Source organism: Epinephelus lanceolatus, chromosome 16 (genome assembly GCF_041903045.1).
Source record: "Epinephelus lanceolatus isolate andai-2023 chromosome 16, ASM4190304v1, whole genome shotgun sequence".
NCBI classification, from domain to species: Eukaryota; Metazoa; Chordata; class Actinopteri; order Perciformes; family Serranidae; genus Epinephelus; species Epinephelus lanceolatus.
In genome coordinates, this window is record NC_135749.1 from 17,214,142 (window position 1) to 17,500,216 (window position 286,075).

The window sequence follows — 286,075 nt, forward strand, 5'->3', positions numbered from 1 at the left end:
TGCTGTGGTAGCCATGCTGGTTCAGTGTGCCTTCAATTTTGAATAAATCCCCAACAGTGTCACCAGCAAAACACCCCCACACCATCACACCTCCTCCTCCATGCTTCACAGTGGGAACCAGGCATGTGGAATCCATCCGTTCACCTTTTCTGCGTCTCACAAAGACACGGCGGTTGGAACCAAAGATCTCAAATTTGGACTCATCAGACCAAAGCACAGATTTCCACTGGTCTAATGTCCATTCCTTGTGTTTATTGGCCCAAACAAATCTCTTCTGCTTGTTGCCTCTCCTTAGCAGTGGTTTCCTAGCAGCTATTTGACCATGAAGGCCTGATTCGCGCAGTCTCCTCTTAACAGTTGTTCTAGAGATGGGTCTGCTGCTAGAACTCTGTGTGGCATTCATCTGGTCTCTGATCTGAGCTGCTGTTAACTTGCCATTTCTGAGGCTGGTGACTCGGATGAACTTATCCTCAGAAGCAGAGGTGACTCTTGGTCTTCCTTTCCTGGGTCGGTCCTCATGTGTGCCAGTTTCGTTGTAGCGCTTGATGGTTTTTGCGACTCCACTTGGGGACACATTTAAAGTTTTTGCAATTTTCCGGACTGACTGACCTTCATTTCTTAAAGTAATGATGGCCACTCGTTTTTCTTTAGTTAGCTGATTGGTTCTTGCCATAATATGAATTTTAACAGTTGTCCAATAGGGCTGTCGGCTGTGTATTAACCTGACTTCTGCACAACACAACTGATGGTCCCAACCCCATTGATAAAGCAAGAAATTCCACTAATTAACCCTGATAAGGCACACCTGTGAAGTGGAAACCATTTCAGGTGACTACCTCTTGAAGCTCATGGAGAGAATGCCAAGAGTGTGCAAAGCAGTAATCAGAGCAAAGGGTGGCTATTTTGAAGAAACTAGAATATAAAACGTGTTTTCAGTTATTTCACCTTTTTTTGTTAAGTACATAACTCCACGTGTTCATTCATAGTTTTGATGCCTTCAGTGAGAATCTACAATGTAAATAGTCATGAAAATAAAGAAAACGCATTGAATGAGAAGGTGTGTCCAAACTTTTGGCCTGTACTGTATATGTATATACATATATATATATATATATATATATATATATATATACAGAATTATTGGTATCTAGTGTTTAAAAGTGTGTGTGTGTGTGTGTGTTTTCTCTCTTCTCTCTCTCCTCCCTGTAAAGGAACAGTCCGACAGTCTATCTGACCGCCTTTGCCCACCCTGAAGATTTTGAGCCGTGACGTATTGACTAACGGGGACCCGCGAGTTTTCACACCGGTGCTCCATCTGCTTGCGAGGGCGACTATTTGTGGGAGATAAACTGCGCCTCGCTCCTGAGCCGCTCTGACCGTCTTCTTTATATTATCACCAGCACTTGTCAACAAGCTCACCTTCCTGCTGCTCAGTGCACCTCTGTGACCGCCGGGACTGTGACCTGCAGCACTGTGAATACACAAGGCGTTTGGAAGTTTATTATTTTTTGGGGGAGAACATAAAAAAACTGAGATTTCGCCAAAAGATGCTGGATCGGAGTGTTTTATCATTGCTCTTTGGATGTCTGGCTTGTCTTGTGCTAACCTCTGTTGTAAATGCAGATGGTAAGTTAACCCTTTATTCTAACAGAATACAATTATAAAAGATAACTTATATATACACGAGAGAAACTAAAGACTTCATTAATGTATTCCTAAACATTATTATACGCGTCTATTGAATTATTAAATTAGTTTTCATCAGGAAAGTTAGGTTTTGGTGACGCACTAACCACAAAGAGTGGAAGCGCGTGCTATCAGTGTGCACCTGCCTCGCCGCCAGAAAGCATTTCCCCCCTCAGCTCAGGGACTGTTTCCCCTCTAAAATCAACATTTTATCACAATTAAAAGGCTCATATGTCTAAAAAAATCTGTGCTAATGGATGAAACACTGAGAATATTTAACATGTAAAACATGTGATTCTGAGCGCCCGCTAATGATGTGACAATGAGGTGATAATGAATGGGACAGCAGCGCTCCTGTAAATTGATCACACCTGCTGAGCTCCACTCTAGACTCTGTGTGTTCCCTAATACTGAAATTTGTTTTTCTATCAGCCTTTTAGCAGCTGTCGTCAGACTGTGAAATTCAATGGCAACTGCTATTTTATGTGGTAATGAGCAGTTACCTTAATTAGCATAGACATGGTGTGATTAAGAAGGCTTTACACCAGTATTATGACACATCAGGATGTAGATTTTGGTATCAGTATCAAAAACGATGGACTAAGTTTCAACTTTAGGGGTGAGACATATGAATCGAAGGGCTTGGGGGTCCTCCATCACAAATTTTCAAGCGTCAAACACTTAATTTCCTGCATTCAGGTGGATTTTTATGCACCAATTTGTGACTTTTCTGTATCAATTTATGGTATAAATGTCTTTAATTTTGTTTTCAATATTGAGTGGGACATATCCCCTGTTTCCCCCTTGAAAAATCCTTTTTTGCGCATTGCCACTCCAAAGTTTCCATATTCTTAAAAAAGTCTTACATCACTACAGGTATTTCAGCAACCTTTCCAATGAAGTCCAAAAACCCACATTAAAAATGGTTAGTGTTGTAAAACTGAGGACATTTAAGCACAAATATAATGTATAATAATAAATATAATCTATTGTTAATGAATAGCTCCAGTAAGTTTTTATCATCTCTCAGTCAGGTTCAAGTAACCTGGGTTGTCCTTTGTGAATAAATGTCTTCTGTCTTCATGTTAGACAGAAAATAATAGTAATTATAATGATTATCATAATTTAAAAAACAAACAAAAAAAACTTCTTTCTATAGTGCTTTTCTAAATCAGAGTTTCAAAGTACTTAACAACACAACACCACTCAATAAAAGAAAAACCAAAAAATAAAAGAACATCATAAACAGAAATCAATGAGTTAAGTGAGTCGTCACAGACGTTACCAGGGCCCAGCAGCTCACAGTTTAAATGTACACAGCAGCAGTCATGGATACGTGTGACTTTATGACTTTATGATTTTGTGTGATATTACAGGTTTTAAAAAGTTTCAGAGGTTTTCTTCTGACTCCCTGCTCTCCTCCTTCTCAGGTCGAGTGTTCGTGCTGGATCTGAGGAGCTCTGGCCTGCAGGGCTTCAGAGATGCTGAGGGGGCTTGTGCCTCACGACATGCCCGCTTGGCATCAGCAGAGGAGCTCCGTCATGCCGTGGTGGAGTGCTTCTTCTCCCCATGCACCCGTGGGTGGCTCTACGGAGGCATAGTCGGGTAAGAAAAGAAGTGTTTGTGCATGAGGGCAGTCATTGTTTTGAAGGACATGAAGGGAGACTTGAGATTTCTAGAGATGTCAAAGGTCATTTTGGTGTGTGCGCTCCTGTGTGTGACAGCGGTCACAGGGGTGGGCGAAAGAGACAGGAAGTGAAGGCAGCAGCGGCAGTTACAGAGAGAGTGGACGGATGGGAGAAGAGAGTGACACATTTCAGGGGGGAAAGAGAAAAAGAGAGAGGAAGAGAGGGAGAAAGACTCCTCTGTTCCTTCCTGGAGGAGGAGGGAATTCTGAGCCGGGGTGTCATGTCGACAACTGCCTCCATTTACACCTCTCATCTCCACGGTAACATGACACACAGCTTTCAGCACCCAGAGACAGGAACAGACGCACAGACAGACAGACAGGCCTGATTTGGGTCTGGAGGAAGAAGATACAGTGTTACTTTAGAGTGAGGCGACTGACAGCTTGTTGGCTGTTCTTTGGTGGTAATGACAGAGAATACATGAGAGGTACACAGTCTGTGTGGTGTCAATATAAGGTGATTTCTTGGTTGTAAGATACATGTTGTTTGACATTACATGTTTGGTGGTGTGGTGCTTGTGTTAAGTTAACATACTGCCACAAAATCTTCAAAGATGAGCAGCTTTTTTATTTTTATTTTGTAGCAACAGTAATCCTCCATGAAAATGTTCCCCCAATTCTACCCCCTTCACACCTCAAACCCTTTCAAACAGACACATATTTACTTCCAACTCAAAATGAAATATTTACTGGATGATTATGATTCACCCTGAGGATGGACATCTCGTTGACATAATTCAATCTGGATCAAACCTACAGACGGACAGACTGCCTATCCTATATCCTGCCAAATCCTGTCAGGTGTGCTCCAACGCCTCATACTATGGTTTGTATGATATCTAACAAATTAGTGACCAACATATTTGCACCCTTACTGGTTAGATTAGGTTCAGGAAAAAAATCATGGTAGAATATAGTTGTGTTATAAACGTTACATAACATTATGTACTTAATGTAAAGTTACACAGGTTAGGTTTAGGAAATTAAACTTATGTAGGTTACATTTAGGAAAGCAATAATAGTTTAGCGTCTTTGGGTTATGTACTTAACGTAAAGTTACGTAGGTTAGGTTTAGGAAAGTAAAGTTACATGGGTTAGGTTAAGGAAAGAGGAGTTAGGAATTAGGAAAGCAATGTTTTGTGGGTAACATCAGCAAAGTAAAGCTATGTAGGTTAGGGTTAGGAAAGTGGAGTTATCTAGGTTAGGTTTAGGAAAGTAAAGTTACGTAAGTTAGGTTTAGGAAAGTAATGTTTCGTGGGTAACGTTCAGGAAAATAAAGCTACATAGGTTAGGTTTCGGAAAGTGGGGTTACATAGGTTAGGTTTAGGAAAGTAAAATTACATAGGTTAGGTTTAGGAAAGTAAAGTTACGTAGGGTAGGTTTAGGAAAGTAGAGTTATGTAGGTTAGGGTTAGGAAAGCGGAGTTACATAAATAAGGTTTAAGAAAGTAAAGTTTCGTAGATTAGGTTAGCAAAGTGAAGTTAGTGGGTTAGGTTTAGGAAAGTAAAGTTAAGCGAATCAGGTTTAGGAAAGTGGAGTTAAGTAGGATAGGTTTAGGAAAGTGAACTTATGTAGGTTAGGGTTAGGAAAGTAAAGTCACGTAGGATAGGTTTAGGAAAATAAAGTTACATGGGTTAGGTTAAGGAAAGAGGAGTTACTTAGGTTAGGGTGAGGAAAGTGGAGTTATGTAGGTTAGATTAGGCTGACCAAACGTCCTCTTTTGCCCGGACATGTCCACTTTTCACGTCCCGTCAGGGGCATCCATTTTTTTTTTATAAACTGATGATAATGTCCGGTTTTCTGTGTGTTTGTGTGTGTGTGTTAGAGTGTGGCACGGGCCACATATTTCTGTCCGAACCATAGGTCTGAACCCGAACCGAGCCCGACATTATTTAATGACCAAAGCACTGAGTTTGTGTCACACAGTTGTTACGGTTACAGGCTATTTAACAGGCTGGGCGTGCTCAGCGGAGAGGGAGACCTCCGTGTTGGAGATGGGAGCGGGAGGCGGGAGATCCGACGCTTCTAGCGAGAGGAGAGGGAGAAATAAAACAAAATAAGATAAAATAGGAAAAACCTGTCTCCCTCTTTTATTTTATTTTCAGCGTTTAATCAAGGCGGAGGCGGGCGGCTGGATGTCCAAGACTTCCAGCGAGGGGAGAGGTAGAAACAAACAGCCAATGTGTGTCTGTGTGTGTTATATTCAGGTGTTGTCACGTAAATAACAGTGCCCAAGCAACAAACAGGACAGACAATAGGATTTTATTTATTTTTACACTACATTTTCACTGAAAGCTGACCGAATCCGACCCAAGCCCGAATACAATTTATAGCTACATTTTTGACCAAACCCGGCCCGACCTGTCAGGTACTGTCGGGCTCGGATCGCCACACTCTAGTGTGTGTATGTGTCCCCTGTTGGGGCCTATCTGAATTTCTGTCTTTGAGAGATATTATTTTGTAATATAACTGAATTTTCTATCCATACATATAAATTTTAAATGTATTAAAATTATAAGGCATCTTTGAGTAAACTGCGAGTATCATTTAGCCTAAGTAGGCTATGTCGTGGCCGGGCTGAGTGTCCTCTTTTTTGGAAATCAAAATATGGTCACCCTAGGTTAGATTTAGGAAAGTAAAGTTACGTAGGTTAGGGTTAGGAAAGTAGAGTTATGTAGGTTAGGTTTAGGAAAGTAAAGTCACATGGGTTAGGTTAAGGAAAGTGGAGTTACGTAGGTTAGGGTGAGGAAAGTAAAGTCACGTAGGTTAGGTTAAGGAAAGTAAAGTTAGGTAGGTTAGGTTTAGGAAAGTAAAGTCACGTAGGTTAGAGTGAGGAAAGTGGCAGGCATTGCTCCAGATAGATGTTGACTGAATTCCAACCCCTTTGCAAAGTTACTAAATAGACTAAATGGCCCTTACAATAGTGTTGTCAAAAATAATCATTTATCTATACATATTGATTCTGAATTTTTGAAACTGGTTCAATGCTCATTTTCCACAGTATCAATACACTGATGCGCTTTCTTGCTCTGTCTTATTGTTAATGTTAACCACAGTCATTCTGCAGTTCTCTGCTACCGGTGGAGAAAAAAAAGCAATTGTTGTCATGTTAGAGCCTTATAATATTTATCTTTTAATTTAAATTTAACTTCTATGCCTTCAATGTCAATTTGGTATTGAAAATGGCATTGAATGTTAGTATTTTAAAGTTAGAAATTCCTGTATCGTGACAATACTACCTTACATTACTTTCACAAGTGCTGATAGTAAGCTGATAATTTTTTGGTATATGATGGTTTATAATAATAATGACTTGGAAAACTAGAAATTATCAGTGTTTTTTTGGGCAGTTAAGTGAAAACAGAACAAGGAAAGATAGGTACAGGGTCCAGAATTATCAGTGTTACAAAACTGAACCTGCTTCAAATGGCGGCTGCCCTAAAAGTGACGAACGTCTGGTCAAAGGAAAAGCTGACACGTTTTTTTGCTCTCTACATGTTGGCCATTGGACATCAGCTTTCACACCCGCTTACCATGTTTCGCAGTGTATCACCCATCTATGGCTCTGTGTGTCTAAGATGAGTTCATCCCTATAACCCGTGCCCTCTTCGTCCTCTCCCTGTGTCTTAATCCTGTGCCTCACCCGACACTCACAAGTGAGCAGAATACATCAGAGAATTTCAGGGCTTTTTTGGGAGGCTGTCATGCACTTTTTCCCAGAAGATATTGCTCTCGTGTTAGTGCCAGTTAACCTGTAGTCCTTGACATAATTTTTAGGTCTGTTGCGTAATAACGAGTGCTTCTTAGATTGACTCTCCTACCTTAACGTCTTCCTCTCACCTGTCAGTCATAGATCTGTTGCCCCAGTAACCAAACACAATAACACACACACTTCTTCAGGGTTTTCCCTGTAATAGTTATGTCATGCAAGGTGAGGGTTTTGAGAAATGGGTCTTCAGTCAGGTGAAGTTCTTCCTGTCCCTAACAGAGGTCAATATATATATCTCATACACACACACACACACACACACACACACACACACACACACACATGCCTGCAGTTAATGTGAAAACAGTCTTTGTGTGTTTTGTCTCTCTCTGAGTGTTTTCTTGGCAATTTCTCTCTCGCTGCCCGTCTCTCCCGCTCAGATTTTTGTCCTTATAAGCTGAAGTTAGCATGGTACAAGCATGCAGTATGACTCACACCACTTCTCACAGTCTCACCGCGCTGCCAGTCAAATTCTTTCCAATTACTGCTGCTTTGATTAACTCACTTACACAAGTACACACACACAAACCCACACGTCTTTTCCATTTAATGATGCTCGATATTACCGTGCAATATTCAATAAAAAGTGTAATGTGTCTGTTAATGACGTTTCTGAAGTCTGCTTTTGAAAGTTCTTTCCACATGAGGTTGACTGGTGTCGGGAGCTGCTATGGGAACGTGATTTGATTGGCCTGGGAAGTTTGAGTCAGTCTTATCTGGTGCTCTTGGATGACAAATGGGCTAATGATGCCGTAAACCTTAACATGGAAACACAAATAACAAAAATAGACTATTTACTCAGCACTTTTTTTGCCTCTGCAGCTTGGAGGCATTGTGCACTGACCGCATTATTCACCTGGTCCCTGGGGAATTTGTATTATGTTAAGTCCCTACTGTTATGTTTGCTCTATATGAAGCTGGGTGTAACTTAGAGCTTCGGCATGGGAACATCTATTCGTAATGTGCCACAGCGTGATAATATTGTGCCACAGGCCACAACTGCTGATACTGCAGCATGTCTGAGCCATGATGTGTGTTCCTGGACTCTGATGTCAGGCTGTGATAATATTTGAATAAGCAGCAAATGAGGCGGTGACCAAGAGAGCAGCACGTAGCCTACTGTATATATCTGTCCGTGTTTGTCGTCATAATAACTGCATACAGATATAAAGCAGAGCTGCAGTTTTGTGTGTAATATATTCAGCAGAAATCTCACTTTACTTACTTACTTACTTTTATCAGTAGTGTAATCAGTGGTTGAACAAGTACTCAGATTCTCAACTTACTTACTTACTATTTACTTACTTTTCTTAAACCCTGCATAAGTAAAAGTACGTAAGTATCAGCAAAATGTACTTAAATTAACACAACTAAAAGTACTTATTCTGAAGAAAAATGTCCCTGTGACTGATTTATTATTATATATGTCGGTATAGGATCATTAATATTGATGCATGAGTGTGTAAGTAGCAGTTTACTGTTATAGCTGCTTGAGCAGGAGCTACTTTTAACTACTCTATACACTGCTACGTATTTTAGTCCAGTGGTTTACCAACCTATGGATTAGGCCCCTCCAAAAGGTCACAAGATAAATTTTGAGGGGTTGTGAGAGGATTGATGAGAGAGGAGAGAAGAAAAAACAAAGCTATGCTGCGCAGTTTGTCTTCATTTTTTTAAAACTTTTCTCTCTTGTGTTTGCTCGTTCGTCAAACTTCTTTTGTCATTGATTTGTCAAATATTTAAATGAACCCTTATGAAGACCTAGAGTGGTTGAAACACGTTTAGCCAGTCCAGTAAAGGCTACAGTAAAAGCTTTTCAATATTTCCTTCCTCGTTGATATATTTCTTGATTTATGATATCATATGGCAACACAATCTCACTTCCCCGTCAAATACCAATGCTTGGTCAGTGTCCCTCGGTGTCAGATACCGACGCACAAAGGAATCCTGTAGCAGGGGCATGAGGTGCAGTGGGTGGCAGCAATTTTTGACCCTCCTACAACTGCCGAAGTGTATAAAGTGGGAAAGTCCACGTAGAGCAGTAGGGAGGAGGGTGGATGAGTCAAACAAACTGCCCAGAGACTGCTGTTCAATTTCCTGTCAAGTTGTTTTAATGTTGTATGCTAGTATGTGAAGTATGCTACACCAGTGATGTATGTCACATGTTACAATGCGTATGTGTCGTATGTCAAGTGACGTTACATTACGTAAGTAACAAGCGTACTTATTTTAAGTCAAACCATGATGTTTTTATTAATCCCCATACTTTTGTTGCCTAAACCTAAGGAAGTAAACCTAAAATCGGAGTTTATGTTCTTTTATTTAAGAGACTGTGTACATTTAATGAGTGGAAACTGTACATTTCCTGTGAAAATGGAAGTTTATTTTGAAAAGTCAAAATGCATACATTGACATACCATCCTTAAGCGTCCAAGACCGAAAGGGTACGAGAGCATCATAGTTTGACGTGTGGGGTCACTTACCAGGTGTTGGTATTTGTCAAGTTGGGAGTGAGAATGTGTTGGTTGGCCTTGATTGCCTTCTTTCCACTTTCTGAGAGCACCTGACACACTTTTTTGATCTACTTTTGATTATACAAAACAACCAGTCATTTCTTTTCCTACCTAAATGAGATAATTAGTGTTTAACAATGCATTTTAACATACTGTGTGTGTTTTTATGTTACATCATAACCCACAAGTTAGCAGTAAGCCGTAAATGAAGCTGACAGATAAATGTAGGGTAAAAAGTATCACATTCTCCCCTGAAATGTGGTAGAGTAGATGTATAAAGCAGCATTATATGAAATTAGTATCTCAAACTTAAGTACAATACTATGGGAAATGTGTGTAGTTACTTCCCCCATATTGTAATGCCTCAGGTGCAAGGTGTGTACATGAGGGAATATGATTATGTGTAGTGTGGGAGTGAGCGTGTGTATAAAGTAAACACACAAGGTTTAATTAAGATCACCCTCAATCCTGGTGTCCCTTAGGGGTGCTTAAATGCTTCGCTTTGCTCCCCTATCAGACTGTAATTAATAAGTGCGTTCGTGAATGTCAATATTAATCTATCTATCTATCTATCTATCTATCTATAGGACCACGGTGTGTAATGTCGTGGGCAGTGCACTGAAAGCAGTGGATGTAAGAACAGAAAATGCCACAGAAGACGCTACACACCTGGACGCCTTCTGTATCAAAGACAAAGGTGAGTAAACATGCAAAAATACACACAGATATACAGACTTGTAATTTGTAAATCTGTATACATATATATATATAAAGTTGTGAGTGGTGATCAGGATATGAATGAGATTTGTGTTCACAGAGTGTGTGTATGTGTGTCTCCGGAGATATTTACTGAGGTGTGAAAGAGGCTGTGTTCCCACGTTCCTTCCATCCTCAGTCCTTTCAACACTCTCCATCCTGCAAGAGTGTGTGTGTGTTTGCCATTGCTACTCATATCTGTCACTACATACCAATCTCTGTGCCTCCTTGTGAATATCCGAGTGTGTGATGTGTATGTGATGATATAACTTGATCCGTGAATGTACGTAAGCCCAGACATAGCTGAAGCTGAATTTCACACACCTATTCCACTGGCATGGATTTGAGAGTTGGGGGGGGGGGGCTGTCAGTGGTTGGTTTTGGATCAGACTATTTATTGAATGCCACCCAGAAGAGGTCTCTAGTCCTTCCTCATAGACAGTAGAGCTACTGTGGCTCACAGAAATGATGACAAAATTAGTAATAATATTAAGGATAATTAAACCAGGTAGTTGTTTCTGCTGCTGTTCCTGTTCCATTTGTTTGAATGTCCTCACAAGACTGCTCTTCTTATTCCAAATGCTTCATATTCCGACACTGAAATCAATATTCTGTATGTTGGATTGCTTCATATCTTGCTTCATTTGGCAAGGTAGAAGGCCCAGAAAATGGCTCAGAACTCTACAACTCTCAAATTCAGATGGGGGACAAGCCTAAAATTATATTTTTGAGCAGCACAATCAAAACCTGTGGTGGCTTGGATTACAAATGACATTACAACTGGACAGAAAAATCAAAATGTGAACATGCATTTAAATTACTGCCATTTTAAAATACACCTCTGAGATCAGACAAGGCAAATATATGGACAATAAACACTGCTTGTATCTGGAAAAAATAAAGAAAAAAACATAAATTCCTTATCTTCACATCAACCTTTAATCAAATCCATTCTCGATTTTGCACCAATATAACTAAATCCAGGCTTCAAAAATTAGGCAAGATAAGGTTTTATCTATACACATCACCTAATAGCTTCAAAAACATGAAGTAATTTGTCCAGATTAAAGATGTTTGGCCTTCCAAACACTGATTTCTTTTGGTATCTACAAATTAGACAATTGTTTAAGAAATATGAGGAAACTAAGAAAATCAAATCACCATCAACAATAGAACAGTACTATGGGCCTGTCCCAGTACCCACACTTCCCCTAGAAATACCCACTTGCACTTGGTTGTGCACGTTCACGATTAGGTTAGTTGGTGTCCCAAAACAGAATTGAGGTAGTGGAAGTGGTTTCCAACACTTAAAATCCACCCTAGATTCCAAGGGAGCCCCGACCCACACTTTCAGTGAAGTGGAAGATGAAATATCCCAGAAGACCTTGTGAAGTCAGCAACTTCAACAAGTTTTGGAAAACAATTTGTTACTGTATGATCGGAATGTAGGCCATACAAACAACAGATGGTTGGACTAGCGTAAACTCATCAGCAACTCGGTTGAACACAGCGTCAAAATATTTAAACAAATCAACTCGCCCGAACAAAATCGATCAGAACTAGAAGACGTCGTAGGCACCTCCTGTTTTCAGCATTTCTTCTCCGTTGATTCATCAGACAGAGAAGAATAAACATAGCACACGCCACAACACAAACACTGGAGCCGGCATTTTCTAACCTGAATGACTACTGGTATCTTGCGTCGCTACTACACGTGACGTATGCCTGCACGTCGGCCACACCGATTTGCATGAAGTGGTGTCTCATTTCTTGGGAAAGATCTCTACCCTAATATTTCTCACTTTCCTCATCAAGGGTTATCTCGCAAACGAGGGCAATCAATACCAAGTGGAGGATTTAAGGGGTAGAAATGGGACAGGCCCTTAGTTGGCACCCAGTTTGGTAACTGGTAGGAAGGTGATTTCCTTTCTTCTTCCAGTCAGCGACCCTCTGGTTCCCAAGCCAAGTCCCTATGGAATGAGCTACTGCCGCCCCCAAAAACCATGGTACCAATATTTAAGGCATGGGTAGTCTTGCCTAGCCAGAGCTATCTCCACAGTGCTGTAAGTGTCAGTGCTAGAGAAAGGTCTGGAATCAACAATAATCATTCCGGCTCATCATCTGGCTTGTTGCTCTTTCTTTAAACCAATTACAGTCATCTTGGGCAGTGCTGAGCCCAGGATTCAGTGATGGTGCTCTTGCAAACAACTCTTGGTAGAACATTTGCATGTAGGGTGTCATTTAAACAAACTCAAAACGACACGGAAACAGTGTCGCTGTGACACCTTTTCATCATTTAATTAACATATAACAGCAGCTGAATGTATTATTTAAACTTTATTTTTTATTTTGGGGAGTAAATAAAATAACTGAAAACTTAAAGATGTAGCAAGTTGCATTTTTGAGTCAATCAGCATGTTGTTATTTGTCAATTAAGCTGTGTTGCCTCTGTATAATTACCATAAAAAATTATCCTGCAGTCAAGACAATACATTGCCTTTATCTCATCCCAGTGGCATTGTCAGGGGTCTTGTTTGTCAAAATTACATCCACATTTTCCACAAAGCCAATTGCTCCGTGTCCCTTGAGTCATTCTAATCTCTTTCTGTTTACAAATGGGATAGTGATGCTGTAAAGCTGGATAAAAATAATGAGTGGTGTTTCATTAATCACACTGTGTAACACTGAAAAGGGATTGCATCATCTCTATCTAATAGTTTGTTTAAAGGTGCTGTATGTAACTCTGGAGTAAGATAGTTGAGTCCTTTCCCACGTTATAAAATACAGATGCTTTGGGTTGATAGTCGGACCGAACCACCAACCCAATGCGTGGATATTTGATGACCTGGGATGATGCTGATGTTATCTGGACTACAAGTATCTCTGTGTTTGTTGTTGACAGGTGTACCATGTGGTGACCCACCATCCTTTCCTAACACCCGTCTGCAGGAGCACAGTGGGTATGAGATGGGAGATGAGCTGCTGTACACATGTGCGCCAGGTTACGTAATGCCCAGTCGACACAGTGCCTTCAGCCTGCTGTGCGACAGCTGTGGGGAGTGGTATGGACTGGTGGAGCTGTGTGTCAAAGGTAAGAAGGTGTTTAAACTGTTTATCTTGGAGACAAAACTGGAAGGAAGTGGAGAGAAAGTCCTCTTTTTGTTTGTGCTCTTCAAGCTTTGAGCTTTAACCGAGACAGACACAAGACCTCTCTAAAGGTCAACCTCTTCACTTCTTACTTGTTAGCTCCCAGTGTTGTCAGGTGATCAGTGCTTGATTTTTGGCTTTTTGGAAAACAGAGTCTCAGTTGTGAGTTGAAAGTGGATGCTATGACACCTCAGTGTGACATGCCATAGTGTGGCCCAGTTCATAGCAGAGGGAGAAGGGGCAAAAGGTGTCTATGAAAGCAGAATGGCAGGCCTGTCTGCATGGTTAGCTAACAGAGTCATTGTGCAGAACATGGGTAGCTGTGTGGTTACAACACACGCCATATAATTGCAACGTCTTGGGTTTGATTCCAGCCTTGGGACCTTTGGGATCCCCTATTTCTACGGGTCCATGTCATTGGTTTGACAGCCCATTGGTTCGACATCCCATTAGTCCGACTGTCGGCTCACGGCGGGCGTATGGTGTGCTGTGACCGGCTTGAGGCGGAGCAGGCTCACTGCTTATGTGTTTGTCACTTTCTTTTTCATTTTAACCCACACCATGATCTTTTCCTGACCCTAACCAAGTGTTTTTTGTGCCTAAACCTAACCAGACCTTAACCACAGGGCATCATGATGATTTCGGAACGGACTTCGGAACAATGAGTTTAATATGGGCGGAACAATGGGATGTCGAACCAATGGGCTGTCGAACCAATGGGCTGTCGAACCAATGGGCAGTTCCCATTTCTACACTGCCCTCTTTCAAAGTGACTTGGAAATATTAATTCAAATGAATTACATCCAAAGGTCAAGTGACTGGAATACTGTGATGTCCAAAATACAGTAACTCCACGTTATATTATTAGATTAATGCTACTCTTACTGTGAGGTGACCAGATTTTGTAAATTAAAACCAGGGACAGTCCAGCGGAAGTCCAGCGGAAGTCCAGCTCCAGTCGAAGACAGGCCAACAAAAACGGGGACTGTCCCCAGAAAACATGGATGTCTAGTTACCCTATCTTGGAGCCGGCAGCTAGCTTAGCATAAAGACTGGAAATGGGGAAACAGCTTACTTGTCCCTGTCCAAAGGTAATGAAAACTGCCTACCGCACCTCTTAAGCTCACTAATTTACACATTATAACTACAATGGTTTGATTTTCTGCCAGGATAAGTGACCTTCTGATGTCTCTGCTGGCATCTTCAGGGTGACAACTTGACTTCAGAAAGTCATTGCTCCTGGCCAGCCAATTATGAGCTTTAGAGATGCTAATAGGCAGATTTTTTTTTTTTTTACCTTAGGACCCCGTTTCCAGTCTTTATGCTAAGCTAAGCTAAGATAAGCTAACTGCCTGCTAGCTTCATATTCACGCCAGTCTATTTCTTTAAGGGGTCATAATCCAAAGAGTTTGTGAATCACTGCTCTAAATTACTTCCACATTGTCAGAATCTCAAGTTGTCTTTAGCCCTGTTCACCCAGGACCAGTATCACCAAGGGATGTCATGTGATTTAGAAATTAACCCCCCCTCCCATCTGTGTCTCCTGTGGAACATTCACACAGGATAAGCCAAGACTGTATTTTACTCTGATTTACTGACAGTATCCCCTGGATATGATGTCAGGGCTCAGCATAACAGAGTCAGGGACAAAGGGGAGCCCACAAAGCCTGCTTGAGCCGTGTATACATCCATGTTGAGGACGCACTTGGTCGCCTCAAGGGTTGCAGGCGATGTATTATGAAAAGAAATGATTATTTTTTGAGTTGAGTTGCGTCAACATGAATGTTAAGGTTTGATGAAGCTTTGTCACCTGATTGAGTAAATGTGTCCTTTTTGTGTTTCTGCAGATGAGACTGACACTCACGTAGACTACGAGGACAAGTTCCCAGACTCTTACGGACAGGCAGAACACCACAAAGAGAGACCGCAGGAGGCTCATGGTGAGGTGCACGAGGAGGTGCATGGAGCTGTATACCCGGAGGGGGAAAGGGGTCAGGAGCAGAAGGAGACTAGCTTCAGTGTTCCAGCAGAGGAGGAGCATCAAGACCAACATGGAGTGGAAGGAGAGGTGATCAGTATAAAATCTGAAGGAGCTGCAGAAGGAGGAGAAAAAGACCGTGCTATTGAGGACTTCATAGGACATCTGAGATGGGAGCAGGAGAGGTGGGAGGAGGTCAGGACTGATGCAGCCGCAGCCACAGAAGCACCCGTCTCTATTCTATCCCAGAAACACCTCTTCTGGTTCCCCTCTGAGGCCTTCCAAGACGAGGGGCGTCCTGTCTCAAACAATCCACTTACACAGACTACACAGAGAGCCTCAGGTGCCCAATCAGAGGAGAGTAAAGAGCACGACAGCCAAGAAACGCACCACCACCAGCGTCCAGTTGATGTTGACCACCATGTGCAAGACAGCTATGATGATCGTGACACAGATGACCGAGACGATCATGATGACAGCAAGCATGATGACCTGGATGCCCATGACGACAGCCACCACGATGATCAAGATGAGAGCCGCCAGGATGAAGATGATCGTGATGATCATGTGAAGCATTACATTCCAGCTCAGCATGATGACCTGGACAGACGGGACCACCATGAGAGTCATGATGATCACGATGACCATTATGACATGGGGGAACATGAGGAGGATCGCGATCGTGTTCGTTATACCAGCCAGGAGTATGACGACACTTATGATGAACATGAAAGCTATGAAGAACATGACGATGTGACCAACGATCGTGATGACAATGGTCAAGAACGTCCTGATGGCTCTGAGGAACATCCCGACAATGATGACCATGATGATCCTGAGGAACATTACAGCCAAGAGGAGGATGATAACGATCGTTACACTGATCAAGATGATCATGAACACGATGACCATGACAGCTACGATGATCATGATAGCCATGAAGATGACGGTCAACAGCGTGTAATCTTTTCTATAGTAACAGATAGAGGTCATAACATCACTCAGAAGGAAGCAGAGGGAGAGGCCACCACAGATGACACCTGGCTGGATGGCTACCCTGTTGTTCCTGAGGAGACAGAAAATGGTGACTCCACAACAGAAGGGACGACAGAGAAACCCAATGAGGTGGAAATTCGTAGACCCATCCCTCACACCAGCTCACCAGATGCACCCAAATCTCCCACCACGGACCCTGCCTTAGATCAAGGGGTGGTGCACCCTGTGTTCATCCCCACCGCTGCTCCCTCACAGCCATCAGACTCCCCCTCATACTCCGACACCCTGGATTACGACACACAACAGGTGGCTCCCACCCACTCCTGGCACCTCACTCAGCACCCCTTCCCCGACCATGGCCCAGTTCCACCGAACCACATCGACAAAGATGGAATGATGGAAGAGCACACTATACGCAACCTGCCTGGTGAGGCCGGCGAGAGGGACGAGATAGAGGGAGAGATGGGAGAGGCAATCTGCACAGGTGAGAACTGCCCTCCTCCGAGCTCCTCGAGCAGAGGTCCCACGGTGGCAGCCATAATAGCGGCGGTGTGTGTGGTCGCTGCGGCAGTCATCGTCGGGGTATGGTGCTACCGAAGACAACAGCAAAAGAGCTCAGTGTATGAGATGAATGGGAAGGGTCAAAGCCAGACCAGACAGGGCCAACAGATAGAGATGCAGCAGAAAGTGTAAGAGTGACAGGTGAGGACAGAGGGACACTGACAGAGGGCAGAGACATTTTGGAGGGACGGGAAGATTCTTATGAATTTGAGAGGAAAGCACAGCCCCTTATCTCGCTAGAAACTACTGCATGATTGAAGATTTTGGATAGGTATGAACAGATGTGCCACAGCCCTTATTTGAAGAGCAAAACCTCACCCATGTGATTATGTTTAACAATAAGACCTGACACATCAAGCTGACAGTTGGCCATTGGTCAATGTTGAGCCATAGGGGAGCGTCTGTCGCCCTAGTTTTGGCGTTGTAGTAGTCGGACCTGGTCAGCTTCTTTTCAGTAGATTCAGCATGTTGAATTGGCATTGGATACGGCAAAGCCCGTCAGTGAATGAAATCACTCTGATACGCAGTTCAGTTCAGTGCACAAGAGGAGAAACAGAAGTGAGGAAAGTAAACAAACGGCTAAAGTCAAAAGGGCGTGAGATCGTAACAAACTTGTTATTAGGTAAGATATTTGTTAAGCCATTGAGCTCTTTAGCAGAAATGGTTTCACACAGAGAACGTACGTGCTAGTTTGCTGATGGCTATAGTTTTTGCAGTGTATTTTAGACGAGACACAGGCGACTTAAGACGAAACAACAGTCGATCTTCACTGCCACTAGTTCTTTGGTGTCAGTTTGGTGTGTCTGGGCCTTAACACAGTGACACCTGTGTGAAACAGGATGGTAGATTGATTTTTAGGAATTTTACCCATCTGTGTTATACCTACCCAATATTTTTAAAGCTCTGACATCTAGCTGGACATGTGGAGGGGCTGTGTCTGGACTCATATCAAGGATTATAACCATGTAGGAAAACTGCAAGAAGACATGCCTGCCCGCCTGAATATATGAACTTCAACGTCCAAAGCTCTTGGACATTGTGGTAAAGATTCTCTGTGTTACCTTTTTTGTTCACTTCACTGAGTGCTCATTTATTGCTGATTTAGCTGCATTGTTCTCCAACCTTTTCTGTTTGTCTGGGTATTGTGATGATAAAAATTGTATTCCACTTGTTACCCTATGGCAAGAGTGCTGAAGTATAAAACACTTCAGATCATCGCAGCAGATTTGGGCAGGTAGTCCCAAATGTGTGCCCGTGCTTCTGTCAAACCAGCAAGAATGAAAAGTAGTATGATGATGATAGTTAGACCAGATGAGAGGGTTGAATGAGCAGTATGGCGGGAAAGGTGTGAGAGGGAAGGATGGCGGCTAATACATTTTAAGATCTTCCCGCCTTTGTTGGTTTTGACAGTCGGCTGGTGAGAGATAAAGAGCGGGTGTCCATCCAGACTGCAAACTCAGCCCATGTGTGTGTGTGTGTGTGTGTGTGTGTGTGTGTGTGTGTGTGTCTGTGTGTGTGTGTGTGTGTGTGTGTGTGTTTGTGTGTCTCAGGTCCGTGCAATCTGCCCGTCAGCGGGACATCGTGTTTGCTGATGGCATTCAGACCAACCAGAGATCAAACATTGTGGTGTTACTATGGCAACAGAGAGAAACTAAAATCACAACCCCCAATGTCTTAGTTTAGCTAAAGCTTTTAGTTTAACCAATTCTAACGGTTCACCAAAAAATTAAGTTTAATTTCTATAAATGTAGTTGGGGAGGCCTATGACTTTGGGTAAAAGTTTGGATTAGACAAGAAATGTATATTATGATAAACTGTTACATTTAGCTCTGTAAGGATGAATGTAATGCTAAATGTTTTTCAATGGATTATGCTTCCTTACTTGTGTTCTGCTGTGATTTTGTCCTGATAGAATACTGTATGAGAGGTTTAAGAGGGTCATCTGGACTGGACTGGACTAGACTGGGGGAATATTTGTTAAAGGTTCAGTGTGTAGGATTTAGAGGGATATGTAGGCAGAAATGGAATAAAATATAATAAATATGCTTTCTTTAGTGTATAATCACCTAAAAATAAGAATACTTCTGTTACCTTAAAATGAGCCATTTATATCTATAAAGGGAGCGGGTCCTCGTCCACAAAATCTGCAATGTTACAGCGCCATGTTTCTACAGTAGCCCAGAACGGACAACCAAACACTGGCTCTAGATAGGGCCAGTAACATACTTAGCAGGCGCTCTGTAATGAGCTTAAGAGTGTCCAATAACCACAGATTTTCTGCGGAAAATTTCGCTCCTGGTAAAAACGTCTGGATCTTAAGTTATCAGAGAAAATTAGCATAAGCAGGTGCTGACCTAGCAGCCCATCTGTGACGAGCCAACTAGCGTCAGAGACACACTAATTTGTAACATGAAACTGCTTTACTCAGTTTATTAAATCACTTTTTAACACAGTGTTTGTTTTGGAGAGAAAGAGACCTCTGCAGATAATTTGGCTCCTGTTAAAAACCTTGTGAACAATGAAACCTAAAGGAATCCTAACCAAGAGTTTATGCTTGGCACATGGGAGAAGTTTCACCTGGTTGCAACCTGCAAACCTCACCACTAGATGCCACTAAATCCTACACACCGCTCCTTTAATTTAAAATCAATTTAATACTATTTACCCTCACCTATGGTGATGAGCTCTGGGTAATGACCGATAGGATGAGATTGTGGCTACAAGCAGCTGGGCTCAGCCTTAGAGATAGGGTAAGGAGCTTGGACATCCGGAGGGAGCTCGGAGTACAGCTGCTCCTCCTTCGCATTGAAAGGGGTCAGTTGAGGTGGTTTAGGCATCTGATCTGGATGCCTCCTGGGCGCCTCCCACTGGTAGGAGGCCCTGGGGCAGACCCTGAACACGCTGGAGGGGTTACATATCTCATCTGGCCTGGGAACGCCTTGGGGTCTCCCAGGAGGAGCTGTAAAGTGTTGCTGGGGAGAGGGATGTCTGGGGTGCTTTGCTCGACCTGCAGCCCCCACGACCTGGCCCCGGATAAGCAGATGAAAATGAATCGATGGATTAATGCTCTGTGGGAATTCAGACAATTTGTAATATCAATTACAGTAGCTTGGTTAGAAATTCATAATGTCTGTAACTTTATAAATTGTGTTAAATGTCCTGTCCTAGTTAAAGACGGAAGATTTTACAGTTTACTGTCACTCTGCATGATTCACTGGTAATCGTTCTCACTGTTCCCGTACTGTGCCAAATACTTGAGAATAAAGATTACATATTAAAATAGACAAGCGAATAAAAATGTGCAAATGTAAATAAATTCAAATAGCCATGAGAGGGTTTAATATTAGACGTAAGAGTTTGTAATTCTGGTGATGTGTACAGACTACACAAATTAATAATATGGCAATAACTAGAAAGTGCTTCACTTGTAATAAATGTCAAAGTGAGTAATGGCTTGTAGTCGAGGCATTTTATGGTGTCATCAATCTTAAATAAGCATTTAGTATTTCCTCATTATGTCTCCGACTTCACATCCAGTGTTCTCAGCTGATTTCTAAAAAGTATTTAATTTTTTAATGGTGTTGTTTAGTAACATATTTAGTTATGAAACAAGGATTTGTTGGATTTGAACAGGTTATGTGACTAACAGCTATTACTGATTTGCTGAAAATATTTCACCAATCTTTTTCATTTCCGTATTGTGATGTCTGAAACTGAATTGACACTAATGTGGTGAGGGCACAGGGGTAAAGTACCCATCTGTATGATTCTGTAAATATGAATCTGTAACTGTAATAACTCACGATACATAGTGCAGCATTACTGGTGTGTGGGATATTTGACCTATGTTTCTTCAGCAAGACAATCAAGCACGGTTGACATTAGACATTACCTCATGTCTTGCACAGGGTCAGCTCATCTCCACTTCACTTAAAGGGACAATCTGCCCAAAAATCAAAAATACATATTTTTCCTCTTACCTGAAGTGCTATTTATTGATCTACATTGTTTGTAAGTTGCGAAGTGTTGGAGATATCAGCTGTAGAGATCTCTGCCATCTCTGGAATATAATGGAATCAGGTGGCACTCGGCTTGTGGATCTCAAAGTGCCAAAATAATACATGTGAAAGACTCAACAGCAACACAAGATGACTCTTTCCAGAAATCATGACCTGATTACTCAAGGTAATGCACAAACATATCCTCATACAACAGTTCATATGATATTTAAGAGATTAACGCCCTACGGATGGCATAGTGACGTTACGTACTTTATGTAACATAACATACGTAAAATAAGGTTATGTAGGTTAGGTTTAGGAAAAGAAACGTGATGATGAAGTACCTTAAAATAACTCCCTAACACCAGTGTCCTGGAGGGAAGTCCTGTGTTGGTTGTCCCATCCACCACCCAAACCTGCCTCCTTACACTGAGTTTTACTCTTTATTTTATTACTTTTCTCCCATGAGTGCACTGGTCACGTGATTGCAGCCTTCCCACATTACATGAGTTATGCACAAATTACTGGCTCATGATTATGTGGGTTACATACATAATGTGATGCATTACGTTTTGTAGGTATATGTACAAACATTGCATGAGAACAGCCTGAATCCACAGACCTTGCTGTGAGCAGTTTCGTGTAGGAACTATTTTCTTTCTGCTGAACTACAACCGCCAACCATATCATCATGCAGAAGCAAGGGTGGATCTAAGGCTAGCTCACCTAGCACCACTGAGCTAGCTAACGTTACATCTTAGCCGAGGAGGACGCCATTAATGTTTGCATCATGCTGCGTCACAAGCCTCTTGTCCATGAGTAGATGAACGCTTCCTAATGTGCGGTGATACGGTTGGTAGATGCAGCTCTGTAGAAAGAAAATCGTTCCCTCATGAAACTGCTCACAATAAGGTCTGTGGATTATCTTGAGTAACCGGGTCATGATTTCTGGAAAGAGACATTGCTGTTGAGTTTTTCAAATGAATTATTTGAGTGCTTTGAGCACAACAAGCTGAGTGCCATCTAGTTCCATTATATTAGACAGAAGGCAGACATCTCTACTTCCTTTATCTCCAGCACTCGGCAGATAACACCAAAACAATCTAGACTGATAAATAGCACTACAGGTAAGAGGACAAATGTGTATTTTTGATTTGGGGGTGAACTGTCCCTTTAAAATCTATTTTACTGCCCTTTACATCACCTACTATTAAATAAAGCTGTTAAAACAACAGTACTGTACTCAAAATAGCATAAATAGCAGATTATTGATCAATGACCTGTCTGGTCACACACCAGGTTTGCTGCACGATCTATGAATTGATGATCCATAATTATCATGATACCAATATTAAATGTGGGTTTAGGATCCCCCGATTTATGTGCAAAATCATGGCATGAAAGCAAGAAAGCAAGGGTTGTTTTCTTTACATTGCTGGCTCTCATTCACATTCTCATTATTTCTCCCTATGTGTTTCTCCCTCATCTCAAACAGCCTGATGTGTGTGATGTCAGGATGAATTTTGTACTGTACATGTGTTCTCAAAGTCACAATAAACTTCTAAACATGTGGTTTTAAGTCTTGATATCTGTTTTTATTTTGTGCGAGGGCACAGTAAAGATCTCAGACTGCACGGTCCATTGTCCATTGTTTAGCATTCATTGTGTACGTGTGTGAAAGTGACTGACTTATAATATTGAGGTGTGACTTTGCCCTGTGACCTTGATTCCTCACAATCAGCCTTTTCTCTTAACTTTTAACCACTACCGGCCATTATCCCCAATTTCTTTGTGATGTGCTCCAAAACTGTTTAAAAAGAACAAAGAATAATGTTTAAAGAGAGAAGGGCAGATGAAAGTTAAAGCGTTGGCAGGGGGGAGGGAGAGGTAATAAAAGAGACAGGTAAATACAGGCAGGAGAGGAATGAGGACACAGAGAGAGATACAGTAATACAGCGAGAATGTTCCCCTGTGGGTTTTTAACATCGCCGTGTGACAAACTACACAGAGACTCAATGTTCAAACATGATTAAACAACTCAGTGTTTTCTCTGGATGCCTCTCGGCTCAGCACTTCAGTCTGAAGGACTCTCGCAAACATCCTGCTGTATTGAGGCTCGAGCCAAAAATCAGTGGACTGAAATATTCAAATAATCAATAAGTTAATCATTTAAAGGAATACCTCAATTTCCAAATGACCATTTGTAAATTAGTTACTCCCCCCATGTTATGCTGAATTTGTGAGAAAAACTTTTTCTTGCCTCCACGGTGAATGAAGAATCCAAAAACTGAGAAAATTCTTTTTGAATTGAAGTTATAGGCGACCATGTTTAATAACAGCAAACTCTCACACGGCTCTTGCAGTATAATCCAAGTGTCATTTATCCCGTTGTATGCTCAATACTTCCCAAACAGGCAGCCATTTCTGACGGGAAACTGAACACAAAGTGAAAGCTATCTTTGCTCTCCTCAAAGCCAGACTCCATTGACAAAACCAGTAATTTTACTTCCCTGAAAACAGGACCTGCTGGTGTACCCCTGCCTCAGTTAGTTTGTTTCTGTAATTGCGTGACTTTGTAGTTTCTGTGAATTCGTTCCGATTCACCAAAGTCACACATTAAGTCAAACAAACTAACTGGTCAAGGCAGTGGTAGACCAGCACTTCCCATTTTCAGAGAGGTAAAATCAAAGTTTTTGTCTGTGGAGTCTGGCTTTGAAGAGAGCATAGATAAATTTCACTTTTAGTTCACCTCCCCATCGGAAAGGGCTGTTTGTTCAGTGGTGCTGAGCATATGACTGCACAAATGAGACTTGGATTATACTGCATGAGTTGTGTGAGACTTTGTAAATGGATGTTTTGACACAGTTTTGCTGTATTCATCATGAATTTGCTCCATTTTTGGATTCTTCGTTCAGCGAGGAGGCAGGCAAGAAAAAAAGCTTTCCTCATGGATTCATTGTAACACAGGGTGAGCAACTGATAAACAAATGATTATTTTGGGGGGTGAATGATTCCTCTTCGTCTTCTGTTACAGTAAATTTATCATTTCTGGGTTCTCGATGGTTGGTTGGACAGAAAAAGAAGACATGAACTTGGACTTTAGGGAACTGTGATGAGCATATTTCACCACAGACCAAACAAATAATATATTAGTTAAAAACATACTAGCAGATGCAGCCCTAGACAAAATGGGCATTATTCACAAATGACCACATCAGCAAAACAATCAACTGTAGTATAACAAGGACACTGTAATGATTATTTGCCGATGTTAGGCAAGTTTTATTCTCCTTTCATTGTAAAAAATGACAGTATCTGACAGTATACATGATTCACAGTGGAGGAACGGATCCATTAAACAGTGAGTAAAAATATTTCTATCTCTATTATCATCATTGTTTCTTAATCATTTAGACCACCGTGCTGTATGTCCATATCACTGAGCAGGATGTTCAATGCATGAAATAGGAAATTAAAACATATTCAGGATGTGGATCTGCAGGTAACAACACAGTGGCCAATCCTTTGCAAATCCCAATAAATACAAACTGGGGGTTGTTGTTTTGTTTCAGTCTTTCGGTGGAGACTCCAATTTGGGCATATCATCGTCGTCGTCCAGGAACTCATCTATAAACTCCATCACATCTCCCTGCAGACACACATGAGGAAGAAAAAACAACAACTCAGGAGGGTCTGTTTGAAGTGCATTAGCATAAATCCTCCCACTTGCAGTACTATCTGTGATTTCTCATACCTGGCATTACTAAAGAGATTACCGTCAAGAGCTGAATGGTGTTTACCACATACAGCATGTAATCCTGGCTTATGTTGGGTTGCCCTGATGGCCACGGTCCTTGTGCTGCATCATAACAACTTAAAGAAATGCCAGTGTCATGCTGCCACCCCAAGGCTGTGTGCCATATTGCAGCCTGATAAACACAGGGCCCACATTGTACTGCAGGGCGTCATGTGACCTGACTGAAGAATCCAGGGTTTTTCCATAAGTTACACAAGAACAAATCCTAATCCAAACTCTGACTGCTTCCATGGGAGTCATGCAGGTCTGTTTTTAAGAATAGACTGTAATGTTCCTATCACTTGACTGTAGATAACCTCCTGCCTCGAAGCATCCTGTGATGCAGCAACCCACAGAAGTGTGTAAACAAAGGCACGCACCTCATCGTCGCTCACAAGGCGCTGTCTGGCGAACTCCAACATCTGTAGCTGCATGGTGGTCTGATTGTAGTACCGCAGTGCCTCCTACAGCAGGTGAAATGTGTGTTACAGGGAACCAAGAAGTGCTAAATCAATTTCACATGTAGTTAGTCCAGGGAACCTCAAAGGAAATATGCCTACATGCTTTTCATGCAGAGCTACATGTGAAGATTGATAGCACTCTCATGTCTGTCCTTTAAATATGAAGCAGTTTAACACAAGAGCCTGGAAACAGATAAACAGCTTCCCTTGTTCTGTCACAAAGTCTGCGCCTGGCCAGGAAACAGGCACACACACACAGCAACACCACAATTTGTTGTTTTCACGCTTCAGTTTTTGTACAGATTAAAAAACAAGATTTAACATGTTAATCAGTGAGCTTTCAAGGCTAATTTTTCTTTTTAATTCCCCTCAGACACAGCCAGATTAGCTGCTCTCCTCTGTTTCAAGTCTTTTTGTAACGCTAAGCTAACAGGCTGCGGATAGTGGCTTTATATTCACTGTACAGACATGACAGTGGTGTCGATCTGCTCATCTAACTGACAAAAAGACTCTTTAGGTTACCTGTTAAACCCATTTGAACACTTAAAGCAATATTTGCTTGGCACGTCAGATACTACACTTTCTTGCCACCTCTAACTGTAGATGTAGTCTAACACTTGGCCTACATGTCTGGCAGTTAAATATAAGGCTACAGCCAGCAGCCAGTTCAGTAAGCTTAGCATAAGGACTGGAAACAATGGGAAACAGCTAGCATGGCTCTGTCCAAATGTGGGTCATTCCTGTTATGCAGCAACATTTCAGCCTCAAAACTTCATGTTTTTTTGTATTATATAACAAAAGCAACACATTTAACTGTCAAGAAAACATATTGATCTCAAGCACTAACATAATAATTGTAAGCGCCATTTATCAGTGAGAAGTTTCTTTTCTCTTTCTTTTATTGTTAATTGACTTGTTATCACACAGAGAGAAATATGTTTTATTGTAATGTTCAAGTGGTTGATAAATGTGCAAGGTTACTTAATTCCTGTATATTTGATCTCTGTGAATCTTTATATTGGTCCTGTGCGGCTACCGTACAAATGTAATGAACAGGAAATGAAGCCTTATTGTGAAATGTTCAGCTTGAGAAAATAAATGAGATCGGTGTAGCAACATAGTTGCTCTACCGTTAGGATGTTGCCGTTGCTGCCAAGCTGACTCAACGTGTAGAAGCCATCTCCTGCTGTCACTAAGATGTGGTTATTTATAGAAGTGATTTAAGATGAAGACGGCTATGCAGACTAAAAATAGCCACTACAATAATCTTTATGGGTGGACTGGTTTATATGGGTCTATAGGTGTAACAGGGTGGAAAATTTGAAGCGAAATTAGCCTTAGCTATGTGAGGGATCCAGATTTAGCTAGCTAACCCTCTACATATAAACAGAACTTTTAAAACTTTTAGTTGGAGTTAGTCGGTCAAAAGGATTGACTAACTTTCTTTAAAATTTAGCCCAACAAGATTAAACTTTAAGAGTGTGACAAACAGATTAACTTCATGAAAAATTAACAACAAGAAAAAAAGAAATGAGTGAAAGTTTACTGAAGTTTACATACCTCATTTCCTGAAAATGGTCTCAATGTAATTGTTGTATTTTTTTTAGTTTTGCTGCATTTTGGCCAAATTGTTTTTCTTTTTTCTTTTTTTGCCTGTTCGTTTTATCTCACTTACTGCTATTGCTATTATTGCCATTTTTTTTTTACTGTCATTGTTTACTTTCATCTGATCTTGTTAAGCACTTTGGGCTAAATAAATCTATTATATATTTACTTATTTGGAGGTTGAGAAACTACAAAATAACAAGTTGGAAAATGACCTCAGGGACACAGTTAATTTTGAAAATGGTAAAAAAAAATCATAGAGAGTCTAACATGCCCCACAAAATAATAAAAGAATATTTGGAGGTTTTTTAAAATTTATTTATCTGAAAGGTCAGTAGAGTAAAAGAACATATATCCTTATTCAGATATGCATTATCTGTGTTTATATGATAAAGACTAATCTATAATTTAAGCCATTTGTTATTAATATTTGAGACATTTTATAGAAAATATGAGGACGTAATTCATGGGGACAGAAATGTTGCTGCATAACAGAGAGGCCCATGTAACAAAATCTGCCTGCCAGCCACCTGAAAGCTCTCTTAACATGTTGTATCTCATTTGTTTAATCTATAAACTAAAGACAGGGACTGCGTGAGTAAGATTTGTATTTGTTAAAATGTCTCACTGATCTGGGGAGGAAGTCCTCTTCTGTCAGATCCCACTGCTTTCTGTGAAACTTGTAGTAGGCCACGTTATTGTTCATGACTTCATCATTGGGGTCAAAGAGCACGTAGCTGGCTGCACATGGTACTGCGTTCTTCAGGTCCTTCACTAAAAACAACAACAAAAACACAGCATTTAAATTTAAACCTGGGATCCTCCTTTATTAAAGTCATAGCACAGCGGACCTTGGGGAAACAACATGCTACTCACATTTGTAATAGGCAAACTGCAGGTAGTGGTACATGGTGGCCACAAACTTCTCGACGACGAAACCTCCTACGACAGGCGTCAGGTCACTTTCACAGCTCACTTTCCTGTTGAGGACCTCTATGTAGTGATCTGTAGAGAGAGGATTAAAGTAATATGGAAAAAAGAAGACAGATGCAAAACAGGTATTTAACAAAACAGAAACGCAGTGATAGACGACCAGGTCAACAAGAACAGAGTCAGAGCTGAAGTACTGCAGAGGAGACAGGTGTGAACTGACCAGCTATCGAGGGGTAGAAGTCTTTAAAGTCTTTGACGTCTCTGGGGCCCTCGGATGCTGCCAAACACTCGTCGTAGACCTTGAAGAAGTCCCGCAGAGCCAGCTCCATGTCTGACACCGAGGTACGGAAGTTTTCTCCATTATACGCCCGCACTGCACGCACAAACAGCGTCTGCGGCGACACACAAACAAAGGAAATTATGTTCATTCTGGGCATGATTTCATTACTGGAGTGTTCCACATGGATGTCTTATTAAAGTCAGTGATATTTTTAATGATATAATTATATTTAATTGTCTGTATGGAGCGATGACAGGGACGAGTGTCTACACTGCAGACTCCTGAAGAGATACATGTTCATTTTGGTTCAGTCAAACTCTAAAATCACTGAGGTGTTTATTTCATAGTTAACGACTGTAACAAGTTCAGGTTTTTTTGTCATTCCTACTGGGGCCATGACAGCCCTGTCAGGGACAACTGAAGGCCCCATTTTGGGAAGCATTGGTCTGAATGAATCGCCCCATGATGTGGCGAGCCTGGCCGGTTCACCACAGGCTGCTACCACATCAGCTCACCCACAGAGCCAATAATAGAACGATTTTTATATGTGTGTGTGTGTGTTCACAAAGACTGCGGGTTTGGGTGTGACTCTTCACATGTATGCAGCCTGTGTGTGCACGTATATGTGTGTACCTCATAGGATTTAGTCTCCAGGTCTTTGAGGTGTTCATCAGCTCCGGGCAGACTCTTGTAGTAGGCCATGTTCCTCTGCATCATCTCATCGTCTGGGTGTTTCAGCAGGAAGGTGTGGGCAGCAGACACTGCCTTGGCCACATTGTTGGACTGGGGGAAATAACACAAACACACATTGTTTGTTGTGCTCCTCAGTGGAGGAAATAATATAAATGAGATGCTAACACTAAACTGGAGCGGCGGTGGCTCAGGAGGTAAAGCAGCTGTCTAATGGGAAGGTTCTTCTGCGGTTCTTTGGTTTTTGGATTGAAGAGTGAACTTTTTAAGCCCCTGTATTGTTCTTTGGTGATTCTCTACTGGTACACTAAACTAAACTAAGCTGAGAAACCAATCGAGAACCCTTTAAGTCCGTGTGATGTTCTACAGAGGTTTCCTTACTGGTTCTTGAGGTTAGTTTAGTTTACTGGGGAAAGAATAAAAACACTACATTAAAACAGCCTACAAGATTTTTTCTGTAGGGAAAGTATAACTGCACTTAAAAACAGATATATTTCAAACTAAATGGGCACCTTTTATTTCATACCTTTTTAAATTATCTACTGGACTCTTTGACCTCCCATTTAGACATTTTAAGACATTCAAATATGGACCATCAAATGGTGGACGATCAAAAATGGACATTGAAATCTTGAAAAGATTCGCTACTCAAACAGTAACTCAAATGAAAAATTCCAAAAGGTTTGGGGCCCCTTTCTGAAGCACTTTCAGAGTTGCCAGTTAGTCTAATGATTTTGTGTTTGTTTCTTGGTCTTGGTGCTTTCTGTCAGTGCACACTCTGATAAAGTACGCCGTCATTCTGAACCTGCCTTTACATAGACATCCCTCCTCCTCTCTTTTAATATTGAGCCTGACTTTCAGCGCATCTATCATTTTAAAAAAATGTATTCAATTTTTTGCACTACTCAGGAGATGGAGGACCGTCCTACTGACGATATCCCGGCTGTTATTAGGGGTTTGGGTATGGGGTACGAGGATTGTGATTTGATGTCAAGTTTTGTTCCCCATCACACATATGCTTTAAGTTTAATACCTGCTGTGAACATGCTTTGTGCAATCCTGTTAATACTGAATAAAAAATATTCTTTATTAAAAAAAAGGACACTGAAAAGATCCCAAGCTCCATGGACTCTTTTATGCATGGGCTGTGTCTGTGAACATAATGACTGCACTGTGAGACTCCATTTAACTTGTTGAAAATAAAAAGAAGTTAAAAAATAAACAGTGTATTTCCACACATTAAAGCACTGGAACCTTTGTGCCTACATGTACACAAAACTACTTCAGGTTTGAAAATGTAGCATACTATGTTTCCCAGTGAGCATTTTAAAACTAACCACCCTTATTTAAAATAAAAGTGTCATTTAGAAGCACATTGACTCGTCCATGGTGTTATATGACATCATTCAAGCACCCTCAAGTTCAGAAATTTACAAACAAAATAGGGCTATATGGTTTCTGATGGTTCTATAGCACTATTTGGCAAAGCTGCTGTATCCTTTAAAAGATGGGTGCCATATCGCACCAAAACAGGGTCTCCTATCATGTTTAGAGTGTCCACATGTTGACGTGTCCTTGAGCAAGACACTGAACACCAAATCCGATTGCTGTGGCTGCTGGTGTGTGAGTGTGTTTGAATGTTTATCTGAGGGGCAGGTGGTGCCTTGTATGGACGGCACCAGTGTGTGAATGTGTGCTAATGGGTGACGCAAAGCCCTCTAGGTGTTTTCTAGGACTAAAAAAGCACTATAGTCCATTTATCATTTACCAATATGATACACTACAACTAAAAACCAATAAATTAATTCTGAATAGCTGTGAATCATAGACTGTATTTTAGATAATAAGAAATGAATGTTGTTTCTGTACAATAGGTCAATCGGCTTGTTAAAAGTATTCAGGTTTCTTTTATTTTGTCACCCCTCTGTATGAATGTTGCATGTGAATAAAATGTAATAACCTAAATTTTAAACTAGTTCCCCTGTGGAGGAAATGACCAGTAAAATGTCCTTATGTGTCTTTATTATTTTGCTTCTTCAAAGGGAGAACAAGAAGACTGAAGCACTGACAGGTAAAAGTTCAGCACCTCTTGCAGCACAGACCCGTAGATGACGTCAGAACACGTTTCAGGGAAAAAAGCAGTGACGTTAAATAGAAACTGTGGATGCATTGAGAACCATCACCTTATACTAGCATTGGATCGTCATAAGGTCAAACAGAAATTTAAACGCATACAAGTCCAGGGTTTGGAGACCTTTGACCCCCCTGGTGACCCCACATATTTCACATATTTGCTTACTTTGAAGTAGGCGAACTGTAGGTATCTGTATGGCTCTCTCCTCTCAAACTCATCTATGGTGTCCCGGCTGGGCATGGTCTGCCTGAAAGCGGGCAGCCCCTGTTTGCATCGCTTCAGGCACTGCGCCCTCTTCATGACGTTCCCAAACGCCCGCAGCTCTGGAAACTCCGCAAACTTCTGCTCGTCGTCCAGCCGGACGGAGCTGCAGTTGAGGTTGCAGAAGGCCTCGCTGTCCCGGAGCAACCGGTACAGCCGCAGAGATACCTCCATGTACTCCACCGTCTCCTTCCACTTCTCTCCGGTGTACTGGTCCAGCGCGTATTTGTACGCGGACTCCAGGGGCATCAGCTCATTTCTGGGGAAACTCCTGAAGCTGTATTTTTCATACTGAGAGTTCACCACAGAGGTGGAAAGTACGATTAAAAGCGCCGAGAAGAGCTGGGAAGAAGTGGAGGGTGCCATTTTTGAGTTTGGGAGATGGGCTGGGATGATCCCGGAGTGGGTGCGTGGGACCGCCTCAAGTTCCACCACGTATCCGGACAAAAGCCTCCCCACCCCCGGGCGCAGGGCTGGAACAGCCGCTGCAGCGGGTGGGGGCTGCTGGAGCTGCTCCTCCCACTGAATCACACAAGTAAATCACTGCTGTTGTTTGTCCTTTTACAGAGCAAGTAAAAACCTGACAGGCAGCAGAGCTCATAAACCATAAAATAACACCTGTGGGAGACTCTCCTGTATTTTAGGTAAAGAGCAAATGTATTTGCCCGTTATTTTATATTTCAGGACTAACAAATTATATTCCATGAAATACTGCTCTTTAAAGTTTAAACTTGTTTCCTGTCGGTCACCAATTAAATCCCTGGTGAAAGTGTCCCACCCCCTCCCACTGCCACGTAGAGACATTCCTGTGTGGTCTCCACAGGCCTGCACCCCAACAACACAGCTATCTATGTGGACACATCATCATGCAAAAGCAAACTTATGCGCATTGTCACACTTTGACAGCAGTCCAGAGGTGTATCCAGATGTGTGCATTATTCTGATTTACACGGGTGCAGAGGGGGGGATGTGTTTGCAGCTGTGAGACCCCTACGTTACCACGTTGACACATCTCAGTGACTGCACTGCGCAAGAGCAATACGTGGTGCCCAAAACTATCCCATTCAATCCCATAGTGCGTCAAGTCAGCCAAAAAGACGCAGGATGAGACAGGAAGTGTAGATTGTAATTTCAAAATAATAGTACAGTTGGCTGTCTGAGCTGGGTTTGTATCTGCTCGTGTCTCACACAGACATCTGGTTATTTATTTTGCAGCAGTTTACATCTGTGCGTAATTGACAAAACATACTATTAAGGTCATCAGTCGACGTTTTGTCTTTAGAGTTCAACCGGAAGTTGTGCTTGTAAAAGCAGCTTGACATGTGATAATTCCTGCGCTGGGACCGGGGGCAGGACTTCTTATCCAAGTCTGAGTAGAGGAAATCAAAGTACCGGAGAACAGGGAGGCAGCACACACTCACACAGGCCGTACCTCAGTTATCTCCATCGTCTGAAGGTTTGTCAGCAGAGAAAATGAACCAGTGTTTGCAGGGGATGCTGTTTCTGTCGGTTCTGGTGGCGTTCGCCGCCTGCAACGCTCCTCCGGTACCGTTAGACGACATCCTCATTGAGAAAACTTTCGTGCCAGAGGAGTGTGTGCGCGCAGTCAAAGTGGGGGATTATGTCAGGTATCACTACAACGGCGTGTTTCCGGACGGCAAGAAGTTCGACTCGAGGTGAGTATGATGCAGACAATGCTTTTATGATCACTTTTTTGAGTCTCAGTGTGCAGAGCAGACCGGGTTCACGGTGCGAACAGCGTGCGTGATGCGTAAAAGTGCGCGTTGAGTGGGTCGTCCCATTGAGCCACGCAGGCAGGCAGGCAGGCAGGATGATTGAGCTCTGGATCCATGTAAGCTACATGAAAGGGCTCCAAACCCTTCTCATGTCCACACTGATCACACAAAAGGCCTCAATTTGACCAGATGGAGAATTTTCCTTTAGATTTACATTAGCCTGTTTGATAGCACTGGATCCATTGAAACCTGTGCATCAAAGACCCTCCACGACCTCTGAAGGTCCCTGGAGTCCACTTTGGGAACCACTGATCTGGTAGCAAGTAGTAACAATGTAGTACCCAGAGCCCCTAGAGCCCCAAGGGCCCCCAAAAGCCCCAGATTCACTTTTTGGTCATTTAATTAATTGCACATTTGTTAAAGAATTTGATCTGTTAAAGTAGGCGGGCCCTGCAGTATGAGCTAATGCTGTGGCCTGGTCTTGCAGAGACATTGTACATATTCTTGGAGACAGATCTTACACATTTTAATCTGGTTGTATGTACCTGTGTGATGCGTTGTAATCATGGGCGGATTTTGAGACAATGGGCCCCTGGGCACAGACATACAGAGGGCCCCACCACCTCTCCTACACAGGAGCAAGACATACAGACCTTGTTGCTGTTAAGCCTCTTTTTATTGTTGTTTTGCATTTCTTTCAAGTTGTTATGCATGTCTTTGTGATTTTGTGTCTTTATGTAGTTGCTTTGCCTCTCTTTGTAGGCTTTTTGTGTCTCTTTGCTGTCACTTTGTTTCTCTGTGTGGTCGTTTTGCCTTTTTTTCATAGTCACAGTCAGTCTCTTTGTGTCTCTTTGCTGTCACTTTGTGTCTCTTTGTAGTTGTTTTGCCCTTTTTTGTAGCCGTCGTCAGTCTCCTTGTGTCTCTTTGCAGGTGTTTTTTTGTCTCTTTGTAGTGTTTTTGTTTCTTTGTGGTCATTTTGTGTCTTTTTGTAGTTGTTTTGCCCTTTTTTTGTAGCTGTCATCAGTCTCTTTGTGTCTCATTGCAGTTGTCTTTTGTCTCTTTGTAGTCTTTTTGTCTCTTTGTAGTCATTTTGTGTCTCTGTGTGGTTGTTTTGCCTTTTTTCATAGTCACCGTCAGTCTCTTTGGGTCTCTTTGTGGTTGTTTTGTGTCTCCTTGTAGTTGTTTTATGTCTCCTTGTGGTCATTTTGAGTCTCTGTGTGGTCGTTTTGCCTTTTTTTGTAGTCATCGTCAGTCTCTTTGTGTCTCTTTCCTGTCATTTTATGTCTCTGTGTGATTGCTTTTCCTTTTTTTATTGTAGCCTTGTGAGTCTCTTTGTGGCTGTTTTGTGTCTCTTTGTAGTCGTTTTATGGTTCTTTGTGGTCATTTTGAGTCACTTCCTGATCTGTAAATGTCTCTTCAAGTGACACTTTGCAGGTGAGGGCCAGAGGGGGTCCCTGACACTCTGGGCCCCTGGGCCTGTGCCTGGTAGGCCCTCTCAGTAATCCATCCATAATCTTAAGCCATCACAGGCTTTAAAGATGATGAAATTTAGATCTCATGTCCTGAATAACTCAAGTTCAGGCACAAAATGACAGTGTAAAAACACAAGTATAACCTGCATGAGACATCACAATAAGATTCTGGTGCATTTACTCTGAATGAATCTGAACCCTGACCGGCCAGTGTGACGTATTGTGAAAGTTTGCCTAAGTGAGTTTTTCTGATTGAGTTGTTAAAGCAAGGTGAGTGATTTAATTGTTCCTCACAGGTTGTTTTTTCCACAATAAGCAGTCATGTGTTCACTGGAACAAAACCTTTAGCTAGGGCTTGTAGTGTTTGTTTTAGGGTATGAGTACATTTGTAGTTGGAGTAAACACTGAATGAATGTAATGCAGTCATTCCTGTCCTCACAGGTATTTAAAAGTAACGTTCTTCTGTGTTTCAGTTACGACCGTGGCAGCACCTACAACGTGTTTGTGGGCAAGAAGCAGCTGATCGAAGGGATGGACAAAGCTCTGGTGGGGATGTGTGTCAACGAGAGACGCCTGGTCAAGATCCCACCTCACCTCGCATACGGAAAAAAGGGATACGGTGTGTTTTAAACCTCCTGTCACTTGAGCACGTCCCTGTCCTGGCTGATTGTTCCAGGTCAGTCAGGACAGTATATAACATGTTCTCCACCAAGTTAGAGGACGGGCCGGTGTTTATTCCACTGGGGAGTCATTATAAATACACAGATGAGTGAGCACACGGTTGGCACCGCTCACTATAATAATGAGGGAATTTGGTCGGAGATTGGCAGGAGCATAAGGGACAGATATTAGGCTTTGCAGAAAGTGCTGCATTGTGTTGTACTAGAGTCGACCAAAGCAGAGAGGAAGTGGGCTGCCCCCGAGCGTCCATGTTGAATGATGTCAGAGGGACATCACAAACCAGGAAGCTGCTTTGGATCAAGACTTTTCAGCTGTCGGTGACTGCGCCACAGATGGTTGAGCATCAGCAGCAGGCTGTCAAACTTTCTAGAACTTGATCTGTGTAAAAACATAAATAAATCTGGGCCACTGTGGGCATCGTAGAGGCTGTGTCTTGCAGAAAATGTGTATATATATATATATATGTATATATATATATACGTAAGGATGATCGCAGTGATGAGAGGAAGAATGTGGAGGCTCTGTTTACATGTAGAGACTGGCGTGTCAGTGTATGTATTAGTGTGTGCATGAAATAGTTAGATAATGGGAGACAGAGGGGGGCATGTGTGGACAGGTAGAAGCTGCGGCTGCATCCTCCACAACGAGGCTGTATCAGAAGGAACATCAGAGAGAGAGAAAACAGAGAGGTGAGGTTTAGGAATAGTCAGAGAGAGATTTAAACCAGAAAGAGGCCTGCCAGCTCATTACTAGTAAAGATGTAACGGCTGCCACCCACACGCTCCTTGCACCCCTCCTGCACCTAACTCCCACATACCTTCCCCTTCACCCTCTTGTCCATGTTTCCTGTGCACTTGTTGAGTTAATAAAGGCTCAAAAGGCAATGAGTCATGATAATGTTTAAAGCACAGCTGGTTGAGATGTTGCACTCACCAAAATAAATGTTGGCGAGTGGACGGACTGATCAGTTACTGCTGTTCAGGCTGTAGCTGAGGGCACCAGGGTCATGTCCTGTTTTTGGGACTGGGGGGGGGGTTAATGAAATGAAGAGTACTTTACTTTGCATGATTACACAGTTATTTTTAAGGCTGCATCTTTGTTTTCAGGAAAATACTTATTAATTAGTGACCAATCTTTGCATCTCTGCTTTTAACATGATATATTGTAGACTGCCCCAAAAATGACTGAAGAAAAAAAAAAGTCTTGTCATATCCAATTCTATGATAAATCATATATAAATCATATATTTAGTCAGTCTGATGAGCATTTCTCACAGAAACTATATCACCCCTCAAAAGGTAATTTGCACATCACTCACCCCATGTTACTTTGAATTCATGATGAACACTTGGTTTTTCTCATATGCCCCTACGGTGAACGAAGAATCCAAAAATGGAGAAAATTCCTGATGAATAGGAGTCATAGGAGTCCGCGTCTAACAACAGCAAACTATCTTAATTCTATCTTTATGAACTCTCACACAAATTGTGCAGTGTAATCCAAGTTCCATTTATCCAACTGTATAACTCAGTACCTCTGAAACACGTGCATTTTCCCTAAAACTACTACTTAAAACACTTCTGCATAAACAGTCTCACGCATGGATGAGTAGTGCGTGTTTTAATTAGAAGCACTGAGCATTCCACTGAAAAAATGAGACTTGGATTATACTGCACGAGTTGTGTGAGAGTTTGTAAACATGTGTTTTGATGTAATTTTGCTGTTGTTAAAACGCGGCTCTATGACTTCTATTCATCAAGAATTTCCTCTGTTTCGGATTCTTCATTCACTGTTTCATCACAGTTTTCTTCACACATTCAATGTAACACAAGGTGAGTAACTGATATAGGAGGGATTGTTTTGTGGGTGAAGTATTTAACCTATGTATATTATTTTCAGTGCCACTCTAAATAGTTGTACTTGTTCTGTACAGACTTAAAGGGATAGTGCACCCAAAAGTGAAAATATAGCCATTATGCCGATGGAGGCTCAGGTGAAGTTTTAGAGTCCTCACAACACTTGGGGAGATCCAAGGGGAGAGGGGGTAGCAGCACAACTGCACCTAATGGAGGCTTACGGCGCCCCAGATTCAAACGTCCAAAAACACATAATTGAAACCACAAAATATCGCCATACTGCTTGTCCGTAGTGATCCAAGTGTCCAGCGAGGGGAGACCAGTGAAAACGTGAACACACATGAACGCGGTGTCCATGTCTCACTGTCTCGCACAAGCTCGCACACGTGAGCGCGGTGCACAGAGAGGCAGTCAGAGCTACAGGCTACAATGAGGCTAAAAACAACTTCTTATGTCGGGGCTTCAGGACACTTGGATCACGGACGAGCAGTATGGAGATATTTTGTGGTTTCAGTTATGTGTTTTGGGACGTTTGAATCTGGGGCGCCGTAAGCCTCCATTAGGTGGAGTTGTGTTGCTACTCTCCCCTTGGATCTCCGCAAGTGTTGTGAGGACTCTAAAACTTCTCCTGAGCCTCCATCGGCATATGGGTGAGGGTAAATTTTCATTTTTGGGTGCACTATCCCTTTAAGACCAGATAGTTTGTTATATTGATATGGAAATAAGTTACTCCTTTTGCTGTCCTTTGTGAGTTTAGAATAAGTCAATTAAACAACATTGTCTCTTCATTTTACATGTTTGCTGAAGACAGGGTGAATCACTTAAGTAGTCTTAGGGCTGCTGTGAAACTGCACCTACTTAGGGCAGCAAAAAAGTTAATCATGGGTGCAACGGTACAATGGACAGCCAAGTGAGGACCAATACAACTGGGCTGGACAGCCACAAAAAAGGTTCACAGGCTGAGATGAATGCAAAAGAATTGTCAATTTATTAAGAACTTCCGTGCACAAAAAAGTTGCTCAAAGGGCAAAAAATAATAAAAAGTGAATAAAATCAGCAGCAAATCTTTTAGTCTTTGACTATCATCAGTGCTGACGATAATCAAGGACTGAAACGTTTGCTGCTGTTGTATTGGTGTGCGGATCTCTCCTCCGTCCTTTCTTGATTAACTGAAAGAGAATTGATCATTTGGTGAGGTATTCCTTTAATAGTAATCTCAGGTAAAAGTCACACAAACTTTGCTGACTTTCAAAACCTTAGAAGTCTCCAAAAGTGAGTGCATAAGTGTTAATAAGTAATATGTAATAAGTATTAGTATTTTTATTTTAATTCAAAATAAAACACCCATATTTCAAAATGCCGTAGATCTCTGAACAGACGCAGGACCAGCACACAACATCTTGAGAAAATAAATCACTGATGTAAATTTGCCTTTTTGATGCAGCAGTTTAATGCGCATCTTCCTAGCTATGTCACATCCAAAGCACTGACTCTCTTTTATCTAAATGTTTTTGGTTTTGGCTTCACCTACTTGCAAGGCTCACAGAGAAGAGTAGGCAGTAATGATCTTGAGATTTGGTAACATGACTTCAGGTCATGTTATCAAGACCCAGTGTGAGAGTGATTAAACACGTGAGTGAGATCAGCGAGTCCTGTTTGCTGTTTGAAGTTGAATGACCTTTTTTCCTCTCCTCCTCAGGTGACATCATCCCCCCTGACTCCATCCTCCACTTTGATGTCCTGCTCCTTGACGTGTGGAACCCAGAGGATGGCGTCCAGATCAAAACCTACCACACCCCCCCCACCTGCTCCAGAAAAGTGGAGGTGTCTGACTACGTTCGCTACCACTATAACGGCACACTGCTGGACGGGACACTGTTTGATTCCAGGTTTGTTCTGTATATTAACCCCTCAATCACATTAAATACACTTACACATATATACTGTATATGTAACATCTCTCCTCCACCCTTTGCTGTAGCCACACCCGCATGCGTACCTATGACACATACGTTGGGATCGGGTGGCTGATCGCTGGTATGGATCAGGGCCTTCTGGGGATGTGTGTTGGAGAGAGACGCATCATCACTATGCCACCATCACTTGGATATGGAGAGAATGGAGACGGTGATTACTTACAATTCCTTTACATTCATTTGTTTCCTTAAAGGCACAGTTCATTGCCATTTAGTTCCATTATATTGGAGAGAAGGCAGACATCTCTACAGCCGATATCTCCAACACTCAGCAACTCACACCAAAAAAAAGAGGAAATGTATGTATTTTTTGATTTTTGTGTTCACTATCGTTAAAGTCTGATCACATTCCTGTAAGTGACCCTTAATGATAAGAGAATTGTTGTTACAATGGAAATTATCAGGTGCTGTAGTTGCACACTTGGAACATGAGGTGGCAGTACATCACACACATTTGCAGTGAAACTACACATCTCATCTTGTTGTAACCTCTCAGTGTCAGTCCTTCTTTTCCCAAAACACCAGCCCTGATCAATGTCTTTGCAAACACTGCAACTTTTGAAGTCCTTTTAGTTTGGACTTTGACAAATTTGATTAATTGTGTCATCATTTTTTAGCCAAATACAGTTTAACTTATCTAAATTGAGTGACAGCTAGTTCAGTTCCTCAATTCCAATTTCCTTATTGCTCACCAGACAGGAAACGCAGCAGAGAAATCAGGAAGTGGCTAACTGTTTCCCTGTGTTTTCAGTCATTGTGCTACGTTAAGCTAACTACCTGCGAGTTGTTTGACATGTTTACAGATCTAAGAGAGGCACTGGCCTTCTCACATACTCATTTATCTGTCTGACATCAAGGGAGTAAACCTATCTCGCCAAATATTAAATTATTCCTTTACTTTTTGCCATGTTTACTTACAAGCACATATAGGACCAAGTCATTTCTTTGCAAGTCACAAGTAAGTCTTTGCACTCAAATCCCAAGTCAAGTCAAGACTGACAAGTTTTGAGTCCTAAACAAGTCACAGTGCACACTTTACTAAATGTAATGGCATTTTAACAACAGAGTAATAATAGTAGATTAAATTTCCAAAAATCAGGAATGCTTTTAAAATTTGTAATTATTGGTTAAAACAAGTTCATTAAAAAGTGAAACTGAAGTTAATTGGAAAAAAGTAATGCTGACATTTCACTTTCAGGGCATGTAGCATTGTTAAAGCTGTAGTTGATGACTTTTATTTAAAAATAATATTTTGTTAAATTTTCTGAAACTGTCACTGAAATCACACAGATCACTAAAATTACAAAACCATACTCTTCTGCCTAGTCTGTTGCCTTGGAGTGCTTTTCATGGCCTTACCACGCGTGAACAAAAACAACCAATCAGAGCGGAGGATTCTCTAAGGCAGCTGTGAATCATGTCAATCACTGCTGGTGAACTGCGGCCAAATTGTCAAACTAGGCAGCTCTGATCAAATATGAATCAAGATTCTGTTACTGCATTGCTTATTTCTTGCTTCAGATTTGTTCAGACATATTTTAGTGTACTGTTTGGCTGTAAAACAAGAAAGTTTGTGACCCAGCCACCCTGTTGGAGACGGTTAAATGAGTACCATGTACTGCCCACCGGCCTGACCAACGTTCTCATTTTACAGCTAAACAGTACACTGAAATATGTGAAATATAATCGCATCCAGTCTGACCAACATTTCTAACTTTTAAATTAGGCCTCCATTTAATGCCAGACATTTGTAACAATAAATATTGTCATGTTCATGTTACATTATCATTGTTTCTACTAAAAGTTTATTCTTGACCTTGTAAAAATAGTTTAACAAAATCATTTTAAATCCACTTTCCACCAACTTGGTTGTGGAATTGATCCTGGTCATGATTAGAAGTAGTATGAGGAATAATACTTCAGTACTTCCTCATCCCTGTACCTGCCTCCTTCCTTGTCTTCAACCTTTCTTCTTCCTCTCTCCAGGTAGCGACATCCCAGGACAGGCATCTCTTGTGTTTGATGTCGTACTTCTGGACCTCCACAACCCCAGAGATGGGATCACAGTGACCAATCAGGTGGTACCCGAGCCCTGCACGAGGAAGACCGTCGCTGGAGACTTTGTACGCTACCACTACAACGGCAGCCTCCTTGATGGAACATTTTTTGATTCCAGGTGTGTGTCAGAGTTAAATAAAGCTCATAGTAAATCTTATTAGAAACAGACATAAATGTTATTCCTCAAGTGGCCTCAGGGTGGCAGCATCACCCTGTGTACTGAAGACATATTGAGAGAGGAATCGAAACTTAAACGCCATTTCCTGTACGCTTTAAAAAGTGTTGCATCCAGTAAAAAGTTGTTTAACTTCTCTTTTTTAGTGCTGCCACAACAGAGGATTGGTTCATGTGGTAAATTTCTGGTCAGCTGACAAGTGTCTTTATATCCGAGAAGATTGAAAACAAAGTCTAAAATTAAACTAGAAAAATTAATGTCTTCAATTAAATATTCTAGGCTGTAATATAAAGATCTTTTCCAGTACATGTAGAAAACAAAAAAGTGTTGCAAATATGTTTTATTTATTTCTGGTTATAGCTTTAGAAAATCTCTGTGAAGCTGACAGAGTTCTCTTTTTGAGGAACGTTGCTTGAAACATCTGCTTTGACAATGAACAGCTCAGTAAGTTCTCATCATGTGCAGCCGTGCAGGTTAGACCATGTAGCTTTTGTTAAGAAATTCTATACAGACATCATGGACTTACGAAAAGCCACCATATTAGCATCCTGCTGCACATCTCTACATGCAAATACTTATGCCAGACATTTGAGGTTTTCTAAAATGTCACGGCACTGAATGTTTGCATCAGCGAAAACCACAAATGCATCCTCCAACTGCTTCCTGCAACTCATGCACAGCGGTTTTATTGGTAAGATGTTCTCGAAATCATTTCCCTTGATTAGACTTATTTTGTGTCCTATAGTCCACTCTTTTAGGCAGTTGTGTGTCATTTGGTTTTTCACTGCCTAAAGCCCTTTATGTGTGATCAAATAACAACTCACTTTATATTTAGTTCCCAGAATGACTGTGTTTTTGTTTTTCCATGGGTCGGTGTAAAAATACTTAAAATAATATTTTCTGTTCCACAGCTACTCTCGTAATCGCACCTATGACACCTATGTGGGACAAGGCTACGTGATTGCCGGCATGGATGAAGGTCTGATTGGAGTCTGTGTCGGAGAGAGGCGCACCGTCATCATCCCCCCACATCTCGGCTATGGAGAGGAGGGCACAGGTGTGTTTCAACATTTTTTTAATTTTGAACACTAATGAAATAATACAATACATAGACCTACAATTAAGACAAAATGAAAACTACAAAATAAGAACAAACACATAAACAAAACAATAAAAGTGAGCAAGAGCAGTAGTCACAACCAGGCGAGTTCACAAAATGTGGTTTACATGCACTTACTCTGTTATCTGTCTGTTACCCTCATACTTAGTACCCTTAATGAGTTCCTCTTTTAGGTATATTGCTATTGGGGACCAGTCCCTCACAAACTTCCCAAGAGTACTTCCTAAAGATGTAGTTGGTAACTTCTATGAAAAAAATCATATTTGCTGAAACTGTCACTGGTGGCATGTATACTGTTACCTAAAATGGTGCCTTGACACATTTAACTTGACCTTGGGCCAACTAAAATTAGCCTAACTTGTCCATTCATAAGTAAGCCTTGCACTCCAAAAGGGGGGGCGCTATAGCAACCGATTGAAATTGCAAACTTTGAATGGGCATATGTCATGCCCCTTATGTCGTAGAGACATGAAACTTTGCACAGAGATGCTTCTCCTCATGAGGAACAAATTTGCCTCAAGAACCCATAACTTCCGGTTATATAGATTTTCCGCCATTTTGAATTTTTTGAAAAACACTTAAAATCGAGCTCTTCCTAGGAAGTTTGACTGATCTGCATGAAACTCGGTGAACATAATCTAGGGACCAATATCTAAAGTTCCCTCTTGGCAAAAGTTGGAAAACTTACTAAAACTGAGCTTCTATAAGGCAATGAATATTGTGGAGGGCGTGGCTCATCACATAAAGGTGGATAACATCTCAAGGGTTTCACCGATCACCACGCAACTTTGTAGGCATATGACCACACATAATCTGAGGGGACCCCTCCATTATTGACCCCATCAAACAAAATGGGGGCACTAGAGAGCTAATTTCTTATCTAGGCCTAACTGCCATATCGATTTTTACTAAACTTGGTAGATATGTAGAACAGGACGCCTCAAGGTGACTGGAGGAATTTAACTCTAATTGGCAACAAGGTGGCGCTATAACAACAGAAAAATGCTTAAAAATGGCTAAAATGCGACCGATCGCTGTGGCTCCCCCTGTGGCTGGATGTTGGGTTTTTTTTTTCTGATTCTTGGTATGACTAAGTCATGGTATGGTATGCTGTACATAATCACGGAAACTGTCAGTGTGTCATTCTGTCAGTCAGTCAGTAATTCTACCAGTGCGCCCCACTTTTAAGTCAATACAACATAAACACTTTAACTATCTGCCTTTCAACGAGCTACCTCAACTACTAATGTACAGTTTTAGCCCACTAACTATCCCACTATTGGCAATGGTACTACTGTACTTTCAATAAAGCAATCGTACTATCAAGTTCACAAAAACTCTGTCTGAATACATTGCTCTTCTTAATGGGTTCAGTTGACTATTTAATCTGCAATTTCCTATGACCTGTATCCCAAATACACACCATGTGAAACTGTGCACTCAATGGGTATGGACTAGTATTCCTTTAATATTGGTTCTTTTTTTTTTTTTCTTGTTACCATATCTCTCTCTCTCAGGCTCTAAGATCCCTGGCTCAGCTGTGTTGGTGTTTGACGTTCACATCATCGACTTCCACAACCCATCAGACAGCACTGTGGTGACCGTAATTTACATGCCAGATGAGTGTGATAAGCAAACCAAGAAGGGAGACTTTGTCAAGTATCACTACAATGCCTCTCTGATGGACGGCTCATCCATCGACTCCACGTAAGTGAGTTTCTGTGAGACGCCTCCTGATTTAACAAGTCTTAGAAAACTGAGAAACCATGAGAGACAAGTGTTGACAGTCCTGTGTGTGAAGGACGTGTATAAACAGCATGGTTGGAAATGTAACAGAGGGACGACTGTCGGGGAAAACTAAACATACAATTATTTATTTCTCTATTTCATTCCAACTCAATTTGTTTCAGGTATAATTATGGAAAGACATACAACATCGTCCTGGGAGCCAACCAGATAGTCCCAGGGATGGAGGATGGACTGATGGACATGTGTGTAGGAGAGAGAAGACACCTTGTCATTCCTCCTCACCTGGGCTATGGGGAGAGAGGAGTCAGTAAGTCACACACAAGCACACTTGTAGTAATAATGGAGCATATATGTTGTGGTCTTTCCGATGAGGGGTAGTAAGATTCAGCTTTTTGTGCATGTGACCAATGACTGTATATAAAGATGGACAACACGTCTCCACTTCCTCCCGCTGCACAAAAATGAGGCCATAGTATCCAGGATACAGGATACCATTTTCCGCTGTCGATGGCATTAGGAGACAGAGTGATTGCTTTATTTGATGTGCACTTTGAGTTTTTAGTTTGGTCCATGATATGGCAGAGTTTATGACCTATACTGCAGCCAGCCATCAGGGGGTGATTGAGATGTTTTGGCTTCACTTTTGGGGAGCTGTCATGTCCTCCATCTTTATTATACAGTCCATGAATGTGACCTGTGTGCAAGGCAAGGAGCTGTTTTACCATTTCCAGTCAGTCACTTACCAGTATGAAGGAAAGTTCCTCCACATAGTCTTTCTTTGGCTCCACTGAGTCTGAGCTGTACCACTACAACAGCTAATGTTGTGTGTGTGTGTGTGTGTGTGTGTGTGTGTAGCTGGGGAAGTTCCAGGGAGTGCTGTGCTGGTGTTTGACATCGAGCTTGTAGAGATGGAGGAAGGACTCCCTGAAGGCTACATGTTCATCTGGAATGAGGATGTATCACCCGACCTCTTCACTGAGATGGACACAGATAAGGACAAGCAGGTGGAGCCCTCTGAGGTGTGTGATAATAACCTGCTGTTACTGTTATATCTGAAACATCTGAGACATTTCCCTTTTTGCTACTGTGCGTGTATCCTTAATTCACTCTCTCCTTGGTTTCCACAGTTTACTGACTACATCATGAAGCAGGTGAGCGAGGGTAAAGGCCGCCTGGCTCCCGGCTTCGATCCTTATCGCATCATCGAAAACATGTTCTCCAACCAGGACCGTAATGGAGACGGAAAGATCACAGAGGCAGAGTTCAAACTAAAAGCAGATGAAGCCGCCACTCACGATGAGCTATGACGGGGCTGAGTGTAAAACTCAGATCAGGGTGAAGGCTGAAGGGCCAGACAGCGGGGTTGTTATACATATGTGGGTGGTAGAGTAGAAAATGATGGGGTTGTGTGTGTAAAGTGAGTGGGTGTGAAGCAAGAGAGATTTTGTTTTATTTTTATTTTGAAGATTTAGATGATGGTCAAAGGGCGTCTTGTCCTTTAGAGGGATAGTTCAGATTTTTTGAAGTGGGGTTGTATGAGGCACCTATCCATAGTTAGTGTGTTACATAGAGTAGCTGTCAGTGGGCACGCTCCCAGTTTGGAGAAGCAGACAGGGATACTTCCACAGAAGCTAAGCAATGCATTGCTGTGGACAGGTGCAGCAAGAAAACATATTTTAGTCGCCTAAATGAGGACTATGTGAACCCCCCCCCCCTGTTTTATTTCTCTCTTCAAAGCCACCAGACTCCATTGACAAAAACAGTAATTTTATCTCATTTAACATAGGATGGGAGTTGCTGGTCTGTCGCTGCCTTGATCGGTTAGTTTGTTTGTGTTATAGACCTTGGTGAATCTGTACGAACCCATCAAAACACCAAAATCATGCAATAACACCAACAAACTATTTTAATTTCAATTTCAAAGAAGCTTCATGGGCATGGAAAGTATACATTTATATATATTATATATACGATGTAAAATTACTGTTTTTGTCAATGGAGTCTGGCTGTGAAGAGAGCAGTGTGACGGCTTCAGTTTATCACTTGTTTGAAGGCAAGATAAAGTAATAAAAAATATGTTTTACTGCTGCCCCCATCTACTGCAATACTTCGCTTATCTTTTGGGGTGGTGCTGTCTGCTTCTCCAAACTGGGGGCACTGACTATGGGTAAGTCCCTCATACAACCCCATTTCAAAAAAAACTGAACTATGCCTTTAGGAGCCAAATGAGTCTGAGAAGAAGAAAGAGGGTGATTTAGGAGTGAGATTATTTTGAGATCTAAATACTGGGAAGAAAACAGGGTCTACGATGACAGCGAATGACCTTTTTTACCTCCTCTCCCATCAAGTTGTTGCCTTGTTTTATGTGACTTTTTTTATTTGAAGGGTACAAAAGCACTCGTGTGTGTAAGAACAAATTAATGCCTCACTCCACCATCTCTTTATTCATCACTCCCTCGTGACATTTATTGTTGTTAACATTTTGTGGTTGTTTTCTTTTCACTGGGTATCAGCTCATCTCTGAAATATCTGACAGTCTTCCAGGAGCAATGAGTCGGCCATCATTCACTGTCATATGCTGTGATAGAGGGAAGTTGTTTCTGAGAGTTACAACTTGTGTATTGATTTAAAAAAAAGTGATTATTTTAAGTGAGACCTTCAACTAAGAATGACATTTTATTTACACAGTTTACAGCTGACACCTTTCACTGTTTTACCTTTAAATGTCAGGGTGCCTTCTGTGTCTTCTGCTGTTCAAACCACCCAAGATAACGCTGAAACTGCTTTTATAGGGCTGATTGTGTATGCGCAGAGTGGTGACGTCTATGTGTGTGGCAGAAATCCCCTTAATAATGGCCTGTGATTTGAGACCCTGGGGTTGCAATCACTTTCGGTCATCTAGTTGTTTCATCACTTGTTTGTTTACCTGTGTGAGAGAGAGAGAGTGAGTGAGAGAATTGTGTATGAATGTTATTTTTGTTTTACTTTTTTATTCAGGAGAATACTGAGGCTTAATGATGACAATGTCAACAAAAAGTTTAATGATTAAATCCCCTGACCTAAATATATGCCTGCATTTCGTTTGTCCTGCCTTGGATTTGAACGAGTCATCCTGTTTGCTTTGGCCACGCTTGACCACTCCAATTATTTTAGCATCACACTCCTGTAACATCGTCAGACTCAGGATGGACAGGGTTTTTAAAAAAATATCGAAATTGATGCAGCAGAACCAGAGATGTCATTTTTTTTATTCCACACATTTGTCTTTCTTGTTGAAGCCTCGCGCCTACACTACTCACAATGCAGCTCGATCGATGACAACTTCAGAGTCAGAGATTTTGGTGTTATACTGAATAGTTGGTAATTGCAGCCCTAATATAGATGGTTTCTTTGTGTGCTTTTCTCTTCATTGTGGAATGAGGGAACGAGATTTTTGGCAATGCCAATTTGGATTTTTAAAGGAATAACGTTACTTCACTCACAAAATGTCTATTTAAAGTAAAGTTTAGTTGATTCAAAACACACATTAAACATGGCTTAATAGAGACAATTTCAAACACAAGTACACAAATTGGCTTCACTATAATTTGCAACATTCACAGACAAACACTTGTCTTTATCTGGACACATTTTCCCCACAAATTCAACATGCTAACGTTATTAGCATGTATTATATTTACATTGTATAAGTTAGCCTAGCGGTTAGCGGACTTGTCCTACCCTCATAGAGGCCAGGGACAACAGCAACATTTAACAAAGTTAATGTACAAAATTTGGCTTCATTACAACTCACAAGGTTCAAACGACAAAGCAACTGTCATACTGAACACGTTTTCCAAACAAATATAACATGCTAACCTTATTAGCACAAGCCTATGGCATTTTACATTGTATAAATTAGCCTAGCAACAAGCAGAGACTTCCTCTGTTCATATGAAGTCAGGATAAATCACTAACAAGACTTAAATTGTTTTTAGTGGGGGCTTTATTCACAATGTATTGTCCCTTATCTGTGAAATTAAAGTAAATAAAAGCTCTGTTTCCACTGAGGGAAATGGTTTCAGCTTACAAAAATAAACAGGAGTTGCAGTGACACATAACCCCTTTTTAAACAGGAATTGTGCAAATTTGCAGGAAAGCCCAATCAGTCTTTTTTCAGCATTGGCAGTGTTGTTTCTTGATGTGTTGATGAAAAGAAGTGACCACCTCTGACACGTCTTCACTTGTATATTAAAAAGACTTTATTACAAAAAGAACAGTGTCAAAAACCCGCCGAATCTGAGAGTCTCTGGTGCTGAATGTGAGATCTCTCTCTCTTCGGCCCAAACTACTCTCCTTATATATGATTTCTTATCTCCAAAACCCAACCTACTCCTAGACAGAGAGGCATCCCTGTCCAGGTGGTCAGTCAGACATCACCTAAGGCTACATACATTAAAACATCTAGCCTATAAAGCTTAATCTAGCTTTTAACCTCTGACCTGGCTTTTAACCTTTGACCTAAGAAAAAACATATGTTCACATTCAAGGCCCACCAATATGACTACTCTACGAGATGGAAAATTGGGCGCCTCGGATCAACTCGCCATTCTGCCTCTGTGTGTCTAAATGCTCGCAGCTGGCCAGCAAAACGGCCCAACATTAGCGGAAAATCTGGCAGTGTAAAAGGGGCTATTGTTACATTTCTGGGGAGGTGCACATCAGGCCACGGTGTAGGGTATGGCGTTGAGTCGATGCAGAAGTATAAGGCCCCATTTATATAACAACGATTTCAACTGAAAACGGTAAACTTTAGTTGCGTTTTGGCCAATCGTTTACACGACAGCGGTGTTTTGGGTGCCTGAAAACGCAACATTTTGAAACGGGTTCCAGAGTGCAACTTTTTGGAAATGGCAGTGTCTCTGTTGTCATGTAAACTTGCAATATGCAGTTCCTCTGAAAACGGAGACTTTCACACATACGCATTACGGTTCCAGTCACTAGGCATTCCAACCGTCACAACAACAATGCCGAGCTCTGTTTGTGCTGCTCACCCTGTTGATTTGAAGTGAAGTGTAGATCTGTTACTGTAGCAACTCCACCTCGTCGTCCATCCAGACAAAGTTATCTGTGCATGCTTTCGCCATTGTGTCTTCTTTGTTTTGGTTTGTAATCACCGCGTTGTAGAGGAAGGCGCTTCAGCACAGGCGTGTGGCGTCATGCCGTGGTGTTGCTTTGCAAATTTACACTGCCACCCATTGGCCTGGTGTGCATACTACAGCGTTTCCAGTAGATTTTGTGGCTCCGTGTGAACGGGGATCATTTCAAAAACGTCGTCATATAAACGCGGAAGGTTATTAAAACGCAAAGGACAGATTTTTCCGTTTTTAGAGAAACCGTTGTCATCTAAAGAGGGCCTAAATCCTAGGTTGTTCAAAGAAAAAATAAATAAAAAAAGTCCGGGCAAAGACCCCCAATGTCCTCAAATCCTAGAAACGCCCCTGACACACTCAACATTTTATTTTACCATGCTGGGGATCAATAAGGTCTTATCTTAATTCATAATAATGCATCATAATGTAGTGGAGTAGCATGCCTCCTACAGCAGGGTGACTGACCCCTCAGCCGGAAGAATGAGGTAAGAGGTGAGAGGAGGGAGGAGTCACTTTAATGCACTCGTGCCTTACCATTTTTGCAGCAGTTTGGAAACTAACAGCTGCAGGACGTTGTGTCATCAGAGCACCCACATGGACGCTGCGAAACTCATGTTTGTCCCGTTACTTTTACCTCGGGCCTGAGCTCGATGTCGACGCCAACAGACCAGAGTGTTTCCCCTCTCTTCAGCCATACTGGATGAGCTGAAGTTCTGCAGATGACAACTGAATTTTCGTTTCCTGTGTGGAGAGAGATCACGTTCGTTTGACTCTCCGAGGTTGAGACTTGTAAACATGGAGTTAATCGACTTGGGATGCCAGGTACGTGTTTATGACTTAAGTTCACTTAACTTAAGTTTTGTTTTCCTGCTGCAGAAACTAGAAGGAAGTAACGTTGATTTATTGGCAATAGTCAGACTAGGCAGATCCGATATGTTCCTGTGTGTGTTTGTTTATGTAGCCTGTCTATGTATGCTTTCATTGTCAGCCTTCTGTGATTAATGGCTTTAACTCTGATACCTACACAGTTTCACATAGCTGTGAGATCAGAGAATCAACGTGGAAAAGAGACAAAGAAACCAACCGAGAAATACTCAGCCAGACATGTTGATAACTTCTTGGTTATGCAGTCACAATGTAGGGTTTGCTGCAGTTTTGATGGTTGTAAAAATAATCATAAGTGTAGATTTTTGGGGGATGCTGGGGACACACACCTCAATATTTAGAGCATGTGCATTATAAAGATTAAAGTAGGAGAGGACTTAGATTTTGATGAAAGTAAAGATATTTTGACCATGACTTGATGCAGATAAGATTCCTAAGAATGCAGGGAAATAACTCCCACCCCCGTTTCAGTCAGGTAACATGTGACATATAGGGTTTTACATCTTGTGCTATTTGAATATTAGCAGCAACATGTTATTGAGTTGTTGCTACAAATGCGCTTTACATGAAACAATCATTTAGATTGTTCTGATACAGGGGCGTTAGTAGGATTTGATAACATAGGAGGCTTGGCCCGGACCTCTGTAGGGGGGTGCAGGGGATACTCCTCCAGGAATTTTTAGGTATTTTTGGGGCTTTATTGCCTTTATCTGTAAGGACAGCTATAGTGTGAATGTGGGAGAGAGGGGGAATGACGTGCAGCAAAGGAACGACGGTTAGTATTTACCCCACAGCCGCTGCGGCAAGGTCCCAGCCTTTGTACATGGGACCCCTGCTATACCAGATGAAGTAGTGGGTACTCTAGGATTTTTATTTTATGAACAAGCTCTATTTTGATGCTTTTGTATAGGGCTGCCCCCTAATAGTTGACCAAACGTTAGTCGACCAGAAGGACATTAGTCATCAAGATTTCACTGGTCACTTAGTTGCGGAAAACCCCCCCAAAACAAACGTGAAACTCTGTTAGGAGCTGCGCCTTGTCAAAATAAATCAAAACCTATATGACTGGACCATGTGGAAATTTAATTTGAAAGGAAGGAAGATTTAATCATTAATCAGTGAAGTTGATTAAGGTTGAAGTTCATATAATAATGTTTTTATGTATCCATGTATGACACTTTTACACAAGTTTTGTATTCATATATTGAAAACACACACACATACCATACCATGTACTGCCTGGAAGTGTAATAATAGACACACACACACTCTCTAAGGTTTTGTATTGCATGAAGGCACAAGGGACCTTATAGAAATAGTCCCCAAGTTCCATATGTTTTTAAAAAATAGTGTGAACCCGAGTTCGAACCTAATGGTGGGAGAGTTTGGGGATTTCCAGGCCGGGGGAAAAAAGATTACACCATTAAGACATGCCTGGGCATGTTTGGGCATGTCTGAACAAAGGCAAAAAGGCCTGCCACCAGTAGGTTTGGGCCCTGGTAGGAAGGGCTAAAAGGAAAAGGGTGGAGATTCTCTCGAATCTTCACCAGCATAAAAGGGAGAGCTCAGAAAGTGAGTCTTCAGTCTTACTCCGGAGCCTGACTCATGAGTTGTATGTGTTGAAGCTTGTGAACACATTAAACTCGATTGTGCCGGATTCAATTGGTCTCCAGTGTTTCTCTGAGTACCAGCCAATCGAACCTAAGATACTAAATTCGCCAGAAGTGCTAGGCTTACTGATGAACGGACAAGTTAGGCTAATTTTAGTTGGCCCAAGGCCAAGCTAAATGTGTCAAGGCACCATTTTAGGTAATAGTATACATGCCACCATCCTATAAGCTGTGTCTCACTCTGTTCACACTTATTTCATAGCTTCTGCATGTAGGCATGTTGATCGGAGCTCGTAATTAAACGTGCATTAAGAAAGAAATCCATGATTGGCCTCATCCTTGAATTCTCCAGATCATCACAGAAACACCTGCTCTCACAAACCAATCACAGCCAACAGATATCTTTCCCTTCTTCTGTAAATATTCATTCTGATAAATACAGAAAAGTTGATGTTAGTGCAGGGCTACCCAGAGCTTTTGCTTAGCAACCTCAGACCCAACCTGCTGCCTCGCTTTTGAAAGCTGGCACAGCAAAGGCACAAGAGAAGCACCCAGCGCCGGACCTTGTGATTTCCAGACGTTTAAAGACGCAGCATGTGTATGGCCCCTAATCTACAGGGCTGGTACCTGTGGTTATTCCACAGGCTAGTTAATAACATGTCGGGCAGGAAATCCAAACTCATTTTGAGAAGGTGAAGGACGAACCCAAGGTGATAGGTAAACTCTTAGCACAATCATTACTGCTTTGCCGACAGCATCATTAACAGGCGGCTCGCTCAGTGTGTGACGTGCACTTGTAGATAAAATATATAGGCCTATATTAATGAAGGTTCATTAGTACGGTTTTGTATTTCTCTGTAATGTAGCACAGTGTTAACAATGTTACTGATACTATTCTTTCTCAGATCTTGAACTCAAACCATTGTGTTGCCCCGCCCAAAGTGTATACTAATACACTATTATATTATGTTACTTATTTTAATAATTAAATTAATATCGTAGACATGCGGGTGACTAGTCGACTAATGGCCTTAAATGACGACTGTTGGTTGACTAGAAAAATTCTCAGTCGGGGGCAGCCCTACTTTTTTAATCCACACACCTGATGTTGTGTAAAACTTATCTACATACTGTTATTTATACCAAGGCACTCACCCACATATTTGGTCATGTATTGAATATATGTCACGTCAGATCTGGTAACATTATAAGGTATACTGTGATTGAATATTTTTTAAAAATGAGTAGGATTAGGCCCGAACATATTGGAAGGACAAGTTAGACCATGACTGTGCATGTCCAGATGGCCCAAAGCATTACACCATTATGAAGTCATATCCAGACATGCCCGGGCATTACACCATTATGTTCTGACTTATTGTCTAGAAGTGGAATAATAGTTAAATGTATGTATTTATGTCACCAGTGGTGGAATGTAACTAAGTATATTATTTAAGTACAAGTACAAACAGAATGACAAATTATTAGATTCAGGGCTTTTCACCACCAGGTGCCAGACTGTAAAACACATGCATCCAAGAGACACAGTGCTGAAAAAACTCAAATATAACCCATCAAAACACCAAAGCAGAGTGAGTCTGGGGTTGGCTTTTACTTTTATTTTCGCTGGCAAACAGTAACCGGCAATCCTGCATAGTATATCTTATAAAATACTGTATAATGTAGTAATAAAATGTTATTGCGTGTAGCTTATTTTCCTCACATTGTGCAGCACTATGCAGTGTATCCATCAACCACGTATAAGATAGGGATGGATTATGAAAGCCGTACATTATTTATGTTCATGTACAGTACAGGCCAAAAGTTTGGACACACCTTCTCATTCAATGCGTTTTCTTTATTTTCATGACTATTTACATTGTAGATTCTCACTGAAGGCATCAAAACTATGAATGAACACATGTGGAGTTATGTACTTAACAAAAAAAGGTGAAATAACTGAAAACATGTTTTATATTCTAGTTTCTTCAAAATAGCCACCCTTTGCTCTGATTACTGCTTTGCACACTCTTGGCATTCTCTCCATGAGCTTCAAGAGGTAGTCACCTGAAATGGTTTCCACTTCACAGGTGTGCCTTATCAGGGTTAATTAGTGGAATTTCTTGCTTTATCAGTGGGGTTGGGACCATCAGTTGTGCTGTGCAGAAGTCAGGTTAATACACAGCCGACAGCCCTATTGGACAACTGTTAAAATTCATATTATGGCAAGAACCAATCAGCTAACTAAAGAAAAATGAGTGGCCATCATTACTTTAAGAAATAAAGGTCAGTCAGTCCGGAAAATTGCAAAAACTTTAAATGTGTCCCCAAGTGGAGTCGCAAAAACCATCAAGCGCTACAACGAAACTGGCACACATGAGGACCGACCCAGGAAAGGAAGACCAAGAGTCACCTCTGCTTCTGAGGATAAGTTCATCCGAGTCACCAGCCTCAGAAATCGCAAGTTAACAGCAGCTCAGATCAGAGACCAGATGAATGCCACACAGAGTTCTAGCAGCAGACCCATCTCTAGAACAACTGTTAAGAGGAGACTGCGCGAATCAGGCCTTCATGGTCAAATAGCTGCTAGGAAACCACTGCTAAGGAGAGGCAACAAGCAGAAGAGATTTGTTTGGGCCAAGAAACACAAGGAATGGACATTAGACCAGTGGAAATCTGTGCTTTGGTCTGATGAGTCCAAATTTGAGATCTTTGGTTCCAACCGCCGTGTCTTTGTGAGACGCAGAAAAGGTGAACGGATGGATTCCACATGCCTGGTTCCCACTGTGAAGCATGGAGGAGGAGGTGTGATGGTTTGGGGGTGTTTTGCTGGTGACACTGTTGGGGATTTATTCAAAATTGAAGGCACACTGAACCAGCATGGCTACCACAGCATCCTGCAGCGACATGCCATCCCATCCGGTTGGCGTTTAGTTGGACCATCATTTATTTTTCAACAGGACAATGAGCCCAAACACACCTCCAGGCTGTGTAAGGGCTATTTGACCAAGAAGGAGAGTGATGGAGTGCTGCGGCAGATGACCTGGCCTCCACAGTCACCGGACCTGAACCCAATCGAGATGGTTTGGGGTGAGCTGGACCGCAGAGTGAAGGCAAAGGGGCCAACAAGTGCTAAACACCTCTGGGAACTCCTTCAAGACTGTTGGAAAACCATTTCAGGTGACTACCTCTTGAAGCTCATGGAGAGAATGCCAAGAGTGTGCAAAGCAGTAATCAGAGCAAAGGGTGGCTATTTTGAAGAAACTAGAATATAAAACATGTTTTCAGTTATTTCACCTTTTTTTGTTAAGTACATAACTCCACATGTGTTCATTCATAGTTCTGATGCCTTCAGTGAGAATCTACAATGTAAATAGTCATGAAAATAAAGAAAACGCATTGAATGAGAAGGTGTGTCCAAACTTTTGGCCTGTACTGTATGTGCTGTCTCAGGTACGGCTGCCATGGGAGACGTGAGAGCAGCACTCAAGTCTCAAACAGTTGCAAGAGTTTAAACAAAATGCAGCCTTCAGTGTACAATATGAATTCAATGTGATTGCATATATTCAATTATATGAATACAGTCATAATGTGGTTTCTCATATGTGATTATACCGTCAATATACAATCCAGCAGCAGTTGATGATAGGATTTTACTACATGAGCACAAAGTTGCTAGCTGAGGACGATATCAATATTTTTGCAGGTACTGGGTGATTGAAAGGGAGACTCTTTTATTTGGACCCAGTGAAGTGGAAATTAATAGAATTCATTGTTTGCTCTGAGTGGAAAATGTAGATACTAGATGCTCTTCTTCTAGTTTTCTCCAGCTGAGCAGGAACATAACTATTGTCCCTTTGTGCATGGCTACTAACAACAAAGTGTCTTAGCGAGGTGTCAAGAGTAACAACCTTTAGCATTCAGAAAAACTTCAAAGCTCAAGCTTCATGTAGTCTTTTGTTTTGAGCACGGTGAGACGGCCACAGCCTTGTATGTGAAGTACTTCACACATGCGTGAAATACTTTGCATTCACTTTGTTTCCTTATTTATATGGTCTTGCTTTCTTTCTTTTAATTTGTCACCTTTCTGTATGTAAATCTGAATGTTGTTGGAATCAGCAGCTTGTTTGAAACAAACACAGGATCAGCATCTGTGCTCAAGATCAAAGTCCAAGACACAAGTAGCCTCCCCTCTGATGAGTTTCAGCTCCTTTTATCAGTCTGGCAACGTACTGTGTGAAAAGGGAGCGTTATCTTCTTCCAACAGAATAACGTTGGAGGTATCATCCAGTCAAGGCACCATGACCCAGCTTTGAAACCTGAGCAAATTAAACATACCATCTGCACAGCAGGACACAGCCAGAGGGTAGCGAGGAAGTGTGTTACATACACAGCAAAGCCTTTAAACTTTTAGCCAGTGAGGGTGAATACTCCAGCAGGGGGGGCTGAGCATTGGCATTAGCTGACCTGAGCATGAGGCTGCAGGTGTTTAGAGGGAAATGCACTTGTAAATGTAGAAATAATATCTGAGTGATCAATGACAGCACAATGTGTATCAAGTAAAAATATTCTCTAGGGCACCAGAGGCCCTTGAGAACATGTTTATCTCAGTATTAAAGCTGTGGTAGGCAGTTGTTTGGAGAAGGGGAAAAAAACAACATCAATAAGAGGTTGTGCGCTCACAGTAACCACTGAAAAGATGGTTACTCTTTGGTTACTCTTTCATGTGCCTTCATGGAAGCCTAAGGTTGGGAGAGCAGCAGCAAAGGCCCCTCGGGTACAGAACAGAGCAAGCATCAGTGACAATCAGAAATGACAATGATAAGTTGGATACAGCGGAAAATAAAAAGGAGGACCTAGGGTGGGGTCAATTTGCAAAGAGGCTTGCAGAGGAAACAGCGATGGTAGGCAGGCTAAAGCAGTTTAAATAGGGCGTCTGAAGTGGCTCAGATCGGGGCCTGGAGGCTCCTGACCCTGTCCACAACGTTGCTTCTCAGTTGTCTTCCGATGTTGGTCTGATACCTTGGAGTCAGCTAAATAATACTCAAAGAAACACTGGAGACAGGCAGAGTCCGATGCAATCGAGTTTAATGTGTCCACAAGCTTCAACACATACAACTCATCGAGTCAAGCCCCGGAGTTAGACTGAAGTTTCACTGTTCTGTACTCTTCCTTTTATGCTGGTGGAGAATCTCCACCCTCTTTCTTTTAGCCCTTCCTACCCAGGCCCAAACCTATTGGTAGCAGGTCTTCTTGCCTTTGTCTAGACATGTCCGAACATGCCCAGGCATGTCTTAATGGTGTAATCTTTTCCCCCTGGCCTGGAAATTCTCAACCTTTCCTACCGTTAGATCCGGGTCTGGGTTCACGTTATTTTTAAAAAACACATTGAACTTGGGGACTATCATTTCTTTAATGTCCCCTGTGCCTTCATGAAATACAATCTTTTAATGTGCTTTTAATGTGCATCAGGTAATACAAGTGGTTAAGTGCGTGTGTGTCATGCAATACAATCTCTAAATGTGCCTCAGATAATACAAGTATTTGAGTGTGTGTGTGTTTGTCATTATGCTGAACATGATACAATACCAGCTCCTGACTCCGTATTGTGAATACTTTGACATGAATAACAGTGCCTTAACACATATAAATGCATTTTCACTCATAAAACATGATAACATACTGATTATGTAGCTTTTGTTTCTTAATCAACTTATGCAGTGCAACACTTTTACTTGCTTAGGGATTAACTCTTTACACTACACGCCCTGGCTGAGATTTGCCATTTGGTTGCGTAGAAAGGAATCATATGATTTATCAGCAATCAGTTGAATGGGCTGTTTGAGATCCGCTGATGTAGCTGGAATGTGAGCTGGGGTTGACACCGTGGTCTGTCTGATCTAACACTATGCTCAATTGCAGGAAACGTATAGATATCATTGTTGTAGCTCCCATACCATTTAAGACCCCTATCTCCACTTTGTAAAACAAGCTAGCTTACTAGCGTCCCAGACAATTCTTACCAGAAACGTTCATCTTCCTGGCGATCTCCCGCCAGCCAGATGCCAACTTATTTAGGTTTTTGTAGTGAAATAAGGAAAAACCCTGGAGGTAATTCTTGATTTAAACCTTGTGAATCAGCTGTTTGTTGTCCATGTAGGCACTGGGAACAGGTTCACAGTATTGCCAGTCTTCCTTTTTTTAGGTTGCTTTGTTTAGTGTAGGCAGTTGTTGCCAATGCTGGAATAGTAACTTTTTTCCTCAGGATTCTCCGCTTTTGAATGAGGCTCAATTCAGTCACTGAAGGGATGTTCACACGCATCTGACTTTGTAAAACTGCCAATAGGAACGCTTGCTCTATGAAATGACCTGTGATTGGAAAGTTCTGTCACAGCTTACATTTTCCTAAGTCTGAAAACTGAGCCAAGAGGAGGTGCAGAAGTTTAATTTTCTCTTAGACAGCTTGAATGACAATATGCTGATGTTTATTGTGGGATTTTTTTCCCCAGTAACGCCAAAACAAAGCTGCCAATCCCAGCTCTGTAACAAGAGCCATTATTGGACAGCCATGAACTTTGGTATTGTAAACTTAGGTGCGAAAAAAAACAAAGATTTGTAAAAGTAGTTTTACAGATCTATAAATTATTTGATGTTGATCTTGTTCATAATTTAAGGGCAGAATAATGGAATGTAATTATCTTTCATTGTATTTTCCTTAAAAGGGGTACTCCAGCAATTTAGTGTTGCACTTCCATAAAGTTGGGAGACTCACAGGAGACCGATTAAACCAATAGTATGAATCAGAGCAGCATCGCGCCTATTGTAGGCCAAGCTCCAAAAACGTTGGATCCTACAATTCCCATAATGCTACTCCATGGCCTACAGAGTTGGGTATTAATTAAATTGAAAGCGCTCCATAGAAGACTGTTCTCACAACATTGGTGGAGTGCCCCTTTTTAATGACTTTTTAATGATTTTTTTTGCAGCATTATGTGAAGCTAATTTTTTTATAAGTTGCAATGTGTTTGGTTTATATTTTACCCTGGCACCATCCTGTCCCATCAAGAGCATCCACACTTCCTGTACTACTGCGTAGTAGAGCAGCAAGTCCCCTACCAACAGGAAGGTTCTATAACACCAGTCACCAATATCAGCCCACCCACCATGACGGACATCTGAACTGAAAGATAACAGAGGAGAACCGCCAACATCATGAAAACAACCCACCCAGCTCACAGACTATTTGTTTGAATCCCATCAAAGAGCATCCATGTTCAGATGACCAGACACAAGAACAGTTACTACCCCAAGCTGTCAGCTCCACCCTGGCCTCCATGATGTCTCCCTACAGCAGTGTCTTTAACACTATTGTTGATTGCTGGTTCACTTTATGGACAGTTCACTGCTTTTTTTAATACCATGTCAACCATCTCTGTTTTTGATATTGTTTTTTGTACATAAATTGTTTCTGTACTAGACACTGTTAAGTTTCCTTTGCACAGGTATGTCTCAAAGCTCGTCTCCAGGGACCAACCATGACGTGAGACTACTAAAGACCACCTCAGACACAAGTAGCCTCTCTCTACTGTTTGCCAGGAACGCAAAGCCAGACTAGGATTCTAATTTTACAGTTAAACAGTACACTAAAATATGAGTAATTTGAGTCGTGAAAACGGCAATGCACAATCAGTCACGGTTTGCAGTTCACAAGCCATGATTGACATGATGGACAGCTGTGTTAGAGACTCCTCGGCTCTGATTGGTTGCTTTTGTTCACATGTGGAAAGGCCAAAGCAGTAGAATAGGCAGAGGAGTCTGTTCTTTTTTCCTGCAGATTATCCGTGTCATTTACTGCTGTGTGAATGACAAGTTACCAACTACAGCTTTAATGTTGATGACAACAAATGGAACCTTATGTTGTTTCATGTGCAGATGTGGAAATGTAAATATGATGGCTTCACATGTAGGACAGTGTGCTTGACAGAGATGATGTGATTGGTTCAGTCATGGCTTCAGAAAAGGAAGAAATGCATTGATTGGTTTGAAAACTAAAGACAGAAAGCGAAATAAGCAGTTCATGAAAGCCATGATGGAATTATATGAGTAAGTGAAGAATGCCTTATAAGCTTCCCATCTGCATGGCACTCTGGATAAAAACTTGTTTTACGCCAGTTGGATTGACCAGTTTCTAGGTGACTTCTCTTCTTGGCTGTCACTGCTCTCTATCGCAAAGTAACTGAAAATGCAACGTTACTTGAGGTGACTGAAATCGGTGCCTGGAATTGGGCCTGACGGCTCCCGACCTCGTCCTCCTTCTTTCTTCTAAAATGTCTTTTGCTGTCAATTCAGTATCTTAGGTTCGGCTGGCAGATACTTAGAAAAACACTGGAGATAGGCAGAATCTGGTGCAATCGAGTTTATTGTGTTCACAGGCAACAACACAGACAAACTCACGAGTCAGCCTCCGGAGGACGACTGAAAAACTGCTCTCAGCGCTCTGGCTTATATGCTGGTGGAGGTCGAGGAGATCTCCACCCATTTCAGTAGTCCTTCCCATTTCGACTCGTTTTTACTGGTAGCAGACTTTTGCCTTTATTCCTGCTCAAGCTGGAATCTGCCACCAGTATTTCCGGGGTCGCTCTCGCTCTATTTTTTAAAAACCCATGTGATCTGTGGGGACTCACATGCTACAGTTCCTCGTGCTCTTATTTTTAGAAAAACATGTGATCCCTGGTGACTCACATGCTACAGTTCCAAATGGCAATCTTGGGGCTGAAAGTAAAGCCAAGCGGAAGTGCCAAAAACCGCAGTACCTCAATTGGCAACTTGAGGCTGGCTCCAAAAGTGAGTAAATCCCCATTCATGTTAAACTGCCCTACTTAACAGCAGAAATAAACATGTTTACAGCCAGTCCATAGAAGCAGCCGTCTGTCAGTAGCAGGTCCTGCAGAGCTGAGAAGAACATAGCGGCCGCCCAAACTGCCTGGCTGATTGGCGACAGATATTTACTGAATAAAAAAATTTATGCCAGTGCCACAGGAAAAAATTATTAGTGTTTTTATTTATTGATTGATTCATTGATTTTTCTCCCTGGCCCTCCGTAGCAAGCTAGCAGACAGACTGGGTGCTGATCACATACACAGCAGGCGGTGTCTGGTTACCTTGACCTAAACCCTTCAGCGAAGCAGAAATTGAAAACGTTGAGCTGCTGTTAAAGTTCTGTTGAGTGACACTCAAAAAATGTTGAGTGCCCTACCATAATCAGGCTTTAGTCTTATTGTAGAAAGAATGGCACAACTATATGAAGGGGGAGGTGACTTCTGTCTCTGCTCAAGGACGATCTCTGGTCTGTGTTAGGTTGTTCATTGACTCCTGTTTAAGCTTTTGAACTCAGTGGATGTGACTCCCAGTGTTCAGACGGGGGATGTTGCCACACAGCTATTTTCTCCAGCCCATACAAGGTTGAAAATGCTATCCTGCGTTTTTTAGGAGATGCAGGGTCGATCAGATTGCCAAATCAAAATAAGAATCCAGGATAATCAACTTGCCCTCCATGTCAGTTTCTCTCTCTCAATGCTATGATGTACCTACTGTTCCATTGGACCTTGGGTATCCTACACAAAATCTTAAATAAAAGTATAATGTAAGGCTATTGGTTATACTGGTAGGGGTGTAAGGACTTGAAAAGCATTTGTGGAAAAGTCTTGGCTACTGTAAAGAGAATGTCTCTCATTACCAGCTACAATATGTCATGACAGCTGCTATTGTTTTCACTTAATGAGTCTGTGTTTGTGTGTGTTATCATTTTGAGATAAGATTCAGGTGACATCATCTGTAGTGGGAACTACCACAAAAGCCACTTCGAGTATTTTTTGCCAGGTGTTTGTGTGTCTGTCTGTAGACAGATTTTGTCAACGCAACGGTGTCACAGCCCTGCAAGATGCAGTCATGAAACCTAATGGGTGTGTAGTTGAGATCAAAATGAGTTAGAAGAAAGGTGTGATCTGAGCAAGGGTGATGGAAGTTGGGGGATAGGAAGTAGGGAAGGGGTCATTGCCCCACCTCCCAGTTTACATCCTTGGCCCAGATTCGTTCTAAGTCGCAGAACTCTGCAGCTGGAGCAATTCAATCACAAGATGGTCTCTGGTATGATTTCATGTTGCTGATGCACATTATTGTTTGTGTTCTTCTTGTAGGTCTGCCTCACTAAGTATAGCAGAGTGTTCAATTTGAAGAATCATATGTACTCGACAGATCATCGACAGGTGGGCACTTAACCTCGTTATTCTAAGAGTGTTTTTGGAGTTGGCAGAAACCCCATTCAGCGACCAAAATTAACACAAGGATTTTGATGATGAAGAAATTTTCTTGTTGGCAACCATAAATCCCTCAACTGGTGATGGCATACACCGTTCAGCCAAAACATTAAAACCAGTGACAGGTGAAGTGAATAACATTGAACACCTTGTTCTAATGCAGTGTTCTACTGGGAAACCTTTGGTCTTGGCATTCATGTGAATGACACCTGACACGCTCCACCCATCCAAACGCTGTTGTAAACCAAGTACCCCCCCTCATGGCAGCAGCACTCCCCCATTGGCCATTGCACCATGCCACACTACAAAAACTATTTAGAAATGGCCTGTGGAGAGTGTCAAAAAGCTCAAGTTGTCAACCTGGCTTCCAAATTTCCCAGATCCCAATCTCCTCAAGGATTCGTGGGACGAGCCAGTACCCCAGATGTTTCCCTAATCCAAGTTGTTATTAACTTCACCTGTAAGAGGTTTTAAAGTTGTGGCTGATCAGTGTATGCACAGGCACAAGAGACTCACCATGTTATATTAACAATAGTGCGATGAACACTTAAATAGCCTCGACCTTTTTAAATAAATGTATAGCTTTAGACATGGGCAGGTAGACAAAGGGTTCAAAGTCTCAAAGCTATGAGATAGGGATCAATATTTGTAGGCCTCTCATATGAAACACAACAGACAAATACTGAAGTTAGCACAACAAACAGACAGGCGAGTCAGTTACTGTGATGAACTCAACATAATGCGCCGGAGCTGTAAGACCCACCTGTGGGCCCCCAGTGTGCCAGCCAACTACAACACAATTGGAGATAGACTTGTGTATTTTATCTGCAGTTTGCTCCGTAACATGTGCATCACTGGTGCCCCCCTCCCATCTCACTCACCAGTGACCTTTTTTGGCCATCCTCTTGTTAAGTGGCTCCAACCTGTCTTGACAGAACATTTTATTTCTAAAAGTAATATTATTAATGTTATGCGTTACTGCCAAACACTGGCATTAATTTATTACCTTTGCATGTTTCCTCTGCTTTGAACCAACAGAAAATGGCAGACATCTTCACTAAAGGTAATGCTCCCCCAAAGGTACATTTATTTCATGATTCCTGCTGAAGAGTTTATGTCCAGTTTATTAATCAGTGTTTTCCTTTCTTACTTGTTTACTTTAGAAACATTCAAGACACGCGGTAAGCCTGCTTCTCCTCCCCTCTGTTTGTTTAGTCCTTATTAACAAAGCTCCTGTTTACATCCAGTGTGATTTTAGTCCCAATACTGATGTTGTTTACTGTTGTTTGCGCAAAGGCGGTGTTGAGGTGTTGGAGAGGAGGTGCCTGGTGAGCAAGGCACCAAACCCCCCAACCGCTCGGGGTGTATATATATATATATATATATATATATATATATATATATATATATACAGTACAGGCCAAAAGTTTGGACACACCTTCTCATTCAATGCGTTTTCTTTATTTTCATGACTATTTACATTGTAGATTCTCACTGAAGGCATCAAAACTATGAATGAACACATGTGGAGTTATGTACTTAACAAAAAAAGGTGAAATAACTGAAAACATGTTTTATATTCTAGTTTCTTCAAAATAGCCACCCTTTGCTCTGATTACTGCTTTGCACACTCTTGGCATTCTCTCCATGAGCTTCAAGAGGTAGTCACCTGAAATGGTTTTCCAACAGTCTTGAAGGAGTTCCCAGAGGTGTTTAGCACTTGTTGGCCCCTTTGCCTTCACTCTGCGGTCCAGCTCACCCCAAACCATCTCGATTGGGTTCAGGTCCGGTGACTGTGGAGGCCAGGTCATCTGCCGCAGCACTCCATCACTCTCCTTCTTGGTCAAATAGCCCTTACACAGCCTGGAGGTGTGTTTGGGCTCATTGTCCTGTTGAAAAATAAATGATGGTCCAACTAAACGCCAACCGGATGGGATGGCATGTCGCTGCAGGATGCTGTGGTAGCCATGCTGGTTCAGTGTGCCTTCAATTTTGAATAAATCCCCAACAGTGTCACCAGCAAAACACCCCCACACCATCACACCTCCTCCTCCATGCTTCACAGTGGGAACCAGGCATGTGGAATCCATCCGTTCACCTTTTCTGCGTCTCACAAAGACACGGCGGTTGGAACCAAAGATCTCAAATTTGGACTCATCAGACCAAAGCACAGATTTCCACTGGTCTAATGTCCATTCCTTGTGTTTCTTGGCCCAAACAAATCTCTTCTGCTTGTTGCCTCTCCTTAGCAGTGGTTTCCTAGCAGCTATTTGACCATGAAGGCCTGATTCGCGCAGTCTCCTCTTAACAGTTGTTCTAGAGATGGGTCTGCTGCTAGAACTCTGTGTGGCATTCATCTGGTCTCTGATCTGAGCTGCTGTTAACTTGCGATTTCTGAGGCTGGTGACTCGGATGAACTTATTCTCAGAAGCAGAGGTGACTCTTGGTCTTCCTTTCCTGGGTCGGTCCTCATGTGTGCCAGTTTCGTTGTAGCGCTTGATGGTTTTTGCGACTCCACTTGGGGACACATTTAAAGTTTTTGCAATTTTCCGGACTGACTGACCTTCATTTCTTAAAGTAATGATGGCCACTCGTTTTTCTTTAGTTAGCTGATTGGTTCTTGCCATAATATGAATTTTAACAGTTGTCCAATAGGGCTGTCGGCTGTGTATTAACCTGACTTCTGCACAGCACAACTGATGGTCCCAACCCCACTGATAAAGCAAGAAATTCCACTAATTAACCCTGATAAGGCACACCTGTGAAGTGGAAACCATTTCAGGTGACTACCTCTTGAAGCTCATGGAGAGAATGCCAAGAGTGTGCAAAGCAGTAATCAGAGCAAAGGGTGGCTATTTTGAAGAAACTAGAATATAAAACATGTTTTCAGTTATTTCACCTTTTTTTGTTAAGTACATAACTCCACATGTGTTCATTCATAGTTTTGATGCCTTCAGTGAGAATCTACAATGTAAATAGTCATGAAAATAAAGAAAACACATTGAATGAGAAGGTGTGTCCAAACTTTTGGCCTGTACTGTATATAAGATTAAAAATTAAATTAAAAATTAAAATGCCATGTACAAAGAGGCTACTAGAGAAGATAAATAAGAACCTCAAGTGGGCCAGCATGAAGATCAAGCCTAGTAACGTAGAGGGAAGTTAAGTGATAGGAAGTTTGTCATAGATGATGAGGAAATCCCAACAATTAGGGAAAAGTCAGTAAAGAGCTTAGGTAGGTTGTACAATGTAGAGTTAAATGATGAGGAACAGGTGGTGAAATTTAGAAAAGATGTGGCGGAAGGATTGGATAGAATAGATAAATCAGAACTTCCAGGAAATTTGAAGTTGTGGTGTCTGTCATTTGGGCTATATCCTAGGTTAATGTGGCCATTGTCAGTTTATGAAATTCCAATATCCGTTGTGGAGAGAATTGAAAGGTCGGTTAGCTCCTATATTAGGACGTGGTTGGGCGCTCCTAGGTGCCTAAGTAGTGTTGCATTGTATGGAAAAGGGATACTTCAGCTGCCAGTATCTAGTTTAACAGAGGAATTTAAATGTACCAATGTCAGGACTGAGGTCTTGTTATCTGGGAGTAAGGACATGGTAGTTAGGAGTGTGGTTCCAAATCCAACCAAGGGGAGGAAGTGGAACCCAAGATCGGCAGTTCAGGAGGCAGAGGCAGCTCTTAGGTATGCAGAGATTGTAGGTAATGTTCAGTTTGGCAGGGGAGGCCTGGGGCTTGGCTCAGGCAAACCGGTATGGAATAAAGCAGGTCTCAAAGACAAAAGAAAGCTGGTTATGGAACAGATACGTAGACAGGAGGGGCCAGCAGGGGGAACTACTAAGCAGGGTACATAATTCCTTGAGATCAGGTGGAGAGATCCACCAGTCAGTCCTCTCAGGAGAAAATCCAGGAAGAGGAAGGTTATTTAAGTGTGGGAGTGGCCTATTTGAATCCCTTTTGTTTGAGACCATGCTGCAAGGTGAGTGTGTTTGCTGATCATGTGAGTTTACTAATCTCCTTTAACTTTAGCTTATATTGGAGTTATGCTATGTAGCGTGTGAAATAGAGTATGGTGAATGTGCTAGTAAAAGTAGTATCGGCACTGCCGCTACCTGGAGCTCGCATGTACGGAGCCTGGGTTTGTTGAAGGTGGCACCGCTGTTTGGGCTGAGAAAGACATGTGTAAGTAAGGCAAAGGAGATTGTTGGGTTGGTGTGGGGAGCAGTGAGACCTGGCATTAGGGGAGTGTCTTTGGGACACCACAGATCACTGTATAGCCTCCTGGAGGTGTTGTGGGACCAACTAGATGAAACACCGGTGAAAGGAGGTTCCCACCCGATGACCCCAGAGACATGTTAGTTATCACTGCTCACTGGTCTGTATAGTTAAGCCTTGCCATAATAGGTTATCATAGGGCTTAGGACATTATTCACTGAGTGCTGATCCTTTCTCTAGAGCACAAACGTCTTGTGTTTATTTGAATATCAGCCAAAAAGCAAACGAACAAGCAACACCCATTGCTAGTGGGTGTACATACTGGTATGGAATACAGCAGGCATTGGAGCTTCAGCGAGAAAGGAAGTTATGACATTTCCTATACAGCTTGTGCAGTCTTTGTAATTATGTATTTTCACAGTCTTATACTTAAAACTGTGACTTTATTGACTTGCAAAATTATCTTTTAAATTGACAGACAATATGTGCATTCATGACATAATTCAAACGGGATCCAAAAAATATTTGTCCCTTTCCAGTGTTTCCACTTGTACCAGTTTTTTCTTTCTTTCATCTTCAAGTGTAGCCATTTGGAAAAGGGTTGAACCTTTTAGATGCAGTCAGACAACTCGGTGTATAAGTTTGTTTGTTGTTGCATACAGAGACCTTTAGCCTATTAAGCATGAAATGGTTCAAACAGATAATGCACAACACAGATTTGAATTTCACTGTCGTATTACCTATTTATTTAAAGTTTAAGGTTGAAGTATAATTATATTTTCTTCTGTTGTTGTCTTTCCTCTACAGGCTTCTTTCCACAAATTAGCTTGATCAATCCACAAGCCAGGCGTCACATCAAACAACCCATCGTAGGTTAGTAGTCTTTGAAATGGTTTGTAGTTCCTTCTCTTTGATGCATATCAGCAGAAGACAAACCACTCCTGGCCTTTACTATAGCAGAGTCACAATGATTGATGAGAAAAAGTGCATATGATTGGCATGGCAGTATGTCGGTGAAGATTCTCAGTCATCCAGGTCATGGTAATCATAAGTGCTATATCGTAGGCAACTGGACTTTCATTCAAGAAGCTTCTTCAGTTCTAAATAACTGCTGCTGAGTTGCAGGCTTTAAACTCTGTGTGGGTGTGAACCCTTACAGAGTCGTTGGGGTCACATGTGAGTCATTAACCCACCTAGCCATCATGTGTGTTGTTAGGGTCAGATGGGTTCAGGTGTGAATGGGTGTGAAGTCGTCTGGGGAGGGATCTCAAGACTGCGTTATAGGTGGGTGATAAGTGGTGTCGTAGGCCACCTCCTCTGTTTAACGATGGTTGTTCCAGTTTGACATAGATGGCTTCTTTCACACCTCTATCAACACCATCTTTCTTCTCTGGCCAAGATGTGCACATTGCTGTCCATGAAAGAATGTCCCTTCTCCTTTAGATATAAGTGGACAACTGAGTCTTGTGCTGTGCCATGCATTTGTGGAGTGATGTATAATGTACAAATCTCTGCATTCCTGACTACACTGAATGCACAGATTTAGTCATTAATTGAAGAAGCTTCTTGGATGAGAGGCGAAGCATCTTCAAGAAATGCAAGCAAGTCCAGTTGCCTATGATATAACACTTGTGATTACATGACAGTAATGTTTCTGTTCAATCAATTTTTGTCTGAACCTTGAGTTCTATATTCATGCAGCAGCATAATACACAGTATACACTTGTGAGACACTGTATAGTACTGCTGAAGATGTAAATGATTCCATATGTTTTAAGTAACTATTCAATGTGCTTTTTTCCAGGCTTGTCTCTGATGACTTTGTGTTTCAGTGTAGACACAGAGACATATTTTTACCTTTGCCATGTCTGTGAGGAAAAGCGCCCGGCAGACAGGATTGTAACCCACCTCTCTTCTATTGACCATTTCAGGAACTACTTTGTAAGTGCTGAACATCATGAAAATGAACTGCTGTTTAAAATTTGGAAGCACAATTTCATTTGTATTTTGTATTTCAGAGCTACGTAAACCCCAATGTACTGAGATTCTCCTGGATCCCCTTCATGGATAAGAACATCACTCTGACGCCTGAGGTCTTAAAGGAAGTAAGAGTAAGGGGGCTCGGAAAACTACAGGTTTGTACCTCGTGGCCTGGAATCCTAAATTTGAATGAATAATGCAACAATAAATGTGCAGTGTGTAGGATTTAGGAGGATATATTGGCAAAAATGAAATGTAAGAAGTATGTTTTCTTACTGTATATTGACCTGAAAAAAAGAATCATGTTTTCGTTACCTTAGAACAAGCTGTTTATATCTACATAGGGAGTGGGTCCTCATCCACAGAGTCCACCATGCACCATGTCAGCTCTATGTAGCTTCATAGTTTCTTTACGCTCCTTGTTTTGGTTTCCCAGCCCACAGCTTTACCACTTTTGTTCAGTCCCACCATTGTCATAGTGTCGTTATGTCTACAGCAAGCAGTGTTTCAGTAAAAAAAACTCTTACCTGCTTAGCACAAAACAGCACACAGACAAGTTAGCACTTAGCTGGTGAACATAATGGAGCATTTAGCATCTAAGGACCCTGACACACCAAGGGGACAATCGGCTGTTGGTCAGTGTCAGACTGTTGTTGAACGTCTGTGGCTCCAGTTTTGTAGTCGGCCCTTGTCAGCTTTTTTTTGGCAAATTCAGCATGTTGAATTGTGTCAGAAATGGTGTAGCCCCTTAGTGAGTGAAATCACTGTGATTGACAGTTCAGCTCAGTGCACGATAGGAGAAACAGAACTGAGCAAAGTAAACAAACAGTTAAAGTCAAGAGGGCATGAGATCAAAACGAACATTTTTTTGTCATTGTCATTGCCACCCGCTGGTATAAAGAAGTATTTCCTTTCATGCAGGTGCAGATTGTATGTGTTAGTTGGCTGTTGGCTGTAGTCTTCGTGGTGTGTTCAAGAGCAACTTTTTGGCCAGATATAGGTGACGTGAGGTGACACAACAGTTTGCCTTCGTTGCCACTAGTTTTTTGCCGTTGGTTTGGTGTTTCAGGGCCTTAAAGAGATAGATATTTCCTTCAGTAGTTTATGGAGACCAAAACAGAGTTAAAAGGAATATTGGATTTACTTTCATCAGATGCATGAGGCTTGTGCTGATTGGTGATCAGATTGTGACGAGAAGGATGACACGTAACAGTGTGTGTCAAAATTGGTTTGGTTTGTTTAACACACATTTAAAAGAAAAAAAAAGGTTATCATTGTACATCACCCGCTAGTGATGCTGTGTCGTGTTTTTGTGTTGTGTAGAGTGGAGTTACAGATGACGGTGCGCATCATATCCAGGTCATAACATCGGTAAATTCAAGTAAATTACAGACTTTGCTTAGTCTTTGCGAATGCACCACACAAAATACAGACTGAAGTGTCTAAAGTCGGCGCCTGGAAGTGGGCCTGTAGGCTCCCGACCTTGAACCTCTTGTTTCTCGTCAGTTGTCCTCAGATGTTGATTTGGTATCTTAGGCCCAGCTGGTAAATACTTAAAGAAACACTGGAAACAGGCAAAGTCCGATGCAATCAAGTTTAATGTGTCAACAGGCTCCAACACATACAACTTAGTGAGTCAGACTCCGGAGTGTGACTGAAAAACGCTCTCAGCGTCCTGGCTTATATGCTGGTGGAGATTCAAATGAGTCTTCACCTCTTTTGCTAATCCTTCCCACTCAAGTCCAATTCTATTGGTGGAAAACTTTTCTTTGTGTCCAATTCTGATTGGGCCCGTTTTTAATGGTGTAATGCAGCCTGGAATTTCCCAAATCTTCTACCCTTAGGTCTGGTTTTGCTTTCACTCTATTTTTAAAAAAACGTGAATTTTGGGGACTTTTTATGCAGTCCTTAGTGCTCTCATTCTTATACAAGGTGAACATTTAAAACACAATATGTGAATGTGTGTGTGTATTACAACATTTGAATATGTGTTTTATCATTAAACAAGACATAGTTTGTCATAGGTGTGTTCTCTCAGTAGGTGCATGTAACACGATTACATAGTCTGGTGCTATGAATACTTTGACATATACAACAATGTTTTATCATATTCAGATGCAGATCAAGGAGTTTTATAATGCCTTATACATGAAACATGATTATATGATCTTTTGTGTTTCTTAATCAACTTATGTATCTTAACCTTGTCACTTGATTTGTTGGACACGAACTTTTACACTACAAGACATGGTTGATCATTTCTAAATTACATGATGTCCCCTTGTAATGCTAGTCCTATGTAAAGAAGGCTTTTGGTGGTTAATGCCCTTGAGCAGCTTGTCAAACTTGTGCACTGTTCCATACTGTGTGCGCAACGTCATTGTTGTTTACAAACTTTGAAAGGCTCTATGGTCATGCTTGTCCAGGACGCACTGCAACTGTTCTAGTTCACCACCACATTGTTGTTGGTTCCACAGTGCTTTTATGTACAGACTGTGTTGCAACATTTGTCATTATTGTTGGGATGAAAGCCTTTTTAAATGATAAAGGATGTTACTCATTTTCCCTCCATTTTCTCTTTGCAGGTGTTGGATTTACCTGAAAATCTGTTGAAAAAGCTTGAATCAGAAACCTACTCTGGGGGTATATGAATCTAAGATTTCTCAATGTGATATTTGTTTGAGAGTTGTATTGAAATGTATGCTATTAAAAAATGATCTAATTCCACTCTCCAGTGATGCGCATTCTCAGTGAAAATGACAAGCTTCTCAAGCTACTTGAAGGTATGTGCACATTTTTCTCAAATCCAAAACCTGATGGAAAAATCCTTTTGGCTTTCTGGTTAGAGCAGATTAGATTGGTGGATGAGATGAACAGCTGCTGCAAGGGGAGTGAAAGCAAACTTTAGACACAGCACAATGAATGGTTAAGTTTCACTTTCCTTGCACCTGGCATTCTGCTGGTGTGTGCCCAGAGTACACCCTGCACTCCGCAATAAAAAACCAAATGGTATATATATTCCAGCAGCACTACGTATGAACGGTCCAGCTCCAAAAATATTAAATCAATACATGGCAGCAGATGTTTTAATTGTGGCAGGCAGCCATAAATAAATGAATGTGTGGACAACCCTGCAGGGTGACACTAGCTTCCACGTTGGCCTACAAGTAAATGTCGTCCCTGCAGCACTCTATACGAGAGGTTTACAGGTTCAGTCTTAAACCTCCCAAACTGCTCACAGACTTATCGGGGATGCCCCGTTAACTTCAAATGGTGGTTAGGATTTAAAATGTAGAGGATTATGATTATGATTACGTCAGCTGTCAGTGTTGCCAATCATCGGAAAACAGGCTCGCCATTGAGACTAACATTAGCTAGCACACTAATGTTGACAGATACTAAAACTGACTCACCAACAGTTCTCGCTGAAGAATAGACGCGCCGTGTTGATCACATCCAACATACCATTTTCTCATCCAGACTCATTTAGACTTCTGCTTTTGTTTTTTTCTCATTTCAAAGCATTATTACAGAAAGTAGCCGCAACACGTCAGTCTCTATTTTGTTTACATCTGCTTTATCATGACATCATATGAGGTGATGTATTGCTGCCTCTGGCACGATAATGTCAATAATATCCTGCAGTGTGTGGCATGCCATCATTTTCAAATCTTGCAGTGTGTGCATGTTTGAGATTAGAAAGAAAAACAACTGTGAAGTTTCTCATGTGGGTGATGCAACCTGATTATGATTTGAAAACTCCCGTAATCTGAACTTGGATTTAAAGTACTTGAAATGATCTAAAGCTGTAGAACAGCTACTGATGGACTGTGTGGTGAGATTTTATCTGAATGTTACATTTACTCTTCCTTATCCTTTAGTCCATGCTTTAACACTGCATTTTGTTTTTCTCCAGCTGGCAAGCCAAAGAGGACGATGATACAAACATACCAAAGAGACAGCAACAGGAAGCATCCACTTCTTGGTCAGTAAATGTTTCACAAAATGTAATGAAATATCCTTTAATGGAAGATGATTTCCTTCAGTATGAAGAACAGGAAGGCCATGAAAAACAAGAGGACATAAAGGGGAACATATGTTTTGTCTCCCAACATAAAATCTTGGATTCAATGAATGAATGTACAGATAAATTAAATGCACTCATTCATTCATTTGGAGAAACATTTTTTATGGGATAGCTTGGATTAGATGATGGGAGTCTTGTTGCGACTCAGTGATAATCATGTAATATCAATTAAAAGAGACATTCTTGGGTCACAGGCCTGAGGAGGTGGGAATCATTCAGGTGAAAAGGAGATTCTGTTAAAGGTGTATTAATTCTTGTGTGGACAGATCAGTGTCCAAAGGATTGTATGGGATTGATTGTAAAAGTGCAGACATTATCCTGATATGGGCTTGTGATATGAAACCGTCCAAAGCTCTGTATTAGATAAAATATCAGTTTAGACTGTAGTGCAAAAAGCAATGCCTTAGGGGCCGTACACATGCTGGTTTTTGGTGATTCAATGTAGACACACAGCAGGCATGCTCAAACACCAATGCGCACGCATTCCTGGGTGCCTATTTTTCAAGAAGTGACGGCTGCACCCTGAGATAAACCGAGTTTAACTTTTGGAATGCAGCAGTGCGCACCGCATGTCATGTGACAAGGACATACCAATCACAGCCATTGGATGTCTTCCCTTTTTCCATAAATATCAGTCTGTGATAAATACAGAGAGGAAGTTGACCATTTTAGTGCAGGGCTGCCAGAGCTTTACATCTGTTACTGGACGTGCCTGGAAGATCAGCTCTGCGCTCTGGATGTCAGGTGAATAGGCTATGATATGGTACTTGTTAAGGTTGCTTGGCGACCTCGGACGCAACCTGCCGCTGCACTCTTGAGCGATGGAACAAAAAAGGCACAAGAGCAGCACTTAGCGCCTGACCCGTGTTTTCCAGGCGGTTAAAGATGCTGCATGTGTACGGCCTCTTATATGGTAATCTATGATTGATGAAAAGCAAATGTTGGAATTCTGGCTCCCTACACACCGTAGGAACTGAGAAGTTGTCCATACATGCACAAAGAAAACAAGTCATCCCATTTGGGGTTAGCATACAGACACCACTTATAACCATCTTTAACAAAATTGCATGCATACTTAAGGCCTTTGCACACAAAGTCTGTATTTTTTGTCTGAAATTTTTACATGTTTAAGATAAATACAGTATCAAAAGAATTTCTTCGTAATGACTTTTAAAGCAACAGAGATCAGAGCTGAAGTATCAAAGTTTAACAAAGTTTTATTTTCTTGTACAAGAAGGAGCGTTTCACAGCGCAACACACAAGGTGAGATTACAGAGAAAAAGGCTCCCTGGAGGAGCATTTGCTATCAGCTATTATACAGCACAAGTGGGCATGGAAAGCTCGGATGTTTCAGTTCTCTATCAAGTACACGCTTGTAGATAATGTCACAATCATCTTCAGTCCCTCTGTTGGAACAATACCCTGCCTGTCTGGCCCTCCAAATGGCCTGTCCTTGATTTGTCTCTGAACCGAGCCTCCCTGTCCTCCCTTACAGATACAGAGCTGATGAATCTGCTGACGTTGTGGTGTTTGAGTAAAAAACAGAAACAGTATCCTACTGACTGGTACACAGCGTACATACACAGCGTGATCATAATTTTTATAACATATAGCCTCAAGTTGTGTCAATCACATTTACACATTGATTCCGAAACTTAAGTCTGTCAAAGTGTGGAACAGGTTCGATCTTCTGTATTTTTCCATGTCCCTCACAATCCTTTAGAGAGTTGTTTGACAAAGAACCTGTGAGGAAAATGTGGTGTAACATGCAGGACACAAACATCCGCGACAAGAGAGAGGAATGGTGTATACGGTATCATTTTATTACTCAGATAGCCTACTTCAACATGTCAGGTAGTAGTATTCAGGTGGATGATGACGAGAAGGAGGATGTCATAAAGGATATAGACCACACACAGACAGACAGGTAGGACATCTCAGTCCCTTCAGGTTGCCGTGATGTCAAATTCAAGATGCTGGCAGAGACCTATTTTTTCTTGTATTGCTAATTTTTGCAACAAAAGGACAATGAAACATATGGGAGTCAGTGTGCAACGTTTCTGTGCGTAGCGATGTTTATCGGCTGAAGGTTTGATAGAATGCTTACAAAAAATACAGACTTGGTATGCAAAGGCCTTTGTGCTTGGCCTTCGTCAGTTTCCTTTTTTAACTTCTTCCCCTTTTCTGTCTTCTCTGATCATGGTCTTGTAGGCATGCAGCACCTCGTTGAATGCATTTGTGCCGGGTCGACTGAGAAGAGATACTATCTCTGCACGCTCTGCCACCTAACTTTGGGCACCCACATGATCATCAAACACGTCCTGAGCTTTGACCACATCTATTGTTATTTTGTAAGTAGCTATGATAGTAAAGAAAATGTTGCCACACAATCACAGAGATACAGGGAATATCTACAACACCAGGTTTTACCAAGGATATAGGTCATTCAGAAGGTGTGTCTTTGAGGAAATGATGGAACCTGTGTCACTAGCCCTTTTTAGACAGGAATTGTGCAAATTTGCAGGAAGTCTTTTTTTCAGCATTGGCAGTATAAAAACAAAATCGGGGAGTGCAGCAAAATGCCGCCTATCTACTTTTGTTTATACAGAATGTGCCTTTTTCGGGGCAATGGGGGGCGTGAGCAAGTAACAAAACATGTGACGGAAACAGTGACGTGGGTGGGAAGCCGCGGCTGGTCAGTTCTTCGGCGATTCTCTCGTAAGTTGGCCCTTTCCTCACCGTCCCTGTCATCTGCCAGTTAATGGCCTCTTCGTTTGCGAGGACAAGGAGGGCGCGCAATTCCTTGTCTCCTCAGTTGCTCATCTTTACAGTGTTTGTCAGGTTTTCGTTTCCCTCTTGCTACTAGCTGCTCGCTAATTCCTGCTATCAGCTGTTTCCTGTTTATCCACGCCAGTGGGTCCCACGTACGGCGTCATCAACAGCCCCTCCCACAAGTCTTCAGCAGCCCCTCCCGTTGCAGAAGGCCGCCTTGGTCTGTTTAAACCAAAAGGGTTCCAAAAGGGCGGAAAATTGGGCACCTCGGATCAACTCGCCAATCCGGCTCTGTTTTTCTAAACGCTCGCAGCTTGCTGGCAAAACGACCCAACATTCGCGGAAGATCTGGCAGTGTAAAAGGGGCTACTGACTAGAAGGAAATAGCTTGTGATGGAGTGGTGACATAGGTTGACACTGTGCTGGTAAATATCGTGATTAGGGTTGCACAATATATAGTTTTGATATCGTCATCGTGATGTCAACTTGTGCGATAAACACATTGTAAAAAGATTGCACTAGTTGAAAGAAGTATTTGACATTTGTCACACTCTACTGGTGTGTGCTGCCCTGTGGAGACAGGCCCCTTATATAGGAGGGCTGGAGGCAAAGTGGTCCCAGGGGAGGGGCCAGACTTAAGTGGGATTCACACAAGTAATGAGTCCACAATAAGTGAAATCAGTATTCTGTCTCTTCTTGTGAGGTATTTGTGTAATTCACATCAGTTTGAATCTGTGCAGAAAGAATGGCACCCGTCTACTTTGCTGTCAAAGGGATCCTACCAGAAATACAACTACCGCTTTGCCTCCACAATGCTTGATTTTGCAAAGCAGGCAGAATTACAGAGTACTGGAAACACTGATATGAAGGTAATACAGCTCACAAAGTCACTAGTGCTAGTTTCCCAAACAGATGCTTTTGTTCATATTAATGTGAAACCATATGGCTTTCTGCTGCAGCAAGTGAGCCTGGAGCCTGCCAAGTACACATCAGTGAATTTCGCTAGTTATGCAGAAGGTTGGTATTTATTTTTCATGCCTCAGTATATGTTATATTCATCTGAATGAACCGGACCCTCAGTGGAAACCTGAATGATGTTTTGCTAACTGAATCTGTGGTGGCTTGCAGCTTTGAAGGAACTGGAATCCATCAGAAAGGAAAACAAGGAGGACAGCTTGATTACAGTTATCAAACCAGGGAGCAGGCTGCGTATGTATTCTTTAATTGTGAACTAGTTGGACCAGTGGACTGACTCATGTCAGATAGTCTCTAGTGTTTTACAAAATTTCTGCATAAATTCTCAAACTGTTGAATAAACAATAATAAAAATGATTAATAATAAAAAGTACCAACATATTTGATAGTCCCAGTAAAGAGACAATGTTTTCAGTTCTTCTTTTTTAAAACTTCCATTGAAAATGTTTTTTAACCATTAAAAATATAGAACTGATAACTCAGTGCTGCTTGTTTTTCTTTGTAGAGCCCCACACTGCGTCAGCAGCGCCTGTAGTGCGAGCAGGGCCAGCAGCACCAGCAGCATCTTCAGCACCAGCAGGGCCAACAGCAGCACCAGCAGCACCAGCTGCGTCTGCAGCAGCAGCATCTTCAGCACCAGCAGGGCCAACAGCAGCACCAGCAGCACCAGCTGCGTCTGCAGCAGCAGCATCTTCAGCACCAGCAGGGCCAACAGCAGGGCCAGCAGCACCAGCTGCGTCTGCAGCAGCAACAGCAAGAGGAACGTCTGTAGCACTAGCAGGGCCAACAGCACCAGCAGTGTCTGTATCGTCAGCAGCACCAGCAGGGCAAGCAGATTCAGCAGTGTCTTCAGCGTCAGAAGGGCCAACAGCAGCACCAGCTGCGTCTGCAGCAGCACCAACAGCCTCCTCATCACCAGCAGGGCCAACAGCAGCACCAGCAGCTCCAGCAGCTCCAGCAGCTCCAGCAGCACCACCAGCGCCTGTAGTGCCAGCTGGACCTGGAGCATTATCGTACAAACTACACTGTCAGGTGATGAATTATAAATATCACAATAATATATTTCACTACGATAGCCTGGATATTATTATTGTACCTAATACATAGGGGTGGAAATCACCAGAGGTCTCACGATATGACTTTATCACAGTATTAGAGTTAGGATACAATTTATTGGTCTCAGTGAATCAAGACAATATTGCATGCAAAAACCACAATACTAAGCTGTATAACTTTTTACCCCCACCCCTACCTGTACTATCTGTGTAGTGGGAGACATTAAAGTGAGCTTTGTTTTCACTTTTCTTTTGTTTCTCCCTTGTGGCAGAACTGCAGTATGAGTTTTGACAGTATGCCTAAGTATTGCAATCATTTGTCCAAGTGGAATCACAAACAGGTAAATCAATTTCTTCATAGATTTATACAGAAATTCTTTGTGATTATTAATTATATGATACAAAATATAACATTGCATACTCTAAGATGTGTCTGTAATGTTCCTCCCCAGATGTTGAAGAGGCACTTTGGAGGTATTGGACACTTTCCTCTCATTTCCCACATACTTGTTTATTGTTAAGCTCAGTTACATAAGATATGATTATTTTCCCCCTTTCTTTCAGGTGTTGATGATTGCAAAGCAGGTACACTTTGTCTTCTTTTGTTACAATATGCTGCAGCACTTTGAGCCATTAGTTTAGAAAAATGTTGGTGAAAATGTCTTAAAATAAATCTCTTTCTTTATCTGTTCATACACACATACATACATATATATATATATATATATATATATATGTGTGTGTGTGTGTGTGTGTGTATGTATATATATATATATATATATATATATATATATATATATATATATATATATATATATATAGTTCCAATAAGCCGAAACATTAAAAACCACTGGCAGGTGGAGTAAATATATCTAATATGACACTGGATGAGCACATGACATTAAGAGATGCTGTTAGTGTGTTATCTCAGTCAGCAGGTAGAGCCTTGGGATCTGTGCTTAATAAAGTCAAATACTGTGGTAATCTGGGATTTCATACTTACACACGGCTCTACAGTTTATGTGTTTGTCCTGTGTCTGATTATGCTTCTGGTGTTTGGGGTTTCCGGGAATACTCAAGTTGTAATGCTGTGCACTATAGAGCTATTCGATCTTTTTTAGGAGTGCATAAATTAACTTCAGTTTTAGCTGTTTGTGGAGATATGGGATGGGAACCTCCAAACATCAGACATAAATGTGAAATGCTTCGACTGTGGAATAGACTTGTAAGGATGTCAGATCAGAGACTCACTAAAAAGATTTTTATCTGGGACATTTTACATGGTCATCCCTGGGTTAACGAGATGAAATCCTTATTTAATTTGAATGATTTTTCATTTATCTTTCATAACAGGTTACTTTGTAATATTCGGGAGTTAAAGAATAATATGTTTCTCAAGTGTAAGGAAAAATGGTCTGTCGATATATGGTATAAACCAAAATTACGAACTTACTGTCTCATAAAAAACTGTTATGATGTTGAAATGTATGTGAAGTATAATTAAACAAAAGACAAAGATCATTATGTGCACAGTTACGTTCAGGAACATTACCCTTGGCTTTAGAGACCGGCAGGTTTAATGCCATTCCAGAGGAGGACAGACTTTGTCAGGTGTGTGAGCTCGGTGAAATTGAGAGTGAGGTCCATTTTCTGTTTTACTGTCTTGTTTATGAGGACTTGAGGGGTGTACTTTTTCTTAAAATGTCCTCTATTTATGCTGATATCTTTTGGCTGGACGAGTATGAGAAACTTGAGTTGTGTTTTAGAAAGGGAATCTTTTTTGTTGCAGATTTTATTTGTAAAGCGTGGGAAAGAAGGCAGAATATTCTGTTTAAAGTCTGAGCCGTAAAAGGGGTTGTAATTATGTATGAAATGAAAAAAAAAAATAATAATAATAATAATGTACACTGCAACTGTACTTTTTTGGTGTCTTATAAACCCATGAGGGTTGGGCACTTTGTGCATGACACGTAAATAAAAATAATCCATCAATCAAATATATCAATCATCCCATTACAATGCAGTGTTCTGCTGGGAAACCTTCAGTTTTGACATTCATGTGGATACCACTTGACACCCTCCACCCACCCAAACACTGTTGCGCGTTTAGGTGGGTGGAGCGCATCAAGTGGTATCCACATAAATCCCAGGACCAAAAATTTCCCACAGGAACACTGTATCGTAACGAGAGGATCAAAGTTATTCACTTCACCTGTCAGTGTTTTTAATGTTTTGGCTGATCAGTGTATGTTTTTTTTCTGTGTTTTTAGGCACAAAGTTTGAGTTGATGGTGCTAATTTAAGAAAATTATTTTGGTATTTTTTTTCAACTTATTCTCTTAACACTCTTTATTTTAAACGTTAGGATGGAAACCCAGTCTGGACTTATACATGTACCACCAAGAGCGCTTGAAGCATAATGAACCACTTATTGGTGAGCGGACCCACTTGTTAACAATGTGTTTTTGTAAGGTGTTAAAATGATATATAAATATGTTAAAAATATGTCGTCTTATTTATTTATTTCTGTTTGTTTAGGTGTATCCCTGGTTGTGACATGTATCAGCAATGGAGATATGGAGAACCCTTTTTATGTGTGCTTTGCTTGTGAGGACTGTTTTTGCAAGTCCTTTCGCAAACAGCACTTCAACTCCATGAAACATCTCATAAACACCTTGGTGAGTTTTTAGTAACTAATGTGGTTAGTGTTCAGTGCAGCTGTGTTTGGATGCTAGCAGAACCACTCGTGTGTGAGGAGTTGCAAATGATGTATATTTTGTTTTTAGTTTTATATTGCACATTAGTACTAATACAGGTCCTATCGCTGTCACATAGTTTGATGTCTTTACCTCTTTTTGTGATTCAAAGTAGTCAGACTTTTACTTACTGTTGGGAAGGGTCTAGCTGCAGAGCTCCAGGCTCAGGCCCACGTCGTCCGTCAAACCCTTTACAGTCACGAGCTTGGGGAAGGAAGTCTTAAATTGTGTACTCCCGCCAGGGATGGTCATCAAGATATGACAGAATGCGTTCATTAGTTTGAATAAGCCACGTGGCCTCCACAATAAAAATGTGGCCTAAATGTGAAACCAAGTGTGATCAGTCAGCTTATAATAAGCCTACTAAATACAGTGGCATGGATGTGATACAGTGTGTTAAATATATGCTCAGTAGGCTTCTTTCTTTTATGCAATTAAACATTACAGTGCATAATATAATACAGTGGCATGTAAACATTATTTATTGATAGGAAAGAGAGATTAACTCACATGATTTTCCATCTTAACATGCATTAACACACGTGATTCTCCACCATGGATCTGGTGGGTGGATCCCAGCACTGGAGATGATCCAGAGCCTGAAGCTCAGCAGCAGGACCCTATACTGTTGCAGAGTGAAGCACTTGTTAATGCATTATGTGCACGTGTCATCACAAAGAGCAGTTTAAAAAATGTTTTTCTTATTGAGATGTTATCATTGCATGGTAATGCAGATTGTAAGGGAGACACTTTGAAAATACTGAGACCTGCAGGGCCCAGAAACCAAGCTATACCCCAGATGACTCCCCTGGGGTATAGCTTGGTTTATAAATACCCCTTTTTGTCTTGATATTCTTAGCTGCACCAGAACCCCTGGCGTCTGCCTTTTGCGTGGGAGAACCTGGATGTGGAAGTCTTGAGGTCAATGGCATGGGAAGAGGAGAAGGAAAGAGGACCAAAACAGATGTTGCTGAAGGTAAAATGCCAAAGAACTGGAACAGACCTGTGATTTGTTTTTCTCTTGAAGGTGGAAATTCCATATTTGAGCTCACTTGCTACAAGAAAATGTCAGTGTTGTACGTTTCTGCAAACCACAGATATATTACAGTTGTACATTTCAGACGTATCTTATCAACGTTTCTTAAGTGAAATAGCTCTGATTACATGCATGTGAGCTGACTGTGTCATCAGGAGGTGGAGGGGATAGTGTGACAATTAGACCAACAAACAACAAAACCAGTTGTTTTTTTAGCAAGACATCTTCGGAATTTGAATACTAACCTAAGTGTACTCTGTTCTGTTTGATTTCCAAGAATTGGACAGCACACGAACATCAATTTACCAAAACAACTCCTTTTACGGTGTCTTCCAAAGTTCACCAACTCAAAAACAACTTCTTATAAGGATTCTTTCCTATTGCGAAATCTGACATCTGGCCAACTGTTTCTAAGACCTTATGCAACTAATATTATTTTCACCTTTGATATAGAATGATACATTATCTGCCTCTACACATGCTGCTGTGCTACAGCCTATTCAAGTGCTGTAATTTGTTAGTTAAGTGACAACGCCTGAACGCAACACAGGCTCCGCTCCATAGACTGGCTTGATTGTAATTGTCCTTCAGGAAAATGTGGCCCAGGCCGCGCTCTTGTGTGCTCACCTGTGTCTGTGTGCGTGTGTGTGCTTGTGCGCACGTGTGTGTGTGTGTGCGCACGCGCATCAGGGCTGAACACCGTCAAGCGCGATACATTGAGAAGAGGAGGATTGTAAATGTGCGACCATGTAGAAACAGAAATGACATAAGATAAATAACATAAGGCTATTTAGTTTGCGCCCCCCTAATATAATGGTAGTGGATACACGAGACATGTTTCAAGCAACGTTTGCAGATAGTGAAATTTCTGTTAACTGTTTTCACTCCCTCTTCGTTTTATTCAACAGCGAAACTGAAATGATCCCACACTGGAGATTTGTATGACGCCGGTGCTTCTTCAAACTTCTGTCTCTCAACTCCTCCGCTTGCGTTTGCCATGGCTCTCTATGTTTGTTTTTTCCACTTCTTTTCTGTGTGACGCGGGAGTGATTGGACATTAACTCGCGGGAAGGGCTTTTGTGCAGCAGGGTGATTCGGCTGTTCTCTTTAAACATCCATGGACTCGGCCACACACACACACACACACACACAGTGGCCTGTAAAGAATAAACGCAAAATTAATTGCAAAACCAAAAACCTGTGGTCCATAAGGGCATATTGATCCGAGCTGTTCAATATTTTACCGAGGACTGTTACATCCCTATTTTATATACTAACTATACACTGTCAAAGTGTGATCTGTGTCTCATTTCCTCTGAGTGTGCAGAGCAGTTTGACCTTCGCTGTGCAGAGACCCTTATCTTTTTGCTCTCATACACTTTTTTGTGTCATTGCTGGGAGGTGTATGGCAGATGAAGCAATGTATAAAGGTTTTAGTGTAACTTTGGGTCTATGCCTCCATGCGGGCGATTGCCTTAGCTGGAGGTATTATAGTCTTGGGTTGTCCCTCTGTCTCATTCTCGTGAACCCGGCATCTCATGAACACCTGGAGGGAATTTCTTCAGATTTGGCAAAAATGCTCTCTTGGATTCCACGATAAACTGATTAGATTTTGGTAGTCAAAGGTCAAGGTCACTAGAACCTTATCTGTCTTAAGGTTCATTCTCACTGCTGCGATGCGGAAATATGGGACGGATTTGCGGAATATTCACGCAGCGCTTTTCCGTGTTTAAACCATACACACAGGCGCGGTACGGACGCAGTGTGGAATTTCGCGTTGTTGTGTTCCAATTCCGCACAGTGTGAATGGGTGTGGGTGAACATGGACGCGAGTAGCAGCAGAAGCAGCAGCGAGCTAGCAAGCTAACGTTTAACAAGCGTCAACATCAACTTTCTTTAGCACTTACCACTCTCACCGCAGCCGCCAAGCTGGACAATGGACTGCCAGACGTTGTCCTTTAATTCATTGTTCATAAAATCATCCTGTCTTTTATCAAAAAGGACGGGGTGCTGTGAAACGAGGTTTATCAACCTTTCTCCCATACTGTCCTGTCTGACTGGATTTTGGACTCTCCCGGGTCTGCGCGACTATAAACAAACAATTTCATTGGCCCAGCTGTGGAATTCCACGGCGAATTCCGCGGGGGTTCAAAGTCTGGGGGAAAACTTTTTTCACTGCACGAAAGTTCTGTCTCGGTGTGCAAACTTCCATAACAACCTATGAAATCAACTTTTATATGTTTCAGCAAGAATAATCCGCACGGAACAAACATCCACTTGGATTTAAGAATAAATTTATTAGAATTTTGTGGTCGAAGATCAAAGGTCAAGGTCGGTGTGACCTCAAAAAATATGTTTTTGGCCATAACTCAAGTATTTTTGCGCTAATTATGACAAAACTTTATCCAATGTCAAAGGTCAGTTTCACTATGACATCATGATATTCTGCACAAAACAGTTCTCTGGCTTTTCTGGCACTTTTCTCTGTCATATCACAGTAACAGAAGTGGAGACATTTGGTCAGATACTAAACTGGTGACACGCTGATTGTATAGATTTTCTGTGGTGTCAGGGGAAGATGTGTGTGACGCATCCATGTTTTCACACATGGATTAACTAAAAGAGAAACTTGACTGGTGTGTGGAGGCATTTAACTGTGAGGCGGTAATTCTAGTTTGGTGTTGTGAAAGCATGAGCTCTGTATGCAGATGAAAAACTGTGATAAAACTCAGAAAGACAACTGCTTTAAAACTGTGCTCACAGCCAAAACATTAAAACCACTGATGTGCTCCACCTACCAGAACACAGTTGCAGACCAAGTAAACCCCCTTATGGCAATGGCATTTGTCAATGGCAGTGCCCCCCCAGCAGGACAAAGCTCCATGCCACACCACAAAAACTGCCTAGATCCCAATCTGACTGAACATTTGAGTGATGTGCTGGTACCCCCAATTCAAGGTGGGGTCCTCCTTGGCCCAGACATGGCTCTGATGTGTCAAGGCATGAACACAGGACCTGAGGGCGTCCTATAGTGTCTGACACCAACACGTTGGCTTCAACACAAAACACATGGCTTTCATCTGGCTTTAGGTCTCTGTCATGTTCCTCGGGCCATTCCTGAGCAGTTTTTGTGGTGTGGCATGGTGCACTGTCCTGCTGCGGGGCCACAGCTACTGGGGAGTGCTGCTGCTATGTGGGGGGAGTACCTGGTCTGCACTGGTGTTTAAGTGGGTGGAGCGTGTCTGGTGGCAACCACTTGAATGTCAGATCCAAAGGTTTCCCTACAAAACATTGGATTGTAACAAGCTGGTCAATGTAATAAAATGAAAACATGACTATTTTTTGGCAGTCATAGTCTTTAGACTAGAAAAAAATGTCTTTGTTGTTACTAATTGAGAATTTTTTCTTTCTCAGGTTCTTGATATGCCATCCTGGGAGTTTAAGAGGCTTGATGGACTTAGCTACCCAAAAGGTAGGAACTGGTGTCATATCAAATTATTCAAACACTGATGGGGAGACAAACTCACAGTATCTTTCCTCTCTGCTCAAAGCCTTTTTTTTTAAAATAAAGTCCAAATTGTGACCTCTGCTCTGTGAGATTATCAAAGTGTTGTTGGTCATGTGTGCCACCAAGCTGACAAACACTGAATTCCAAAAGCGAGACATGATTTTATTGTCCCATTTGATTTTGTCTGCAGTGATGGCAAGACTTCAGCAATACCACACAATCTTAAGGCGTGACGGTTAGTTATAAAATAATTTCTTAACCCTAATTAGGTAAATGAAATGGCTTACTTTCATCTGAGTGATGCATGTTGGTCTGTTTTTATATCCGTGCAGTTCCACCAAGTGAAAGACACAGCAAACTCCAACAGAACGAGAGATTTCCTCTGCTCGGTGAGTGCCACTGCAGAGAAACAGTCTCACAAGAAATCAGAAATGCACTCTGGGTGTTTTTGACTTTTCTTTGTGTCATCATTGCAGGTGCAAACTTCGTGGTCATGTTTCATGTGTGTGTTAAAGGGGTTCAGCTCAAAAATATGGGCTTCCTCTGTTTGCTCTGCGAGAGGAGGTTGAGCGGCGCTGAACATTACGCTCATGTGTTCAGCCGAGAACATGTTGTAAAATTTCTGGTGAGTATTTTTACTATCACTTCTTACTCCATTTTTCCATTAATGGTGACTGCTATGCTCTTATCGTCACTCAGTTTTTTGTGTAATCATTTGGAGTGTTGTGCAAAGGCAGCAAACAACAGCACAGTAAAAGTTGTGTTAGGAAAAATACAAAGCAAAAAGCAGGGTATGTGCAAGCTGTTAACTTGTTGAATTACACTCCAGATTTTGATTAGGCAGCTAAATGCATCCATTTTATTCTTTTACAGAGTGCTGCATGGATGTCACAAGTTTTTCTAGTCATTGTATATGTTAAAAAAAAAAGTGTTTTGGTTAGGCTGCTATTTAAACATTGAAAGGTTAGAGTGTATACTGTAGGAGCTTAGGACATTATGATGGAAGTATATATTACATATAATATAATCATGTCACGTCACATCATACAGGATGAACACATCCATCAGAAAATACACCCATATTTAAGTAGGTGGATAATTTTGTTGGATTTGTGGGGTAGGAACAATGACAAGTGGCAGCCATGCATTCTGCTCAAGTGCACACAAGTATTGTGTGATGATGCAATTTGTAAGGAGGATTTGCATTTTTCTTAAAAGAAATGGGCTGTTTGTTTGGTGGGAAGTCTCACTCCTGTGCTTTTTGACCATTTATATTTAAATTTGGTGTGAATATTTCAAAAATCTATGAAGGAGGGAAGTGTCATGCAGTTTCCCCCAGTCACTCAGGGCTCCTCAAGGAAAATATTTGTAGCTTTGAGGGGTATCATGATTAACAAGAGAAAGAAAGAAAGAAAGAAATCACACTCCAGTCACCCTCCCCCTCCTCTGGTGAGTAAAGAACAGCCCCTTAGGAGACTCTGTTTTGAAACTCAGTAAGAATGTGTATGCCTTTTTGCAACTTATGTTCAAAAGTTAAAAGTTAAATTCCCTCCTTTTTTTAGTAAGAGATGGTAAGCAAACCCCATGTTGGCAGGCAAAAATAGCTTAAGTTTAAACTAAAATAGAGGCCAGCCACAGTTTGACTCAGGTGAGTAAAAAATAATATTTATTGTCACCATGTCAGGTTTACTGGTATTTACTGACTAGTTTACTCTGCAGCAATTCTAATAACCAAGAAGTGTTTGATTACCAAAACTGTTTGCTTTTCTATCTTCTCAAATGTGATTATTTGCTGATTTTCTCAGCTGTAACATTAGCTAACGTACAGTGCTGTAACATTAGCTAACGTGACAACCAAATAATGTTAGCTAATGTTATATTAGCTAATGTTACGTTAGCAATATTACATAAGTAAAGAACAGTCCCTTAGGAGGCTCATTTTTGAAGTAATAATGTGTATAAATTTGTAAAACTCATGGTCAATAGTTAGATAAAAGTTCAATTCCCTCCTTTTTTCCAGTAAGAGATAGTAAGCAAAGCCCATGGTGGCAGGCAATAATAGTATTAATTAACGTTATGTTAGCTAGTGTAAGAAAGAGCTACTTGTACTTTAGCTAACGTTACACCAGAAAATAACTGACAGTCAATGAAGACACTAAACTTTATCGCTTATTGATGCAACATCAAGAAATCACACCCCAGCCACCCTCCCCCCTCCTCTGATACATAAAGAACAGTCCCTTAGGAGACTGTTTTGAAACACAATATGAATGTGTATACATTGTTGCAACTTATGTTCAATAGTTAAATAAAATTTAAATTCCTTCCTTTATTCAGTAAGAGATAGTAAGCAAAGGCCATGGTGGCAGGCAACTTAGCGTTATTTAATGTTAATTAACATTACGTTAGCTAACATTAGAAAGAGCTACATTACGTTAGCTAATGTTACATCATAAAATAACTGACAGTTGATGACACTAACTGATAAGGGGTCATCCCTCAAGTTAGTGCTGAATGCAGATAAATCAAAGACCATGCTATTTTCAAATGGCAAGCAGCTTCCATCTCACCTTCCTAGGTTGTCAACTGTTCATGGGGTTGAAATTGATATGGTCACATCTTATAAATACTTAAGCATTCTAATTGATGAGAAACCGTCCTTTAAACTGCACATCGATAAACTCGTTTCTAAGCTGAAATTGAAATTGGGTTTCTTTTTTAGAAATAAATCATGTTTTTCATTGCAAGTCAGAAAACATTTGATCACCACAACTTTTTTACTCCTGTTGGACTATGGAGACATGCTTTTTACGAATGCTCCTGATCAGTTTTTAAAGAAATTGGATACTGTATACCACTGTGCTTTGTGTTTTATTACTGGTTGCAGCTATCGTGTACATCACTGTTCCTTATATGCCATTGCACATTGTCCGTCTTTGTATGTTCGTAGACTGTCTCACTGGCTGACTTTTATTTATAAATCTATTCTTGGACTTCTGCCTACATATTTGTGTTTACACATGTGTGGAAACCTCAGCCAATTTGGCCTGCGTTCTCAGGGCATCATACAGATGCAGGTCTCGAGAGTCAGAACTGAACTGGGCAAAAAGGCTTTTAAATTTTCTGCCCCGTCTACCTGGAACGATGTGCAGAAGGACTTGAAACTGACACATCTTGTAACTCTGGGGGAATTCAAGACAATTATAAAAGACAGAGAATTAAGTTCAATTGGATCTTGTGATTGCACTGTGTAATCATGTAATCCCACTCTGGTTTTCCTGTAGTGTGTGATCGTATTTTATTTGTGTCTTGTGTGTTTGGTGTAACCATTTTGCTTTTGTGCTGCCGTCTTGGTCCGATCATTCTTGGAAAAGAGGTTTTAAATCTCAATGAGTTTTTACCTGGTTAAATAAAGGATATTGATTGATTGATCCCTATGTTTCCAGGGTTCTATGTTTCCCGGGTTCTATGTTCCCCACTTAACCGTGCAAAAAAGCTTCTATGTTACCCACTTGGTTGAGCGGGCCACAAAGAACCTGGGAAACATAGAACCTTTTTTGTGTAAGCGGGGAACATAGAACCTTTTTTGCAGGGTTAAGTGGGGAACATAGAACCCGGGAAACATATAGTAGAACCCTGGAAACATAGATACGCTCCCACCGATAACGCTCGTTGATGCGCTAATCGATAGCTAACGAGCTAACGTTAGAAAAGCTACAAGTGAACTAAGCTAATGCTAGCCGACTGAGCATGTCTTGCTAATGCTGGCAAAACCTATGAATTAACATCAGTGGCATTTTAAAAGTTCGAGGGGCATTTGTATTTTGCTTCTATCCAGTTTTATTTTACTCATTTTAATTTAAAAAGCAATTTATGGTATACATTTACTTGGCTAACATTAGCTAGCTCAGTGATGTGTTGCAACTACAAGTGCTGTTGTTGCCAGAGGAGGACAAGATAAGGTATGTTAATGTTATTTGCACTAATAGTGCATTAGCCATGGACTGAAATGATTTACTGGATACTAAGTGTTATAGGGTAAAAAAAAAAACAAAAACAAAAAACATGCAGATAAAAAAAATAAATCTTTTAATGCCGTATGCTTATTTTCCACATAAACCACAGTTAGGACAGTTGTTTCAGTTGCTCAGATGTGCTCTCCATAATCAAACAGAGCTTTCTTGTGTAAAATGTATTAAAAATAAATAGGTTAATTGAGACAATAATTGAATATACCAGAGTTGTAGTGCAGAAAATTTGCAAACTTTTTTATGTTATGGTTTGGAAAAAAATTGCAAGGTTAATAGCATATAAAAAAAACATGTTCATCTTTTTCAGTTCACATCCATAGGTGACTTTATAATACATTCAGTAATGAGTATGGATAGTGACACTGCTGTTACAGAAGTTAATTATACTGCATAAAGTACAAAAACTACTGTAATTACTTCTGTAGTACTTTTAAGCATACTTGATTATTGATTATTATTATCATTCACAATTTGTTTCCTAAACGGTTATAAATTGCTATACTATAATGTATCACCATCCAGCGCTAGTTGTGATATTATTATATAAAGTATATGCTGTTTTTCTATTGGTCTTAAGTAGTATCTGCTAATGCAGTTTGTTGATTATAGTCCCATTTCTTTCTGGGGACAATAAAAAGTACACAAATAAGTACAGTGATGTCAAGAAATGAATGTCTGAATATCTGTGGTATATTAGATATTGCATACAAGTGAGTGTGATGGAAAATTCTGGTATTTAACCTATAATGTGTTTTGCATGTGTTGTATACCCATGTTCTGAGGTTACTTGTTTTGATGAAACTGAACTTCTCACCTAATGATATGTGTTGCTCATTTAACCCCTAATGTGACAGCAGTGTGAGATACAGCAGGGGCCAAATGGAAGCAGATTAAACAACAAGTGTCCTTGTGGGCCTCAAGAGATGTTGTCTTAGGGATGCTTACTGCAGAACCACCTGCTTGCTATCTATTTTGACTATTGACATGCATGTGTTTTGGGAACTATAAAGATAGCATAGCTGAAGAACATCTAGGCACTGACTCACTGACTAACTGTTCATGCGGTTGTATGCGTGTGACTCCATTTATTAATGCTTATTAAAACTCAAGAAAGACAGCCGACATGTGAAGACTTTTTTCTTTAAACTGTTTATTAAATAGAGTTGTTTTGCCACCACAAAACTGGCGACCATGAAGGGACACTCATCTGTGAGTGGATTGTGAAATTCTGGACTGAAGGTGTGAAGACTGTGTGCACAGCAAGAGCCGGCGCTCTTACAACCTCAAACTCCCCCACAAAGGTGTGTTTAAGTGTAGCAGAAAAATTCTGACTGTTAACTGGACTAAACATTTGTGTATTTGTGCTTTGTGTGTGTAGAAGTGTTTCCACCGGGTCTTCGACAATTCAAGCACTAGTGCAGAGACCTTATTGGACTTGGCAATACAGGCAGGATGGTCTCACCTGTTATCAGATGTACAGGTATTTTGAACCATGCAGTGAGTTTCTGCACTATCTCCATGCTATGTAGCATTTCCTCTAGGCATGCATTGATGTTTTTATCGCCATATTTTCTGCCTTCAAAGATAGTACAGTTGGACAAGCCCATCTGGGAGCCATGCAGCTATGAGAAAGGTGAGTATTCATAATGCAACGAATGTTTAATGTCTGTAAATGTAAATTATTATCCTGACTATTCTTATACTGTTACTTATGTTGTGTTTTGTTCCAGCAATAAAGATCCTGAAATCTGCAAAGAAGAAAGAAGGAAAAACAGAGTTAATACCCCCAATATGTCTTAAAGAAAAGCTGGGTATGTCAAGCCAAATATATAATTATAATATTGATAAACTTTACTTATGTAGCACCTGTCATGCACAAAATGCAGCACAGGGGCTTTACAATAAAGGCATTATAAGCACTGAGCGTGTCACATGAAAATAGACATAATGAACATAAAACAGGCAAACAAGGCAATCCAATATAAAAGGATATTTAAAAACAGTTTTAAACATGGATTAAGTGATTCAGCAATTTTCATCTAAAAGTGGTGGTGATTTGAGAGTTTATTAATCCAAATCTCATATAGTATTTTTTCTTGTATCACCTTTTAGACCTTGCATTTATTAATAATCAGAGCCTATAATTCTGGGCACAGACTCACCAACAGACATTGAGTAACCGAAATAAGCATCTCTCAGATTAACCCAGAATGTCTTTTAGCAAAATCCTAAATAATGGAGTTGTTTTTTTCCCCACCTGGAACTTTATGCTCTGCTATTTCTCCTGTAATCATCACACTGTAACCTGTGACAGGCTGTTATGATACCAGAACTATTGCACATTCACATATATGTAGTTTTTTGTCCAGCCGCGAGCATCACATAGGTTTACATTACCAAAGGTTTATGATAAAATCACTTGAAGACATCTTCTCCTGTGTGCACATGGCTAGAGAGATTGTGCTGCTGCCAGAGGAGCCGCTGAATGAGTTCCCTCTGAGTGGTAACTCGCTAAAAGAGTCCAAGAAGTCTGGGGCTGTTCATAAAACATTCAGGACACCACAGTTTATTCCACACTGCTGAAGCTGCTCCTCTTTTTGGAACCACCGCGGAGTCTGTAATGATTTCGCTTTCTGCCATGCTTGTTATTGCCGTGGGTAATGGTATACTTGTTCAATATGTGAACAAGTCAAAATACAGCGAGTATCACAATATAAATTTTACGCATCATATTAAAATCATACTGGTATTATTATGAACGAGATGATGTGGCACACCTCCACCAGTGCGAGCTGGCTTCCGTGATTTCTATAGGTAGTGTTTTCCATAGCTTTGGATGATTATAATTAAATGCATCTTTAACATCATGTGTATTTCTCAGTTCCTAGAAAAACCTCGGAAAAAGACAAGGACCGTGTGAGAGACAATAGTGAGAAACACAGCAGGACGATGGAGGGGTGTGAGAAAACTTTGAGTCAAAACTCCGACAGTGACGAGACAACCCTGAAAAAGATGTCAGTAGAAGTTGGTGCTGATGTCTCCAGTGCACATTGTGTACAAAGTGGAGAAAACACAAAAAAGGGAGACAACAAGGAGACTCCCACACCAAGTGATGAAGAATCAAAGAGAGGAGATGTGACCTCAAAAACTAGTTCAGAGGAGATACAGAATGCGGGAAGGGAGACATGCCAGGGAATAAAGGAGGAGAAGATAAAAGAGCCTACATCAAGAAAACCAACGGATGGAAGTGATGGAACAGAGGCCGGAATACAGACAAGCAGAAGTATCACACAGAAGAGGAAATTCTCACAGGAGGACACCTGTCCTGCTATAAATGTAACACAAGAAATGGACCATAAAAGGCAGCGGCTCACCTCCAAAGAAGACACATCTCATAAAGAACCCCAAAATTTGCCAAGTAACGCACAAAATGTGTCTGAGCCTGTGGTCGTTACAGCATCCGCTAGTATGAATCAGCAACCAGGAGATAAGTTGTGGCAGTATCTTAGCAAGAAGAGCCGAGATCCTGTTGTTGGTGAGTTTCTTTCTTTCTTTTTTTCTTTTTTTTTTTTTTGAGACGTAATCCATTGTTTTACCTAATTGAGCTTCATTCTTTTTCTAATAAAACAGGAACATTTCAAGCCTAGGGAGAAGATTTGTAACAGTATTAATATTGAACAATATATCTTCTAGGCTTAAGTGCACTTCTTGAATGCAACAATGATGAGCATGACCCTCTCTACCTCTGTGAGTGCTGCTCTCTGAAGATCCCAGAGAAGGACATCATCAGCCATGTCACCGGAGTCTACCACCAGAGGATGTATCTGGTGGTGAGTAAATGTTAAAGAATGGGTTCGGATTATTTTTTAAATCTGTGTAGGCAGAACTCCCATATGTGATGTGTACATTGAAAGCCTCAGGCCCCAGTCAGACACAGTGTGTTATACCAGCCGGGGGGACTTTTTCATCAGAGTGAAGCGATTCTCTTAGGGCTACCATCCTCACTACCCCTTCAGAGCAGGTTGCAACGTCTGGTCTTTACTAAGCCTTGTCCTAGCTGCTAAGTCGCTCTTTGTTAAAACCAGTCTTTGGAATTGACTTTACGATAGTGGCACCAACCACACTTCAGCATTGTCTTAGTTACGCCTTGTCTTACTGATGGATGCATGTTCGTGTGAATGCCTATGCCACTGTGGCTACTGTCTAGCAGTGCATGCGTTGTTACGATACGTACATGTTCTTGTTGTCTTGCTAAAGTGTAGTTTATCATTTATCATCTGGGGTGGTGTTATTATGTAGCATCCAAAAAAAATAAAAGGACATTTCATGTACATTGAGATTCAAAAATTAATAGACCTGTGCAGGAGTGGTGTGTCTGTGTTTGGACGGACAGTTTGTTGTTAGCAGTGGTATTAAAGAGTAAGGATGACACTAGCATCTGATTGAACCGATCACACATTTGCAGCTAAGTTTATGTTATTTGTGAAGGAGTATTTTTTGGGGGGTCTTCCTTGTGTAAGCTAAAAGTAATACTTCACAGCTTTGTTTAAGGTCACCCTCAGGTCAGTTGTCATTGTTCAAAAAGTTGGTGGTCATGCACGGCTGCTTCTTTGAAAGTAATAATCCATCTTCTGACTCCTAGCCATTACGTGTGACCCCAATCACAACTTAGAATGCCACGTTTGGACCAACTAAACCTAAGACAAGACATAAGCCCTGTCTTAGTGACCCACGGATGTATAAAGAGAGCTGTTCACAGTGTTGATGGCGGGGCTTGTTTATTCCTATCTAAGTTGCTCAGTGGTGCATGCCACAATAGAAGTTTGTCTACCCAGGTGTAAAACTACCTGGATCTTTCTTCAATGGGCCCATAGAACATGTGCACTAGAGACTTTACCGACCGAACAGCTTACTTCTGCCTTTTGGTTTAGTGCTCCTGTAAGGTTAGGATGCTCGACTTCAGAAAACACTGAAATGAGGAGACTTGGAGAACTACGGAGAAAGGTTACAGCCAACGGGATCACTTTAATTGCAGAACTCAGTATACAGGTTGTAGGTACAACAGTACACCAGTAGAAACAGCAACACAGCGAAACAGCCCCGAACAGTCAACCTTCAAATGCCTTTATAGTGGGCATCTGTTCGTTCATGTGCATGTGAGTGTATGTGTGTGTGTGTGTGTGTGTGTGTGTGTGTGTGTGTGTGTGTAGGGACACGCTTGGGTCATATTCCCTGGGAATCCAATGTTCTCCTGCTTCCTTTGTTTGTTCCTAAAGCTGGACTTCGTGCGCTAATATTTTCCTGTCTTCTTTGTTTCTCTCAGAGCTGGATCACATGTGTCCTTATCATCTCAAAAATTTTTCCTATTGCTAAACTTGGCACATCTGTTCCAATGGTCAGGTCACCCTAACCCAGAACATTCTACCTCATTTGACCTCTCAAGGCTTGACTTACGCACAAACTACTCAAATTATCAAAACACCTCTTAAGGAGTCCTTTTTGCTGCCAAATCTGATATTTGATCAACTGTTTCCTAAACCTTGTGTAACTGACCTTACTTTCACCTTTGGTATCAAATGATACATCATCTGCCTCTACACTCCATAACTTGAATGGGGATGAAATTATTTAGTCATGTGTAGGGTTGGGACTCGTTAGGATTTTAACGATTCCGATTCCTTACCGATTCCTTCTTAACGGTCCGATTCCTTACCGATTCCTACATTATATTTATTATACTTGCTATACTTAAACAAGTATGTAATAAACACAAATGCAATCATACAAATACAAAAACGTTGGGTTACTTAACGTAATCCCTGGTTCTTTGATAACAGAGTGAGGTGTTTCACTATGGGAATCGCTCTATGGCCCACTCCCAGATTGCATGTTCTCCCGAAGCCATCCGGCTCCACGACCCAGTCTGACGTATTAAAAGGCCTTCGAAGCCCCCGTCCCCAGCACCGCATGGGCCGGGGACGTGTCAGAAACGTCCAGCCTGTAAAATCTCACAAATGTGTGTGGTGTGGCCCAACTTGCCGCGGCACAAATGTCCTCAACTCTGACCCCTCTAAACAGAGCCCATGATGTAGCCATGCCTCTGGTGGAGTGAGCTTTTAACCCTGCAGGAGGCTGCAGGCCCCTGCATCTGTAAGCCAGCTCTGTGGCCTCCACAATCCAGTGGGATAACCTCTGGCGGGAAAGTGGTTTCCCTTTGTGGGGCGTAGCCCAGGACACGAACAGCTGGTCACTCCTCCGGAACCCTGCAGTCCTATCCACATACAGACGTAATGCCCACACCGGGTATAAAGTATTCAGTCTGCGATCCTCCACTGTCTCAAACGGGGGAGGGTGAAAAGCCCCCAGTTCCACCGTGGGGCACCTGTACGCAGACTCTACTACTTTAGGTACAAAGGCCGGGTTAGGCCTTAAACACACCTTAGATCCCCTGGGGCAAACTGCATACAGGCTGAGTGTGTCGACAGTGCCTGTAGATCACTCACTCGCTTTGCCGTAGTCAAAGCTAAGAGCACCGCAGTTTTGAGTGAGAGGATCTTCAATCCCACACCTTCCAGAGGTTCAAAAGGATGTCGAGAAAGGGCATCTAACACCACTGACAAATCCCGTAACGGCACCAGGGGCCTAGAAACAGGGCGTTTGCGGCCAGGTGTTTTATCACCCAGGCCCAAATTGCACGCTGAGATAGCCGCCAAGTAAACCTTAATTGTGGAAAAGGCTTTCCCTCTGTCCAACAGGTCCTGAAGAAAACAGAGGATATCCCTCACTGAACACTGAAAGGAGACAATCTGCCTCTCCTCGCACCACTTCTCAAATACCCGCCATTTACCACTGTATAGCGAGCGGGTGGAAGAGGCCCTCGCACACTGAATAGTGTCGATCACACTGGGGGGCAGTCCAACTGCATCCAGATTCAGCCTTTCACGGGCCAGGCCCAGAGTGCCACCATTTCTGGGTGGGCCAATGCATCCACACCCAATGGTGCATTTGCGTCTGTCAGGGAGAAATATAGAGGACAATGTGCATTTTCCTGCGATGCGAACAGACCTACGGCAGCCTGGCCGTATCTCTGAAACACCTGAGCCACAACTTGGGGATGAAGTTTCCACTCCCCAAACAGAGGATTTCCTCTTGACATGAGATCCACTCCTCTGTTCAGCACTTGTGCCACATGCGTCGCCCGCAGCGACCCGAGCCGAGAGCTGCTCCACAGAAGAATCTTGCGAGCCAATCGGTGTAGCTGCAACGATCGTGTGCCCCCCTGACGGTTCACATACACCACCACCACCATGGAGTTGTCGGACTTTAACAGAACATGTTTGTCCATGAGGAGCGGCAAAAAATGTTTCAGTGCTAGAAATACTGCCATTAACTCCAAATAGTTTATGTGAGCATGGGTCAGCTCCGATGGCCAGATGCCGTTCACAGCTCTGCCCTCAAAGGTCGCTCCCCATCCTGTCAGCGATGCGTCCGTCGTCATGACAACCCTCGACGCTACTATCCCCAGGCATGCTCCCTGAGAGAAAATCGCCGGGTTCCACTGACGGAGAGCCGCCATGCCCTCTGGTGAAACCGTCACCAAACAGCGGAGGTGACGGCGGGGGCACAGTTTTAATGATGCCACCCATCTCTGCATATCCCTCATCATGAGGAGGCCCAGCCTCACTACCAATATGACTGACGCCATCAAACCCAGTAGTTGCAGGCAGACTCTGAATGGCACAGCCGCGCCGAGCTGGAAACGGGCCAAACACTGAGTGAATGCCTGTATCCTCTCCTGTGAGAGAGTGACACAACACGAGAGGGAGTTTATGCTGAGACCCAGATAAACAGTGCATTGTGCGGGTTGCAATCGGCTTTTGGACCATTTTATTCTGAAGCCCAGGCTCATGAGATGTGACGTCACTGTCTCTGCATCTCTGTGCGCTTGCTAATCGTCTATGTACGAAAAAATCCTGATGCCGCTGTCCCTTAACCGAGACAACGCTGCTTCCACACACTTGCTGAACACCCGAGGGGCTAGTGACAGCCCAAACGGAAGAACTAGATACTTGTAGGTTATGCCCTGATGCGCAAACCTGAGAAATTTCCTGTGTGCAGGGAGGATGTCTGTGAAAATATGTGTCCGCCAAATCTATCGTCACAAACCAGTCGGTCAGACGGATAGACTGACACAACACCTTGTGTGTTAACATTCTGAACGTGTATTTTCTCAAGTGACTGTTTAATGCACGAAGATCCAAAACAGGGCGGAGCGCAGTGCTCCCCTTTTTTGGAATGAGGAAGCACCGCGAGTAGAAACCCTGCTGACTCTCCTCTCTCGGGACCACTCTGTGTTATTTACGTGACAACACCTGAACAGAACACACACACATTGGCTGTTTGTTTCTACCTCTCCCCTCGCTGGAAGCGGACCACCCGCCACCAGCCTCCGCCTTGATTAAATGCTGAAAATTAAATAAAAGAGGGAGACAGGTGTCTCATATTTTATCTTATTTTGTTTTATTTCTCCCTCTCCCCTCGCTGGAAGCGTCGGACCTCCTGCCGCCCACTCCCGTCGCCTGCTCCCGTCTCAAACACGGAGGTCTCCCTCTCCGCTGAGCAGGCACGCCTGGCCTGTTAAATAGTCTGTAACCATGACAACTGTGTCACTCAGTGCTTTAGTGATTAGATAATGTCGGGCTTGGCCCGTGCCGCACTCCAATGGAAATGCACGTTTTTTTTTTTGTTTGTTTGTTTTTTTACAATCTAGGAACCGTTTGCAGGAACGGTTACGCCAAATGTGATGGAACCGGGTCCGGAACCGGAACTTTGAACCCGGTTCCAAAAAAGAACCGGATCCGGATCCCAACCCTAGTCATGCGGCTCTCACAGACTTTTAAAATGTTATCAGATTGAATGGATCAAATCCCTTCAGTGACATGAGTCATTTCACAGGGGTTGTTATGCTCAAAAACATTTATCCACTGACTGACAGACAGCTTTTTTCCAATATAAGTCTATGGTGAAAAAGTCTTTTTGAGCCAGATGGCATCACACAATGGACCCAGAAGCTGTAGTTATACACTTTGGTCAACATGTCAAATTGGCTTCAAAGTCTGGCGCACTTCCTGGGGGTCTGATGCAACCGGCCCCAGAACATTTTCTTCTGTTTTCTACTTTCTGTCTGTTTTGTAGTAGTAATGCTTTCTCATGTGTATGTTTTTCATATTAGGTGTTACAGAACCTCTCACCAGGAATGCATCAGAGGGACTCAGTCAGACATTTGGCTGAATTGTTTGAACAAGAAAATGGATATGGAGAAGCTGAGGTTTGGTCCTGGTCCTTTTATTTGTGGATATTGTTGTAACTGTCATTTCCTAAACTGGCGCCTAGTTCACACATACACAGGTGTATTTTAAAATATAGCTTTCTCCATGCATTTTGTCCTTTTGTCCACACGCAAACTGTATTCTAGGTCACAGAACACAGATCTTTAGTGTTTTTATGTAGACAACTGAGATAAAGAGTTGTTTCAAATAGAGTGTAATGAAAGGTTTTTAAAATGTATTTCTGAACTCCAGGCTGTTGATCTGGATGATGAGACTTTCAATAAAATCTCACAGCAAGACTTCAAATCAGGTAAGGCCACATCTTTCCATAATTTTGAGAATGTTGTTTGTACTTAATAGTTTTGTTTTAAGCTAATGTGATTCAGTCAACAGGTGAAAGCAAAAGTCAGAACATTTGCCGTACACCATGTCTTCTGTATTTTCCATCATGTACACAGCCATACAGACAGTGAAGGCCCTTAAGAATCAGCAGGACAGTGGGCATGATCTTCCCTCGACCTCAGCTTCGCCTGGCGTTCAACCTACCTACCAGGACGACTACCAGGTCAGTCAATTTGGCATCCATCAGGTTGACAAAATTATTTTCTGCTGTTTGTATATGTCCTACAGAAGTCAAACTAAATGTTAAGCTGATGAAACAGATAATGAGATAACTGTTCTAAGTGTAGTAGGGGGGGGCATCAGTCACCTGCCATTGTTGTACGAGTAGCATAGGTCTGAGAGAGAAAGACATTATTGTCTCTTTGGGATCAGTCTTTATCCCTTCTCTGAATGTGGGAGGTTTTTACGGGCAAGTGGAAGTTTTCTTGACTTTTTATTTTAAAAACTTAAAAAAAAACTGTTTGATCATCACATTCAAGACTTCCTTGCAATCAGTTTGTGGTTCGATCGATCAGAGCTGATCAGATTAGATCAGTGGATAAGATAAGAGGAGCAGCTGCTGCAGAGACGAGTGAAAGCAAAGTTTCTTCAGCCACTGATACAAACGGTAGACCCAGCATTGGACCACAATGAGCGTGATTTCCATGGGAATGCAGCCCAATTCATCTGAAATAATCTAAAATATGAGGGATTAGCGAGTCACATAGTGTAGCACCAAGCTAGCCTGATTTTCAGAGCTCTTGGCTAACGTTTTGTCAAAATGATTCTTTTTACAGGCCGTGCTTGCAAGCTGTGAAAGTGAGCAGTAAAGCTCCATAGAGCAGAGCTGACCGCCCTCCTCATAAACTTGACAGCACTCTTCCTAATTTCAGTAGTCAGCTAAGCTAGCTAACTGGGTAACCTCACTATTGAAAGACTGAGTTGATTATCAAAACGATCAATAACACCGTATACAAAAACGAATCGTAAAGGTTAGAGGTAAGGTAACATTACCACAAATTGAACACGAAGTAAAATAACGTGCAGTTTGTACATTATCCAAGAAAGGAATAATCTAGATTATGCTGCCCCCTTGTGGAGATCCCAATATATCATGAAGCAGTCAAACTGAACTATACTGTAATACAACTATACCAGCTACTACAACAATGACAGCTCTATATTGGCCAATATGGGTCATAGATTCTACAATCTCTATAGATGGCAACAAAAAACGTAAGCTGGGCATCTGTACTTTGTAGCTCTTTAAAAACAGAAAAATAAGCAATCAGCTGAATACAGTTGTTTCATTTCATTTCATAGGTGGTGAATATGGAGATTGATGATGATCCAGAAGACTCTAAGGCACAGCCATCCTCAGAAACCACCTCCGATGAAACCAGAGTCCCTCGTGAATCAAACGAAGATGTCTCAATGACCCATATCAAAGTGTCTGAGTCAGCTGAGAACGTTAACACCAACATGACTGTTTGCAGAGGTAGCGAGAACAAAGTCAAAATCATTTCAAACACAACTGTGGGACTTTTAAAAACAGCAACCACTTCCAAAACAGTGGGGACCTCCCAAACTGCAGCAGCTTTAGACTCTACTGTAACCACCACATCCATGACGGCCATCTCCAAGTTTACAGACAAATCTTCCAATTCTACTCCGGACACCACCAAATCAACGGCACCCTGCTCCCGTCATACAGCTGCAACCTCCAGCTGTACTACAGCAAACACCAAATTGAGAGAACCCGCCAGCAAATCTACAGCAAGCTCCATCCCATCAATGTCCAAACCACTTGAAAACAGAACTGGAGCTGCAGCCAAAGTTTCAGCAACTTCGCACAAAACTGCCACCGCCCCTAAATCAGAATCCACAGTAGTGCGTAAAGCCGCCTGCAGAACTGCTTCCAAATCAGAAAACGCCTCCAAAAATTCTGAAAATGCATCTAAAACTGCGGTTGCATCTCAAACTATGGGGACATCTGTAGCCACTGCTAAAATGTCTAAAACGTTGGTTGCATGTGAAAATACTGTGGCCTCTGTCAAGACTGCACCCATGAAGAATTCAGTGAGTTCGGCTTCTGATGTTGCACCAAATGCTGCTAAGAGTAAGGCACCTGCAGCTCCCCATCTCACTGCCAGGTCTGAAAACAAGAATCCACACACAGACCCATCACATACAAAGACAAGTCAAAGCCTTCCCAGAATTGGTAAGTATTATTATTTGTACTAATAGGCCACTTTATTAGGTACACCTTGCTACTACAGTATACTACTACTACTACTACAGAGTTTCATGTCCTTAGCGGACAGGAGTGCGGGGGTGGACTGGGACAAAAAGTTGGCCTAGGCGTTTTGGCCACGACCGGCCCACCACAAATGATCGCACACTTTACTTGCATACCATCTGGCTTATGTACAGATCCTTTTTTTCCAACTTCATAGAGGCCAAAATGCTTCCATACCATGGCTTTAAACCAGGGAGTGCCAGTCGGGTTGCTGTTTATGCCGGCATAGTGTACAGTATTTGCATAGTGAAATAGAAAAAAAAATAGAACACACGCACAAACAGACCTGCATTTATTTCAACAGGCATGACAACATCCATGTTACAAAGACTATCACGTTTTTTGTCAAACATCACATAGGCTTACATATACATATACATATAGGCTCATGATAAAATGACCTGGTAATGCCGATTCATGTAACCATAGTTAACTCTCTCCTGCCTGCCTGCTCACAGAAAGAGAGGAGAGGAAGAGACATGTATGTGTATGTCTGCAATTGAAATGCATCATGTTGCTGCCATGTGATTGGCTGATTAGATATTGGCTATTAATACAGTCAGGCAGGTGTACCTAATAAAGCTGGTGAGTGTATATTGGAAAAATCACTCGGTAAGTTTTTAAGAATTGTCTCTATCTGATTTAATCAGTTGTCTGCATTGTTTGTTTACTTTATAGGCTTAAACCAGTTGATTGCAGTGACGTGTCAAGGAAGACAGCAAGTCTACTGTCAGCTGTGTTCAGTCAGGTTGCAGCAGTCCAGTCATACGTGTGAATTTATCCACGTGTTAGGCTATTTGGTTTGTACTTCATAAGTCTCATTATAGAAAATATAAGAAGCTTGTAAAGCAGGGCAGTAGAACAGATGCTAACTGTGTGCTCCTAATGATCTTGCTAGAGGATGCGCTACCCTGGCTGGATTGGCAAGACTCATGGCCAAGTCGTTGAGAAAGCAAACCACTTGGCTGAGGTTGAGAAGGACATAAGATCCCATGACATCAAGGTGATCCACTCGAGTCTTCTTCAACATTCAAAATGACCCCAAATTGACACTGTGTGTGGTTGTTAATCTGCTTTAAGGCAGCTTTAAAATTAGCTTGTTATTGCTTTTAATTACAGTTGTATGAGTGTTTTTGTCGTTCTTTCTGCTAGAGACTGGAAGTGAAGATTGATGAGTACAAAGAGCTGGCTAGACTTTCAGAGGATGAAGGTAAAGATATCCCAATAACTCCCCAAAAATCTAATTCAAAGTGACTGAAAATGTAAAAAAAAAAAATAAATAAAAAAATAAAAAATAATGACCAAGAGCAGCCCGACTGCTATTTGTAAAACTGTTCAGCAATATTAGTACAGAACTTGTGGAACTATCCAGGCACAGCACAGTACGGTTGTTTTTTATAATTAGTGAAAAAGCCTGTATTCCTATAAAGTGTGATTGTGATGTAAAACTATATTTAAAATAGAAAATATATTTGTCAATTAAAAATAAATTGTTAAAATAAGGGATTTCATAAGATGTTTTTTTTTTTTTTTAAATTGTCATTAATCCCTGAATTACAGTTAATAACTGATTGATCACACATTTTTAATCGCAGGTTTAAAATTCCTTAGTTTTGTATTTCAAAACAGTTTTGAAGTCCATATTAACAAGGTAAAGCAATTCCTACCAGTGTAATACTTCATGATCTTGTTTTTTCGATTTATTGCTCCCAAGTTAGTGCTGCACTGCTACAACAGTGTGGTCGAAGAGACAAAATAGCAGCATGCAATTAACCCCTTGGTTCAGGTCCACTTGTCCCTTTAGGGGACAACATAGCATTTTTCCTCAGGAGAAAAGTGGTGGCAGGGCGCTGGGGAGCGCTTCATCCCAGCCCTTCATAAAGAAAGCACTTCCAGCATCTTATTCTCTGCGCATTCTCTGCGTATGCACTGGTGCGTGTAATTTTTGAAATTACATGCACCTCACTTTTTTTTTACCTGCACCAGTTAGTGTAATTACACCTCTTTGTCCGTAACGCCATCACAGCTGTGGCTAGGGATGGGTATCATTAAGATTTTATCGATACTACTACTCTTATCAATGCTCCTTATCGTTTGGTACTTTATCGATACTCTTATTGGTTCTTTTTCTTTACTAAATAATTGCTTTTTAGAAAATATATTAATTTAAAAACAAACAAATTCATAGCAGAACTACTGAATTTTCAATATAATTTTTATAACTGCAAATAATATTCCTGACGTCAAAATACTGAGTGAAGTTTAGTATTTTTCAGTCACTGTAAGTCATTCCTCATGCCCGATCTCCTGTCCTCCTGTCCTCCTGTGCTCTGTCTTGCTCCCACTCTGCTGATGCGATTCATTGTGTGCAGGTAACATTAGTGTTGGTAGAGAGAGGAGGGGCTGTTTCTCTAAGCCAGTAGCTTAGTTTGAATGTGTTTGCCCAACTTTAAGGATTTTAACGGTTACACTACATACAGACAGCTGTCACTTTTTGTCACATTTGTAACAATTCACTATTAGTCAAACTCTGTGCTGTCCTTGTGTAAAATATAATGTTAGCAGCAGTGGATTAGGGACTTGAAAGAAAGCAGAAGAAAATATCTGCATGATTACATGTTTATGTTTGCTAACCACGAGTATCGATAAAGTACTGGCTTTTTACTCAAAGGTTTAATTGCACCTACAGTAACGAGCTGTGGCTGCCGTCAACTCGAGTAATTTTTGATTTATCTCCACTTCCTTTCCATTACGGCCTCTCTGCTGTTCACTGACTTTACCCATCCCTAGCCGTGGCAGGATTCAGTCAATTCATATGTGCATGCAGATCTCTATCAGGTTCATACAGAGTTCAAATATTACAGATATAACCCTTAAAGGGGAACTAATGTTTTTTCAACCTGGGCCCTATTTTCCGATCTACTTTTGTCTAAATGAGTGATAGGATGTTCAATATTTGACATTTCTCCAGTATGAAGCTAGGGCTGACCTGCCTGCAGCCCATGAGCGCATGTTAAATAATAGGGCGCTCAGACAGCGTTAAACAACGTCAAATTACGTCCACTAAAAGTGCAGTTTTTTCACACAGATAGGTTCGGATTGTTAGTATACAGTAATTATCCGACAACATAACGGAAAGGAGAAATGAACGTCTGTGTTTATCTTTAGCTGGATTCAGACATGTTTCTCTGCCTGTTGTTGCTCCCTCTCTCTCCTCATCCGCTCTTCCGTTTCAATGAGCTCTGCTTATACTATGACAATTTTCCTAAAATTGGATTTTAAAAATCACAATATATCACCTTGCTTGTAGTATCGCAATATGTCCCAAAATATTGAATCATCATTGTATCATCGCCAGACTCTTGCCAATACACAGATGAGTGCTTGCTGAAATTATTAGCTACAGTTTAGTTTTGGTAAACCTATGCATGTGTACAGTATCTGTCCCATTTGTATTTAAAGAAACATCTTCTGATAAATGATCAGCTCCCCAGGAAAATTACTCACAGATTTTTACTCATATTCATGACAGTGGATTGTTTTCTTCATACAGTATGCTCATTTGTTTTCATTCATTCTCTCGCTCTTTATTCTCAGCTATTGAAAAACTGAAAGAAAAGTTGATAGAGAGAGACATGGACCTGTCATCGCCCTCCTCAACTGATACTGCAGAGCCTTGGAGACAGCAAGTTCCCTCTTCCAGTCCATGGGAAATTTCAAGCCCAGATGATGGTAAATTCAAGTGTCCTTTCTAAGCACTATTCAAGTTGTATCTGTATCTTTCACCCTTAATACATTTCTGAGTGGATCTTTGTTGTTTTTGGACATATTGTTGCCCCAGCTGAGGTATATTAGGGGTTTTAATTTTTGATAACTTGAGAAACTCACGTGTCTTTTGTGGTGTTATAAGAAGACCTGTGAATGAGGCACAGACGTGTGGAATACTAATGAATACAGTTTTTCTCTCAGGGATGTGCATGCAACAAAATAAAGGACGTTCTACTGATATCCAGTCACAGCAAGAGAGGAGACATGAGCTCCAAACGCATTTGGTCCAAGTTTCAGGTAATAACAATAATAATAATAATAATAATAATAATACATTTTATTTGAAGGCATCTTTCTTGGCACTCAAGGACACCGTACAGATACACAAAATGACATTAAAAAGACATTAAAAAGAAACAACAATTTAAAAAACAAAAACAAAAAAAAAAAACAATAGAAAGTGACAGAGCAATTGGCATCAGATGGAATAGGCAGTTTTAAACAGATGTGTTTTGAGTTGTGATTTGAAATGGGGGAGTGAATCGATGTTTCAATGTTGGGGTGGTAATGAATTCCAGAGACGGGGAGCAGAGCGGCTGAATGCCCTGCTCCCCATGGTGGTGAGGTGGGCGGAGGGGACAGGAGGACTTTAAATTGAATACGGAACTGAACCAGGAGCCAGTGGAGCTGTTGGAGGACAGGAGTGATGTGGTGGATGGAGGGGGATCGAGTAATGATACGGGCAGCTGAGTTCTGGACCAGTTGAAGTTTATGGAGGGATTTGTGAGGGAGGCAGAAAAGGAGAGAGTTACAGTAATCAAGACGGGAAGTGACAAGGCTGTGGACAAGGATGGCGGCAGTGTGGGTAGGTGAGGGGCGGAGACGATTGATGTTTCGTAGGTGGAAGTAGGCAGACCGGGTAATGTTATTGATGTGGGAGTGAAAGGATAGTGTGCTGTCAAGGATGACGCCCAGACTCTTAACCTGGGGGGAGGATGAAATGGAGGAGTTATCAATAGTGAGAGAAAAGCTGTCGGTTTTGGATAAAGTGGATTTGGTGCCAATGGTGAGAACCAACACGCTTAAATACAAGATTTCAGACTCTGTGTCATGAGATATTAATTTTTTTTAAAGTCCAGACTTTTTAATATATTGCTCCTTTTAATTCAGAAATTGAATCCACTTCAGAAAAGAGAGAAACTCCTGCTGTGGGTCAATCAGACAGAGCTCAGAGCATGAAGAGTTCAGAGCCAGAAGCTGACCATCTGATTTCAGACCAGCCTCATTCTTCTTTGATTGTGAATAAAAATGAGCCCATCGCAGATCCTAGCACTGAAGACACAGGAATAGCAGGTATGTCTGTTGTTTGTCATACACCTTCACCAACAGAGAATGCACTGCTTTGCTCATACTAAAAATGGCCTAATATGACCATGTTGCAAATGTTGCTGTTGTACTGATTTGTTATTTTGCCTGGCTGTCACAGGGCAAAGCATCGAGGGCAGCAGTAATTTGTTTAAACACTACTTGATGGTGAAGGGATACGACCCTGATACAGTCATAGGTGGGTGTGTCCCTCCTTTCACAGTAAATCATTTTCATTTCCAGTGGTTTGTATCATCTCAAAAGCATACAATATGCTAACGACAGTGTGTCATCATCAGGTCTGAGCTCTGTGTGGGAGTGTCAAGGGGTATTTCTGAATCCATTCTACCTGTGTGAGAGCTGTGCAGAGACACTCTCCATCAGTGACATCTGTTCACACATGGTCAGCAAAAAACACCAGGAAAATTACATGGTGAGTTTCGTCTCAATAATGCATTAAAAACCTTCAAACAACAATAGTATTTAACATTTGCGCCCATGTTTTTTATCTGATATGATGCATGTGTTGCAGCGGAGGTTGAAACCTCAGTTTCTGTCCTTCATGGAGTATGACCTGCCTGAAGAGCATAAAGAGAAGATTTTTAACGGCGTTGCTGAGAGGGTGGCACAACAGGAGCGTTACAACGAGATTGATGCGCAGGTAATATGTAGGTCCATATATTGTGCATGCTATCTCTAATGTCTATAGGATAATTTGTGCACGGCGTGTAATTAAACATATTTGTAGTCTTTTTGATAAGCACTGAAAGAAATTGTCATTTATGGTGGACAAATGTTGCAGTTCCTCTCTGACAAAAAGGAATAAGACAAAAATCTTATTCTTTCACCCAGGATTTTTTTCCAGCAGCAATGCTGAAGGGCGTGAGTTTTATTTTGAGCTGCCAGAAGATATTTAATGTGTCTGCTAACATGAGAACGGCTTAAGACACATATTTGTACACAGTAGTAGATGTCGAATTACATTTGATAAAATGCTTCCCATACCCCTTATGCCGTTCCAATGGCTCCTGCATATAGGGGCAGATTAGAGTGCGGCTCAGGCTACATTTTCCTGAACCGAACCCGACCCAAGTCCAAGACAGTAATATCCGAGCACAGCCTGAACGCTACAGCCTTTCTGATTTTTAAGTCTGAACCCGACCTGAGACGCAGTTTGTTACCTGACATAGTTATTGTTATCATGGATACAGCTTGTCTGTTTACCGTGATCATACATGGACATTGTGTAAATGGCTATCAAAAGGCTACTGTTATGCACAGTCAAACACGCCGCACACACAGCAGCACAGCAGCAAAGCACAGCACACACCGTTGGAGCGGAGCCTGTGTTCAGGCGTTGTCATGTAAATAACAAATTCCAGCACTTGAATAGGCCATAGCACAACACAGCAGCATGTCAAGTTGGCCAAACCCGAGCAAAATTTCTGATTTGTTATCCAAACCTGGCCCGGCCCGGCCCGTCGGGTTCTGACAAGTCCCTTTGGGCTTGGGTATCCACACTCTGGGGCAGATGTAACATTTGACATCAGTGTTTCAATCAATATTGTGCCTCTAACGTTGCTTGAAAAAATCTTGGATGATTGTTAACAAGTTGAGCACAGATACAAGTTAGCTATATAAAAATGTATTCAAATAGTTGAAGTTTTTGAATAATGACATCAAAACCAAAAACTGTTAGAACTGCCCCAGCTCTCCTCTGATCAACCCTGCATTTCCAGTTGCCAGAGAAAAAAACAACTCAAATTTTGCAGAAATTCAGATGAGAAATAGCTGGTATACATGAAGATGCCATGTCGGTTGTGCGGGCACAATACAGGACCAAACAACAGTAAGCATAAACACTGTCAGAAAACAGCAGAGTGTATCGAAGCCTCTCTAGAAGCATTCAGTGTGGTTTGCATGTGGCGAACAAGGAGAGGTGGAGACAGCGTGCCTGCACTTGGGACAGGCAGCTGAGCTGGATGTCAGGTTAGCAGCAAACCATGAATGTAACAATGAATGTTCAGTGTGAGCTACAGTTTGTCAGAAGCACCAGACCAGTGAAGCCATTTTAGTGGCATGTAGAGAAATTGTGCTGCATGATTTGCGCCATCTGATCGTCCTTCAAACTATTTAATATGAATATAGTCCAGTAAGGATTAGTGGCCAGTCGATCAGAGCACCCTTATCTGAGAATGTTCTATTTATAACCCTTGCTCGTCCCTGAATCTGTCGCCTAAAGTAGAGATAGTGAGTTAATTGCATATGGGCAGACTTTTATATTGCAGTGCTGCTGCTGAATACATATAGGTAAAGCACTGGTATTGTCACACTTAAATAATGCTCAGAGCATGTTACACAGCAAAGGGACATTCAAAATGTGCACCCTGATGAGAAGCTGCTCTTCTTTATACCTTGGAGCAGTCCCATCTTGTGTGCCTTTCTTTGTTCATACTCCTTTTAGACAAGACTGATTTATCAGCTTTGACTTTTCTGGTCGTTAATAACTAACCTCTGCTAGTTCTCCCAAAGGTCAAGGCTTGACCCCATTTGTCACCTTTCCACAAGATAAGGCTGATTCTCTCACTTTAGGCACTTTAGTCTGGTCTACAGCTTTACTACCTGACAAATGTCATTACTCTCCTGCGATGATGAACACTTACAAACCTTTTTGGCGATACACAATATACAGTGGTGTGAAAAAGTGTTTGCCCCCTTCCTGATTTCTTACTTTTTTGCATGTTTTCCACACTTAAATGTTTCAGATCATCAAACAAATTTAAACATTAGTCAAAGATAACACAAGTAAACACAAAATGCAGTTTTTAAATGAAGGGTTTTATTAATGAGGAAGAAAAAAATCCAAAGCTACATGGCCCTGTGTGAAAAAGTGTTTGCCCCCCAGCTCCTGTTAAAACATAACTGTGGTTCATCACACCTGAGTTCAATTTCTGTAGCCACACCCAGGCCTGATTACTGCACACCTGTTCCCAATCTAGAAATCACTTAAATAGGGCCTACCTGACAAAGTGAAGTAGACCAAAAGATCCTCAAAAGCTACAGACATCATGCCGAGATTCAAAGAAATTCAGGAACAAATGAGAAAAAAAGTAATTGAAATCTATCAGTCTGGAAAAGGTTATAAAGCCATTTCTAAAGCTTTGGGACTCCAGCGAACCACAGTGAGAGCCATTATCCACAAATGGCGAAAACACGGAACAGTGGTGAACTTTCCCAGGAGTGGCCGGCCAACCAAAATTACCCCAAGACGACTCATCCAAGAGGTGACAAAAGACCCCACAACAACATCTAAAGAACTGCAGGCATCACTTGCCTCAGTTAAGGTCAGTGTTCATGACTCCACCATAAGAAAGAGACTGGGCAAAAATGTCCTGCATGGCAGAGTTCCAAGACGAAAACCAATGCTAAGCAAAAAGAACATTAAGGCTTGTCTCATTTTTGCCAGAAAACATCTTGATGATCCCCAAGACTTTTGGGAAAATATTCTGTGGACTGACGAGACAAAAGTTTAACTTTTTGGAAGGTCTGTGTCCCATTACATCTGGCGTAAAAGTAACACCGCATTTCAGAAAAAGTACATCATACTAACAGTAAAATATGGTGGTGGCAGTGTGATGGTCTGGGGCTGTTTGCTGCTTCAGGACCTGGAAGACTTGCTGTGATAAATGGAAGCATAAATTCTGCTGTCTACCAAAAAATCCTGAAGGAGAATGTCCGGCCATCTGGTCGTGACCTCAAGCTGAAGCGAACTTGGGTTCTACAGCAGGACAATGATCCAAAACACACCAGCAAGTCCACCTCTGAATGGCTGAAGAAAAACAAAATGAAGACTTTGGAGTGGCCTAGTCAAAGTCCTGACCTGAATCCTATTGAGATGCTGTGGCATGACCTTAAAAAGGCGGTTCATGCTCGAAAACCCTCCAATGTGGCTGAATTACAACAATTCTGCAAAGATGAGTGGGACAAAATTCCTCCACAGTGTTGTAAAAGACTCATTGCAAGTTATCGCAAATGCTTGATTGCAGTAGTTGCTGCTAAGGGTGGCCCAACCAGTTATTAGGTATAGGGGGCAAACACTTTTTCACACAGGGCCATGTAGCTTTGGATTTTTTTCTTCCTCATTAATAAAACCCTTCATTTAAAAACTGCATTTTGTGTTTACTTGTGTTATCTTTGACTAATGTTTAAATTTGTTTGATGATCTGAAACATTTAAGTGTGGAAAACATGCAAAAAAGTAAGAAATCAGGAAGGGGGCAAACACTTTTTTCACACCACTGTATGTCTCGGTATATTATAAGAAATGGGCTGCATGTTTTCAGTTGCAAGTCAAACCCACATTTGAGATGTCACAAGCAGTTTTATAAAAACAGACTGTGATCAAAATAAACTGCAAAGACAAGGATTTTATTCCCTTGTTTGAAAATATGCAGCTGCACTAGCAAACTTTTCCTCTATTCATATGAAGCCAGGGACAACAGTAACATTTAACAAAGGCAACGTTACATAATTCGGCTTCATTACAACTCACAAGGTTCAGCAACAAAACAACTGTCTTCTACTTAACACGTTTTCCAAACAAATAGGAGATGCTAACATTGTTAGCACAAGTCTATGGCATTACATTGTATAAATTAGCCTAGTGAATAGCTGAGATTTTCTCTGCTCATATGAAACCAGGATAAACCACACACAAGACTTAAAGTGCTAGTTCTGTGGAGCCTTTACTGTCTTCACTATTTATTATTTATTATCTGTGAAATTAAAGTAAAGACAGGAGGTCTGCGTTGCCACGACGTGTAGTTTAATTTCTGGGGAGGTGCACGTCAGGCTACGGCTCTAAAAAGTGTTGCGGGAGAACTTGTGAGTGAGTGAGTGGGGCGGAGCTGTGTGGAGAATGTGAGAGGGGAGAGATTCACTCTGGTATGCGTCATATAATGCAACTTGACCCTATATGGATATAAATGGTGTTGTCTAAATTTATATCTTGCTTGAAAATATACCAATACATTGTACATAGTCATTGTATCGCCCACCCCTAATTCCAAGACCCCTAATGTTACATTTATGATACTCCGATCGAGCACAGGAGAAGTTAAGACATTACTACACAAGCACTTAAGAAAGTCAAACATAATTATACTTGTAATATGTGTCATTTCATTTCTCCCAAGATATGTGTCTTATGATTTCACAGTTCTACCTAAAAACAACTAAAAAAATAAGTCAGTGTACAAAGTGGAAATAAATATTCACCATGCTAATTGTTGCCCTGTTTTCGTCTTTTCTCACAAAGGTTATCATGCTGAGGCCGGAGTTATATAAAATGGTTCAGAAAGCTCCTTTCAGTGAAGGTAAAAGTAAACTTAATTTGCAACGTCTACACAGTGTATGGTCCATGGGAGTATACTGTATTTAGTATCAACTGTGCTATTTTTCTTTTTGTAGCTTTAATGATGGTTCAAAAAATCTACAAAGCAAAGAAATTGAGCGTCCCCTGGCAAGTCATCTGTACACTAGAACAAAAGGGTGAGTTCCGTGAGCCCAGTTACAGGGTCATTTGTTTCTCATTCTTATATACAGGTTAACTTAAGTGACTAATACAGGCAGAATATGAGAAAGAAGAGTTTTGGTTTCTGTTGCACAGACCAGGAGCCTGAGGCCCAGCAGAGTCCAGAGGAATCTCTTCCCATGGAGACGCAGACAGAACCGCCACCTGAGACGGACCAAAGAGGTGGTAATGCTGGGATTCAGCCTATTATTTATAATATTTAAGTTGAAGTCCACTTTTGTAACAGACTTGCATGACCTTGTACAAAATAACAGCACTCTGAGTTAAGCTGTTTTCAATCTAAAGTATCACAGAATTCCAGTCAATGTTTATTGATCAGAAACTGGTATGACTTGTGTAATACTTACAGGTTTGTCATGGTAATTCTACAATGATTTAAATACTTTTAGATTATGAAGTGTGTACTCATGTTTTCTGGTGCTTTTAAAAATTTGTATATTTACATGCATATTTATAAACTCAAATTAATCAGTTAAAGCTGTAGTTGGTAACTTTAAAAGAAACATTTTTGTCCTATTTGCTGAAACTGTCACTACATCAACAAAGAAGTGCATGACACAGATGACCTGTTAATAAAAAAGAAATATATCATATTCCTCTGCCCTCTCAAATTGCCTCAGTGACATTACTGCACATGAATGAAAGCAACCAATCAGAGCCAAGGACAGTCACTGCTCGTGAACTGTGGTCTGCCAAACTAGGCACTGCTGATCAAAAATTCTGTTACTGCATTGCCTGTTTCTCACCTCAAATGTTTCCAGAAACATATTTTAGTGTACTGTTTGGCTGTAGAATGAGAAAGTTGGACCAGCCAGTCGGTGGTGCTTGGTGGCAATATCTCCAACATGGTGGCCACGTCACAAACTTTCTCATTTTACTGCTAAACAGTACACTAAAATACGTTTCTGAAAACATTTGAGTCGAGAAACAGGCAATGCAGTAACAGAATATTGATTCATATTTGATCAGCGCTGCCTAGCTTGGATTTGACTGGTTGATTTTTTCTCATAGATTAACTGTCTCATGAACTTCTTTTAGAATATAGTGGCAGTTTTAGCAAAGATGATAAAAGTCATTTTCATAAAAATCACCAAATGTAGCTCTAAGCTCTTGAGCAGTGTATCTGCAGTGTACTACAAATGTTAAGAATAAAATCAATAGGGCTCTAATGCCCTGATTTAGGCAGGTTGAATGCCGCTTCACTTTGGGAATCTGACAATACTGGAAATAATTTCTTATATATATGAAAATTTATAAAAGACTCCATTCCTTCTCCACTGTCTCTCTTAGGAGCAAGACAGAAAACTGAGAAACCTCGTTTGGAAGAGATGGTTGGAAATTTGGACAAGGTCAAGCAAGGAAGAGCCTTGAGTCCTCCGCATGTGACCAGTGTCTCCTCCACAACTGATTCTGTCACGTCTTCTATCCTTGGTGCTGATACATGTCTCAGTCCCCAAGACCAGCCAGAACCCAGAACCCAATTTCCTCAACACCAGAGCCTGATGCCAGAGTTGGAAGTTAACCAGGCAGAGGTACACTCAGAATCCTTGTCCGACTCTGTTATTAGTCCTCAAACCAGTCAGATCCTGTCAGAGTCCCCCAGAGATAAATGCCGTCCAGCCAGGAAAAGAAAAGCTGATGAATCTGTTGAAACATCCATGAGATCTTGCACAAGTAACCCTCAACTTGAGGAACCTATTCCAGCCAAACAGACATGCAATGTGCTGCAGCCTGTCAGTCATTCCAGCCCCGAATCAGACACTGAGTCCACTTCTGTTAATCCTGCTGCAGTCTCCACCCTTATGTCTCTTGAGGACAAAGACACAGAACAAGACACACCAGTCATGGACATGACAAAGTTTGCAGAGGATCCTTTTCCAGTCAGTCAGCCCAGCCCCGAATCAGCCACTGAGCCCACTTCTGTTAATCTTGCTGCAACCTCCACCCTCATGTCTCTTAAGGATGGAGACGCAGAACAAGACACACCAGTCATGGACATGACAAAGTTTGCAGAGGATCCTTTTCCAGCCAAACAGACATGCAGTGTGCTGCAGCCTGTCAGTCAGCCCAGCTCCGAATCAGCCACTGAGCCCACTTCTGTTAATCCTGCTGCAACCTCCACCCTCATGTCTCTTAAGGATGGAGACACAGAACAAGACACACCAGTCATGGACATGACAAAGTTTGATGAACTAATTGCTCTTGTAAGAAAGATGAAGTCTGAGGTACATGCGTCCCCTCGCACGTTAGCTCCAAATAATGGTAATACTAATACCTCCTGTGCTAGCAATTCCTCCGAAAGTGGTGTTGAAAGAGTATGGAATCCAAATTCTGTGCAGACTACGGTGGTCCAAAAAACAACAAGATGGGATTTAAAGTGGGAGCTGGTTAAAGTAACAAACAATCCACCCCCTTCTAACGTATCAGAGGAGATGTTCTCAACAGCTGCTCCTGTGGTTTTGGGCCATGAGAACCAACTTGTCACCCCTAATGCCAGCTCTTTTTACTCAGCCAGCAGCTCATCTCCTGAGGGTTCCACTTCAACGCGGGGCAACCTTTTGTTCAGAGCAACTGAAGCCAAAGCCTTCAGTACCATGTTACCATCTGCCAGCACTGTTGACCCCACTGACCCACAACAGCAGAGAAGTGACAGTGCTCACAACATCTTTGGAAACCAATCCAACCCCATTCCCATCCACTGTACAGTCACCAATGATAATCCAAGTCAGATACCACAGCCACGATATTACACAGAGACTGACGGCACTGGGGTTCCTCAGTTGCCCATTAACACCATCGTAACGGTCAGGCCAAAACCCCCTGAGCAGCAGTTTGTGGTAGACTATAATGAACAGGGCAACACTGAGGTGAACAGGGGCAATCAGGCCACTCACAGTTTGTCCACAGTAAGCCCCGGTGACCCCTCAGGAGGGTATGGTCAGTATAGCCAAATGGCTTGCGTCACAACTGGACAGTCAGGTTATTTGTCTTTCGAGGCTGTTAGAAGTAACCCAACGCCAAACACCCCTCCTGTATATGCTTGGAGTTCATACCAATATGAAGGGCAGACTACAAGAGGGTTGTACTCAAGCCAGATTCACCCACAGCAGGAAGCTAGCCACTCCTCTCTGCAGTTGTTTGGACAGAGTGGAGCAACTCCGCAGGTACCAGAATGGGGGAGGCTGGGAATGCAGCAGAGAGGGTTGTTACTTCAGGGGCAGTACTCCACATGGCCAAGTGCTTCCATGTCTGCTGAAGTTGGCTCCATAACCAATGAGGCTACTTGCGTTGGCACTGGTCCATTCATGATTCCACCCAGCGGTTCACAAATGATTGACCTGAACCAATACAGCACCAGCGGATTCGCTCCAACTCTTTACAGCAACAACTTAGTAACACAAAATACACCTGGAGTCATTTACCATCTCCCTGCAGCCAACACTGAAATGATGCCCCAGCCATCTGCAAACCCCTTTTTTGCACCTGGCACATGATTTTTTACCATAGGTGCCTCTGTGGTCATCTCACCCCGCCATGAAACTGCCAGTTACCAAAGTTATTTCTGTCATACACTGTTATTTATTGTTCTGTGTTTGTTTCTGCTATACATGAGTTTAAATTTGTGCCTTTTTAATTAATATTGATTTTAAGTGAACTGAAGATATTTTTGTTTGTAAATCCTTTCAAAAAGCACATTATGTTATGTTACTACTGCTTGTTTCAGTTTTTAACATTCCTAAAAAGATTGTCAGGCATCATTTTTGTGATGTTTGTAGTTTTATATTTTCATGTTTTGTTCATTTTAATAAAATGGAGATAAATTGTTGACTGTGAATTAAAGTTGTGTCTTTTTTGTCCTTTTTTCCCCTTGGCTATAATAAATTTACTTAGCCTTGTTTTGTTTCTTATACGTTTGTCGTACACAGAAATCAATGTGGGGAAAAAGGATCACATCTAATGGGTCACTTATCAACATCCTAGAACTCTTGGCATGAGTGATGTGTCCATGAAACATCTCAAACATCCAAATTAGACCTGCACACAAATGCACCAATGTTTTTGAGTAGAGGGAGTGGGGATTATAAAAGTAATGTAATTTAAGAACAATTAAAGCAGAATGGGTTGCAGACAGGACACTACATTTGACCTAAAATGTTTTTCCATGCGACTTTGTTAAATGTCAAGTCCATCAAGCGTGGTCGTGTCTAGATGCTAAAGCATGCCTCCTGTGAAATTTCATGTTCCGTAGTTCAGGTGATCATTTTAACCCAAGCCATTGTCTTTCCCCAATGCTACCCAAGTGCTTTGTGTGCCTAAACCTAACCAGGCCTTAACTACAGCATTGCCACACCATAAAACAGCCAGGCAAAAACATTTTTGAAGCGGCTCACCAGAGTTTCACTAATCTAGATTATCGAGTAACAACTTGAGACATTTTTTCCTGATGTTTGCTTTCTCATGAGGAGACCACAAACGCAGAGAGAATAGGTTTTTCTTCGGAAGTTCGCCGTCGACCCCTTGAGAGATAAGCTCAGTGCATCTCACACAACTGATACATGCCCCACACACCCCATACACACTCTACGCCTCAGGGTAACATAACCTGTGTAGGGGCCCTTTCCCAGGCCCCCAGGAGAGGAGCTCGGTGGAAACTTAGAGCTGTTAGGTTCCTCAGGCTAAGGGTAATAAACAAAATAAACTAAAATAATTATTTATGGTCTTTATGCAATTATTTAACTTTAATTGAGCTAATGGATGAAAACCAACTTTTGATCAAATTTAGAGGTGTGAACAAAGCTGATTGATTGAGTTAGTTATTTAATTTGGCGATAGTGAGAGAGTATGTTAAATTGGGAATGCAGGGATGCGCAAAATATTTATCTAAGGAATCCTAGATTAAGATAATTAAATCTCCTATTGGACATCAGCTCTTACCGCTGCCCAGCGGGTAGTTTTCCGGGGGCCATATTGCAATACATATTGCAGTGTACATAATCGTCGTTGCATTGTCAGTTTTGTCTAATATTGCGCAGCCCTCATTCATTTTGACTCACCAACACAACTGTTCAACTGATGATACACAGAGCAACTTTTTGAGCAATGCTGCTGGGCATTATTCTCAGGGATGCAAACAGGTGTATGGTCTAGAAAGAGAGCGCTTGTCAAAGCAAAATTCTCAATATTAAAATACACTAACACTAATTTGGAAGAATACTGTGTATTCCAAAACAGAACAAATCCATTGAGCAACAGTGTTTCCTCTATATGCAACTAGCAGCGGTGGTGCTCCGCTGCTGAAATATGACCCCTGCTGCTGATTTATTTTAAGTCTTTTTTTTGCTCTGTAGAAACTACCCTTATATTATTTGGCGCTACGGACGCTTCATATCCAGGTCAATTCACACACTTGTGAGTAAAGCATATAAGAGGAGAGGAGAGGGCTCCGTCTGATCTCTTCATAAACTAAAGTTATATTATTTTGCATGACAGACGCTTCATATAATAACATAATATACTATTTATCGTGTCGAATCATAACTGGAACTATTTGTTCAACACCGCTCCCCTGGTTCCCTGTCCTATCTAACATACTCCCCCCCCAACATCAGACAAACTGAACTAGGATGCTCCAAAAGGTCAAAGACTCCCTCCATTTACCAATCCACACTGACATCTTTAACCCACCACCTGCTCGTCTCCAATTTGAAAGGACCCCCCCTCTCTGGGTCATGTCTTGTTTCAAGGTCAGGTGGTCAGCTCTCTCCCACAGGCGGATGTTTCACAAAAACAACTCTGTGATGCAACACAGATCTCAGAAGCAATTCCTCTCTGGTGACTGGAAGAGCCTCTCCCCAAAGAAATACGCATATGTTCTGTGAGATAAGTTCTTGTTTTCACATTAATTAAAATGGATGTGATACACAGCATATAGCAAATTAAGCAAAATATAGATCCCTTAAGCACAGTTTAACTTGTTACAATCATAAAGTAATATTTTTCCCACTAGCCTGCATCTCCCCCACACAAAGCTGGGAATGTTCGAAGGCTATTGTGACCCCTCCTGTTTCCTAACTATGACAGGGTAAATCATCTCTCACATGTAATTACATTTCCTAATAACATGTTTCCTACCACATCTGTGTAGCACCTGTCAACAAAAAGGCAATTCAAAGTGCTCTAGACAGAAAGGCATTAAGACAGGGTATAAAAACAATAAAAAGTATTTTGCTTAAATTAGCCTTACCTTTACCAGCTACCATCCTGAAATGAACCATTATTTTGCTTAAATAGGAATATAATCGTATTTTTGTAAATAGATGATTGTTTTTTTGTGTGTTGTATGCTATGGGCCTTTCTCTGTGTCCTTAATAAAGTCATAATAATAATAATAATAATAATAATAACAATAATTACCTTGGCCAAGGAGGTTATGTTTTTGCTGGTGTTTGTCTGTTTGTTTGTCTGCAAAATAACTCAAAAAGTTCTAAATGGATTTTGATGAAATTACGTAAAAAAAGTACGTAAAAAAAATAAGTAGCCTAAGTAAGCAAATAAATAAATAAATAGGTAAGCAAATAAGTAATTAAGTAAGTAGGTAAGTAACTTAATAAATAAATAAGTAAGTAAGTAAGTAAATAAGTAAGTCAGTCAGTAGATAAATTAATAAATAAAAGTTAGCCCAATCGTTACCAGCTACCATCCAAAAATGAACCATTATTTTTGCTTAAATAGTACTTCTAATTTTTGCACTTTAACTACATCCATGCTTGTACTCCTGTTATTTCTTTAAATAAAAATTTGAATGCAGGACTGTAGTGGTTTATATACATTCATATATAATATTACGTTTATTATACCGTTCACATTACATTGTTATGTTCTCATTCACTCCTTGTGTGTTGTGTTGTGGGAAGGGCTTGACAGCTAAGGAGAGACATGTAATGTGAGGAATGTGATGCTTGACTCGGTCACTGGGTGTTGCCTTATCAGGAAGTGACGTCTCCATTGAAGTTATGGGATAATGGGTCGCTTTGGGTTGAAACGGTTGAAACACAGGCAGGCAGACAGAGACTTTAGGGGCGCTCTTCTCTCGCCACCTGTCTCTGTTGCTCGATTCCTCCAGCCTGCAGCAGGTAACATGTACCTTGTTCCAACATCATTGAACACATAATAAATTAACTACTGAACTGTATAATTATTTGCCACCACAGGACTTTTACTTGTGACAGTGCCAATAAATTTGAAATCAGTCCACATGCACATGCACACGCGCGCGCGCTCGAAGATAAGCAGGATCTGTTGGTTTGCTTGGACAGCCCCGAGAGACTGAACTCTGAAGACAACAGTTGCCAAGCTTCACCCACTTTGTCGGTTACCGTACGTCACTGGTGCCAGATTTCGGTGGATACTAACCGTCTAACGGTAAGTTAATAACCTACAGTAGGAAGTTATTGTCTTTACCGTGTTAACACGTGAATTACAGCTATTTTTTTGGGCGACACGTCGAGCACATGCTTGTTAGTTTCGGTTGTTTAAGTTACCTGAAAAGCTTGTCGGTAACGTTTGTCCGTTCCCAGTCGGTTTGATGAATTAACGTCGGTATCTATGGCAGCAGATATAACGTTAGACCACAGTGAAACTTGGTTTAAATGACAGAAAGGTCACTTTAGGTAACGGCTGAGCTGTTTTATGATACTGCAGCGCCACCTGGTGGTAAGTGTAAGCCAGTAGCCACTAACTGATCTGAGTCCATGGCCACACACAGCCCACTTTGATCCCAATAATAACCTATAACTAATTAAACCTCCATAATTGTCCCTTTCTTATAGTGTAAAGAAGAGCAAGCACATTGTGAAAACGTTACAGATGATAAACAGCCTGAGATGTCTTAAGAAAAATAACTGCAGTTTCAACTATATATTCATCCAGTCATTCTGCTTCTCACTGTCATTACACGTGCATTTCCCCATACATTTCCACTCCTGTGTAGTAATGCTGGTGCCAAATTAAAGTGGCAGCTATTGAGGAATGTAGTGTAAGATTTAATCATTAATCATTAATCAGTAAAGTTGATTAAGGTTGAAGTTCACATAATAATGTTTTTATGTATCCATGTATGGCAAAACACTTTTTACACAAGTTTTGTATTCATATATTGAAAACACATACCATACCATGTACTGCCTGGAAGTGTAATAATAGACACACACACACACTCTAAGGTTTTGTATTGCATGAAGGCACAAGGGACCTTATAGAAATAGTCCTCAAGTTCCATATGTTTTTAAAAAATAGTGTGAACCCGAGTTCGAACCTAATGGTGGGAGAGTTTGGGGATTTCCAGGCCGGGGAAAAAAGATTACACCATTAAGACATGCCTGGGCATGTTTGGGCATGTCTGAACAAAGGCAAAAAGGCCTGCCACCAGTAGGTTTGGGCCCTGGTAGGAAGGGCTAAAAGGAAAAGGGTGGAGATTCTCTCAATCTTCACCAGCATAAAAGGGAGAGCTCAGAAAGTGAGTCTTCAGTCTTGCTCCGGAGCCTGACTCATGAGTTTTATGTGTTGAAGCTTGTGAACACATTAAACTCGATTGTGCCGGATTCAATTGGTCTCCAGTGTTTCTCTGAGTACCAGCCAACCGAACCTAAGATACTAAATTAACACAGAGGACGATTTGAAGAAAAGGCGAGGATGAGGTCAGGAGCCATCTGGCCCAATTCCAGGCACCGATTTTCGCTTCGTCAGGAAGCAGGTGAGTTTATCTCCCGCCTTACAGGGGGATAACTTCACATTTTTGTAGCAGTGATTGTTTTTCAGAGCCTGTATTCTGGTCAGGGTGGGAAGCCTCTGAGGTGGCATTTTACATAAAGCAAGGTAGACACTTGGTGTTTCTCAGAGTCAAGGATCCTGCAGAGAAAAGGAAAGAGTCCCTTTTAGCTGTCATTGAATACACATTGGAGCAGGCTAACAAGTGTCCCAGGTGTGCGCCATTAACTCTCTGGGGACTGACAGGGTTCCAGGGTACTGTGATAATTTTGGCACTCTCTAATGTTGTACAGTTTGAACAAATGCAAGCAGTATTTTCAAAGTGACATGACTTTTAGGGAGAATGTATTTCTGAATTATACTTAAAGAAACAAATAGGCAGGCTAAATGAAATGTTTGTGGCACTTAGCCCTCTATCACTGCTGTAAATGATTAATTTAAACACTTTTATGTTTTATCTTAACCACGATATTTTAAAAATCTCATTATTCGGCAGTGGACACATTGGAAAGTGTAAATTATGTCAGTGATTTTTCATGCTTGTATGATAAAAACTCCTGGAGATATTAATCCAAAGAAATGACACATTTAGCTCCACTGGTGCAGCTTCCAGCAAATCGTGCGCAAAGAATTGTGGGTACTTTATACTTGCTGAGGATACACACATGCATCCTTGAAAATTCTCTGAATGATGGACTCTGTCCTTTGTAGAATTTGAAGGATCCTTGACATTGGAACAGTCCTTAGGCGGGGATCGATGATGTAGCATCCTTGAATTTGAGCCATTTCAGAATCCTTCCTGGACTGTGAGAAACACCCACTGTTTAACTTGCTTTTGAACCCTGGCACCTTTTTAATCTCCACAAGTGCATCAGTATTAGGTGTGCAAAGTTATTCAGTGGTCCTGATTTGGCAGGCCAGTTGTTTTTTTTGTGGAATATTTTATTTTCAGTTTAAAAACCGTATAGAACACACACACACAAACATGGCGCCAAATAATCCTGGCTTAATCAGAGGACTAACGGTGCATCGATCTGATATCCTTTTTACAATAAGGTGTTGGTAAAATATCAGTATACATCAAGTAGGGCTGCCCAATCTTCAGAAAGGTGTTGACCCCAAATTTGTGGGTCCAGTGGAAAAGCCAATCCTACAAGTTTTGTCATGACTTCACGAAAGACTTGCCTAAATGTATTGAGCTTTGTACGTGATCAGGTCTTCAAGTTTTCATGCTGTTTTAGAGGGAGACTAAATCAGTTCAGCCATCTGAACACCAAGCACGTTCAAATTAAAATTACTAACAGTAAGCTCCAACTTTAGCTGTATGCAGGTGGAGATTCTACAACTGCAGCATGCAGCCGGCTGAAGCACAAACGGGTATGTCTTTTACTCTCTGCATGTGGACTACCATGCTATGCCATTCCTCTGTGAATATATTTGCCTGATGCCTTCTCTGTTTGTAGGAGTTTCTACCAAAAGCCAGCTGTTTGACTCTCTGAAGGCATATCTGAACAACCCAAACAGACTACAACCTATTATTGGTCTGTAGCAATAAATCCTGCTGTGTGTATATGTTGTGTGTGTCCTGTGTGTATTGAAATAATTTGTCATTTAATGTATGTTCAGGCCTGGGCAGTATACTAGAATGTGTGAAGGCCGGAACCCACAACACAGAGGTATTGTACCTGTGTGAGGTATGTGTGTGTCGACTTAGTAAAGCGGACATGCGGAACCACATTATGGGGAGTCTCCACAGATACAACTACATTGTAAGTAGCACTGTATGAGAAGGCATAATGGCAAGTTTGTGTGCTGCTTTGGGCGGTAGTGTCTTATCTCGTGTTGTTTTGCCTGACAGAAAGCCTGGCACCCGCACTTAGTGTCTGAGTGGAAGGAGAAGACTGACCTTTCTAAGCTGGCCCGGCCACTGATGGAGATGGCCAAGATACTTGAGGGAAAAGAGGGACCAGGGGATGTCCGGGTATGGTATCTTGACCGGGTATGCCGTTGTTTTAGTTGCAGACAGATGCATGTTTTTTGATATAGTCTTTCTGCACCTTTTTATATGAAGTGGTTAGAGGCTGACGACGCTGTATACCAGAAGTTGGCGACACACAGTGAGAATGACGGTCAGTGACTATTCATTTGTTCAGAGCAGTGGTTCTCTGCCTTTCTCCACCCCTTCAATCCCACCATCAGTCTTCTCATTTCCATCGTTTTTCCATATCCATGTCCATTTTTACTCCATATCAGTCTCTTTCTCTTTTTAACACCACAGCGGTAACTCTGATAACTATCTTAAGAGATGGGCAGGGTGAACGTGAGAGCCATTCAGAGACCGTATCTATGCAGCAGCAGCAGCACTATCCCATCCAGTCACAGAGGATTGTATTGCTTTCCCAGAACCCAGACACCCTCAAGACCACGGCAAAGACAAACAAAACTGTAGCTTTCATCAAGTCAGAAAACTGGTTAAAGAACACATCACCTGAACCCTCTGTGCTATCAGACTACGGCAACAGCTTTCTTGATGGCTACGCAGGGACCAAGCCTCTTATTGGTGAGCATTGGTAAAGGTTGATTGGTAACTGATTGCAACAGGTGCTAGAAAGTACAGAAAATGTCAAACTTATTGGACTGCAAGGTACATTCACTGATCAGCCAAAACATTAAAACCACTGACAGGTGACGTGAACAACATTGATCATCTTGTTACAATGCAATATTCTGTTGGGAAACCTTTGGTTCTGACATTCATGCGGATGCCACCTGACACGCTCCACCCACCCAAACACCAGTGCAGACCAGATAGAACGTGTTGGTGCCAGGCACCAAGGAACACCCTCCAGAGGTCCTGTGTTCATGCCTTGACAGGTCAGAGCCAAGTCCAGCCCAAGGAGGACCCACTGTAGATCGGGGCTACCTTTGGTGTACCAGCACGTCCCTCAAATGTTCGATCAGATTGGGATCTGGGGTATTTGGAGGTCCGGACGACACCTTTAGGTCCTTGTCCCATTCCATGGGTCATTTCTGAGCAGTTTTTGTGGTGTGGCATGATGCATTGTCTTGCTGGGGGGCACTGCCATTAACAAGTGCCATTGCCATAAGGGGGTGTACTTGGTCTGCAATGGTGTTCGGATGGGTGGAGCATGTCAGGTAGCATTTACATGAATGCCAGGACCAAAGGTTTCCTCATAGAATATTGCACTGTAACAAGATAATCAATGTTATTCACTTCACCCGCCAGTGGTTTTAATGTTTTGGCTGATCGGTGTAGATTCACAGTGGCTTGTAGGATAAGACATTTCTGCACATATTGATTGTTGGAATTCACTGAAGCTGTCCACCTAATTATTGTTAATTGGACCATAACCAGTTATAAGTACTGCACATCAGTAATTCTAATTTTAACATTTTGGGAAATATGTTTAATCATATTCTTAAACAGAAGATCGATATTGCCTTCATGTCTGTTTGGTAAATACGTATCTTGGCTTAGATTATTTCTTGACTGGGTCTAGAAACATGCCTGAAAACAGTTCCTGGCCAAGCACTAGTAAGCCTATGGCACAAAACCCCAGTAAAATCACAAAGTGGTGGTTTTATACTTCAATTTCTGTATCGATTTAACAAATCAAAGAGAGATAACATGCTATTTACTGAGCTTTGGTTGGTGGATGATATTATCTTTGGATTTGGAGCTGTGCTGCATGTTTCACTGTGTTTCCAGCTGTTGTCTGTAGCTATATATTTATCGTACAGTCCTGACAGTGATGTCGATCATCTCTAATCTGTGGCCATTGCTGTGACTGTTGCTTTAAATGAAGCTGCTTATGCATGTTTGTAACAGGTCTGTTCCGCATGGTTGAATGTAGAAGTGAAGATGGCTACACGCACTGTTTCTTATGTCACTGCTGCCGCATCAGATCCAACAAAATGGACATCATTGATCACCTAACCACATCTTCCCATGTCGTGAACTACTTGGTCAGTTTGTTGTGGATCAGTAATTCAAAAGAAAAAAACACAAGTCATTAACAGTTCACATCCAAAGGCTGTAGAAAACATACCAGGTTTGACTTTTAAGTTTACTGAAAACCTCTGTGTGTAGATGGAAACTTACCCTGAGCAGGTGGAGGTAATGATGGCAGATACTGATGACAGCAATCAGCTTCTCCAATCACTGGCCAAGAGAGTGGAGAGAGAAGAGGGCAGAGGAGAGCCAAAGGTATCATATTTGCTTTGATGTACAGATTATCCTGCCTTGGTTGTGCTAACATAGGTATAAAATGGCTCTTGTGTTCTTTGCCACAAAGATGTAGAGTTCAGCTGTACTCATCTGTCCATCAACATGTACAAACATCTCATGTTCCCAGGTGGTAAACGTACCAGAATCCCTCTGTATCCTAATGACAGGCAAAAGTTACCACTGGTGTAAGTACAGATGCATGCCCATCCACTGTTTCCTTGTTTATAAACCATACACCATTCACCTCTTTAGCTCCTCTCCAGCACCTCTTCAGCTCTCTGCTCTTGACGAATGATTTGTGATGTAAGTATAACATTTAATTAACTTTCTGCTCCCTCACACGATACAAGGTCTCAAGTTTGAAACCTTCAGCTCTTGCTAAGCTTGAAAGGTGGCATGCAGTAACTGTGAATCCAAGGTGACCACAGCCTCTGTTCTCCGCAGGGAAGCCAAGCACAAATATTACTATCTACTGTTGTATTATTTTTGCACCCTTTTATCTCCATTCTTTGTTGTTCTCCTCACACTCCTTTAGTCTTTTTTACGCCTCCACACCAGCGATAGCCATGGCCGGAGGTATTATGTTTTTGGATTGTCCGTCTGTCCATCTGTCTCATCCTTGTGACACAATATCTCAAGCCTTGGGGGAATTTCTTCAAATTTGGCACAAAGATTGAGTTGGACTTGAGGATGATCGGATCAGATTTTGGTGGTCAAGGGTCAGAGGTCAAGGTTGCATCCATCTCATTCCCATAAATGTGATAATTCAAGAACAGCTTGAGGGAATTTTTTCAAAGTTGGCTTAAACTTTCACTTGGACTCAACGATAAACTGGTCGGATTTAGGTGGTCAAAGGTCAAGGTCAGTGTGACTCAACAATGAACTGGTTGGATTTAGGTAGTCATAGGTCAAGGTCAATAAGACTGAACGATGAACTGGTTGGATTTAGGTGGTCATAGGTCAAGGTCAATGTGACTCAATGATGAACTGGTCAGATTTAGGTGGTCATAGGTCAAGGTCAATGAGACTGAACGATGAACTGGTTAGATTTAGGTGGTCATAGGTCAAGGTCAATGTGACTCAATGATGAACTGGTCAGATTTAGGTGGTCATAGGTCAAGGTCAATGAGACTGAACGATGAGCTGGTTAGATTTAGGTGGTCATAGGTCAAGGTCAATGTGACTCAATAATGAACTGGTTGGATTTAGGTGGTCATAGGTCAAGGTCAGTGTGGCTCAATGATGAACTGGTCAGTTTTAGGTGGTTATAGGTCAAGGTCAATGTGACCTTGCATCCGTCTCAATCTTGTGACTGGGATATCTCAAGAACACCTGAAGGGAATTTCTTCAAATAGACACAAACATCTTCTTGGACTGAAAAATAAATTGATTTGAATTTTGTAGTTGAAGGTCAAAGGTCAAGGTCAGTGTGACTTCACAAAAAATGTCATAACCTAAGAATTCATACACATTATGACAAAACTGTACACAAAGGTCTAATAGAATAAAATAATGAAGTGATGACATTTAATTTCCAAAAGGTCAAATGTTCACTGTGACATCATAATGCTAAATTGGTGACACTAATCTTGGGTGCCAACCATGGAACTGTGCTGATTGTATAGATCTTCTGTGCTGTTGGCGTTAAAGGAGCTATATGTAAGAAATCTAAAGCAAATGGTCGTAAAATCCTCCTAATATGTCACAGAGACTAAGGAATAATGTTCATATAACATACTGATCTCACCGACAACAATAGTACAGCCAGAATATTCGCATTTAAAAATTTTTTTACGGTGTGCAAATCATGTTTATGTTTTGAATTCGTGTTTTGGCCTGTTGCGCCACCCACCGCCGTCTACCAGTCATGCAGTCAGTAGAGTCTCAGCATCAGTGAGCTACAGCAGCACAGCAAGCAGCGTTAGCAGTGTCCCAGTACATAGCATGAGCAGCCGGCTTCTCCTCAGCTGTATCCCGGCAGCAGCATTAGCAGCAGAGAAGCCGGACTTGCTCGAACGGTCCGCTGGAAAACCAAAGATCAAGGACGCGGCCCTGCCACGGCAGCCATCCGTGGGCAAACAGATGAGTCTCCAGCGTGCCGCTGTCCAGCAACTTCGAATCTGTAGGGGAGGGGGAGCGGACACGACTCGTGGCAGTATTTTGAATTTGAGTGCAGTAACCGTTTTGGCCACATTCTTACATACAGCGCCTTTAAAATGTGTGTCACGCATCTGTGTTTTCACAGACATGGATGTAAATTATAAGATAAACTTGACTGGTGCGCGGAGGCATACAACCCTGGGGCAATAATTCTAGTTTCATCTTCCACTTCAGTGTTTGCAGTTATGAACGTGCTACTTTTAACTGCTTACTTATTCTTTCACCTGGTGCATGTCTTACTGCAAGGACTCATGTGTATGTATGTGTACTCCCTGTGTTGTTGTTTTCTTTTTTTGTCTAAAAGGTCTAAGGATGCTACATAGTGGTGGATGGACACACGCTAAGAACCAGAAGTGGAAAAAAGCTGTCAAAGGTCTGTGTTTTTGGAAGCAACAGTTCACTTGAAGGGGCCCAAAATTTAAGTCTTTCAGTAATTCTGTAGTTTGTAATTTGTAATTTCCTGTTTTTTAAACCTTTTTGGGTCCAATTTACACTTTTTCTTTAAGGGCCAAGTGTGAACAAGACATTGAATCAAGGCATGCCAGAGAAATGTGCCACGACGTTGTCAAAACGGGCAGAAAGGAGGAAAGCAAAGAGAAAACTGAGGGGAGTGACTAATACTGTATTCAAGGTAAGCCTGCCTCTTACCAAAGGTTCAGTGCTGCTGGAGAGGACCTCCGTGAGCAAGGACAGCCCCTCTGTGACATCTGGATACTCACCTTCACTGGACTTAGATCTCAGTCCCCCGCCAGAGTCCCTGTCAGAGGACTGTGACAGTGAATCATTTGCAGTTAACCAGGCTGTGCACACCTCACAACTTCAGCAAGACATCTATGGTGGACATGAGGACACTTATCAATACATGGAGCCGGAAAGGAACTTCACAGTCACTCAGTATCAAGAGGTGGATGGTTGTTCCAGTGACAACGAATACTTTGAGCAGTCAGAGGACAGAACTGGAACAAAATATCAGATGTGTGGGGACAAGTATTACAACAGACAGCACGGTTCTCAAGAAAGTTCAAGTAAGAGGTTTTACAAAGAGTGGCAAACTGAAGGCTCCCAGACAGAAAACAAGTGGCTGTCATCTGCTGCATCACACGCTGAGAACTGGCCATCTTATAACTCCTCCTACAGACATGAGGCAGGTGGCACTGAGCAGTGGTACAATCCAACTACACAGAGTAAAGTTGCCACAAGAGTGTCAAGAGAGGAGAGACAGAACAAGATAAGCTCACACGCTACTCAACAGTATTACCAACAACAACCCAAAAATCAGTACATGGTACAAGCTCATACAAGCCTTCAGCGAGGCGGTGTGGGTCAGTATGGTTTGTCTGATGAACTGGGTGCTCATGCAGATCCTGCTAGGATCTACATGCATCATCGTGCAGGAGATTCCCTTGGTCACAGTGGCAGTATTGCACCAGAACCAAGAGTGCGGTTTCTTGATAATGAACAGAGACAATTGCAAACATACATGGAGTTCACCACTGGTCCTGTCCAGACAGCTCAACATAGCTATATGACACAATCTACAGCCCATCAAGCCATCCAGTACAGCCATAGTGTGATGTCTAACCCCAATTACAATATTGGACCTAGGACAAACTCTGACCAGCGCTTCCCTCATCCACTAAACAGTGGGGGTGGTGTGTCCCAATCAAATACTTTCATCCCACCTGGGCAAGCTCCAGGTTATGCACCTCACTCTGATCGTAATTTCCGAGCCACTGGTTTTTCAGATTTGAGGACTTCAGGAAGTTCAGGTGGAACAACTCCATTTATGTTTGAATATCCCAAATTTTGATTCTGCATACATTACCACACTTGACCGAGACCAGATTTCTACTGAAGGGACTTGCATGCTCATTTAATGAAATCACACTCAGATGGTGCAGCCCTGGTTCTAATTCTGCCCTGGCATATTTTTTGTTGTTGTTGTTCCTCTAAAATGAACGAGTCGTTTTTTTTTTTTTTTTTTGGTTTTTTATTATCTCAGAATGATGACTCAAGAATGTTGGGGATAATTACATCATTTAAAGTGAAACGTACTGGCATTCGTATATTTCTAGGTGTAACATGTACACTAACCAAGTGAGGATGAGTAACTTGCTCAGTATAAAAGCTTCAAACTTTTTTCCAGTGTTGTATAAGTTGTTTTGGTTCAGAGCAGCAACAAAGAAATAAAAGTTGTCAATCACACTGAAGCTGTGGTTTGTAGCTGTCAGTAATTGATGAACTACTACTAATACTACAAATAGCTACTTTTATTTCCTTTGAGCCAATATGTCAAATATGACTGTATTTATGTACAAGCTGTGCCAAAATAACTCCAAAGAAGAATTCATTTTAGATTGCATTAGCTGTGTGATGGTTGTTATGTTTGTGCTTAAATGGATTTTCTAAACCTTTGAAGAGAAATGTTAATGCGATAAAACAAGATCAAATGTACTGCTTTCCTAATTGTATTACAGTAAAAATGGCTGAGGTTGTTTCTATGATGTTTGGATGACCTCTTTTTGGTTATTTTGTGACCATTAAAGATAGTATATTTATGTTGAATATGTCCATGTGTTATGGAATGCTACTGATATTGACTCTAAGTTTCCAAAAACAAAACTTGGGAAATGATACAAATGATTAATCTCCTTCTCTTTGGAAATATAAGGCTCTGTAACATCAGTATATGTTGTATGTTTACATTGGCAGCTGTTGTAACAATGCAAACATCTAATGCTGTGGTGCATAATAAAGTTTTGTAAACATCTCTTAAGTTTGGCATTGAGGAGGTAGAATCATGACTATTGTGTCCTACTTACATAAACCTATTGACCGTGTTAGTAATTGCTTATAGTAGACTGACAGGAAATGTAGGATGGTTAAGGATTTGCTTTCTTTGATTTGAAATGATTGAATGAAAATTTTAAGATTGAATTTCACATCATGAACGGTGGAGAGGGATGGCTGTAGTAGAGATTTGAGCCGCAGTATATATGTCTTCAAAACCTCAGCTTGAGTCAGATTCAACAAGGAATTTCATCCTCAGACATCAGAAGAAACCACAAACGTACTTTTAGTGACCAGTAAAACAAGAGAGGATGATCTCTTTACAATATAAAGTCAATTCACCATTTGGAAACACAGGAAGGTCAAGAAGAGGTTTCAAGAGAGTAAGACTCTCTAAGACTTCTCAGCGAAACTGAATTAACAAGTAGGATCTAATCTCTGATCCACACATTGAAGTAGATGGGCGCAGCAATGTACCTCCTATGCTGGTTGCCAACCACCGTTAAAACCTCCAAAGAAGAAGATGACCGCTGTGCCACTTGTCAGTATATACAGCTGTATTATGGGGAATATTATCCCCCTGAGACCCGAACTTTTGTTTGGCGTACATTTTTAATTTCTCCTAGCTATTTGGGATCAGTAGGACCTGATAAGTATAAAAACTAAACATTGTCAATGATGATAAAGTCCCAATGTTCTCAAAAAAGACAACAATAAAGTCCCAATGTTTTCCCAATGAGTTCTTCCTGATTAACAGCGTCTTAGCTTGTTACTGTTGCTTAAATTGGTCAGTCTTTTTGTCCTGGATTTTACACTCCTGTAGCAGAAGTGTGAAAAGACTGTAGTTGGGGTGCGTACATTTAGGGAGAGATTATTGTCCCGACACCAGGCCACAAGTTCTGTTGCCTGTCTTCTGTATGTCTCTACCCCATCAGTGATCAGCCCAATGACTGTAGTGTCATCTGCAAATTTTATAATGCTGATATTGGTCTGGGAGGCCACACAATCATACATGAAGAGGGTGTACAGCAGGGGGCTTAGCACACAGCCCTGGGGGGTCCCTGTGCTTATAGTTCTTATTCCTGATGTATGGTTCCCAACTCTGACTGATAGAAAATTCAGCACCCAGGCACAGAGGGAGGGTATCAGTGCGAGGGTGAGGAGCTTTTGAGAGTCTTTGTGGTATGACTGTGTTGAATGCCCAGCTGTAGTTAATAACAGGACTAACTGAAGAAAAGCACAGTATTACATTGGGCAGTCTACTTGGACAGGCATCAAGGAATATAGGTAAGCTACTGTTTAACTGATGAAGAGTGACAGGAATGACAGAGAGAAATTTACTCCTCTTTTTTATTGTTTTGCCCTGTTTGATGGCAATCTGCTGTGCCACGCTCCAGTCCAGTAGGTGGCGGTAAGGCGCCTGAAAGCTGGTTTGCTAACCGCCATTAAAATCAAAGAAGAAGCAGAAGCAGACTGCTGTGGTTGCTTTGCCTGGAGCCGCACCACAACACTACTGAGAGGACGGCTGCAGCGAGTTAACATCAACAACCCCGGTCAGTTTTTACATAGGAGGAGGAAGCGTGTGTCGTCTAATGTGGATGGCTAAAATTTCTGTAGTGATTGGCTAACGCGGCAGACAACACATCTGGGGGACACGTTAAAGCTGCCTCTCCCAGTGTCCAGTCCTCCCTGTGGTCTCGTCAAGATGTCAGCTTTCTCTGAGGCGGCTTTAGAAAAGAAACTGTCCGAGCTCAGCAACTCACAGCAAAGTGTGCAGACGTTGTCGCTGTGGCTCATTCATCATAGAAAACACTCGAGGACCATTGTAAATGTTTGGATCAACGAACTGAAAAAAGGTAAGTTCGTGAAGAGCTAGCTAGTTCCCCACATTAGTCAAAAGTTAGCTGTGGCTAAAGCTAATTATCCAACTATCTCAGCTAACGTTGTTGTTAGCACGGTTACCTGCTAATGCTAACTGTTAGCTAACTCTCGAGCAGGTAGTTTAAAAGGTTTTGACTTACTCGCATTGTTTAACAGTGACATTAAGCTAATTCAAACTATGTTCCTATATAATGTTAGCCTGGTTATGTGTTAGCCATGCTAAGTGTAACGTTAACAGTAAACTGAACTTGCTCATTAGCCCTGGCACACAAGGTAATAGGAGTCTCCCAATAGTTTAGCCAACATAAGGCCGTCATACTACGTGTCACGGCCCTGAAGTGCCACTCAAGTTGACCCTGCTTATTGCGGATTTAAATGGACATAAGTAAAAAGCAACAGCAAACCACAGACATTTAGCAGGAACATTTAGCACACAAAGAGCCAGATAGTTCCCTCTGGAGGAGGTTGCCACATTGACCACACCAAATGAATGCTAATGATGCTCCAAATGCAACCATGTGCAACCAAGCAGCTGTTAGTATGTTTACCACAACATATTTTAGTGGTGACAACATTAATTTTGTGTTTACAGCTTGTTCTAGTACCATTAAATGGCCAACCTATCAGTCAGCACAGTTTGATATGTCAGTGTTTAGTTCACAACTTGTTTCTGCTCCTCCCAAGTGGGAGACCTCAGGAGTGCATTAGGTTTAAAAGGAAACTACGCACATTTTTAAACTTCATACATATGTTTAATTCATAGGTAGTTTTATTCCTGTGGTCTAAGGCAATCCAGGAACACTTTTGTTTTTGCCCCCATATTTTACAGGTTTATGCACACAAAAGACCTCAAATTTTGGTCACAAATTTAGCACACTCTGTCAAAACCTGCAACATTTGTGCCATTGTGTTGTGTGATAAAACTGTACATTTTAGTGTGTTTTTATTGTGACCAGCCCAAAGCACACCTGTGTAGTAATCATGTGTATTAATCAGCATCATGATATGCCACACCTGTCAGATGGATTGATTATCTCGGAAACGGAAAGCTGCAACCAAAATATGAGAGACAAATAAATAAGTATTTGACCTTAAACTTGAACCTGTAAAAATGCGAGCAAAAACAATGGTTTGCGTTTAAATTTTTGTTTAGTGTAATGGTTAACATGAACAACTCAAAGGTGTGATGTCATCAAATATAAAGTCTGGAGCTGCTACACAGGCAGTGAATTGGGAAAGATGCAAACGATGACACTGAGAGCACTCAGGGGAATGTTCTGAGTGTGCGGGTTCATTTCCTGTTTCAGAGCCGAGGACACTACAATGAAATAAAGCTCATTTGGTAAAAGAAAACAAACATCCTGCGGGTCCATCAAATCAGTCTCCCATTAATTGCGGATGTACTGTAGCAGCTTCAGACTATACTTAATGATGTCCCAAGTTTGAGACTTACTTCTCTGGTTTCTGGCTTTGAGGGAGCAGCTCATGTCCACAAATATTTATTTAACTTTTCAAGGCCATGGAAATAACAAACTGGAGTTTTTCGTGTAGTTGGTGTTGCCCTTTAAGTCTACCTGACATCAACATTTTCTCCTTTTCTAGCCCTTTCTCTAGTTATTCCATACTTCAATCATTCTTCTGTTAATAAACACTGAACAACTGAAATAGGTGGGTCACATGGGATAGCAGATGGTCAATCAACATCTCAATGACAGATTCTGATGCGACTGGCCAGTGCCATTCATGCTAGTTAGATATTCCAGCTACATCTATTTGGGGCTGCTGGGATATGCTGCATTTATTCTGGGATGTAAGACAATGTTGGCTAGGCCAGAACTGGTTTCTCAGTAAGATTTTTCTCTTAACTTCTTTCTCACGCTCTCTTCTCTCAAGCACTAGCACAAACACACATCACTTTAATGTGTCCTCTGAAGCCCATAACTGTCAACTGCTGAAACTGAAGGGATACAAGATACACTGAAGTTACAGTCAGTGCAGTGTTTAAAGGCCCAGCGAGCAGATCAGTACCAGAGAAAATAATACAGACTACGTTATTGTGGACTAAAGTTCTTCTATGACTAATACTATGATTTAACACAGAGTCAAATCTTGTAAATACTTAACTCCATCAAGCAATAAAGGCTGCACCATGACAATATTTTATCAAGTTTTTTCCCCCAGAGGGACATTGAACAATTAACACCTGTGATTTGCAGTGTGTTTTTGGCTCATTGTCACCATAATAGACCAATAAAATGTCACGTCACTCTGTTTAAAACAGTCTTACACTAAAAACTGAATGTGTTGAAGATTGTTGTAATGTAAGTAGTGGCCTGTATGCTTCTAACAATATATTTATTTGTATTTATTTTGTATTAATGATAGATCACCAGCCATCAACCACTGTAAGCAAACGTATCCACATCGAATCATAACAATAAAATTTAGTGGGTTCACTAAATTTATTGAGTAGATGCACAAGTACATAATAGAGTTGTTGTGAATATTTTGCGAAGTAGTTGATATGTCATATGGATGTCTCTGTGTAGTGCTGTAGTCGTAGCTAATACTGGCACACTTTTCCTCCAGGAGCTAGTCAACAACCTAATGATATCTCAAGTGGTTGTTGTATTTTGGGAGCTTGTCTGAGGACTGAAAGGAGTGTGCAGTGTTAATAGCAGTGGGGACAGAGATGGCACATTTCTCTGGAGCTTTACGTTCAGCTCAGTGTTGACTGTAACCAGTCCAAAAACAACCATGAGATGTGCACCATTACTTGTATGATGTGTCTGTGTCCATGAAGGTGATGCTGGTGGATAAAACCCTTATGAAAAGACATAAAACAAGCCATGTGGTTAGAGAGATGTAAGAAAGAATTATTTGTGTAATGATGTCCTTAAATGCCCTAACCGTTGATGCTTATGTATATAGCTATAGTGCAGAACAAACTGTGTGACTAAACAGTTGTTATTGGATAGATGTTTGTATTTGTGACTGATAGCTGTGATTTACTGTGTTTGATATATAGAAAAAGGGTAACTTTAATGTTTAACTATCTGGCTTGGTTGGATTTTACATTTACATTTTGTCTTGTAATTAATAACTCAGAAGAAAAATGAAATCAGTTATACAGTTAATAGTTTTATTGCCATACCACTGTGTTGCTCAGCTTGTAGTTCAGTCCTATGGATCATCACCAAATGCTGTGATATGTGTATGTGTATATTTGAATGCATGCAGCTCAAGTGTCACGCAAGCTGACCTTCCTTTACTTGGCCAATGACGTCATTCAGAACAGCAAGAAGAAAGGACCAGAATTCACTCAGGACTTTGCACCGGTCATCGTTGATGCATTCAAACACGTATACAGGTGAGATTTTATATTACAAATCAATAGTGACTAGGGCTGCCACGATTAGTTGACTAATCGATGACTAATCGACTATTAAAATAATCGGTGACTATTTTAGTAGTCGACTAATCGGTTTGAGTCATTTTTCATAGAAAAGTACTATAAAAGTACCCCAAAATACTCTTACTGCAGCTTCTTAAGTTCAGATATTGGCAGCTTTACACACTCTCCCATGACGGTGAACTAAAACCCTTTGGCGTGAGTACGAAACAAGACATTAGATGACGTAATTTTGGGCGAGACAGACCGACATTTTTCAACATTTTAACACATTTTTCGATGAAATGATTAGTCGACTAATCGAAGAAATAATCGACAGATTAGTCGACAATGAAAATAATCGTTAGTGGCAGCCCTAATAGTGACTATGTATCTGTAAATGACACAGGAAATATTTTGAAAAAAAATCTCTGTACAAATATATGAATGACTGGTGCGTCAGAGGAAAATCTCAGGAAAATGCACAGGCGACTTACCTTATGTGAGCGTGTTACGTGTATATTTGTTATTGTTTAGGTAGTGATGTTTTTTGATACACATCTTTGATTTCAAAATTACCAAGACAAGAAATTGTTGTTTTTGCAAGAGTCATTTTGGAAACACTAGAGAATTACAACTTAAAGGTGGAGTCAGGGATTCTGGAGAAAGATTGTCAAAATATTCAACTCAACACCCAAACATCCGTGGCCTTTCCCCCTTTCTGTGCACAAGCACAGCACAAAAGTGTTTTTCTTTGTCAGAAGTGTTGTGGCAGGGTGGGAGGAGCTCTTCATCCCAGTCTCTCCATAAAAAAAAACATTCCTGGTGCTTTTTTTTAATGACTCGCTACGTTTCTGCAAGTAATGCTTCATTAACAGACAGTTGACTAGTTACCAACAAACTGACAAAGCATACAGTGATAAAAGCACAGCACTCATCACATCAGCAACATTCAGTGACCAGCCGATCTGCTCCCTCAATTGGGCTTTTCTCTCTTTGTTATAGTTTCTGACTGACCTATCATATAGCTCAGGATAGACCGTACTGAAACACCGCTAAAACACTCACAAAGCTCACACGAGCTGCACAAAAAACCCAGAACGCTCTGAAAAAAGAAGCTGGGCATGGCACTTTTCCTCTAGGCGGCTGTATGCTCTCTCCTCACCAGGATTAGGAACAATTGGAAAAAAAGAGGCCAGCACTCAGAAAAAAAACGCAATGTCGACACAGGCCCTACAGGTGGAGTCAAGCATTCTGGAGAAAGACTTTTGGTATCTGAACTCAACAACCAAACAAATACATCCATCCCATCAGTTCTCCTTCAGAAGTCCCACTTTACTGTTCTTCTCGCTGTCATTGCCTCTCTCTTTACACATCCATGACCTTTCCCCCGTCCTGTGCATGAGTACAGCACAACAGTGTTGTGTGGCTCAGATTTCTTTCAGTGCAGACACAGGACATACAGCTAGCATACTAGGACATATTTGCTGAAGTGTATTGTCTTGTGTTGTCCTGTCCAGAGATGGTGAGGAGGGCTGTAAGAAACAGCTGGGTCGGGTTTTGTCAATCTGGCAGGAGAGAGCTGTGTACGAGAATAACCTGCTAGATCAGCTCTCACAAGTCCTGTGTAAGTTTACACATCACGAACACTGCTTACAGCAATAAGCTAATGTAGCTACTTATGCTCCAACCTGCAGGTTTAAACCTTGCTAGCTTGGTTTTGTAAGACTTCCCTGCATGGTTTACTATGGTTTTCTGTTTTTGTCTCATAAATCCTAGATGGAGAAAAGAAGGCAAAGAAGCGGTCGTATGAGGAGATCCGACCAGATGTTGAGGACTTTGCTTCACAGAGCTCCCCAGCCGAGCCCCCACAGGTGATTGCCCACACAATCAGTGAAGCCATAAATACAGAGTATTGATGAAATATACTCTTAAACACAATGATACTTTTTACAGTCCATAGAGCTGCATCTGGATTGATTTGTACTGTAATACTTCCTTTCTCTGCAGCCTCTCCAATATTGTTTGTATTCAACACTTAACCTATGATAACTCTTAATTTTACCATTCATTCTCCTTTTAACTTCTCTCCTTCCTTTTCCTGCTTATAATTCTCCTCTGCCTCAGACAGCGGAGTTAATCCGGGCTCTGCAGGAGCTGGAAAATGCAGCCTCTGGTGATTCAGTGCTGCGTCAGCGCATCTCCTCCCTTCCTGCAGAGGTGCAAGACACGTCACTGCTTCACAGGATCACAGGTAGGAGGCAGGACGAAGCATACTTTTGTATACTGTGTGTACACACACACTCGCACGCACAGGTCTGTTTGATAGCTCATTAACATGTGTACTCATTAGCTAATAAAGTGATTAACCCTCTGACATTGTTGGAACTGCCGGCAATCCTGGCCAACATAACTGTCTTTAAGGGGCTGAGGTGCTCTCAATTTTTATGCTATACAATCTAATACATCCATTTGTATCAACCGTGTCATGCTAGTTTGTCAGGAAAGGCTAAATAGAGCTCAAAAGTTATGCAAAACTTTTGTGAGGGGAAAAACTGGCAGGGCCATTTTCACAGGGATTCCTTGACATTTCACTTCAAGATATCTGAATGAAAACAGGTTCTTTGAGTACCCACGAGCCTCACCTTATAGACATGCCCACTTAATGCTAATCCCATGCACTTTTTTTGCATGCGGTGTAAATCTGTTAATTTCACCTTCTCTAAGAATAGTGTATTTGATTATCTCCGTATACTAGAGTCCCCCAAAAGTCTTGTAAATGTATAATTTGGGTAACTGGAAATCTTAAGACTCTTGTGGATTAGTTAAACCAGATTTTATTCATGTGGTATGATGTTAGTCCCTGTAGTTATTTTTTGAAACTTGACCTCATTGTATAAAATGACCTCTTGTGATCACTAGGATAATCACAACCTCATGAAACTGTACAGTCACAAACTCAAGACCTCTGGCACTCAGAGGATGTATGGCTTTCATAAGTATATTGACAATAATGAGGTTTCTGAATAGTTTCTAGAACAGAAGTGCTCGCCTCATACGAAATCACAGCATGGATGTTTCTCAAGCTGTTGGTGTCTTAATGTGGTAATTTAGTGGGATATTCTGCCGTTAAAGGAAAACAAAATTCTGCTCAAAAATTGTTAATTTTTTTGTAAATCTGTGTCGGACTATGAACCAACATCTGCTGCATCAACTTCGGAGACATAATTGAGCGTGTGAATTGCCATCATATACTTCTATCATAATGTTCTAAGCCTCTGTCTCTCTAAACTTGAACAGTTTGAATACGTGCGTAACCTCGACACAGTGTTTCTTATGGATTCATGGATAGAAAAACTTGAGACACAGTGCAGAGCTGCAACTGATTTAATCCTCAGGTTCAGATGATGTATACCGCTTGTAGAGGCTGAGCCAACGCTTTAAGCCACTGACATGCTGCACCTGGGATGACTTAATTGATGCGCTGATTGTTACCGTGTCTGATGAATTAAAGTCTGAGTCAAACTTGCCGGTTGAACACTCCGCCCATTTATTTTCCATCACAAACCTGTCAGTGTCCATTCAACTCGGAACACCTGACCAGGCAAAGAAAAGTTCCTACTATATATAGTGATGACCGCTAATTACCCTGTAACACCTGATACCCAGTACAACATATACAACATACAAAAATAATTCATGCATATTCTTCTTCTACACCACCTCTGTGGCTTCCATTTTATGTTTGAATTGCTGTCTCCCTCTAAAGATCCCCTGCCCCCCTGAGAGAAGACAGAAACGGGTCTCAGAGGGTTGATGTCATGATAGTTCACTGAACCTTTAAAAATGTTACGGTCTTTGTATGAAAGCCATATCCTCAAGACTGAGACAGCATGTCAAGTCATTAAACCACTTTGACACACTGTACATTTGAAGGCTACGGAGCATAGAGGCCCTTCCTTCACTTCAACAAACAAACTGAAGGGCATGAGCAGGGCACTAAAACTGCACAGGTATAAAGGGCTATAATGCCTCCACCTGCCACAGGAAACAATGTTTGATTTGCCTGTGATTATACAGCAGCTATTTATAATACCTGTTTTAATGGATAGCTGAATGACCTTCAGTTGAACCCTCCAGACTTGACATGTTTAAACACTGTGCCTTGCTCTCTGTGTGCTTTATGTGCTTCAGATAAGGAATCAGGGGAGAGGCTTTCTCGGCTGGTGGAGGAGGCGTGCATGTTGCTAGCAGACTACAGTGGCCGCTTGGCAGCAGAGATTGATGATAGGAGGCAGCTCACACACACACTAACGGTCTTCCTGCAAAGCCAGAAGGACGGCCTGACCCAGAACGAGCAGAAACTCGAAGTGCGTAAATCACTTTTTTCCTTTCAATCACTGTACGTCTCGTCTGCCTCACCTCTCTGTCACCATTATTGATTCTTGTTGTTCATCTGTGTTGTGTAGCCGTGTGCTCTGACTTATTTTGAATTAACATTTCTATTCATGTATTTCAGCATGTTGCATACTTCTGCAGACGGTCTGTTGTGTTGCTGTAGATTTCAGTTTGATTGTCAGGCCTGTTAGTGTTACAAGCAGGAAAGATTCTTAATTAGTCACACTCAATACCCAATTTTTCTTTTTAGCCTTTGTCATTTAACTAAAGTTCAATCTTTACTCACTGTAGGAAGTATCCTACAAGGTAAGTATCGACCTAAATACTAGATTACAGATTTTCTTGTTTTCTGATAGCCATCCTTTTTATTTTGTGTTGAAAATAACTGTCCAGCCTTTATCCACAGGATACCAAGAGGATAAAGTATTTCATATATGTATCGTCACACAGTCAAGTCTTTTGCAATAAAAAAATGAAAATAAAAAATAAAACTTGATTTTGTGAGTGCTTTTATTTTGCTGCAACACTTGCAGCTCCTGGTGATTCATGCATTGTACACATTTTCAATATCAAATATGCTCTTTAACAGCAATATTTATTCTTTTTTCATAGTAGTGACATTCAGTAAATGCTAGTTACACATTAAAGGTTAAGTTTAGAGCTCAATTCATTACAAGTCATAGATGTGCTGAAAAAGAGGAAACCTCAGAATGTCATTACAGGTCAAACCAAAACCAAAACTTGGAGGAGACAATCTTTTTTTTTTTTTTTTTGTTTAAAGAAATCTTGGTACAGAGCAGGGTTATCTCTACTTTTTTGTCATGATGTGCTATTAATAGCATCAAATGTAATTTTTCACTTGTGATTCATACTGAACTTGGTGAGGAGACATGCCTACATGAATCAGCTGTTTACCAAACACAGTAAGCACTTGCATGCTGCAAAGCCCGAGCAGAGATGAAACATTTGAGTGACACTACATGTTACCATAAAAAGTGGTGCATATATATGATACATAAATGGCCTGTTCTCTTGCTGACATGACCTCTGGATAATGTGTCAAAGCCATTGTTTCTGTGACATGTTCTTACAGTCTAACGGGCCCTAGGATATGATACAGTAACCTCTGCAGTTTTGTTGGTTGTCTTTACTTTGAGAGTAAGATAAACCCAAATACTATAACCCTCTCTGCTTGGTATAGTCACAAAATCAGTTGGAGGAAGAAGGTTTTTATTTTGAGGATGGAAGTGCAAGTAAATCATGTAGTGAGGTATCCATGAAGCCGGGCCTAGTAGTGATACAGTTCAAATCTCATAAATTTAGTTGTTTGAAAGATTTTAAATGGGTTGCACGCTGAACAGCCAAAAAAGAAATAGTTAAATACAATGAAACAACCTCTTTTTATAAATGTGGTGGTGCTTTCAAATGAGTCTTAATTGTGGGGAACAATACAACATGTTTGATGGAGGTATTTGGCCAGAAATGCAAACTTGTGTCATTAAAGTTAAGGTACTTTAGCTAACACCACATCTTGTGATGCATCATGCAATACAAAGTTAAATTAATGACAAACTTGTTTCCAGTTTTATGCAGTCTACATATTGATTCCGATTCTCCAGTTACATTTTGTCAGTACCCTTTAGGCCAGAAATTACCATTGAGACTGTTAAAAAATTCACGTCACTCATTCAAACTCAAAGATATCTGAGCTCTGATGAACCCTCTCTGCTGTGGACTTTTTCAGGAATACAAGCGCAAACTGGCGAGGGTGACCCAGGTCCGGAAGGAGCTACGTTCTCGTCTGAACAACCTTCCGGGAGGACTCTACAACTCTTCAAACTGATTCAAGTTCCTGACCTTCCTGCTACTGAAACATCTCATGTCTGTTAGATATCTGATCAGTGACATTGCCACGCTCTTCTGTTCTTTATTTTGGAAAGTGTCTGTGTGGTGACCTGTGGTTCTCATCTGTCTTTAACAGATTATTTATCCACATGGCTTTTATTAACAGAAATGTCCTTTTTGTTTTTACTGTCAGTGCGGTCATCTCTTTGTGCTCTGTGTCATCAGCACAGTGAACAAATTAAGATTCATATAACAGACACAGGCCCGTCATGCTTTGGCTCCATTTTAGTTTCACAGCTTTGAAGTGGCATAGGTGATGCTGGTGTGATATTTTTGTATTTATAGTGACTTAAGGTAATACACCAGAAGATATCCCTTTATCATTCATAATAATTTTCAGTGTTTTGGATTGCCGTCATAGAGGGGTGTGTAAGCCATGGGTTAGTGAGTGTACATTTTGAATTTGCATGTAAATATGATGGGAGTCACACCTGTAAGTGCTTATGATTGTGAAATGGTCATTCAGATAAATTACCGAGGTATCTCTGTACCCCGATATCTTCATAGTCACTCAGACCCCCACTATACTGAAATAAGGAGTGAAAGTCCGTTGTCATGTTTACTGTATGCTTCATAGTTTTATCCTTGAGTCTACTGAACGCTGTGCAGATGCCTCACAGAGCTTGATAGGAGCCCCAGTTTGCAAAGCCACACTTAAGCTGTTTGTTTTTGTACATATAAGGGAAATTCTTCCTTGAACCAAATAAACACAAAATGACCTAATCTTTCCAGTCCTGTGTGCAGTGTGTGACATGGTTGATGCATGTGGTAGTCCTGGCCAACAGGGGGTGTAAACACATGTCCAGCAACGGGAGCGGAACCATAACCCCGCTCTTGTTTCCTGCGGGCAACTGTCCACAAGCACACAGGAAGTACTCATTAGCATTTCTTTTACAATTTTCGTTGTAAACAGAAGCAGCAAAAGACAATACAGCACTCAAAGTATATAGCAACACAAACGCTAATTCGGTAGAAAGCTAGCACGATAGCACGAACTGCTAGCCAATATCCATTAAAGTATTAACTACGTTAGCATTAGCTTGGTTGCTCTTGCTAGTTAGTTAGCTAACTTACTAGCGGTTTCTTGGGAATTGACCGTTAACGCGAGTCATAAAACATCCAACAATGGACAGCAATCTCGAAACACCGTACGAAGAAGAGGATGAATTTATTGAATGCACGGTAAGCTGAGCTAGTGAACGTTTGCTTACATGCACCTCTTGAGGTTGGTTGAGAAATGTAGCATGGCTTTCACGTTGGCTTTAGTGTGTGACCTTAAACCAAGCTATATCTAATGCAGCTGCTGCGTTATACAAATAGATGTTTCTAATATTCTGTTCACCTCATTTATATGTATGATGATAGTTAGGCTATGAATACCTAATATAATGGCAGCTGACTGTGTATCATACCATCACACTCAGCTGTGACACTCATTGATTCATGTTTTCTCTTTGAAACTAGGTCTGTGATAAATCCATAAGGGGAGAGACCCTGTACAAGATACACCTGACTACACCAGGACATATAAAGGTACACAGCACCATTTATTGCTGCAGAAAAACTATGCAGTCTGTGGAGTTTTTACTACTCTAGCTAAAACATACAATGATACAGACCCATTAATATATGGTCAAGTTTTTTTTGCCATGGTCACTTTTTATTCATTCACAGGTTCAGGATTACACGGCAGGAAACAAGGAGCATCAAAAAGTGATATTTCACTATCCTTTCAGGCTTTGCAACATCTGAGGGCCTTTTCAAAGACCTCTCCAGTGTTTTATCTCTGATTTATTGACCGCTTGTACATCATGAGACCTTACTTCTGTCAGGCAAACGCTGCATCTTGGTATGCCAAAGTTAAATAATACAGTGGCACAGTAAGTACCAGATCTGGGACAAAAACAAACAAGGTGTCCACATTTCCTCTTGGTCAGATTTGAAGTAGGAATTCTGTGCACATCGGCATCCTGTTCATGTGCTTTCATGGTGTACCCTGGCTACCATGACTGATTAACTGTGAAGTGTTCAGTCGCTTCTTTAGCAACAAGCAACTGTTATAAAGTCTGCATCTTGGCCAGTCTGGAGGAGTGCCGTGTCTTTGAAGAGTGCACCTTGCAGTAAGTTTATGGCACATGAAAGAGCAGCACATTAACATATTAAGGTCAAGCTGACCTATACGCTTTGATCTGCATTTTCTTTATCTTGTCTAAAGTAGTGAAGCACTGTCGCCTCACTGCAAGAGGGTTCCTGGTTCGAAGCCAGGATGGGGGAGTCCCCCTGTGCGGAGTTGGCATGCTCTCCCCGTGTCAGCACGGGTTTTCTCCTGGTACTCCGGCTTCCTCCCACAGTCCATGCAGGTGAATTGATGACTCTAAATTGCCCGTAGGTGTGAATGTGAGTCTGAATGGTTGTCTGTTTCTATGTGTCAGCCCTGTGATAGTCTAGCGACCTGTCCAGGGTGTACCCTGCCTCTCGATCAGTGTCAGCTGGGATAGGCTCCAGCCCCCTTGCGACCCTCAAGAGGATAAGTGATTACAGAAAATGAATGAATGTCTAAAGTAGTCACATTTGGACGAGTTGTAACGGACACAATGTTTTGCAGGAGCAGCAGGTTTCCTGTTTTTGAAAAACGTGCTGTGCAGCTGCTCGGCATCACCAAGTGTTTCCTTTCAATTCTAAAGCAGCTTATTGTTTTCTGGAGGTCTTCTCATATAGCTTAACCTGCACTTTTCTTGGTCCACACCAGTCAACTAGTGAGACTCAAGGCAACAACAATGCAGCTTTTTGCTACGGATGTTTCTTACACCGCACTACAGGAATGGTGGTTGATGTTTCATTAATGACAACCAGAAATCCTGGATACACGAATATTGGGATGATTTGAGCTTGAAAACTATCTCAAATGGAGTCTGGCCATCTGGTCAAATGATCTTATTCCGTCATTCTGTGGAACAGTATTTCTTGAGAGACCTGTTGGCAGGTGCTTTAGTGGTGTCACATAGAGGTCATCTTCTGCGAGGGTCATCTTCTGCGAGGGAGCCAATCACAAGACACTACAGATTTATGTGTTGGTGGAAAGGTTTGACAGCTGACTCAATACTTTCACTTTGTGCTGCTGGAGAGTCAGGCTTGGAAGACAAATATTAAGCAAACATGGACAAAACCTTTAAAACTGAGTATTACAGATGCTAACACGTTATCCACGCTGTGCAGCTACAGGAGCTTCCGTCCTTGGCCAGTGTCTACACTGGATGCGCTCAGACACAGTGCTGGTGTGTGGTCAGCCATATTTTTGCAGAGCTAACTGCCCAACACACAATCACTGTAGTAATGCACGGAAGCAAAAGTTGCCTCATCATTGAGCCACATCTTTTGGACGAGTTAAGGAAAACTGCATTCTGCTTCTCTCTCCATCCATTTTCACATTAATTGTGGTCTGAAACAGGTAATAAAGCCTTCTCTGGGGAAGGCAGCTTAAGAAATGCAGTTATGATGAAATAATTAACAAAAACCTTTACTGCACCTCAAGTGAGCTGTGGTTTTGATCAACAATTATGTTCTGAAAATATGTTTCCATTATATAACCCTTTCTCTGTTTGTAGCAGTGGTGAACCAGTGTCTTGTTTACCCAGCACTGATTGACTCAATTTTTATTGCTTTCCTTTCGTTCCTGACAGAAAGAGGATGCCATTGTTGCTTCAGGTAAGTAGACTTCATCTTCAGCCTTGTCATTTTGATCTGTTCTGGCCTTGAGTATATTTGCTGTCTACTCTGGCAGGTAATTCAGTCCACCCACAAAGGTAACAGCCCAATTTTAATGGACAGCATTTTAGTTGAGATCCATTAAGGGCTGTGATCTTCTAAGAATGGATATAAACTTAAATCAAGTCAAAGGACACGTCGTCGGTTGGACTCTTATCGTACTGTATTGAAAATATGTGCCTGTGCTTTATAGCAGATAAAAAGAACTTCAAATTCCGATCTTGATCTTTTCGTTGTACAGCCAAAAGTATGTCTACACACCTTGATGTACTTTTTGTCTGCGGCTGTTTTCATGCTTTGGCTGAAGCCCCTTACTTCCAGTTAAGGGGCATCTTGACTTACCTGCACAAAGCCCTGACCTCAACCCACTGAGCAAGTTTGAGATTAAAGGGAATGCCAACTATGGGCCAGGCCCAACATCAGTGCTGGACCTCACTAAAGGCCCAGACGCACCAAACTGAAACCGAAAACATGAAAGAACCAGTGGTGACAAAGGCTGGCTTTTACGTTGCCTCAGGTCGCCTGTGCATAGGCCAAAAAGTTGCACCTGAATACGCGGCAAAGACTACAAGCCAATGGCCAACTAGCACGTACATTATGTGCCTGTGTGACAGAAAATAACTCTCCATAGCAGCAGGTGGTGATATTCTGTATTCATCATTATAAAAGGGGAACTGGAAGACCAACAGGATGGCTTCAAGATGCCAGTTAACCAGTTAGCACATTAGCAACACAACCCGATGCTGAAAGAACAAAGGATATTTACCATGTACTCATGAAAAATAATTCTGAACTGTTTCTGCTAAAGAGCTCAGTGGCTAAAAAAACGAATCTTACCTAATATAACACGTTTGTTTTGATCTCACACCCTCTTGACTTTATCTGCTGTTTGCTTTCCTCACTTTGGTTTCTCGTGTCGTGCACATAGCTGAATTGCCAATCTGAGTGATTTCATTCAGATGTGCTCTGCTGTCTTAACGCAGATTCAGCATACTGAATTGTTTGAAAAAAGTCCACAGGGGCCAACAAGAGCTGACTAGTGCCAACGGTGCCAGACACAATGCAAAAACTAGGTTCACAGATGCTCACCAACAGCCCGACATCGACACTGAGCAACAGCTGACCGTTGGCCTGGTGTGTCAGGGCCCAAATGCTCTTGTGGCTGAATTGGAGAAAAGTTTTGTTGTCAGGTTACCAAATGTTGTGGAGAACCTTCCCAGTGCAGGCTACTATAGCAGCAGATTAATGCCAGTATTTTTGGAACAAGATGTTGATATGCAGCTCAGTCAGTTTGCAGAGAGAAGAGTGCCCAACGGCTGTGTCAATCCGCATGTGATTGCCAGACTAACGCAAGTCTTGTAATACATTATGTACAGAACTGGCACATAGTTCTGGGTACTGAAACTGGCCAAAGCTAGCCAGAACACAGCTGAGTAGAGCTGATTGTCACTTCAAATGTTCACATGGATGGCCAGTTGTTTATGGTGGAGGACAGGCATTCCACTGTGTCATGAGCAGTGAGATGATTGCCCATGGTAGCTGAGTCATGAGAGTGGTGCATAAAATCCTTAAGCTCAGGGGCTTCTGCTGTGATCCCAATGTGCACTGGGCTTCTGCGAATCTCTTGTATAGTAATCAGTCACTGATTGCGTACGAATGACTTCAATTTGGGCTGACCGGCTCACGCATTTACCAGCAGGAGAGAATGGTTATAGAGCCATCACCTTGTCTGGATGCGGCCTCAGATGCAACGACGCAAGGGACTTGGATAGCAGGTGAGCTGGGCTTGGCTCTCTCTGAACTGGGCCGGTGAGAAGCCTCCTCTGCTGTGTGGCCTGTTTGGTCAGTTTAGAGTTTCTGAGCACAACTGGCAGGCTTTGAGAATGCCCCTCATTTTCTTAATGGTGCGGTCTGAAAATATATATGAAGATCCCTGTTTAGCTTTCTGCACAGGGAGATGTGTACAGTTTTAAATCCGCACAAGTTGGCTACGTTCATCAGTGACAAACTTCTTCTGAGTTTGATTTGAGACCTGTGGTTGCCCACTAATTGAGAGTGTGCCCACTGCTGGTGTCCTTTGAGTCAAAAGAAATGTTGCTCAATGACTCATCATTCAAATGTGTGTCACTTGAATGAAATTGGGCAGCACGGGCCCACATGTGCCTACACGGCTGCCCAAACACTTAATGTAGCCAAATTCAGCAGCTACATTAATCATTGGTGCTAGAACATAAATAGTGCACCAAAATGCGGCACCATCTCTGTGGTTCAACACAAAGAAGGATGTTAAGGGTAACTGTAAGTCACAGATGCTTGTGCCAGTGCATGCCAGTGTGCATAGCATATGGAGTGCAGTCCTGCACATCAAACAAGTGGATAGTTCAATCCAACTTCCTGTTGGGAGGTGGATTCAAAACAGAAAAGAAAAAGTATGTTCAGCTCCTTACATGTAGGGCTGGGCATGAGTACTTGTTACCTTAAAGGTATCGACCTAAATAACCCAGTACCAAGTAGTATTGCAATGTGTCCACTCAAACGATACCCGCATACGATCCTTATTGCGCCAGGGGTCTGATCCCCGACTACAGACTTTCTGTTGCGGTTGTTGCCAGAGCTGCAATCATCATGGTCTGTTCAACTCTGCCCAGTTAGCACAAGCTAACACAGCAGCAGTGGCCAACATACAACGCCAAGCCACTAAAAGGTCACAACAAACTCACTGAAACGACTCACCTTTGTCATTAAACCCTTTATTAACCATTTGGTAACGTTTGTCATTCAATGCTAACGGTTAGCCCTGCCAATGTGTGTGCAGCCGGGCAAACTCTCACAATTGTCCCTGGCATGGAGCTCACACTTTCGCAGCAGCAGCCACAACCCATACAGGCTGTAGTGTGGTGATGTCAAGTACGGTGTGTTTGACGGAGGTGGCAGTGCAGCATGCAGTGATGCCACTGAAATGTTCGAAAGTATGGCTGTACTACATGCCACTCCATTCACATTATGGGTGTTGAATGAAGTACTGTATTGGTATTGGTATCACTTTAAGGATACTGGTATTGGTACTGTTTTGTTTTTTTTTAAACAATACCCAGCTCCGCTCGCATGTATAAAAGAAACAGACACAAAATGTTTTCAGACTCCTGTGCATGCTTGCTGATGTGCAGCCTGTGGAAGCCTGTTCCAGTTTTACCCGTTGAACAATGTGTTCAAATACAGAAACGTGGACTTCTGTTTGCTGAAACTGAGCGAAGAACTGTGGCATGCTCATACTTGGAGCAAACCTACATTTTTTGCAACCATTTTTGGGAATTTATTTATCTTGGGATGGTAGGAAAAAGTTATTTTTCCTCTACTGTTGGTAATGTAAGTAACATCACAGGAGACCAAGGTCGTAATGCCTCCCTGGTCACTGTTTATATACCATAAAATCATCTTGGTCAGTAATTCTTTACCTGAGGAGATTCACACAACACCACCAAAGAATCTTGAGATAAAGAAGATTGCACCCCATGTTTGTTTCAAAGAGACGACGTCCTTGATGATGTAAGTAGAGCTGAATGTGAGGACTGAAGTTCAAAGGTGAAACTTTGGAGATCATACATGTATGGTTACTCATTTGCAGTAGTCAGATTTATGATCTTAGAAACCCTTTTGGCTGCAGCTACAGTAACACAGTGTACCTCCTTTACTGCTATTGGTCTGTCATATATGCAGGGAATATGGGATCATTCACTAATTAGGCTTGAGGGAGATGGTTGTGACATCAACTGCATATTGAGGAAATTCATTTTGCAAACTCTTGTGCAATGATACAGTGAATTGTAGCTATACCTAAAACAAATAAATGACATGAAGGTAATGGCACATTGCACTGGTGTTTGTACTTAAGTTAGACCTTGCATTGTACATATATACAGACATACTTTGTGATCTTAAAATAATCCTCTCTGTTGTAATGTTTTCTCTTTTCTAACTACCAGTGTTTGGGTTTCTCAGGGCATGCTGTCAGAAAGCAACGTGTCCCGATATTTGAGGACATTGTCCAATATTTGGATTACATGAAGCTTGATGAGCCAATCATCGGTGAATAACTTGATACAAATTTTTAAACAATTTTCCATGTAAATTTTATCCCAATCCAACTAATTTACTGCCTTCATTTCTCAGGTTTGGACTTTTTGGATGAACTGCCTTGTAGTGACCCACAGTCAGGCCCCAAATACGCATGCAGGCTGTGTAATCAGAACGCCAACCTCTCAGAAACGGTCCGTCATGTGATTGGACGCAAACACCGGCAGAGATATGTGGTAAAGCATTGTGAACATTGTCACAGATTTCCAGTGGTACTTTTTGAGTGTCTGCTTCTGCTTTTAAATTTAGTGGACGAAACAAAGTGAGAATGCCTTTCCTTTGTGTTTATGTAGGAGATTAAACGGCCAGACTTGGTGACCTGGACTAAACAGTCAATAATAGCCCACGGAGGAAAGATCATACGAGCCAAAGCAGAGATTATAGAGAGACAGGATGGACGAGGATGTCCAACGGTGAAACATACAGATCTCAGTAACCAGACATGTTGAATATGATTAAGACATGTACTTTTAAAATCCTAATTTCGAGAATAATATGTTGATTGTGCTTACTGTTTTTTTGTTTTTCAGAAACTGCCGAAAAAGAGGACAGAAGGCAGATTAAACATCACAAGAGGTACAATCATACTGTGAATTCTGAGTAGTAATAGATATCGGATAAGACACTGGCATGGTTACATACAATATTTCCTGTGTTTATGTTGTGTTTTTTCACTTGTCAGGGTCAACAAGTCAGAGTTGCACCAAAAGTTTAAAAGGATAGATGTTAGTTTTTAAAAAAATGTTTTTATTAGTAATTATAGCCTGACCAATACTTAATTTCAGATTCACAATCTAGTTTATTGCCTTTAATTCTTTGTCAGAAGAATCTCACCTGCAGTTGAACAGTTTACGAGTCATATGGTTGAGGGCCACTACAGCTGTAAGGTACTATTGATAGAAAATATTGTGAGCCTATACAATACTATATTATACCGGAGATATGTATTTACTCCTGTTCCCCAGTTCCCCCAAGGCAGAAGCAAAATTGGGACCGAAACATCCCGAAAATTTCGACCCAGCGAGTTTTACCGCCACTTCTACCAGAACTCAAGAACTATCAGGATAGGCACTCTCAGCCAGGGAGGTATTCCTCAGGATACCCAGATACACCCTCATTCCATCCAGAAGACCCTTACATGTTGGACAGAGACAGACCAAAGCAGCGACAGGACACTTACAGCCATGACCACATGGAAGATAAGCCGCGGAGGGCAGATTACAGGGAAAGTGATTCATACAGAGGAGAGTATATGGACCCTGATTATCGTATGGAGTATGAAGATGAATATGTTGAAGATCCACAAAGAAGAGCCACACCCAAGCCAGGTGGTGTTCCCACGTATGAATCAAGGGACGAGATGCCCCGTGGCCCCGTAGAGTATTACCCAGAAGAGGCTCCTCCTTACAAAAGGTCCTACCCAGAAAGAGATCCACTGAAGGAGTTCTACTCTGAGGAAGTTCGGCGTGGACGAGTTCGCTCTGCTGAGCGCCAGTCCTCGCAGCCGGTTTTCCCAGAAGATGATGAACAGCGGTGGTCACTGGACAGGGAGCCTGGTAGATATGACAGTATGAATAGAACAAGCAGGCAGGGGTCGAGTGAACCAGAGGCCAACAGGAGGAGCTTTCCCACACCTGTGGAGAGTGACCGGTCGCGTGACCTTGTGTTTGGTACGAGCAAAGATTATTGTCATGGGATGAAAGAACCATATCAAGTGGAGGCAGATAACGTCCCTGGACCAAGCAGAACTGGACCCCTTAACTCCCAGAGACGAGTGGAAGTTACCAGGGCCATATCTGACATCCCGGAGCCATTCAGGCGTTTCCTGAAAGGGCCCGCTGCCAATGAGGACCACGGTAAAAGAAAAAGAAAGAGTCGCTTCTCTGATGCCACTGTAGAGGAGCTGGAAACGACAAAGGAGATGTGAGTGAACCTGTATCTGGTTGTTTATCTATGAAGATTGCTCTCATTGAAACAGGCTGACTGATACCTTCTTAAAAAGTGTTTTATATTGTTTGAGTGAATGCTTTGGTTCTTTATCTTCTAACATCATGTCTGTTGTTTATGAACATGTTTGATTTCTGCTTTAAGGTTCAGTGATGAGTATGGACCTCCAAATCCAAAATTTGGCCGTTGTCTGCGACCGGTTAGTGCACCATTGAGACCTGAAAGCCAAGGACCACAATATCCTGACTTCTACTCAGAATCACAGGTAGTGAATCATAAAATGTAGCTATATAATGTGTTGTTATTAACTAGTAACCTACCAATCTGTCATACTTCTAACTAATCTAAAAAATGTGTTCACTCACATAGGATGTGTGTCCTTACAGCATTTTTTTTCACTTTTCAAGTCAATTAAATTCAATTTTATTATCACATATTTTTCAGAGGGTTTTACAAAATATGACACCCTCTTTCCTTGGACCCTCTCAGTGGATAAGGAAAAACTCATGAAGAGCTGCGTGTGGGTTTTGTTTTTATGGCGATATCTTGATTCAGTGTCTGGCAGATGTGCTCCCACAAATGGGTCTTTCTGTCTTTGTTGTGATAGTTTCTTACTGCCATATCATACAGCTCAGGATAGACAGTAAAGGAGTGACAGTGACAACACCAGTGCCTTTCTGAAAAGTTCAGAGATTTTCAACTAGAGGTGCTGGGAGCGGACTCACAAATAGGTTGGAGCACTCTGAAAAAATATGGGCTTCCCGACCCCCAGTAGGGGTCGCCAAAGCTTCAGAACATTTCATTAATTTCTTTGAGGAAAACTAAATGAAAATTAAAGTTTAGATTATTATTTAAGATTTAAACTTTAGAAACCTGATAGGAGAAGGGCACATTGAAGACCTGAACACAAGCAATATTCGCAGAGCCTTTACTCTCTGCTAAACAGCCTTGTTGCACATTAAAAGTATTCAGTTAAAACGATCAAAAAACTAATAGAACAATGGTCAAGCATCAAGAAGAAGGAAACACTGTTTGTCAAAAAAGAAGCTGATTAAGTATGTATGATTGTTTAAAACAACAAAACAAAGAATCATGTAAACGTTTCCAAAAATATCTCTGATGCAATATTCACAGGAAATAATTTGCTCAAAATTCATCCAAATAGTTGTTTTGCACAAACATCCTGCAGTTATTGCATTCACTGTTTGGGTAAATAGCACAGTTTATCAGTTGTTCTGTACTGTTAGTGATATGAACTGAATACATTATGGAATATCCATAAAATATGTGACTTAGGGGTCTTCAGTTTACTCATTATATATATATCTTTATTTCAGACTCAGGGTCCATAGTGAGACATACATGGACACAACAGCAAACATATAACATAGAATAAAAAAGAATACAGCTAAAGATATAAAAAAAATTGATAGAAAAGGGGTCCCTTGAGGAAAAAGGTCGGGATGGTTGGGGGTGCTCAGAAAATAAAAACGCTATGTGGACATTCAGTCTTCTGTTGTTGTAACTAACTGTTGTAATGATGTCAAACCTGTTGTCTTTTTTTAAGAGCCCTCATCATAGTGAAAACTACCAAAGAGGAGACTCTGAGTCAGGGGGCGTCTTTGATATACTGGTAAGATTGTGAATTTGTATTTGAAACTCACGTAGCAGTGATGAGTTTGTCATGCAGCCGTTCACTGAAGGGGGCATCTTAACTTTGTCCTTTTCTCTGCTCACTAGAATAACATTGAAATTGAAAATGCAGAAGAGGCTGACTTCCTGAAGAACAAACTTTGCAACCTTCTGAAAGAATTCAAGAGCAAAAAATCGGAGAGAGCTGCGGTATGTTGCCCTGTTCACGCTTTCTATCTGAACATGTAGTTAAAATCCCTGCACTGCAAAATGATTTAAAGAAACATGTTTTTGTTGCTGTAGCAGAATAGCCAAGGTCGAGCAGCCATCCCCAAAGACTACGACAGCTTAAACCCGGACCCAAAGCTGTCTCCAAGACACCAATATGACACACCTCTCAGGGAAGATTTTGACCTCAGACAAGCCGAAGACATCTACTCTAAAGAGGATCACAGAGGAAGAGGCTGGCAGCAGCATGAGCATATATCTGACGAGAGGAATACCACCATCCCAGAATACCACCATCCTGTACATGGGGAACGCAGACAGTCAAACAGAAGCCGTTATGAAGGTAAATACACACTGTATAATGTATGATATTCTTCTGACTCCCTCTGTCAGAATAAAGCTGCATTTTTCCACTTCCTTTCATTCAAGCTTTTTCCTATTTTTCTTTCAGACGTTTTTGGGCAGCACGGGATGTCTCGGATGCCTCATATCACCCGTCCAGATGAGCCAGACCCTTATCCTGAAAGGTTTCAAGAACCCAAGCACCCTCGTGACTACCAACCTGCCGACAAGGAGTTTTTGGACTCCCACTCTTATTCACCTCCGCTCCATGTGGAACGAGGACCCAGGATGGACAGGGGCCCTCAGTACTCCTCCAACCTGGATAAAATCACCTCCACCCTCCTGGAACTTGTAAAAAGGAAATAATAGTCAAATTTCCATAAAAGTTCTATAAACTTATTGATTTGAAGACATAATTTGATGTTAAATTTTCTCCCATCATGTCTGTTTTTTAGGTTATTTGCTTTTGACACTTGTGAATTTAGTTCTTGAAAAATGATTAATACTGAGTGTGTATGTAAACATTAAACCATTTTTCGACTGCAGCTGTCATGTCTTTTAATTCTTTGTAACACTGTTATAAACCAGTTGTAATATTTTACTGCAATGTTAGTTTTTAACTGTGCAGCAAATGTAATAAGGTTCTATTTGATTTAATTGAACGTAACTGATGTTTTGAGGGTACTTACCGCAGATATGTGTAAATCATGTGGTCCATTAAGGGAGTTTAATAAAAAAAATATTAAAGCATTTTGGTGCTTAATCCGTCGTATTAGCTCTTCCTGTTATTATAGCAGCATTCATTTACTGTATCACCATACACTGTAATTTAACAAAACTGTCATATAAAAATTGTAATAATTATTTCTATCGGTCCACTTTTGCTTTACTGAGATTAATAATACTTTGGGGCTTTATATATATTGACAATATAGCCCGCATCCATTTCAGTTTAGCCAATTTAATAATAAACGTCTGATTAAATGAAGAGCGGTTCGTTACTGACGCTGTTGCTCAGGGGACGTACTTGCTACGTCATCACGTTCAAGCACCCAACTCTTTCCGGTTCGAGTAGCAGCCATCTTGTTTCCCCTTGCTAGCTAAATAAAATAAATAATACGCTGAGCCGGACTTCACTTCGAACCCGTTAAACAAAGTGAGTAAGAAATTAAAATGCGTTTGTGTGTGGTACGTTTACAAGAAAGGGGTCCGTGTTGGGTGGAAGTACGAGCAATTATTTCGCTTCTTTTCATTTGCTGTTCTTGACCAATAGACGATTGTTTTGGAAGATGAACATAGGCGCCATTTCCCTCCCCGCTCTCTGAGGCGCTTATTGGTGGCCCACTGAAGGGATCACGGGCGGTCAGGAAACTGATGCTATGTGTCCGCCATGTTGGCTCTTGTGTGCATGATTGTGAGACGGACTGGCTATTTCAAATGGGCCCCGAATGGCGTCAGTTGCAGAACGAACTTAGCCCTAAAAACCTTGATTGGTGGAATCTAGTCCGAGGTTTGATTGGTCTGAAGGACAGATCCAAACGTTGTCTTTATTGGTTAGACTGCTTCTTCCTAGCTTTGGAAAGCTTTGCAAACTTTCACTTGATGGCAGGACCCGTTGTCCAGTGGTGATAAAAATTACGAACACTGCGAATGGTGCTCGGTGCTGTACAACGGTCACCGGTGTGCATCTCCAACAAGCTAACATTAAGTTCACTAACGTTAGCACGGTCAGCAGGGACTAACGTTATCATACCGTTAGCTACTGATGCTAAATATGTGCGTTGAGGGTTGATGTTCCAAGTGTTTAGCAGCCGATGTGTTACGGTTTAGCACTACATTGTATTTTAATATTCAGGTTTACTTTAGCGACCGCTGTCTCACTGATAAATAAATACTGACTTCTGTCTGCTGCCCCGGGATGTTGCATTGGCTTCAATCTCCTGCTAGCTGCTTTGTTCGTGTTAACTGGCTTATTATGTATGCTATAGCGATCCAGTTAAAGTGCAACAAAGTGTCCTGCTCCCACTGTAAAAACACTGTTATCTACATGTACATTTTATGTGTCTTTGTTTTCCTACCCAGGATAGAGCATGCAACACTCCTTGATAAAACTTAATGTGTATACCTTATATAATCAGGAATGGAAATGAACTATTTTTGTCCACCTGCCACTGTGGATGCTGGATTCCCAAATCTAACTTACCAGCCACTACAATAAATTACCTTTTATTGGCTGGTGAGTGAAGCAAATCTAGCAGCCACTTACATATTTTACCAGCATTTGGCTGATGCATATTTCCAACCCTGCCTATATTCCTCAAAATATAAAAGAAGAGCGTTAAATCAAGCTACATTGACAAAACAAATCAATATCATTTAACATAAAGCTACACTTGTGTTTCATTCTGTCGTTTTTCTTCATCAATTATTAGCAAATAAATGCTTTTAGCTTATCAGAAATGCCCTCCTTGAATATAGGGTTCACACACCCTCTTTAACAATAAATTCAGTGACTCTTCAGCAACGGTCTACTCAAATTCAAGGACCCAAGACAGCATAGTTTGAGACACTGATAAAGATTAATTACGGTTATAGTGCTGAACATTTTTATAATGAGAAGTAGCAGGCTTTAAAGAAGCTCAATTAGAAAGCGAGAGATGGTGACAACAGACAATATCCACAGCACCTCAGTTTCTGTTTTTGGAAAAAATGTATAAAGTCATGCACTTTCAATGACCCATAGCTATGTCTGTTTTCAAACACTTTCAAGGCCTTCTTTCCCTCATATTCACAAGCGTTCAAGGACCCATGGGAACCCTGTTTCACATTAAAGATGTATAGATAACAACACAATGTCTCTGCTATATCCCCAGTGAATAGACCAATTTATAGGTGCTTCAGCGTTTCCTATTAATTGTTAGCAGTGGAGACAAATCCTGTGTGTGCAGTTTACACTCTTGCAACCTTTCCCACAGCTTAGCTTACTTTATTAACCTAGAAGAGTTATAGTAACGTTGTGGTCTTACGTCACTGTTCTCCGTACATGTTTAATCTAGCAGTTGCATATATTTATCATGACTGGATAAGTTAGGTCACCGTCAGCTAACCATTTATTCTTGCAGGTGTTGTCTGCATGTGTTTTTGCAATTTTTGGGTGAATGCATAGCTAGGCCTGGCTACCCTGAGGGTGCTGTGTGTTTATGAAACCCATAGTCTGGCTGGTGTATGTTTATCTCTAAACAGCGTCAGTGAGAGCAAACATGTCCCTGCTACGGGCAGCATAGGTCATGGGAAGGTCTCATTTGTACGGTGACCTTGCCAGGTGTCATTACTGTGGCATTTTGGGTAGCCAGAATACATCTACAGAGAGAACTGCTGGAGAGATTAATATTTGTGCAGTTCCACTCTAATCATTAACTGGGTGGCTGTAGTACCTGCTCCAGTCCCCATGCTCCTCACAAAAATAGAAAAGGGAACATTTAGCTTTGTTTCTCTTGAGTCTCTATCTCGTTCTCTCGCCCTCTCTCCACTTGTTCTACCCCTCCCATCCTGTAACAACTCTCCTCTCTGTCCTTCTCCATCCTTCCGGTTCCCCTCCCCCTCTAAGTTTTTCATTGATGGGGCAGGTTTTGCTCTCTTTCTCTCTCTCTTAAGCTTGTTGTGTTCCTCACTACAGTCAGGATTTGCAGTAATATGCAGCATAAAGCTTCAGGTCATACCGCCACACTTTGAACAACTTATCAGTTAAATGCTTCCCTGGCTAAAATGTCATTACCATCGCACCGTCAATTTGACACTTCTCATTTTATTTTCTAAGCTTTAAGTGTCTTAATGAGTTGCATATTAGATGTGGAAATATGCAGTGGGTGGTGCATAAAATAGTTGTGCACATGAGCAGCAGTGTCATGCTTTGGTGCTCTAAGGTAAAGGTTACTGTGCAGAAAGGATGCACCTTAAACCAGTGGTAAGCTAACAAAAGGTCATTGTATGACATTGCTGACGTGGTTTTTTGATGACGTTTTAATTGTAGAAGTTGCTGTGAGCATAGTTTTTTGGGGTCAAGACAACAATGTCCTTGTTTACAGACTTTTCACCCCTATATCTCTTAAGTCTTGTTTATCCACAAATAGGACGAGAATGAAATGCACTCTTTTTTTCTCCCACTTCTCCCTCTCTGCTCTCCAGTCAGCTCATTTGTCTTCATGTTGTACAAAAGCTTTACAATGATCTGTTTAGCAGTAATTAGTTTTTGTGTAAATTTGATTGACAGGCTTTCATTGAGTTAAGGTTGTGGTTGCTTAGTTGCATAACTAATTATTCCCATGAGTCATGACTATTTGTTGAATAAAGTCTAACTCAACTAATTCATATTCTAAGAGAATAATGAGAGGCCATGTGTGTAGACAATTTATTTCCTCCTCTAGCATAATATTAACAGTACAATGAATCTCATTATAACAAGTAGGCTGGTTAGAGGCTAGATATGTGCAGTGTGTACCTGTGACTGTGAGCAAGGATGAATGAGAAAGCAAGGGCAAAACGTGTATGTGTGTGTGTGTGTGTGTGTGTGTGTGTGTGTGTGTGTGTGTGTGGATGTGCATGTATACCTGTGCACACGTATGAGACAGCGAGTCTGCCTAGTATGCTTTTGTACTTTAAATCATGTGGATGCAACATGCGGCATCCATCCTGACACTTGTTTCAGCCAGTGAGGGCCAGCGTGACTGCCTGCATCACAGTGCTGTCAGCCTGTAGCGGCACAGAGGAGGCGGGGCGGAGGGAGACATTTAGTTTGACATTGTAAATAAGCAGAGAGCAGTTGTCAGAGAGCAGCCCGTGGAGCCTTTCTCATCCGTCCAGCAGCAGGAGAGGCAGGGACCGCCCGAGGACAAACAATGCCGAGGCAAGCCACCACCAGCACGCCCTCACGCACTCCCCGGAGAGCTTTCCACAACTTTGTTTACTCTTTTTCACCTATTCTCCTCTCTACTCTCTCTTCCTCTTTTCTTTTCCCTGACCCCTATCCTGCAGCTCAAGGTAACTTAGAGCAGGAAGTTGGCTGTCGGTAAAAGGGGGTTGGGCGGAGGAAAGGAGAGGAGCAGGGGATGTGTCAGAGCTGACTGGTGTGTGCAGCGTCCAATGGCATAGGAGGACCTTGTCTTCTCATTGGTTGCAAGTGTCAGAGTGGGGCGGGAGCCGGGTGTGAGGCGGGGTTTGAGTATCATGTAGCATGCTAGATTGATTACTCTTGAATGTTAAAGGGGAAGGAGGCTAGAGATTTTTGTCTGTGAGTCGGGAGTGCCGCTGTACTGTTTGCCTGCTGTTGCGCTGTTGCCTGCTGCTGTGCTGGCTTTCTGTTCCCTCTCGCTCCCTTCTCTGCGCCGGGCCAGGGGTCAGCTCAAAGACAAACGCACGGGTCACTGGCTAGAGAGGGAGAGGGGTGAGGGAGTAAAAAAGACAGAGAGAGGGAGAAGGTCAGTGACTTGAGAGGACTTGGTCAGAAGAGAAACAGGAGCGGGGCTGTATGTTGAGGCAGCAGGAGGACGTTGGGGGGCTGCTGAAGGAGACGGGGCAATGTGTAAAGGGAGAGTGGAGGAGAGAAGGGGGGAGGGGTAGAAGAAGGGGGGCTTGCTCCTCTGTGTGTCCAGCCTGAGAGCCTTTTTGGAGCCGTCCAGTGGAGCCAGAGTGCCTTTTGTCTGTTGATACGATCAGGAGACTGGAGGAAGTGAAGGAGCTTGAGAGAGTTTTTCTGTCAGCCTCTGTGCCTCTTCTTCCTGCTGCCGCTGCTGCTCTCAAGGAGACTTGAACAGGGCTATCTGTTTCCCTCTATTCTGCTCTGCTCCAGCAGGGCAGACCATTCACCATGAAGGGCACAGGGGTAAGTCTGACCGCTGAAAACACACACATAGAGAAAAGACCTGTCAAGTTGGTTCGGCTTTGAGTTTGCGAAGAAAATGTGCGGCTCTGTTCACTTTCTGGTGTCTCTCTCTCCATCACGCTCTGCAGTGATGAGACAGTGTCTGTCCTTTACAGCCGTTCTCAATCCCCCTCCCTTTCCTGTCCTGTAGTACTCTCCTTGGGAGACTGGAGTTGTGCGCTTTGTGTGTGTAGGTCTTATCCATGTCCTTCAGTTGTCACTTCAGTACAGCATTGATGCTTTTTAAAGAAACAACTGTGGTTAGAAAAAGGAGAGATTTTTGTCCATGTTGCATGCTTTCTGTATTTTTTAAAATTCTCAAAGCAACAATGTAGAGTTAGCTGTCACTTGTTGTGTTTTGACTTTGGACCACCATGCACACGCACGTCAACACTTACCCAGTGCCCCGTGATGGACTGCATGTAAGTGCATGGCTGCCAGACTCTGTGCTCAGATGTTCCTCACTGTCTTGGTGGTGTTGATGTCCTGGGGGTCTGTGGCTGCAGTGCCTCGCCGTAGTGGTCTGGACCCTGTTTTTTCCCCCTGACGTCCTTGTTTACACGCTAGCGCCAGACAGTGACGCAGAGCCGAGAGGCAAAGATGGCATCCATGTTGAAAGGAGATTTGTTGTATATGGAGGACTCTGAGAGGATATCTCTCTGTGTTGTTGTCGCTGTTGGTGTCATGGGTCCCCAGGGGTGGAGGTGCAGCTGGTTTCAGTGACCCCGGGACCCCCCAGGCCCCCGCCCCGACAGTGCCAGACGCCCAGATGGGACAGACTGTCAGCCTGTCAGCTTCAGGGACAGAGTAGGCTAATAGTTTGATCTGATCTCTTCTGATGGAATCTTTGGAGGGCGCCTCTTCTCTCACTTGCCTCCGACTGCCTCTCTCTCCCCTCCCTTCCTCCCTAATTGAAAGTTTCCATTGGTGCCTTTGACAAAACAAAGTCCCGATGGGGAAAGAGAGAGTGTGAGAGATTGAGAGAGGGAGACTAAAAATAACTCTTAAGTTGAAGCCCTTGCTGCCAAATCCCAGGGTTGGCTGCTGTCTGCATGAGATTTGAATATCATTTGTGGCCTGTACAGTACCATAGGCACACCGGTGGAAAGTAAAAGTAAATGAAACATGCCAACCACTTAGAAATAGCTAGGCCTTTCAGCTTATCACTAAGGTGACCACTACCACTGTGCGTTCACTCATTTGCCCTTGCCACCCCTGTGTTTTTTACATGTGTACACTGTCACTAAAGACAGTGTGGGCAGCCAGGGGGAGTCAGCTGTGTTCCAGCATGTAATATGCAGGTAGCTTTAGCCCTGCCTACTTTGACGCCAGAGACTGGGCCTAGCATTGGATGAAGGTCACAGGAATGTGAGATTGGCTCCTGCAGTCTCTCTGTCAGCATTGAGAAGGAAACATGTAGAGGGAGATGAGAGGAAGCGAAACCCAAAGGGAGATACAGAACATAGCTAATATGTACAGTATGTGATGTTTTTATTAAGCTTCGTAGAAAGTACACAGCCGGAACCACTGGGGTCACTTAAGTGCTGCAGTGAAAGTTGAAAAACCTGTCCTTTTCTATCCTCCCCCCTTTCTCTCCCCCTCTCTCTTTCATCTCTCCCTCTCTCTCTCTCTCCCTCCTCCCTCTCTGGTTTCTCTCTCTCCTCTGTTGAATGACCTTGGGAGATCAGTGACTAGCACTTCCTGGAGTTGGCTTGAAGCAGAACCAAGGGCAAAGTTTGCAGGGGCTGTTTGGATGGCTGGTTGGGTCCAGCCATGTCAAAGGGATGTTGCACTGCAGGTCACAGCGAGGAACGTCCGTCATTATAACCCCGTCTGTTCTTTTTTAATCACAAAACATTTGCACCAACATCTGTGAAAATGTTGTGCATGTCCCAGTAGTTAATCTGTAATTCCTGGCTGGGAACTTCTTGTTTTTTTGTTTTGCCTGAGTAGATCATTTACCCTGCATGCTGTAACCATGCCAGTTTGTTTCTGTGTGGTATTTGTGATTGGATTCATGAGAATGAACGCTGTAATAGTTCAGGATTTGTAAATATACCCGCTTTGATTTATGGCCATCATTTGAAATGAATGTTTGCCAGTATGACATTTGTTACCAAGGCTGTATATAAGCCATCTATTCAGGTGTAGTAAATCAGAATAAAACTGACATAGTGAATGTTATACACTGAGTTAAGATTCTCAGTGGTCCAATGATATATCCTTGTTTAGGGTAACAAGTTGTGTTGCATTTGTTTTTCTGCTTCATTTTAAACCTTTAACCTTTAGTGACCTTCCTGCAGAACTGCCTACTCTGCATCACTGACAGTTTCACACAGCAGCATGTGGAAAGTTGACCTCTTGCTAGACATGCCAGTGTAGCAACACTCATCCCATAGCTGGTAATATTTTACGTGAAAACATGTCTTTCGGTTGATTTCATAATTTGCAGGGAAACATTGTGGTAACAAGTCCCTGTGGTTACATGTTTGCTCTTTGTACAGCATGATGTTTGAACTCTTAGCAACTATGAAGGGTTACAATGTGTGAAGTTGCTTTAATGTCATAATATGGGGAAAGAAAATGTCCTCTGCCAAATCGTCATTTGCCTATTTCCATGTTACAGTCTTACTAGATTGAAAGAGCATTGCAAAATAAGTTTTAAAAAACCCTTTCTCACAGTATTTCACATTTAGATTGATTAATTAATTAAATATAGCGGACATGAACTAAATGTAGTCATTTTGCCGAGGGACTCTAAGAGAAAGTTATTCTGTGACAGAGGTTCAAAAATTCACAGATAAGTGTGAATAACACTTGCCACTTTAAGGTTGAAGTGGTCAAATTGACAATTATCATACCGTATACATTTGCTTATCAGCAGTGTTTTAAAAAAAAAACTCCTTTCCTCCTCAACTGCCTGTAAGACTATTTACGCAAACTTTTGTTTGAAAAATGGTTCTAAGTTTCGACTATAATAAAGCTGTTGTTTAACCAAAAAATAACTTCTATTTAAATTCCTTTGAAAGTTACTATAAATAATAATAATAATAATAATAATAATAATAATAATAATGATGATAATAGTTGTATAACACCATATGCCGTGAAACAGAAATGGTTATCGTACCATGAAAATCTCATACCATTTCAACCCTGCTTGCCACACTTATACACATGGATTTCACACAATGTATGCCCCTTTATTTCTGTGTGGGTCAGGCTGTCTCAGCGCACATCTGCTACAATCTGAAGTGTCAGCTCTGCTTCAGGGAAAGATCTGGGATTAGATGAGTTCCTACACTGCTATCAGGTTTATTTGGGCAGGAATTGAAGTCTCATGTAAAGTGGTGTGATGTCAGAGTTGGAGCGAGTTGCTGATGCTGCTGTGAGTGGCCACTTGATGTGACGTGCCAGTTTAGCGAGAGAGAGAGAAAGGGAGGGAGGGAGGGAGGAGACGGAGAGATGCAGGACTGGGCTGGCAGAACAACATTAGCGCTGATTCAGCTGCCGCAAGCGGAGCAGCATTGACTTTCTCAGAGAAGTTGGAAGAAGGGGATCAGGTGAAAGCAAGTAAGACAGAGCATGAGAGAAACGCACACCCACGGGTGACAGAGAGAGGAATGGGAAGTACTGGAGAAGAGACAGGAAGAGAGATGTAGATCCGCTGAAGGAGGAAGAGCAAGTTGCTGTGTTGGACAGTGTCGACAAAGCACAGGCATCACATTTGTCCTCAAAGACACACACACACAGCAAAGTTGGTAGGAAACCCAACACCGGCATCTCTCTGTCTCAATGACCTGATGAAGGACAACAGAGCCGCAGGGAAGAGGAGAGGAGAGATGCACAGCGCAAAACAACACAATGTACCCTAATATAGCATACAGTGGCAGCTTAGAACAACACAGCAGAGATGTCAGGTTCATCACAGCACAATGATACACAGTATTATCCAGAATAGCAAGCTCACATCAAAGTTCAATGCGTCCACCACATCTGATTCTTTATTTGGAGCGAATGACAATGCTGACCATACGTTTTAAAGAGTGAACTGAACCACCAAGGTTTAACAAATTCTTTAGCATAGATTTCCATTTAAGGAGTACTTCAACGCTTCCTATAGATGGAGAACTGAAATACAGAAGCAAATAGTACTATAGTAAGCAGTCTTGACACTGGCTTTCTCTCATTGTCCACATCAACCTCTTTACTTTTTACAACTTTTATAATGTTGACATTTATTAACTTTCGGGGAGTTTCAAAATCGATTTTCTTTGTGCAGCGAATAGCCCCACTCAGAGTGTTTGTTTGACTAGACTAGACCCGAACCATAGAAGGTGTTGCAGAAGTCAGCAGAAGAAATTATATTCTGCACTTGTGTGTCTGACATCAGCGGCCTCCCACGCCAACTTTCCATTGATACAAAGCCTTGGGAAATATTTTAATATTGGTGTACTGTAGGTAGAGCACACTAACTAGCGACATTAAAGGCATGTTGATACTTAACCCCTCTTTTCTTATTCACATAAGCTACGTTTCACTTTTCCGCTCTCACGCTTCAGCCTGGCTCTCGTCACACTTGCTTGCTCTTCTCACATATTGACTTCTCCTCTGCACCCCCCCTCCTGCTTCTGTGGTTAGTGTGTGGCTGTGTATTTAGACTGAAGGTCACGGGGTCAGAGTGAGGGGGTTGGGGTGTATGTGTGATTTAATAACAGCTCACTCTCTCAGTGTTTTAAAAGAAAAGGCAGGAGTTTAAAAGAATTGTGAGAGCAGAAGGAGCTTGGGTGGCCTGTGTGTTTTACTTTTTTTTTTTTTTAAAAATCACTTGAATCATTCGCTATTTTAACTCCCCTATCCTTCTCTGTTTCCTCTGGGCCACAGTTTTGTTACCATGGTAATTAGCCTGATGGTTGTCTGTAATGCTGCTAAATGTATTGCCTAATTATTGTGTCTTATCAGACTACCAGTTGGAGAGAACCGCACAAGCTGGCAGACAGTACGCACACAGATACACAAGGTTGTCTTGTTCGAAATTATCACAAGATCAAGTGCTGATATGTGTGATGAAATGCTGTTTAGCTGGAAAAAACACAAAATGGCTCTCATTGCTCTTCTTTTGTTCAGCATATTTGCATGGTCATGGTGCTGCTGAGTACACAGAGGTCATGCAAGAACTGGCAGAGGTCAGTTTACACATCAGGCAGAGGAGAAAAACTACAATTCCCATCAGTCATTCTGGCCCCGTGGAATGCTGGGATTGTTCTAGTGACTGCAGGATTTCAATCAACCTTGAAATGCAACTGGACACTGAAGCGTCAGACAGAGAAGGGGAGACATTGTCAAGGTCAATCACTAGCCCGGCATGCCATAGCTACAAGCTGCCTGATTGATTTATATAAAGCCATCCCCCGCTGCCATTCTGTCTCATTGATTTAGGCTACTCTCTGTCGAAAACTGAATGACAGAACAGGATGCAGCAGTGCTTCTTCTGTATTATTCAGTAACTCCCACAACTGCCAGAGAAGCAATCTCTCCTGTCAAAAATCAATCCAGGATTCTGGATTAGTGATTTATTGGTGTAAAATATTTACAACTGCACTTAAATGCTCCTGGAGTAAAGGAGCTGACGTGGACCCAGACTCAGAACAATCCCCTACAACACCGCTGCAACGGGGGAGACACTAGATGGAGTGCCTGAAAGGACGTCTTTTGTTTTGTATTGGTCTGTCAGCTGGACCAGAGCTGGAGCCATTCATGCTTTTTGGCCCTGAGTGAAAAAAGAAAGAGAAGATAAAGAGGAGACCCCCCCCTTCTCCTAACACTCTCTTTATTTGTTCTGTCATGTCTCTCTCTTTCTCTCCTCGTCTCCCTCTTTCTGTCTTGTTTGACCCACATAGCTAGTTTGCACAGCAGTCTGACTGTGGCCCTGTTTGTCTCTTACCTCCCCGTGTTAAAGCCTTTGGCACTTTGTCTTAGCGCTGGATTAATGCTGAACTGGACAAGGCACTACCCCTCCCTCAACAACACACACAAACACACCCCATCTCTCTTGAGTAGCTCTACACACTCATCTCTTGTTCTGTCCCCCCGTGTTTCTCTTTCTTCTTCCTTCTGGCGAATCTTTTCACTGAGGTGGGGAGAAAAGGGGAGAGAGTGAAAGAGTGCAATCCAGACACTCCAAGCCCTGCATGCTCAGACAGGCAGGCCAATATTCCCCCAGCAGATTCCTGGCATGCCATAGTAACCTGCTGAATCCTCTTTCAAACCATCAGACCCCTTGTAAGCACTGGCTTTTACATGTGCGTGTGTGTGTAACAGTTGGTTTATTTCACTGTACAGTTGGTTAGTTTGCAAGAATTCGTCTGTGTGGGTTCACACACATGCATCCCTCAAAACACTAGAATGCAGCTGTTGTCAGGACATTGTTTATCTGTGACACAATCACACTTTGGTCTTCTAGATCTGTGGCTTCAGCATTGTCCTCAGTGCGTGGGGTCACCAGCAGTGACTTGCACATGGCATGCTTGTGTTTGTAAAGGAGCTGCAGCTATGTGCCGAAGGTGAGCCATTCATAATCAGGGAGTGTGCAGCCAGTCTGGTGGTGGTGGGTTCCTGGGCATGTCAACATCCCACAAAGACAGGAATAGACGCCCGTCGGGGCTCTATTTTAGATTTCACTGTATTATAATTATAGGCCATGTGGTTCTGACACACGGCATGAGCTCTGGGCAGCACAGGCCTGGCTTAGACTGACACTGTACTCTGTGTCCTGGTGTCTTGTGTTGAATGATCTGTCTCAAGTGTCTTGACTCATTACATCGTTTCTATTTTTTTCTAATAAGTAACCTTTTGCTTCTACCTCTCGCCTCCTTTGTCATTCCTTGATGCAGCAGAGTAGAGGATGTCCGCAGATGCATTTGGAGCCGGGGGCAGCGATGCCCAGCAAACCCTGCAGTCCTTCTGGCCTCGTGTCATGGAGGAGATCAGGAACCTGACTGTGGTACGCTGTCCACTGAAACAGAAACGCACACACACACACACACACACACACACACACAAGCCAAATTAATATTAAGATTCAATGGTTTTACATGGGTTCAAACATACACACATGCAAATACTGAGGCACAACTTTCTTGTGCTCTGTTCTGTGTCTCTCACTGACCACCCATCTGTTATTTCCAGAAGGATTTCCGTGTGCAGGAGCTGCCTCTTGCTCGAATCAAGAAAATCATGAAGCTGGATGAGGATGTCAAGGTAAGAGGGCAGCCGTAATAATTGACCATTTCGAGAAAATAATTGTTACTGGAAGGATGGGGCGTGTAGTAAAAGAATCCACATAGCTCTAGTACTATTCTTTTCATTAAAATGAGAAATTAAATCCACTACAAATCAAACCAAAACTATAAGAGCATATGGCAATTGTGAATTATTGGTTGTTTCTGTAATTATTATGTTATAATATCATGGTAAAATTGTAAAGTCTTCCATTCATATTCACAGGGTTCCTACGCAAGTATGGAAAAGTATGGAAATAAATGTGATCAATTTCCAGGTATTAAAAAGTATGGAGAATGAAAAATAAAGTATGGAAAAATATTTATGTTTCCAGACTATTACCACTGTTCTAAAATACTGTTTTCTAAAATAGAAAATTAGGTATTTCCAAAAATAATTTAATCAATCCGGATCGTGTTTCATGCCGGGCCAAGCACAGTTTGTGTGAGAGCAAACATCTCAGAAAACATACCGCCCCTTTTACCTGATTGACAAGTGGTATGTCCAGTATGCTGCCCCATGACCCTCCTCCAGCCCCCCAGGTATCAAGTTTCACTCCAACACTGCACCTTCGACAAGAAGACGAGTTTCACATGGTTCACAATGGGTAGATGCAAGTTTTTGGATGGATGGCTTGACAATACCGTATATAAATACTGGTTGGCCAAAGATTTCCAATTCACACACAGAGCTAGATGCAAGTTTTGTGTGAATTCGTTTGACATCGCCAACATGGGGGAGAAGGCGATTCTGAGCCACATGAAAGGAAAAAACGCCGACGTCTCGTTACTGCATCGCTTGCACCCAGAGTCCCAACCTTTTTGCCTCAGCCCAGTCATTGAACTTACCTGAGTTTTTATGCCATTATGGTACTTGGCTACAATCGCCTATTAAGAATAATTAAATATGATGTGAAATATGATACACTGATATATTTACTCAGATGTCGCATATTCTCTGAAAAAAAAAACCCCCCAGAGAAGTCTGGAAATTAGGGTATGGAAAAGTATGGAATTTTGAAATTCCAAATGTGTAGGAACCCTGTATTCAGCATGCAAGAAAAATGTGTAGCTTGAACCAGATTTTTACCTGCGACCATCAGCTCTATAGGTTGCTTGGTCTGTCGCTTGGTCAGTTTGTTGGTCTGTCTAAAAATATTTTCCACCCTTTGTGGTGTACAACGAAAAGGCTCGTAACATCTAAGTGGATTCATGTAACATGACCAAACTTTTAGAAACACACACACACACACATAGACACACACAGACACCATTTTGCTTTGTCTCCTTTTGTAACTCATGAACTGGTTATCGTCAAGAGGCATTCTTGTACTAGTGACAAGTGTTGGTGAGTTGTGGATGCGTGCACTTCGTGGCTGCAGCTCCTGTGAGTTCATGCTTGTTAAAATGTTTCTGATTTTACTTCCATTTTAGACAAAAGTTTGGTTATTTTAATGCTTGACTGATAATGTTCTCTAATTTTGTGCCTATATTCTATCGAGTTGTTGGCCTGTTGCCTGTTGTGTTTAGACCACTCAGCGCCTCTGAATGGCCTGTTGGACTTATTTTATAATGGAAAAATATTATCAGCTCTTGTGCATTCAGCAGTGTTTGTTGATAAGAAGTCCATTATTTATATCAAATAGATTTACATCAAAACGTATTAACAGTGTGCATTAAGTGAAATTACAGAGCAGATTGTGGAGCAAGTAGCTGTGTGAAGCTGTATGCAGCCACTTTTTTGTTTCTAATATGGTTCCACATTGCAAAGATTTTTGCCACTAGTTGACTATTTAGATATATTCCACATTGCTGTAAGTTGTGGTTTATGTTGAACAGCAATTGGGTAAAAACATTTGGATTTTATTGTCCTTTTAAAACTGGTCGCAGCCACATGTAAGAACACCTTGATACCAGCAACAGTCTCTCAGATCGGCTCAGGATCTCATCTCCCAACATTTGTCAGTCGCATTGAACTTGACAGTTAAGGCATAAGAAGTGATTATTTTACCCCCATTACACCAGATTATCAGCCAGGACTGGTCATAGTCTCTAAAGAGAAAGCCGTGAAACGTGTGTGCGTGTATATATGTGTGTGTGTGTGTGTGTGTGTGTGTAGGGCTTGGCTTGAATGTGCCCTGTCAAGAGCACTATCCCGTTAGTTAAGCTGTAGCTTAAAGTGGTAAAGAGATCAGGAGCTCACTAACATATCTGAAGACAGGACCCTTCTGTCAGCCCTGACACAGCAGCTTTCACTGCATGTGTACATGTGAGTGACATTATTATTTTCCACCTTGTGCATTTAAGCTTCACATTCATGTCCACGTACCACTTAACCAGTTACCTTGTGGCTTGGTCTGAGAGTTCATTGCCACTCAGAATGAAGAAGTGGAGTGCGAGGCTAAGCAATTCTCCACTAGAGGCCTGCAGAGCAGTGATTTTACAGCTGAAGAGGTGTTGTTAGGGACAAACAAAGGTTTGAAGGTAACCCACAGCTGTGATGAAAAGAATAGAAATGTTCAAGTGTTTTGGTGAGTAATGATGACATTTTCCAGCTGAACAATATTGTCCTGTTTGAGTAGTGTTTTGAGCTGACAAATTAGCATATAAATTAATTATTACGTGTCTGTGCTGCTTATTTTGCACCATTTGTGAATGTGTTGCAGCCATTTGTCACCCAGGTCCTGATTCATGTCATAGCTGATATGTATTTAAAGTTTTTCTACATGTCTATTTAAGCAGGTGTACCTCTCATCTCCTCTTTACAGATGATCAGTGCAGAGGCTCCGGTCCTGTTTGCCAAGGCAGCTCAGATCTTCATCACAGAGCTCACCCTCAGAGCATGGATCCACACCGAGGACAATAAGAGACGCACGCTACAGGTCAGATATACTTAAAGAGACCTGTAAACTCTGGTCTTGCCACTCTTTCACTCTTCCAAGTCCACCCTGTGTGTTTTACCTTCATCAGATCATGCTTAAGTAAAGGAAAACAATTCACCTGTTTATTTTTACCCCTTCCTCCTTTGTCTTCTTACACTCTTTCCACCCTGTCTGTTGGGGTTGTCACATCCATCTACTGTAATAACTACATTACCTCTTTCTTCCTCACGTACATTTCTACTACCTTTCTCTCCCACACCCTTGCATCATTTGGGTGTCCTTTTAGTTTGTTGATTTCTATTCACTGTGTGTCTGAGTGCCTGTGTGTGTCTGTGTGCATATACAAGCTGAGGCCCCATACCAGCATCCCCTTGAGAACTATCCCTCCATTGACTTTGAAAGCAAAGCCAGGCGGGTGCCGTTGACCCACTTTTCCCTCCGGTGCCATTTTGCCTGCTCTGCTGTCCCAAAGTTGAATAAGATGGACTCTGGAATGATGTGAGGGGGGGAAAGGGAAGCAGAGAACATGAGAGCGCTGATGGGAACTGTTGGGGGAAATCAGACAAGAGTCTCACCTGGATGTCAAGAGGGGAAAACTGTGAAGCAGAACATGAAAGCCCTTAAGTCCACTTTATCCATTCACATACCTCTGAGAGATTAGCAGCCCATGGATATGTGTGTGTGTGTGTGTGTGTGTGTGTGTGTGTGCCAACGCAGGTAGGAAAAGAGACTGGAAAAAAAGGCAGTGTAATCGCTCTCATCGTAGTTAGTCTTGGAGGAGTCTTAAATTGAAGACCTACTTTGGAAGTGTGTTCACTTTGCTGTTGTCTTGGCTTATCTTTGTCTCTGAGTCCTTTTTTTTAGCACGAAACTCTCAGGTGTTAGAAGTCTACACCGCACACTTTAAATAGATGCTTCAATAATTGTGCAGATTTACATGTTAATTACATTTTATACCACAGATGACGTATGAAGTCAGTGTTGACCGTTGAACCTCATGAATGTGTGATTTCCTTGTGCCGAAGTGAGACAAAACATCACCCTCTGTCTCCACATGTTCGCACATACACACACGCAGAGCCTGAGTCCCATTGTGAAGAGGCCACGCCAATTGAGGTCACCATAGCAACACTCATCAATAGAACAAGTGTAGATGTGACCTGGTGTTACCAGATATTAATCAAGCTACTATAAATAGCCCTGAGTGCAGGGAGGGCCACAATGGGGGGTCCTGACAGCCAATATCCTGTGGAAAATTCCACAGAGACAGCACACTGCTGTGGATATAGGAAGGCGTATAGCAGCGGAGCCTGTGCTCATGAGGGCAGGAAGGCGTCATTCTTATTCATTTCCAGCCATCACACATATCCAGGGTTATGACTGTGATGCTGGGGTGACTGTTCATTACTATTCCCTTTTACTTAATTGACTGTTACTGTACTTAAATGTAACTCATTGTGACAAATGATTATTTTCATTAGTGTTTAAAGGGTCCAGAGCATTCATTTTGCAGCAAACTGCTGTTTGTTATGTAAAGATATAATGGAGTTATGGTGTCCTGAGCGTAGAGTGAAGTCACGCCGCCTGTGTGTGTGTGTTGCTGTCTGATTTTTTTTTTTTTGTGATTTGTTGTGGTAGACAGTTCGGCCATGACTGACTCTGCCTCTTGATGGGCTTACCCTTACGTTCTTACCTTAACGTCAACCAGTCCCAGGTAATGAGTACTAGCCGATCAGAAGGAGAGAAGGGCAGGTCATGTTGCTAGTTATCCTTAGCTGACATGCTAGCGGAGATGGGGTGTGTTAAATTGAAGTCCACAGTGGCTGAGATGCTAGCTCAGCTAAATAAGTTGGAGGAGGGCCATGAGTAGTGTGAGGGCAATGAGGTGCGGTGGGGCCAGCGGCAGATATAACTTGGTATTTAGCTCCAAACCTTTCCTCCCTTCCTTTGAGCTCAGTTATCAAAGCTAATGCTTGTTACAGCCCTACTGGGAACTTAATTTCAATTCCACAGTAGCCTCTTGTGTGGCTATTTTGGGACAGTTGACCTTAGGCCTTGAGGCATGTTTATATATAGGTCGCTGCATATATTGAATTAGCATAATTAAAGTCTGACCTCATCGCCTGACCCTCTGTGTCTGTTGTGTTTACAGAGGAACGACATCGCCATGGCAATAACAAAGTTTGACCAGTTTGACTTCCTGATCGACATTGTGCCGCGGGATGACCTGAAGCCGCCTAAACGACAGGTAGGAAGTCACACGCTGCACAGTGAGGCAAACAGCAGGTGTCTTGTAAGGTGCTCAGAGTTTTTCTTTGTAGAGAGAACAATTTGTTTACACATTACAGTAAGCACGGGGAAAAGAGAGTCTTGATCTCAGATGCTTTTCCATTGTTGGCAACCTGAAGGTGCTGTAAACATCCTTGACTGGAAGCTGGAGTTTGGACAGCGAGGGCTTTCAGTCGGATGTTTGCAGCATCTTATTGCCTCTGACAGCCAACAGTAACCTCGATGACACCAGTTTGTACCATTAGTATCAGAAAAGCACAACTTCATCAAGCATTCGAATACGACCTCTACCAGGGACCAAATCAATAAGGATAAAATCAACAGAAAGCAGCACATTGCATTGAAGTTTTGCTCGAGTCAGAGATTGATGTACTGGATAGAAATGTAGGATACCAGATGGAGGACTGAGATATTTAAATTTGGTGTCAAGTAGACTGTCTCCAGGCATGTAAACATCCTACACTCTCAGCTGTGTTGTCATGGAGCTGGGAGAAGGGTGTTTACGCTTCTGGTGATGGATAAACCTCATCAAGATGAAGCCCTGCTCATTAGTCAGTTATAAAACAGAATGACACAGGTCAGTGTTTACTGAGAATTTAATTTGTGATAATTCTCAGACCTGGGTTCAAGCTCCCGTGCCAGCAAGTATCTAACCTGCTGAACTTTGCTGAGTAAACTGAATGTCAGCAAACTCTGACGCCGCATTTTTGTGGCCAGAGGGAGTGTTTACATAAAAAAATCAATAACAGGCACATTATTAGTTCTAGTATACCTATATCCAGTGGAGAGTAGAGTACTGGAAATCTAAACTCAAGTAAAAGTACAATTACTCCTGTAAAAAATGACTTGAGTAAAAACGAAAATTATTATTTGAGAAAATTACACAAGTAAAAGTAAAAAAGTACTGAGCTAATAATTTACTCAAAGTACACTGTCATTCCATGCAATATTTTTTTAAGGTGTGTGGGCCAGTACAAAATGAAAAACAGTAGTAGAGCAGGTAGGCTAATCAAACAAACAAAGGATATAACACGAGACCGAGTACAGTGGTATGAAAATAGGTGATCATCATGGCGTGTACATTTGCTTATCTACAGTAATAAATAAAATGCAACCGGACGAACAATTTCCCCTGCACATGTGCATCTCCTTTCCTCCTCGACTGCCTGTCAGAGTTTTTACACATACTTCCATTATGTAAAAAGCTTTCAGGTTTATAAAAAAAAGCTGTTGTTGAACCAAAAAATAAATTCTGTGGTCATTGTAACTGATAATGAAAATGTTAATACCATATACAGTGAAATGTTGTTGTTGCAAAGTAACACATAAACAGTCCTACACACTAGCCTGCTACTTTGTGTAGTTCAACATGTTACCACACGCCAGCTATTTTCTATCGTGTACATTTATCAATATGTTTCCAATTATTGTGCAACCAGTGAAATAAGAGTCTGTCGGCAGTCTCTTTGGCCGCATGTGTGGATTCTGATGAGTTAACGACTTGATCAGACAGTGCGTTGCAACATAGGCTGATGTCATATGAGCTGATGCGGAGGTTTGCACTGAAGTATCCAGACTTCTTTCCGTCCATTCATCCTCTTCTAATGACCATTCATAGTTTAACTCCAATGTCATGTGTAGAAACCTGTTAATCTGAGTGTTGCAAAGTTTGTTAGGACTACTGTAAATGTAATGAGCGCGCTCTGGCACAAACTGGATCGTTTGTAAAATTGAAATGCTGTTGCATTTATTCAGAGCACCATACTCTTGGAGTTAACGTGCCTAACTTAACTGTTTGTAAATTCATAGAGAAAGAGGACGCTCTATTTCTTCTAACAACAATGCTTTTGTTTTAGCGTACGACATTAGATTTGATTTAGGAGCACACTTAATCTGCCAGTTGTAATGAAGTTGTAAATGGCAAATGCAGGAAAGTAGATTACCTGCTCAGAAATATTTTTGAAGAAAGATTAGAAGTATAGTTTAAAAAGGGAACATAAAAAGTTCTCATTTCTTAGAAAAACTACCTTTTTTTACTTGTGCTTTACTTGAAACTTGCTTCTACCCTCCCCTCCCTGTATTACAGTAGAGCCACAAATGTTTGGTACTCGTTTTTTTGTGTATGTGTAAATTGTTTTGGCTGATGCCTCCTGGCCTGCACTCTATGGTATTGACCAATATGGTGCTTGCAATGGATCTTATGTCCAGATTACATTACTCTTCCCCAGCCACATCCCATCAGTTATTTATCAGACCTGCCCTCCTCTACCGTTACACCTGCAAAAATAATTTATGGAGATGTAATGGACTGATAGGCCCTCTTCGATGCGTGTGTATGTGTGTCATCCGCAGGAGGAGATGCGCCAGTCGGTCGCCCCAGCAGAGCCGGTGCAGTACTACTTCACTTTGGCCCAGCAGCCTGGAGCTGTACAGGTGCAGGGCACACAACAGGGCCAGCAGCCAGGTGCACAAACAGCCACGACCATCCAGCCTGGACAGATCATCATCGCTCAGTCACAGCAAGGACAGGTATTACTAACAGCTTGATTGAAGAGCTCATAACAGGGTTTTTCTACAAAGGACACTCACCAAGATTTAAAGAAGCACCAACTAAATGAAACCACAGCTGGATGTGAAAATTTTAGGCAGTCATAGGGGCGATGTGGAGAAGCACACAGACTGAAGCTGAGAGCTTCACTGCACAGAAACACAAATTACCAGTTAATGAAGCCTGCACTGTATTTCAAGAAAGGGCTATTGTGTTGGAGTGCATGTGTGTTTGTTTGACACCTGAAGGATTACCACTGCCAAGTAGTTTAAGCAGCACACTCTAAACTCCACCCTCCTGGAATCATGCTGCAGAAGGCTTGTTACTTGGCTCATCACACTTGGCTTTGTTGATAATATTCTTAGCTCACATTCAGTAGTCCAACCAGCAGGGATAACAGAACCTCAGAACACACCCAGGGCACATAACTACACTCAGATGCACACCCTTTCTCGTAACTTTGCAGAGGAAGCCGAATAATTCCCTCTCTGTAATTTACCTATATGAATCCCAGTGGAAATTTAATGTTTATAAACAAATACACAAACAATTAACCTAACTGATTGATTGAATATGTGTAGTCAGTCCCTGTCTATTTTCGTAATATCCAACACAGAGCTCAGCACTAACTTGTAAAAGTGGTTGATTACTATGTGGATATACGTCAGCTTTATAATGAAAGTGTGACAGCAAAGAATGTTAAAAAGCTTTATTACAGAAATTGAACAAAATTCTTTGTGAGTTGAATCAGTTTGCACATTAATTTGTGAAGTTGAAGGGTGAGTCAAACTCCTCACCCAATCTCTAAAACAGATGTGTGCACGCGAATAAATGCATCAATGCACGTTCAGTATTGGTTTTGGTTCTAACTGCATTAGCAAAAAATATTAAACATGTTTTTTGGGGGTGCACTTTTTGCTGTTTGCTCTCCCCATTTATGTTAAAACTGGTAGCCACTGATAGCAACCAAAGGCCATGATTGATTGCCAATTTCTCAAAATGGTTCCCATGGCAACCTGGCAACAGTTACTGTCGAGCTGTGCTCCAAAATGTACACATATCAATCATAGAGAGTGTGAGCCATGGTTGAGTATCTGAAATCATATAGTAGGCAGTGTGTGTTTTACCTTATAAGCAGAAAAACAGAAAACACTCACATTACGCTCAGTTTCAGTCATACTTGTATGTAGCGTTTCTACTAGAATATGTTTATATACACTTTCAAAGAAAACATTATTTTCTCACACTGTCTGTGCTGTAACACTTGTATTCACCCTCTGTCTGAAACGCTGCGTTTGGCGTCTGTCTCTTTAAGCCCCCTCCTGAATAAGCCCAAGCTGCTCTAATTCAACAGTGTTTCCAGGTCTTCCTTATCTGCACTCTTGGCGTTTTTGCACCGCCATTGCAGCCAGGGGAATAACTGTAATAGCTCTGTGGCTGTCGTTTTTACCTTGATGTAGTGTAGTTTGACATCACAACTTTAAGGAAGTCCTGATGGCTCGTTTGAAGGCACAGTTTCTGTATATGCATTGTGCATTTGTGCAGTGTTTTGATACTTTTACAGTATTTTTTAGCACCTATACCTGCTTTATAATAAAAAAAGATACAGAAATATGACTTTATACAATATTGGACCTTTAATAACTCGAAGAAATCATCATCAAAGGCTCGCTGAACACTTCAAGTACGTTTTTTTTTATGTAATTAATTCTCACTGTTTCAGTTAGTTCAGAAGACTGCTTCTCTTTCACACTCACTTAAGAGACACGTACACTGTTTATATCAGTCAGTGTGATATCAAACATGCACATTTTGGGATACCTTTCAGTCGTCTCTCTTTCTTATTATCTCATTCTTGCTACCTCTGCTGCTAAGTGCTCTCTCTCTCTCTCTCTCTCTCTCTCTCTCTCTCTCTCTCTCTCTCTCTCTCTCTCTCTCTCTCTCTAGCTTGGTTTCTGCATGTCATTTAGCCATGCTGTTGGGCTGCTGTGGTGCTTCATGCTGCTTCAGCAGACTGCCTTTAGCTGAGCTGTCATACTCGTTTAGACCTGGCCTGATTCACTAGCACTGCTACTGCTGCAGTCCCCGCTGAGAACAGGGAGGTCACAGTTTGACACTCACCTTACGTAGACTCCATTGTAGGCTATTTACAGGGTAGCGCTTTAAAAAGTGGGCCTGGAGGAAATGGAGAAAGCTTTAAATTCTCTCAAAAGGATGTTTGGTTTGTTGAAGGGCTTTTGAGATAAAATAAAAACTTGGAATCTTTGAAGCTTCAGTTTAATCCCTCTGGCAATAGGTGCGTTTACATGGACCAGACTAATTAGCCCAACCAGAATAAAATGTCTCATATAACTGCGTCAATCAGAAGAGATGTTAAGTCTTTTCATAAATTGTTTACACAAATCGTTTCTCTCTGGTTAAAATGAATATATTCTCTCTGTGCTTGTTTGCCCCACGTGGGGATAACATAGGGTGACGAAGGGGACTCCAGGGACCGCACATGACATGCTGTTTCTGCACATCTCTCTCTCTGCTGATTTTGACAAGGAGTTGTTCATAACTTCAAAAATATTTAGCGCTCTATTTGTGCTTCGTTCTTATGTGAGTGCTCTGATTAATGAATGTTTCTATTGATTTCGAAACTGCAGCCTTACATAACATTGTTACAGGCTGAATCAGGGAGTCACTGGAAAGGAGCAACCGTCTGTCGCTACCAGCAGCAGTAGTCTGCATACGAGACATTTAGGGAACGTCGTTAAAGTGTAAAGTCTCCCGATAGTTTAGGGAACATCTGTATTTTGTAGCTGCGGAAAATAACCTGTGTTCCACTTGCGTCACTCACTACTAAAGTGTCATAACAGTGGGAACATCTTCTTCCCTCTGTTTCATTCCTGGCAGATCACATGCTCCACGGTGAGCAGAACCACTCTGCGCAGGTCAAAAAAATACATATTCTGATTAAATGCTTTGGTGCATGTAAACACACATCTTTTCGGATCACTTTATTCAGCGTCAAGGTGGAATCTCTTATTAGATTGTCAGTCGGACTGATGAAAGATTGTCCATGTAAGAACAGCTACTGCAGCCTGCTTATTTTAAGAATTTCCCTCGGTTTTGTGTTGAATGTGAAAGGTATCTGTTTTGTTGTCGACCAGCTCAATCTCACCTATTCCTCTTGATGGTATTTAGGTCACATTATAGATATTTTGTGGTGTAAAACAGGTCTTATTAGCTTGCCACTATCTCTCAGGCACATGCCATGTATGGTACAACAGATTTGGTCTATGGAATGCCGGAAATACTAAGAATGAGGAAAGAAAAGAAGACAACTTGTTGACTAGTTGCCGCTGTTGTGCCAATTCTGCCCTTTTTTTTTTCAGGTCACCAATACTCTCAGTATGAGATAAGTGCTTATGAAACCACAGCTGACATTATTTAAGCTGCTGTAAATGTCAATGTGTATGCATCTTCAGAATCTCTCCAAGCTTCACCATGATTTTTTTTTTTTTTTTAACCTGTTTCTGGCATTTCACCGCAGCTTCTTTGTCATTCATAAACATGTCATTAAATGTCATTTGCTGCTTATATGTCACCGTATGCTGCTCTAACCTTCAAGCTCTACACACACTCCACACACGCTTACATTCATGTGTTAAGTTGTTGCAATCGCTGCTTTCTCACTGTGTGTCTTTCTCTCATTTTCTCATTCTATTCTGTTGGGCCATCAGATGCTGCAAGGTGCCACCATGCAGCAGTTACAGCAAGTGCAGGTGCAGTCACAGGGCACACCCATCACGGTAAACACACATGCTCATGTGCATTTATATGTTCACTAACCTCTCTCACACACACACAGAGGCCACTATGTGTTGCCACAGCCCTGTAGGTGACCGCAGCATACATGCTCTGTCCTGCTCAGGTGACTGAGGCCTGTAGGGGTGAACCCAGCATGAGATCAGGTGGCCTCTCCTAGATAGTGTGACAGACAGGAGACAAAGAGAGGTCTCAAAGGCTGCATTGTCGTCTCATGTGCCCACATCTTAGTACCTGCCTGATGATCTTTAACAGACTTTCAAAATTTAAGAAAACAAGTTTCATGGTGCTGATTAAAATCTTATTCCCAGGAAGTTAGTCATTTCCTGGTCCTTTGTGTCAGTCATAAACTACATGCCTGTACCAGTTGTTGCTCAGCAACTAATGCGTAACTTCTGTCTGTCTTTCTTTTTCTTTGTTTCTTCTTTTCTCTCTGTTAGAGTGCACCTGTGGCCATGCAGGTGAGTGAGGGCCAACAGGTACAGATTGTCCAAGCTGCCCAGGGTCAAGCCCAGACAGCTCAACCCCAAGGCCAGACCATGCAGGTCATGCAGCAGATCATCACCAACACAGGAGAGATCCAGCAAATCCCGGTAAGAAAAAAAATGAAAAAGCTGAAACAACAGAGTGATAGGAGTCAGGGGAGGAACTGATGATGGAGCAAAGAAGCTAAAACTGTGGATAAACTCGCCAAGTTTTTAGACAATAATCCATTCTCCACCGTTTGATGTAAATCATCAAACGTGAGTTTTGCAAAGTTGTTAATTCACCAGCGGAAAGTGAATGATTCTCGTTACTGTTGTCCAGAGAAGGAAAATGGCTGTGACCTCTGTGTTGGAATGACCTTTGCTCCAAACCAAACTTTGTCTCCCCCTTGTGTTGGTCGACTGCAGGTGCAGCTAAACACGGGCCAGCTACAATACATCCGTCTAGCTCAGCCTGTGTCTGGAGCACAAGTGGTCCAAGGACAGATTCAGACTCTTGCCAACACCCAGCAGGTAATCACAGTAGCAACAAAAATAGCATCTATAAAGCAAAATATCTGATAACCAAGTATTTTACATACTTAAATTTAACTTGTTTTGTTTTCAGATCACACAGGCAGAGGTACAGCAAGGACAGCAGCAGTTCAACCAGTTTACTGATGGACAGGTAACAAATGCAATGAACATATCCAGTGTGGCAAAGCTGTTTATCTGGATAGTCCATGCACAGATAGTTTAGAGAACATTTGTAACATTGTCTCCAGCCTATTGGTCGAGATTCAACAATTAAACTGATTCATTTTGTCTCAGTTGAACTATTCGCTCAAGCTATGCTGTATAGGTTGAGTGAATAGTTCAAGTTCAGATAAATTATTATGAGAGTATAGGTATGCTCATGAATTGTCACACATACTCCAAAGATAATCTGTTAAACATCTGCTGAAGAAAGAGAAACAGTTGAATTGTTGAATCTCTGTGCACTGTAATAGAAAAAGGAAACAGAATATTTAACTTTCATACCAGCACAGATATCTATACATGATGAGAAAAAAGATAAAAAGTAAAAATTAACATAAAGTCAAATAAAATAAATAAATGATGTAATGAGAATAATAATGATAGAGGGATCATGTGTAGCTTTGTGAGATGTCTGGAGGATATACTAAATGAACTTAAGTATAATTCAAGCCATCCATCCAATAGAGTACTAAATAAAGGGAACACAGCCCGTTCACGTCATGTGTGTCTCAAGATTTAGAGAAAGATGGGTATTTTACAAACAGTGTTCAGTATGACCTTCCACAATTTTTGTACCTCATTGTAAACTCATGAAAGATTAAATGCAGCTCCCTCCATGGAGAAAGTCTGAAGCCACAGTCCCTCTTTCAGCTGATCAGTGTCTTTTCAATTTGTTGCTATCAGCCCTTTAGCTGTTGTGCATTTTGTGGTTGTTTGTCATGTCTGGACCAGTTTCCTTCAGCAGTGTCAATATCATGCATGACTAAATTTGACCTCAAATTAACCAAGAAAACTTTCAAGACTGTACCAGCCAAGACTGGCAGCATTAAAAGTGAGTTGCAGACTAATAACATCAGACAGAAAACCACAAATCAGAATTGGACACAAATGCAATGATAAAATCATGAATAAAATCCTTAATGCAGTCAGATAAGATATTTAATTTTAGAAACAGCCTAAATAGCACCGTGTATAAAACCATGTAATCAGATGTCATCCCATTAAAGTTCACCAACACCTGGACCTTCAGCCTCTCTTGTCTCTCTCTGTTTTACAGCAGTTGTATCAGATCCAGCAGGTGACGATGCCAGCAGGACAGGAGTTGACCCAACCGATGTTCATTCAGTCCACAAACCAGACAGCTGACACACAGGTCACGCAGGTCAGCACTGAATGAGCCCAACCAGGAACCTTTTTCTCCACACACACACAACACGCATACCAGCCCATGTGATGCTGACAGATGCCACCGACTTTGTCAAGGGACTCTTGATAAACTTGATTTCAAGCACTGCTCATGTAGATGGGGCACCTGAAATCTTGTGATAAATTTAGTGCACTGGTTAAAAAAAAGGGACACTGATTGACTCTAAAAATTACACGTGAAGTTGCATCCATGCTTTGAACTTTCTGTACTTGTTACCCACATCCACAGTGAATATATGCATCGACTGCCGCAGTCCCTGACACCAGTGTCTCCACAGACCAACTCTGTTTATCATCTCATGTTCGAGCCTGAAACATTTTTCAAACATTAAGTTTGCTTTGTTCCTGTTGCCTTCCTTTCTGCTCTGTATTTGGTAATGAATTGGAAAAGTGTTCGTCTCTCTCTACACGACCTGCTCCTGGCATATCTGTGGCTCAAAGCGGCCATGGGATTCTTCACCTCCTGCTTTCTTTCTGGAAAAATACAAATCATTCTCTCTTTACTGTTTTCCATGTAGTTTGACAGATGAAATGAAGCCATATACCTCAGATATCACTTTTTACAGCAAGTCAGTCAAAGAGATTTTGAAAAGAGGTTATAAGGTTCAGTGAAAAATTCATGTATTTTCTCTTTTGTGTTGTGTTCCACATTGACGACGAAGCATGACTTTATGTTTTAAGGGCTTCACACTGTATAGGTTAACTGTGTATGTGAGGGTGTGTGTGTTTGTATTTCAAGCACACACCCCACAGTCATCTTTACTATTCCTTTCATTTACTCTTTCTTCACAACCCTGTCTTTAGAGCAGGGAATCTCTTCTCTGCCTCTATGCAGTTTTACACATCCCTCTGTACTCGGGTGATTTTGGAGTCTTGTGCCCTGGTTTAAGTCTCATGTACAAACACATGACTCCGTCTGGAGCATAAAACAAAACACCCTTTTTATAGAACTCTCCTTATTCCCCAATACAAGTGTTTTTCCTCTGGTTTTGAGATGTTTTGCCTCGTATCTTCCCCCTCATTTTTTGTACAGTAATGATTATTATCAATGTTGTTATTGTTGTTTTTGCATGTAGTTTAAACTGCCAGCATGACATGCAATAGATAGGTACAATTTTATTTTCGACGTTCCTTTTTGTAAACAAACTTTGTTTGTGAGAAAAAAAATAAAAAAAGATAACTTGTCTAAGAGTCATGGTATTTTTCTGAGTTTGTGTCATGGAGTGCTAATCTTTGTTTTTGTTGTTTGTTTGTAGGTGAATTAAGCGCATTACTAGTGTGTGGAGTGTAGACAGGGAGGCAGGAGAGAAATGCAACAGCACACCAAGAGATAAGACTTGAACCATCCCAGTCAGCATCCAACTGTACTTCCAGGTAGACACAACCCACTACCAGAGCCCAAAATATCCTTATTGGTCTCATAGTAACCTTTATCAAGACTATATCATCAGAGGAAATGTATCTTTAATCAGTGCTGGCCGATAGAAGATAAATCAAATATCGCAGTATTTTTGACTGAATACCTTGATCTTGATATTGTGACAATATTGTAATTGTGTAAAGACCAACAGAACAGCTTAAACAGTCTGTGAAGTTCAGAAAGTTACATCACTTTATTGTAACGCAGCCTTTAGAACCAGGAAAGACAACAGAGAGATATTACAGTATCTAAAATCTAAGACAATATTTCGTCTGATATCACAATAATATAATATCGATATATTACCCAGCCTCTAATTTGTATGTCCAAGACTCCTTTTTATAATGAACACAGGAAAATACTGCTTGTTTCATCTGTCAGTGTGAGGCTTGCGCTGTTTTCCCAAATGGCCACAGGAGGGCAGCACTGATCTAACAAACTGTAAGTGCCTCTGATGTGCTGTATTAGGGCACCTGATTTATTGCAGAACACACAGGTCTACAACTTTTCACCAGGAGCATTGTTTAAGAAGCAAAGACAGCGGCAAAAATGTGCAATCAATATGTGCCCACGTTGCACCCAAACCGGACTATATGAACACCACTAATCTTGTTTCTGCAACCTTCCTCGAGTGCTGGAAAAGCTTTGTGTGCTACAAAAGGGCAAGCGGTTAACAATAGAGTCACGAGTTATTTGGCTGGAGACTGCTCAGCTCCTGCGAGATCAGACTGCATTCCTTATCCGACCTAAATCTTAAAAGGAAGAGAAGTAATTATGGTGGAACAGAAAATTAGGCAGACAGAGAGATGCAGGTGGCTCATAATGTCCCACTTTACACCAAGTTAAAGGTCTTGCTTTCAACATTTTGTCAGAGTTAAAAGTCAAAGCTCAAAAGTCGTAGATGTGTTTTTTTCTCCGCCACACATATACTCTAAGTGAACGCTAACGACACAATTATCTGGTTCAGCCACAGTAGTCAGAGCCACACGTAAACATTAGTCTGGGGCTCTTTCTTAATCGACTTAATCACCGAACAATAACAGCATTAATGAGTGCAGACTCATGCTCGGCTCTCTCTAATAAGAGCAGCGAGGATTGTGAGAATGTTTGAGCTTAAGTCAAGCATGAAAAGGATTGTGTGGTGGTATTTTTCTTGGCCCGGCTCGTCTGGTCAGATCAAGGCAACCTGGGCCAGATGGATTGGGGCTGACTGCCTTGGCTGCAGTCTGGACCTTGTGATTGGGCCACAGCACCAGTTGGTCTCACTAAGTTTAGGGACAAACCCATAACAGGAGTGGACAATCACTTTGTGTTTGATCCTCCTCTCTCTCTTGCTGAGGTGTCGGGACAGCTTCTTGAAATCACCATCAAACCACAATGCAAGCTTTTCCCAGGTGCTGGCATTTCAGTGTTGTGTAAGAATAATGTGACAATTTAGTGAAACTCTCTTATCGCTTATCTCCTTTCATAAGAAGGTCAGGGTGCGTGATCATCAACACAACAGTGTATCTGTTTAACAATGACAAAGAAAGACCTTAAAAACAATTAAAATCCTCATCCCCTCCCAAAAAAGTTTGTTTATAAGTGTATAAAGTAGTTTGATTCTAGTCAAAAAAAGACTGAATGTATGTCCATGTTTTAATTCAGAATAAAGATGCTGTTAGTTCTTATAATAAAAACAACTTAGTCTGAATCGATTTAAAAAAATAAAACTAGATATATTCTTTGCCCAATAATGAACACACACTCTGCTCTCCAAAAAAAGAAATAGATTTATTTTAATTTACAAAGAAGAGAATATATTTTGCTAAAGCACCACAGCTGCTGACATGGAGCCTTGAAGGTGAGCCCAACAGTTCAATGATGGCCTCCTTAAAGCTACAGTGAGTAACTTGTTTAATCAAATATTAAGGAAATATTAATATCTACCACTGTATCCTGACAGTAGTACATAAGGTATGTAACGCAGCTGTCAATCATGTCAATCACTGCATGTTAACTGCGGTCAAACTGTCAAACTATGCAGCGCTGATCAAATATGAATCAATGGCATTGCCTGTTTCTCACCTGAAATGTTTACAGAAACATTTCTTAGTGTACTGTTTAGCTCTAAAATGAGAACGTTTGCCTGGCGTTGTGTGGTGCTTCATTTTTGGCTCAACTGGCAAACTTTTGCAGCACACTGGTGCAGTGGTTAGCATTGTCGCCTCACAGCAAGAGGGTTCCTGGTCTGAACCCAGGGTGGGGGAGCCCTTCTGTGCGGAGTTTGCATGTTCTCCCCATGTCACTGTGGGTTTTCTCCAGGTACTCTAGCTTCCTCCCACAGTCCAAAGACATGCAGGTTAACTGGTGACTCTAAATCGCCTGTAGGTTTGAATGTGAGTGTGAATGGCTGCCCTGTACCCCACCTCTCGCCCAATGTCAGCTGGGATAGGCTCCAGTCCCCCAATGACTCCCAACAGGATAAGCGGTTACAGTAATGAATGAAAGAATGTTTTCAACTTGCGGCTTAACAGTGCACTAAAATATGTTTCCAAAAACATACGAGACGAGAAATAGGCAATGCAGTAACAGAATCTTGCGGCAGTAGCTCAGTTCATAGGGACTTGGGTTGGGAACCGGAGGGTCGCCTGTTCGAGTCCCCGTCCGGACCAAAATATGGAGCGTGGACTGGTGGCTGGAGAGGTGCCAGTTCACCTCCTGGGCACTGCCGAGGTGCCCTTGAGCAAGGCACCAAACCCCCCAACTGCTTGGGGCGCCTCACCAAGGGCAGCCCCCTCACTCTGAAATCTCTCCACTTTGTTCATGTATAGGTCCTGTTTGTGCATGTGTGTGTCTTTCAGACCTGTGTGTAATTGACAAGCAAGAGTGAAAACATTGAATTTCCCCTCAGGGGGATTAATAAAGTCAATAAACTAAACTATAAACTAAACTAAACATATTTGATCGGCACTGCCTAGTTTGACAGTTTGCATGCAGTTCACAAGCAGTGATTGACATGACTGACAGCTGCGTTAGAGACTCCAGCAAATGCCATTAGAGACACTACAAGGAGTAGGAGGGACATGATTTTTGTCTCATGCATTCCTGTGTGGATGTAGTGACAGTTTCAACAAACATGACAAAAAGTTATGTACATACAAGTTAACAACTGTAGCTTTAAAGGGCCAGTGTGTAATATTTGGCCTGGTTTATTATCAAATCTGAATCTGAATCTGAATATTCTACCCATTAATATGTTTATATAAGTGTACAATCGCTATAAAATAAAATTCGTTTGGTTTTCGTAGCCTTATAAATATGCTTTTATATATATATGTATATATATATATATATATATATATATATATATATATATATATATATATATATGTATATGTATATAGCAAGGGCCTTGCTTTAGAGAGGTCCCCTCTTGCGCCGCCATGTATGTACAGCAGACCGAGCGGACAATCCAGCCAGCCAGAGAATGCATTTCGCGTGTATAAATAAACCAACGAAGACAGCAGAAGGAAGGAAGAAGGAGGAGGAAACAGCAGAGAGTGTTAGTAGTTTGTCGATAGAGAGTAGTGGAAGTTTTTTTTAGTTATAAAGTTTGCGAATGGACCACACTTACCACACAACAGGAGAGAATGAACCCGAACCGTCATCTACGAGGAAAAGAAGACGCAACTTCACTCCTTGTGATGCACTCTCTGCGGCGCTTTTCCTCCTGATGATATATCTCCCCAACGATGGTAGCACCGAATCACATTCTGTGCAGCAAAATGTGAGCGGAGGATTCAGCCTCTCTTCTCGCCCGCTCAGCATCTAAGTTCCTCATCTGTATGCTCCAGCTCAAACAGGTGTGGCTCTGGGTCTGTGTCCGCTACAAGAAACTCTTCAAAATCGCGTTCGAAGTCGTCCATTGCAGCTACTATAGTCCGGAGATATCACTAGGCTAAATAAACTGCTGAGCTCTGTTTACCGGCTACGCTGTCAGTCAGTGTGCGGGCTGGAGATTGGTGGAGCAGAGAGGGGAGGGGATGCCCGCTAGGTATTGTAAACGAGTATGTGTGTATGGAGTGTGTGTGTTACGCTAGAAGAGTCAGAGTTTGGGACGGAGTCTTTTACCCCCTGGAGTTTTTGGAGTGCTCAAATAAACTGGCCTTTTTCCCGAACGCTCCTCTGGTCTCCTGCTCGTGAGTGATTCATTGCAATATCGTAACATGGTTTAGATTTCTAAATAAACATTCACCTCGTCGCTAGATAGACCTACTCCTGAAAAACTCGTGTCTGCGCAAGGCTTTTTGTCCCTACGAGGCCACCGTCATTTACCCAATGGGAGGGGTGAGCGAGTGAGCCCTGCAATCTAGAATTTGACCACTGATGTCACTGTTTTCAACGGTTTTCAACCCATTTTACACACTGGCCCTTTAATACACCACTGTCCAAATCATTCAGGTTCATTCAGGACAATTGAGAAACCAAAAACCACCCCAAACAAATCCTTGAGGAAGACTCTCTCTGGTCTGAGCACTTTCAGAATCTCTTCTTTCTTTCTTCAGATACAGAGGGATGACTTTTCTGAGTTAATAAATGATGTTGATCAACCTGAGGTTTTTGATGCTACACTCCCCTCTCCTCTCTCATCTGTATGTTTTAAAATCAGTCCCGTTATAGCACTTTTTAATACCGCTGCTTGTGTGTGTTGGCTCAGTCTTTTTATAGCTCAGACTTTTATGGGTTAGGGTTGTTTTTTGCCTGACGGAAGTGAGGTAGTGTCTCCGCTGTGGTCCCCTCCACCCCTCTAAATGGCTGTCAGTAACACGCCGCATACTCTTAGCAGGAGCGTGCTCTGTCACTGCTGTAAAAGCATTAAGAGCGGTAGTCAGTTACAAAGGATCTTTTGACTGGTCGTGAATGGACCACTTAGTGAGTTAGTGTAATTTCCTGACTTGGTCAGGAACGTAGTGTTTGACACTTACATGTTGCAGAATGGCCGATTGATTAACACAGGAAAACGACCTCATGTCAGTTGACATTTTCAGCGCCTACATGATGGTTGGTGTGTGCTGCTCAGCAGAGGTTCCTGTTCCAAATACAACACTGTTTGACACAATGTTATTTCATCTCTCCAAAGACTATTAACAGACATATCACAACAACATTAACCCAACACAACGGACACTATGTCAACAATTCAGCCCCCTCCTCTCTCCTCTCTTAGCCCCTGTGATGTTTTCCATTTAGAAACAACTGTTATAGAGGAGGAAACAGATGAAAAGGAGAAAAGAGATTAAATAAAGGCAAACAAGAGTGCGGTCTGGGAAAGCCATTAAGTGGCGTAAGTAAATGTCCAAGTGCGCAGCGGAAATAAAAGGTTGGTGGGGGTCAGACACAGTGAGTTTGTACTCTACTATGTGTAGCGCACAATTGCTGATGTGAGTATTTTTAAGTTCCCATAGATTCCCTGAGTGGCTGTCGACTCCCGGAGCTCAGCGGGCTCTTTGGGGCGTGAGTGAATGCTTGGAGTGAGGAGTGCAGTGGAAAAACAACAGCGAGGGGAGAGGTGGGCGTGAAGGGAACACAACAGCCGCGTCCAAACACTGGGTCCCAGTAGTCCGCTCTGGGTCATCCCCAGCTGTAATTCCACCCTGAGTGCCACCAGCTCTGTGTACCAGAGTGAGTGAGCCCTTCCTCATGGTTGGGTAGTATACATTCGTACATTCAACCGCCCTTTCCACATTCATAGTTTACAGTCTGACCTTGCTCAGCTGTTGTGTGTTGTCACGGGCAGTCTTTATCCCAGAGGGCCACGTTGGATCCTCTGGTCAGCTCTTAGTGTTGATTACTGGGTGAAAGTATCACAGGAGCACGGCTGGTACTGTTATAGAAAGAGGGGGTGCATGGTTTTGCCTCAGTGAAACTTTGATGTAAATCCCTGAGGATACTAGCAGGGCTGGCCTGTCCATCGACACCTTCCTACTTAGTGGCCCCGCAGTTTGGCCTGCAGAGAGGAAACCAGGCTAACAGAGAGCGGGTTGTGGTGGGAGATCCCCCGTACAGGATGGCGCTGTGTTGATGTTTAGATTTAGTACCTCCCCCTTTCATTGTGGGGTGGTTAGGCTCCACAAGACTCTACAGTTAGATGACCTTCCAAGATTAGATCCCCTGTCCTTTATCTTTGTGTCATTTACTTTACATTATTACTCCAAGTACGCAGAAAGCTACACCTCTGCTAAAAGGCCCAGCCCTTACTTTTTCACCAGTTACACCTAAATTCACTTTAAGTCACAAGTTTTATTTATGAATTAAATATCAGTTGTTTATGTGCTTCTCAACTGATCATATTCCAAATATAGGTTTTACTAATATATTTCCAAACACATATTTAAAAGCTAGAACAGCACCATATATGTCTGGATATGTTTCCAAAACTGTCAGAATTATGTCAAAATATGGTTGTGCCGTGCTAGAGCTTCATCATCTCAAATGTGCATTTATTATATACTTCTAAACAAAATATTTCACATACTTAAAGGGACAGTTCACCCCAAATCAAAAATATGATTTAATTTTTTTTTTTTTTTTTTTTTTAACCTGTAGTGCTGTTTATCAGTCTCGATTGTTTTGGTGTGAGTTGCCGAGTGTTGGAGATATCGGCAGTAGAGATGTCTGCCTTCTCTCCAACACAATGGAACTAGATGGCACTCAGCTTGAGGTGCTCAATGTGCCAAAAAAACCTTCTGCTTGCGAGCACTTTTGTTAGAATAGCCCGTTTTTACTGTTTGTTCCTGCACCAAACACTCACCAAAAGTGATGACAATATTCAGGAAAAAGCATGGCATAAATTGTTTATCTTAAGTCTGGTTTTATTTGGCCGACCAACACAATTTAAAACTGGTATATAGTTGAAGTTCGCACTTTGGACACGAGTTTAAATGGAGACTCAGCGAGGCTACATCTTGCTGCTACGTCATCTTAAATCAGTCATATGATTTGGACGCACTGGCACGTCTGTGGACTCCAGAGGGTTAATCAACTATCAAAACTGTTGGTGATTCATTTTGTTTCGATTGTTTCATTGATTAACCCACTAATTGTTGCAGCTCTACTTTCAATACACGAGATCCATTTGGAAAATATCACATTAAATTTCAGATCAGTTTTTCATGTTAACAAGCCACCGGTCTGTATTAAAACATTGCTGTAAGAAGTGCAGCTGTCAGCAGCTGATTCCATTTTATAGCCGTCAGTGAGTCCATCAGTCAGCATGTGGGATGCTAAGTAAAGAGTTAAGGATTAGTATGTTAAGTTATGTAATGGAGCGGGCCCTGGGAATAATGTCTAGATTTGTGACTTGTGAGCGACTCCAGCCACATTCCCTCATGTCATTCCACAGACCTGCATGTTCCATAAACTGCAGCCGCCACAATGGACAGGAACGCACATAGTTAGCATGAGTCACCTGCCTCTGCCGTTTGTTGTGGAACACTGTTAGACTTTCACAATCCTGAACGCATGTCTACGGTAGATTGTCATTTCCTTCGTTAGATGCAGAAAACGGTGTGTATTTTTATTCAGGAATAACATTCATGTATTATACTTAAATGCTGCCAGTGAAGAATGATTCACTCAAGTGGGGGACGAGAGATGTGAGCGATGAGGTCCCAGCAGATTTGTTTCTCCAAACTACTCATTCCTTTTCCTCCTCAGGAATTTCACTTCCAGCACATCTAGGTTTACATTCAAGTGCTTCTGTTTAGCTGAATACTACCTCAAAGACACATCATGAATTACTTTGGTGTTTGCTGATGTCACTGTTGGTGGTCAGATGATACGCCGAGGCCAACGGGAGTTTGGGGACCACCTCAATAATGCATTCCTCAGAGGCCCTTCTGACAGGTGATCTCTCCACAGAGGGCTGTGCTCCATAACCCCAGTATTTGTGTCATAACCACAAGCTCTCTGTGTGTGTCACAGTTATAGATTTAGAAAGCTCTGTCCACTGACGTGCTGTCGCTGTGTCCCCCAGCACCTGTCTCTGCTGTCCCAAACACCTATAGCCATGGATGCAAGCCCCCTCCCACAATAAACACAAGTGACATTCTCATTTCAGAGGGAAGACAAAGGAAACTTCTGTAACCTCACATCACTCACCATTAATAACTATGTTTTGGAAGGCTTAGAAAAGGTAGATCTGGGGCACTTGGAACAGTGTAAACTACTCTCTGGACAAGTTATAATACCCTGAACAAAAATTTAAATGCAACAATTTTACATTCAGATTAAAGTTAAAGATCTAAGATATTTTCATGCACTCAATGGATAAATTTCTCACAAATTTTGGTCACAGGTTTGTTAAAATCAGTGTTGGTGCACACTTCTCCTTTTCCAAGATCATCCATCCACCTGACAGGTGTCGCATATCAAAATACTGATTAAACAGCGTCATTACGACACAGGTGTGCCTCCGGATGGTCACAATGAAAGGACACAAACGTGCAGTTTGATCACACAACACAATGCCACAGATGCTGCAAGACATTTTGACTCGTCAGTGACAAAAGCACAGGTGTGAATAATGAGATGAACAATGGCTGAATTCCATTTAGTTGCTTTTTTCCTCCAGGTTCCTGGTCTTGTGCATGCTCGCTCACCATCACTCTAATGCCTGGTTCACACTACATGATATCAGCCCGATTCTAGCCTGTCGCAGCGTCGTATGGTCTCAGCATGGATCGTGAACGACACTGAGTGTCATACACGATAATCCATCATTTCATCTCGTGTAGTGTGTCATAGTAGACGACAACGGATGCCACGTCAGGGACGCCTCACAACTTTCCATCAGAGAGTCTAGCATGTTTGATTTTCTTTTTGGCGTTCACGACTGCTCCCGTCACAGCCGTCACTTTGACAAATAGGAACACAGAGCGATCTGCTGCCATAGAAACAGCTGTACGACAACAAAACCCCTGGGGTGTTGTTGTCGTACAGCTGTTTCTATGGCAGCAGATTGCTAAAAAGGGGAAAAATGATGGTGTGAAACAGCAGAGGCACTTTATCAACCCGCTGAGTTAACGTTACTGTCATTAGCATCAAGCTAGCAAAGAATGTTATTTCTTCATAATGGAGAGGGACATAAAGTAAGAAAATTTAAAAAATAGTGGCTTTTACTCACCACAACTGCAGAATGTAACCAGCTTCATTTGAAACAGACTACATTATAAACGGGCCGTTATTTATTATTCCCTCTGTGTTTTTATATTTTTACTTTTTATCCAATTCTGTTTGCCTTGATAAAGGCAATGTATCGTGCCATCATTTCAAAATCAACACTTCCTTTATCTGTTTCAAATTAAAAGCCCCATATAACCTCGGCTGAGAGAATCCCTTCATTTTCTAAATAGGCTTTTATTGTGAAACACTTGCAGGAACTTGTTGTGGGGGATTCAGTATCTTGCATTTTGGCGTACAGTACTTCAAATGTAGCTCCTCCCATCTGGTGACACTTTTCACGTTACTACAGTTACATTTCAGCTGGCACATGAACAGACACAGTGACGGAAATAATAGTAATAATAATAATAAAAATAGGACAAGAATAACCCGATGACATCACACACGCAGTGACAGACGACTGGGGATGATTGGTGTGGACCATCATGTAGTCCGTCATGTTTGTCGGCCAAGTCACGGTCCGATTTTATGTCTCCACAATCGCCTAATGTGACGTAGTGACTGTCAGAACATAGAAATGTCATGTAATGTGAAGCAGGCATAACTGGAACACCTGAATAGAACAGAGCCATCATCCGTCTTATATGTACCACCTGTGCTTTTCCTACTATGACAAGTCAAAGTGTCTGCTGTGAGTCAGGCCTGTTGGCATGCTGACTGCAGATATTCCAACAGAGCTGTTGCCTGTGAACTGAATGTTCATTTCACCACCATAAACCATCTCTAATGTTGTTTACATGAATTTGGCAGTACATCCAACAGGCATCACAACCATAGACCATGTCTAACCACACCGGCCCAGGACAGCTAATGCAACTACTGGTTTGAATGTCCGCACAAACCGTCAGATACCGACTCAGGGAAGCTTATCTGCGTTCTCATCATCCTCAGCAGGTTCTTGACCATAGGTCTTGACGTGACAGCAGTTCGTCATTTTAACTGACCTAAGGAGGCAACTGCTCACCTTCAATGGCATCCAGCAGTTTGGAGAAGTGTCCTCTTTACAGATAAATCCAAATTTTGTGTGCCCCATGGTGGGGTGGGTTTATATGGGCTGGCACAAGCGACAGACAACAAACACATGCATTTTATTATCGACAATTTGTGACCAAAAAATATGCATTTCTGTGAAATCCTATTACATGTCTTTTTTCCCCTCAAGATAAAACTGCCCACTTTAGATTGGCTTTCATTGTGACCATCCAAAGGCACACCTGTGTAGTAATGATGCAGTTTAATCAGGATCTCGATATGTCACACCTGTCAGGTGGATGGATGATCTTGGAAAAGAAGTGCTCACTGACATGGGTTTTAAAAAATTGCGACCCGAATTTGAGAGAAAAAGTCTTCTGTGTGCATAGAAATGTCTTAGATCTCTTAAACCTGTGAAAAATAGGGACAGTGTTTAAGTTATTGTTAAGTATATGTTTTTGGAAGGCTTAAAAAGTAGATCTGGGGCACTTTGATCTTTATAAACGACTCCCTGGGTCTTTTATAATAGTTCTGGAGAATTTAGGTGCATATGCACAAGCAGCAGTTCGTATTAAAGTTACCAGTTCTCTCAGAAATGTCAATCTTCCGGGAAAGCTGCATGAAAAAGAAAATCACCGTGTGGTCATCCTCTCACCGTGCACCCCTCTCTGATTTACCCATCCCGTCCTCGCCTCTCTCCAACGCTCCTCTGTCTCCACAGAGGGAGCTTTTCATCTTTGTCAGCGTTTACAACCCAGATGCAAACATCGGCAAGCGTTTATTTGGCCTCTCTACACACTTTCGGAGTTGGTCGTCCGCGATTTGTTGACATCATACTGATGGTCTTCACTTCTGCGCGCTCCACCCCGCCTGCCACCGGAGCAGAGGAGCGCTGGACCGGAGGGGCGCACAAGTAGGGGAGAGCAGGCTGATGTTAGCGACTGTGGCGAGTCTCACTCTGCCAATACAAACTATAGAAACATCCAAGACCAACTTCACGACAGGCTGTAGCTGGATATAGTTGTTTTGGACACAGATCCACTGCAAGAGCATTGCGCTCGCTGGCTTAGCAGTGATTCCTTAGTGATTTCTGATTGCACGTTTCAAGTGTATTTATGGTAATAGATGCTTCACTTGATTAAGGTCAGTTTGGGCTGTTTGTGCAAAGCGATGGCAGGTCTTTGACTGTGTTGTTGGAGTTGGTGAACGTTTTATTACTTCTCTGCACCCCGCTGATTACTTCTCACATCTGACTCAACAATGATCGCTGAAGGTCACGTTTCACCGCGACGCACTTGTCCAAGTATTGTGCATCTTTTCTTTAGCGACCGTGATTTGATTTACAGATAACTTCTAAATCTTAACCAAGCAAACCGAGACTGAATCAAAGCAGGAATGATATTTACTCATGTGTTTTGACCGGTAGACTAGTTTTAGTCCACTTTACAGGCGAGAGAAACCGGACTATGAGTTGGTTAAAACTTTGCTGTGCGCTCCTGCGGATGATCCAGTGAAAAGTGTCAAATCATATGTAGTGTAATCGTGCCAGCCTGAAGATGTTAGGAAGTCCGTCAAATAACGGCGGCATTAGGATGCTGGTGCCCCCGGCTCCGAACGACGACAGGCGAGTAGAGTTTGTGGCTCTCACCGCTGTTCACACGGAGAGGAGCGAGCCGTCCACCCCGGAGCGCGGGCACCCGTCTCACCGCACGGGTCTGCTGGGCACCCCGCTGCCCGGGCCGCCTGGACCTCGGGCCAACTCTTCCGCTTCAAGCAAACGCTTCAGGAAGTTGCAAAACTGCCTGTACAACGTGCTGGAAAGACCAAGAGGATGGGCATTCATCTACCATGCGTTCATGTAAGTGTTTGTTTTTATCGTGACCAAATTATGCACAGTTAAAATTCCACATTTTTTTTCCCCAATAACAACTTTTTAAAGTGTCCTAAAGTTAGTGAGTGGAGCTACACGCTGCGAGAAAGGCTACTTTGACTTGTTTCCAATCATGTGTTTTGATCAGTATATATGCCAGCAGTCATTTGATAAATTTTCCAATTAACCAAGCAGAGTTGCTTATGCGGCAATTAGCGCGATCACATGCCATACATCATCACAACACGGGGTCCCCTGTTCAATTTCCTCTTGTCTCTGTCTGATTAAATCATCACGAGGATCCTGGATGTTAAATTGAATTTGTCCAAAACCGCAGGGAGTAATTGGCATTTTCAAAAATCAAAATTCCCTTGTAAACATTTTGATGCCTGCTGATTGCCATACTTTGAAATGACTCACTTAATATTTCCTGCAAGTTGGCATGTTTGACTAATGAGTTTAAAATGGTGGAGGTGTGAATGATGCACTGGAAAGGTTTGTAATGACAGGAAGTGACAATTAACATCAGTTTTCTCATGTGTGTGGGGGTGTAAGTGTGGTTACAACTTTATTTAGACAGGACTTGTTTGTTTCAGCATTTTCTGACAAGTGAAGTATAATAATAATGCATTAAAGGAACACTTTACCCACAAAATGACCATTTGTATATCACCTAGTCATGCTGCGTTACCTTGATTTCATGGAGAAAACTTTGTGTTTCTCGCATGTGTCCAATCAAAATGAGTAACATTTTAATTTATGGATTGGGGACCACGTTTAACACCAGCAAAACTATGTGAAAACATCTGTTTACGAACTCTCACACAATGCGTGCAGTCATTTATCCAATTGTATGCTCAGTACTTCCCAAACATATGCATGTTTGCAAACTAAATAAAGAAATATTATTGGAGAAGAGAGCACTTTCAGTTTTAAATAGCAAGGTTTCAGTGAATAGGAAGTACTGAGCAGATGACTGGATAAATGAGACTTGGCTTAAACTGCACAAGTTGTGTGAGAGTTTGTAAACAGATGCTTTAATATAGTTTTTCTGTTGTTAGATGTAATCCCGATAAATCAATATGTTCGCCTTTTTCCATTTAGGCATGAGAGAAAAACAAAACTTTCTCCACAAAACCGAGGTAAAACGGCATGACTAATTGATTTACAAATAGTCACTTTGCGGGTGAAGCATTCTTTTAAAGAAGGATTTGAACCTGTTCTGAACCCATTACGTGACAGCTTTTTAACCAGATGAAGAATAATCTCAACAATTAAACACATGCACTGAAGCAACTCCCTCTTATTGTACAAAGTATTCTGTCAGGGCTTTGAAGTGTCCGTGTACCATATGTTCTATACAACATGTAAACACTGGAAAACTATGAGCTCACTGGTAGCAATGCCTGTTCAGCTCAGAACTAATATGTGAAACACACAGCACTTACTCCTCCAATCCAAACTATACTGAATTGTCTTTTAATTAAATATGCACCTGTTTTAGATTCAAATTTAACCTCTTTAATGACTCAAAAAATAATCGGTGTGCTTGGTTTGAATGGTAGGCCTAAGCGTCTCATTAAAAGTCAAAGTTCACGCACTGAATATTTATCGTGTCATTATATGTCTTTTTAAGTGAAGCCCAGGACAGTTGTGCACCAGCAGCTGTCCTCCAGCTGCGTCTGGCACATAGTGGACAGAGCATTATGTGTGGGAGCTCCTTGGACCCGGCTGTGCTTTCCATGTCGTTGTTTAGACAAGTGCAGCAGTCTCCCTGCCAATGCCATCATGTGTTTATAGCAGAGGGAAATCCCACTGCAAAGCTTTTCATACGTGCTCTCATCATGTACCATCGGCACATTAGTGAGTGCAGATCAGCATGTCTCAGTTCGTCCTTCAGCTCTTTCACTTCTCTGTTTCTGTTTCTTCCTTTTCCGCTCCCAGGGGACTACAAACAAACTAATATGTTATTTACCTCTTCCACCCTGTGTGTTTCTCAATAAGAGCGATGGCCTTTGTAGGGTAGTTGCGGATGACATTCTCCATGACATTACTGGGTGTCAGAGTGGATGGCAGCTCTGCCGTTGTTGTTATTTCTCTGTCAGAGAGGCAGGGCAGGCGCTCTGAGGTGCCCAGATCATGTTTCAGATGCCACGGCCTCCAAGACGGAGACTTTGGAAGTGAGCCGCCTCTGTGATGGCCTGTTTTATATCACCGTCTCACAGATTGCAGAATGTACCTGAGACTAAAATCTTTTCAAAAATCCCTGTGCTTTGACATGATGCGTGTTGAGTGTGCATATGTCTGGCTGACGGCATCATTCCCATGATACTGCATCACCCTGAGCTGTGCATTTGTTTTGATTAATTACATGTGAGGCCCTCACCATGCTGAGAGCTGTACCATGTGTGAGGGAAATTCATTGTACAACCAAGCTCAATTAAGGCGGCGTTGATCTATTGTAATTAAATTGAGCCATACACTGCTGTGTAGGGCGCTGTGCTAACTTCCCTCGATCCTTTAATTAGTCCTGCATTGTAATGGGGGACGCTGGAACAGATGTGTTGCTTCCAGAGAGCCTCTCGTCACAGGTGTGTGTTAGAGCGCATATGGCAAAAGGGTGAAGTAGCACTCCACTGTAATGTCTCTCCACGGGTACCCGCTTAAATCCCACTACACTCCTCACCCCTCCTTGTTGCCGTCACAGCTGCACAGAAGATGCATCCTCGTAGAGACAGATTTCTCTCCCGGATAAAGGTCTTGGCTAACTTTAACATCCTCTTTCCTGAACGGTTCAGGTTACATTGTTGTAAACTGTTTTACATCTGTATGTCAACTGTCTCCTGTGGACAAGACAGTTCTTCAAACACTCGCTTCTGCAAGTGTAACAGCTGTATGCTAATTCAGAGCTGGCATTGAGTTCTTCCCCCTCTCCTCTCCTCTCCTCTCCTCTCCTCCTTGAAACATGGCAATAGTTGGGTGAACAGACTCAACTAAAACCCTCGTTTATTACACTACCAACAAAAGGACACAGGAACTTGTTAAAAGACAATAGCATTTCTGGACACTTCTTTGGCTCTGTGAAAAAAGAATTCCTCTGCTCAACAGCCCAATCGGTTGCTTAGACGACACTGCCAGTTCTTGCGTTCGTCGAGGCTCTGGTTCAAATGGTGTGTGGGCCGTTTGAAATGTTAAGTGCCGCACGTCTTGTTATGGTCCCTTCACTCACTCACAGTGAAAGCTCAAGACCTCTTTGTCACCTTTGAATCCTTTCTCTTTGTTTCCGCTGCAGTAAAACTACGATGTCAGCAGCAGGGTCGGTCTGGTTGTCTGAGCTGGTTACGTCCGTTAAAGTTTGTGTAAAAACACCAGTGGCCCAGCAAGAAAGTTTCAATCTGTGTAGTTCACACACATACCTCATTGTACTGTGCTTGATGTGCAATGGTATGCGTAAAACAGTATCTGTGGGGTTTTTTTCCCTTTAGTTTCTCATCATAAGAATACAGACATCTGAATGTTTGAGTCGATATGACTGTCAGGGCTGCATGTGTTTCCTTCCTTCTCAACCAGTGCATCTGTCGATAGACATGAGAATACCAAAACGATTTATGTCAGAGACAACTTTTCAACATGGTTAATAAATGATGACCAGGTGTTGTTGTGTTTGTCCCCTGATCCACGTAAGTACCTGACTTTTTCCAAACTCAGTATTAACATTACCTCCAAGATTCACTGAATATAGGTAAGAGGGCTCCTTCCCTTCTAGTTACCAATATAAGACGGCGAGCAAGCAATGATGCAAATGCAACTGCATTTGTATGAAGGCAGGAAGCTGTTTCTCGTTCTTGACTACTCCAAAAATGGCAGTTAGAGTGTTTAGAGTCATTATATCACCACCTGTTTCTGAAAGTGAATTAAAAACAGAAGTCCAAAAAATGACAGACATGACTGAAACATGTGACCCAGGGAAACTGGGAAATATTTACATCTAGGGTACTTTGGGAATCGGTGTGACCTTTTTAGGGGCTATTGGTAAGGACTGCAACTAGTGATTATTTTTATTATTGATTGTTCTGTTAGATAATTTTCTCGAGTAATTGTTTAGTTTATAAAAAGTGTGAACATAGTGACAACCGCAATATCCTGGAGGATGGGGTGACATACTGAAGTCTTCAATGATTAAAAATGAATTTCAGCGTTCTAGATATATTTTCTGTCCATGCACTATTTGATTAATCATAATCATTTTAGATTAATTGTTGGTTGTGTCATCTGTGCAATCTGTGGTAATATTTGGAGGGATCAGTTTCAGTGTTTCCCCTCACCTTTGACCCCTCACCCACTTGCACCATAGGCAGTGCCACATATAGACCATCACATGAGGCTGCATTTTTGGCCTATAGTTATTCATCCCCACAGGAGGTCCATTGGGCCCGTGGATGTCTAAAATCAGGCTACTGGTCCCTGTTGAGGTCACACTCTGCTGTGCCAACTAATACCAGCACTGTGGAAGCCCAAGAAGCCATGTCATGTCTTGATCTTGGCTTTGGCTGCCATTCTACATCTTAGTCTCTGGCTCGCAGCAGCATTTCACTGGACCCCAGCCTGGATATATAGTAATAGCGCATGTGGGTGGACAGAAAAAGCAGTCAAGACCAAGTGCTGACCACCCAGTGATTGATTGGTTCCAAGGAGGGTGAAAATATAGCGGCCATGTATTATTGATGTCTTACGAAGTAGGAGCAGTGATGTGGAGCAAAATTATAACATGAGGTTTTTAGACCTGAGCTCAGGCCAAATGGTCTGTATTAGTGGGTTAAAGAGAAAGGTCTTTGCAAGTAGATGTTTTTTAAGGGAGCTCTTTGCGGTCCCTCATAAGAGGCTAAGTTAGTACAATTATTTTATCTAGTATATCATGCAGCTGTCTGTTCATTGGTTCCTATCAAGTTAAAGGGAAACTCTCTTACATAGTGGATTTTGTGGCTCGACAGGTTGAGAATGACATCATTTGTCCATTACAAGTCACTGTTGGAAAATAAATATGATATTATGATGTAACAATGCTATATTTAAAGGCGTGGTGCCAGAATTGTCAGTTATTGTTTGTAGGGGTGTAACAATACATTGACCTGGATGGATATATTGGCTCAATAATCAACGATTCAACATTGTCCATCTGAAAATGATGCATCTCGTCATCTTTAAGATACACCTTTATTTTTAAAGTCCCATTGCATGTCTGTGTCACCGTTTATGTCCAAGTGTACCTCCGTCCTGAACATTCAAACAGTGCAAGCAGCCTAGCACCAAGCAGATAATGGTGAGCAGCCAAGAAACAGACAATGAGGATGTTTACTGATAACATCTCATGTCAATTGCAGGCCCCTACAGTAAACTGAATTTAAATCTTATTGTGGCAGACTTTAGGATATCAACACATATTGTAACGTTGTCCAAAAAAAATATAAAATATGCTATCGTGAAAGTAGTATCACCAGGGAAAGTTAAAATCAGAGCCAACCCCAGATTAACTCTTGTAAGATATATCTGCTTTTTTTTGTTGTTGGTGGAACTTTGTCGCTACCTTTTTACAAAGTCCTGTCCTCCCCTGTGCTCCGTGCTCAGGAACGTCCTGCACACAGCAAAATAATAAGAAAAAAAGAAGGGTAGAGTCTCTGTAGATAAATACATCACCACACACTTCTGGTGGGTCATTAAAAATGATTAAGATGGACTACTTTTGTATGAGACTATATGTTGCTTTGTAGGAAAATCCTGTAGATGTGTTAAAGGTTTTCTTTGCAAAAAGTTTGTTAGCTCTAGGAAACAAACACGGTGTGGGTCAAAATAAGTACTTGATTAGGGGATCTTTGTAGTCATGGTAACAGTAATAACAACATGGTTGAGGTTCAGGAATAATTGTGGGCATAGCTAAAAGAAACCAGTTTTGACTGTTGGTTTGAAACATGAAATGAACAATGATCACTTCTGAAGAAGTCGTTGTTTTATTGACTCATTTGTCCACTCCGACCTCTTCCCTATGCAGACTTTATCACTCTATGATAACACAACCTTACTTCCTTATTAGTTCCTGTCACAATTCAGTATATCCTCTCACACTATTCGTAGGCCTTCTTACGAAAATGCACACACAACAGTTCCATATCCTGTGAATAAGCAGCCAACAAATGATATTACGTCCTTCCCATAAAGTTATGCAATTCATGTAAAGTTACGAAGGTGTGATTTAGGAAAAGAAACATGGTGATGACGTACCTTAAAATGAGTCAAAGGTTCACTCCAAGTTCACACTGTTCCGAATACTGATCTGTCACCTGTCAGCATATTGTTCAGCCTTCCAAAATACGTTATGCACAAATTACTGGCTTATCATTATGTGAGATATGTACTAACTTCTTTTTGCCGTAAAATGTTCAAACAGTTTGTGAGAACAGCCTGCCCAATTACTGTGGCCACTTGAGGACTTTTTCCCTCGGATGTAAACATATGTTGTTCTGGGGGACTTGCCGAAATTGCTGATTGTTTTGTTTTTCTTGGGAGGTCTACAGAAAGCCTGCGCTACAAACTGAAGTTGCGGAGTTTACAAGGGGAGAGAGATCTGACAAAAAGATGTTATCAAGTCATAGAAAGTGTCACATCAAGTGTTCATGGAGCTTTACCCATACCAGAGACTAGAGGTGATGATGTCTTGGCGTTTGCTGCTTAGATTTTTGAGATTTGTCTCTTGTGAATCACCCAGCTTCATGTAGTCTTGCCACCAGACAATCAGAGATCTCCGCCTTCTGATAGTCTGGGGACACTCCTTTCTAAAGTGTGTTTAACACACCGGAGAAAACGGCCGGCAACAAGTTTATGAGCACAGGAGTTCAGCGAGCCACTGAAGGACCGCCCTGCGGATTTACTATTGGTTCTGCAACATAGGGAGTTTTGTGAAATTGTATCCGCCCATCTAAACAGAAAATCAGGGAGAAAGTCATCAGTCTTTAGTTACGCAAAGCGTCTAAAGACTGACTTGTGAGTCTAAGCTTCATGCAACTTTGATACTAAATCCCCAGAGTACCACTTTAACATGTCTCTCTTACAAACTGCACCTTTGAATGTAAACCTAAACGCATGCACATCAGCCTGCAGTAACTAAATGTAGTGTTGTCGAAAATTCTAATTCATCGATACATATTGACTTTGAATATTTGCGGTTTCAATACTCATTTTCCTCAGTAGTATCTCACTCCAACAGCGAGTTGACACACACACCGCTGCAGTGCCCCCACAGCCCTCTTCCTCTCACTCACTGACAGCGCTGTCTTCTCGTCATTTGTCTCATTAGCTCAGGTTGCATGTGGGCCTTTGCAGCACGACTCAGTTTTGTTTTTTTGCTTGCACTTTTTTGCCTTTTGAATGTGTGACAATCTCAGAGTCTTTTGAACATGTGTATTGCTGCAAGAAAAACATTGTTTTCAGTGTGACAACACCAGTTGAATGTAAGAGGGAACACTTTAGAGCATGCATATCTGTTGAATAGGGTGTTACAGCTCACAAAATTCACGGTTCGGTTTAAAACGATACAGTGACGTCACAGTTCGGTATGTTATTAAAATTTAAAATGTATAATCTAACATAATTTGGGCTTTTGGTGTTTTTTGTACAAAGCAGCAATTACGGTCTGGCTGAAATGGGCTTGTTAAAGTCATAAAGTTAAATGCAAAGTACATGCTGAAAATGTGAAAAGACAGGGGACTGTGTAGTACTGAATTGCGGATTTGGCCCGTTAAACAGTTTTTCATCATTTATGTGTCCAGGATGTTTTTCTAAAAGCACGCTCAATGATGCAATGGAGTCATCCTTGGCATAATTCTCTTCCCAAATACTATGTTGCTGTTGACATTAAAGAGTACAGTATCAGTGTTGTCTGTCGCCTGCTGTGTCAGCGGCGAGTTTGCAAAGCCCCACAAACTCTCTGACCTCTTTCAGTCTAATGAATAAATGAATAAACATCTCTGTTAAATGCCACAATCATATAAACACAAGCTAAACAGCCGATGAACCTCTCAGTCTATTAGCCTGAATCGGCTACCCAGCCTGCCAGCAGTTGCTGCGCACTGCTGTGGGTGTGTGCTTTGTGCTAACATTAGCTGCTGAACGAGAGGTTATAGCCATGCAGCGGCTCTCGTTCAGAGGGTGCGTGTGCTGAGACTGTGTGCTGCACAACGGCTTGTACTTCGGCTCGGGGGTCATGTATGTTACTGTGCTACTAGGGTAGCTGCTAAGGTGAGTCTGTGGTTGTGCGGTGGCTCATTCTTTAGCTCGATGTGTTTATATACACCACTCTCTTGCCATCACCCTCATAACTCACAGCAAAATCGAACTGGCTTAAAACAGCAGACCTGTAGGTTAACTGAGGGTCTTCTGTGTCTGGTCTGGTAATGGCGCTACGAACCATCTTGCAATGAGCTAGCTTAGTGTAACGTCCATCTCAGTGTGTCTCACTGGAGCAGAATGTCTTGGTTTGGGGGTGGGAGGGATCGATAGCATGTTGCCTGTTTTCATCATGTGGGCTGTCTTGTTGAGTGCAGTGGCACCGAGAACATTATATTAAAGACAGTTTAAGATGTATATTTTATTTTCCAAATAGAATGGGATTAGTTCAATGATTTGTTCAGTTTGTAATGCGTATTGAACCGAAAGCCTCATACCAAACGGTTCAACATGAACATGTGTAGTCTTACACCCCTACTGTTGAAGCTTTTAACTATTCATTGTCTAAAGAAATGATCATTAGGACATCAGCTTCTCTCCCTCTCCCTGTCTTTGATCCGAAACAGTAGCTTCACAAACTTACAAAGCAAACTTATCATGTCAGATAAATCTTTGCCAGATAAATCCTTCAGTGTCCACAGTTTGTGGGAATCCCTTCACTTTAACCTTTTATGGCACAAGCACCACTGATGGTGTGTGTTTATGAAAGCTTGAGCCTAAAGCCACATTATTTATAGATGTGGAGGGAGATACCTACAGCAGGACTCGCGGCCTAATGCTCTCCATAACCTCTCCGCTGATGGTTCGGTCAAAGAGGCTTTGAAATATCTACTGTGTATGGCTGTGGTTAATTTTTCACACATCTTTTGTGCTAACACTGCTGCACACAGAATGCAGCATGCAAGCTTTTCATTAAAGGTGAATTGCCTTTGTGACATTATTAAACTCATTTAGCCCAGACAGCTTGTTGATTGAATGTGTTCCCTCTATCCTTGCAGTTTTCCCTTTCTCTGTACCTGGTCTTTGCCAGCTAATCTGCTTTTTCACCGGGGTCATGGAAACAGTCTGGTCTGCTTTTCCAGGTTTTCAACCACACAACACAAAATCCCCCAAAAACCACTGATGCGTTTGGTGTTGGACCTTTTTTTCATTATTGATGGTCTAAGTAATGTCAGAAAATAGCTTTTTGTTTTGTTGTTCGCTTTTTTAGCAGCGCATGAATGTGTTTTTATTGATGACTAAGTAAGAGTGAGAGAAGGGTGGAGTGTAGAGGGAAGTGGCACCGTAAAACGGTGAAGGGAGAAAGCCACTCGGCACTTTGTGTGGGTTTTTTTAACCTGCTCAGGACTGCAGATTGGATGCTTGTTGTTCATTTGCGGCTGCTTTTTTTATCTGTTCACCTCAGCAGGTTGTGTAAATTCTGCTCCATTAAGATCGTTTATGGCCCAAATGCCTTTGCTCTTCCGTCATTCTCTCTCTCCTCCATCATTCCCTCCTTCCCTTTCCTCCTGAGTGGGAATATAATCTCCTATTGCTGTACTACCCTGTCTAATTGACTCCCCCTCCCTCACTGCCACTCTATCTCTTCCCCTTTCTTCCTCTCAGTCCCGAATGTCATTCATATCTTTTCTTAGAAGGGCTCTGTTTGTGTAAAAGAACATGCAAGATCAGCTATGCCTTAAAAGTATTACAGATAAAAACATACAATAGATAAATAAGTAATAAGTGTCACATGAACAAGTTATAAATGATTACGTTAAACACTTCTTCAATGAATTGATTAACTTGTTTCAGCTTCTCAAATGCGACAAATTTAGTGCTTTTATTTGTCATGTATTTGCCTTTTGGATTTGGACATTGGGATAGACATTTTTGTTTCACTTTTTATTGACAAAATGAATATGTTATTGATAATGAAGGAGATCTCGAACAAACCAACCGCTTCGAATAGTATCAGGCCATTAAATGGCTGTTATCAGTTATCATCGGAATCATAGATTTGAGGTAGTATGGCCTCACTCTATCTCCAATAATCCTATTGTTAGAAAGCGACCTCTAGTGGCCAAAGTAATTTCGACAGGAGCAAAGGAGGAGGTCAGGTGACGTGGTATGAAGAACGACAAAGTCTGTTTAGGTGGTCATGGTGGACGGACGGGTCAAACAAACACAGGACTTTGACCCAGGACACTGCTGTTTGTGTCTCGTGTGAAACCAAAAGTCAGCATTGACCTATTTTGATTTAACAACTTACTTATCGTTCTTAATTTATGTCACTTAAGTAACGTACCTGACTTATGCTAGGTACATTAGCTAACTTATCTATGTCACTTAGGTTACTTAACAAACATACCTTTTTAAAACCCAAACTATGACCTTTTCCTAAACCCAATCAAGTAGTTTTGTTGCTGAAACCTAACGAACCTGTGATTGTTTCACAGTGTTCCCCATGTGTTTAAAATGTATGAGGATGTGTTGGATATGCATCTTACGGCCTACTGGTTGGTGCAGTTTGCCCAGTCTGAAGCATTATAATGGTAGTGATAAATAAAGTCTCAAAAGCTCTGACATTTAGAGTCTCCTGTAGAAACACACCAGTAGTGCTGCTCCCCAGTAATGCTTCTTTGATCGAGCATCTTTGGAATTTCTTTTGATTTGAGTGAGGAAGAACCGATGTCAAGTGAAGTTGCTAATGAGATTAGGTCCAGAGTGAACTTGGAGAAGATGACTGGCTTATTTGTGCTCTTGAGACTTTAAAAACAGTTTTGGAGACAGACACAAGGTCATTTTTGGGTCAAGATGTCTCGATTTTTTGGTGCTGCTGTCCCTCCTCTGCGGACGACAGCGCATCAGAGATATAATACAACATGTAAAAGATGTTGAAAGGGGCAGAATCACATTGGTGTCATTTGGCAAATTATGCTCTTACAACAGTTTGTGTGATGTCCTACGAATTAGCAACCCATGAATGATGTTGTGTTCTTAACGTAAAGTTTAGCAATTAATGTAAAGTTACAGAGGATAGGTTCTGGAAGAGGAACATGGTGAGGACGTACCTTAAAATGACTCAAAATTCACTCACAGTCCACACGGATCCCAACACCCTTATCTTAAGGAAAGTCCTCGGAGAATGTTCTATGTTTTGTGACCCATCCACTGCCTCAACCTGCCTCCTATTTGAAATGCACGGGACCACTTCTGACTTTACTCCCTTCAGCACATTGGTCACATGATCGCAGCCTTCCAAAGTACATGGGTTATGCACAATATACTGGCTCATCATTGTATGGAATATGTATGGATTCTGGTGCATTACTTTTTATAGGAAAACATATGAACAGTGCATGAGAACAGCCTGTATTTCAAAGATCTTGAAAAAAGCTTAATTCTTGTTCAGTGTTATCTTAAAAGAATGCTTTTTCAAACTTTGAAAGTGGACTTGGGGTAAGGAATACCTCATTTAAAACTTGGAATCTGATAGAGATTAATCTTTGAATGCATTTCTCCCTAAATGGAAATGCGTCCACCACTCTGACATCTGGGAAAATATTTAATTTACTTTAATAAATGACACTAATCACGTTAGATATACATGCCTTTATATTATCCTGCTGTTTTACTTTTTAAAAGTCTAAAGACATGTCCCCCATATTTACACCTGATCCGTGCGTTTGTCACAGTCCACCTGGAGGTCTCATGTCATGTGTCTTGATATCTCTTCCCGTGGTTTGTCACATTATGCAGCAACTGCTTTAACCTCCTTGCTGTCCCCGCTGTGGCTTTATTTTTCCGTAGAGTGGTTGCTACACGCTGACACCAGAGTGTGATAGAGAGGACACGCAGAAGACGGAGTGGGAGGGAGCTTGATTTTGGTTGCTAAGGATGAATGATATTAATGATAATGTGATACTATATCGATCCCTGTAGGAAATTTTTCTTTCCGCTCCTCCCCTGCCACAACAGCAGCCCTCGAATGATTCAGTGTCTTGCTCAAGGGCACTTCAGCAGGGCGGATGCTTGCCAATGGGGGATGAAAGGTAGTATTTTTAAAGCCAACAGGGAGAGAAAAAGGTGGGAGGACATGTCAGGAGCATACAGTATGTCCAGAGACAGTTTTGGAGGTGTTCATAGCCTTGTCGCCCTTCAAAGGAGGAAAGGGCTCATAACAGAGTGATTTGTGTGTGTGCATGGAGGGGACAGTAAGGAGAGGAGAATAGGAGTTAGATGGAGAGAGGGGAGAGTTGAGGTTAGTAGCTGTATTAATTTCTCCTTTCGGGGCAAAATGTGTCTCCCTGGGGAGGGGACTGTCTGTCCTGGGATGGCCGACCAGGAGTCAGGTTTCCCCCCAGTATTCAGTATTCCTGCTCTCTTTGCTCACTTTCACCGAGGAACAGGACATGCACGCACACATATATCCACATACACACCATTACCATGAGGGGGGGGGAAGCAAACTACTGTTGTTTATTTACTTGACAGTACAGAACACGTAAAACGGCTGAAGGTGAAATTCAGTATACATGCAAAAACATGCACAGTCAGCAGAGACCTTGAGCCACTGACAATGGTCCTGTTTCATTCTCCTGCAGATGGGTCATCAGGAGGGGTGCTGACACCTTCTGCAGTAATCTGTGTTTATGTTATGTTATTGTTGCCGAGGCCGGTCAGGAATACTGTGGCATTTGGTCAGGAGGGTCAAAGGGGAATGCCAAGAGTTTATTTTGACTAGTCAAGAATCTCTAAACACTCCAGATCTTCTTTCACAGCCAGGAAAATCCAGAGTCTCTTTCAACTGTATATCTTATTATTACATCTCTCTGTCTCTCTGCAATATATGGCATCGATGATTTCTGCAGAGGTGGCGAGTCTGCTCAAGTCGACGCACTACAGGGGCTGCAAATACTGACAAATTATTGTGTCATTTTCTTGTAGCAGTCATTCATTTAAACAAAATGCCGTAGGTGGGGGATTTTGTTAATTTTCTGGGATTTTTGCCAGTGTATCCCCAGTGTGTTCTCAGGAGACTATATTGTTCAAAGTATGTGTTCCTCTAAGCTGCTGACACATTTCCGTGTACACAGTGATGCTGAGGTGGTGAGATAACTTCAGTTTGAGGATACAAATAGACAACGTATACAAACGTTTGTACTGCAATAATGCTGTATGTGTTTGATTTATTTCTGTTGCAGGAATGTTAAAAGGTCTCACCGCAACAAAATGTCAGAGCCTGTTTTCTAAAATTGTTGTTGTAATGCATATATTCTTTAACTAAAATGTTATTTAACAATCGAGATGGATGGCATGGGTTGAAGCCAGATTTGCACAGAGACAGAAATACACAAACATGCAAAGATTAAAACGTGTAACAAGCTGTCCCACCAGTTTAAAACTAAAGAGAGACTAAATTAACCAGTGAGCTCCCTTTTTTTAAAAGAGTATAAGGATAGGAATTGATAAAAATGTTATTGATGCCAATGACATTATCGTTCCCGCTTATTGGTCTGATTCCTTATCGATTCCCTTATTGATTCTTGAGCAGTTTTCTGTGTGGAAAAAAAAGTAGGCCGCAGATTTTTAGCATTCTTACAACATATGATATTTACCCTCGCTAACAGATGTGCTGCTCGTGGTAAGCAATGGCACACAAACTTCAGCATATCGTTGTTTTTTCTCCCTTAACTGAAATTATTATTTTACAGACTTTACAAACAGCACTGTTATCATCTTCAGTAATAAAATGAAGTCACGTTTTGGACCGTTTCTTCTTATTACAAGTTTCCAGCAGTGTAGACACATGAGTTTTACGCCACTGTTGCAATGTGCAACTGTCATAATAACATGCCGGCATTAATAAACGGAATTGAGAAGATCGGAAATACGATGGATTTGACAATTTGGAACCGATTCTCAACTGCGTCAGGTTCCCAATTCTCGTCCCTGCGAGAGTGTGGAACTTTTACGTGTAAATAAATGTCCATTACATTCACGCCCTTGCAAAATGAGTTCATGCAATACTGATTACGTTGACCACTGTCAGTGAGAGTTCTCTGTATTTCACAGTATACCAGAGTTGCGGTGGGGTGGGGAGGGCCATAGCAATGGAGCAGTATCAAGGAGTATGGCAGAAGATATGGTGTAAAATCCTAAGAGGCGCCCAAGAAAAGTTTCTGGAGTGGATGCTTCAGAAACAAAAGAACCTTTGCATTCGGAGGAAGATGTAAGTCACAAAGAGACTCGAAGAAAGTGCTCCTGGGGACAGGGGGAGATGCAGCGAGCTCACCTGCAGGCATACGTCATAAGCCTTCTCACTGCAAGAGAGGGGAGCTTGAACTCACTGGGTGCAAAAATGGCAGAAAAAGTAGTCCACCTGCTACTTCAAGAATTAGTACGCTCACTCATTTGTTAATTTAGGGAGAGTGTGTTTTTGAGGCCTATTTTTATACTATTTCTATTACCAACTTTAGTTGCTTCCTTTTAATACACTTTTACTTTGAGCATAAGTGCATTTTCACCATATGGAAAAAAAAAGAGACATGATCAGAAAAGATTTTACTGCACACATTCAATCCTGATTTGTGTTGATTAATTAGCATCACCTTCCCTCTATTCTCACTGCAAAATATCACCCAGCACCTCTCTGCCTGGCGCTTTCTCTTGAATCACTTTACTGTGCTGCTACCGCTTTAGTTCTCACACTGCCCTGCTTTAAATCAGCGTTACACTGGACTGTCAAAACCCTGCTGCCCAGCTGTTAGGTAAAACAGGACAATTTGGACGTAGGTCACAATCGACGGCCCTGCCAGTAAAGTCTGATTCTCTTATGACTGGAAATGTATTGTGTCACAAGCCACTGGAAGTCTGCTGTGTAACATCACCCTCTGTAAAGGTTGCACAGCTGTCCCGCAATTGAATACGCCGCTCTTAAATGCTGTTTGTTTAACAAGGCAGAGCACTGTCCTCAGCTTGGGCACACTGTCACCCTCTGTACAGTAACCATCCCCGGCAGTATGATCCACATTCACCTTTCACCTTTGTTTACAATAACAAGAGGTATCAGGACTTGAATTGGAGTAAGCAGTGTGCATGTGCTCGTCAGTGTGTTCAGTGTGAGTTAGAGTGATGAAGAGTGCTTAGGAAGCAGGGTCTGTGTGTCGCCAGCGGTTGCGAAGACCATAAGGGCAGGCAGAAGATAAATCAATAGCTTTAGCTTTGCCATTATCTCTCAGCAGCACACTTAAGGCCTGACCCTAATGGGTGGCTGCACCTGCACACTGCTGATTATCAGCAGATGCTGAATAATGTGGAAACTAACTCTATAGCTAAACACTGATAAGAAATTAACATGTCGGTTTATACTAATGTGCCAAAGCCCGCTCTGTTGTATCTCATTCTCTGGTCTACATGATGACGACTCTGAGGCATTAAGTGACGATGAACTGAAAGGTGACGAGTTTAGCTACTGATGCAGAGCACAGATAGACATCTAAATATAATCATAAGCCACATTAAATGAGTTTTTAAAGAAGGCTCCAGAGACAATATCAGGTTCCTGTAATATGGGCAATAGACATTAAAACCCTCTATGAGGATGTATTTTATTTCATATCTTCAGATTTATGTTTATGGTGATATTAAAAACTTTATGGAAAATCAATTGAGAAATTGTCTGTCTGATTTTGGCCAGTCCAGCAAATAAACTTACTTCATCACATTGATGCAAAAATCATAAAATTCAATAAATCAGTCCTGCTCATTTACCCACAATGGCCTCATATAACCGGATGTGCTAAATGGAGATGTTTGGGATGTTGAACATTAAGGAAAAATGGATGTATTTGCATGTGAAAAAAACATGCACTTTTAAAGGGCCATTGTGTAATATTTGGCATGGTTTATTGTCAATCTGAATCTGAATCTGAATATTCTACCCATTAATATGTTTATACAAGTGTATAATCACTATAAAATAAAATTTGTTTGGTTTTCGTAGCCTTATAATTATGCTTTTATATATATATATAGCAAGGGCCTTGCTTTAGAGAGGTTGCCATCTTGCGCCGCCATGTATGTAAGGCAGCCCGAGTGGACAATCCAGCCATCCAGAGAACGCGTTTTGCGTGTATAAATGAACCAACAAAGACAGCGAAAGGAAGGAAGGAGGAGGAGGAAACAGCAGAGAGTGTTCGTAGTTCATTGATAGAGAATAGTGAAAAGTTTTTTTAGTTATAAAGTTTGCGAATGGACCACACTTACCACGCAACAGTAGAGAATGAACCCGAACCGTCATCTGCGAGGAAAAGAAGACGCAACTTCACTCCTTGTGATGCACTCTCTGCGGCGCTTTTCCTCCTGATGATATATCTCCCCAGCGATGACAGCAGTAGCACCGAATCCCATTCTGTGCATTCAGCCTCTCTTCTCGCCCGCTCAGCATCAAACACATGGAGTTCCTCATCTGTGTGCTCCGGCTCAAACAGGTATGGCTCTGGGTCTGTGTCCGCTACAAGAAACTCTTCAAAATCGCGTTCAAAGTCATCCATTGCAGCTACTATAGTCCGGAGATATCACTAGGCTAAATAAACAGCTGAGCTCTGTTTACCGGCTACGCTGTCAGTCAGTGTGCGGGCTGGAGATTGGTGGAGCAGAGAGGGGAGGGGGTCCCCACTCGGCATGGTAAACGAGTATGTGTGTAAAGTTATGAAGTGTGTGTGTTACGCTAGAAGAGTCAGAGTTTGGGACGGAGTCTTTTATCCCCTGGAGTGCTCAAATAAACGGGCCTTTTTCCCAAACGCTACTCTGGTCTCCTGCTCGCGAGGGATTCATTACAATATCGTAACATGGTTCAGATTTCTAAATAAACATTCACCTCGTCACTAGATAGACCTACTCCTGAAAAACTCTGCGCAAGGCTTTTTGTCCCTACGAGGCCACCGTCATTTACCCGACAGGAGGGGTGAGCGAGTGAGCCCTGCAATCTAGAATTTGACCACTGATGTCACTGTTTTCAACCCATTTTACACACTGGCCCTTTAAACTGCTGTGAGTTGTTAAAATGTTAGCTTGAAATCTAAATAAAAGTTTAAAACTTGAATTTAAAGGCACAGTGTGATGGATTTAGTGGTATCTAGTAGTGAGGATTGCAGATTGTAACCAGCTAAAACTTCTCAAGGGTACCGAGCGTGAACTCCCTGAGAACTCCCTAGAATTCCTTCAGTGTTCATTATTCAGGAGGTTTTAAGTGGGAGCCGAATTATCTACAGAGGTATGTTTCTCTCTAAAACCAACAGACCAGGTGATATAAACTGCTAAAAATCCTAAATAAAGCAGTTTCTCCATGGATGAGGACCTGCATCCTATTAACGGCTCATTCTAAGGTAGCGAAATCATGACGATTCTTATTTTCAGGTGATTATGCACTAAAGAAAACATACTGCATCACATTTCTGCCAATACATCCCCCTAAATCCTACACACTAAACCTTTAATCTGGTGTGAGTAAACACAGATCATCAATGGTGCACGTCTCTGCTGAAGTGCACCAGTTGCATTGATGTGTTTAGGTCTAAACAGCTTCTTTATATCCGTCTGTGTCTCTCTGGCTGGCTATTTTTCTGGTATTAGATTTTATTCTGTTTCCTTGTGTTTGTAACTTTACCCCATCAGGCGCATGAGCACTGTGCATATAGTCTTCAGGATGAGGAGGCTGCGTGACTGTGCAGGCGTACCTAACGTGTATGCACGGTTGTAGAGGCACACACAAACCACCACCGCTAAAACATCTTCAGGAATTTTCAGTATACCTTATGTGAAGAGCTGCTTCACATCTTACTCGCAGTTCAGAGCAAACCTTGTTTCTTCTTTCTACCTCCCTGTCTTCCTCCCGCTCTCTCTGCTTGTTGTCTGTCTCTGTCTCTTGTCTCTCTAGATCTTGGGATAGCCCAGGTCTCTGCGTCTTTCTCCTGTTGTCCCTGCCTGGCTGCGCCCGTATGCAAGGCCCATCTTAAGTGTTGTTAAGATCATTTTAATTTATAACGGCAGTCACTATAAACATGTGAGGAAGCAGCACCATGGAGACAGAGCTCAAACAAAATCACACTGTGGGACCGTATTTATAAGGTCTGCCTCGCTTGCAGAGCGCTTTGCAATGTGTGTGTATATATACGTGTGTGTCATCGCTCATGTGGCTGAGTGTGCATGCTGTCAGGAAAGGTCTTGATTGGCGTGCGTGCATTTGCAAAATGTGTGTGCATTCATGCATGTGTAGGTTTATGGAGATTGTGTGTATGTGTGTTGGGGGGTAAATGCCTGGTCAGTTGCATTGTGGGCAGAGCATAAACAGTAATCAAATGTTAACGACTGAGCCATAATTACGCAGGCTGCTTGACACTCTTGTGAGACTGTTTTTGTGTGAGTTCTGTCCCCTCCTGCTCTTAATGCCTTTTGTGCGTAATTGCTTCACTTAAATGTAGCGTCATTTCCTCTATTACTGTGTGATGATTACTCTGCAGTTCCCTTTGCTTCACTTCTCTCTTATTTCCATCAAAACTTTATATTTTCTTTTTCTCCTAGCTGCACGGTTTGTCTATTTTTCTACCCTCTCCTTCTGTCTGTTTTTTCTTTCTCCTTCTATTCCTCTACATACCTTGATTTATTCACTATAAGGGGAGGAGAACGGGGAGATACTTTGTCCAAAAGTTGTCCTGCGCCTGTCTTCCAAGTCCGCTACATCAGCTGCTGCTGCTGCTCTGGCTCCACATCACACTAATTCACTCCTGTTTTACAGCGGACACTGAATATAATGAAGTGTTACTGGTGATGCAAACATTTCAGTCAATGTCAAAACATGTTTTCTAGTAGAAGGTACAGAAATATATTATGGCCAAGTATGAAATATAAACGTAAACCTGCCACATCAAACTGTCCTCATTTTTGTATGTTATGATGTCATGCAGGAGTCCTGCCTGAATTTTTGTGCTCCCTTTGCAAAAGAAAAAGCCTGTAACACTGCTCAAACATATAGTAAATCTGTCCTTACATGCCGGCAAACATGTTCACCCTGCAACAATGTATGTGTATGTGTGTGTGTGTGTCGCTGGACCCTCTAGTCTTCTCTTGGCCCTGACATTAAAGCAATGTCAGCAAGTGTGTGATGAGACCTCACAGACGATACCTCATCTCTTTCTCTTTTCCATTCTGGCTCTCCTCGTCGCCCTGTCCCCCCGTCCGTCCAATACATTATTCAGCCCCCTCTTTCTGTCTGTTGACCACCATTTTTTTTTATTATCTATGTCTGTGTCTGACTGATACTCACTCCTTGTGGTCTTTGCTACTTTTCTCTTCACCCCCTTCCTCCTATTTCTATCCATACATCTATTACTGTACTATATCTATTCTCTCTCTCCTCCTCTGTCTCTTCTTAGCTCTCTCTCTCTCTCTCTCTCTCTGTCTATCTTACTCTTTGTTACCTATCAGCGGCCAATCAATCATTTTGGCCTCAGGCTGCCAGACCTCATGGTGTCCTGTGACGTCCGAGAACGTCCTGTGTCCCACAGTGCACTTCAGACAAGGTCAATGAAAGTGAAAGAGGTAGTGAGGAAAACAAATTGTATCTGTACAGTTTACAAAGCTGGGTGTTGTTTGAAAATTACAGTAGCAATACCGGTACCCTTTAAGTGATACTGATACTAATGGAATACCTTTTCTCTTTCTACATGATTCGATGATATGAATGGAAGCATTCAGTTGTGTAAAGGCGCCACAGCTGTGTGGTATAGCCATGCTTTTAAACATTTTAATGGCTGTGTGGGTTGTAGCTGCTGTGTTCCTGGGCCGATCACGCAATAACTCAAAGAATGCTTGCAATTCTTGGCTGCGATCAAAACCATCCAAATAGTCTTAGATCTTGGTACAAAATGCATCAACTGCAGGTATTATTTGGAGGAGTTTCGATACTACTTGGCACTGGGTTTTTCAGTGGATACCTCCAATGTGATATATCCATAGCCCTAGAAATCAAGCACAACTAACCCGAAGACTATGATCAAGTCTGAAGTAGTTGCTTATGAATGAAAACAACACCTGCATATGAAGATCTTTGTCCACACAGAAACACCATGTCAATAGAAAATTATATAATTCTGCTTTTTCCCCTCATCAAGTCTTCGTCCACACTGAAATGCATAGCTGGTGGTTTTTAGATTCATCCACTCAGGAGAGTGCTTTCAAAAAGCTCTGTTTTCACTTATGAGGAACACCAGCTTAATGTGGATGGGAGGCCAAAAAGATATATAACCATATTTAGTCAGCCCAAGGTTTCAGTTTACCATAAACAAAGTGCTTCCTGGACGATTAAACAGCGTCTGAAACCCACCCCATCACGTCTGTCTGAAATGATTTTCCAATTTTACTCAGCTTTGTTTGTCGGATGATTGATTGCACAGAGTCTCAGACCACCTTTACAGCATTCGAACTTTTATGTGTATGTAACTGGAAATCTGACAAACACGGCCACTTAATGCAGCGTTTGGCCAGGTGTGCGAACATCAGATGTCGTGTCTGAGATTTTCAGTCCTCAGACACCTACTTCTGTCACTTTTCATGTGTCAAATGAGCGTGACACCTTTGCCTTTAGCCTTTTGGCCCGTATTCGCTGTGATACTTTTACGCTTGAATATTGTTTGGAAACTTTGGACAAACAAGTTTGTTTCAAGTAGACTTGGTCCTTTATTGTGGGCGTAGTTTAAGAGAGTCAAGTGAGAAGCTGGACGGACAGTAAAGAGAGAATAGCAACAAAAAGAGATCTAAGAGACAGCGAGAGCAGTAGCAGGGTGGAGGTAGGATGAGATCCAGCAGAAGGATGAATAATTCAGAGGAGTATTATCTCTCCTTCCCCTCCCTGGCCTGTCACCTAATTGGTTGTAATGAGTTAAAGAGGGGAGAGGGTGTGGCTAAGAGGCCCACGAGTGGTCCACTCTGATCCTGGCTCTGCTTCAGATACACTAAAGAAAGGAGGAGGAGGGGAGGAAATGAGGGGAGGAGAAGGGAGAGAAGTCATGGTGAGAATTGGAAAGTGGTTGTAAGAAAGAGCGATTGTAACAACAGGTTTTTAGGGGGACTAAAGTACACTTTAAGTGTTTGTTGTGATACTGTTATCTTGAAAGCAAATGTTGACGTCTGCAATCTTGTGTGGGAGGCATTGAGTTATGATTGATTATCCAGTCCAGTAACATGAAGGAGGGACTTGGTGTGAGGACAGAAAGTATTAACTTAATGAATGCTCTTTATCCTGCTTCATGTTTTTGTTAGCTCACAAGGGGATGTGTGTCAGAGAGGGGAAAAAATAACACTGTACATAGGTGAGATATTTATGACCCAAAATGTACTCAAACAGAAGGCCAAGTCCATGTGTTGAAAATATACTTCCTGTGCTATATTCAGCAAGTGAACATGAGCCAACACAGTGATTTGCATTTGATAAAACCATTGCTGTGTGTTAGTTGTAAGCGGATGCAGCAGTACATGAGGAGTTGTAACCTTTATCCTACCAAAAGTGTCAGCTGTGCTCCTTTGCCCACTGCCTTGGATCGTGATATTGTGCAATACACAAGGAATAAAAACAAAGCTACCAACCCTAAATTCTCAGTGCTGGACAACATGGTTCGGGTGCAGGAAGTTGTTTGTGGGAAATTGTAAAGTAACTGCAAGTTTGTGGTATGTTTGTGTGGTAGGTGGTGGTGTTTGCAGGGCTTCACTGGAAGGTGATGTAAGCCTTTTTTTCCCATGGCTCTGGACTCTGTCTAAAAATTACACATAACATAAAGACACTGACAGTTACACAAAGACACACAGACAGACACTCAAACATTTCGTCTGACAGGGAGGGATAGCAGCAGTGACACTGGACTGAGGAGTAACACAGTGCAGCCCCTCCATGTGATGTGACCTGGGTACCAGTGTTCAATCACAGCGGAAGATAACATTAACAGACAGATAAGGAGGCGGACTCTCGGTACTCAGCACAGAAGTTGCCACCCGTATAGCTACTGCATATCTGTCCCATACCAACTGATGGTTCACCATCAAAGAACAAACTGCAGCCATAACGTCATGGGGTTGCTGCTTTGGTTACCAACTGACAACAGAGTGGTACTGCAGAGATGGTTTGCTGTTTTCTAAAGATATGTGTTTAAATAGGATTCACTTGTTGACTTGCAAGACTCTAGTGGATGAACCAAAATCACTCCCTGTTCACTATAAAGTGCACTATAGCCCCTTTTACACAAAGATTCAGCAATACTGCTGTAAATAAGATTTGCCATTACACCGGTTTTGCTTTTCCACACTGAATCAAACAATGGCAGGATAATGCTGCAAAAGAGGCATGATGTGTAACTGAGCGGAAATCTCTGGGGCTGAAAATGAAACCAACACTGAAGTGCCAAAAACTGCAGTGCTGTCAACGGCCACTTGAGGCAGGCTTCAGAGGTGAGCCAACCCACATAGACCTCCATGTTAAAGTAAACATGTTTACAGCCTGGTACAAAAAAAGTTTTGGTCTCTATAGCTAATTTAAACATCCATGACAACTGTAGAGTGGGTGAATTTTTATATAACTTATCCGTTTACATTTCATTAAAGCTTAAAGACGGATTTCACCACTGGAAAGTCTTTTCATTAAACTAGAATGTCTATGCAGCAGAAAGGCGCAAACACTTTTGAAAGTGGTGTCACAGTAAGCTAAAACATGTTTCTTAGAAGATTTAAGGAGAGAAATAGGCTCAGAGGCAGAATCTTGGTTTGTATTTGATCAGCGTTGCGTAGTTTCACTGTTTGATGCCAGTATTGTCAGTCTGTTTTTACCACCAGCCTCTCGTCCAAATACGTTCTGTTCTGGTTGCAAAAAAACGAGAACAAGCCGAACTTGAGGCTCTAAAATGGCAGTCCACAAACCAATGGGTGACGTCCTGGTAGCTCCTTCCATTACTTTTACAATCTATGCATGTGATGCAGAATAGCTACCGCTCCACCCAGCTTCATCTTGGCAAGGTGCTGAAAACATCAATGAGTCCAGATTGGTAGAAAAAGAGCTGTAATGAAGGTTGAATAGACCGAAAGCTCAACAGTAAAGTGAGACACTGCAACAATATATGCATGTCACACAACAACATCGGCGCTTAGTGTGTGAATGTGTGTAGTACTGCTGTGCCAGCTGTACTTTTACTTTTGTTTTATTTAAATGTCCGAATTCTGGTGTAAAATGTATCCATTACAGTATAGTGCCCTTTTCACTCACTTTACTGTTAAATGAGGACGAGCATAATGGGCAGAGTGAGACTGTTTAGGTATTAATAGTTAATGTTTGTGTAGCAGTTAGATGAAGGCACAGGTCTCTGAGGAAGTCCAGCAGATATTCACTTTAATACTTGAACACTGGGATATCACTTTGGTCTGCAACATGTGCCATGTTGATGCAATGTCCGTGTTTTTGGGAACGAACCAGAAATATGTGGTTTCACTACAATGATTTTGAAACAGTGTCACCAATAGATTTTTTTTGACTGTCAAAAATATGTGGCAACGTCAACGTGTGTTGCGTAAACAGCATCACCGCACTATTCAGATTGGGTCATAGATCGTTTTCGCACAGTGCTTTAAATGCCCTCAGACCTTGGTATTAGTGACGGAGGCCTTAACATTACTGCAACCATTGTTTTCTCTGTAAATCCTCCTCGAGATCCGCTGACCACCAGGGTCGTGAGTGACCCCAGCTCACTTTCTCACACCCCTCGCCTCAAACTGCTGGGCCAATCCCATTACCCAGAGTTCAAATGTTACAGTCACTGCTTTCTTTTTGTTGTTTCTCAATCCTCAAGAGATGCCCCTGACCCTCTGTAATCCATCACTGGAGATCCCCGCTGCCATGGTAACAAGATTAGACCTGTCACAGAGTAATGATGATTGGCTTGAAATTCAGGCGTAGCCCAAGGAGGGGGGGGTGACGGAGTGTAGGGTGTTTGTGTGTTTTGGGTCGTGAGGGGTTTCACTTCCAATAATCTGGCAAGACACATGGTTGGTCCTGACTTCAGCTGGTGTGTCTTCTGGTTGAAGTTTTTATAAGTGCAAAAAACTTTGATAGAAATTATATTTAGAATTGTTAAGAATTCTCTCATTTGGTCTTAACAAAGACCCTTCACCAAACCTCCAGCCCTGCAGATCCAGGCTGTGTGAAAGTTGAGCTCACTCACTGGTTCAATGGTGAAATGTCAGCATTATACAAGCACACTGGTGTGTGAAGTGGCAGCCCATACACCTACTGTACTAAAGGGCCTGTAGGCTTTGTGCTAATTGGATAGCCGGTGCTAACAATACCGCAGCTAAATGTCAGAGCTCTCTCAGCACTTCACCTCCACCTCGGTCGGATCTCCGCGCTCTGTGCAGTACAATTCACTGACAAGTCCATACGTAGCAAAGAGCAGGAATAAAAAAAGCATCAGAAACACTGGAGTGCATCCTCTGGGAGGGTGTGTGTCAGGCTGTAGTGGGAGGTTGTGTGTGTGTGTGTGTGTGTGTGTGTGTGTGTGTGTGTGTGTGATTATAAGATCATTCAGGTCTTTATAATGGTCACTATTTCTTCCGGCTTAGTGAACAACGGGTGTCAGTTTCGTGTATATAAATCACATGGTTTCATTTTTCCCAGCCTCTCTTTCCCTAATCACATACTTTTAATACAATTTACTATGTGGACAATTTCACAATGAATTTTCCTGAAATCATTTACGCAGCTATCTGATATTCCCACCAGATCATGGCACCAACAATTACCAAGGAACTGTGTGTAATTACTATTAATCCAGTTCCCCTTAGGCACACACACACACACACACACACACACTTGTCCAGCCCTCATGAAACCTTTCTCACATCGTGGATTTATTCTCTGTGGTTATTCTTTATTTCACTCCATTTACTGGTTACATATGTGACCACACTGGACATATTTCCTCAGTCTCTAACCATCTGTACCACATACTTGCACAGAGTCATGTGTCTGAGGCACAAGAAACCACCAGTGTCGAGTACGCTCCTCATATGCTGCGTGAATCTATAATAGGCTATACATTTAGTTATTTATGTGTAAGCAGCCTCTGCACTAATACAATTAGCCCAGTCACCAGAATTAAATGTGTGCATTTAACGTTTCTGCGAACCACAAATATGCTCCAAATGCACTTTTCATTAGTGTCATATTAACATTTCTAAAAGGAAGTAGTAGATTTAACTGAGCTGCATGTCACATAGGCGAGATGCCTGCCAAGATACAGACCACCGTTAACAAATCTCACAAAAACCATTGTTTTTTATTGACCTGTCGCTGTTTTTCCAAGGATAGTGCCACGTTTCCATGTTTCCAAGCGGGTATGTGAGTTTTTTAAGCCAAAACATGATCTTTTCCCAACCATAACCAGGTGGTTTTTCTGCCTAAAGCTCGTCATGTGTTATCCACAGCATAGTTGGAATGTATTCTTGTAATTTCCGAGGGTGTAGTTTGTGGTGTGGTACTTTTATATTACCTTTGCACCAGATTACATTACTGTATATTGTGCACAAATGATGTTCCTCTACCCTGCAAATACATGTCAACAACTCCTGTCGTGTTGAGCTGAGCCTCTTCTCTCAAGTGAAGTATCATTTCTCTAGTTTGCTGTGCACATCAGTTTTTCTTGCAACATTTTCTTGATACTTGTGGACGGATACACTGTGTTCCAAGATGATTGTTATGTGTCTCAAGGAGTGAAATTGCTGTCAGAGCTGTAACTGCCACTGAAGACACCAAGGTCATGTCTTGCATATTTTCTCTGTGTAGATGGAAGTACAGTCTGACCAGTACTGAATTTTTGAGGCAGAGCTATCAACTGATTGGAGAAAAAAAAATCAACATCAACAAACAGTGTTGATACAGGTCCCTTACATGTTTTTTTTGTAATCAAAACAGATACTGAACAGGACATTTTACAGCTGAAAAGTCAACGTGTCAATAAACTACAATGTGACATGATGCCAGATCTGAATGGTTACCTTCACTTTGATCTCTCTCTCCAGAAAGTTTGTAGCTTCCGCACGTCTTTTTAGTCCTGGTGCACTGAATGGGCACGCTCGTCAGATTATCAGTTTCAGAAAGTCAGATGCATCTTTCATAATTCTGACTTTGGGAAGATGAGGAGAGGAGCAGGTTTCAGATGATGTTCAATCGCTTTGTTTAAATGTTACTGACTCCTTTAGAGTTTCTGACATGTTACTCCAAGGTTTCTGTTTGAGATGCACTGACCACCAGTCCAGGTGTAGCCTCCTTTTGACCCAGTGTATGCTGGGATTGACTCCAGCCATGATTTTAAAAAGTAGCTGCGGAAAGGACAGGATTTCTGATGGATATCTCTCCTCAAGTCAGGCTTGTCGACTGGAGTTAGAAACAACCGTCCCACCTGATTAGCTGCTGATTTAAACTATTTAGATTTAAAGATTTAAACTAACAACCTTCAACCTGCTTCTAACTTATTTTCACTTCTATTAAAACATTTTTAAGACTCCATAGTTAAAGGGGTACTATGCAGGATTGTTGGTTACAGTTTGTCAAAGTAAAAGCTGACCCCAGAGTCACTCTTGTTTGGCGTTTGGCCTCGCTACAGTTGCGTTTAGTTTTTTTGGTGCTGATTGAGAGAGATTACTTCTGTATGAGTCTATACATTGTTTTTTTGAGGAAATCCCGCATAGTATATCTCAAGGAAAACTGCTCATTAAGTTGGATATTTTATGCAATGTAACCAAGAGAATGGAAGTTAACAAGTGATCAAGTGTTTTCTGTCCTGCTTGTGGTCTAATTATTCCAAAATGATTACACTTGGCATAATGCCCTGAAACTATAAAAAGCAGGAAACAAGCAGTTCCAAAAGAAACCATTAAAATGTAGTTATTGGAAATGTCACTTGGAATTCATGGATTTTTTTGTGTGTAATTAAGCCTCATTCTCTGGAAGAGAGTCCCTGAAATGTTACTTTGTATTGGGTGAAGGCACTGATAAATCACTGAGGTCCTCGCAGCTGGTTAAAAGACTCCAGGAACTTCATTTTGCAAGTACCGCAGCCTTAATCTATTGTGGGTGATACTTAAATATCACAGCATGCAGGGGTCAGGAACAAACACTCAGCGAAGGGAAGAAGTCTTGTGTTTACCTGACGCGTTGTGCAACTAAAGGATTAGTTTCAATGAATCAAAAGCAGGGAACAAAGGACTCAGTTATGATGTGATGTAACACTGGCTGAGTGAGAGTGCAGGCACTGTGTGTGTGTGTGTGTGTGTGTGTGTGTGTGTGTGTGGGTGTCGATGGCAGATACTTTCATGGCTGCTGTGACTGGGAGTGACATTCTCCAGCAAGGAAAATGTATCAGTCTAATTGGCACTCTGTTTGAAATGCATCATCTGTAGACAGACAGTGGAACAGCAGGGCAGTCTGTGGCTCCTTGTTGAGTGTGTGAATGTGTGTGTGAGATCATCTGGCTGAACAGTAGTAGTGTGTCTGCGAAGGAGAGCGTGTGGCACTTTTGTGTCGTGTGAGGAGTCCGTGTATGTAACAAAGCAAATTATTTGTGTGGAAGTGTCCGCTAGTGTCGTTGTGTGATGCAAACTGCCCAGGCTGCACCTTTTGTGACACGACGCTGTTTTTCACCGTTATGTAAATAATCGATCTAGTCACGTAATATTCCTGAAGGTTGTGCATTTAGAGGGAAACAAGCACATTCCTCTTGTTTTTACACAACACTCATGTCAGATCCACTTCCCCCACCACCACCCCTTCCTAGGGCATGCGCCAGTACGAGAGCCACTGAATCGCTCACTCAGCTTCTTTCCTCGTGAAAAAGCACTTTTCATCTCTTATTTGTTTGTGCGTGTGTGTGTGTTTTTTTTTTTGTTCCTGACGTGAAAAGTTTGCTGTCCCAGAAGAAGGCGGCGGAGGAGGAGGAGGGGGTAACTGGGAGACCGGCCTGTTCCGAGCTGTGCCGCGCTGTGCTCTGCAGCCTACCTGCGCACATTTTCCCTGCAGTCGCTATTTAAGGAGAGAGAAATGCTATTAATATCTTTCTACTGTTTCCACCTTCCTCCTCTCTTTCTCCTCTCCCTCCCTTCTCTCTCTGCTCAAACACTCCCCCACTTGCTCACCTCTTTCCTCCCCTCTCCGGCCAGAGCTCCTCTCTTTAATGCTTGTTTGTTAGATGCTGTTAGCATTGTGTAGGAAAGGTTTGTGTGCACTTTTGTAAACACTGAACACATGTTTCCAAGGTGAGATTTGACACAAGCTAATATGTCTTTTAGCCTCGGATATAAATACATCTCGTGCTCTAATTGAGCTTTTTTAGGTTTGTTTGTATAGGCGGGTCTATGTGTTTACCTGTGTATGTCCTTGTGGAAGGTGTCACTGCAAGTGTGTGTTCAATAATTGGACTGTGTGCGTTTTTCTCCTTTTGTTTGCGTGTTTGTGCAACTGCAGCATGTGCACAGATTGCGGGTCAATTCCTGAAAGCCTCATTGATCAGGACTGGCACCGCAGATACACATACACGCGCTTACATGTACAGGTGAAGTGACATGACCTCAGGACCCCCTTTAAGTCACCCCTCACCTTTTTTTTCTCTTTTCATGGCATCAGTATTTCTCTTTGAATCATCAGCCATCTGTTTCATCTGTTTCTCTGCATCTCCCCTCTCAGTCTTCTTCATCCCTCCACCTCCTCTGTTGTGTGTAACTGATAGCTGCTTTATCATCCAGCGGTGATTGAATCAAAGGTGCACTCTCCCACAGTCCAGCTTCCCTCTGCCAGGCGTGCTGACTGGCACGGAGCGGAGAGTGCTAATCTCATAAACACTTACATACTGTGTAATGCACCAATACACAATGTCATATATGTTTATTAGCACTGGTTATGCCTATTTATCTCACTAAAATGTTTTCACAGTCCAGTCACAGTGATGTGAGACCTCCCCTCCTCACTTATGTATGCTTACAGGAAAATAGCAGTAAAAGCACCTGGCTTAGCCTCCATTAAAAGCAATCTGGTTGCCCTGTAGACTGCTGTACATTTATTTGTTGTCTGGCCTCACCAGCAGCCCGATGGCCCTCTGGAGCTTTGCAGGCCGTGAGCCAAATTGTGTGCACTTTATACATACAGAGGCTTGTGGCGTGTAACAGTGATCGGTTAGAGTTTCAGGGGAGGGATACTGTACCTGGGATGTGAATGAATAACAACTGTATATATACAAAGAGTTACATGTACTCTTTCTTTCTTTCCTTCTTTCCTTCCTTCTTTCTTTCTATGTCTCACTGTGCTTGCATTTTTCCTGATCCTCCACAGTGTCCACGAGACAAATTACACTCGGCCAGCTTTTGGAGAAAAGTCAGATATTCTGTGTATATAGCAGAGCATGCATTATTCTTTTCTAAAAGTTCTGGAGCAATTACTAATGCAGACAGCCTTATAGTAAACCTCTCTTCCTCCTCCTGACTTTCATAAATTATTTTATTCATTATATCACAACAGCCTCTTTGATTTGCCACATGACATGCGGTGCATTTATACATTAACATGTCCATTAATAATGCGTATAATGAGATGGGCTTTTACTTCACTTTATCCTCCCCTCATCCCTGGTTAGGTCACATGGTCAGGCCAGTTGTACCAGATGAAACACTATCCTATGCGTAGCGGAGGCATTGTGATCGTTACCTCGAAATAGATATTCAGTGATTTCTTTTGTTGTCTTGGCCATGAGAGCAATATTTGTTCTGGTATTTACTTTCTCGCCTCTCTAAATGCTAGACTGGAAATCTTCTCCAGGTGAGATATTTCAATGTGTGGATATTTTGTTGAGGCATGTCAGTAAAGCACTCGGGGTTGAGCAGATTTTTTCCGGATGTCCCCATGAGACCAACCCTGCTGATTTGGTGGATTTCAACTGATGCTTTGCTTTTAATTGACATTTCTGTGAAAGGAAGACGGGATGGTGGATGGTGGATGGAGGTACTCGGGTGAAAGTGTGCCCTCAGCAGAAATGTGACTCCCTCTCTACATGCGTCACGCGTTGGCCTAAATGTCTCCTCATGAGTTTTATTATTTATGCATTTATTTAAATAATGTATTTGTTTATTTGTACATTTATTCATTCATTTGGAACAACAAAGCAGATATGAGCAGAGGTGAGCGTTGTCAGGTCACTTTTTACACCTCCACACCGCCGACAGCCGTGGCCAGAGGTATAATGTTTTTGGGTTGTCTGCCCATCCGCCTGTGTTCTAATGAAGCCAATATCTCAGAAATGCCTTCAAAGAATTTCTTAGAATTCAGCGCAAACATCCGCTTAAACTCAAGGATTAGACTTTGGTGTTCAAAGGCCAAGGTTACTGTGACCTTGTCTGTCTTACTCTTGTGAACATGATATCTCTATAACACCGTGAGTTTTTTTTGTTTTGGTTTTTTTTTGTTAAAGTTGGCACAGATGTCTACTTGGACTAAACCAGGGCTGGAATGAAATATAAAATCAGCCCTGGACTTTTGCCCAGACCAGCCCACCACAATCAGCTGGACTTCCCTCATCCTTGTACTCCCCTTCAATACATTAACATACCAGCCCCAAATACCACTACTTAGCTGAATGGTATTGGAGTAGAGAGCAGATTGACTTAACAATATGCGATGCTGGGCCCTCCTTACACTGAGGGAGGCCCATCCTACTTTCTTATAAAGATCACAGTGGTGTGTAGAGGTTTGACAAGTAGGATGGGGGTGGGCCGTGATTGGCCAGTGTTCAGATGAGACACAAACCAGTGAGCCCATCATCTCTCTGCTCTGTGGGCCGATGAGCCAAAAACTGAAATAAATTTAAAAAAAAAAAGAAAAGAAAAGAGCTATCTACCAGCCCACACTAGAGCGGCCCACTGGGAATTCTCCCGGTACTCCCGATGGCCAGTCCATCCCTGGACTAAACAAAGAACTGATTAGAATTTCGTGGTCAAAGGTCACTGTGACCTTGCGTCCATTTCATTCTTGTGAACGTGATATCTCAAGAAGGCCTTGGGGGAGTTCTCTCAAATTTGTCTACTTGGGCTCAAGAATGAACTGATTAGAATTTGGTGGTCGAAGGTCAAATGTCAAGGTCACTGTGACCTCACAAAACGTGTTCTTGGCCACAATGCAATAATTCTTACACTAATTATGACAAAATATGTTACAAATGTCTCAGAGGAAAAAATGATGACATTTTATGTCCAAAAGGTCAAAGGTCAACTTCACTGCAACGCCATAATGTTGGGCATTATTCAGCACCATAACTCAGGAACAGAAGGGGAGACATTTGGTCGCATACTGAATCAGTGATTCTAATAATTGGTGTCCACCTTGAAACTGTGGTGATTGTATAGACCTCCTATGCTGCTGAGGGAAAGATGTTTGTGAAGCATCCATATCTGAAGCATTGTCCACTGTCAGGGCCACAGTTGTCACGGCCTGGCTTTTAGCCTGGACAAAAAAAAGCAGGAGACACATGGGTAAACTTACAATTAAAGTGATTTACTAACCTCAAAAGCAATCGAAATAAGACAAACAGGTCACACAAATAGATGAGAGAAATCTGTAGAGTCAGTAGTGATGGGACTGAATGAGTAAAAGTGTACTGTACAGAAACAAAAACACAGAGCAATGAGGTGTGGTATTGTACACGGAGCACACCGGGCTCAGGTGTGTCTCGTGACAGTGATTACACTCAAGCTCCGCATCCCTGGAATGAGAAAGCACAGACACAGCAAAGGAACCAAGCAGAGGGGCCGTCACAGTGTGGGTCTGGATAGACGTGGATGTAAACTGCAACTTCACTGGTTTACTGATGCACACAACTGCGAGCTAGTAATTCAAGATGTTATAAATAAGTGCTTAAAACACGAATTAATCTCAGCTCAAATCTTGCTTTTAGAAAATTTAGCAGCAACCAATGGGCGTGGGGCTGAGAGCCACAGACAGGCCAGGGAGGTTTGACGTATTTAGAGATGTACTAATGCATTGTTGGTTTTGGTCTGATGAAGTAACAATAATAAAAATATAGAATATAACCTTCCTTATTCCATAATTAATCATCATCAGTCATCTTTGGTACATTCTCAGTGTCATTGTAAGTGGTATTTTGCAGCCCCATGTGAGTTTGGCAGATATTGTGATTTGAGGCCCGCCTGTGGCTTGTGGTCTGAATCAGATGAGGTTTGAGAGGTTTGTTGCACGACATGTGGCAGAATTCTACATTGTGATGATGCAAACTGGCTGCATAAACAGATATGGTGACCTGTGTTGGCAGTAACTCATTGCAGTGTTTTTAGAGTTACTGTATGTACAGTGAGGGATTGTATTACATTCAGGCAAACGCAGAGTTGCTTTCATAACTTATTTCTACGGGAATGTTGCGTCTGCATTTTGTAGAAGCCAAGCTGTCGATCTGGCTATCTGTTCTGTGACTTGTTTCCTGTCATAAAGCACAAGTCAATGAAAGAAACCACCTGAGATGCTGCCCCAACTAATCTCCTCCTTATGGAAATACACACGGCGCTTTGAGTTAATTGAGGGGAAAAAGACAGACAGTTTAGTCAGCACATTACTCAGTTGATGAACGACCAAAATGCATTGTTTGCAGAGAGTCATCTGAGTGGGTTTTTTTCAAACTCACTCCGCCGTGGCTGAAGCACAAACTCTCCTCCGTGCATGCATCACTGGGCTGAGAAATATACAGTGGTAATTTTGGGGGTGTCTGTTTATTCACGCTTGGTGTACGGTATCTTTCTAGCTGTCTAAGATCTACTTTGTCTCTATGAGTAGTGTCTCACCATCTGGAAACTGCGGCCAGCCAGGCAAACGAAACAAAAACAGTGGGAGAAGTTACTCATTCACCGACTCCTGTCTAGTGTCTTTTTTAAGTTTAAGATGCAGATGACAGAATTTAGGCTTTACAGATTGAAAGTATGAATTACAAATATATTTAATATCTTATTCTAATCAGCAGTGTTGTGCAAGTTACTAAAAAATATTAATTTGGAATAATTACTAGTTACTTCTCTCAAAAGTAGTCAAATTACTGTGCCAATTGCTGCGTATGAAAGTAATTAGTTTTTAGGGAAATAGCAGGCCTTCAAGTCACGCAACACAAGTCAGTTTTTAATACTCTGTTTTACTCTCTTTTTCGATAAAATGCTAGACACAGAATGATTGCCTATTTCATTTTGACATCCTGCCATTTTGTTCAGTTTGTTTTTTTGCGAAAGTGTTATACGCCTACTGTCTGCCTGAATTCATGTGAATGTGAACGCATCATAATGCTGACTGACTATTTCACATCATTCATTGCGGTGACGTAAAAATCCAGGACATAGACTGTGCATATGCGTTATGATCAAGACAAAAGTAACGACAAAACGAACCCATGTCAACAGTAATTAGTTACATTTCTAGTTAGTGCCAGAACTAGTGGATCTACAGTAAACACTCTTTATCAGACTTCTCTCTTATCCGTCCTTCCTGTTGTCCTCAATCAATTCTGGTGTAGTGCTGATGCAAGACAAACATGTCAAACCTTTGCACTCTTCCTCTCAACACATCAGACCTTCTGGATTTTAGTCTGACAGGAAATGAGTCTTATTGTTTCCTCCTCTTCATAATTTTTGCTGATGAATGTAGTATTTTGTTAGTGAGATGCAAGTTTCCCCTCTTATTTTTTGTTCCTTTTATCAGTGGCACCCCCAAAATTGTTCATGGCGGTGGCCAGGAGGGAAAACTGATAATCTTTTGGTGGCACAGCAAAAACCAAAAGCCAAAACTGAATTTCAGGAATCTGATTCTGCTGTTGTAGTACTGTGTATAAGCCAGTTAAAAACTATGTCAATGTGAGAGTTAAGGAATTGCATACTGTTTTACTTTGGTTTATCTTTTATAGTTATACCAGTACAGTTAACATTTGGGGTTTCAGAACAATTTGGTTTTGATGTGTTATGTATCTGTACATGTCAGGCCATTTATTGTTATTCTAATAAGTTGGTTGTCCTTTTCATTAAAACGACAAATACACAGCTTTAATTTGAAGAAGTAGATTGTAAGAAACAAGACATTCACTGTGTAAAAGCCTCCATAAGTTTGGGGGAGACTCATGGGGACCCATAGAACCCATTTTCATTTAGATATCTTGAGGTGAGAGTTCAGTGGACCCCTTTGAAAATGGTCATGCCAGTTGTTACCTCATCACATTTAGCCTAACTTTGGAGTGTTATACAGCCCTCTTTCCGACAAGCCAGGCCAACATGGTTGGTACCAATGGATGCCTTAGGTTGTAGAGTTTCCAAAGATACCATTTCCTAGTTTACAAATTGAGTGTGTCAGTCTCCAATTATTTTCAACAGGTGGGGCAGCATATGATTATATAGATGACAGTCCTGTATTTGTGTGTATTCCAGTTGTCCATCACTGCTTTGTTGACTTGTACTCAATTTTTAAAGCAGCTTTGTCAATGTGAGTTCTGAAAATGGATTTATTTTCACACACATTAGCCAAGCAAAAGAATTGTTGATCGCATTACTAATCGGAGAGAAAGGGCACCATTGTGTGAGACCATGAGAATTGGTTTAGCATCCAACAGGTGTTCTCTAACTTTGGGCTCTGACATCTAGACCAGCTGGAGCAGCAGCTGCCACCTGGCTAATCCTGCCTTGCTGTTTGCAGTTCACATGGAACAGAGAGCGGGCCAGCGGGCAGTGCTGCTGTGTGTTCTCACTTCTGTCTCTCTCAGCTCTTGTTCTTTTTACCCAACGTGTTGTCATCCATGATACTGTGGTCAGAGATATTTTGTCAAGGTGCTTTGGCTCTTGTCTCTGAGCTGCAGTAAAGGTGTCATACACAAAGAGTTTGATGGATTAAACCAGCAAACATTTAAGGGATGACCAACACTACAGTACACAGTATATTTTCAGGGGTCTGTTAGGGTTCTGACTGCCTTGTCAACCACTGTGATAGATGGTGACTAAAGTAAGCTCAGTTTTAACAGCTATTATTCACTCTCATTTGGACACTGAATGAATAGTCCCTTTTTAAAAATATGTGATCACATTTTTTGTAGATAAAACTAAAAGGTCACATCCTGATACAAAATGTAGGAAACACAGAACTATATCCACTACCTGTCACAGTATTAATCATAGGAAATAAAAGAAAGTATGGGACATTTTAATGCGTTATTATTTGATGTTTTTATGACTCTTATTTTTAATAGTCATTTGTTAGTTAATTGCTGCTTGTCTGACATAATATTGGTTCTTGAATGCTGGTTGTTTTTGTTCTCAAGTACCTGCTGATCTTTAAAGGGAACTGTTTTTATGTCTAATTGACTCATGGGAATAACAATCATTTAAAGTGATCCAGTAGTGAGAGAGGGCTGCAGCTGGCAGCGGCAAAGCAGGCTACAATGTCACCACTCGGCACAGGTGCACCCGATCAGTTTATGTCCACTAAATGTGCTTGTTTTTGCCAATGACAGGCTCAGATTGTTGATATGAGTGTCTTACAACATTACGTAAATTACCCTTCAGAGAAATAAAATGTTCTTTGCACTTTTTGCTTGTTCTAGTCTTTTCTGTGTCAAAGCCTCACTATCGAGAAGTCTCGTTCTGAGATCTCACGAGAGGTGAGATTTGACTTTTAGAGGTGACTTGTTTCCAGAGACTTGTTTTAGTGAGTCGTAGAGAGGAGTGCTGGTAATAGTTTGTTGTGTGGGTGTACAGGAGGCATAGCTTACTGTTATCTAAAAGATTTTGAAGGTCGTGGCTGAGTATTTAGCTGATTTCGACAATATGGAAAACACACTTCTCCTTTAGCAAGACTCGGACTCAAACAAAACGGAGTGAAGGGTAGTGAAAAAATGTTTCATTTCTCTGTAGTGTCCTTTCCATTATGTTGTAAGACACTCATAATAACAATCTGAGCCTCAGCCCAAAACAAGCACTTGTAATAGAAGTAAATTGTCATGGCGCAGCTGCCCTAATGGTAACAGTGCAGCCTGTTTCGTAGCTGCTACCTGCAGCATTCTTGCTCAGTGCAGGACCAATATCAAAAATCAGTTTCCATGAGTCACTTAGACCAAAAAAAATGGGAAAAGGGGGGTCTGGGTTGAAAAATACCAAAGTTCTCCTTTAATGAGACTGCCGGTTAAAGTTACTCAACCTGACCTGTGATGTTTACAGTAACACTGAGAGAAATGTGGATTCTTTTTTTATCCCACTATTACCAGGAGCACAAATCAACTGTCATATTACATGATTCATACAAAACTGAATGTGTTAACAATCTTGTAAAGCCATGAAAAATTATTTGCACATCATAAAAATTAATATGAAATCTCACTGATCATGCAATGATTAAAAGAAAATACAACGTGGGCATTATATCCTAACCTCACCTGAAATGAAATGCCACCTCTCTGCTGTCTAGTAACACTGCTCCTCCTTTTAATCTTGCTGTTGACAGTTCTACTGAAACATCTAACAATAACTTTTTCCACTGCTTAAGTGGGACAGAGTGCGTCGGTTGCTACATAAGTGCCAACATTTCTCGCACTTTTTCCAACATAAATGTTTTTCCTTTGAAGTTAAAGTTAATGCATCACCCTTAGAGAGAGGTTTTCTGAACAGACCGTGCATAAAGACAGGTAGTTTGTGACCTGTTCCTAAATACATTTGTCCATGAGGCAACTGTCATGCCTCTTGTTTTTCTTCTAAAAGAGGAATTCCCATGTACTAGCTGTATGGTACTTTTGGCAACTTAAAGAGATGTTAGATAGAAGTGAAACTGATTTGATTGTTCCTCTCTCGTCTCGAACCCGAGTTATTGCTGAAGATTGTCCAGTGGAGACTTTCACTTCTCCTGTGTCATGGAAAAGATGAAGTGTTTAAACTAACATGAGAGCACCTCGAACATGAGACACAATTTACCAGAATTTATGTTGTGTTTTATTCTGGAGAAGTCCTCGAACTGAAGTGGCCATTACTTGTGTGGGACAGTAATTTTTGTCCAAGCAGACCTGCAGGTTCCCAGTCGTACAATACCAGTCATCGTACAGTACAGAGCATCATGCTGCTTAACACTGTCATTGAAAAGAGTTATGTCTACCATACACTAGAAGACTTTCAAAAGACTTTTTGAAGACTTGAGTCTTCTCACATGTAAAGACAATGTGACTTTTTAGTCACACACTATAAGATTTTGCAAAGACTGGAGTTCTTGCAGGCTTAGTGTTTGCAAGACTATAGTTAGATTCCTTTTAAGATCATTTCCCATTCTGCTCCTAATGGAAGGTATTGCGCTAAACTCCTTTGAGAAATATGACATATTAACAATTCCTTATGTTTCCGCAAAAACGCCTAACTGTAGAAACACAAGATTAAAGGCACCACATGTCGACAGTATTTTTTAGCAATTTGGCATCAATATAATCCATAAAGATAAACGAATTTGGGTACAAACTTTACATTTTGGATTTTGTCGTCTCAACTTGCTACCAGCCTTCTTTGGTTAACTGTGCTATCTTAGTGGAAGGGAAGATCATGGGAATGAGAGGCAGAACATTTAAAAAATTAATATTTCACACAAAAATAAGGGCTGGTTGGTGGATCACATACACGCAGAATTAAATACAGACTCTTGCCCAAGCCTCCAAGAGAACCAAGACTTGTTCATGTTCTTGCGCCTCTTCTTGTTTGGAGCCAGAGAGAGCGCTATTGGTTGTTAAATATGCTCACGTCATTTAACTTTACTATTTCCATGAGCCAACATTACAAAGTTAAAGTAGCATTAACCATGTTTGATTTTGTGGGAACATCAAGACAAAAAAAAGACTCACTCAAGACAGCTGGGACTGAGTTTATGATTTTATTACGACAATGGACATTTGTCTGCGACGGTACAATCGCTCAAAAAGTTGTTTGATGTAAGGCTGGCATCAACTGCTTCAGTACAACTATAGATTTGATTTTTATTTTTGTGGCACGCACACAAAGTGCCCAACATTATGAGTTTCTAGGACACCAAAAGAACAGCTGCAGTGTGTAAACATTTTCATTTCAAATTTAAAGGATATTTTGAAGCTCGGTCTTGAACAAAGTATTCTGCCTTTTCTCCCAAACTTTGCAAATAAAATCTGCCACACAAAAGGTTCCCCTCCTGAAGCACTGTTCAAATTTTTCAAAGTCATCCACCCAAAAGAAATCAACATAGATTAATGCAATTTTATTAAAAAGTACACACTTGATGTCCTCGTGGACTGGAAATTAAAACAAAAGTGTGCATCATCTGCTCCAGCTTGAGTTCACACAACAAACAATGTCTGTCCTCCTCTGGTGTGGCCGGTCTCTAGGGCTCAGGGAAATGTTCCTGAGCATAAATGTGCACATAAGGACCTTTGTCTTTTGTTTAAATTTGACTTTAACTTACTTTTTGTTTATACCATATATCAACAGATCAATTTCTCTACATGCACTGTATTCACATGCACTGTGTTCAGCTACAGCTACTGTGTATTAGTACTGTCATTAATATAAAACAACTAAACCTGTTACATTGCTTCTTGTGCCACTGACTGTATATGACTTGCTGTGCTTTTATTACGTTATGGATCAACAAATCTTTTACGGCTTATTTGCAGTTTTGTTTTTCCCTGTTGGTTAATCACTCAGAGAGTGAACAAAGCATATTTTAATGAGTTTTAGTCCCTTTATTTTTCCTCTGAAGGGATTAATGAAACCCAAGCGTGTTCTTATTTCTGATGTGGTGTATTTTGAAATGTGTTTACTGACCTGCACGTGATTGTGTGTTTCAGTTTTCTGCTGGTGTTCAGCTGCTTGGTGTTGTCTGTGTTCTCCACCATCCCCGACCACCAGAAGTTCGCCAACCAAGGCCTCTTCATCCTGGTGAGACCTCTCCCCTATCTCTCACACACACATATGACTACCTCAGCATCCATTTTCATATACTATCCTTTCATACATGCCGTCTCACTTATTGCAGCATATGCGCTTACGTACGTGTTGCTTTGTCTGCCGGCGGAGTCACAGACAGCCATGTAAGCAGGTGGGAGGATTCAGGTGTTGTTGACTGCGCAGGAAATCACAGACATGATCCACTAATCCTAATAGCTATCCCATAATCTCCCCTCTTCCTCTGTGCTCCGGCTGCTTTAGTGAAAGGTAATGGACACTCGCTTTCTCCTTCTTAACCTGACTCGTCCTCTTTCAAACTGCTCCTCCTCCCGTCTCTCTTCCCACCTGGCTCATCGTTACGTGCTATTTAATGGTCAGTCTCTTGACTTTCACATTCGCTCTGTTCACTCTGTCGATCAATCACGCGGCCATTAGCAGGCAATCAGCCATTAGAGGACTTTACTTACACGAACATTGGCTCTAATGACGGATTGGTTCAGTGCACCTTAAACTGCCCGTACAGTTCAGAAACCGGAAAGTAAGGAGGACAAAGAGAGAGTAAACTGACTGAGCGGCGTGTTAATAGGATGTGACTGTTATGGTATAACTTTGATTTTTAATCTTTTGATTTAATCCAATATAAAAATAAATAAAGTGTTGAACAGTGTAGGAGTGTAGGACATATAAATCGTTCATCAGTGTTTCTCACAGACTGAAATATGATGAGTGTTCGTCTGCAGCATGAGGAGGTGTTTTCCCTTGCTATTGTAAAAATAAGAGAAATTACTTTTCATCACGTGACATACTCTATGCTTTTTAACTTTTTATGCGGCCATACTCACCTTATTGTTTGCAGCGTAAACACCAAGATGGCGCTTTAAAAAGGACCAGTGCGCAGGATTTAGGGGCAATCTATTGACAGAAATTAAACTTAATATTCATGATTATGTTTCAGTAGTAGGTTTGGGCAAAAAAAATAGCCTTTTGGTTTGTTTTTTTTCTATTAAACTGGTACGGAGATGCTGTATTAGGGCAATGCAGTGTAATGCACAGCTCACGCCACCAGAGGTCAGTCTACTGGTGGGACAGACTGCAAGGCGGGAATAATGCTACAAGAAAAAGGCCTCTGCCCCTGTTTGGGAGTATTGCCACATCTAACTTTATCTTTCGATGACTTCTTCCAACTACAAAAGCAGTTTATTAGCCACAAGATTTTACTCAACACATCATCTCAGTCAGCAGTAAGTGTCGTCAGGTTCTCCAGCAACAAAGGTGCTTATTTCCCATCTATTCCCACCAAGATTTGTCCAAGTTGGCTAATTGCATATTAGAAACAGTATTGTAGGCTAAACAATGCCATACATGCTACAATGACTTCTATCACCACAGCCCAGTTAGCTTAGGATGAGCCTTTATACCTACACTGGGAGCAGGTCCTCTTCCCTGGAGCCCACCACGTCGTTCCTGCAGAGGCCCAGAACAGAAAAACCAAACACTGGCTCTCAAGAAGGCCATTCACATTTTTACGTCAAAGTGAAGGCTCATATAGGTTTGCGTTCACGCTTAGAAAGAGAGTAGTATCCAGTTGTTTACGATCTGCAATCTCACTGTCAGATTCCACTGAATCCTGCACGCTGCACCTTCAAATACAATCAATAACTTGGATGTGTTGTTTAGGCGACACTTGCTAAACAACTGATACTGTACATACAAACAAAAAAAAGAGCTCTTGGGTAGGTAGGGGAACATTTGTTTGGATGCTCCATCAAACAATACACTCACTTGACTACTGCATGTCACTGACCTGTGTGTGTGTGTGTGTGTGTGTGTAGGAGTTTGTGATGATCGTGGTGTTTGGGTTGGAGTATTTCATCAGGATCTGGGCGGCTGGCTGTTGCTGCAGATACCGTGGATGGCAGGGACGGCTGAGATTTGCCAGGAAGCCCTTCTGTGTCATAGGTTAGTGTGTGCGTGCGTGTGTGTGAATAGTACATAAATCCTGTTTGTGCGTTTGTAAGCAAATTGAAATGTTACCACCTCATAATGACTTATCTTCACATCTTCTGTCTGTGTTTCCTTTCTGACCTTCTTCACAGACTTCATAGTATTTGTGGCATCGTTGGCAGTGATAGCAGCTGGGACGCAGGGCAACATCTTTGCCACGTCAGCCCTGCGCAGCATGCGCTTCCTGCAGATCTTGCGAATGGTTCGTATGGACCGACGGGGAGGCACTTGGAAACTACTGGGCTCAGTGGTTTACGCTCACAGCAAGGTGGGAATGACAGCCTGCTAAATATAGCCCTTCTTTACACATGCTCCACTACAAAAACACACTTTGTCCAGTTTCTATGAACAACCTACATTTGTAGACAGTGGTTAGTTGTGCAGACATTGAAAATAAAAAGTAAAGTAATGCATGGCAGCCTCATACAGCATCATGGATTATTATACGAGCAGGAGGGAGAGGGTTATTTAAAGGCTGGCAACGGTGTTCATGATGGTTTCTAATGGGATAAATAACATAATAACTCTCACTGCTGAGGAATACGTGGTGAGTCTACTGATGACCAGCTGTTACCTGATTACATCCCCTGCCCTCAAACACCAAACTCCCCTTTAGCTGCTAATTTTGGGCAATTAGTTGTTAGTTTTTGTGCTGACCGAAACACCTGACACCCATCGGTCGGCTGCAGAACACTAATGGTGGCAATGATGATGAAGTGATGCATCAGCTGTCTAAGCAGAACTGTGCAGCCAAGTCAAAGTGGATGCCAAATGTGATGATGACGGGAATTTGGCCAATAATGATGATAGTGATACGGTAATGACAGCAGGGATCATGATGGTGAAGATGCTGTTGCTGCTGCTGCTGCTGCTGACAGGTGTGATTGATTCCTCCTCTCTGTCTCTCTCTCAGGAGTTGATTACAGCGTGGTACATAGGTTTCCTCGTCCTGATCTTTGCCTCCTTCCTCGTCTACCTGGCAGAGAAAGACATCAACTCAGACTTTAACACCTATGCAGACTCCCTCTGGTGGGGGACTGTGAGTACTGCATAACACACACGTGCACGGAGGATCTAAAAAGGAAATATTTAACTTTTGTCATCAAAATGGTCTTATTGACAGATATATAGAGATATGAAACAAGACCTCTGGGAATGGTAGAACCAAGCAATAACAAAGATCACAAGTATATAGACCTCGACAGCTGTATTTGTTCATGAGGTCCACTCAGAGCTTTCCAGATTTACTTCATATTAATATTTATCCAAGGAAATTACATTCAAATATCAGCAGTGTCCTAGGATTGTGAGAGGTTCTTATTTTAAAGGGACAGTTCTGCCCAAAATCAAAACCACAGTTGCAGAGTGTTGGAGATATCAGCTGTAGAGATGTCTGCCATCACTTGAATGTAATAGATGACACTCAGCTTGTGGTGCTCAAAGCACCAAAAAACTACATTTGAAAAACTCCACAGCAATGTCTCTTTCCAGAAATCATGACCCAGTTACTCAAGTTAACCCACAGACCTTGTTGTGAGCAGTTTCATGTAGGAACTATTTTCTTTCTACTGAACTACACCTGTCAACCTCGTCACTCATCGCAGCGTGAGATGTAAACATTAATGGCGTCCTCCTCGGCTGAGCTAGCAGCAGATACATGCTTTCGTCTGTGCGGTGATATGGATGGCAGTTGTAGTTCAGTAGAAAGACAACAGTTCCCACCTGAAACTGCTCACACTTTAAAGTTATTTGTTTTTAGCTTTTTTTTACTTTATTTGATAGTTTGAGTAGACACAGACAGGAAAAGAGGGGAGAAAATCTTTAAGATTGTTTTCTGAGACAACCATCAAGGAGTCATGGTCCAGGAGTAGGAATATAGACAATGACATAGAGATCAGCAAACACAATTTTACAGTGACATGATTTTGAAATATGACGTTCCCTGGACACTCTCAAAACATGTGACGTGACAGGTGTAAAAAATACAACATGCACACAGACCTATCATATTGTATGTTTGCGTGAGATCATGTATGTTTTCTTACCCAACCTAGATTACTCTAACTACTATTGGCTATGGTGACAAAACCCCTCGCACCTGGCAAGGACGTCTCCTAGCTGCCGGCTTTGCTCTTCTAGGAGTCTCTTTCTTTGCTCTGCCTGCCGTAAGTCTCCCTTATATTCACACCTATATATTTACTCACAGCCCTGCCAGTGACTTCACTCCTGACTTTGATTTGACCTCTGACCCTCAGGGAATTCTGGGGTCAGGCTTTGCCTTGAAGGTTCAAGAGCAGCATCGGCAAAAGCACTTTGAGAAGAGGAGGATGCCCGCTGCCAACCTGATACAGGTAACGACCACAGTGAGAGACATTTAGGCTATTTTAATATGGGTCTCTCTAAAAATTTGTTTCTGTGTATGTGTGTCCTTCATTAGGCTGCATGGCGTCTCTACTCTACAGATGCTAAACACTCCTATCTGACTGCTACATGGTACTTCTATGACAGCATGTTGCCGTCGTTCAGGTAGGCGCTCCCATCCGTCTACAGTTTCAGCGCTGAGTGGATTCAACCATCAGCAATTTGTGTTCGGGCATTTGTTTGATGTGTTGTAATAAATGCAGACAGAGATTTGAGAGTTGCATCACCATTTATGTACAAAAATTAGTGTTTTGTCCCTGCTCATACATTTATATTTTTAATACACACACAGTTCCCACATTTTGTCCATCAAGAACTCTATTTAGTTAATGTTGCAGTGGTGGTTTAAATTAAAAGGAACAGGGTTCCCTTTCATTTTTAAATTAAATATATGAGCCCTTTCAAATGCCTCTGCCACCTCTATTCCATTATATCTTCATTACTTTTGTTCTACGCAGTGGTTTCTTATATTTTGCATTTATGTATTAATTTGACTAATTTTTATTTGCTTAAAAGGAGGGTAACATGAGAAACTCAAATCAAACTTGTCACTGTGCTGCATCTTAAAGGTCCAGTGTGTACAATTTAGGGATATATTGGCAGAAATGGAATGTAATATAAAAAGTATGTTTTCTTTAGTCTATAATCACCTGAAAATAAGAATTGTTGTGTTTTTGTTACCTTAAAATGAGCCGTTTACATCTATATATGCGGCAGGTCCTTGTCGACGGAGTCCACCATGTCACACCGCCATGTTTTCTACAGTAGCCCAGAACAGACAAACCAAACACTGGCTCTAGATGGGGCTATTTTCATGTTTTTGCATCGGCCACTGTTGTAAGCAGCCGCTCGATACACTGTTTTTAAATGTGAAATTGCTTTATTCAGTGTTTTTACCAGTTTAGATCAAAGGGTCTGTTTGTTTTGGAGAGGAAGAGCCCTCTGCAGATAATTTGGCTCCAGATAAAAACCTCCTGAACAATGAACACTCAAAGAATCCTAACAGGGAGCTCATGTTTGACCCATGGAAGACGTTTCAGCAGATTACATTCTGCAGTCCTCACTGCTAGATCCAGCTAAACCTACACACTGCTCCTTTAAATTCAGATTTTCACACATGTTATTCCTCTCAAGTATCCCTCTTCTTTTGAGCGTTTGGACCATTGATTTGGCCTTTTTGTGAGTTTTTCCATATTTTGTTGTTTTTTGTTCATTTGCCATGTTCTTTTTTTTGTGTGTGTGTTTATTTGTGCACGTGGGGGTGTCAGAGAACTGACGCTACTGTTCAGTCACCTCCAGCGACAGCGTAACACCAAGAAGGTTCTCCACAACTCCTACCTCACGCTGCTGTCTGGGCTGCGGCCCTACAGCTCCCCCTACCTGTCGGGGGACAGGTACGCACCCCGCCACCTCTCACAGCCTCACAGTACATCCAGACAGGTGGCTGAAAGTCTACCTACACTCACACACAGGCACCCAAACACAACAGTAACAACAGGGACTTACAGAGGAATACATTCAACAGGTGTACAAAGCTGCTTCCGGAGCTTTCTGCACGGATGTGTTGTGAATCTAACGTTTCACTAATGCTGATCTGAGACCACTGTGTTGCAGGCCCTCCTCCATGCTTCTCTGCATCTTTGTCTGCTAAGCTCTTACTCTTGCCATCTCCACCGCCTCCCGCTGTTCACTCACTGGCCTCTTCCTGTCTTCCTCTTTCTTTCCCTTTATTTCCATCATATCTTTTCCATGCCGTCCATCCTCCATCCTTCATCTGTTCTCAGGAAGGCTGAAGCCCCATGCAGGTTTGTTCTTCAAGTCATGAGCTGTGCTTGTAGATTAAAGGGTATTCGTAGTTAGAGCGGATTTGCTGCATTAAATTCTTTAGCTTTATCAAAGGCCAAGGTAATACCGGGCTGATTATGTACTGGACTTATGCATGCATTGGATGAGAGAAGTTTTGCTGGTAGAAATGTCTTTGATTTGAGGAGCTGCTGTAAAACCATGATGTTTAATGGGCTGTCTTGATGAATATACTCAGGTGAAACATTACCCACAGCCTTTGCGTGATCCTTCCCCACCTACTGGTTTAAACCCTCCTCACTTCTCACTGACTGTGTCTCCATAATCCAAAATTGCCTCTCAGGAGTATATTCCCAGCGTAGGTAAGGCAACAAGATCAGGAGGGGAAAGGGCTATTTGGAATATTGAGATCTCACACCTCACCCTCTCTCCCTGTTTTTTCCTTGCTACGATTTGTCCTCACGTGTTAACCACGTACCGAGGCTGTGTCCCAGAACTCCTCGGCCTCCTTCACCGCCTCCCTTCTTCCACTCCTCTCTCCCCCTCACCCTCTCTCCCTCTGCCTTGTGTGTCTTCCCAGTCAACTCCTTTCTAAAAAACGGGGTCTCTTCCGGATTCACGGTGGCCGCAAGCAGAGGTATCCACGGCAACAAGCCTGTGCACGGGGCACGCTGAAATCAACAACACCACTCCCACTCCTCCTTTAATGCACACATCCTGCTCTCCTTACCTGAAACACTCAAAAATTTGTGGACTGGTGCAGCGGCTTGCTAAATGTTTTGTTACTGTACTTTCAACCATATCCAGCATTTACCAATTCAACATCTTAAACAAGGCACCGAACTCTGGTCCACAAATGCTTGAGTGAAACCTTTACTATGAAGAATTGCTGCGCTCCTCCCTCCTGAAAGGGTGTTTCTCCAGCTCAGGAGAAACGAGGGCTGATTTTCCTTGGTTTGGCTTCAAAGTCATGATAAACCATGTGTTGAAAACACAACAGAAGTCCTCGATGGTTTATAACAATGTGACAAAAATACATTAAACATTAAACATTTCATCAGACGTCTCTGATGAAATGACGGAATAAAGTATTTACTCAAAAATAAGCGACACATTCTCCCAAATTGGAGCTGAAGTCAAAAGAATTGCCCCGCTCTTGACTCGCTTTATGTTTTCAATCCAGTTGTTTGGCTCATAGTATCTTCTTGGAGAGAAGGTTTAAATGATTCAGCATGCTTTCCCATTTCAGATTAGTTATGTGACCTTTGAACAAAATCAGTATGTTTGTGCTGTATTTTAAAAAACATCTTTAGAGTGCTAAAACGTTTCTGTTTGCATGCGATATTCTTTAATGTTTTGGAAAGATTCAGTGACGTTCATTGCGCTGAATGCATCCAAATCATTTGCTTGCTCTCCCAACTGCATGCAAAGCTCTTTCACTCTATCTTCCCCATTTCCTCCAGTCTACCTGACGCATTTCAGCTTGCTTGTATGAAATGCTGTTCCCACTAACCCCCTTAACTATTTAAATTTTAATTTAAATGGCCGGCTATAACACACGCACAACAAAGAGTATATCATCGTAAAAACAAAATGTGGGAGTGAGCAACTGGGCTGGAATTGCTCCGCGGTGCATGATGTTTGCATTGCCTTATGGATCCGTGACAGTGTGTAACATGTAAGTGGCTGCAGAGAGGGAGTGGTCTCTAGAGCATGCTATAACAGCAGCATTGGAGGACAATCTGTTGGAGAGATGGCCGCCAAATAGCTTTCCTTCTGTAAATAGATGACCTCACATACCGGCCCGCCTTTGGTTCTTTTGCGTGGTATAGAGCACTTAATGAGACACCTTCTGTGTGGCTGCGCTTTGAAGCTGATATTTTAATGCTTATTCACTCTGTTGAAGGGATTAAGGAAGCGTGTCTTTATTCTGATGGTAGATGGAACATTTTCCGCCGGCCCAGCACTACTGCAAGTCTTGAATCAGGTTTCAGTCTGATTTTGCTGAATCAAGTGCTATGATAGGCATATTAAATAAGCAAATCCTCAGGGCAAGAATCAGTTTTTAGCAATATTGAGTGGTCCCTGTGGTCAAACTGCCTCCACGACAAGTCAGCCAGTCTGTCCTTCACTGAGACAAATTGTAAATGTCTGTTTGTGTCCCTGTTTTGTCTGTTGACGAGTATCTCTGGTGGTTGCTGTAAAAATCAGAGGCCATATTTTGTTGTGTTCACCTATACTAACTGACTCCTTTCTAACAAGCTCAGGCTGCTGTTCTGCTGCTGCACTAAACTCCCAGGATAACACAGCTTAGTTTTCCATTAAGGTCAAAGGCATGGACATTGCGATCATTGAGAAAAAAACCCAGTGTCTATCATGATCCAAAATGATTGCTGTACCTATACGCATTTAACAATTTTATCCTCACTGTCAGCAGTAAAATGGGCTTTCGGGATCGGATCAGGATGAACAATTCCCGATCGTCCCAAACCATTAGGAACAAGGCGTCACCACTGCCCCCGGGCTCCGGTGTCCGCCGCTCTCCCAGCCAGGAAAACGTGCCTGAGCCCACCAGCCCGGGGAAGGTCCAGAAGAGCTGGAGCTTTAATGACCGTACACGCTTTCGTACCTCCCTCCGCCTCAAACCACGTCCACCTGCTGATGGTAGGCAACACATATTCAGACACTCTACACTCACAAGGATCATTTCTGCATGATGAAGTCTCTCTTATTGTCTTGGCTCAGTGGAGGGGGTTGGAGAGGACAGTGTGGAAGACAAACCATATTGTGACGTGGCCATGGAGGAGGTAATCCCTGCAGTGAAGACACTCATACGGGCTGTCAGGTGAGTCCTGCCATCAACAGTATATCAGTTATACCTACAGTGGATTTTTTTTAAGCTGTACACATACGGTTGTTCTTCTTCAACCCTGTAACCGTCCCATTCAGTTAATAGCAATAAAAAAAATGTGTTTTCCTATTTCCCTTGGGCACAAACAACATTTTTTCCCCAACAAACAGTTGAGACATCCATTTACAGTTTTAGATTAAGTAAGGACAAGAGCAATGTCTGAAGAGTTCAACTGTATTGCTGTTTCCAGGTATACAGACTCATTGAAGGGTAAGTTAAGTATTTGTCAATCTGGACCCTATTTTCCCATGTTTTGAGTTTAAGGGGCTGATAGGAACAGCAGTTTTGGTCCAGTTTGCAGTGAAAGCGCTGCAGCCAGCAGCTGCCAAACAGGCCACAATGTGCACCGCCAATGTTCGTCCACTAAAAGTGCCTGCCCGCTCCTGCTGAATTTCTGACCATTACCGCCCGCAACCACAGCGTGTGTTACACTCCCGCCCGCTCCCGCAAAACTCTGAGAATTTATGCCCCCACAATAATAGAGATGCATTGATTTTGTGTCTTCTCTCGTCCCGCAGGAGAAAACACGTCATTTTCTAGGCTATTAATAAAGAGATTCATGTTGGGGATGTTTGTTTCGTTTCCCTGGCCTGCATGTCTTTTGATGCACTGGTCAGGAATAGCGCTCCTATTTCGTTGTTTTCATTTAGTTTTTAATGAAATAAAGGCTGTTTCATATTCTATTCTCCTCCTCTGTATTTTATTTATTTTTCTACCTTTATATAATCACGCAGTGATTGAGGTTAAGGTGTCTTTTCTAAGAGAGACCTGAATAAGAAACATTAATGAGATAAAGATAAAGCCTATGCTCAATAACACCGGCATCATCATGCCTCTAACAAATAGCAACGAGAGTAGGCTGTGAGTGGCTCAAATAACACTAATAAATAACATAAAATAAACAAAGTTAACGAATGAAACGAATGAATTTAACAAATGAATCACTTGGCCATAATATTGCCGTGGAGGAAGAGAATGTTGCTGACCGACTGCGGTCCCAATCCCGTGCGTCTCTCTTCCAAGATGCGCCCACAGACACTAAAGGCCCGCTCTGAAGGTGCACTGGATGCGAGGATACTGAAGATGAAACGCACCAGCTTTGAGCACGCCGGGAAGTAGAGGGCTCAGTGTGCCTTCAGACCTTGTTTGAGCTTCTTTTCCACATCATTTGTTAACTCCATTCTGTCACTATAGGCTACATCCCGATCCCGCAGTGTTTTTTTTAGCTGGCCGTTCCCACCTGCAGCAAAGTTCAAACCGCTCGCTCCCGCAAGATTTGGGTTGGGTCCCGCGGGGCCCGGCGGGATCCAATCCCAATGAAGCCCTCTACTACGTTGTAAGCACAGCCAGCATGGTGAGGAGGGGGTTTGTCAACTTGCGTCGGGTGTGTCTGTGTAGGAGCCTGAATGAATACTCCAAGTATCGGTTGACATGGTTTCATCAGTGTTATCATAGCTTTTTGGTACACAGCGGTTACCGTTGTTGCAATACGCATTTGAAACAGTGAGGCGCTAGAGTGCGCTATCCGTTTGAATGCAATATACCATTTCAACGTTAGATGGGAGAAATTCCTACGCGCTGTGACTTTAACCAGAAACAGCCCCGAAATTGCCATCACCAAAGCCACCAGACTCCATTTAAAAAAACAGTAATTTCATCATCCTAAAACACACTTCATTCAGAGTCAACAGAAACAAAATGAAACTCACAAAACTGTCTTGGTTCGTCTTTTCGTTGTTCCAACAGTCACAGACTCGTTTGGTTAAAATAAACCCTTAGTTCATTCAGTTAGATGTAAAAACATGCTGGCTCTATACATGCTGGAATTACTGTTTATTGAAATGGAGTCTGGTTGGTTTGGCTATGGCAATTTTAAGTATGTTTCTGGTTAAACAAATAGATCTCACTCTTTTAAAAATGGTCTGTCTCTGGAGGGATCCTTTACGTGATGTTGTGAGATACTCACAATAACATCCCGAGCCTGTCAGCAGCAAAAACAAGCACTTTTAGTGAACGTAAATAATTGACAGTGTGAACATGCCTTGAGTGTTTACATCATCTTGCTCAATGCCAAATTCAGAAATTGCTGTTCCCATTGGTCCTTTACACACAAAAACGTGGGAATGAGGGTCCAGGTTGGAAACTTAACCTTTAAGGTGCAAGCTGGAGCTGCTGTGCCTCAGGTCATTATTAAACTAAGTACACTTTGGTCGGATAAACAACACATGCATGTGCATTTAGACATGGGCCGTGCTCACGGGATTTGACAGCGTGCATTAATTGGTGAACATGCTGCTCCTCCATTTAGGTGCTGCCGTGCACAGATTCAGCTGACGGAGTAGAAATGTCCACTTAGGAGAGGTAACTGAGCCCCGCTGCAGGCAGGGTTAGTTCCCTCATGCGACCTTGTCACTCAGCAAGCCCAGCTCATTCAGGCCGGTCATATGGCGTGATAGGGTGGCCTATAAGAGAGTACACAGACACGCACAGATACTGTACAGATTGAGGATCATGGTACATTACGACTGCGCACAGACAAAAGATATTGTACTGTTTAGACAAGGACAACTGTAGTAACAATTGATTACGAGCATTGCTGATGTTGATTGCTGTCATTGTGTCATCTTCCTCTGCAACTCATCGACTATAAGCTTTCATGTAATGCCACTGTAGTACGTAAGTGATGGATGTCCTTACAAAACATGTCCTTAAACACTTTGAATGAGTTCAGCTTACAGTCAGGAGGAAAAGCAAACACTCTGCACATGTAAACTACGCACTCATAACTCATGGACAGTGTGTGCGTGAAGAAATGCTCTGTTGGCAAATACACACCACAATTCTAATAATTACTCGTGCGTGCAATGCGAAATTACTTCTGTATTTAAACGTGCGGATATCCCAAAGGGTTACCAGCAATATCATGAATGCAACCTCTCCCCCCATCTCAAACACATATACACACACTCGTAGCGTAACAGAGTTTTTCCACTGATGGTGGCAGAAAATAAATACAAATGCAAGCAAACATCTGGTGTTGGGGCCCGACTGGTCTCCAGAGAGGTTTGATGAGAGCGGATTAGATCGACTCTTTTGGGTTCCTTGATGTCAGCGCTGTTCCTGCACAGCGTTTCTTGAGTAGCGTGGCGCTGTCTTGCGTGGCTTCATATGCACTCTATGAGGCTTGTGAATGAAGTGGGTATGTGTCTGGAAACGCTGTGTTGGGCATCCTGGTGGTCACATCGATGAGGTGTCATAATCTCACTACGACTTTAAATGATCAATCCTTGTAATGATTATTGCTATAATTTAATAAGTAAGTTCATAGTCACTGTCAGTAAAGCAACCTTGCTGTCTGAACCAGGTGATGTGCTTACACTTAAGGGAATAATTCACCACCCATGACTTTGGTGAATCTGCAATAACCCTTTAAAACACCAAAGTTACACAGTGATTTATATATTTTGATATAGTCTTTGGATTTGTCACTCATGGTGGTGGTATGTTCACTAATCCAACCTAACACAGGGTGAGTAATTGATATACAAATGGTCATTAAGGGGGGGAGGTATTCCTTTTGATTTAAGGTTTTTTTCTTTTGGACACTCAGCAGGTAGATATTTTCCTGTCTTGGAATGCAGCGTGATATATTTATTTGATATCATTATGCCAGTGATAAGGTATTATATGACCTCTCCTCAGGTTTGCACTTGACTCAGCAGATCGCTCTGACCTCAGCTGCTCTGTGCTGCACACAATAGAAGGGAGGGAGTTCCTATAGATAGTGCAGGTGTGTACACAGCAGGTGCTTTGCGCAAACACACACATGCAGCATCCTTGGCGAGTTCCATGATTGATGTTTGTGAAACACAGAATTTTGCAGCAGGCCTTAGTGCTGAGACTTCACTTCAGTGAGGCACATGTGGTTAATCAGTGCCTGGCTGCCCGGATAAATGCGTACGGTGTTCAGAGTACGTACGGAGGGAAAGGCAGAGGGAGCAAGAGAGGAGGAGGAGGATGGTAAAACAAGGCCTGATATCTCTCTGTGCTCTCTCTGCTGTGACTCTCCTCACACACACAATCCAATACTGCACAAAACACAAAATTTCTGCACGTTTGCAGTCTCGGATGAAACCTCACTTTATTAAATAAATAGTTTGGACATTCGTACGATTTATAACCATTTGATCTTTAGTCATCGTCATCAGTTTTTGTAGTGTTTCAGCTGTTATATTTTTAAACTCATATAATGTTTACTCAGTACATTTCTCTGTAAGAATGATTGAATACACATACAGCAGGTAGGTAGTTGTATTTGGCGAAGAATCAGACTTGCCCCTGCAGTGGCTCACCCTACTTGGCCCACCTAGGAATCGTGTCAGCATAACAGTCATTTTTAAGTCACAGATTAAACCTTGCCATTGGAGACTATCAGGGATCCACCTTTGCTGAATTGCAAAAATATTTGCACTAGCTATGCAAGCATTTTGGGGCACAGATGACACTTCCTGTCTCTCCAATCATCACTGTGTTTTTACGTCTCAACTTCCTTACATTAGGAAGGTATAATACCTTTCGGTGAGCAGTGCCAGCTGTACTGTACCACTGCCAGTGACTGTTGCACTGGAAGTTTTTTGGGGGCAGAGAGGGGGCCACGCTCAAACCTGACCATGTATTATGAAAGCCATTTCATCGACCGAGAAAGAGAGTCAGCATTTCGAAGAAACCCTTGGAGGATCCAAATCTAAAGTACCCCACCCCCCCCTCCCAAGCTTTTCTTTTACCCACACCTGAGACCCACCCTGGCAAAAAAATCTGCATCTACCTGCAAAATAAGAAAAGAGCGCCTGCAAAAATACCCCAAACGCAGGAGTCATCAAGAAACAGAGTGCTGCGTGAGGGGGAAGAGTGCGCTGACGGCTGCTATGGCACCAGCTGTAGACCACCACTCCTCCTCCTCTCGCTCCTCTTCTCTTTCCCTCACACCTTCTCTTCGTCTTTGTCGCAGCACCGGTCACTACACAAAACTGTGCGTTGCATGTGGCTGCTGTAAGTGCAAGCGCTGCAGACCTTAACAAAGATTACTGTGGTTTTTTCAGAAACTGACCCCACTCTCAAGTTCAGGTTTCACTTGCTCCTGCTAAGCCCACGTGTGTGTTGTTGTGTTAGTGTGTGCATACTTCTGACTGTGAATGTGTGTAGGTGTATGTATTTCTGGCATTATATTTTTGCGAGTGTGTATGGTTGTGCGCACAAATGTGTGTGTGTGTGTGATTTTTTTCTCAGAACAGCTGAGTGTTTCTGATCTTCTGCTTCCCAGACCTTTGATGTGATTTCTTTTCTTCCTGCTATGAAGGCAAGTGGGAGTATTATAGTGGACTTAGTTGTCTGGGTGTGTGAGATAGGATTTCCTCGTTAAAAAAAATCCCTCCTTCCTTGCCTTCCCACTCTCTCTCACTCCTCCGTCTCCCCCGGCTTGACTTGTAGCGCAATCCATCACAGGGTGAGATGACAGCTTGAGTGTGTATATTTTGTCTCGCTTACATTTGGTGTTTCCGGTCCTTCTGCGGAGCCAGCATCTCTCAGCGAGCTATCGCGTAAGTGATAAGAGGGGAATTGAATGACCCACCCAACACAGAAGCCAGGCACACACACACACATACACACACACACACACACACACACACACACACGCTTAAACTTTCCTTCGCTCCCTTCCCATTATCTCTCGCACATCCTCCACTCCCTCCAGCATGACACCCAACCAGACTGCCTCTGGCAGAGGATGTCAGTGATGTGTTCACCGGGTGCAGTAGTGCTGGGTCAACATTCCTCTGTGTGATTCCCCCACATTTGGGGTGTGGGTGGTGATGTGTATGCTGGCAGTGAGAGCAGCTGAGGTCCTCCAGTGGCACCAACATGGCTGTCATACTTACAAAAGAGCAGGAACAGGGTAAAGCTCTGATGGAGGTGTGTGTGTGTTACCAGTCACTATGTGAGATTTTTTTTTCTAATTGCTGAAACAGCAAACACTGATAAGCAAATGTCTCCCTTGTCGTCATCACAATATATGGTTAAGAAGTGGGGGCGACTCTGCTCTCTTTATGGGGCTGTTTATGAATGATAAGGTCACTCTGACTGTAATTAATCTTGTTATTCTCAGGGTCCCCCGTATCGTTTGATAGCTGTCCTGACCCTGCATTTTTCCAAAGGTTCCCTGTATGTGTGAGTGTGCAGTGTGAGGCTCTTTAAAGGTGTTCAGAGGAGTGGTAACAGTATCTCTGGTGTGTTTATGCAGGATCTTAAAGTTCCTTGTGGCCAAAAGGAAGTTTAAGGAGACGCTGCGTCCGTACGATGTGAAGGACGTCATAGAGCAGTACTCCGCTGGACACCTGGATATGCTGGGCCGTATCAAGAGCCTGCAGATGCGGTACGTTTCATGCATGTAAAAAAAAAAAGCTAAATCTCTAATTCTGTGTGTGCTCCTCATTCAAAGTATTGGTTTGACATTTTGGAGAATACACTTATTTACTTTCTCTTCAAGAGTTCGATGAGAAGATCAACAACACTTTCATGTCTGTCAGTAAATATCAAGTTTCAGTCAGCAGCATGTTAGCTTAGCTTAGCATATAGACAGGAAACAGGGGGAAAAAGCTAGCCTGGCTGTGTTCAGCACCTCTAAAGCTCACTTAGCTTTTTAATTACCACACAGACGGGGGAGTGGAATCAATCTTCTTACGCAGGTGGCAGTAGCTCAGTTTGTGAGAACCTGGAGTGGAAACCAGAGGCTTGCCAGTTCAAGTCCCCATCCAAGTACAGAGGGCCTTTTCTAAACCACCCCCTGCACCCTCTCCCTACCTACTTCCATTCTGTTTTCACATTCACACAGAGGGACCACCACACTGAGTGCCATCCAAAACAAACTAGCAGGGAGTGGAAGTAGATTATAAACCCCTCCAACAGCGAGCCTACATGGATACCAACTTAATGAGCATGTGCAAGGCTGCATTGTGTTCATCATGTGCAAATACAGCTCTGTGCGACCACACTGACAAACCTAAACTACTCAAACTTAGATAGATATTAATTATTATTGTCATACATAGATTAACAGCCTAAAGGTTAGATTGTATTTAGAATAAGATATACCCTTCTCTTGTCTCTAGAAAATGGTAGTTGTGTTCATTTGAATGTAAAGTGCTGTTTATTTACAGGGACTGGTGCAAAAAAAAACAGGCAGCTTCTGAACATCATGGTGAAAAACAGGATGTTTGCCCCCAAAAATGCCACAAGTTTTATTTCTATTTGATTTTTTATTTATTTATTTTGGCTATTTATTAATTGATATATTTATTTTAATGACAAAAGGATAATATACAAAAAATAAGGTAAACAATAGCAGCATGTACTGATAAATTATAGGATATAGTTTATTTTTCTCTGTGGTTACAAAAAGTTATGACAGAGAGAGATATTGTCTCAAAACTTGCCACTGTATTTATACATCCTACATCGTAATGAAGCGTGTTTTATTCAGCTGTGAAGCTGACTACAAACATAGTTACACTCCCTGATGGAGTAGGAGTGTAGAGGGTCTGCTGGGCACCTGTTCATGGGCCGGGCACGCTCTGATATCCCTCCAGAATTCATAGGGGCGTGTGTAACATGTAAAAATAATAACAGTGAAAAAAATTGAATTTCCCCTTATGTCATCTTCCTGTCCCGCAAGAAACGGGCAAGTGTATTCCCCAAAATGTACAGTGCAGGAAATTGTAGGTTGCTGCTTGTAAAAAAGGGAAAAACGCCAGCACTCTCAAGTGTCCTTTTAGTACGTTTAATAAACCAGCTTGGATGGCAGTACCAGTACACAACAGACGTTTCGACAGAAAGTCTTCTTCAGTGTGTAACTATGGTTACGGAAGTGGCGTTTAAGTACGCTCGAAGCAATCAGAGCAGGTGTGTCTTCCGCCATAAAATGTAGTACCAACTCACAGGCACAGAATAAACAAAAAACAATCTTAAGTCACAGCTAATAGCAGTAGATGCACCAAAAACAGATATACATATGCATAATATACTCTGTTCATACAAAAAGGCACTGTGAACAACACTAAAAACTATGTGCATGAGGGGGCAGAGTAAGTACCAAATTCTCATTTAACAATCAGATCATAAATGCACATACTGTTTGTAAACACAACATTCCATTCGCTCCTCCTCCCCACACTGACTGTACATACACTGCAAGCTACTGCACTATGGTGGGAGTGTTACAGATGCTTTAGCAGGCTAATGATGCTAACCACTGGCACTTACCTGTCTAACAGAAAATAGGCCAACTTTTCATTGTTCTTCATCCCCATCCTCTCCTGCAGTGCTCGCTCGTGAAAGTGAAGTGCAAACCAACCCCAGGTTTAATTGTTTTGGAGCAAGCGCTTGGTGTTTCGCCTCACTGTATTTGTGTAGTTACAGTGTGATGTTTATGATTTTCATAGCTTTTTATAACGTCCTGACCTCACCTGTGTGCTGTGCCAAATGTTCCAAACACAACATCATAAGAAGAAAATAAGAAAATACAGGCAGAAGGCAGAGTCTCTGCAGATAAATAAACCACCACACACTTCTAGTGGGTCATAAGTGATCACTGAGTCTAAGTCTCCATCATCTTAATTTTAACCGTTGTTTTTGTATCAAAGGGTGGACCAGATAATTGGGCGAGGAGCCGTTCAGCCTGACAAGAAAGCGCGCCCTGAAAAGGGAGAGAAGACGCCGCCAGAACTGGACCCACTGGATGAACTAAGCATGATGGGACGTGTAGTCAAGGTGGAAAAACAGGTAACAGAGGAGTTTATTTAAGTGTTCTTTAAGTCATAAAAGGCACTGAATTCATTAATCTAGAATTAAGTCCTTGATTGGTATTCAAATGTCTAAAATCAATCTTTCAAAAGTCTTAAAAATGTAAAGACAGGAAATACTTTGTTTTCTGAATTGTATTTTTTCTAAAGCTGAATTATAAAATCTAAAAAAAACTGGTAACATCTATTTGTTAAAAACAATGTATCATATGCTTTTTGAATTAAAACCACATCAGGAAAGTAGAACTAACAACAATGACTAACAACTGTACCCTGGAAGTCTTGAGGAAATGCAAATTCAGCAAAAAAACACATTTAACCAAGATTTCGCAGCATAACTGAAACAGGTACAAGGCAATGGATAAAAGGCTGGGTGTATTTTATGCAAAACGTTTTTCACAGTCTCGATGGGAATCAAGTTAGTGCAATCCTACATGCAGCGTGAGAAACACAAAAAATCGGCAAAAACAACAAACGTCAGGTATTTCCCAGTTCTGTTCTACTCTAATCTCCGCCATGAGACAAAAAACAGTCATATTTTTCCCTTTGATTTTGGTTATTGTAAAACTGGTCTTAGATTTAATTCCCAGTGGCAGTAAAATGTCTTTAAAAGTTTTAATTCTAACTTGCTTTAGGCTGTAGCAACACTGTTCATTTATACACCATTTGTGGATCTGTGCTCTCCGTGTAAACCCGTCAAACACTTGCAGAATCCCAGTGGATCGCTTTCATTCAGCCTTGTCGATCTAAAAAAAGAAGTACAGGAAGTGCAATAAACTCAGCGCAGGAAATGAAGTAATCGAGCATTTAAGAGCTGAAGTCCCTGTTCAGCTAACACAGTGGGCTTTCTTTTATCAGCCTTTCTTTTCTGCAGCTCCCAAGAGGATTTCAGGGTTAAGACGCATGAGATCTGTCATTTTCAAATGCCAGACAAATGAGGCAGTGCTCCAATATTAGCATCATTTGGCTTAGAACATGGAAAATTCCCAAAACATGTCAATATCTCGTTAGAAAATGTGTTAAAAGAGCTCCACACATCCCAGTCTCAATGTGTGTGTTTGTTCAGGTACAGTCTATAGAGAACAAGCTGGACCTCCTGCTCAACTTCTACTCCCAGTGCCTAAAGAAAGGCTCGTCCCACTTCACCCTGTCCTCCCTCCTGGACCCCGACCTGACGTCCGACTACCACAGCCCCACGGACCAAAGAGACCTCTTCCCCTCCGCTAACACGCTCAACATCTCTGAGAGCGGCAACTTGGAATGACAGTGAGCGGAGCAGTCTCGCGGCTGTTCAAACACAGACACAAAACCCTTTACAGTACGTCTTCCTGCGGCTGAGTCCTCACTTCGAGCAGCCCGACCTTAACGTCATCAATCATTTCATATCTGTTCGGGATGATCTTTTTACCCCTTTCCATCTCAAATCTGCACCCTCTCCTCTTTTTTCCTGAAGTGAATGTGTTTCCAGAGCTGATACAGACAGAGGCCACCAGATGGCTCCCCCTGACAAGGAGCCTCAGCCAAAGCTGCTCACCGCACACGCCTCTCGACCCACTAGACGAGGATGGAGATGAAGAGAGGGCACATGAACATGTATGACTTGACTACTGAACCACTTTCACAAACTCACCTCATGCTATATATATCTACGCTTCCTTTAAAGCATCCAACTGTAGATAATCAGACTTTAAGCTTTGACTTTTTGTAAACCTTTGGAGAAATCTCATCCCTTTTTTCCTCCCCTCGTCATTTCTTTATTTTCTTGGCTGCTTGAATCAACTGACTGAGAGTTTGCTGACACAAGCAGTTGCTGCGAGTGCCATGCCAGTCATTTGTTCAGTACCTTAGGATGGCTGTGATGAATGTAATGGGTCCCACCTGCAAATTTCACACCCTGACACAGAAATAATCTGCTCCCTCGGACCTCACCAAAACACCAAACCTCCACGGTACACCTTCGAGTTTTAAATGTTTAAATCCTGCTTAAATTGCCCAAACATGTCACATGAAAACAGCTGGAAGAATGCCCTGGAGTGATTGTGTACCATACAGTGTTTGTTTTCATCTCCATTCCCTCTTGGATGTTCTGTCTCCAATAAGCCCACTTGCAAAAAAAGTCCCTGTTTGTCTGGCATTGAAGTGAGGAATGTCCCTACTTATTTAGGATTATTAGAGCCAAAATGTCCTTTCACAGATCCCTTCTTTGCAATGTTTCAACTGTATCTCCTATTTCAGTATTTCTGTTGTTTTTAACATGCCCTTTAAACCTCTCTGTCTTGCAGCCCGCCCCCCGGACATGCATGTTACTGTAGATAAAACCTCACTGATCCTCAGTCAGAATTTAGACACTGATGTCACACTTTTCTGCACTGCTCCTCGTCACTCACGTCTAGCCTCAGGTCAGGTTTACCGTGTCAGTAATACTTCCACTTTTCTCACAGGAAGATCGTTCTTACTCTAACACTCATTGGGCATGTGATCTCGCAGTCAGCAGCTGCGGAGATGATGTAGACACTTTCTGGCCAGTTTTAAACCATGAACAACCTGTAAGGCGTCCAGGTCTAACGCATGAATTCCAGGCCATTATCCTCATGAATGCACGTGTCTTAGGAAATGGTTCCAGCCTTACAGCTTCACTACAGACGGTGTGCAGGTTTGACACCCGTGGGTGTTACTGTGCACTCGTCTGTCTTTTCTGGTTCTTTCATGGAGATGTTTGATGTGCAGTTAACGCTCTGTGTTTGTGGACAAAACTGGAGAGTGCTCAAATGCACACACACACACACACACACACACACACACACACACACACATACACACAGATATAATGAAAGCAATTCCTTTACTTAAATACTTTGGCACTTGATAAACAACACACCTTTTGTCTTTTTATCTTTGTGTTTTGATTTCTTTACTGTAATTAATGTTTCATGCACTCGATTTTGTGTAACCCACGATGGCAAAATTCTGTTTGTTTTTTTTTTTTATGATTTTGGTTGTTAAAGTTGAATGTAGGATTTAGGTTAACATATTTAATTCAATTAGATATGATCTTTGAAATAAATGTAGCATTTTTGTGGAGTTAAATCATGGATGACACAACTGTAACGATACACACAGCCGATCAGGTTCACGCTCACCACTCGCAGAGCTCATATGTATATTTTTTTAACGTCATCAGATAATTGCTGCCAGCTTCGACTGAGAAAACATTCACCATGCTATATTTGGCCAGTGAAAAGAGTTTCCTTTTGTCCCTGCATTTATTTGTTCCAGTCAAACCAGTTGACTCAGGTGCTCCGCATTTCCATTCAAGCTAAGACTTCAAACAGTGAATGTACTTCAGTGATCAGCCTATTTATGATCTGATGCCATGAGGAATAAAATGGCACGTCAGAGCTTGCTCTTGGTCTCATACAATTTTTTCATGCATTTCTTAGAGAAATTACGCGTAGCTTTATGTGTAGCCTAAACCACTGGTTCCCAACCTGAAGGTCCTGACCCCCACTAGGGGCCGCCATAGCTACAACGGGATGTAACAAGGCTTTCTTGATTTTAAGGGGTGTCAGAAAACGTATATATTGTCAAACAGAAGACTTATATCTTAGCATTTTGTTCATTTCTGTGAAGAAAACTAATTAAATTGTTAGATTTCAAGTTGAGATTATCATTCAAGATTAAATTTAAAACACAGGATAAAGAAAATGAAGACTTGACCACAAGCTGAATTCACAGAGCCTTCACTCGCTGCTAAAAGAGCTCATACAACAATAAGGTAAAACTTTAATGTCACACACTGTCAGGGATAAATCATGGACACCACTGCCACCGCTGGTTAAGAAAAGCGATAGTGGACAGAACAAAGGACGATCTGTGGCGCTTAGGGCTACATTTAGGGAGGCAAAACCTCCGCCTTGATTGAAGCATCTGAAACTCAACACGGAGGGGATGTTGAGAGTCTGAGCTTTAGAGATGACCCTCTCTACATACAGATGCTGGAGGTTATTTAAAGTAACACCAGTGAGCTTACAGCACAACTTGACCACTTTTTCCAACAACCAAACCATCAGACCATGTTAAAAGAAAGAACAGACTCAATAAAAGCAGAATAGAACAATTTCATGATTGTTGTATTTACATCAAAACTCCTCAGCTTCCTTAAAAAGAATAATCGTTGGTTTGCCTTCTTACAGATGCTGTCAGTGTTCACGTCAAAAGTCAACTTGTCATCTAAGACAGTGCCTAAATACCTCAGAAAATCAATGAACATCTCACTGGTCTTAGATGCATTAATGTGGAGGAAAGACTGGTCACACCAGTTAACAAATTCATCCAGTGCTGGGCCATGATCATATTCTGATCCACGAAGAAGGCTTACAATAACAGAGTCATCTGCGTATTTAAGGACAAATCTTGATGCCTGATTACTCTGACATTCATGTGTGTACAAACAAAATAAAAGAGGAGTAAGAACACATCCCTGAGGGGATCCAGTAGAGGAAAAACATGGGAGAGAGAAGAGAGAAGAAGGGACGGCAGAGGAGATACTCACACACCAATATAACTGGGCTAGAAAGCCAGTTCTATCAGTTGTTTTGTACTGTAATTGTTATGCACTGAATACAATCTAAAGTATCCCTAAAATAAGTCAGGGGTCATCATGACAGAAAAGGGGTCCATTAAGGAAAAAGGTTGGGAACCATTGGCCTGAACTATAGCAGAGCTGCCTACTTATCAGAGGCATTATTAAACCGTCACTTCATCGTCACCTGCAATGTTGAGCTTTGTGAAAACGTGAGACCACTGTATTGCATGTTGTTGTTAGCGGTGGCCCCAGTATTAGAAGAAAAAAAACAAAACTTAAGGATGTCTCCTGTAAAGTCTTGAGTCCAGACATGAAAGGAAGCGACCTGTGCCTTCTATGTCTTCGTTCTGTAACTGATATGGTGCGGCTTTCTTTCTCAAACTTAAATATTAATGCTGCTTTGACGAGATGGGTTTCATAGGGGTATTACATGAGAATAGCCATGCCCTCTTTTTTTTTTTTTTTTTTTCAAAACCTTGGCCTAACTGAAGAAACACCGTCAAAATCGTTCTGAATATGTAATTTTTAGGGGTCTTTTATGACTGCTGCAACCTTTGATATTTTCTGAGAATATTACTATATGTGTAGCATATCATTGTAACTCTGCCGGGACCTCCTCGCATTGACACCCTTACTGTATTTTAACACCAGTCAGATCTGGAGGCATGGACATTTGTATCGTCACAGGAAAACTCTGCAGGCATGTGTCCTTTCATAAGCATGTCACATAGAGAATATGGCTTCCACACAACTACCTCTGAGGCCACTAGGGGGCGCTAGTCTAGAAATCTGAGTATGAGAAACAGTAACTGATTGTCTAACTGACTGAATGCTATGCATGACTCAATCTGCACGTTCTCTTTTTTCACTCTGTTCTTCTCCACGACGCCCGACCATCCATCAACCACTGACTTGCTGCCATTTGACATTCCAGCTCGTTGCCCTTTAACTGCGCTCTTAGGTGTTGGAACTGTTGTTAAAATGAAACTGATCAAAGCAATAAGCAAAACGCTAAAAGCCAACAAAGTCTTCCGATTCCAATTGATGTAGCTACTGGTTGATGAAATATGGCGCTCATCTTATTTTCTAAACTAATGCACACCTCTATTTGATCTTTGAAAGAGATACAAAAATGTATCTGCTGAGGATTAAATTAGCTCACTTGAGTAACTTATTAATTTATTTGTTTCAATAAAGCTCTTTGGACTGTATGTCGACTTTGGTCTCTTTATTTGTCTAATCAGTGCTGTGTAATGTTTGACATTTACAGAGTGGCAGGCTTTATGGCTGTTTAAAAACATTTTATTTACGTACTTTAATAGAACAAAAACAATGAATCCTTTAACTTTGTATCTCAAACTGGGACTTCATTGTGTTCAACTGATTTCTGGGTACGACTCCGTCTGAGCTTGTGTGTTTCTCATGTCCACCAGGAGTCTGACAAGTTCTCCAGGACAATGTCAACGTTCATGCGATCACAGTGTGAAGTTTCCTACACCATAGCAGTGGTAGAACACAGTCACGTGGCGTTTCAAGGGGTCAACAATCAAATAGGCAAACGTCTGCTCCTCCTCTCGTCTGCCGGGGTAACATAGTCCAGACTTGTCCTACAAAGGATTAACAATACAATATATGTGTGTTAATATAAGAAAGCAAGCCTCTTGTGTATGTGACAGACAGCCGTGACGTGCAAAAGAACTGCCACCGTTCTACTGTTAAAGGTCCAGCGTGTAGGTTATAGTGGCATCTAGTGGTGAGTTTGCAGAGCTGAAACTTCTACTATGTGCCAATCATGAAGGAGAACTACAGTGGCCGATGCAATAACGTTAATGGCCCTATCTAAAGCTGTACATTCCATCACCCAGGATGCCATAAGAAGATTGTGTCCCAATACGCAGACTGTCAAATGCAGTGTACCAAATATAACCAGGTTGTCCTACTGCAATCTGGTCGCATTTTGCAGTATGGAAGCCAGCATGCTTTTCTGGCTATTCTGACCCACAATCCTCTGCACAGTGGAGGATTCATCACATCGACTGAGCTCATTGATGGCTCATTGACACGTAGAATGCCAGCACGTAGGGCTGGGCGGTATGACAAAATTTTCATATCACGGTTTTAAGAAAAAATCATATCGGTTTCACAGTATTTCATGGTATTTTGCTCAGGTTCGGCCAACTTGACATGCTGCTGTGTTGTGCTATGGCCTATTCAAGTGCCGGAATTTGTTATTTACCTGACAACGCCTGAACACAACACATGCTCCGCTCTATTCATTTGGGCTCCACTGACTGCGTACGGAAGCGACACGTAGAGAAGCCAGCGGGGTTGTTTACCGTTTGCCAAGCCGAGAGGCTGCATGAAATGTTAAAGCACCTAAGTTATTACATATATTTGAGTTATCTACAAGTTTACTGTACTGTTTGTCATCTACTCACTTTCAAATGTCCGCCACGGACATTTACACAATGTCACGGAGGGTCATCTTAGGTCAGGAAAATGTGGTCCGAGCCGTGCTCTAGTGTGCTTACCTGTGTGTGTGTGCTTTGTGTGTGTGTGTGTGTGTGTGTGCGCGCGCGCATCGGGGCGAAACTCCGCCGTGCGCAATACAGAGGGCAGAGAAGAACTGTAAACGGCGGTGTGTCACTGCTAGTTACATATAGGGGAAACACTGCTCTTTTTGGTATGAGTTCTTCTGGGTCATCGTGTACAGTTGCTTTGCTTTCAGGACTCTCTCCGGCAGCCATTCTCGCCTCTAAACTTTTCTATGCTCTCACTCTTACCCGCTCAAGCGTGCCTGTGGTGTGCAGCGGTGAAATGGTTCCCCGCTGAAACACTTTCCTGCCGCGCACGTTCCGGACGTTGTTTGGGCTATTCACCGGTATTGCAGTATATGAAAAATTCATATCATAACGAAAATAAATACTGGGTTTTGGTACAAACCGGTATACCGCCCAGCCCTACCAGCGCGTTCAACTGACTGATGACCAGTCATACAGTAACAGTAAGAATGTTAATTGTTTGAGTCAACAAAATAATCATAATACCTGTCATGATCCTGGGTTTGTTTATATTCTGTTATCCTATGGACTTTATTTTTTTCTGTTTGTGTTCCTTGTTTCATGTTATTCATTCATGTTTAATGTGCTTCCTTTTTTATTTTATAGATCCTCTCCTCATGTGTCGTGTCTGGTTTTTTGTGTTCTTTGTGTGTTTCCCGCCTGCTTTCTGTCACACCTGTCTTGTTAGTCCTTCCCTGTTCCCAGAGTCCTCCCTTCACACCTGTTCTATGGGTAAGTCTCTTATTTTATACTGCTGACTCCTAACTCCTGACTTGAGTCGTTCGAGCTCCGCCATCTTTAAGGCCGTCTCATGTCTCTTATTCCTGCCAGTAAGGAGTTAGCGTTAGGCATTAGGAGGGATCTGTTAGGTGCGATGAGTAAGGTAACACGAGAGGTTCCTAACAGGAAGTCTTTTTCAGCTTTAGGCTCTGACGTATAAATACCCGCCCCCTACGTCTGTCTCATTTGAACGAGATGGCGGAGAAACAGCGCAAGTGTACCCGTTACATGCATTCTTTGCAATGAAACGCTGTAAGTCACATGCCTACGTGACTACAGAGAGTAACGTTAATGATATTTCCTGCAAGACTGTCATGTTGTAATTAAGTTTATTTCATTCACAACCCGTTGCGGTGTTCAGCGGACTGTCTGTGATGTGTGGCTGTTAAATGTGCAGCTGCTCGAGTGATATAACACCATGCACAAACACATACACAAACACATTTGCCCATCATTAATTGTCCTGCATGTCATGTGAGTGGAATAATGTTTAATAGGCTGTAGGTAATATTAATTATTAATATTAATATTAATTATTATTATTACTTTCATTAATGTTGTTGTAAGCTACTGTCATTGCCGTCTGTCCTGCATCTCTCTCTGTCTGTCTCTCTTTCTGTCTCATACGGATTACTGTTAATTATAATGTTGATCTGTTCTGTACGACATCTATTGCACGTCTCTCCATCCTGGAAGAGGGATCCCTCCTCAGTTGCTCTTCCTGAGGTTTCTACCGTTTTTCCCCCCGTTAAAGGGTTTTTTTGCGGAGTTTTTCCTGATCAGCTGTGAGGGTCCAAAGGACAGAGAGATGTCGTATGCCGTCGTATGCGGCTTTGATCAGCGAATATAATATGACTTGGGATGTACGCCAAACGCTGCCTCCGTTATGCAGCAGATCCAGCTGTGCCGCCCATAGGTGCAGCCATCACCAGAATAGGACGTCGCTTTATGTGACGCTCCAGAGTAAGGCCGTCTCATGTCTCTTATCAGCAATCCTCGCTCCTCACTCCTAACTCCTAACTCCTTAAATGTTTTCCTAAGTGGGAGGGACTAAACAGTTAGGTAAGGTGGCTAGGTTAGGTGGTTAGCAGTAATTTTAAGGGACTTGGGACATACCCTATGTCTTGTTTGCTCCACCCTAGTGTTCCACTCAACACACTTTGTTGTTAGCCAATCTCCATTTCCCTCCTTTTGCCCGCGTCCACCTAATCCAGCGGTGTCTCATTCTTTTGATTATTTTTCTGTGTATATATACCTGTGTGATTTCCTTTGTTCTTTGTCAGTTTGTCTGTGTTGATCCTGGATTCCCCCTGGGTGCATTCTGCTGTCGTTCCTGCATTCATCCCTGTGTTATTCCTGTGCTCATCCCTGTTCATCGCGTTTTCAGTTTGTTTTTTGTTCTGCTTTCTTTTGGACTTTGAGTTTCCTCAAGGGTTAAATAAATAATTTTGAGTTATAATGAGAACAGTTAAACATTATATGTTGGCCGAGTAACATTCTGTGTGAACTGTATCAGTATGAGCACAGTTAATAAATACTTGTCTACATTAAGTGCATTCATCAGGTATCTTACAATGGCTTTCAGTTATCAATTAGAAGTCCAGTTTAATTCAATGACATTTTTGCACTGGTGTACTGGTGGCACAGACATTCAACCAGTCACTTACATAAGCACAGACTTTGAGGACTGTGGAGAGCACTCTGATCTTCTTAGTCTCTGGATCCTTTTGAACACTACATAGTGAAAGGTAGAGTTACAATGTTATCATTAGATCATGGTGTATCTAATAACCAGATCAATAACTGTTAAAGTGCTTATATTGTTGGACAGTATGGATTAAAATATAGCGGTGAGAGATGGTCAGATTATGCGCACCTGATCAAGTCTTTGTAGATTTGTTTTGTGGTGCTGATGTAAGGCTCGATGGTGTCTTCATACTGACAGAGCTCTCCTCCGAAACACAGGTGCTTAAAGAGTCGAAACAGAAACTCTCCTCGCTCCTCGTTCCCAACCACACAATAGTGCTCAGAGTCCTTTTCCTGCAGCATCTGGATGAACAGAGGAAGACTTGGACTGATGGCATGTCAGAAAAGATAGAGACAGACAGACTGACGGATGAGAGAAGAGACTAACCTGTCTGAGTTCATCATAGTCGGGGTAGACATCATGAAAGCATTTAACTACATGTCCAGAGGGTCTCAGGATCCCACAAGAGTACATTGGGTCAAACAGATCCATGGAGACCTTAGTGCACAGCACCTGCTCCACATCAACAGACACCACTGGCTTGTCTACGACATACAAGAAACATTCCACCGAGATTTGACTGCAAATATTGTCCAGCACATGAGATCAATTTCCTACCATCAGTGATGAAAGGCTTTCTGGGGGTCATAACATACCAAGAGGCACCCAGGCTCCGGCCTCCATCCTTCTCAGACTGGATACCACATTGGGATCTCTGAAGAAACACTACATATTACAGAGTGACGTCAAGAGTAATCAAATATGACCAAATATACAAAGTCAATTTATCAGAACAGACAACCAGTGAGTGCACTGCACGCGATTAGTCATCTAAACGATTAAACGTCCGCGTCCTCGCTAGTCGGCACCAGAAATATTCATGTCAGCCATGCAGCTGCCTGCCACTAGTGGGTACTACAGAGCCATCAGACAGCAGTGCCCCTCAGCAGCATTTGAAATCCGACATGGTTGTTGAAGATTGTGATTAAGGGCTTCAAATGGCTCTTAATGGACACAATATTTTTGGGACAATGTTTCAAATACTTAACAATAAATTGTTCTACATTTTGACTGTTTCCTGAGTGTTTTCCTTTTTTCAGACTAGTCGACTAGTCTTAATTAAAATTAGTCGTCAGGTACATCCCTACTACACACTGCTGATTTATGCCTTTTATTATTATTCTTTTATTATTCTTATTATTCTTATCCTGACTATTCTATTTGGGTTTATTGTTAAATCGGCTGCAAATGTCAGAGATTTCAGGGCTGAGGACTGAGTCCGGGCTGAAACTCCGAGGTTTCAGCGTCTAAGGAATTAAGAGGTTGGGCTGTCGTCATCCCTGCGGGGGGTAACCTGGAAGTCTGAGTCAGCTGCTGTGACTCGACACTGGGGAGCATGCTGTGAATTCAGATCTAGAAGGGAGACGTCCTGTGATGGATCTTTAGAGTTCATTACAATCTGAATAAGACCAGTGTGTGGAACCTGTGTCCGGCAGGACGGTAAGACTCTGAGTGAAGGACTCAAGAGCAAATAGTGGGCGCGCATTGGGTGTATTACTAAGGGAGACGTCCTATACACTCATTAAAAAACAGACCCGACCAACAAAATTCAAGATGGTTCAGAGCCAGGGACAAGAGATCCTAGCTGAAATCTCTGACAGAGCCGGTTTTTGAAATTAAACTAAAATGTTGTCTAAGAGCACTTTTTGGTGGCAAGGAGTCGCAGGAGTGATATAGGCCATCATGGCCTGGACCCTTGGCCATATAGCTTAGGCAGCTATACAAATGTTCTATGCAGTGCTCTTAGATGCAATGTATTGAGCCTGTTTTTATTTTATGTTACTGTATTTTATTATCACTATCATTCTCAATTTCTATTTCCCTTTTTAATTGACTGTTTTTATTGTTTTAAATTGTGTCTTGTTGCTTTTAATGTCTCTGTAAAGCACTTTGAATTACCTTGTGTTGAATTGTGCTATACAAATAAACTTGTCTTGCCTTGCCTACTAGGGATACATGAGAATATTGGCATGTCATCAGTATCAGCCGATATTGACTTTAAAATGAAATGCCGAAATACATGTATGGAGGGTTTGCACTGTCTCCAGAACTGCTGCCCGCTCTCCTCCCGACTAAACGGTCCACAGCAGCGGGGAGAAAGGCGGAGAGGTCGTGGGGTGGCTAACGTTAGCTTGCTCACACTTGTTTAATTTGTGGTCTGATAAACAGAGAGGGAGCAGGGAAATGAGGGGCTAAATGAGTGTGCAACTTTACAAAAAAAAAAACAAGATTAAATAAATCAATGTGTGGGAAATTATTAAATACTGTATGAAGCATGTGCAGAAACTCATGGTAGTTGGTTGTCTGTTGGAAAGGGCTCAGGACAGAAAGGGCAAAACTGCCTACCCCTGCTTTAAGCATCACAGATCAGTCAGTGGTTAAATTGTAATTACAGAGTAGCAACCTCATTTATCATGCTGGGTCTTACCTGTACAAACTTTTCACTGCTGTAGGGGTAAAAGCACTGGTCAAAGCTGTAACACTGAGCTGAAATCCTCCCAAGCATGGACCTGAAATTAACACACACCTCTACTTTAGACAACCATTAGCTAATCTACGGAAGCCCAACTGCCAGAGGAAAGAGATAATTTCTAAAGTTTTCAGAGATGTCCAGGTTAGCTAATTTCATACGTTACCATTTCATTAACAGTGTTAAAGTGTCTCGGTCCTGTAGGAAGGAGGGCTTCTTGGAGGGGAGAGGACTAAAAGAAAAAGTTTGCTCAAACGCGCATTTCTCTCCTGCCATGTCTTTACTCTTGCTTCAGTTATTGATGTTAGCTTACAAAAAACAGTGAACACTCACTCGTATTCATAAATAAGAAGCAGGTTTGTAGACGTTTAGACCAATCAGCAGCAGGTGTGCTCACTAACAGCCAATCAGCGTCTAGTATGAACGGTTTGTGTCGGATACACGGAAGAATGACGGAGTGGGTGGTCGTTCTGTTTTCAGTAGCTCAGGAGATGAGTGCACTTGTTGCCTTGACAACCGCTTGTAACTAGAGCGTTCCTTTAGAAAAAAGCCATGCTAGCGTTAGCTTTGACGTTTCATTTAACGTCTGTTTTAATTTTGGTATTATATTTCTTTTGTCATTATAAATTTATTTAATTCGCTGTCACAAAACGTATCAAATTACCTTCGTCTACCAAGGTGAGCCATAAACGTTTCCCAACTGTGGGACAGGCGACATGTCCTCACAGCCACCAGAGAGCATCATTGTCCTGCTGTAGAAACACTGTGGCTCTAGGCTGTTTCTGTGTATCTGCCTGTTTCAGCCACATAACACTGCATGTATTTTATTGTAATGGTTCTCAACCTGTGGCTAAACATGTAAATGTCCATTTTGTGTGACTGCCTCATCTTGAAACTGATAATTTAAAAAAATAATTTTTCTGACTTGATATTTGCTAGGGGAGATATCTTCATTAGCCATTTTGGCTTCTAACCTCTCCTGCCCAGTGTTCTATCTTCTTCAAATGAGTTCTTACTGTCTTTTTTATACACATTTATATATGCAAATAAATGAAACTAAATGCTGTTCACTATGTATCAGTATAATGTGAGCTTCTCATCTAAGTGCCCTGAGGTGGAGCACAGATGTAGGCTATCTCCAGGGGTCTCATTCATAAAACAATGTGTATGTTTTTAAATGGCATGCGCCAAAAAATGTTTGACAATTTCAACAATCAGATTTCCACCTCGCCATCTGCATGGCCAATTTCCTGTCTCCAAAATGTCCGTAAGCATGGGTCAGAGTTTCTCCCATCAAGTCTGTTTTTATAGATCTCAGCTTTAGTGTATTTTGTGCATACACGATGTTTATAAGAGATACCAGGGGTCAGGGGGACCAATTATGCAGAGGGGTCTGGGGGTCTTGTCCCCCTGCCCCAGAAATAACTTCAAAATTTGTAAACTCATTTCCTACTGTATTATATTAATTACCATAAGCAGGCCTGGCTATAGTATACTATATGAATATGCTATGAATGAGAGCTACTACTGTCTACATTACTGTAATTACACATGCAGCCCAACATAAATGGCCAGCACTTTACTCAAATTTTGTGGGTTATCTGACAAATATAATGCAACACCACTTGGACAAACCACATGCAGAACTGCAGTACACCATAATACTAAAACAGGTTGTAATAACGATGGTAGTTTATTACGTTTATTGCATTAGATGATGATTATTTTGGACAGCTGCATGGTTGTCTGGTGTAGCATGGTAAATTATTTGTATTTCTTATCAATGTATTCGGGGGATTTAAAAGTAGTATAATGACAGCCTTTCTTTGCTTTCCATTTGCCTCAGACGTTCTCTTGTAAATTTTGTTCAATCTAGCAGGAACACCTGAGCTTCAGGACCAAAAAGGACAAGGTCCCTTTCACTGTTAACCTTACATTTATAGATGGTTGCTCTTTGTTTTGACATCACATCCAAAGGGCACTGCGTCCTCCAAAGGTTCTCACCAGCACTTGTCCATGTGTTTAGAGTATTCCTGTACAACCTTTTTCTCCCCAAACTTGTCCTTGTAACTCCCCACAGATCCCTACTGATATGTTTTATTCATCCTGGCTCAGATGCTCATTTCATTCCCAACATTCCAGGATGGTGGAGGATGTGGGATCCTTTTGATCCACATTCCAGTATAGGACGCTCAGACCCTGATATTCCCCATGAGGAGAGCCAAGAATATCCGGCATGGGCACCCTGAAGTCATGATAATGTTAACATGTTGCGTTGCTGTGTTTCAATGCCTTTGGTCTTGTTGTTATAACTGGCTAAAGCTGCAGGTTGTAGATGTTAAAATGTACCACTGTCCCTCTTCTGCCTGACTAGACTATTATAGTAAAATGTATTATGATGTCAGACTAATAACAATTGTGTAAACCCATTAGCCATAACTTTATTATAAGACCATCCTCAAAATACTGATGATAATCTGAGTAATAAGCTTAACTGTATTTAAACATTACATTCTCATAATAAAAACAGTCTGGGATAATTCAGTGTCTAGACAGAGACAGGCTTAATGCAGAGGATGTATGATGGGCCAAAGATGGGGCCAAATCCAGCTGTTACAGCCCAACGTGGGGATTGAGGGAGAGAGAAAATTGTGCAAAATTGATGTTTTGATACCGTACAGCCAGGCTATAACCTGACATAATTGAGTCAAGTCGTTAAAGCAAAAGTGTAATTCCTCATTGTCTGCTGATAGCTATGTGGTAATTGCACTTGATTCATGCTCATCAGGATCATAACTGAAAAACGTGGCAGGCAGGAAGGCGAGGCAGGCGAGAAGATGTAACACCTGAGGAATGTTTACTGTCTGTGATGTTTCCATACCAGTTATACAGATATTGAACCACTTCCAGATGCCATGTAGGACTGTGTTGAATGATGACACATGGCATTTCTGCCTCATTTCCATAAAGCAGCCTTCACTGGTGTCTTTCCAAATATTTTCAGCAGCCACAGTAGAGGAATAAGCTTAGGCAGGATGCTGAGGTTACGACCTCTGCAATTTTTCAAGTAATAAGGGACTTTAAGGACCTCTGTGGGGTACAGAAGCATCTGTGCAAGGGGAAGGCACACAGATATGCATTTAAACAAATATAGGCCTAAATTACTGATGTGTGAGTGCTGAGTAATGTTACAAAATACTTTTTAAGCGCGCCACCACACACCGCCACAAACAACCAAACTGGTTCTGTGTTTCTAACGTGTTTCACCAAAAACAGGTTTTTTAAGCCAACCACAATCTTCTCCTAACCAAAACCAAGTGCTTAGTGTGTCTAAATCTAACCACACATTCACCACAGGGTTGTTAACACGTAAAGTTTTAATGTATCCGCTAATTAATGATGTACAAATGTAACATATCCATGACTTTTAGAGACATGCAATTTGGCAACATTATTTCTGGCAATTGGGTTGACATCACAGCAATCAGTGGGAGTGTCTGATGGTGACCAATATCGTTTGGCAAACAGATATAATTCAGGCTTTTGGTCATGAAAAAATACCCTTTTTCAAACTCTGTTTTGTGAATGCTGTTGAAGGCTCACTTGAAATTCCTTCCCATGTGTTGATATCGTCAGCAAAATCACTCGTTTAAGTGACTGGACTGAAACCTCTTATCTCTTCATCACTCCACTCAGACCAGCACAAAGATTATGGTCACAGACGCCATTATCCACACTCACCTGTGCCTCTGCAGGATGGACGTGTTCTGGGTTTTATATTAACAGTGCGAATGAAAAGAGAAAGTCAGGGCCAGGTGATCTGAGTGATATAATATTTAGGTGAATGAACTCTCAGGTTGACAGGGCCTGTGGCAGCGGCGCACTCAGTCCCAGTGCTGTGACTGTTGGTTGGTGAGTGTAACTTAATTGATCATGTTTCCAGGCCCTGAAACACGATCTGACCTGGACTGTGTCGGTGCAGGCTGTCTCTCCTATTCCAAAATGTCACTCAAACAATTATGAGGCTTAACGTGGCTCCAGTTCACAACATCCCCACCCAGAGAAGCCTTCAGGGGGGACCATTTCAGACCGTGTCATCATCTCTGCCACCATCATCATCTTCATAGGGTCAACCTTTAGTATTTGTTTGTGTCCTTTATTTTCTTGCCTCGTCTTATGTCGCAAAAATCACTGCAGAGAGCTGAGTTGCAGCCACTGTTGCACAGTGAGCAGTTGTCTACTTCTAGATAAAAAAGGTTACGTTCATAGAAGAAAAGTTTGGGTATTTGTTTAGAAGAAGACAAACGGAAAAGGACATTTTACAGAGAGAAATGTGTGAACATTTGACTGAAAGCATGGGGGGTGTCAGAGCCTCTGAGGTGGAGACTAAGGGGTGCTGTAGTGGGGGGAAAAGTGTGACCCATTACACAGGGCCTCAATGGGAACGGGGCCCTCGAAAAGCCTGGAATGAAAAGTTTGGTTATGTTTGCAATGTTTTATTTCATAGTTAGTGCCATAACTGTATTGAAATTGGCTGAATAAATCAATTGAGAGACTGAGCTTTGTAAAGAAAAAAATGTTTTAAGGTGCCTGAGACCCCTCAAAAAGGGTTATGGTTAGCATTACTGTACCTCCGCATAGTTAAAAAAGAGGGTTGCATCTACCTTAATTAAGTACTGATTTAATGTCCCACCCAGCTAACACATTAAGTGACACAAATCAAACACACCTATGATGTCATCAACAGGTGCACGCTGTGTCTGGCTGATTGCTGAGTGCTCAACTGACTTCTGTGTTCACTGAGTATTTGACAACTTTCCTGATGTGACTGCAGAGCCTCATTCAGCCCAAAACCTTCTGAAAACTTTGAGGAGTGCAGTGGGACAGAGACACCGAAGAGACTGGTTATACTGGGAGTGGACTTATATCATGCACTGAGAAGCTGAACCTGCAGCAGATTGAGGACCTCACCATCCACAAGACTCACAGAATGACGTTCACACAGGTGAGTACAACAACAAACTGACTTGTAACTCATTTTCCAGATGAGATCGTGAACAACCATGTTGTGCATGGTTGTGCTATGAGGTGTAAAAACTGTGCAGTGTCTCCTTTTACTTTACTATGCTTTAACATTATGTATTTGATTTTCAGTTATATGCACAGGCAGCAAAGTGCTGTCTTGGTTCAAACATCAGGGCTGCTGATATTTACTGCAATTTTTTCTGTTGGCTATTTTTTCTATCTTCCCTTTTAAAAATGTAATGCAGTAACATTAAGTTTATTTTTACTTTTGGCCTACTTTTACTTGAGTAACATGTCTTTAAAGTAACAGTACTTTTACTTGATTACAGTGTTCTAGTATCCCACTCTTTCCATCCCACTTTAAAGTAGACTGTACACACAGATCACAAGGATGGCAGAGCTGGTATGATATGATATGATATGATATGATATGATATGATATGATATGATATGATATGATATGATATGATATAACGATACAGTCTGCCACTGCTACTGAGGGACCAAGGGAGAGAGTGGTGCCCAGACTCTAGAACAATGGAAAAATCCTGCTGGAGTACTTTGATAATGAATGAATCAGTATTTGAAACTTTTCCTGATGATGTCATGGTGAGAGTGAACTTTGTTACTGTGCTCTTTATATTCTGCTCAGGGTCAGCCAGTGCAGCCTGTGAGTCCCAGAGGGAGCGTGGTTATTCTCAGTCACTGTGCGCTCTGCCCCTGTATTTGTATGGCATATTGTGATGCTGCACAGTGGACAATGTCAAAATGAAACACAATGTTCAGACCCAAACACATTTAACGTAATTCAACAGGTAGGCGTAATTGTGTTTGTGCGTTTGTGGTTCCCTCGGTGATGACAACCCTTACAATCAAAACATTTGCTCCTACAGGATGAGACAATATCTGCATGACCTTCTCCGACATTTTAACAATGTGTTTCACCTTTTCTTTGTTTTTGTATGCTCTTCATTTTTTACAGTTTAATTCTCGTATGATTTTAAACTTTTTCTTGTTCATATATTGCAACAGATATACCTAAAAACTGATCCTCACCTATAGTCCCTGGGCAGAGGCCACCAGTGTACAAGCTGATATGCTTAAAGGGTAATAACACCTAAATCAAGAATTCCTGTATGTTATTTCCATGGCCTACGAAAGTTCAATACATACGTGTGAACATGAGCTGCTCTCTCTTAAAGCCAGAAACCAGAGAAGTCATCAAGTATAAAGTCTGGAGCTGCTCCATAGACAATGAATGGGAGACTGATTTTTTGGCTCCACAGAATGTTTTTCTTTTTTATACTCAAATGATCTTTATCCTATTGTTGTGTTCTCAGCTTGGAGACAGAAAATGTTCCCATATACTCTGAACATTCCCCTGGGTGCTCTCTGTGTCATCTACAACATCTTTCCCAATTCATTGTCAGTGGAGCAGCTCCAGACTTTTTATGCTATGACATCACAGATATGAGTTTTAACACTCAAGTTTTTCTGTTTGGGAGGGAGGCGTCCATGTATACTAATATTTTTTGGACTTATTTTGAACAGAGGAATAACATCGATGAATTCTGAAAATGGCCGTAATTCCCCCATAAGCACTTTGTTACTCTGTTTAGACAAGTAAACTAAGTTATCATTATTATTTAGATATTAATATTAGTTTAATGAGAATACACTATCCAAATTTTTTACGAATTAAACGGCTGTTCGCAACCTTACCTTGTAAACAGCCATGGCTTGTGACCCTTTAAAATACTGTATTTGCAATGTCCACACCTCATCATATGTTGTGGTGCCATGGCACAAAGGCCTTCCTTTGCAGATTGTTAAATTTGTGTTTTTTTATGAGACAAACTGTCAAGATTTCACAGGAAAAATATTTTTTATTAAAAAAGATAAATTAAATTTGACCAGTGGGCACTTTGCTAAATAACTTTGAGGCCAGGGGCCAGTTAAAAAATAAACATTAATATTCATGAGATAAAATGAATAAACGAAGCAAATCCAGTTGCAGCAGCCCTGCAGAGCTCAAGTATATGCAAGACAGGAGTGTTTCTAGGATTTTAGGGGGAGGTTTGCCTGAACCTCTGTCGGGGATCCTTGGGGTCCTTCCCTGGCATTTTTTGTTTGGTATGTTGATGCATTTTATGCACTCTGGCACCTTATTTACATTCAAATTACAAAAAGCCCCTAATGTGAATCTGTCTACTTTCGATGTGAATTAGACAATGATCAGGTTTGGCCCATGGGCCTTAAGTTAAGTATCTCCATCATAGTGGGTTCCAAACCTTTAGTGTGTGCATGTATGCAACTACAGGAAGCGGCTAAAAGAGAAATGGGAACATCAGAAACCAGAGCTGCCTTGTTGTGTCTTCCTCCAAGCACACACTCTTGTTTTATTTTCACTGTGTGATAGTGTATCTAAGATATTTTGGGAATTCTAGAGGAGTCAAGCAGGGACACGTCGAGGAGGAGCAGGAATATGGAGGAGGGGAATAAGAGACCAGAGGGATGGAGATGGAGCTGGAATGGTGAGGGGCCACAGGTGGAGGAAGTCTGAAGATAAGACTCTCACTGATGTAGCTATGTTTGATCATATCTGTGAGACTGTCTGCTCTCTGTCTCCTCACCATACTGTGCTTCTTGAGCCTGATGCTGCCAGCAACGTTACGTACAATGTATTGATGGAAAACAGGTGCTGTCATGAGAGAGTGATGGTCTCAGGGGATCGGTGCTGATGGTCGGTCGCACAGGATTAGTGTTGTGGTTTTAAAGACAAAGAGTTTTCAGCTCTTCAGGGGTCAGAGGTCAGGACCATTACATGTAGTGGGTGATGTATGGGTTTGGACTAATAGCTGTTCAGAGTGTCTGCTCCAACAAATACACAAAAAAACAAAACAACAAATAGATTTTTTTTGTCTCACCAGTGGTGTCTGTCAGTCCACATGGTTTTGAAGTCATTGGCTGAGGGTGGTCAGAAGTCAGAAAAAGAAAATTATCAAATAACAGCTTCTCTTTATCGTAGAGATATTCTGTGTAGTTAAGTCACACTGCAGCTACCACTGAGATCATAACAAGCTCAGGAAAACCTGACTTAATCCAAAAGTCACCCTCTGGACTTGCAGACTTAGTACTTGTGGCCTTCGGTTGTACGTAATGTGACATGTTCACCATCATCACGTCAAGTCTGGTAGGGCGCAAGACCACAAGGCCACCAAGCCGAAGGTCGGCCACCGGTCAGTGTCGGGCTGCTGGTGAGCGTCTGTTGCCCTAGTTTTGGCAGTGTGTCCTGCACTGTTGGCCTTAGTCGGCTTTTGGAGGCTGTATTTCTGTCAATTCAGCAATCAGCATCAGAGACGGTGGAGCCTGTCAGTGAGTGAAATCACTGTGATTGGCAGTTCAGCTCAGTGCACGAGAAGAGAAACGGAAGTGAGTAAAGCAAACAAAAGCTAAAATCAAGAAGGCATGAGATGGAAACACTTGTTATCTTATGTGAGATCATTTTTTTAGTCGTTGAGCTCTATCAGAAACGGTTTGTAACTGTTTGTGTTATTGTTCGCTAGTGTACGGTAAACATTATTTGTTCTTTCAACATCGTCGCAAGACTGGTGAAAGCATCTTTTCCTCCCAGAAACTCAACAAATACATACTCTTGCTCTTGTTTAATTGTTATCATTGACTCTATTTCAGCAATAACATCACTTATTGCTATGTTTATTAAAGTTAGAGTTAGCAATTGTTGCTTTGGGAGCTGCCGCCAGTGTTGTGCAAGCTGCGGCCTGCATTTTACATAATCAACCACAATACTGTCCCTGATTGGCTGCTTATGTTGTTAGTAGGGCTGTACCCAAATATTTTTTTTATTATTATTATTTTTTATTTTTTTTACATAATTTTTGGTGCTAAATGTAGTCTTTTTGTTGTTGGTAAATGTAGGTTATCAATAAAAATCAAAACTTTTAAATTGCATTGTTAAAAATGTGAAAATATAGTATCGCCTACCAACGTAGCTTGTGTGCAGGCAGGCTTGAGCGCATCCGTCTGAGGCTGTGGATCAATGCCAAGTTTTACCACTTTATCACTATTCCCTCTAACTTGTAGCTGTTTTTTCGTTATCTTTTGAATTTAATATGAATTATGGAACCGTTTTTGTCAACGTTTGTTTCCCCCGTTTTGTACAATAACTTATTGTTTAAAGTTTCAACAAGTTTTTTTTTGGAGTGCGTGACACACGTGTGTTTTGAAAATGACCGCGGACTGTCACCTGCTCAATGCATCAGTACCTTCAGATGCCATGACAGTAATAGCCAATAATGTCAAAATATCATTTACAGACCAATTTAACAGACGATCACTGCTGCCCAACCCGCAGGTCCATTTGCGGGTCCCGCGGGTTACAGGTCGACCCACGCATTACTACTCAGCTCAGTCTATAAGGCTGTATACACAACAGTAAGGCTATAGACATTATATTCTATTCAGGCCGGCAGAACCAGCAGTGCATCGGCTCTACAGTACACGGCACTGCTGATTAACCATTTTATTGCAGCACAGAGTGTCTACCAACAACCAATTACTTGCAGAGGCTTCCTACAACTTTCAGCGGTTCCGATTTAATCAGAAGACAAATTAAACAGGATGACTAGCCAATGTGAAAATCAAAAGAAAGCATAGAATAATGTACTGAAGGATACTGAAGGTTTGAGAGCAAAGATCCGGTCGCCGCTGTGCAAAACTCCGCAATACAGTTAGGTCCGAAAAAAACCCCTGAGGAGTGCTTTGCAAGGAGTCTTTGAAAGGAGCCGAGCCTGGCGTAAAACCGGAGAGAGCAGGCAGCACGGCCACAGCGCTGATAGACAGGCCTCAAGACTGTTTTACTTTCCACTGTGAAGCATACCCTTACATGTTTCTGTGTCATGATGTGGTTGAATAATATTTCTGCCCCACATGATTCAAGCTCGAACATCCTTAAGGAGCTCAGAGTAGAGCCACTGCTCCTTTGCGTTGAAAGGGGTCAGTTGAGGTGGTTCGAGTATCTGATCATGATTCCACCTCTGTGCCTTCAGCTGGAGGTGTTTTGAGCATGTCCTAGAACCAGATCCAGAACACGCTGGAGGGATTACGTATCTCATCTGGCCTGGGACCGCCTTGGGGTCCCTCAGGAGGACCTGGAAAGCGTTGCTGGGGAGAGGGATGCCTGGGGTGCTTTGCTTGGCCCTGCGACACAGCCTCGGATAAGCAGATGACGATGGATAGATGGATGGGTAAGTAATGTTTTAATGCAGTAATTGTTTTACACATTCATTAAAAGTTTTGTTTTTTAGTCAGCAGTTGGAAAACCTACATTGTTACATTGGTATTGCTGTGAATTGTGGGTAATTAAATCAGTGAAGTCTGCACCCCAAGCAGACTCTCTGAAGTCAGCAGAAGGTCCCTTGAGGCCCCACATGGACTGGATGAATTGTGGATTCAGACAGCTGTCACTCGCAGACTTCCTGAAAACACGCCCGCAAAGTCCTCAAGTCTGCACGTGCAGTGATGTCCAAACATTTGCATTCAGCCTGTATGTTTGCTTTCAGTCACCAGTCATCACAGGATCAAGTGTTTTGTTCATGAGCACCATGGTTTTTGGTCAACGGAAATATGCAGTTGGTGGGTGGATGATAATGAGTAACTACTCCATAGTTTCTGGAAACAAAGCAGCATAATTAGAATACATCTGCAAATCAAATCAGCTGTCTAAATGATACAGCAGGTAATAAACAAATTCTTTTATATGGGACTTTACATTTATTTAGATTGCACTGTGAAATGAACTCAAATACTTTAATGCTTTATTCAAGTGTCCTCATACTTTTGGCCATATATTGTATCACATAAATAAAACAGAACTATAATTTAGATTACTGAACAAATTACTGAAGGAGCAGCTGTTGTTGTAGCTCATCCAAACATCCACTGTACATGAGTAAAGTTGAAATATTTAAGTCACTTGGGACAAAAGGCCTCTGCTGAGTGAATGTCATATGACTCATCCATGATGAAGAGAGAAGTGAATAGATGACAAACTGCTCTCGTTTGTTAACATGAGACCGTCAGTAGTTTCCACTTAAACATGACACAACTGCATTGTACATGAAGTGGATTTCGTATTAACAACACTTTCCATTCCTATTATTTGATGACTCTCGGCCACTTGACATTTGTGAGACAACCCAAACACTCCCCTCGTCCTGCTTCTCGACACTTCTGTTTAGCCCATTTCTGTTCTGGTCTCCGCGGCAACAGTCCGTGTACAGCTGCCTCGATATGGAACATGATGCTGGATTTTCCGCAGGCGTCCAGGAATGTAATCTCAAGTCTTTGCCAGCCTGTTGTCGCCTCTGAGGGAGACAATCTTGCTCCTGTGACACTGACTGGTAAACAACAAGGGGTCTGCTCATATAGTCTGCTGCCCTGGACCCAACGCAGGCCTCTGCAGCAACACACACACCCTTGCTCATGCATGTGTTGTATGCTTATTTAATGCACTCACACACACTTCCTGTGGTCAGTGAGTCCCATTGTTTCAGAACACAAACCACTGAGGCCAGAGAATAAATTGTACACAACTTGCTTGAGGAGTGGGAGAAAGCAGAGATCAGATGACCAAAGAATATCTTTCTAATCTAATACTGACCTAAAATAACACTGGGCAAGCCGATAAATAAAATCTTTAATTTACCAGCATAAACAAACCAAATGGTTTAAAATCATGAGATGTTTCTTTAGTCTTGAATCCCCGTAGAGGTCAGCTTACGTAACAGTTGTGTGAGTTAGGCAGGATAAACAGATGATAAACACAGGAGAGGTGCTGCCGCCCCCTGAGCCTCACCGTTGGCCCTCTGAACTTCAGTATGCTCCAAATAAAACACTTCCTTCCTTAAGGGCCAAACCTGCCTCCGCTTTATTTGTGGAAATGATAGTTTCGAAGAAATCAAGTTGCATACGAGTCACGCTGCAATGAGTCATACAGCTTATCACTTCATAACACAGCATTTCTTAAACTAAGTGAATATTTGAAAAGTGACTCAGCATTTTTAACAACACGACATGACAACATCTTTTGTTGTAATGAATGATATTTTATTTGTGAATAGCATTTAGTGTAGTAGAGTCTTTTATTGGTCTATGATGCTAATTTACAGGTCAAAGTTCACCCAAGTTAAACTTGACACAGAAAAATTGTAAAGACTCACACGATCTTAGTGATGCTCTTGAAAATTATTGATTTTGCCACAAAATGTTATAGTTTTTAAAGGTTCAGTGTGACGGATTTAGGTGGATGTACTGTCCAAAATGTAACATAATATAAAAAGTATGCTGTCTTTAGTATATAATCACCTGAAAATAAGAATTGTTGTGTTTTCGTTACCTTAGAATGAGCCATTTATACCCAAAAAGGGAGCGGGTCCTCGTCTACAGAGTGTTGTTTCTACAGTAGACTAAACTATGGCTCTAGATAGGTACTTTTGTGTTTTTACATTTTCGTTAGCTACTAAAGTGCCATTAGCGATCATACAAACATCATTGGAAAAACAAAGATTTTCAGTCTGAAACTGCTTTATCGGTGTTTTCAGCAGTTTAAATCACATTTTGTTTTGGACAGAAAGAGACCTCTACGGATAATTCGGCTCCCAGAAAATAACTCCGGAATCTCTGGGTCGTAAGTTGTCAAAGAAAAAAAGGTGAGCACACATTAGCAGGTGCCCGTCTGCAATGAATCAAACAGTGTAGGAGAAATGCTGATTTTATCTAAGTTAAGGCTTAAGTATAAGGCAGAGAGTAACAAGCTACCACCTACAGAGGACGCGCTGAACGCGTTGGAGGACACGTTGAGTTGCAAACTCCTCAGGCCATCACTGAAATGGTAAGATACCACCGCTAAGGAGATTGTCCTACACAAAGATGTTCCTGTAGGTCAAGAGGCTTACAATGCACTGACCTTTGCTTTTGCAGTAAACAATGTGAGAATGACCAGGACTCAAGATCTAAAAACCAAAACTGCGTCGTGCTTGGATGTCTCCGCCCACCTGTCAAGTTTCTCTTACAGTTTACATCCATGTCTGTGAAAACTTGGATGCTTCACACACATCTTCAGCACAGAACAGAAGATATATACAATCAACACAGTTTCAAAGTGGATGCCCAAAATTAAAGTTACCAATTCAGCATCTGACCAAATGTCTCCCCTTCTGCTCCTGTAATATGACGCTGAATAATGACCAGAAAAGTCTTTTTTGCAGAGCATTATAGTGTCACAGTGAAGCTGAACTTTGACCTTTTGGATATAAAATGTCATCATTTTATCCTGTTAGACATTTGTGTAAAACGTTAACAAATAAATTCTTGCGTTACAACTATAAAGATTTCTTTGAGGTCACAGTGACCTTGACATTTGACCTTCCACCACCAAATTCAATGAATTCATGTCCAAGTGACTGCTCTTAGTTTATGTGAATATCTGAATAAATAAAATGTATATTAAGCCATGAAAGTAAACAGCTTGGAACTTGGAACATTAAAAAAAAAAAGAAAAAAAGAAAGGTGTTTTGAATATTTGCCATTTTCAAAATCCAAAATGGCCACCATAGAGAGTTTGAAAAAAATGGAAACATTACTTCATGTTCCTCATGTTCTAGCGATTCCAAAAATGTGTAGTTTACAGCCTCACCAAGAATTTTGAGTGAATATACTGTACATTAGGAACTGGACTGTTGGTAATGTATTCAGTGTTTACTGGTTTTAATCATGTATTTTAGAGGAGGAGACCTCTGTGGATAATTTAGCTCCTGGTAAAAATCTCCTGAACAATGAACACTGAAGGAACTAACTAGGAGTTCACGCCTTGAACACAGGAGAATTTTCAGCTAGTTGCAATCTACAATCCTCACTGCTAGATTCTACTAAATCCCACACACTGCTCCTTTAAATACTGCTGTGACTGTTCCTTTGAAGTGGTCCATATGAAGGTCTGGTGGGTGCGCACTCCATTAGGAGAGATGAGTGCCTTCAGTGAACGGATGGATGGATGAGTGCATGGTTGACAGGTATTGAGCGAGGGTATTAAGACCACCATAGCTTGAGTCCCTGTGGGGATGGAAGGATGGATGAAGGGCGAGAAGCACCACCTGATGCCTCCGCTTTCTTTTTATTTAAAGTGAAGACATGACATCACAGGCGAGGGAGAGGGTGTGTATTGGAGGGAGAGTCTATGAGGTGCTCCTCCTCTCTCCTCTCAGTAGACACACACATCTCAAATCTGGCCAGATCCTCATACAAGTGTTTCCTTCAACTGTCCAGTGTTACATTTCCTCCCTTTGGAAGTCAGAGAATCTTTTTCCCCCCAATGAGACTTTGAATTGATTGCTGTTGTTTTTATAAAAGACGTGGTGATTACAACCAATCTGTAATATTTTAGCACTTTCATGGAAACACCTGTGTTTGTGCAGCTGAAAAACACAGAAGCATCAAAGCAACAAGTCTCTGCATGCCACGTACAGTAACTTCTGCTTGTGGCAATAAAATGTTGGTCTTCACTGAGTTACACAGAGAAACCTTAAGGCGCTGACTTTGTCTCGTAATGAGTAATGATGCAGTTTAATTTAAAGTAATAAAACATAAAGAGGGATCTTATTAAATGGATTTATAGTGATTGTTTCATGGTTCCAGATCAGACTCCTGATAAAGAAGAAAGGGCTTGAAGACAGGCAGTTCACCATATACCCGAAGTGTGTGTGTGTGTTTTCCTGTATGGCTTCAAAATAAGTCATGACATGTTGGGTTTTTAGTGTTTTAGGGAAAGCTGAGGCATGGTGTAGGCTGTAATTTGAAAGTGACAACATGACTGTCAATGAATATTTAATTGTTAATCAAAACAAATAAATCCTAAACCAGGATGCTTAATGTTAAATATCCATGTAACCAGTGATGTTAGCATAAAAGAAACATCTAATCTGAAGTCTTGAACATGACTCCAATCACACACACTGTATATTCACTGCTGAGCTTGTAATTCATGAATATTATCAAGCAGAACTTGGATTTAATTTTGCTGACTTGAATGAAGTTCAGAGATTTTTAGGGATTCAGTTTTTCCTGACTGAATGATTCAGAATCTGTCACCTCTCAGTCAGCAACAATCAATCTGCAAGTCAGTGGTTTCACAATCAATATGAACCTGACATGTGAGGGTGACCGAGGTGACAGACAGACTGACCTTTATTGCACTCTACATCCTGCAGTACACGCTGAGCAATCCATTTTTTCATCCTATGATTGTGAAAGTGTTTGACACTAATGGAAACATGTGGAAAAAGTGCTTTGTCTAGGTCAATATGCAATATTATGCAATATAGATAATAGCTGTTTTTTTTTTCTTAAAGCTGTCTATTAGAAATTACATTTGTGTATTAGTAATTTGCAACAGTAGATATGCGTTGAAGGAAACATAATGCTGCTTCGATTATTTTTCCCGTTAACGTAATAAAGAAACGGTATTAATTAACAAATCTGCCAACTGACACTTTGCTAAGTCCTGCCATCCCGCAGACTGGCCAATCATAACGCAGCATCGGGCCGGCTCAGACCAGGGACCGGCTCAGACCAGGGTCCGACAACAACACAGCCGTGCTCCATTGACTCTAATGCAGTCGTTTAAGATTTCCTTCATTTTCAGGCTGGTTTAGTGGATTTGGAGCTAAATGTTGTGCCTGGGGCACGTCGTGTATTAATGACACTCGTTACCTGGAGAGGTTGGAAAAAGATATACATTTCTTCCCTGTTCCAAAATCAAACCCTGAAAAGTGTAGGGTTAGCTAGCCACCTACTGAAGATATAGCCTACTGAATGTATACACATGCTGCTTTTGCTTTTTAATGATTATAAGAGTGAAAAAAAGACCGACCCTGCTGTACAGGAGCCAGTGAAGGGAAGCAGGGAAACTCTGCTAATATTCAACCAGCTGTGTGTCATTGCAGTGTGTGCAGATGAACATTGGTTGACTTCCCACGGAGATCCCTGACAGTCCGGCGGCAGAGGTTTGGGTGCTGACAACAGCACGGGGGTGGAGCAAGTCACCATCTGCACACACTGCGATGCCACACAGCTGGTTCAATATCAGCAAAGTTTCCCTTTATATTCATTGTCTTCTGTGGTGATCAGCAGTGATGTGGTGGTTCACTTTTACACTGTGATCTGTAGCCTATAGTTCGGCTTTAGCTTCTAACTATCTTTGTCTTTTTAACCTGTTGTTGCTGCTGAGTCAGTTTGACATCCTGGATATATCCTTCAAACACAGACTGTAGACCCCTCTGTCTGCTTCTCTCTGGAATCACTCTTTCATTTTTTCCAAAAATATAGTAATATTTCTTCAGGGAGTCAAAGTCAATTGTAAAATGTTCATTCTGAACATATCTGCAAAATGTTAACTGACAACATGTTTCATTTATTGTCCCATCTATATGCAGTGCAAAATCTGCTCATAGCAGCTACAACGTATTTAACATTTTTATACACTCATAGCATAGTTAATATTTTGGAAAGACCATGTTTTTGGTTAAATATTGAAAAAGCTCACAAGTGACAAGACATGACACGTTTACTGTATCATGTTTAACCAAAACTAGTCTTCTCCTGAACTTAACCAAAATGTTGTTGCCTAAACATGACCACACACAGCGCTCAGCATGCTGCTCCCAAGTGTCAGAGTCATGTGCTTCATACTGGGGCTGCAACTAATGATTATTTTCTTTGTCAATTAATCTGTCAATTATTTTCTCGACTATTTTATTAGTTGTTTGGTCTGTAAAATGTCAGAAAATGGTTTTCCAAAGCCCAAGATGACGTCCTCAAATGTCTTGTTTTGTCCACAACCCCAAGATATCCAGTTTACTGTCACAGAGGAGTAAATAATCCAGAAAATATTTACATTTAAGAAGCTGGAATCAGAGAATTTACTTTTTTAATTACTCTAAACAACAGCTTGAATTTATAAACTGCCTATTCACCATGATCAGCCCATTCATTTCCTAAAAATGTGCTTAAAACAAACAAATTAGGAGCATATAAACATAATTTTCTTCCTTCCTTTGTTATTCCTTTGGGTATAACAAAAACAGAGAGTTAACACTGTCATTGTTGATACCATAAGACTGTGTGTGTGTGTAGTGTGTATCTCTAGTGTTTGTACTGAGTTGTTACCATCATCTTGTCTGCCCTTTAACTCAGTAATTTTCAGGAATTGATCCAACACCCTCTGTCTAGTTTCAAATCCGCTAACCTTTGCATCGTAACTGTATGTTCAGACCAAAAGCTTCCAAAGAGGCAAAGTCTGTCGCGGACGCCCAAGAGGCATGACTGTCAAAAATATTTGTGGCAGCTTTGGTCGCTGTAGTCGCTCATCACGTGAATCATTGAACATTTGATCATGCTTGTCAATTTAAGGGAGCCGCAAAGCGGACTAGTGGCTTGAAAGCAGCGTAGTTGCTGCTTGCTGTTGTCCAGTCAAAAAGCTCACAGTTGGCTTACAGAAAGTTATGTTTGGTCAATGAAAACAGAAACGTATGTTATCCCATTCAAACCAAGCGAGGAAGACTTGCATGCTACGTCGCAACATTAGCCTGCAATTCTCTCCTCTGTTACGAACATTACACACTTTAAGACTCACCAGACCAACCAACACGGTCCCAAACCCCATTCTTTTTATTTTGGTCTCTGTAACCAAACAGTGACACATTATAAAGAACTAAGTGGGCGCGAACACAAGTAATCAACTTCTTGATATCCATTGTCGGAACAAGTGTACTGTAGGAACCAAAGTTACATGGCTTGCTCTCTGGGACCCGCTTCATCAAAGCACATCAGCATTCCGATTGGTTGCCGCTGAACCGCGTCAGAGCTCATTACCATAATGTTAAACTAGTTTTAACTCCCCTCCGGACCTGCACCGATCGCCGAAGTCGCCTAAGTCACCGGGCTCTCATTGAAAATGAATGACTTCCGCCATTTTGGAAGCTCTGGTTGCTGTTGGTGTGAATGTACAGTAAGTAGGGGTGTAAAGATTCATCGATTACATCGATGCATCGATTTATTTTCCTACAATCTAACTGCATCGATAGAGCCTTGGCAAGTTGTCCCTCACTGATGACGATATCGCTGTGAAATCGATTTACAAGGTCAAAAATCGATTATATCGATTACTAAGCATTTGTGCGTTGTATTTAAGCACGACAACGTTATATACATGTATTTTTATCACTTCTACTCGTAAAGTTGCTCGATTCGCTTCACTCTCCCTGAGTGTGACGTCATCGGCATGTGCCGGTAGTGCCGACTCAAAACAAAACGAAGCATGGCTAACAGCAAAGAGGAGGCGGACAAGCTGGAGATTTTCAAGCCGAATTTGAAGTCGAGTGTGTGGAAACACTTTGGTTTCTGCAAAAAAGGAGGTGTTCTGGACAAGTCGGTGGCTGTCTGTCGAATGTGTACTGACTGAGTAAAATGACAGAAAAGAAGCAGGGAAAACTACTGTCCATTCAACCTGATAGGTAAGGTTGCACTTTATTTTTGTATATTATTGTACTCCTTTTATACTGAGTAAAATGACATAAGTAGCAGGGAAACCTACTGTCCATTCAACCTAATAGGTTGCACTTTATTTTTGCGTATTATTGTACTCCTCTTAAACTGATTGAAAATCACAAGAGAAGTAGCAGGGAAACCTACTGTTCAGCTGTAATTCAGCCTGGAGGAATGTTGATCACACTTTTTTTGTCTTTTGATCAGCAGGTTCTGAACTTGTGATAATTATAGTATTTAATAAAAGGTGAATGTTTTTGCCATTAATCGTTGTGTTTACTTATTTATATCCAAAATTAATTAATCCCTGATTCTCTTTCAAGAAAAAACTCCCCTGCACTGTCCACAGTATTCAGGTATGTATTTCACAGTCACACTGGTTCAGTTTTTGGCAAAACAAAAAAAGTTACTGAATCGATTTCTAGCCGTTGAATTGAATCGAATCGAATCGTATCGTTCTAGATGAGCCAAATATCGTTCTTGAATCGAATCGGAACCATGGGAAATGATATGAATTGAATCGTTGTAAAAATGAATCGTTACACCCCTAACAGTAAGGATTTTCATATCCATGCAGTCATGTTAAAGGGACAGTTCACTCCCAAATCAAAAATACAATTTTTTCCTCTTACCTGTTGTGTTATTTATGCATCTACTGCCATCAGGAGCACGAGCCTATACACACTTCCTTCTGAGTGGTCATATGGTTGACAGGTGTAGGTCAGTAGAAAGAAAATGGTTCCGACATGAAACTGCTCACAACAAAGTGTGTGGATTATCTTGAGTAACTGCGTAATAATTTCTGGAAAGAGACATTGCTGTTGAGTTTTTCAAATGTATTTTTTGGCACTTTGAGCACCTCAAACCAAATGTCATCTAGTTCCATTACATTCAAGTGAAGGCAGACATCTCTACGGCCAATATCTCCAACACTCGGCAAACTAGATTGATAAAAAGCACCACAAGTAAGAGGAAAAATATGTATTTTTGATTTGGGGGCTAACTGTCCCTTTTTACAAAAAGGTATTCCTTTTACCATACACGTGTTACACTGACATGTGTTTCGTCTAAGAAAAGTGCAGAGCAAGAGCAAATGCAGATCCCCTCACAGGACTGAGACCTGTTCTACTCAACATGAGAAGGAATTCGAGCCTGAAACCAACCTGAGCAAGAGGATTATAGAGAAAGGAGACTAGTATAGATGTATCTCATATTCCAGCCCATGAAGCTGCTTGTGTAAGGGTTGTTTTGTTTGAGGTATGTGACCTCCAAACAAAAGTACATCCTCTGCTCTCAAAAACAAAACTGTAAAGTGCCGTAATTCCAGCTGCAGCAAAAAGAGAACAAACAGTACGATAGAAATTCTGATCGTCTCCCAAATATCTGTGCTTCCCATCAACACCAACATGTGGGTGTGTTTCCATACACCGACTGCTAACTCAGAAACATCTAGAAAGGTTGTTGATGCACTCTGTCCACGTGTGTGCCGCCAGCACGCCCATTCTTGTTTACTATCTGCTGCAGCCGTCCGGCGTGTTCCTGGAACAGGAAATACACCAGAGAGCATGGAGAGATGGAGATGTGTCCACTCCTCCGTGGGGTCAGGAGAGGAGGCCTCCACCCTGACACGGTGCAGCTGGGATTCCCGGCCTCGCTGCGTAGCATCAGGGGAGGGTTGTGATGTAATGATCGGGAGAAAGAGAGGGATTGTTCCTCAGGATGACTGTGTATGTGTGTCTGGCCCACGCCATGTGTCTGTCAAGTTTAATCTCAGTGCTAAATTATTCTTCCCGAAGTTTCCTTATTAAACACATTTAGAGTCCATTGATACAAATGCATCTATAAGTACACACAACTGTCTTTTGTGTGCGTGTTTGTGTGTTGCTTCTCACTAGAGTTCACCCGCTGCGTTCTTTATGTATAGGCTCTATTGTTGCCATGTGTGTCCTCAGCCTCCACAGTTCAGTCTATTTTCGGGGAAATGACCTCACAAACAGAAGCACTGCTGATGTGATATCTGGTTCCCTTTAAGTGCTGCTGCTCCGAAGAATCAAGTGTCACGGTTAAACATCTGGAGGGCTTGTTAAGGCCTGAGTCACCACAGGGTGGGTCGGGCCTACGTCTGTACATATCGAATGTACATACAGGAGTCTTACAACATACCGCCTACAGATCTTGTGAAACATTTCTGACAGGCATCCAAAGTGATTCACTCTCCTCGTCTTTGCTGATGAATTGGACATGAATCACACACACACTCCTTCGTCTGGTGACTTCCTCCTCTGATTCAGGGGTCTTATCTGAGGGTCCACACACACACACACACACACACACACACACACACACACACACACACACACACACACACACACACACACACACCTACTGCAGATGGCTACAATCAACCTCTTGTGCATTTACCATCAATAAGGCATCACGGCTATATTCCTCTATACGTGACTCATGTGCTGCCAGTATATGTGCAAAATAACATTCTCTACATGTTAGTGCAACTGAATCAATCTTGACTGGATGGTAAACAACATGTACAGTAAGACCTGTGAAAATGATCGGGTCAGGTGGTGACAATAAAACACTGTAAACACAGCTTAGAGCACCTTTCCTCAGGAGGTTGAGTAAGAGGTGTTAAAGCCATAATTACGGTGTTGTTTGAAAAGCGAACCTGTTACTCAGAACTGTCTCATCTTTGCTCAACTTACTGACAGACACCGTTTGAGCTTTTCATTTCTGTCATGTAAATCAGAGGCACTGTTTGTAAATCCTGCAGGTTATTGACGGAGATGATTGATTATTGATGTCTTTATTTCAAGGGATGTTCCAACCAGGCTGCCATGGAAGATACCAAGCACCAATGTAACATCACAATGATTTAAAAAAAAAAAAATGCATGAGAAACCTGTTCTAATTTCAATATGCTGCATGTAATATAACACCGGGAGATGAAACAGTAGCCAGTACCAATCTGCAGTATGTGGCCGTAAGCAGTTTATGAGGGTTTTTCAGTCCTGCTATGGCCGGAGGCATTATGTTTTCGGGTTGTCTGTTCTTGTGAACATGATATCTCAAAATTGCCTCAAGGAGTTTCAAATTTGGCACAAACGTCCACTTGGACTCAATGATGAACTGATTTGATTTTAGAGGTCATAGGTCAAGGTCAATGTGACCCTGCATCTGTCTCATTCTCATGAACACGATATCTCAAGAACACCTTTAAATTGCTTTAAATTTGACACACAAAAGTCCAGATGGATTGAAGAATAAACTGCTCAGAATTTTGTGGTTGAAGGTCAAAGGTCAAGGTCGGTGTGACCTCACAATATATGTTTTTGGCCATAACTCAGGATATTAAATGCTAATTATGACAAAACCTCACACAAATGTCTACTAAGCTAAAATAATAAAGTGATGACAGTTTATATCCAAAAGGCCAAAGGTCAACTTCATTGTGACATCATAAGGTCCTGCATTTTCTGGCAGATGTGGATGTAAACTGTAAAAGAAACTTGACTGGTGTATGGGGCATATGAACGCAGGGTGGTAATTTTATTTTATTTTTTTCAAAAATTTCTTGAACAAAGATAAAATTGTGGAGGACTATTTCTTTGATTTAGCAGAGTTTCAATTGCTGCATGAATGAGTCCTAAAACCTGGAAATTAGTTCGCATTTTTACTCTTCTGATTCCTTTGTTTTGAAGTCAAATTAACTTTTGATTAGATGAAATAATGTCTGTGGGTAACACAAACTTAAGAGACTGTCACATTTGGTTCTATGATATAGACTACATCAGTTAATACCCCAGTTGTGAATTTTAAAGCTTTTATGGCCAAACACACCAAACCAAAGACAAAGATCTCGTCGCGACGGAGGCCGACTGTTGCGTCTGTTCATGTCACCTGTGTCTCGGCCAAAAAGTTGACTTGAACACACCACAAAGACTACAGCCAACTGCCAACTAGCACCTATGTTTCTGTGCTTGTGTGAGAGGAAATAACTCTCCATACCAGCAGCTGGCAGTAGTCTGTATTCCTTTTTCAAAAAGGGTAACGAAAAGACCGACAGGATGGATTCAAGACACTAGTTACCCAGTTATCACATTAACAGCGGAATACCGTGTTGAAAGAACAAATATTTACCGTTTGCTAGCAAACAAATTATGAAGAATTAATACAATTACGACCGTTTTTGCTAAAAAGCTAAATGGCAAAAAAAAAGTATTTTCCTCACCTCTGTTTCTCTTCCTGAGCACTGCAAAAACTAGGCCACAGATGCTCACCAAAGGCCAAACATTGACCAATGGCCGACTGTCAGCTTGGTGTATCGGGGCCTTACCTGTCTTACAAAAGGTGATTGTTTACAAGTGGCTATTTGAGACTACAAAGCTTGTCTGGGACATTAAACATCATCATGCTGTACATGAACACTTAGTGGCAGTAACGTTTAAGTCATGACTGTGGTGTAGTTCTTTTACAGACTAGCATTAGCTGTTTACTTCTG

General features: G+C 41.7%; 10 protein-coding genes across 37 annotated transcripts; 8 read left to right on the plus strand and 2 right to left on the minus strand.

The window, feature by feature from the left end:
• Positions 1-1,248: 1,248 nt before the first annotated feature.
• susd5 (sushi domain containing 5) lies at positions 1,249-22,673 on the plus strand. The gene is made up of 5 exons (XM_033636538.2): positions 1,249-1,626; positions 3,117-3,291; positions 10,243-10,352; positions 13,314-13,502; positions 15,406-22,673. Exons 1-5 carry the CDS (start codon positions 1,548-1,550, stop codon positions 17,223-17,225), a joined length of 2,373 nt encoding a protein of 790 aa, XP_033492429.1. The 5' UTR covers positions 1,249-1,547; the 3' UTR covers positions 17,226-22,673.
• Positions 22,674-24,349: 1,676 nt separating this feature from the next.
• Positions 24,350-31,743, minus strand: crtap (cartilage associated protein). The gene is made up of 7 exons (XM_033636577.2): positions 31,159-31,743; positions 28,803-28,952; positions 28,110-28,281; positions 27,833-27,961; positions 27,585-27,730; positions 25,271-25,354; positions 24,350-24,743 (listed from the first exon to the last, which is right to left on the minus strand). The coding sequence occupies exons 1-7, from the start codon at positions 31,618-31,620 to the stop codon at positions 24,663-24,665; spliced, it is 1,224 nt and encodes a 407-aa protein (XP_033492468.1). The 5' UTR covers positions 31,621-31,743; the 3' UTR covers positions 24,350-24,662.
• Positions 31,744-32,609: 866 nt separating this feature from the next.
• fkbp9 (FKBP prolyl isomerase 9) lies at positions 32,610-47,141 on the plus strand. The gene is made up of 10 exons (XM_033636207.2): positions 32,610-32,930; positions 34,936-35,081; positions 38,699-38,888; positions 38,981-39,126; positions 40,962-41,151; positions 42,120-42,265; positions 43,846-44,035; positions 44,239-44,384; positions 44,933-45,096; positions 45,205-47,141. Exons 1-10 carry the CDS (start codon positions 32,728-32,730, stop codon positions 45,382-45,384), a joined length of 1,701 nt encoding a protein of 566 aa, XP_033492098.1. The 5' UTR covers positions 32,610-32,727; the 3' UTR covers positions 45,385-47,141.
• Positions 47,142-49,737: 2,596 nt separating this feature from the next.
• Positions 49,738-115,010, plus strand: LOC117263044 (uncharacterized). Of its 3 annotated transcripts, none has more exons than XM_078176130.1 (47): positions 49,738-50,031; positions 61,901-61,969; positions 63,059-63,083; positions 63,184-63,201; positions 67,050-67,115; positions 68,047-68,183; positions 68,261-68,377; positions 70,808-70,865; positions 70,958-71,005; positions 72,139-72,207; positions 74,521-74,660; positions 75,822-75,950; positions 76,041-76,098; positions 76,210-76,290; positions 76,562-77,088; positions 77,384-77,452; positions 77,564-77,585; positions 77,676-77,696; positions 79,476-79,544; positions 79,649-79,788; positions 80,726-80,842; positions 84,317-84,374; positions 84,601-84,645; positions 84,743-84,799; positions 84,887-85,035; positions 89,820-89,921; positions 90,026-90,074; positions 90,172-90,252; positions 91,323-91,976; positions 92,135-92,271; positions 97,674-97,769; positions 98,023-98,080; positions 98,229-98,335; positions 99,475-100,372; positions 101,129-101,250; positions 101,349-101,453; positions 101,603-101,660; positions 104,048-104,182; positions 104,420-104,515; positions 105,389-105,571; positions 105,705-105,782; positions 105,883-106,016; positions 106,116-106,244; positions 110,900-110,957; positions 111,052-111,132; positions 111,251-111,340; positions 112,466-115,010. In XM_078176130.1, exons 1-47 carry the CDS (start codon positions 50,005-50,007, stop codon positions 114,667-114,669), a joined length of 7,971 nt encoding a protein of 2,656 aa, XP_078032256.1. In that variant the 5' UTR covers positions 49,738-50,004; the 3' UTR covers positions 114,670-115,010. The 3 variants fall into 3 exon arrangements, with proteins under 3 accessions (XP_078032256.1, XP_078032258.1, XP_078032257.1); XM_078176132.1 differs by having other exon boundaries at positions 105,407-105,571; XM_078176131.1 differs by having other exon boundaries at positions 49,739-50,031; positions 111,251-111,337.
• Positions 115,011-118,187: 3,177 nt separating this feature from the next.
• LOC117263700 (uncharacterized) lies at positions 118,188-129,126 on the plus strand. 6 transcript variants are annotated; one of them, XM_078175538.1, is made up of 12 exons: positions 118,188-118,308; positions 121,262-121,318; positions 121,405-121,482; positions 121,568-121,710; positions 121,800-121,922; positions 122,013-122,070; positions 122,220-122,501; positions 123,792-123,928; positions 124,053-124,169; positions 124,318-124,375; positions 126,655-126,723; positions 126,857-129,126. In XM_078175538.1, the coding sequence occupies exons 1-12, from the start codon at positions 118,197-118,199 to the stop codon at positions 128,158-128,160; spliced, it is 2,538 nt and encodes an 845-aa protein (XP_078031664.1). In that variant the 5' UTR covers positions 118,188-118,196; the 3' UTR covers positions 128,161-129,126. The 6 variants fall into 6 exon arrangements, with proteins under 6 accessions (XP_078031664.1, XP_078031665.1, XP_033493197.2 ...); XM_078175539.1 differs by lacking the exon at positions 118,188-118,308 and adding an exon at positions 118,354-119,927; XM_033637306.2 differs by lacking the exon at positions 118,188-118,308 and adding an exon at positions 118,355-118,597.
• A 1,472-nt stretch (positions 129,127-130,598) lies between these two features.
• On the plus strand, positions 130,599-141,438 carry LOC117263311 (regulation of nuclear pre-mRNA domain-containing protein 1A-like). The gene is made up of 7 exons (XM_033636567.2): positions 130,599-130,996; positions 134,262-134,391; positions 135,933-136,039; positions 136,192-136,286; positions 136,540-136,666; positions 138,607-138,782; positions 140,555-141,438. The coding sequence occupies exons 1-7, from the start codon at positions 130,846-130,848 to the stop codon at positions 140,651-140,653; spliced, it is 885 nt and encodes a 294-aa protein (XP_033492458.2). The 5' UTR covers positions 130,599-130,845; the 3' UTR covers positions 140,654-141,438.
• A 114-nt stretch (positions 141,439-141,552) lies between these two features.
• On the plus strand, positions 141,553-153,526 carry LOC117263310 (uncharacterized). Of its 3 annotated transcripts, none has more exons than XM_033636562.2 (13): positions 141,553-141,897; positions 142,180-142,248; positions 144,396-144,420; positions 148,480-148,566; positions 148,651-148,790; positions 148,908-149,027; positions 149,145-149,190; positions 149,580-150,537; positions 150,706-150,826; positions 152,129-152,194; positions 152,302-152,403; positions 152,497-152,764; positions 152,873-153,526. In XM_033636562.2, the coding sequence occupies exons 1-13, from the start codon at positions 141,841-141,843 to the stop codon at positions 153,127-153,129; spliced, it is 2,316 nt and encodes a 771-aa protein (XP_033492453.2). In that variant the 5' UTR covers positions 141,553-141,840; the 3' UTR covers positions 153,130-153,526. The 3 variants fall into 3 exon arrangements, with proteins under 3 accessions (XP_033492453.2, XP_033492454.2, XP_078031609.1); XM_033636563.2 differs by having other exon boundaries at positions 152,500-152,764; XM_078175483.1 differs by lacking the exons at positions 141,553-141,897; positions 144,396-144,420 and having other exon boundaries at positions 142,179-142,248.
• A 290-nt stretch (positions 153,527-153,816) lies between these two features.
• nfyc (nuclear transcription factor Y, gamma) lies at positions 153,817-181,112 on the plus strand. Of its 17 annotated transcripts, none has more exons than XM_033636898.2 (11): positions 153,817-153,919; positions 165,574-165,683; positions 165,869-165,940; positions 168,729-168,842; positions 170,995-171,090; positions 173,484-173,660; positions 177,408-177,476; positions 177,933-178,085; positions 178,386-178,490; positions 178,585-178,644; positions 179,773-181,112. In XM_033636898.2, the coding sequence occupies exons 2-11, from the start codon at positions 165,585-165,587 to the stop codon at positions 179,890-179,892; spliced, it is 1,065 nt and encodes a 354-aa protein (XP_033492789.1). In that variant the 5' UTR covers positions 153,817-153,919; positions 165,574-165,584; the 3' UTR covers positions 179,893-181,112. The 17 variants fall into 17 exon arrangements, with proteins under 17 accessions (XP_033492789.1, XP_033492796.1, XP_033492799.1 ...); XM_033636905.2 differs by having other exon boundaries at positions 165,872-165,940; XM_033636906.2 differs by having other exon boundaries at positions 153,843-153,919; positions 165,577-165,683; positions 165,872-165,940.
• An 11,165-nt stretch (positions 181,113-192,277) lies between these two features.
• Positions 192,278-256,507, plus strand: kcnq4 (potassium voltage-gated channel subfamily Q member 4). Of its 3 annotated transcripts, XR_013493564.1 has the most exons (15): positions 192,278-193,396; positions 232,618-232,708; positions 234,550-234,676; positions 234,814-234,989; positions 235,635-235,760; positions 236,776-236,886; positions 236,977-237,072; positions 237,159-237,247; positions 238,411-238,536; positions 241,380-241,609; positions 241,691-241,790; positions 248,155-248,286; positions 250,553-250,691; positions 251,778-252,029; positions 252,165-256,507. XR_013493564.1 is itself a non-coding variant. In XM_033637605.2 (14 exons), the coding sequence occupies exons 1-14, from the start codon at positions 193,095-193,097 to the stop codon at positions 251,973-251,975; spliced, it is 2,043 nt and encodes a 680-aa protein (XP_033493496.1). In that variant the 5' UTR covers positions 192,278-193,094; the 3' UTR covers positions 251,976-256,507. The 3 variants fall into 3 exon arrangements, 2 of the variants coding, with proteins under 2 accessions (XP_033493496.1, XP_078031706.1); XM_033637605.2 differs by having other exon boundaries at positions 251,778-256,507; XM_078175580.1 differs by having other exon boundaries at positions 241,383-241,609; positions 251,778-256,507.
• A 2-nt stretch (positions 256,508-256,509) lies between these two features.
• On the minus strand, positions 256,510-263,209 carry cfap300 (cilia and flagella associated protein 300). Its single transcript, XM_033637604.2, has 7 exons — positions 263,081-263,209; positions 262,873-262,954; positions 261,041-261,110; positions 260,772-260,929; positions 260,514-260,686; positions 260,305-260,371; positions 256,510-256,903 (listed from the first exon to the last, which is right to left on the minus strand). Exons 1-7 carry the CDS (start codon positions 263,188-263,190, stop codon positions 256,772-256,774), a joined length of 792 nt encoding a protein of 263 aa, XP_033493495.1. The 5' UTR covers positions 263,191-263,209; the 3' UTR covers positions 256,510-256,771.
• Between the last annotated feature and the right edge of the window lie 22,866 nt (positions 263,210-286,075).

What these genes read in the sequence shown, in the direction of transcription:
- susd5 (XM_033636538.2), top strand. Translation starts at nt 1,548, where the DNA reads ATGCTGGATCGGAGTGTTTTATCATTGCTCTTTGGATGTCTGGCTTGT. An exon ending in CTCTGTTGTAAATGCAGATG is followed by an intron (nt 1,627 to 3,116) that starts GTAAGTTAACCC and finishes CCTCCTTCTCAG; the next exon opens with GTCGAGTGTTCGTGCTGGAT. An exon ending in GGTGGAGCTGTGTGTCAAAG is followed by an intron (nt 13,503 to 15,405) that starts GTAAGAAGGTGT and finishes GTGTTTCTGCAG; the next exon opens with ATGAGACTGACACTCACGTA.
- crtap (XM_033636577.2), bottom strand. Translation starts at nt 31,620, where the DNA reads ATGGCACCCTCCACTTCTTCCCAGCTCTTCTCGGCGCTTTTAATCGTA. An exon ending in TGGAGACTAAATCCTATGAG is followed by an intron (nt 28,282 to 28,802) that starts GTACACACATAT and finishes GTGTCGCCGCAG; the next exon opens with ACGCTGTTTGTGCGTGCAGT. An exon ending in GCCTTGTGAGCGACGATGAG is followed by an intron (nt 24,744 to 25,270) that starts GTGCGTGCCTTT and finishes GTGTGTCTGCAG; the next exon opens with GGAGATGTGATGGAGTTTAT.
- fkbp9 (XM_033636207.2), top strand. Translation starts at nt 32,728, where the DNA reads ATGAACCAGTGTTTGCAGGGGATGCTGTTTCTGTCGGTTCTGGTGGCG. An exon ending in GGAACATTTTTTGATTCCAG is followed by an intron (nt 41,152 to 42,119) that starts GTGTGTGTCAGA and finishes TCTGTTCCACAG; the next exon opens with CTACTCTCGTAATCGCACCT. An exon ending in GGCTCATCCATCGACTCCAC is followed by an intron (nt 44,036 to 44,238) that starts GTAAGTGAGTTT and finishes AATTTGTTTCAG; the next exon opens with GTATAATTATGGAAAGACAT.
- LOC117263044 (XM_078176130.1), top strand. Translation starts at nt 50,005, where the DNA reads ATGGAGTTAATCGACTTGGGATGCCAG. An exon ending in AATTTCAAGCCCAGATGATG is followed by an intron (nt 104,183 to 104,419) that starts GTAAATTCAAGT and finishes TTTTTCTCTCAG; the next exon opens with GGATGTGCATGCAACAAAAT. An exon ending in GCATTTGGTCCAAGTTTCAG is followed by an intron (nt 104,516 to 105,388) that starts GTAATAACAATA and finishes CTTTTAATTCAG; the next exon opens with AAATTGAATCCACTTCAGAA.
- LOC117263700 (XM_078175538.1), top strand. Translation starts at nt 118,197, where the DNA reads ATGGGTCGCTTTGGGTTGAAACGGTTGAAACACAGGCAGGCAGACAGA. An exon ending in GACACACAGTGAGAATGACG is followed by an intron (nt 122,071 to 122,219) that starts GTCAGTGACTAT and finishes TTAACACCACAG; the next exon opens with CGGTAACTCTGATAACTATC. An exon ending in AGGGCAGAGGAGAGCCAAAG is followed by an intron (nt 124,170 to 124,317) that starts GTATCATATTTG and finishes TCATGTTCCCAG; the next exon opens with GTGGTAAACGTACCAGAATC.
- LOC117263311 (XM_033636567.2), top strand. Translation starts at nt 130,846, where the DNA reads ATGTCAGCTTTCTCTGAGGCGGCTTTAGAAAAGAAACTGTCCGAGCTC. An exon ending in CCCCAGCCGAGCCCCCACAG is followed by an intron (nt 136,287 to 136,539) that starts GTGATTGCCCAC and finishes CCTCTGCCTCAG; the next exon opens with ACAGCGGAGTTAATCCGGGC. An exon ending in ACTGCTTCACAGGATCACAG is followed by an intron (nt 136,667 to 138,606) that starts GTAGGAGGCAGG and finishes TATGTGCTTCAG; the next exon opens with ATAAGGAATCAGGGGAGAGG.
- LOC117263310 (XM_033636562.2), top strand. Translation starts at nt 141,841, where the DNA reads ATGGACAGCAATCTCGAAACACCGTACGAAGAAGAGGATGAATTTATT. An exon ending in AACACCGGCAGAGATATGTG is followed by an intron (nt 148,791 to 148,907) that starts GTAAAGCATTGT and finishes GTGTTTATGTAG; the next exon opens with GAGATTAAACGGCCAGACTT. An exon ending in AAAAATCGGAGAGAGCTGCG is followed by an intron (nt 152,404 to 152,496) that starts GTATGTTGCCCT and finishes TTGTTGCTGTAG; the next exon opens with CAGAATAGCCAAGGTCGAGC.
- nfyc (XM_033636898.2), top strand. Translation starts at nt 165,585, where the DNA reads ATGTCCGCAGATGCATTTGGAGCCGGGGGCAGCGATGCCCAGCAAACC. An exon ending in GAGAGATCCAGCAAATCCCG is followed by an intron (nt 178,086 to 178,385) that starts GTAAGAAAAAAA and finishes GGTCGACTGCAG; the next exon opens with GTGCAGCTAAACACGGGCCA. An exon ending in CTCTTGCCAACACCCAGCAG is followed by an intron (nt 178,491 to 178,584) that starts GTAATCACAGTA and finishes TTTTGTTTTCAG; the next exon opens with ATCACACAGGCAGAGGTACA.
- kcnq4 (XM_033637605.2), top strand. Translation starts at nt 193,095, where the DNA reads ATGTTAGGAAGTCCGTCAAATAACGGCGGCATTAGGATGCTGGTGCCC. An exon ending in TTCATCTACCATGCGTTCAT is followed by an intron (nt 193,397 to 232,617) that starts GTAAGTGTTTGT and finishes TGTGTGTTTCAG; the next exon opens with TTTTCTGCTGGTGTTCAGCT. An exon ending in ATCAAGAGCCTGCAGATGCG is followed by an intron (nt 248,287 to 250,552) that starts GTACGTTTCATG and finishes TTTGTATCAAAG; the next exon opens with GGTGGACCAGATAATTGGGC.
- cfap300 (XM_033637604.2), bottom strand. Translation starts at nt 263,190, where the DNA reads ATGGCAGGAGAGAAATGCGCGTTTGAGCAAACTTTTTCTTTTAGTCCT. An exon ending in TTAACACTGTTAATGAAATG is followed by an intron (nt 262,955 to 263,080) that starts GTAACGTATGAA and finishes TGTTAATTTCAG; the next exon opens with GTCCATGCTTGGGAGGATTT. An exon ending in ATCTACAAAGACTTGATCAG is followed by an intron (nt 260,372 to 260,513) that starts GTGCGCATAATC and finishes TTCACTATGTAG; the next exon opens with TGTTCAAAAGGATCCAGAGA.